Source organism: Dreissena polymorpha, chromosome 4, assembly GCF_020536995.1.
Source record: "Dreissena polymorpha isolate Duluth1 chromosome 4, UMN_Dpol_1.0, whole genome shotgun sequence".
NCBI lineage: Eukaryota > Metazoa > Mollusca > Bivalvia > Myida > Dreissenidae > Dreissena > Dreissena polymorpha.
In genome coordinates this window covers 31,405,436-31,658,149 of record NC_068358.1, presented here as the reverse complement: position 1 = coordinate 31,658,149, position 252,714 = coordinate 31,405,436, and the positions used below count along the sequence as shown (strand labels likewise).

The 252,714-nt window shown below is 35.6% G+C and overlaps 6 protein-coding genes across 10 annotated transcripts; 5 read left to right on the top strand and 1 right to left on the bottom strand.

The window, feature by feature from the left end:
• Positions 1 to 23,164: 23,164 nt before the first annotated feature.
• Positions 23,165 to 26,255, top strand: LOC127878324 (G-protein coupled receptor 157-like). The gene is made up of 4 exons (XM_052424849.1): positions 23,165 to 23,449; positions 24,390 to 24,630; positions 25,009 to 25,199; positions 25,744 to 26,255. Exons 1-4 carry the CDS (start codon positions 23,165 to 23,167, stop codon positions 26,140 to 26,142), a joined length of 1,116 nt encoding a protein of 371 aa, XP_052280809.1. The 3' UTR covers positions 26,143 to 26,255.
• Positions 26,256 to 32,652: 6,397 nt separating this feature from the next.
• On the top strand, positions 32,653 to 35,806 carry LOC127878323 (G-protein coupled receptor 157-like). Its single transcript, XM_052424848.1, has 4 exons — positions 32,653 to 32,947; positions 33,164 to 33,395; positions 34,517 to 34,707; positions 35,041 to 35,806. Exons 1-4 carry the CDS (start codon positions 32,687 to 32,689, stop codon positions 35,491 to 35,493), a joined length of 1,137 nt encoding a protein of 378 aa, XP_052280808.1. The 5' UTR covers positions 32,653 to 32,686; the 3' UTR covers positions 35,494 to 35,806.
• Positions 35,807 to 60,566: 24,760 nt separating this feature from the next.
• On the top strand, positions 60,567 to 174,897 carry LOC127879772 (uncharacterized). 4 transcript variants are annotated; one of them, XM_052426825.1, is made up of 12 exons: positions 60,567 to 60,781; positions 122,924 to 123,121; positions 138,936 to 139,024; positions 161,419 to 161,559; positions 162,505 to 162,682; positions 163,187 to 163,741; positions 165,113 to 165,280; positions 166,984 to 167,196; positions 167,884 to 168,090; positions 170,682 to 170,770; positions 171,117 to 171,257; positions 172,225 to 174,897. In XM_052426825.1, the coding sequence occupies exons 2-12, from the start codon at positions 122,978 to 122,980 to the stop codon at positions 173,945 to 173,947; spliced, it is 3,648 nt and encodes a 1,215-aa protein (XP_052282785.1). In that variant the 5' UTR covers positions 60,567 to 60,781; positions 122,924 to 122,977; the 3' UTR covers positions 173,948 to 174,897. The 4 variants fall into 4 exon arrangements, with proteins under 4 accessions (XP_052282785.1, XP_052282784.1, XP_052282783.1 ...); XM_052426824.1 differs by lacking the exon at positions 60,567 to 60,781 and adding an exon at positions 77,787 to 78,067; XM_052426823.1 differs by lacking the exon at positions 60,567 to 60,781 and adding an exon at positions 81,895 to 82,118.
• Positions 134,622 to 138,508, top strand: LOC127879778 (uncharacterized). The gene is made up of 4 exons (XM_052426832.1): positions 134,622 to 135,511; positions 135,793 to 136,153; positions 136,394 to 136,571; positions 136,876 to 138,508. Exons 1-4 carry the CDS (start codon positions 134,684 to 134,686, stop codon positions 137,429 to 137,431), a joined length of 1,923 nt encoding a protein of 640 aa, XP_052282792.1. The 5' UTR covers positions 134,622 to 134,683; the 3' UTR covers positions 137,432 to 138,508.
• A 6,039-nt stretch (positions 174,898 to 180,936) lies between the features above and the next one.
• On the bottom strand, positions 180,937 to 221,052 carry LOC127879779 (protein farnesyltransferase/geranylgeranyltransferase type-1 subunit alpha-like). 2 transcript variants are annotated; one of them, XM_052426833.1, is made up of 7 exons: positions 220,831 to 221,052; positions 212,272 to 212,386; positions 192,571 to 192,675; positions 190,616 to 190,888; positions 189,041 to 189,103; positions 187,528 to 187,702; positions 180,938 to 184,453 (listed from the first exon to the last, which is right to left on the bottom strand). In XM_052426833.1, exons 1-7 carry the CDS (start codon positions 220,964 to 220,966, stop codon positions 184,328 to 184,330), a joined length of 993 nt encoding a protein of 330 aa, XP_052282793.1. In that variant the 5' UTR covers positions 220,967 to 221,052; the 3' UTR covers positions 180,938 to 184,327. The 2 variants fall into 2 exon arrangements, with proteins under 2 accessions (XP_052282794.1, XP_052282793.1); XM_052426834.1 differs by lacking the exon at positions 189,041 to 189,103 and having other exon boundaries at positions 180,937 to 184,453.
• A 3,067-nt stretch (positions 221,053 to 224,119) lies between these two features.
• On the top strand, positions 224,120 to 250,174 carry LOC127879780 (serine/threonine-protein phosphatase 6 regulatory ankyrin repeat subunit B-like). The gene is made up of 6 exons (XM_052426836.1): positions 224,120 to 224,197; positions 229,279 to 229,408; positions 237,577 to 237,683; positions 238,507 to 238,621; positions 243,241 to 243,367; positions 247,218 to 250,174. Exons 2-6 carry the CDS (start codon positions 229,285 to 229,287, stop codon positions 247,720 to 247,722), a joined length of 978 nt encoding a protein of 325 aa, XP_052282796.1. The 5' UTR covers positions 224,120 to 224,197; positions 229,279 to 229,284; the 3' UTR covers positions 247,723 to 250,174.
• The last annotated feature ends 2,540 nt before the right edge of the window (positions 250,175 to 252,714 follow it).

The window sequence follows — 252,714 nt, the reverse complement described above, 5'->3', positions numbered from 1 at the left end:
TAATTACCTAAGTGTATATATATATATATTATTCTTATTAATATGTCCAATATACAACACTTGTTTTCAAAGACCACAAACTTGTTCACACAGATCAACACGTTGTTCAATTAATCGACGGCGTCTGTGACACTCACAGATGGCTTGTACAGGCAGCTGAACGCCTTCAGCAGACCTGTGGAGGTGAGGTTGCCCTCTCTGTAGCTCTTCCACAGGGCGAAAGTATTCCCCTGAAGAGTCGCATATGTTGCTCGCTGGTATCGGCGGAGTTTCATATCCGAAACGAGCTCCGCGTTTCTGACAGCGGTGACGGCCTCATCGTGCATAAGCTTCGCCAGAAGATAGAATGGCGGGCAGCTGTCGTTGGCCTTGTGGTTGAGGCGTCGGCGCCACCCTGAAAATAAGAAACAAACTATTGTCATTACATCAAAGAAGCCGTAAAATATAATAATATATTTAAATTAACTGTAAGCAATATTGAATTAGTTATATAAAAACGTTAATTAGTTATATATCATTCACGTTCCATAAATACATCAGTTCTCATTGTATATACATATGGGGCCTGCTTTCTGCTAATCTTGGTATTAGTGTACATAGTACAACACACCAATGGCGGCTGAGCGCAGAATACTGCAATCGGCCGCCAAAAAAATCTATATGGATTTGCGGAGCAAAGATACTTTACTCTAACGTACATTTAGTCGTGTTACTATGTCAATTGCGGAAGAGAAACCTATCACCGAAGACGTAATTTATCATATATATCGGTCATTTTGGTTTGCTTATACAATAAATGGTCTTTTTAATTGAAAAGGCAGACGCAATCGACTAAAGTTTTAATATAAATTGACGTTTTATCTCTCCATTTGGAGACCGTTTACATAATTAACGAAATTGGTCTTTAAGTTGCGCTGATTACCATTTTAATATTTATATAAACAGTCCTGTTGTCATAACGGTGTTATTAGTCAACATTTTATCAAACAAAACGCCGACAAACACGTCCTTTATAATTATACACGTGTGAAAAATTATGAACTTGTCTACTTTTGAAAAAAACAACATTGTTTTTGTATAACCTTTATCTATATTCATATCAAAAACATACACAAAAACATATTTCACGTCTTTGATATATATATAAATAATTTTTAGGAGAGTGCGTGTTGACCAATTCGGGTACGAGTTGACTAGTGGGGGAACGAGTTGACCAAAAATCGGGTACGAGTTGACCAAATCGGATACGAGTTGACCGAAGGTACGAGTTGACTTAGGTACGAGTTGACTAGGTCCCAACTAATGTTGTGACCCAAGAGTCCGATTGCCTGGTCTTATGCTTACATGTAGTTTGTCTTGATTGCTTTGAGCTTTTTAGTACATACGTATAGCTCAAAGTTGTCCCTGATGAAAGCAAAATCCTTGTAAAAAATAATTATAAAGTATGTCTATTAAGTCGAGTTCAATAAACCTAATACATCGTAACAGCATTTAGTCGGTTCAAAAACCTTAATTGCTTATGTTGTCTGTATATGTATTGCCGACTCAAAATAAATCTTATCCTATCTTTTGGTAACAAACACAATACTTTTACCATCAGCGTGTCTTTTGTGGAAAAAATATCAAGACAAAATTTAATAAAATAAGTTTATAAAACCGTAAGCAGAAGTCTCAAATTGACAATGTTTTCAATCTGAAGAAGGTTCTGTCAACATTATCTCTTTTCCCAGCTAAAGCCTGCCTAAAGGCGGAGCGTCGATGTTTTGGAAAATTAATATCGGCTAACGAGAGCGCATGCTTTGCATGAGCGACAGCATTCGTAGGTAGTCAATTCCTTGCATTAAAATCATGCAGATGACGAGTGACGCAAATGATATTTTATCTTGTGACAGTTTGTTGGCTTTGTTTTCTTCCACACTTGTCGGCCCCACCAGTGTACACCACAAAGGTGAAATCTCGACATGTTACTAAGAAGACTGATTGTGGCCACCGGGTATAATCCTTATGTCATTGATAATATGGTCACAACATGTATTCGACTCGTAAAGCATTTAACAAATTATTGTTGAACATTTTCTCAACCAGTTAACGTGTTTGAATCTTTAAAAACAATCATTATTCTGCAAGCAAATCATGTCATGTGAGATTGTTTAATAAGGGCAAAAGAGACGGAGATTTTTTAATAAGAGCAAAAGAGACCTATTTTATTATGGTATCATTAATTTTATTTATGCCAGAAAACATGTTATGTGGCTCATATAACTGATTAACGTGCTGCCTGGGTGCCAGACTGTTAGTTTACATGAAGAAACCCTAACCAGTTGCACCTGCAAGCGACCCAGAGGGTCAGTACATGTACCTATGAGTTGATTATTGCAACTAGGTTTGGCATTTGAAAAATAAAGCTGACGGCATTTGAACAGTAAAGCTGACATCGACTGACAGTTGCAATTTGAAAATTGCGTGAAACTAAATAGCTTTTGCTTATTAAAGACTTCGTAATTAAGTAATGATTTCTGCACTTTAAATTAGCATGTGGATCCGTAGTATCGGCCCTCTTAATGAAAACATATATATATATATATATATATATATATATATATATATATATATATATATATATATATATATATATATATATATATATATATATATATATATATATATATATATATATATATAAGCAAACACTATGTCATACATGCGTAACTTTTTTTGCGTTCTAATACAATTAACATCCTTAAACTAAAAATAACACATTGACTTAGTCACTGTATTTGACATTTATTTTTGTGTTTACTCACCTTTTGTGTTGTAACAATATTTCTATTTCGAGCATATGTGATACATGTTTGAAATATAATCGAAATAGACTGTCATATTTAAATTTACACTTTTAAAATATAAAATTACACGTCAGTAAGCTAGAATTCACATTGTTCTCCGAAACCAATCAGTCATGGATTAGAACAAAAAATGGATAGTTTTCAATGCTTTGAAACTTTTTTTATCATCAAAACTACATGTTGAATCTTTAAATTACAATATGTATGTACATACATCTAACATAATCTTACATGTCGTACCATGAACGGTAATATATTTCTTTGTGATGTGTTATATGTCGAACGATGGGCATATTGTTTTTTCCATGAATAAAGCATATCTATATCTGCATGTATATCTATGCATGTCAGCTGGACTTTAGTTCAGAAGTCTTGACATTGTCTAAGTCTGTCCCCATGTATACTCACCTATGAAAACGTTAGTGTTTGTCTTAGACTTACTTAAAACTAAATGCATTGTGGGAGCTCTATACAGTATTCCAACTTGTTGGCGCTCTCAAATATTAAGCTACTTTTTATATTTGTAATATTCGGAGCCAAATAATTTAGCCCATATAAAAAGTCTCTCTAAATTCTTTGTGCGTCTTATAAATAAGACTGCTCAATACAGATGTCTGTATGGTGTCTACTGTAAGTACTTCTATGTATAGTGTGAAGTAATTTGAATAAGCTTAATTAAACGGTTTCTTAAATCAATAGGCTTCATATGTTAAACGGATACACCAATACTGTTATATGGTATTGTAAAGTCGATTCCAATGATTGAATAATGATGTTATACGATATGTATAATATTACTGATATTCATGTTCTGTCTTTCTATATTGTTTATTCAACATTTGATATTTTTTTATAAAGACTTCTTGTTATCATATTAGCCAACTATTAATACTGATAAATTTTAATAATTCAATATTCATGTTAGATAAGTTTAACTTCCTGCAATTTGTTCATGCAGTTCCATTTGTGCTTTCCTGTTCACTCTCCGAAGTAACTGTTAATATCTTCACATACATACACTATGTATGTTTGCATGATACAAATATTTTCATGTCATGCTGTTTTTACATTTTTATTGTGATTTCTACTTTAACTTGCTTGTGAGTAGATTTTAAGTAGATTGCTGTTATGGTTGTGTTGACAGGAATTGTATTGTGATAACTTTTGGCAGATTTACGGATCTGTGTCTGTTTTTTGAGCAATTGAATCTATTGCCCCATATGTTGCATTTTCTTCTTTTGAACTGCCTGGAGGACTTTTGCAAAAAATATTAAAAACGTAATAAAGAAAGGAAATCTGATTGCGACCTGTTTTGGGCTATTTTGTGGTTCTTTGTATTTTTGTTCTTTTTCAGAATGTATAGTGGACTTGCCTGTGTATATACATGTACATGTGCAGGGACCTATGTTTGTATAGGTCCCTGACATGTGTTGTGGGAGCATCAGTATCTGTCACACATGTATCATTTATACTCAACCATATTTGTTGTGTATTTTTGTTAGGTTTGAAGCTTTGTTTAATGCCTGTTTTTAAGAAAAAGCCATATTATGGGAAACCCCAAGCGTTTGGCGGATAGCTGGAGGGGGGAATTTTTTTTTTGAAGCATAACTTTTTCCAGAATGGATGGATTTCAAATAACTTCCCGTTAGTTGTCAGAATGATGAGATGTAGTATCAAGCACAACAAACATGGTAATACGTCCAAGCTCACAGGTCAAATGCCGATTGTACTACGAAAAATGCTATTTTATAAGTATGTGTATTCTAAAACGATTGGAATAATCAAGAGCAATGGCAAAAATTATAATGATACTAAAAAGCGATGAACGTTTTCCGTAAACCGCTCGGGTATTTCCGCCACCTATTTTGGTGACTGATGACGTCATTTTTTAAACAACGCGCATGACACGGAAACTCTTCCATTGTTATTACGGATTGGAGCTTGAAAACTTCGCGCTTAACATCAAATTTGACATTCAATATCGTGTTATTTTGTTAATTTTTCGTTACATTTCATTTTAAGCGTTTGATGAAATTAGTTTTTTGCATAATAAACGTTATTCGTCATAGTTCAGTGTGTTGCTTTCTGGTGAATGGAGCGTCCGGACAAAACTTCGAACTACACGAACCGTATTTCATAACTTAAAATGCTTTTTATATATTCTGAAATTGCGAGACAATATTCTAAATGTATTAATATTTCTAGTAACACGGAAACGTTTGAAACTGGGTTGTGTGGGGTCAAAATCTTGGTCACGAGGTCCAAATCGTACAAAAACCATGTAAACATTCAAGTGCCCATAATGTTTGGTTCAATAATGATGATACTTTAGGAGGAAGTTTGTTAGGGCAATATTAAGGCAAAGTTTAACATTTGGGTCATTTGGGGTCAAAATGTAGGTCACCAGGTCAAAGCTTGAAAAAAGCTTGTTATCACAATTGTGATGAGATCTTGGGTCATGTATGATTAAAAAATCTAGGTCACCAGATCAAATATAATAAAAAGAAAGCTTAATAACAAAATTAACGTTGTTTTTGTTGTTGTTAAAATTGTTTTGCACATGGTTTCACAAATATTTTAAGTACATCATTGATTAAAGTGATTTGTCAAATTTATAATTCAGTTCAGGAGCTGCATATTTTGAGTGGTGAACGGTCAAGGTCATCCTTCAAGGTCACAGGTCAAATATATGGTGGACATAGTGTTTCACAAACACAGCTTGTTCACCTAATAATTGAGTATTTTAAGAGAATGATTTTCTTGATGCAAATCAAAGTAATAGTCGTATCCGACACATCTGGCTCAAACAATTGATCACTATGTCATATTTTTGACAAAGATTGAATGAACCGACTCTTCTCAGGTGAGCGAACTAGGGCCATCTTGGCCTTTTTGTTTTATTTCCTAACGTCATTTCATGTTTTGGTTTCATGTTTCAACCAATTTTTCTATTTTTGTTTGCAACGATGACAGCTTAAAGCGGAAAATGATGTGATAAATAGAACGCACGTTAAGGGTTAAACTCGTTTAAGTATATTTTATCGGAAAGAAACATTGAACCTCTCGTAAATGCTTGTGTTTTGGGTCTTTTAAACTTAACTAAACGAAAGTATCTATTTTTAACACGCACCTAGTATTCTATATTTATTCTTCCACCATATGATTTCTCATTAAATACTTAATGTTGTATGTGTGAATTTCGAGGTTAAAGGTTACGAATTTGGTTGTTCATTGACAGAAAATATTTGATGGTAAAATAACACTAGCATTGGAATGATTGCCTATATATGGATACAATTAAGGTATACATCAAACACATATTCTAGAAGTGAATCATAATAATGGGCTTGAGAGCCAATATATGGTTATTACTATTTGCACCATTTTAAAAATAAATCGCAAACTTCACGTGCGGTTGTTGAAAATCGATTGATTGCGTCATTCAGTGATGCGTCAAGCACAAGAGTGTGTTTACATTTTTTGAACGCAATCTGGATTAAATATGAAGTGTTCCTGTACTGTGGATGTACAATAACAATATAATCTTCGTTCAGTGTGTTTTTAATATATGGCACGACTGAATCCTGTGCGATTAACTGGATTTCTTTATGCAGATTATACTACGAGGATAAACAATTTGCGGGTTTAAATATACTTGCCCAAATGCGAGCAATCTTGTTGGTAATTTTGGTTCAGTATCGGTGTAAGGACTATTTCTTTGGTAATTAAGTCGTGTCTTTGTTTAATGACCAAATAATGTCTATCCGCAAAGAATTGCATACGTATACCCTCTGTTTAATAACGGCAAAATTAAAGAATGTTGTTAAATGTTTCGGTTGTGCCGTGTACAGATTGAGGCTAAAATTTGTCATTGTGACCAACTTCCCAACATGGGTTTATTGCATCCAAACCGGGCTGCAACGGATATCTGAAATATCCGAGATTCGCGGATCCAAACGAGGATTCACGGATCTAACCGTAATTGGTAAAATCTGTTTCGAATCCGGATCTTATTTGAGTTTAACCTTTGCTTTGCGGTAATTGTTTCTTTCGCCCTAATACTTTTCGTTAAATTGTTTCTTTCTGTTTGAAAGGCTGACTGGTACGTAGTTTTTCACAATTATCGCTTCTTTTTCGACAAAGACATGGTTCTACAAGTCTACTTTCGTTTTTCGATGGTGCAAAATGGCGCAGAAGAAATTTCACGATGCACCTAGACAATTAAAATCCTCGGTGTGGAAGCATTTCGGGCCTTATCAGCATACGTATTCAAAAGAACTTGACAAAGCAAACACCATTTGCATAGTATGTTAGGTTCCCCTTGTATACAGAACCGGAACAACCTCCAACCTAAATATTATAATGTATTATATTAAGTATTATGTTATGATAGGAACTAAATGTTTTTGAAATTCAACAACTTGTTGTTTTTTAGATTTTTTTTAGATACAGGAACTTATTTGTTTCAGTATTTTTGAGGTTCTTTAAGACACATGTAACTTGACAAGACTTTTGATTTATGAAGCAATTTTAATCTTGTCATATTGCAGATTTTTTGTTTATTTAAAAGGTTTATGAGGCTTCTTAGAATGTAACTTGATTATTGTTCTCTGTTTGGATTAATAAAGTTTATAATAATAATACAAATTAATTTCCTGTTTTTCATAAGAAATATATACGTTCTGGTGATTCAAAACATTATTTTGGTTATAGCAATATAAATTATAATTTATTGTGCGTACTTTTACTTTGAAATAAGGATTCGAACCGATATTCGATATCCGGGCCTTTGGATTCAAATTCGGATCCGATTGAAATTTTGGATTCGCTGCAGCACTACAAACCATGGTGAGTAGACCTATAACCAGTTGAGGGTTGGTTTATTTGTGCCACTTAAAAGATAAGTTCTGGATGAACACTTTTTGAAAGCTAACTACTGCGGCGAGATTTTGGCGTGAAACATTTAAATAAAAATAATAATTTGTATTTTAATAAAATTGTCTTTTCACTTCTGGCGTGTGAAACGTTGACATGCTGATAAAAGTTGAATCGAGGCATATATCCAGTGCTATATTAGCAGTGAAACTTTTGGGACCCACGCCCCAGGCCCCTTGTCGTCGTAATTCCTTTTTGAACGCCATTGTCCAGTTGATTGCCTCGAAATCACCAGCAAAACAATACGGTTTTGCAAATAATAAATGAATGTCACTTGGTAAGACAATGTCAATATAAAGAAGGGAAACTCCAGCTGCTGGAGCAGTTTTGCATTCTCATTGTTTACAATTAGTTGGTCCTTTATTTAAGGCAAGTGCTCAATTGCCAAAACAGCACAAAACAAAACAACATAAACACATATAAGAATAAAGCTGGGTTACCGCTTTGGAACGGTCAATGCAAAGCATTGGGGGTTTAAACCCGTTTAAGAGCGCTCAACCTCACACTTGGCCCAGCAATATTCATGATACATATAAATGTAAATACAATTTTACCTCATAGCATTGCAACTCAAATTAAACAATAATAAAATGGAAATAAAACGCATTTAATTAAATTACCATTTAATTACTCAATGGTAGGAAAGAGACCAGAGCAACAGAGTTACAACTTTTTGAGGAATGATGAAATGAAACTACGAACAAATGTCAACTACATCCGTTCTTTTTAGAAAAACATTTAAGAATATAGCATCATAAAGTTAATATATCAGATCATCATTGCGCAAATACATGAAGAAGCAGCAATAATGGGTGTAAAAGTTCCATAGTGCATAGCTTGGTTGTTTATGTGGCTGCAAAAAAATAAATCAAACAAGAAACGCCCGTCAGAGAGAAAATATAATAAAATTAAACGCTATAAACTCAATGACCTATGCATGTAAATTAAAACAGTCTGAGTGTGTCGTATGAAGCAATATAGAAACGATGACGTCAAAAAATCAATGTAGCCAAGAACAGTGAAAGTGTATCGTATGACGTATTTGAGAAGCGATGACACGATGGCGTGAACAAAAATTCAGGGGCAGTACTGTAAAATAAAAAAAATAAAATATTCAAGGGGCAGCACTGTAAACTCGAAGTACCAATAAAACCAGCTTAGGTGATTGAATATTTAAGAATCAAACATATAAAATGGTAATTCCATTAATAATTCAAAATTTTAAGAGAATAAAGATGTAGTGAATCGAAAACCAACAAGCATGTGTTTTTATGTACGTTAACATCATATCCTTTTGATAAAAATGAGTTAATTAAAATGAAAAGTTTAATATAAACATTTTCTTTAAAGGGATCTTTTCACGGTTTGGTAAATTGACAAAATTGAAAAAAAGTTGTTTCAGATTCGCAAATTTTCGGTTTAGTTATGATATTTGTGAGGGAACAGTATTGCTGAACATTTGCCATTGTCTAATATAGCCATTATATGCATCTTTTGACGATTTAAAAACCAAAATATTATAAAGCGTTGCAACGCGAAACGATTGAATAATTTGGAGAGTTCTGTTGTTGTCGTTTGAATTTGTGAAACTTCGAAGATTGCTTATATAACGTATAAAATACACATCTTATGTATGCTTGGCAGGATAGCTCAGTTGGCTAATGCGTTTTTACTTCAAGATTCCGGGGGTCACTGGTTCGAGCCCTCCTGCGGGCTACTTTTTTCCCCTCTTTTAAATTTTATTTTGGATTTTTTACTGGAGCTTTTAAAATCTAATGTTAACATTTATCAATATAAAGCATTTAATAACAAACTTCAAAACATGCCAAAATCTGTGAAAAGGCCCCTTTAAGACATTTTTATTTGCGAACACGCTTCAAAACATCTCCATATCATGAAGGGGGGGGGGGAATTCCATTAGTTAAATGCCATTTTAAAGAAACATTATATTTTGAAATTAAATCGCCATATTTTGAGTGAAATTTAACGAATTTACTTCTTAGGTTATCATACAAAAAACCTTGTTTTAATTTCTTCGTAAATATACGCTTACCATCATCAAAATCTTTAATGCATGAACATGCTCTGGCATAACGTACCAACTGCGAAATGTAAATATCATAGGGGGTACCTTTAGCGATGTTTCCATTTATGAACGGAAAATTAACAATTTCAAAGTTAAAGTCGTCCCGTTTGTCGTATGAACTTATCTTAATCATATTATTATTGATAGTAAGATGTAAGTCTACATACGCAGCATCTGTATTGGATTGACACGATCTATTTTAGACAAGTTCGTTCGGGTAGATTTTGCTAGATATTGCTCAAAGAATGGGTTATCTAAATTAAGTATGTCACCAATGTACCCACTAGTTAGGTTAAAACGTTGACTCAAATCTAGTTGTTTAGTTTTTGATAATTCTAACATAACATCGCTTTCATAACAATATAAAAATATCAGCTATAAGTGGCGCACAATTAGTACCCATAGGAATGCCGATAATTTATACAGAAGAAAAGTAAGTGCTGCACAAAAGTCAAGACGAGTCCAAAGGTTATTTTTATCTAATATTATACTGATTGGTAAAAAAAGCTGTTTTAGTATCTAAAACACGATACGAACACTTCTATCTAGCTAATGTTTTTTTCAATCAAAGACACAAGTTTTGATTTTATTAAAGTGTGAGGAAGCGTTGTATACAGTGTAGAAAAATCATAAGTGCTTACTTTCGGCACCTTATTTTTTTTTCTTTTCAATTTTATCAATAACTTCTAAGGAATTTTGAATTGACCAAAATAGGTTTATATTACTATTTTCATAAACTTTACTACAATATTTAGCTATATGATTTCTAATAGCACTCAATGCTGATGTTAGATACACTGATAATTGCTTGGTGGTACAAGACACTGAATTAGCGATAAAACGACTTGTATATGGCGTTTTATGCAATTTAGGTATCCAGTTGGCATAGATTTATTGCGAAAGGTATGCAGTATGAAAATGTAAAGCCAATGACATAGGAAAATATACTGAATCTATTGATTGTCGACCTATAATACGAAAAGGTGTAGAATGTGTACCAATTATTTTCTGTTTGTTGTTTTTGTTGGTGCGAAAACATGCATATGCAGGTTTTCATCATACATGAAATACAGAAATACGCGTATATTATATTGTTTAGAGTGAACTAAGCAATAGCAAATTTGATGTAGATTGTATTGTATTTTAGCCGAATTTTATCATTGTGTAAAAATCTGTGTGAACGTCGTAGCCTACAAGACGTTAAGTAACAGCATATCCGGATAATCATAAGTCAAGAAATTACAAGCAATATGGAAGTAAAATTATAAGTAATATGGAAGTAAAATTATAAACTGACTGAGCAAGCAGACTCTATTTTAATAGGCATTCACTGTTTCCTTTTGAAAATGATATTTTGATTCTAAAATTACTTTCAAGTTTTTGCTATGCGTTTTTACTAAGAATGTATTAATATCAAGCTAAGATTTTCAATAAATATACAAAGTATATCTGAAATTTTCATGAATCAAACTATTAAACATGGAGCGGGAAATTGAATTGGCTTTTATTTAAAATAGGAACACAACATAATTAAATATGTGCATGTACTCCACAAGATTCATTCTTGACAGAAATAAACATTTGCATCAGATCATGTAAAACAAAAGTTACAATAAGTGAATATTCCTTAATAAAGTCACTTACCTTTACTAACCAGCCATTGCCATCATAGCAAAGACAAAGCACGCACCCAGGAGGGCATATAGGCAAGCAGTATCCATGATGATACTTTCCTTTCTGTGTTTGCTATTGGAATATCTCAACACTAACAGTTGAGCGATCTTTATACTCAAGTTAAACAGCGTGTTGTTCAGTGTCGATATTCGACGTTTGAATTTCACATGTCACCGTGACTTTGTTAACTCGAGCATGCGGTGGATTTCTGTTTTGGCTTACACTGAAGATGTCATCATGACTTTGTTGACGTTTCAAGAAGACGGCTGAAATGTGTATGTTTGAACAACCTCAACTAGCTAGACGCACTAGATTGTGGCAGAAAACCAGTTTTATATCATTATTTCGCACTGGCAAACAGTATTAAACACGTTTATCTCAAACAGCCTAACAATCTGTTGCAGATTCATACAACGGCTAATGACCTTTTGCATGCAATCACATGTCATCGTAACTTTCTTAAAATTCCAGGAATATAAAAACGTTTGTCACAGTTTGACATTTTCTATATGTCAGTTTTTACATTTATTGAATTTGCATGAGCCGTTCCATAGTTAAAGTGCACGCGAAAGTTTAATTGTCATGGCGCATGCGCCGACTTTTCCGTTTGTCCTCGTTTGTCTTTGTCAAGGTGATTTGTCATTGTGTCGTCTGCTGTTGTTGGGTGAATCGGAATACTTCGGATTTATACATTTAGCGATGTATATCTACGAAGTCGGCCGAGGCTATCCAACGTGCTTTCGTGTGAGCACTGTTTACCGTATCCGTGCACTTGTTCTTTATGTTTTATATTTGAATGAAAGAAATATTGAGAGAAAGGTTCCTATTGGGTTGTTCGTTCACCCTTTTCTTCCTTTCCCGCCAAATTCCTTCGTCCCTCACAACCCTCGATGACTTTCACAAGTAAAGACGGTGTAAAATATCTCTTTATATTAAATATAAAGGATATTTATTATTATTAATTAATCGGACACTGTTGTAAGCTATTTTATATTATTCTTTTTACTTCATTTTATTAATGTATATGTTTTGTTTTCCGCAGCGCGTCCCATTAAGTTTTATTGTGATATTGATATGTGTAATCTTTCTATTGTGTGTTTATGTTAGATTGTTTTTATATATTTCTAACTAGATGTTATATCTTTATAGGCCCGTTTTATACGGATAAATATAATTAAGAACCTACGCCAGGACTTTGTTGTTCATATAAAGCACCCCTGTGACATTTATAAGCGATCGTGCTGCGAAGGTCTGTTTTTGCATACACTAACAATGTAATCGTGACCTTGTTGACGTTCCAAGACGCTGGTCCATACTTGCTGTTGCATTTGATTATCAGGGATCGTGTACTTGTATCCATCCCAATGTGTAAACAAGTTGATTTTTATGCCCCCATATCGGGGGTATATTGTTTTTGGCCTGTCTGTCATTGTATGTTTGTGTCCCAAAACTTTAACCAAAACTTTAACCTGGGTCATAACTTTTGCAATATTCAAGATAGCAACTTGATATTTGGCATGCATGTGTATCTCATAGAGCGGCACATTTTGAGTGGTGAAAGGTCAAGGTCAAGGTCATCCTTCAAGGTCAAAGGTCAAAAAAACAAATTCAAAAACTTGAACCAAAACTTTAACCTTCTTCATAACTTTTGCAATATTGAAGATAGCAACTTGATATTTGGCACGCATGTGTATCTCATGGAGCTGCACATTTTGAGTGGTAAAAGGTGAAGGTCATCCTTCAAGGTCAAAGGTCAAATTTATGGCTTCAAAGCGGCGCAATAGGGGGCATTGTGTTTCTGACAAACACATCTCTTGTTTACTACTATTGTTATTATAAAATGATTATGGTAACTATAGTTTAAGAAATAATTAATCGTTATAATATATTTACAATAAAGTATTCGTAAGAATTAAATAAACAGGAAATATATGTGCAATTGAAATTCTTTTTATCTTTAATTAATGCCTTTGAATATCGAACTTTATTAAATGGACACAATTGTAGTGCAAATAAAACTTAAATTTCTTATTTCTGTTTAGTGATACGTCACTTTAATACAATACACAATCTAATCAGTTAAATGGAGGAATACAAATTAACAAAAGTATTGGATACTACTACTACTTCTACTACTACTACTACTACTACTACTACTATTACTACTACTACTACTACTACTACTACTACTACTACTACTACTACTATTACTACTACTACTACTACTACTACTACTACTACAACTACTACTACTACTACTACTACTACTACTACTACTACTACTACTACTACTACTACTACTACTACTACTACGACTGCCACTACCACTACCACTACCACTACCACTACCACTACCACTACCACTACTACTACTACTACTACTACTACTACTACTACTACTACTACTACTGCTACTAATGCTACTACTGCTACTACTACTACTACCACTTCTACTAGTACTACTACTTCTACTACTACTACTACTACTACTACTACTACTACTACTACTACTACTACTACTACTACTACTACTACTACTACTACTACTACTACTACTACTACTACTACTACTTCTACTACTTCTTCTACAACTTCTACAACTTCTACTACTTCTACTACTTCTACTACTTGTACTACTTCTACTACTTCTAGCACTTCTACTTCTACTACTACTACTACTACTACTACTACTACTACTACTACTACTACTACTACTACTACTACTACTACTACTACTTTTACTACTACTACTACTACTACTACTAGCACTACTTCTACTACTTCTACAACAACTAGTACTATTACTACTACTACTACTACTACTACAATTGCTACTACTACTACTACTACTACTACTACTACTACTACTACTACTACTACTACTACTACTACTACTACTACTACTTCTACTACTTCTACTACTTCTACTACTGCTACTACTACTACTACTACTACTACTACTACTACTACTACTACTACTACTACTACTACTACTACTACTACTAGTAGTAGTACTACTACTACTTCTACTTCTACTACTACTAATACTACTACTAGTACTACTTCTACAACTTCAACAACTTCTACAACCTCTACAACTTCTACAACTTCTACAACTTCTACTACTTCTACTGCTTCTACAACTTCTACTACTTCTACTTCTTCTACTACTTCTTCTACTTTTGCTACTTCTACTTCTTCTACTACTACTTCTAGCACTTCTACTACTACTACTACTTCTACTACTACTACTACTACTACTACTACTACTACTACTACTACTACTACTACTACTACTACTACTACTACTACTCCTACTACTACTCCTACTACTACTACTACTATTACTACTACTACTAGCACTACTTTTACTACTTCTACAACAACAACAACAACAACTGCTACTACTACTACTACTACTACTACTACTACTTCTACTACTACTACTACTACTACTACTACTACTACTACTACTACTACTACTACTACTACTACTACTACTACTACTACTACTACTACCACTACTACTACTAGTACTTTACTAATATTTTCATATTTTTACAGCAATGTTCGACTTAATACAGCAAACAGGTGGTTTCAAGTCAATACCTTTACTTAATCTCCACGCAGAGTTGTCGTTCCTTGCTCTCACATACAACTCTGCGAAAGGCTCAGCACGCCATATTGTCTATAAAATAGTTAAAACCGAACAAACGCATTCAATGTATATTTGATTGGATATTTCAGATCGCATGCATTAAATTAAGAAATATGACTTTTAAATGTACGATAAAACGTGCAAAAACTTGCGAGTTTTAATGCAACTCTTTGGAACTAATTTATTGCCCATTTACGCAGATGGAATCATTCCACGCACTTCACAAATGTAAACAATTGAACATATTTTTTTTAGTGACGTTAGGAATTGCTTCGACGTGTGTATGTATGTTGGTTTCTTAACATAAAAAAAACATATCAATTTTATAATAATGAATTAAGACTGATATAAGATATCATGGTATGAGATGGTTTTCTTTAATGCAGTGAATGCAATGTAACCGTCGTGCAAGAGATTGTTTAGTATTCTGTAACCTCAATGATGAACGCTTGGAATGATCATGCCATAAATGAGACGCTTTCAAACCGATAGTCCGTTCTGAGCCCAACACAGAGGTGAATGTAATGTAACCGTCGTGCAAGAGATTGACCTTTACTTTGCACTCTTGATTACTTTATTACGAAGAGAACAAAAGGGACATAAATCTTGTATAACATATAATAGACTGGCTACCGGTTACATTCGGTTACATGCCAATATAACATATATCTATCAACATCCCTCTTTCTTTAAAAACAATATTATTAAGATCCATTAACAATAGTAATCACTCTTAGAACAGTCTAAAGATATAAACTTTTACAAACTTGACTAGAATTAAACATGTTCAAACAATTTGTATTTTACTAACTTGACTAGACATTTTAAAACTCTGATCAAATTATCAAGCTGGTAGCTAAAATTTCTGTCCTTAAATCTAATCTTCAGTCTTAGACATATGAAAACTATTCATTGATTTCACACAAAACCTTCAAGACACTGGGGTCTTTGAATGTTTCCGCGGGGCCTTAGGTTGTATCTGCTCGGGCCGGATTCCGAAGCTGCTGTTGGTTCTGATTCAGAGGCTGCTGTCGTGTTGCCTGCTAAAGCTGTTGCAGTCGTACGAGTAGTTTCAGGCGTCTTTGGCGCGCTTTGATTACGAATTTTCTGTTCTGTATTTGGAACAAGTCCGATGCGACCTTGTTCCAAGGTGGTCGTAGTCCATCACTATGTTGTTTCAACTTTTCCTGTTGAGGGGGAGTTTTTCTGTCCTCACATTGTACACATTTCTTCGTGAATTCTTTCAGTTCTGCTCTCATACCTTGCTAGAATATCGTTCCGCGTGCTCTTCTGTCCATACTATCATAGCCTAGATGTGCTTTGTGCAGTCTTTGCAGCATTTCTTTTCTCAGGCTTTTTGGAATAACTATTGCTTCACCTTTGAAGATCACTCCATCTTGCACACCGAGAGTATCTCTGAGAGGGTGCTATTGTCCGAGCTCAGCACTAATGTCACTTTTTTCGGCCATCCAGTGATTATCAAGTGCTGAAGCTCTTGCATTGACGAATCTTCTTCTGTTGCACGTCTGATTTCCAGAATTCTTGCATCTGGAAACTGGTCGAATGCACCTTTTTTGACATTTCGAATGTCCAACCGATCTGCAGTTTCATTTTCCTTTAATTCTGGGTATGCACGACTCAGAGCATCCGCGATCACGAGATCTGAGCCCTTCACAAACTGGAACTCGATTTCATACCTCAGGAGTTTCATAATTATATCTTGTAGTCGTTTTGGCGCTTGTACCAAAGGCTTTTTCAAAATAGTCTCTAATGGTTAATGATCGGTCTGCACTACTACTTTGATTCCAAAGGTGTATTGGTCAAATCGCGTCAGTCCATATAGAATTGCTAGTGCTTCTTTTCCGATTTGCGCCCATTTTCGCTCAGCGGGAGTTAGAGCACGCGAGGCGAATTCCACAGGATGTCCATTCTGCAAAAGACATGCACCCAGTCCGTGTTGCGATGAGTCCACTTGCAGCACGACTACTTTTTCAGGATCAAAGTACGCCAAAACTGGGGCGCTCGTGATTTGCGCTTTCACTTTTTCTAAGCTTTCGTCACACTCATTTGTCCATTCCCACTTGGCATCTTTACGCGTTAGTTAACGAATGGCTCCATGGTCGACGCAAGATCAGGTAGAAATTTGCTCATGTATTGCACTAGTCCGCAGAGTTGTCGAGCCTCTGTGACATTTTTCGGCTTCGGCATGTTTTGGATGGCTTTCAATTTGTTCTCATCGGGCAAAACACCTTTTTCTGTTATTCTGTGTCCATGAAAGATCACTTCTTTTCAGACCTCTGTCTTTTCTTCATTCAGAATAATGTTCTGTTCTGAGCATCGTTTTGCAAGTAATTTCAGTTTGCGGTCATTGTCCGACTTTGCTGATTGTTCTGTTTCACCGCAGCCAACGTCGATGATTTCATCTGCGATCACAAAAATGCCTTCGAGACCGTTCAAAGCTTCGTTTAGCTTTCTCGCAAAGATCTCACTTGATACACATAGCCCAAATGGTAATCTTGACCATCGGAATCGTCCAAAAGGGGTTATCATCGTTTTGAGCTTGCTCGACTCTTCATCTAATCGCACATGCCAGAATGCTTCTTTGACATCGATTTTGGTGAACAACTTTGCCTGGTTGAGATTTGGCAAGACATCATCAAATGTGGCAAGTCTGTACCGCTCTCTTTTCAGCACTTTGATTAGGGGTTGGGGGTCTAAGCAGATACGCAGGCTCCCTGAAGATTTTCGTACCACGGCCATCTAGTTCACCCATTCAGTAAGCTCTTCGACTGGAACAAGAATATCTCTTTCTACAAGCTTGTCAAGTTCTTGTTTCACTTGGCCTTGGATGGCGATTGGTATCTTTCGTGCTGGCAAAACAACTGGTTTGGCATCTTCTTCTACGTAGAGCTTAGCTTCACCTAGATCACCAAGATCTTTTTCAACTTTCCCCACAAAGGCATCTGTGTTAATGTTTATCAGGTTCATTTCTTGCACCGATTTCAACCCTAACAGGTTCTTGAAGTCGTTCGGGACAACGATGAATCTGACATCATAAATATTGTCAGTTTTTGGATTTTTTACAGGAAGTGTCACTTCACCAAGTGGTTTCATCGTCGTTTTGTTCCACATTCTTAGTGTAGACGCGTTACCTTTGACCTGTGATTTCCTCACAAACATCTGGTTAATCGTGAAAATTTCACATTACAGTCATTTACTACCATTGTAGCTATTACTCGGGTTCTAAAGTCAAATTGTGTTAACCAGAAATCATCACTTTCAAGTTCAGCATTTTCATCTTGGACCATGTGAACGTTAGTTCTGCATTTAGTTAGTTCTCGTGTGTGTAGGTTGCTGGCATGCAGACCTAGCTTGGAATTGCACAACTATTAATTAAGGATGTTTAACATCGAACATCTGGTTTCGTGGGATTTCCATGTTTACTTAAATTTTGTCCTGAGAACATCTTAAAAGCTGAAAGACGTATCAATATGAAAATGTTTATGAAGGGAGATTTCATTAAGGGCCTGGTATGAAAGAGTTAATGGGCGTTGTAATATATTTATATCGCAATATGCGGACTCGTTTAGTGCTATTGGAATGTGTTTCCTGTTGTTGTTTTTTTTTATTAAAATTGTGCCTGAAGAGACGGATAAATATTTGTTTTATAATTGTGTAGTCACCTAAAACACATCTCACTTATCTATGCATATTTTGTCTGAAATTGTAGTTTCTCCACTCAGCAAACTTTGTGACTGAATAAGTCTCACTATTTATCATGTCTCTTTGTTAAATTTTGGACTGCATGTCTTATAATTGTATTTAAAATACATGAAGCGTGCATCAGCTTCGTGCACTTTTGGTGAAGCGATTGCAACCTTTTTCGATTTATCTTCTTCGAATTTGACGTGAATGGTTTATCATCTAATCAAACCAATAAAACCCCAAACTTCACCAACTGTTTAATAGCCGTCGGAAATTACACAATCCCTATTATAGACGATCTAAGCCATACAATGCTTTCAAGAAAAACAATAATCGAACACGAAAAGAAGTGTTCCTAATAGTTGCAATGTTTGCTCTCAGGTCACAAATAAAGATCAGCATCATCTCGTCCCTGGCACACGCAACGCTAATGCAAAAATGTTCGATCTTCGCTAGCCTGTTCTCTGCTAATAAACAAACATGCAACACGTGGGTACATGACGGAATATTTGCATAGTGGATAGCCCGACCTCTTTACGTGCTTGTTGTATATCTTTACATTACATTTTCAGTAAACATGAATTATGACTTTGTAAACTTAAATAAATCTGAAAGTGTAAAACACAAAATGGGCGTGAAAAAATAGACTCAGTTTAATAGGATAAACGATTAATGTCCTCTTCAGTGTAAAATGATTGTTTATACTGCATGGGTGCACACAGCCGATTAAAGTCCGATGTCGTGTTTTAAAATTGACTGAAACGGTCTTCATATGTGGAATCGCATGCGAATGCAGGGGTTCATTTTGACATGAGACCAACTTAATGAAGTACAACACCCTGCAAGTTTTTTTAAGCGTAAGCAAAAATAAAAATAAAAACTTAATTTCCTTTCATTCTTTTGGAAATAATCTGCATTCTTAAAAACTTAATGAAATCCTTGCATATGAACGATATTAATTAAACTCATTTGTAATTACAAAATACAAATATGTTGACTGTTTGGGAATTTCCTTTTTCCGCGGACTATAAATTGGCTTATGCATTGGTAAAATATTGCATTCAGTAATTCGGTTTTGCCAAAATGGTTAGAAAATACATTGAAGTCAAGTCTCTTTAAATAGTAACATGTAAAGATATTTATCACATGCCATACGCTGTTTCCCGTGTAATATAACCATTACGAATATGTTTATCTTACACATTCGTAATATATTTTTTAAGCGTTTTTATTGCATTAGTTTTCGTTTATTGACCAATCGCATTTTGTTATTTTGCTGAAATGACGTTGCAACGTCAAAAGACGTCACGAAATAAAAACAAAATTCGGAATTTATCATTATGTTTGCGTAAATATTTATTTAATTTGCTCATTTAAAAGCATGCGATAAAAAAAGATCTGACACTGGTTGTCATTTCATACCATTTTTCATTAAACTCGTTCAGGAAATTCATTAGTAAGCTCGCCGAAGGCTCGCTTACTAACAACATTCCTGTTTAATAAATTATGGTATGATATGACAACTCATGACAGATCCTATATATATATCAGACGTGTTGTAATTGCATCGATTTGGAATGCTCAATAAATAATGATTATTTTTCCACTTATTGACCAAGATTTATTCGTCCTCTATTGATGATATGGATGCTTCAAGTTGGCAACTGGAGCTCAGCCATCGATCAAGCTGGCCACAAAGATTACAATCATATGGGCAAGATCCACGAAATTAAGGACGAACTGAAGCTCTACCGCTGGGAATCATCGGCCTTGACGAGGTCAGTTAGCTAGGATTTGGAGAAACATCAACAGACGAAGGCCACAAGATATGGTTAGTAGGGAAGGATTCAAAACATCGCCACGAGATGGCTTTCATCGTAATGAAGGAGGTAGTCAACAGCGTCATCAATCGCACACCAATCTTAAGCAGGCAAATCTATATTCGTATCTCAACGAGACCTCACAACATCACTACTATTCATATCTACGCACGCACATCGTATTAGATAGAACAGTTTTAGGAAGGGTTTGAGCTCATCATGGCCAATTAAACGAAGAAAGACATCCTCCTCGTCCAAGGCGACTGGAACGCTAACGTTGGACCCGACGCCTACAAACATTGGTCAGAAACTGTAGGAAGATTTGGTATAGGAGAGACTTATGACAGAGGGCTGAGACTTTTTGAGTTCGCCAGAAGCAACCAACTCACACTGGCCAACACGCTTTACCCACACAAACCGTCCAGAACAGTGACCAGAAGCATGCTCCATCCGGCAAACAATTAGATCCATTTTATACTGACCCCACAACGGCTCTTATCCAGCATAAACAAGATCTAAAGATAGCAGTGGCACTTCAAATACAGATAGGCGGTAAGTTTGCCGCCCTGAACATCATACACAATGACATCGACACCATCACCAGAAGTCCCGCTGATATCGGCCGAATAAATTTTGGGAAAAAGAGAATGGCGAACAAGCCGTGGGTGGAGACCATGGCCCTATGCGACAAGAGAAGAGATCTTAGGCCAGGAGTCTAGGACAGAATACCAGAAAGACAACTGGGAGGTGGAAAGTGGAAGATGAAATATGCAAAGGACGAACGGATTGAGGAGCAATGTACCAACATTGACTAAGAGATTACCACAGGCACCCTTAAGACCCTCACAAAGACCAGTCAGTCCAAGGCAGACGCTGACGAGAACCTCATCACCGAGACCCCAGTCTACTTCAGAATTATCCCAGGCCAGAAGGGGACGACAAACGTCCGTCCATACTTATTAATGGCCGAGGAGGAGCCAGTGCGCAGTATGAAGGCAGGAAACTCTCCGGGAGTTGACAACGTCCTTCTGAACGAATTTAAAATGTAGGAGAGGCAGAAATCCAGCAATGCGGCACTATGCCAGAAGATCTGGTAGCAGGAAAAGTGGCACAAGGAGTGTCAGGGTTGTCAGCTTTACTCTATATATACTCGCAACCAATGTATAATTTAATATACGAAAACAACATATTCAAATACATTTGTAAGGAAAAAATAATGATAGTTCTGCTTCTAAAGGGCAGTGTGCAACGAAATTTGTTTGCCCTTGATCTTTGCCAAAGGAACACGGGTCATGCACATGCCTCATTTCCTGATAACGGTGATACATTGCATAAGGGCTTTTGAAAATCCCTTGATGATTCGAAGAATCCTAATAAGTAAGGCATATTAAATCAAAATTGTAACATTTGTCAACATTGTATGACCATGAACCTAGAGATCTTAGTCTTACTTGAGACGCTGAACAAGATAAAGAAGAAATATATTGCATAATCCATTAATTCATAGTAAAGTAAAGGCTTTATTATAAACCCTTACCAATTGTGTGAACTTTGAGCTCATTTTGTGACATTGACCTTCCCTTTAGGTTTATGAGTCTCGCATGTGACCCAGCCCCGGATAATTGAGAACAATTTTGGTTAATATCATGGCCGTAACTAATATATTATTGGAGATAAAGCTCAAGAAAGACAAAATTCTACGTAAAACGGTATTGTCAAGTTTAAATTTTTACGTCTTAATTTGACGAGCAGTTCTAAGATGTGGTTATTTTCAATTCGACCATGGCTATTACTCCGTATTTTGCAAATGGATTTTCACATGGATAATCTTCTTATCCATGTATACACCCACACCAACTTTCAATTTATTCTGACCACGCATTAATAAGATATGGCCAAGGGCACGACAGTTTTCCAGACGGACGTAAGGACGGACAAGACCAAAATTATATCCCTATGTCTTCGGTGGGTTATTATAAAGGAAGAAACAACATATAAGAATATAATTTAATTAAATCGTGGCCATGTCTAATCTGTATCCGTTAAATACATGCAAATTATAACGTCCCAATATTCAACGTTTCCTGTACACTTATATAACTTAACCACATATAACAACAAACAAGAAAGCACGCAAGGTCACATGAGCGTAGAAGAATTGTAAATAAACTTGATGTGTGGACTTTGAGTCGACTAAACACAGATTGATAAGCGGTATTTTTAGGCACAGATTACTTTAACGAACGTAAGTGTGCGGTATTAAGACTTTCACTGCAGCTAAGACAATGGTTTTGTGCACTCTGCAGCCGAATGAGACATCCGTTATGTATGATTATTGCGCCTGTGAAAATTAAATAAACGTGTAACTTTACAGTAGATTTTCTTAAACTGTATAGAACTGAGTTCATTGATCGTGTAAGATAAACTTTAATATTAATAAATGGACTACAAAACAAACACGACGCCGGGTGATTTCTTTATGATTTCCGACAAGGCAAAACCAGTGACTAGCCGTATCGCAACTCCGGAAATCGTATTGACGGGTACGAGTAGCGTTCTTTCTATCATAGGCGCTTTCATTATATTCGCTACCTACAGATTCGTACCCAAGCAGTATAATTTTACGAGGAAGTTACTTGTTTATTTGACGATTGCGGATTTTATAACGGCAGTTGGAAATCTGGTCGGAGTGTCAAGATATGTTTATGTTTATGGGGCTAACACGGTGAGTTTAATTTTTTTTTCTTATTTCTTATTTCTTTTATAAATACACGAATATATGCACACATGTGTAAGTTAAGGGGACACTTTTTGGCTATATTGTGAGATCTGGGTTCGAACCGGCTTTCATTCACCGATAACGGCAACACATGAAAAAAGAATTCCAGAATGATTGTGGCTGTGTTTCACAATATATAGGCAAATCAGTTATTTTCACAGTTTCACTATAATTTCAACAGGCGTTGTAAATTTACATTAGGTTCAAATTTCACAAGTTTTCCAGACCATTATAAGGGCAATTCAACGTCAATTTGAACCATTCTAATTGAGCACATGAAATATTGCTGCGTAACTTAACAGATAATAGATTTCAACTGAACAAACAATTGAGATTTGTCAATACATTCCAGAGATATGAGGCCTTATTAAATATACTGATATCATTTCAGGGCTAGGAATGCTTATGTTCTAATGCGCTGTGGTATTACACATTCTCTAGCTTTACACTAGTCTGTTTTTCGGATTAAATAAACATGCAATTTAAAACTCCCCCACCTCAAGTTGACACATAATGCTTATAAAACAGATAAAATGCTGCTCGGTGTTTATGTATCCTTATCTATGATAAATTTCTCCCTTGCAAATTCGCATTTTTGGACCATACAAAGCTTTCTGAGCCTAATATTTAAATATATGTTTATTACATTACATTAATGCAATGTGTACGGCTAAGAGTTAATAATACCAATTTAAATAGAGTGTTATTTATTAAAACATATTTTTAACGTTACAACTGTTATTATGTGAATATTGATCCGTTTAAAGTGAAAAACTACATGAACATTTTGAATCATAATGCATATCTCTTAATTATTAGTTAAAAGTCGGACAGCTCCTTCTTTAGGAGTTCGATCAATTTTGCAAACATTTTCTTCGTTTTCCAGCATGACCAGGACTGCACGAATGGCACAGGATCGACCGATGACAAAGACTACATCCCGGACAACAGCCTTCAAGATCTGTGTCGCATCCAGAGTTTCTTCACTACTGCCTCCAACTTGTCCTCCTTCCTTTGGACGTTCGTCATCGCCTTACATATATGGGCTACGGTCATTTTAAAAATAACGGTGACGTCACGTAGAATCGCTCACGTGATCTACCATGTCCTCTGCTGGGGCATTCCGAGTAATTAACTTTGGAGTAGATATAATTAAAATAACATTAGTTTGTCTTCCATCTCTGTTGATGTACTACATTTTCTTTAAATTGTTCTTATTTGTGGAAGCTGAGTAAGAGCACGTTTGGTCTGTAAAAGAATTTGTTGACCAATTAAATGTCATAATTTCGGTAAAATATGTTTACTGTGCTGTGATTTATAGATTTTGTTATCGGCAGAATTAATTTTAAAGAATGAAAATTTAAAAAAACTAACATGGCTTATAGTATTTTCTTTACGTTTACAGGATTGTTTACATAAACACATGTTCGACACTTAGGAAAGTATCATAATTGTTAACAAATGTTATCGGTGTGTTTCATAAAAGCAACATACTGTCGTTACAGTTGTCATTGTGAGTACTATGGTGTCACACCTAGGCGAGGACTATTGTTATGGCACAGGCGTCTGGTGCGGCCTCAAGAGTAACGGAGACATGACGGAGCTCAGGCGGCTCATGTTTCTCGCAGACGTCGGCTGGCAGCTCCCCTCTTACGTCATTTCCTGCTTTTTCTACATGCACATCATTTTCTATTTGGTAAGCTTTGTTGTGACTTTGATAGTCATACACGTTTTGTGAATTTTGTTTAAAATACAAGCCATTATACACAGGGGTCTATCTCGTGATAGTCAAGATGGCGACGTATATGCCGAGGCAGGTATTTTTGCCAATGTATACCCTTCTTGGCTATCACGTGATTACCATCTCTGTTATATATGATTTCGAATTCCGTGGTGGTAGGGTGGTACGTATTTAGTGAGCGGGAAATTAATATATGTCTAAACATAGTATTTGCAGTTAATCATGCAATAGCGTATAGGCCTATATTTCCCGCGTTTACTCATTATTGAGCAATTGATATTCTGGAATCTTTGCAATGAAACTGTAATTCGTAAATGTTACCATACAATGAGCTTATCGGAAATAAAATTTCAAATTATCAGTTTTCGATTTTCTCCCATTAAAATCCGTATACCGGGTATGACGTATATAACGAATTATTTTTCCATGTTTTTACCTATTTAAAGCCGATATTTATATGTAGAAAAATATAGTTTGTCGTTTGTATGTATCATTGCAGTTTCTACATAAGCGTTCCTTGCAAGACGAATCCCAAGATCAACTACGCAAGGAAGACAGGAACTACCTGCTAGTCTGGTTCGTGTTGTACGCCCTCAAACTGTGGGGAGTCATTCGCTTTTTCTTAACGGCGTACTTGACTGATGATATGTTACAACTCCCAATCACTAAAATATGGTTGGAAGTTCTGTTGATCGTACAGAGTTATGGCGCTAGCGGACAGGCGTTTTGGAACTGTGTCCTGTTCTGTTTTTGTGACGCAACTGTGCGCTGTAAGATGTGGCGATGCAATAAAGTCCCCGTTCAAGCGGAAGCAGCTGAAGCTAGTGAAAATATGCCATTATTGCTGGAGTTACATGACAATCATAGAAAAGACATGACAAAACAGTACATAATTTAAACACATCAAAATATGATATGCTTTTTGTCACATTAAATCATTTTAACATTTCATTATACCAATAAACAAATTGTAATCACAGATACACATAAACACAATAAATACAGAGATAGTTATGCGGAAAACAAAAAACGATGATTATGACATTTCCATAAATTAACATAAATTAACTTCTGTTCAGAGTAAGGAAGACCAACTCTGTGTATATTACACACGAGTATTCAGGAAAGTCATTCTTAATTTTAGCGCTTCTTTAATATCATTTGCTAGCATTATAAGTTCGTGTTTAGAATCACTTTTTAGTTATTGGGGAAATGTGTGAACAGGCAATCAAATTTTTAGGTTTTTTTTCCTAATATCGACAAGCAAACTTCAAGCATTTGCCAATAAAATATAATTTGTATTCAATATCAATTTCGCTACAATAAAGACAATATCGTTCGTTTGTATAATGAGTAGCATATCGACTTATAAGAGAATTGGGAACACTATCTGTAAACATAAACATTCATACACAGGTTCAAATTAACTATACTCGTCTATCACTTGGCCAATATCTACTGTTCTATACCAATCATGGGTATTCAAATCAATAATGCTACGTTTAAAAAGAAGCCTTCAAAAACTAACATCGACAGCATCGACAATATCAAATAAATAAGAAAACCATTAATTGTCCAAAAAATTATTAATATATGAAACCCTATTTATTTGGAAGTTCTAACTATAACGTTTAAAATAATAAAACTTTTCACCTGAATAATTTACATTTGATCCAAAGGAAACGTCAAATAATTGACAAATGTCTTTAATCAAATTCCTTACATTTGTCGAGTACAATATCCGCTGATTTAAGTTCTTTATCTGATATATATTATTAAATCAAAGTTAAGTTTAAATTTAAGAATTTCAAATATAACTAACAACGGTTCCGTTAATTGAAATCAATGACTACTTCTATTGGCCATCATACTTCTATTGGCCATCATACGTTCAATTTTCGGTAGGTAACATTCAACCACGCTTTCGAAATAACATGATTTTTTGTCTAACCTTCTATTTCACGTTTATATATTATCAACCACAGTGCATCTTTATAGATAGTATCAAAATATTTTACCATATCAAAGTATATCACATATAAACATTGTTTTATTTAAGGCAATGATATAAATATTGCATTTACAATGTACCGCCTTTTCCTAAAACCAAATGGAGCTTCTGAAACAGTATTAAAGTTATAATATAGTGTTAATATGGTATTATGAACAACTGTTGAACAACATGTAGATACGATGCTAAGACGTGTAATACCCCATGTACCCGGTAGTCATTCACGTCAAAAGCACTGTATTGTGCATATGAATAACACTACCCTCTGTCCACTTACCCGGATAAAATCTTTAGCTTGAAATTTAATTGACTATTGACTTCCATCCTTTGCATGTCATCACCCTCCATCATAAAGATAACCTTAGAAGTGTAGCATATGTTGTTCATCTCTGATTGCATTACGCGATTGTTTTATCGTTGACATACACAGGTATGCGAAGAAATACGATCTTTACTTTATATTTAATATACATTTTATTTAGAATTAAAAAAAACACTAACCTAAGCTTTGTCGCGGTTTTTAATGATTAAATAACATTGGCATTTTGTTGCACAGTAAGCAGTTGATAAAGTTCCGGAAAACGCGCATTTGGCAGAATCATTTCTTGAGCAAAATTTATCCTCTTCGTGTTTGCAGTCAAAAATGGCTGCACAAATGACAAAAATGATTATATTTGAGAAACAATTTTCATAGTTGTTTTGTTTCCATTAGTTTTCAAGCCATTTTATTCCAAGATTGCAAACAAAAACATATACTATTTGAACAATAACACAATCGTGTAATGCAATCAGAAATGAAAACACAACACGTGCTACATGTCTAAGGTTATTTATTTGATGGAGGTTGATGACATGCAAAGGATTGAGGACAGTAATGTTTCCCTACCTTTACAATTACATGTTATTTATTATGGAAAAAAAACTTTTAAGAAATATAAAAACGAGGCTATTCTCCATTTTGTAAAGACGAACAAGGATGTATAGAACGTAATAACAGATGAAATGGCATAGAAAACATTTGGTGTAAATAATTAAAATGTTTGACACAAATTTCCTTCATATAATATTTTCCAAGTAGCACTTTGTGAGACAATGGTATTACATAGTTCCCGTTCACTGTCAAAGTATTTTAAACAGTTTTTAAAATTAATATTTTTTAATGTTTTTATACTCATAATATGTGTATTTCTTGGCTCCTTTTATGCTTGAAATGTATTTATTCATTTTATACTTGTATAAGTATATCTTGTAAAACTTAATAACATTATTTATGGTTCAAGCAGAATTTGTTAAATATCTAGTTATTAAAATTGGCATATTAATGAAAGGAAAAGATAGCCATGGTAACATTTCATCAGTAGTTGCTTTAGATGTCTGACATTTCCAGAATAAATGCTCTAAATTTTCCTCACATCGTTTGCAAAACGAACATAATAAAACATCAGTAATTTTATTATATTCAAAAAACTTATTGTGCAAAATATCGTGTACATTGAATACACTGCCTTTAACATCATTGGTTTTTAAAAAGGGTAGCTCAAATATGCAATTCCATTATTTTTCAGTAATTATGGCATTGAGTTTTGTACATCATTTTGCTTTTACTGATGGTTGCTTATTATTTTTATTTAAAATGACAGTATTTTGCTCCATATTCTTTTTTTAATATAAGTTGCAGTAATAAGGGTAAGAGGGTTTGATAATTTGTTGGGGTTGGGCAAGATATACACTTTTTTCATAAAATGTATTCCCCCCCCCCCCACCAGTATAGTTAATGAAATGTAAGTTCAAATTTTACATTATACTTATTTCATCAACAGAAAAATGTTCATTTATTAATATATCACATATACAATGGATTCCAGCATCGAACCATGACTTATTTTGTATTTAGTTGAAATTATTTCATATCAATATATTTGGATTATAAAGAGTGGATTAAACAAGAACTCTTCTGTTTAATTCATATTCACGACAATACAAATTGAAGCTTACAAAACTTTTTGGGTTAAAAAAGGGGTTGGAATCCTGTAATATATATTTTAATCATAAACATTGATTGATTTTGTGCAACCATGTAAGTTTCAATGCTGGAATAAATAGCATCAAAATCGATCATTTTCAACCCTCCTTTTCTTTATTCTTTTTCAATTGTTGAGAACTTGTTTGATTTGGTTATACCCGTCCCAAATAAATCTTAGAATAGTAGTTTTTTATTGAATGAATAATTTATTGGGTGGATTAGGCAATTAAATGAACGAGGGATTGAATATTGACACAATAAGTGTATTAACAATAACAATCTTTCCAACTGGTGTTACAATTCTTCAAATTTTTCAGAATATGTTACATTATAACTATTTGTCAATCCATGAGCGTAATAAATTGTAATTATTGTTGACAGGTCAACATGGACATTAACTCCAAGCATGTTAAAGTTGTGTTGCATCCAATTGAATTCTCATATCCACAAACTGTGATAATTGATGTTTTATTCCATTAATTGTAATACCTTTTATATTTGTGTTATATCTCATTACCAATGAAAACAACTTCAGCGCAGAGGATAAAAATATATCACGAAATGGGATTCAATAAGATAAGTAACCGCACCGAGAAACATCTGATTATGAATCTTTATGTAAAATGTGAAACCAGCGCTCCAATGTTTGGACATACATTAAAGAAGGAAAGCGTATTCTTTATAAGAGACAATACCAATGCATCAAATGCTTTTTCGAAGTCTGTAAGAAAAGTAAACCTGGGATCTCATTTTCGTCAGTGTAGCGCAACATTTCATGAATAAATCTGTATTTTCTCCTATCTATCTCCCTTTAAAGACACCGGTCTGGTCGTTGTGAATTAACTTATCCTTAAAAAATGTTAATAAATTGGCTGTTGCCAATGATCAAATTGTCATTGTTATGCTTATTTAGGATATTTTCCCCAAAAGCTCTGCTTGTCGCATTCCGCTTAGCGGTACTTGATAAAGCGTATTGAAGCAGCCATCGGTCTTAATGACATGATTGGCATTAAAATTATTTTTTTATTGTTCATATTGTTTTCGCCCTGCCTGTTTGTTGGTTTGTTTGTTTGCGTCAACTTTAATATTTGCTTTACCTTTTGCAATATTGAAGATGGCAACTTCATATTTGGAATGCGTGTGTATCTCAAGGAGCTGCACATTTTGAGTCGTGAAAAGTCAAGGTCATCCTTCAAGGTCAAAGGTCAAATATATGGGGCGGACATAGTGTTTCACAAACAAATCTTCTTATATTTGCGTTTGATTTTGAACATAATATTCTAGTTGAACAATATCTATTGAAACGTGTTCATATACATTTGTATGAAATGTTACAAGCATTCGCCGCAGAACATGGTAACAAATGTGTATTGGCTCAAACGTTGACACATTTGTGGGATGTTGCGAAATAAAATGTAAACTTTCTGAGATATGATCACGTGTCATGTTAAATGATAAAAGTTTTTGTTAATTTTTTATAAGACATATCTATATTTAGAAAGTAACTTCTCACTGCACCCATAGCTTACTAAAACAAGTAATCTTTGTATAGTTAAGTGAAATAATATAACATATTCTACGATTTATTAAAACGTTTTGAGAAAGCATTGGTATGCAAATGAAAATACATATTTTATGAACGTATCAAGTTAATAATTAGCGATAGCAATAAGACACTGTCAGTTATACCGTGTAGCATCATACATATGATGTGCATCTCCTGCATTTGTAGTAAAGATTACAAATATAGTTACAGTACGCTATGGAAACGATGGCCGATAGGGAAAGTTATGCCGGTTTAATGAGATATATTTTACACTAATAAACACTTGCGATTAAGACATCAAGACCTTGCAAGTTTGATAACAAACCCACCAATAAACATACCCAGTCATTACACGTTTATCTTTCCAAATGACGGAAGTAGGTAACGCCGATAAAAGATTGAACACAATCCCGAACGACTGATAAATCAATGTGTTACAATTGTGAAATCACTGAAAACAAATATAGTTTATCTGATGAAGGCGCAATTACTCGATCTTCTATACTTTGCAATGAAAGTATTTTAATATTTCTTTTTGTATTATTAAAATTTGAGTGTACGTCTTCAGTAGGTCATATTCCCTGTGAGGAAAACGATTTCTACCTTTAACACATGTGATTCGTGACCTGAAAAAAAACGTTTTTAGCGTTATAAAACGTTAACATATAATACCTGCTGCGCATTTAATCAAATAACATAAGGTTTACTTACACATCGACCAAAATAGGAAGCCACATACCAATTTGCTTAAACGATTGCGACAGTCGACCATGAATTGAGTTTCACTTCGATGGTTCGGTTTTTCTTAGGGAAAAATAGTGTCATTTGTTTCCACTAATATCTTCGACAAAAGTTGGATAGGTACGAGTATTGAAGATGTTTCGTGAAATTCTTTAACGCTTCGCACATTAATATGATTATGACATGAAGAGATCACCCAAATCTGTGTTCAACCATATTTTCTATGTTAATTGTATTTATTAAAAATAATAATTCAGCGAATTTTATTGAATCCAATGTACACCCTTACACACGAACAATTTTAGGGTTGGGCGAAAAATGTGTATCGGTCGGGCAAGAGCAAACATAAACATCGTTTTACACCATACGCGATCGGATTTGAACGCCTATTGCACAGTTTCAGTCCTTATAAAATTTTAAGTCAATTTTGCGCAATAAAAAATAGCGTTTATCAACATTCGTACGTAAAATGACATTGAAATTCACGTCGTGATCGTCTTTTCTTGATACACCACGTAATACACTTTTCCGGTTCATTAAAAATAGTCTCATTATGTATTATTCTGCCGTAAAAAGATCTTACAATTAATCTGTTTGCATAATGAAAAGATAGTTCGTTTGACGGTTGAGTACATTTAATAAAAAGTCTCAACAGCATTTATGGCTGTGCGGTTATTCATCCGATAACTTTTGATTGAATTTGTGTTGGTGTTTGCGCGTTATCTCGTCGGTACAGTGTATTTAGACTACGTGACATGCACTGCAGTCAGCATTCTATACATAGATGGTGAGTAAGACCGGTATGTACACAATGCTGCAGTCAGTGTATGTGATTTCTGGTATTGAGTTGCACAACGGAAAAGTGAAAATAAATGTGTCATGGTTCTGAGTTACATATGTTAATATTGGATTTCAATGTAATAATTAACTATAATAACTTCTTATGTGCTCGTAAAATAATGCACTCAACTTTGGTATAAAGTATATTGGACAGTGAAAACAAAAGTTTGCTTTAACATGTGATGTACAGTTAACATTGAACTGAACTTAACGTGTCTTCGCTGATTTCATTTACTGCAACCCTTCATCAGCGACATACATAATTTTAACTTTAAAACAACATGAAGATCGGTGATTTCCAAGTGAATTCCGACAATTCAGCGACAAGTGAGATCGCAACTCCGGAAATCGTCTTGACGGGTACGAGTAGCGTCCTATCCATCGCGGGCGCCATAATCATATTCGCCACCTACAGATTCGTACCCAAGGAGTATAATTTCACGCGGAAGTTACTTGTTTATTTGACGATTGCTGATTTCATAACGGCAGTTGGCAACCTGGTTGGAGTGTCAAGATATGTGTATGTTTATTGGGCTAAAACGGTGAGCTTTAACATACTTTCATTAAAGGAAACAATAATAAAGTTAATAATATTTACAATAAAGCAAAAAAATGTTTGCCGTCTATGCAATAAAAGTAATTTTGCTTGGCATTAAAGTGTCAATCAGAAAAATGTATATATTATTTCAAAGTGGCTTGTTTACAGTTTCGCAAAATGGAAACGCGAAATACTTGCTTAAGTTGTCTTCGGTTTCCAGCATAATCGGAACTGCACACACTCGATTAATGTCACAGACCCTATCCCGGAGAACAGTCTTCAAGATCTGTGTCGCGTCCAGAGTTTCTTCACCACTGCCTCCAACTTGGCATCCTTCCTTTGGACGTTCGTCATCGCCTTTCATCTTTGGGCGACGGTCATTCTAAAAATAACTCTGACGTCACGTAGAATCGCTCACGTGATATACCATGTGGTCTGCTGGGGCATTCCTAGTTAGTCTGTTGTATAAAGCGTCGAAACCTATTAAAAATTGTATTGGTATAATCATATTTATTCAGCATTGATTTTTTGCTCTAAATTACCACCGATGTTCAGCTGTTTCCTAATAGCAAAAAGAAGCATTTGTTTACCCCAAAAACGTACATAAAGTTTCCCCCCAAAAGCCAAACTTTTCCAATAAACTCAATACGATTGGAAATAATAAACTGCGATAATTAAATAGGCAGAGTGCCAACGGAGCGTGCGCAGTTGTCGCCGAACGACGACACACGTATCTATTGGATCGCAAATGTAGTCGGGGGAATACGATTTTGCGTCGCTATGGACACGTTTCGCATACGTTATTATTCCAAAATGGCTGCCAATGGAGAAAAGGAATTACGATTTTAGGCGAAAATGACAAGTAACACACAAATTAACGACTGATGTCGTATAGTAAGTAGTGATTCATAAAATGCGTGTGCCAGTTAACAATGCATAATACGTGTTATATCCAAACAACTATTTATTTGAAATCAACACATTGAAACAAGTGTTTGCGAAATGGAGTTCAGTCGACTCGAACATTAAAAACATTTTACAAGATTATCGTTCGAAAATGAAAAAGACAAACATGATTTCATTTAAATATATGTGGATCTGTGTATAATCAGATTCATATGCGTATAATGCTTTGTAATGTGTACTACGTTGCACAGTTTACTTAAATACATGTATCCATAGATTATTGCAAATTTATCATGTGTGTGAATTAATATTTGACATGGTCTTGATGTATGAATAAACTTAAGCAGCGCTTATATTGATTTCGTGTCGTGCAAATGTTTACCGATTACATATTTAGCCGTCAGTTTGGTTAACATTTTGATTTTGCAGCAGAAACATTTATTATATTGGGCAATATTTTGAATGGGAGAATATATACTGCACATAGACAATATGTCCCACGTATATAAGTATTGGTTACTTGACATGTTCAGCTTTGTTAACTTCTTTAACACATTAGAAATGATGATATACTAATTTCGTTTACTCGCTGTATGTCATTCAAAAGCTGATATTTATTAATCATTTAGGCATATTTATTTTAACTGCTATTATGTCCCCTTTCTAGTTGCGATTGTGTGCACTGTGGTACCTTACCTAGGCGAGGACTATCGTTACGGTACGGGCGTCTGGTGTGGCCTCACCAGTAACGGAGATATAAAGAAGCTCAAACAGCTCATGTACCGCGCAGACGTCGGCTGGCAGCTGACATCCTACGTCACTTCCTGTTTCTTCTACTTGCACATCATTTTCTATCTGGTACGAAATGTATAAGTGTTAATGTATTGGTGTAAATAGTAATAATTATATAATAGGCTGTGTGAATTTTTGGCTAAGGGTTGTTTATACGGAAAATGTGTTTTCATTAAGGCATTGATCTCAACGATTCCGCCTTACCACTTTGTCGTTGTTGAATATTAACCTTAAAATGTGGGTTTAAAAATTTGCAAGTTTGGAAATGCGTATACTTGGCCTTTGTCGCCTTGAAATACATTATTTTTACTAAAATATACCGGTAAACGTGCATGAAAGAAGACAATATAGCTTGATATTGTAATATTTTCTGTGTTTGTCTTCTACGTATCTTGGCAGTTCCTACATAAACGCTCCTTGCAAGACGCACCCAACAACCAGTTACGCGAGGAAGACAGAAACTTCTTGATGGTCTGGTTCGTGCTGTACGCCCTCAAACTGTGGGGAGTCATTCGCTTTTTCCTTACGGCGTACTTTACCGATCATATGTTACAACTCCAAATCACTAAGAACTGGTTGGATTTTCTGTTGATCGTACAGAGTTATGGCGCTAGCGGACAGGCGTTTTGGAACTGTGTCCTGTTTTGTTTTTGTGACAAAACTGTGCGCCGGAAAATGTTGCGATGCAGGACAGTCCCTGTTGAAGCGAACGCAGCTAATGAAAATACGCCATTACTGATCGAACACGAAGGCCAAATCGAGCATGCGTCAGCTACCATCAAAAAAACGTTGATGACCGCAGAGCACGACACCAAGCAAAAAGGGTCAATAAACTCACAAAATGGAATTTAACCTACTGTAAATACTTTTACGTTGTAATGTTACTTTGATAGTTCTTCTTTGGATTAGACTCGGCAATATAATGTTATTCAGTTAAAAAATATGTACATATGTCATCACTGAAGACATTCTGAAACAAACTGATCGATTCACTGCGATGCTGTGTCAGCTGTCTTCAATTTTAAGTTGTCTCCCTCACATAACAACTGTTTCTGTTTATGAACTGCTGCGAGAATGTCAATGCTTCGGTTAAGTTTATGAATATTTGCATCAATGAATGTCATTTATATGTCAACCTGAACCACAGTTTTGACAGAATATTTAATGGACTTCAATTTATTATTGTATTGGTATCATTCTCATTAGGTTATTGCCAGTTAAAGATACGGTATTTTAGTTTCAAAATCACAACCTATGCCATTGCATTCTATTCCACATAAACGGTGCATCCAATGATATTGACCGCCTTGAGTAGGTAAATGAAAATCATGATTTTAACGAACGCTCATTTATATTATTATATACATGAACAACATCAACGTTTGTCTTAAATCTTTTGTTTAGTTAATTAATTGATAAAACTACTAAACATATTTCCATGATTGCGTCAAAGCTTATGTTATATAATCTCTTAAAGGGGTCTTTCACTTTTCGGTAAATTAACAATTAAAAAAAATGTTTCAGATTCGCAAATTTTCGATGTAGTTATGATATTTTGGAGGAAACAGTATTACTGAACATTTACAATGCTCTAAAATATCCATTATATGCATCTTTTGACGATTTAAAAACCGGAAAATTATAACGCGTTGCAACGCGAAACCATTGAATAATTTGGATAGTTTTGGTGCCGTTATATTTTGTGATACTATGAAAATTGATTATAAATAGTATATAATTCATCACGTATTGTATGAGCGCGGATGGCCGAGTGGTCTGAGAGATAGACTTTTACTCCAGGGGACAGTGGTTCGAGCCCAGTTGAGGTTTACATTTTTTTTCTTTAATTTTATTCTTTTTTAATGGAGCTTTTTAGATCGAATGTTTACATTTATCAATATTAAGCATTTAAAGACTAACTTCAATACATGCCAAAAACTGTGAAAATATCCCTTTAAGTCCAGAAATAGATGACATCACAGCAATAAGACCTAAAAGTTACTCCAAACTTCACAAAGGGGCAGCCGTAGACATCAAGTCTGTGTTTTGTGAACTCATCTTATTTATTGTGGCAAATATTTACATAGCATCTAGTTTAGACGATATCCCGCAAGGCACGAGCTAATTAGAAGGTTGGTTATTACGATCAATACTTTTTTGTCACTCGAGTCGACCTCACCATATAACTGATTGATTATACACATGTACATTAAGTAAATGTTATCAAAAAAAGAACACAGTGTTCATAAATACAATTAATGAGTGAAAAAGTTAATAAAAATCACAATACTTGTTTGTTGTTTTTACTGATGGAATGCAACTGTCGTTTTACACACGTGTATGATATACAAGTCTGTCTTGTGAGGATTCGAATGAGCAGACCAGAAGCATGCAATCCATGTTAGAGGATTTTAATGTGAAATTATGTTTGCATTTTTAAGCAAGGTTAATCAAAAGTGTAACCATGAGGGATCGAGTCATTGCGATAGTAAATATGTCTTGCATGTGATTGTTCTGTGTCATTCGATAGCAACAATTTAAATATGAGTAAACCGTATATTAAAAAGTGTTTTAACGATATATTCTACATGTTTAAAAAAGCTACCAAACGAATGGAAATGTGATTCAAGTATATTTATGACATAAAAATAAAAATTATGCGCCCCCCCCCCCCGGTCGACATCAAACTTCTTCCATACACAGTTCAGTGAACAACATTGATAAAAAATATGATATGAATGTGCTACGCAAACTATTTTTAAATACAAATTCTTGCTCTTTGCCCACCCCCTGAATGTCATTTAACATATGACATTTCGAGATTTTGAAGCAACAACATGAACATCCAGTTAAATGTATATTTCTTAATTCGTACAAGGAATATGCTACATTTCATAAGTTATAAGGATACATTGTCATTCAGCTATTTCGAGGTCTGCTTGATGTTACACTGGAGTTTTTTAGTAAGTGGTTTTATTTTCCTTTGCAATATATATTGACGTCTATGTTGACAATAATAAACATTTCGATTGCATAAAACATCATTATTTATGTGGGGATGAATAAGGCAAATATTGGTTGCTGCTGCTGAAAGTGATGATGATTTTATGGTGCCAATCATTGTGATGGGCAGACTGTGATTGGGAATCAATTTTATTGATGATACATGTAAATCATTTAATTATTTACTTACCATGTTATTTGCTAATTGTGACATTAAAATTAATGGTTAAGAAGTAATTTTATGTTGGTCAATTTACCATATTAATACTTTGAATTCATTGTTAACGCTTATATTTTATTAAAACTACTATTATTACGACGACGAAGACCATGATCATAATGAAAATGATTAATATCATGATACGGATGTCGAAAAATATGACGGCGACGAAACAAACAATGACATGAATGAGACTTGTTGTAAAAGTGTAATTAATTGACTTGCCAATAATGTTTCTGAAGCGACACTTTTATGACTGAAAGAAGCTTTAAATATCAATGAATTATAACACGTGATAGCGAAGCGGCATGAACCCAGTCGATGTGAAGTTGTAGTACTATCATTACCGCAATTCTTGTCAGTTATACTGGTTACTTCTGTTTCCAAATTTTAATGTTTCTATCGTTTTAGAATAGTTGTTGTCATTTAAATTTAATCATAGTTAAGTATGTAAAGAATAATCTCTAGTGTGATTATCAAAACGATCAAATGTCATTACCAAGCTCGAAATCGCTAGCATTCAACGATCAGAGTCCGATAAATAATGGTTCTTCAGTTCTTGAATGGTTCATAGGCTTCGACATCTGCTTTGATGGTCAACTGATCAAATTTCAGTGTCAACAGCTCAAGAGATGTAAACATATGTCGATAGAATAATTAATACACGAATTAATTAATGTCTTCATACTCAAGTAAATACATCAGTTTATTATGATTCATACGGATTAAGGGTTCCTGGTGCCCGTTGGACCTTTTTCTTCGCAATAATACGTGTACATAGGGAGCCGACGAGTTATGGCCATGCACTAGGTCGTCATCGAATTTTATCTCTTGTTTGTCAGAAAAGAGGCTCCGCTGAAATGTTGTTGCAATTAGATTAATTAGCTTCGCACATTTAAAATGTACAGGTTAAAACAGCAAACGCGTATATGGTAAATTGTTTCTCCCATTACATCGATCGTAAACTTTATATTATCACCAAATCAGCTTATCTTTTCTTGATGCTTGGATAAAGAATCGCATGTCTGGCAAAGTTGTTAATACAGGTGAACTATTTCACGAATTTGGGATTACGTGACAAACAGCAGCTATACTATGTGACATATTCCCAACGGACTGTATAAAATCCTACTTGATATGTAGATCATACCGCATCAGATCGTTGTATGTGATTTTGAAAACCTTTAGCAGATTGTAACTTAGCGCAAATCAGCGTATAATAAAGCAGGAAAACGCATTGTGTCGTATCTAAGTATAAACTCTTAGAGGAAGACTATGGCAATTACGTAAGGTCAATCGGCGGCGTTTGTGGACGAATGAACGGCATTGGGAACATAGCATGCACCTAACACGTTCTTATGTAATGCTATAGTTAACGATAAAAATACGATCTTATACGATGCTTCCAATAAATAATGTAACGCAGTTGATCGCGTTCATCCCAGTTTTTTACCTTTCAGAACTCTTCTCCAATTAAAACGATTCTCAAGATTAGTTAATATCTGATGATATCCGAAAAAAAATTCGGCAACGATCGTCCATGATGTACGAAGCGTTTTAGATCGTGATATTATACGTACTGGCCTTCTTTTAAGGTTTAAAAATCTTGGCCGATCCTTATATATCCCATTTAGCGTTAAGGAAGTTTTTAACATGTTTAAATTATGTGTTGCTTGTCGTAGCGCCGCAAATATTTTTCTAAAACGTGTCTCAAACTCAGCGCCATCATAGAGGCATTTGTGGCCGCTCTTGCTTTATTCTGGTAGGTCGTGATTTATGTAATGGAAGACGTACTTAAATACATTTTACGTTATGCTGCGTTTGGTTACATTACACGGAGAGGATGTCTGCGGTTGTCCTATGTGTTCAATAATGATGTTATATGGATATTCATCGACAAAAATCGTGATTTCTTCCGAAAACCACGATGGACAAAGACACATGTCGCGTTGCCTGAGCCGATGATCGCTATATAGCTACATATGTCCACATTGGTGTCACACGTATGCGCTTGTCACCGAGATGTTCAAATCGTCCTCAATTGTAGTAAAGCCTGTGACTTATTTGGCTTTTAGTCATTTTTTCGCGTTGATTTATAATTATTCTGAATGCAATGCTATGGGAAGCTGAATTATCTCTTTTGCTATCGTAGCGTACACATGACACTAGCGAGTAATAACTGTTATAGTATGTATCATGATTTATATCTCCATTAATCCTTGGTGAAACGGCAATCTTCCATTGTCGTTTGTATCCGGAACCCCGTCCTATAATAACCCTATGCATACGACGACAGATAAGTAAGCCTCTTTTGGGGGGAAAAATCGCTTAATGCAAGTGGGCCAACTGTCTTCCCAGATAAGCCTGTGCAGTCCACCAATACACTTTCCACTAAAACTGAATTTTCTTTAACAGGAGAATTTAATAACACAAAAAATCGATAAATCCGAAAACATCGCGTAGACATCACAGGCTTATCTTGTACGACACATTACGCATTACATATTAAGCTGAGTTTTCCCAGAACGCGGCTCCAGTGATGACAGTGTGCATCCCGAGTCTTCACGACTGAAACGTCCAACGTCGCATTAATTAACCAGTCTTGGAGTCTTAGGCTCGCACAACCAAGCCAGCCTAACAGAATTGGTCGCTTAGGTCAAAACTTACTACACGCGAAGCCATTCTCAACCTATCTCAGACAAATCTCTTCAAGTATGGCAGTTACCGGTATGTGCACTTACTAAGTTACTACTGATAAACCAGCTTTCCCAGGAAATGTGTGAACTGACCGCCGCCATATGACTCAACTACTTTTGAAAACGGCGAACATTAAAGGGGCATTTTCACGTACTGGTAAATTGACAAAATTAAAAAGAAATGTTTTAGATTCGCAAATTCTCGTTGTAGTTTTGATATTTGTGCGGAAACAGTAATAATGAACATTTACCATGCACTAAAATATCCATAATATACATCTTTTGACGATTTAAAAACCTGAAAATTATCAACCGTTGCAACGCGTAACGATTTATGAATTTGAAGAGTTATGTTGTTCTCGATATATTTTTTAAATGCATTACTCATTGTATGAGAACGGATAGCTGAGTGGTCTAAGCGTTAGACTTTTACTCTAGGGGTCAGTTGAGGGTTACTTTTTTTCTTTCTTTAATGTTATTCTTGTTTTTGTACTGGAGCTTTTTAGATCTAATGTTTACATTTATCAATATAAAGCATTTAATTACAAACTTCAAAACATGCCAAAATCTGTGAAAAGGTCCCTAAACACACAAACAAACAAACTAATAGAATCTATTAAGATGAGCTGAAAGAAAGACCATCTGGAGCAACTTCGTGAAAATGAATGCGTTACATAAATTCGTTTTCAGTAAAATTATTTATCATAAACACCTCAAAAGTAAGATTTGTTTAAGTTTGCCATTTATCAGTCGTGTCTCACTGAAATAGTTGTTTTACTGATTTATTGCAAAATGTATACGATCATTTACTTGCAATTTGTCATTATTCAGATTTATGTTAAATAATTGTTACATTAACACTTTATGAGTGTTTCACGGAGAAACTTTATTTTCTTCTTTTTCTATAAATAATTTTAATGTTGTACTATTTCAAAGTTTGGGGAGAACATTGTATAGTTTCTTGCAACATTTGGCGACTACCAATATATGCCCGAGAAACGAAGCTAACAAAAAATATGTATGTAAATATTAAAAAAATTAAATAACGAATTACAATGACTATTTTGAGCGATGGTTTTAATTCCCTGGTATTAAAATCCCTTTTAAGAAAACATTTTTCCAGTCAGCAGCTGTGGAAAATTTTTCTTGAACAGAACAAGTTACTTATCTATGTTCAAGCGCCAGATGGATGATTTCTAGATGAAAACGTATAGATTTTCAACAAGATGTGTATAAACATTGTGATAGCGACGTTCATTTTGATACATTATGACCTTGTGTATGTTTTACATCATTGCTAGTAAATCATACGGCGTTAACAAACTGTTGAGCAATATTAGAGGTATTGCAAGTGGCCATAAATGTGAAACATAAGAACGTGTTAAATGTATGGCTATGACATTTTATATTTGTTCTGTGTTGGGTCATAAAAAATATATTTTTGGTAAAAACTCAAAACAGGTTCAAATAGTATCGTATAATTATTTAAACATATTACTATAGTATGACCTTTCTGTAGGTTCAAAATGGTTCACCTAAAAATTATACTGTTTTGATCAAGCAGCGGAATTTAGGCGGCTATACAATCATATCAAGGTAAACAGATTTACCAAAAAGGAAAACTCGCCCTACATTATGCTTACCGGCGGTTTGTAAACATCGGTCTTCGCAAAGTGGTTTACATGATGTATTTTTTGTTATTATATGTTGAAATACATCGAGTGGATTTCAATTAAGTATGTGCATTATGGTTGTTTAAAACTGGATATACTGACGAGCAGAGCTGAGAATTAGAAGGATTTATTGCTGTAAGTCATTTGACAGAAAAGCCTTTTCTATAAAGTACGTTGAGCGATATGATTGTAATAGGGAGCAAAACTGATCTTAATGGTTTTAGTTATATATCCGCCAGTACTATGTAATTATCACTTTTGTACTAAGTATATGGTTTATTAATTGTATTCCATCGGCCTTTAACGTGTATTCTACTGAAAATATAAAAATAAATTTAAAACAAGATGTTTATAGGGAACGTATGGCTTTTCGACAACGACTGCGGTTCCAGCATGTCATACGTATTGGTTGCAATTTAACATTTTAATATATTTCATAATTGATTGATGTCGATAAATGTTCGTAATTATATACTGAACTTGAAATTCGAGTAGACATCTTCCTCCCAAGATTGACAGAAAAAAAGCGTTAAATCACAGTGAACATTTGTAAACAAAATTAGCATACATAAACGTTTATTTTGAATAGTATAATTTTACTTAACCGTATAATTGATCAGGGCCACTTACGCTATTTCATTGTGATTAACTGGCGCAAATAGGCTTGTCTAAATACCACGAAACACGTCAATAGCAAGTGCTAATCAACAGTAATACGATCGTTCTTAAAAATTGGATCTCATGGAATACATACCTCTTCAGTCGGCGAATTTGGAGCATGTTGACTCTATATCTATTTTATCAAAAAGTTATACCTTAGTAAACAATATTGGCTGCTTATTTTGGGCCAATGCTAATCATGTCACAATATGTGCGCCGTGGGGAAAGATGTATGGCGGGTCGTTGGTGATAGACCGAGTTTCTTATTACACAATCAATAACATCACGGGCAAACATATTTTAAAGCGTGGTATTCGTAATCGGGCTGTATGTTAAATTCTATAACAACTTATTCTGGACCGACTTATCCTTGACAACAAAGTTATCCGTTGCAGTAGCGACAGTTTATGTAGTGAAATTTAGAATAACTAGTGTTTTATGATAAGAAAGAACCGTTCATACCGCGTGTATATAGCATATAGTATATTAACAAGTAACTAAATCACGACAAAGACTGAAATACATGTATTTTAAAGAAACGCTCAACATGCATAAGACAAACTGCTTGTAATATTATATAATGAAGTTACCACAAAAGGTATCAAAGACAAAATGTTTGTACATGACCACAGTATCACTGAACTGTTAATGTCATGCTTGCTTAATATGGAACACATACAGCACAGAGTCTTGGAAGGACGAATTAAAAGTGCCTTGTCGTCTGGATATACCGCATGTTAAGTCTCGCTCGCGCAATGCATGCGGTTGGTACTTGGCACCGCCTCTCTCTTTCTGTGACATTTTGAATTTCAATGAAGATGTTTTAGCTCACCTTAGCACGAAATTCTCATGCTAAGCGTGTGTAGACAGCGTCCGTCATCGTTATCGCACTATAGGCCACGTGTTTCATCCATATTGCTGAAACTTGCTAAGTACGAAGCATGATCGGCCAATCTTACCCCTTGTCATTTAGAACATAAGCTGAACGCTAATCACCCCTTATATCTATGTTCCCGGTACTTATATTGATTTTGATAGAATGATGATGTTGTTACTCTGTGCTTTTTCAACAACCTTGAACAAAATAGTTTGATTTCATTTTATATTGCTAATTAGAAAGATAATTCGTTTATTACAATTAAGTACTTGTTATTATATCATCACATTTTATATTGATACACATAATTCAAATATATCACATAACACCTTTTGTCAAAAAACTCTTTGATGCTGTCATAAAAGACTGCCATTCGTAAAAATACCTACACTCACATAGAGAAGGGAGACCATTATTTATTATTGGGCTTGGTCTAACCATATTCATACTTACCGAATCATTTTAACCTTCTCGTCATCATTTGACATGATTAAGGGTTCGCAAATTTCGAGACCAAACTCTATGATAACATTTTTATTTGGCGTGTCTCCTCCTAAGCTGAGACGGTAGAAAGGCATAGTGATGGTATTGGGTAAACAAACTAATCAGATTCCACTTAACCAATGTTCCGCTACGAAATTGTAAAATGTATGAGCATTTGTCTTAAAATAAGCTTGTCTGTTCTATGTGCGAGGATGAATAATCGATTGTTAAATATATGTGTTTAGCAATGGGTACCTTATGATATATACAGGACCGCAGTGCACACATAATAAGGCCCCCCTCCTGCAGGTTTTCGGTGTGATTCCGACAGATTATTGGAGGAACCGCATCGATCTCGAAGCGCTTGTCGTTACTACGTCACGATTTTCCTAAAGGGATTTTCACGTTTAGAGCAATTCTTGATTATTCATAAGACAATCATATAGAGGCATGCGATGCCTTCGTTTTTAATTTGAATAAATCGCGATTAAAAAATAATTACATTATATGTATTTCAAACTGTAATACCATATTTAGCTCTGCTCATGGTTTGGATAGCTGCGCTTGAGATACGCATTTAATAATGACTCAAGTAAGATCTTTTAGCTACTATATATTATTTTGACTTTCACGAATATAAACGATGGATCAAGTAACGTGACGACCGGGTCGCGTTGCCTGAAAGATGCATCGCGATTATCCCGCGCGCTAGCTTCGTTTGTAATGTACAAAACGTCGTCAATCAAAGTGAACATGGAGACTTATTTGCTATACATAGGTGCATTGTGATGATTATTCATAGGGCAACATTAGCGATATAATTGCCAGAAATCGGCTTCCATCGTGCCGTGGAACGGTTAACCTGACCTTATTAAAACTGTTGCACATAGTTGTGAAACCTGGTGTATCGGTTGTGGAAACCCACCGAGATCATCGGTTTGGTATTCTTAGCATAATCTTGCAACAACAGTAAGAACATGCAGTGTGGATCTCTACCCTTCATGATAATAAAGTCTTCGATCTCGATTTAGGCTTTCGTAACCAAATGCATGACAGTGTGACCGGGACTTTAGTTTCACATGTTCGATCACAATTAAGTAGAATCGCTGACAGAAACTAGGGAGCTTTATGATACGTTCCCACTCACACTATTGATACCACGATTTAATTCGTGATCTTAATTACCGTGATGACCCTATGAGATCTTATCAAACTGACTAAATCGTGAAAATCAATTGAACGATAAACAAAAACTACGATTAACACTATCAACTGCGATTACTTGTCATCGTATCTAATCGTACAGTATCTAAACAAAGCGAGACAAATCTTGCATTTGCATATTTCCGCATTGTGGTGATTGCAAACGATCATTTGTAACGAAAAACGTCATGTTTTGTTGTAACATTTTGCGACCTGAAGAACACATGAAGTCGGTTGTCAATAAGTCATGCCGAGGGACTCATCGTAAAAACAATCAGTTGAGTCGAAAAATATATCGCAACCATAGTCGCACAGAATAGTAACTTGGCGCATCGCTTTGTAATAAGCGTAGCGCGTACAAGGGCTAACCCCTTTGGGAAACCCGATCGTGTTGATTGTATCAAATAGAAGCAGAGATAGACGTTATGTACGTCTCTGATAGAGGCTAAGTTCAGAACGTGTCAGATCGTGCAACATGCAAGTGTCGAGTCGATAACAGATTGCCATCAACGAATGACGCGTATGTGTCAATCTCGATTACAGTTTTGACAACATATTATATGGAGCTACATTTGTTTTCATTGATAGAATTCTCATTTGGTTATTGCCAATTTCAAATATGTTTTAGTATCAAATGTATAACCCAAACCTTGCATTTGTATCAACGTCATCGAAGCATCCACTGATATTGACTAGACCGTCTTTGAATGGTTAATGCAATGTATGATTCTTACGAACGCGCATTTATTTTATCCTCTATCAATAACTAATCGAGTAGTTTTGACGATTACAATTTGCTTCAAATCTTCTTTTCAGCATATTGATTTAGAAAACTTCCGAAACTATTTCAATGCTGGTGCTAAGGCTTGTATAACTTCATTTGTCAAACGTAGAGGACAGCACAGCAATAGAACCCAAACGTTTCTCCATACTTTATTTCACAACGGGGCCGGCGAAGACACCAGGCTTAGTGAACTCATCGTAATTACTGTGGCAAATATTTACATAGCATCTAGTATAGCCGATATCCCGCAAGGCGCGACCTAATTAGATGGCTGGTTATTACGATCAATACATATTTGTCACTCGATTCGATCTCACCATATAAGTGATTGACTATACACATGTACATCAATGGCATGTTATCAAACGTGAACAGAATGTTTATTAATGTAATTAATTACGGAAACAGTGACTATACATGTGCCTATATAAATTGCATTTTTGCTGATTAAATGAAAACATCTTTATACACACATGTATGATATACTAGCCTGTATGATGCAACTACTTTTTTGTGAGGATACAAAGGAGCTGACCTTTATCATATAATACATGTTTAATCAATGTTAAGTACAATGATATGTTTTCGTTTCTTAAACATATGTAACATATAGATTAGGGTTAAAACAGATAATCTTATCATTTACATGGACGTTTCATACATAGTTCAGCTGTTAACAGTTCCATACACGTCTAACCATGAGTGGTCGAACCATTGCGATAGTAACAACTGTACGTCTGTATTATTCGATATCATAGGTTGAGAATATAAGTATACTGTTTATAAACTAGTTTTCAAAGATATGTTTTAACTTAATCGTGAATTAATGTAACTGTGTTGGTGGTGCTCAATGTTTATGACATGTAGAATAAATTTATCATTCAATACAAATTCTAAGCCCAACAACCCAAGCCACCCCCACCCCCTATGACATCGTAATGCTTACATACATAGTCCAGTCACCACTTTGCTAAAATGTATAAAATATTATATGAACATTTTACGTTTACACTTTTAAATCCGCATTCTAGTTCTATGCCCACTCCCTGAATGTCATCTAGAATCTGACATTTTAAGATTTTGCGAGGGCAAATGAACATTGTAAACTTTACACAAATAATGTGTTGCAAGTACTAACGGGATATAATTTCATTCCGCTTGTCAGGTTGTCACCTCGATATTAAACTGGATTTTGTTTCATCATCATCATCATCAACAACAACATTATTATTATCATCATCATCAGCAGCAGCAGCAGCAACAGCAGCTTCCGCATCAGCATAATCAGCAACAGTATCAATATCATCATCATCATAATCATCATAATAATCATCATCATCATCACCACCATCATCATCATCATCATCATCATCTTCATCATCATCATCACGTGATTGCGAAGCGGATAGAACGCATTGGCTGTGAATCAACAGTGTTCATCTCGAAAGAATTATTTTGTTATAGAGCGCCTTGTAGTTATTGTTTGCATGTTTTATTCCGATTATTTCTTTCTTGGTGCTTGGATAAAGAACGCAAGTCTGGCAAAGATGTATAGAAAAACGTTTACAATATATCGTCTCATAGAACCACACATTTATGATTAAGACAAAACGTAGTGATGGTTTGTTCACACCGAATTAAAGTTTTGCTCTTGGAAATTGTCAAATTGTGAACAGATTGAAGCAACAACCGAAAGAGCGTATCATAACCTATGGGCACGCATCTCACGGTATCTAAACATCAAACCTTAAGAGAAGGGCATTGGCCAGTAACTTGTGACAAATTGTGGCATTAGTAGCGGATAGCACAATTACGAATATAACAGATGTTATTTCACGGTTTGCGCAAGGATTGAAATCGTAGTCGTAATCGTGCAAAATATAATTCGGGTTCAATGGTAGATGAGCATATCGATCAGTAACGTCAAAACTATCGCAACCACAACCACAATGCACGAGTTATTAAATGAATATATATTATAACATAATAGTATCACCTCCTCCCAAAAACTTTCTTATTCGGGGAACACGATCGTGATATTCGTGTCGAATCTAGAGTTGAGTGACGACTCGTTTGAAATACTCCTATAAAACAATATGTAACCCTATTTGAACTGGAGTTCATACCTGTCAGATCGTGGCATGTTTCATTATCAAACCGTGAACAGAAATGAATTGTGTGCAAAGAAGTGTATCGGATATTGTATCGTATCTTATCGTAAAGATAACATAGTAAGACCAAGGTCAATTACTTGTAGTCAATTGTGTCGTATTGACGAATGTATACGGAAGTTAAAATAGGGCATTAACAAGAGTTTGCCAAGCAATATTGTCCCCTACCGGTGAAACTACACCATTGTCAGTAACAAAAATTATATATATATAAATGTGTTGACATAGCAACCAGAATTCTTGACAAATGAACAAAAAGGAAATGACGTGCATAATATCCATATTGCCATCTATTCATGTTTCAAGTTTCATGAAAAAAATGAAGAACTTTTAAAGTTATCGCAGGATCCAGAAAAGTGTGACGGACAGACAGACAGACTGGCAGACGGAGCGCAAACAATAAGTCCCCTCCGGTTTCACCGGTAGGGGACAACAAAACACGGTATTATTGAAAGCTTTATGTTACGTTGCAATTGGATTTAATAAAATGCCTCCAACAAAATAAGATATCGAAGTTGAAAGTGTTCAACCTATCATTGATTAATCATTCAAAACATTTCTATAGTTTACATGATTGACATGGTTGATTTCAAGATCTGATAATACCCGATAATATCTTATATAAAACACAACGATGAGTTCATGAATGAGAACTTCATCGTCGTGCCAATCGTGATAATGGGTACGTAGCATAAGTACCGGCCAAACTGTCGTGATTACTAATCACCGCCTTGTCTCATTCGTATTCACTCGTGGTGACATTCTATACATAGATGGTGACGTCACTACGTTATTATCACCTCTATACTTAGACGCATCACGCACCTCCATTTGGAGGCATTTATGACTACGACACAAAGAAGTCCGCGGATGAATGAAGAATTTGCTTTATAAGTAAACTTTCATGTTATGATTTAAAATTTAAGTATAATTTTGTTCAGTCTTACGGTCTTATGTAAGTATCAATTAAAATTTTCGTAAGTTTTCAACAATTTCGCTCTTTATTCATTTTTTTTAAACTGTACTTTCACTTTCGGTTGTATTACAACATGTATCCTTTATTGACGTAAGTTTGCAATGAAATAGCGTTTTCAAAACCGCTTAAAAAGTTTCAGAAGGTGTATCTGATGCATGTTATGAATAGACACAATGTCATAGCTATATTGCCGACTAGTATGGGAACAATTTGGTATTTCAAGTGGCTCCATTTGAATTGCAAGAGAAGTTCAAATTGACTTGTTCAGTTTGTTAAATTTTGACACCCTAATTATATATTTTTTTATAAGTGCCTGATAGATTTTTTTCTTTAAATAATTGAGATCAATGAAAATTTTAGTAAACGCACAGCATTGATGTTCTATGATGGTCATTTTTTAGTGGAATAGTATGTTACAATAAAACAATTATAACTATTGTATAAATGAATTTAGATTAGGTGTCATCTTTAAATGGGGTAGTAATTCATTATATGAGATTAGCACATTACATAGTTGAAAAATAAATAACACTTTAATGACTTACCATAGTAAAATAAAGTAGCATAGAATATGTTGCAGGTCATAAAATGTAAAACTGAAATTGAAGAAGCTTTACAAATATTTTACACTGACAACACTGCTGGTTTTCCAAAAAAAAAATCCTTCCTATCTACCTGCCCTAGTTTTTTGGGGCAAATTTAAATATTATTAATATAATTGAGTTAAATTATAAAAATATCAATATGTTTTGATTACATTAGCTTATTATATTATTAATAATAAATACTTTGCAAGAAAAGTCCAATTCTGTTTTAATTAGTCTTAAATAGGTACTAGTAAAATTGAAAATATCAGTGACATCCAAAACTTGGCTTATATGCGTATGAATGCATATTTTCTTTGACAGTTACATAGTACCCTATTTAATTGGATTAAAAACAACAAAAAACTATAGTTTTACAACCCAGCCCAATTTGACTCAAACTGAATTAATTCATCAATTGATCCTATTTAATTATATTAAAAACAACATGTGTAAGATTTTGAGAATATCCCATGTATTCCTCTAGTATTCCTCTAGTACACCAACATGCACGTCTTTCTAATGATTTACATGCACTCCTTAAACAGTTTAACAAAAATAATGAATGATTAATCCAAAGAAAACAACAAACAAGCTGCTTCATATAAAAAGTTTATTACATAAGATTACATAAGCAAAATAATCATTTTGATAATAAATCAAGATTATACTTCAACCAAACCATTATAAATTTATTGTGGGGTGGGGGGGGGGGTAATGTAAGCACTAAAACTAAAATGGGGGAAATGTCTGGGGAGGGAACATCTTAGGGCGGGCGTCCGGAATTCCTGCTAAGGGCGACAGTGTTGTTAATGTGTCTTTAGAAGAAATAACTGAAGGAAAGTACTATTGGTGTATGCCCATCCAGAAGCATTTCTGAGCATATCAATTGGAATAGCAATATTGAATGCATTTGAAAGAGATATAACTGTTTCATGAATTGCTTTTGTTGAAGCCCACAAGTCATGGTCCTTTAATGGTAGCTTTCCTATTAGGGAATTTTATACTTATTTTTTACTCTACAATCTAGCTCTTTTGTCATAAAATGAGAAGTTTTATTATCCAACAGGTTTTGTGTTTGAACCTCACAAATTTTATAATACCAAAGTCCCATCATATAATCATCATCACAATCAGCAGCAGCATTATCATATTCATCATCATCATCGTTAGCAGCAGCATCATTGTGTTGTATTATCAGAATTCAATACAAATACAAACACAACCATTACAACTCTTACTACTACTACTACTACTACTAATTAATTAATTATCTACTACTACAACAAGAACAACAACTACGACTACTACTACTGATCTTACTTCTACTACTACTACTACTACTACTACTACTTCTACTACTACTACTACTTCTACTACTACTACCACCACCACCACCACCACAACCACCACCACCACTACTACTACTACTACTACTTCTACTACTACTACTTGGTACACCAGAACTTGTTGTCCATGGAGACGATAATGAGAACTCCCAGAGTATTGATCGAACCCTCGCCCAGCGGACATCATTCTCTACACCATAGCGACCATGAATTAATATTTGATGCCATGTACAACATAATTCACCTTATTACACAAAAAATGGAATACACAAAATGAATGAAAATGCTTTAAAATAAATGCAAATTTGAAGTTTGAAACAAAACAACCTAAGCAATACATAATAAGAAACACTACATTATTGAAACACTGATACATGTACCATGAACATTTTAGGGTGTAACACCTTATGTACATGTACCAGACCTTTTATGTACTACCGGCACTTTGAAACTTTACGTACCACCTACATAAAATATAGGTGTTATTTCCATTCATTCATAGCAGTCCTAATGAATTAAGGTCATTCTCTAAACATGCTTAAAGTCTAAAGAAGGAAATAATTTGATTTTTTTACAGTTTGAACATTAAGATCATTCTCTCTTCTCTTCAAAGTATCACATTTCAATTATACAATATAATACAAACATTTTAGACTTTATAATCCTTAGTCAGGATAAGATAAGAGACAAATGAATTTTTATAATTTACTTCAATTTCAGGTAAGACTAATAAATCAATTATTAAGTACTACATGTACTTGGGCTAATAAATTTAACTAAGACACTCAGTGACACTTAGACAATCTGACAAAATATAAAATCTATGGCCAATATAGATCTATAAGTCTAAATTCATAAATACTATCACACAAAATACATTTCATTAATAACATACATTCATATTAAATTAGTTATCTCTTTATATTATAACTATGGTACATAAAGTGTCAGATAGTGGTACATAAAGTGTCGGTACATAAACGGACTGGTACGTAATGTGTGACATTCAACATTTTAAAAATCAGGTAACAATATATGGACTTCATTGTTTTGCATATACGCATTCAAAGCATATTTATTAAAAATTAAAACACACTGTTCATGGCTGTATCTTTTTATTTATACATGCATCAACTATTCTGGTTATTAATACATTTTTAAAATTATATATAAACAAGAGCACCACATTATGGGTGCCAAGCAAGGCTGCGGTGCAGTTTTGAATAAATGAAATTTATTAAAAGAATTTTTAGAGGTTAGTGACCTTGACCTTTGACCGAGTGACCCCAAAATGGGTGTGGTGTGTAGAAATCATCAAGGTGCATATACATGTGAGGTTTCAATGTTTTAGGTGGAAGCACTTTGATTTTTGAGCCTATGTAAAGGTTTTAGCACGACGCGGACGTCTGACGACGAGCTGTCTATGACAATACCTAGGGTTTTCCCCGAAAACAGCCGAGCTAAAATTGAGCGCCATTAGTCCAATTTTTTGACGCTCTTAAATATTAAGCTACTTTTTATATGGGTAATATTTGTAGCAAAGAATTTAGCCCATATAAAAAGTATCTCTAAATTCTTTGCGCGTCTTATAATTAAGACTAGAGCGCCATATAAATTAAATGGAAAACATACATTATGTCATTGTCAAGAAAAATAAAGCTGTAAAAATCTCACCTGCTCGTCTTTGATGTTGCAATTAGCACATTCAGCATTTTCAGTATCTACTAAATAAAGCATATGAAAGTGCCAAATGTCCAAGATACCATGACGTCCTCCTCAAAATGTTAGATCCTTTGAACTCCATTTATTTTATCCCTGATTAATCCTCTCACACATGAGGCCTACATGTAAGATTCCTTGTAATGTTCACAGCGTTTATTTTAAATTGTTCACGTTCTCAAATTTTAGCAGGTATTTAATTATAAATATTTATTTATGATTTTGATTTATTTACTATTTCGAAGATACAGTCTTGCAACGTGTTTAGTTAGTCTAAGTTACGTGTTTAGTGATTCTTACAAACAATAGACTGACATAAAAAGTGGCTCCTTTTGAAGCACAAACTGCATCCATGTATATATTACAGCTGGCCCGGTTTGATGGGGCCTGTTTTTGATAATAATTAATTACCATTTTTCACTTCCGTGTTTATTATGTTTACCAACGCCATGATGGAAAAAAGTCCGTTTCCCACAATCCTTAGCGCGCATTCACACAGGTCAGTAAGACCGGTGTGACACAATGCTCGTGGTGAAGCATGAGACTTATTGTTTTGTTTGTATTTGTATCGTGTGGATTCATTATTATCTAACTGCAACATAAGGGGACGCTGTATTGTTTCTATTTCGTATCTTAGTGTTTACATAAACACTATCAATCGTAACAGGTGGTACCATAATTATAGTAGTTTTTGGACTTCACATCTATTTAATTCTGTCCAATCCGAAAAGTGCCATTTAAAAGAAAGAATCTGATCATCTCTTTTCAAGCGCCAGATGGAAACTTTATATATTAGCATGTATATCTTCATGTTTTTTGACAGCATGTTTATAAACATTGTGAAAGCGACGTTCATTTTGATTAATGACAGACAGACAGACAATTTTATTGGCGAATACAATCAGTACATAGCCATATAAACATAGCAAATATTTCAATTAAATAGCATGTCAAGGAAATGTGATTGGCATAATTGTTATTTTAATTCCGGAGAATGTTCTTAACAAATTTGATGTGAGATAAATATTTGGATTCTATGTATTTCAAAAACAAAATGCATATTAGATTAATTATAACTACAACTTATAAATGACAGTTAACCATTCCTAAAATCAAATACAATCAATGGCAGAAAATGCATATAGTTTGGCAATAACAGACAGACAGACAGTTTATTTTGACTTGACTTGTACAATGTAGATTATCAACAACACATTAGAAAACAGTACAATGTCAATAACAGTGGGGTTCAATATCAGAAATTATATATAACACATAATTCTGAAATTATATATTACAAACACATTTTTAAATATACACTTAAAAGACCAGCAAAAAATGTGATGTTATTGATTCATATTAATTAAGTCGATTCTATGCTTATTTGCGAAATAAATATACTTAGACAGTCCGATGAGTTCTGACTTGTTGGTTGTTTTAACTAGCTGGATGAATTTGAACATACTCGGCCTATTATAATAATACATTTTTAAAAATCGAATGCGATTAATGATTCCCCAGCGTATGCTTTACATCATATCAAGTAAATCAAACGGCCTTGAGAAACGTTTGAGATACTGTTGAGGTACTTAAAGCGGCCATTTATGTCAAAAATACAAACGCGTTTAAATTATGACTTATTGTCATAGGAAAGTGATTTTTTGGTCAAAATTAAGAACACATTTAAACACTTCCATTTTCTAAGTTCAACATATTATTTGACATTTCAACAGCGTTCTATTTGTTTCACCTTAAAGTCAAACTGGTTGGATCAAGCTGCGGAATTAAGGGAACGTACATAATTATATCAAGGTACACAGCTTTAACAATTTTATAAATCGCCGTACACTGGAACAGGGGTACTTCATCACAGCTTTTCACGTGTTCATTGAACTATAGAGGAGAAAAACTCGCCCTTCATTCGGCTAACCAGCGGTATATACACAGGTCTTCACAAAGTGTTCAACAGGATGTATTTTGAAGTTATACCTGCTGGAAAATACATAGAGTGGATTTCAACTTAGTATGTATGCTGTGTGTTAAAGACTGGATATACAGACACGTTGAGACTTCGAAGGATTTATTGCTGTAAGTCATTTGAAAGAAAATGTGTCGTTATAATGTTGAGCATTACGTTTGTGATAGAGAACAACAAGGCTACTAATATTATTAGTAATATATACACCGCTTCTTGTAAATTACAATCGCTATTGTAATTAATAGGTGTTTTATTTATTGTATTCCATAATTTCCATTAGCCTTAAACATTTGTACAACTAAAGAACAACACAAATTAAAATTATTATCTAAACACAGAATGCAGATATGGAACGCTGCTTATCGGAGTGGCACATTTTGAGTGGCTTTTAAAATTCTTATGAATAAGACCTTACTTTATTTTATAATCGTTCATTAGTTACTTTGGTGAGTCGCCTATTGTATTTAAAAAAAGATAACAAAATATATCGTGATATCAATAAGTTGAGCAAGTGTCTATAGAGACAGTATTTTTCAACATGTCATGCGCGTTGGTTAGTATATAACATTTTAATTCTTTTCAGTATTAATTAATTTCAATAAAATGCTTGTAATTATATACGGGTACTGCAAGTGATATTCGAGTAGATATCTTCTGCCCAGCCTTTGCATTTGCGTGCAGGACAAAGAAGCGTATAATCATGGGATACAATTTGTAAGAAGATAGTATTGTGAAACTGAGGGTCATAAAATAACGTTTATACTCAACTGCTCAATTTCACTAAACCACATAATTGATCAGGGCCAATTATGGTATTATACTTTGATAAACTGGCGCACATAATCTTTTAAACACCACGAAACACTTCAATAGCAAGCGATACTCAACCGCGATATCATCAGTATTGAAAGTTTGATTCTCATGCAATTCAAACTTCTTCAGTCAGATTTTGAGTCTGTTGACATTATCTCTCTTGTATTCCCAAAACTTAAAGCTTGTCGGTGTGTATTCAGGGCTGATGGTAATCCTGTCCCAGTATCACCGCAGTGGGAAAGGATGTATGGTGGGACGGTCTTGTCAGACCGAGTTCCTAATAATGCAATGAATTATTTTATCACATGCTATACCCTGTTTCCCATGTATATACAACAATTTAATTTTTTTTCATTACACAGGTGCAATACAACATTTTAAAGCGTTTTCATTGGCTTAGTTTTCGTTTAACGACCAATCGCATTTTGTTATTTTGCTGAAATGACGTTGCAACGTCAAAGACGTCACGAAATGTTAACAACATTCCGGATTTATCATTATGTTTGCGTAAATTTTTATTTAATTTGCTCATTTAAAAGCATGTGATAAAAAAGATCTGACACTCGTTGGTCATATCATACCATTTTGTATTAAACTCGTCCAGGACATTCTTTAGTAAGCTCGCCAAAGGCTCGCTTACTAACAAAATTCCTGAACTCGTTTAATGTCTTACATATTGTTGAGCTTTTGTGGTCAAGCGTCCGTCGTCCTTATCGCACTAGCGGTCACATTTTTCATTATCTTGATGAAGCTTGCTCAGAACGTTTATTTGGAAAATATCGCCCACTTAGTGCAAGAAGGTACCATTGAAATTAATAGCAACATAGTACCTTTTTACACCAATGAGGCGATATGCAGTCCAAGTACGAATGAGGTTTCAGGTGTTCAGGTTTAATGCTGTTTGCTGCTCACCAGTATCTAAGGTTTGGAAATTAAGCCTTTAAAACTTGAACCTAGTAAGAAAGGTCTTTCATTAAATTTAACTTTCTAAGGGACTACACATGCGCCAACATACGTATCTAAGTGGTAAAGGGTTACCGATGCTGATTGACAGAACTTAAAGGGGCCTTGTCACAGATGTTGGCATGTATTGAAGTTTGTCATTAAATGCTTTATATTTATGAATGTTAACATTGGATCTAAAAAGCTCCAATGAAGAACCAAGAATATAATTTTTTTTAAAGCAATCCACCCCTGGGCTCGAACCACTGACCCCTGGGGTAAACGTCTATCGCTTTAGACCACTCGGCCATCAGTGCTCATACAATGAGCGATGTATTTTAAACTTTATAAAAGCAATTCTCGTAGTATCACAAAATATAACGACAACAACAGAACTCTCCAAATTCTTCAATCGTTTCGCGTTGCAGCGCTTAATACTTTTCAGGTTTTTAAATCGTCAAACGATGCATATAATGCATATTTTAGAGCATGGTAAATGTTCAGTATTACTGTTTCCTCACCAATGTTATAACATTAACGTAAATTTGCGAATCTGAAACAACTTTTTTTAATTTTGTCAATATACCAAAAACGTTAAAAGGTCCCTTAAAATTACTGTTTTGTAAACCATTCTTAGTGAAGCACACTAGTTGATGGAAGTGAAGTTAAAATGACTAGGCTCTCTTGTATTAGTCGATGCCATAAAACTTAACACAAAATATGTTCAGAACCGGTCACTCAGCCACGAATTTGGCCACGATCATCCATGATTTATAAAATATACATACGTACAGACGGTACTGCTTGTACGTACGTTTTGTATTTATGTTGTTTGTGCCTCATTTACTTCATTTGTTTTATGCCTCAAGGTGTTGATAAACTCATGAACTATTGTAGAGGTATTCAACGTGTCCATTAATATCAAACATAAAAAGCGTTTAACTTATGAATTTGTCAACTTAATATCTCCCCTTTATTGGATTATTAGAACTTGATTTTTGTTACAATTGTGAACATGTTCAAATATAACTTTATTGAACAGAAAAAGATAATAGTATAACATTTGTTTAGCCTTCTAAGTGTTTCTTATCAGATATTCTGATTTCAGTGATTTGATAAACGCAACGGAATCTATGCTATAAGATCATATCAAAGTAAACAGCTATAATACATTTTTAAATCGCCGTTCAATTTAGCAAATATCATTTTCTCTTAAATCATTTGATGTAATTTGTTATAATATATGTAGACCTTTTATTGACAAGTATTAAACGATGTTTTAAAGAAAACTCTAAAACAAACTCCAACAATTAAATCGTGAACGAATGTCACCGTGTTTGTAGTAGTCAGTATTTACGACTTAAAAATTAATTTAAATTATCTTTATAGTTCTTTTAAGCCTCCTGCATCCCCAATGACATCATAATGCAGACATTCGCGATCAGTTAACCACGTTTATTAAAATATGATATCAATGTGCTACATTAACTATTTTGCATACAAATTCTTGCTCTATTTCCACTCTCTGAATGTCATTTAGAAATGACATTTCAATATATTGCAGCGACAAAATGCAAATACGGTTTAAAAAATTGATAACTTTACATAAAGAATGTGCTAAATTTCATAACGGGATATAACTTCTTTGGTGAGTAAGGTGGTCTATTCCATATAAAACTTGAGTTTTTGATAAGTGGCTTGATTTTTTGTTTATAATGTATATCAACGTCTTTGATAACAATACTTATCATTTCAATTGCACTGAAAAATTGTGTCTTGTTCTGTGAAAATTGGGCAAAATGCATGTGCGTAAAGTGTCGTCCCAGATTAGCCTGTGCAGTCCGCACAGGCTAATCAGGGACGACACTTTCCGCTTGGACTGCACATGCTAATCTGGGACGACACTTTACGCACATGCATTATGCCCAGTTTTCTCAAAACATGACACAATTGTTTGTTGAGAGCGTATGTATTAAATAAAGATCATTATTCGTGTGGTGATGAAAAAGTCACACGTTGGTCTCTGCTGCTGCTGCAATTGATGATTGTGATCATTTAATCGCGATTACCATGGTAATGTGGCTGTCTATGATGCTGACGTTGTTTTATTGATGATTCTCGTAAACATTAAATTTAATAAATAATTAATCATGCATGCGCAGTTACAAAAAATCACTTACCGGTAATTACGAAATCGTGGGTATTCGTTTCGATCTAGCGAGTGACATATTTGTTGTATTTTCTTTTAATAATTCTAGAGTTGATGATATGCACGTTTTGGTCTCTATCAAATGTTATGTCAAACTTAAGTTTTTTGTTTGTGACTTAAAGGTCCTTAAATGTAATCTTAAATAGTAAATTTACCATCATCGTCATTAGTATTATAAGTTTTAATAATATTATTATTACGACAACCATGATCATGATGCAGATGAGGATTATCATAATGACGAGAAGTATGATGACAAAGGCGACGAAGAAAATGACATTCATGAAATTGATTAACGTTTAGTCTGAAGTAGTTAAAACCTAATTATTTTAGCTCGATTGCATAGAAAGCCTTACCCCCCCCCCCCCCCCCCCCCGATCACAGATAGACGCCGCTTCTACTACGATCTAAGTGTGGCCGAAAACGTGGCCAATCATGGCAAATCGCAGGAGAAACGTAGTAGAGTCTTCATAAGCGCAGTATGATCGCGGTAGAGTCTTCATGATCGGAGAGCTCTACGCTCTCGCCACGCTTATTTTGAACATGCTCAAAACAAGCGTAACGGGATCGTGGCCAACAAGAATCGGTGTAGAGTCGAAAAAAGAGCGTAGTAGAAGCGCCGTAATCGAACAGGCAGCTCGAAAGCATCGTGGAGAGATCTTCATGATCGTAGTAAAAGCGCAGTAAAAGCTCTGAGTAGCGTCGTAGTATGATCTTGAATGTCGCGGCAGTAAATGCAGTAAGCGTTTGACGTAGGGGCATCGTAGAACGGTCGAAATGAAGACCATAATTTTCAAAATGCTCGATTAAGACTCCGATCGGCCTCGATACTTTTTTCAGATCGTGGCTTGATCGGGATGATCGTCGTAAAGTCGCAGCTATGTGTGAACGGGGGGTAAGGCTTTTTCGAAACGCTCTCGAGTCCGTTTCCAGGGCCTCGAACTAGTACTTGGTGTCTCTGTGGGACATTTAAAGAACGCTGCCATCGTGGGGATCGAACCCGTGACCTCCCGGTCGCTAGGCGGACACCATATCCACTACACCTGCTTAAAAAGGGGAATAAACAATTAAATAATCAATCAAACAAACAAACTGACAGAATCTATTAAGATAAGCTTAAAAACAAACTCACTGAAACAACTTCGTAAAAATAACTGCTTAACAGAAAAAATCTCCAGTTAAATTATTTATCATTTACAACTCAAAGGTAAGATCACACGTCATTGACCGGTCGCGTGTCACAGAAACACGTGTCTTTTACTGATTCATTTGAAAATAAGTACTATGTTTCTTGCGCAAAGTAAAGGTTTGACTAGCTATCAATAATCGAGAAACAACTTGTCCTTCATGAAAATCATACTAATAGTTTATTGTTTTACACGCAGAATCATAAAATTAAGTGTGTAAAACGCTCAAAATATCGTATCAGAATGACAGTTTTGAGCTATCAGTTATACTGATTTGATCAAGCAGTGATATTAGGTGGCTTTACAATCATATCAAGGTACACAGCTTTTACAAGTTTATAAAACGCCGTTCAATCGAACAGGGTTAATTCATTAATAAACAACCTTTCACATGTTCACTGAACTATAAAGGAGAACGAACTGGCCCTTCCTTCGGCGTTAATAACCGGTGTTATGTATACACAGGTCTTCACTACTTGTTTAACAGGATGTATTTTGTAGATATACCAGTTGGGAAATACATCGAGTGGATTTCAATTTAGTATGTGCACTGTTTGTGGTATAAACTGGATATACTGACAAAAAGTGCTGAGATTTAGAAGGATTTATTGCTGTAAGTCATTTGGCAGAAAACCGTTTTCTTTAAACTACGTTAAGCAGTATGGTTGTGATATGAGATCCAACTGCTAAGTACTAATATTTTATGTAATATTCACCGCTACCACTAACCTATTATCACTACTGTGATTAATACACGATTTATTTTTTTGTATTTCATTGGCTTTAAACATTTTTACTCATAATAAAAAAATCTGATCACAAAATGCAGATAGGAAACGCTTTTTAGTAATGGTACATTTGAGTGACTTATATGTAAGGGCTTACTTTATTTCAATATTCGCGTACATCAGATTTGCATACTGTTTTTAAAACAAGATATATCGTGTTATCCTGTCAGATGCCTTTATATAATCAGCCTGATAACCAGGTAACCTAATAACCCAAAAGTTATTAGGCTAGTTTGCCACGTGACCTCGAATATCCGTCAGTCGCCCTATTTTTCTGTGAAATGACGTCATTTTTTATTAATGACGTCATTATACCCGCGAAATTCACCGGTTAAAGTCTTTTACAATGTAAATGAACGGTGAAAAAAATGCATAAAATAAAATAAAAAATTGTTGGATTAGGTGGAATGACATAATAAATAGAATAATAGGTTGGTGACGTGGATGGAGAATGGGTATCTGGCTCGTCGGAGTATTTTGTCGATTGAGCCGAAATTCCTCCGACTTGCCAGATAACCATTCTCCATCCACGTCACCAACCTATTATTCTTTATATAAATAGGTTGAGCGAGTTTGCCGAAGATAGCGGTTCCAACAGTTAATGCGCTTTGGTTACAATCCGTGTGAGCGCATTTTATTATTAATTGATTTTAATGAAATGTCTGTTATTATATACTGCAGTTGAAATTCGAGTAGATCTTACCTGCCAGCATTAGCATGCACGTGCATCACAACGAAGCGTATAATTAAAGGGTATTATTTGTAAAAAAAAAAGAAATAGCCGCATGTAATAGAGAGTTATACATAAACGTTTTTGTTCAATAGAATACTTTCACTAAACCTTATATTTGATCAGGACCACTTACGCCCTTTCATGTTGATAAATTGGTACACATCATCCTGTTTAAAACAGCAAAACACTTCAATAGCAAGCGAGCCTCTTAAAATTATCTAGATGTTATCCATGAACTTACAACTTAGTACGAGACTTTCGTTGTTTATTCAGGGCTGATTGCAACCATGACCCTCGTGAGCGATTTGGGAACGAATGTACAATGTATATTGGGGCGGTAGTGTCAGACCGAGGTTCTTGGAACGCAATAAATTACATCACGGTCTTACATATTGAATTTCGAGTTTTTCGTAATCGGAGTGTAAGATGAATCTGACAACAGCCTGGTCTGTATAAATAAGACCTAAATACAAACATATCCGTTAAAGGGGCCTTTCGCGTTTTGGTAAATTGACAAATAAAAAAGGTTCGCAAATTTTCGTGGAAGTGGTGAGATTTGTGAGGAAACAGTAATACTGAATATTTACCATGATCTAAAATATTCATTATATGCATCTTTTGACGATTTGAAAACCTGAAAGTTATAAAGCGTTGCAACGCGAAACGATTGAATTATGTTGTCGATATATTTTGTGATACTACGGCGATAGCTTCTATAAAGTATAAAATTCATCTCTAATTGTATTAGAACGGATGGTCGAGTGGTCTAAGCGATAGACTTTTACTCCAGGAGTCAATGGTTCGAGCCCAGTTGAGGGTTACTTTTTTCTTTCTATAATTTTGTTCTTGTTTTTTTTATGGATCTTTTTAGATCCAATGTTTGAATTTATAAATCGCCGTTCACTGGAACAGGGTTAGTTCATTCACAGCTTTTCACGTGTTCAATGAACTATAGAGGAGAAAAAACTCGCCCTTCATTCGGCTAACCGGCGTTATGTATGCACAGGTCTTCACAAAGTGTTTAACAGGATGTATTTTGTACCTGCTGGAAAATACAAAGAGTGGATTTCAACTTAGTATGTATGCTGTGTGTGTTATAGACTGGATATACTGACAAGTTGAGACTTTGAAGGATTTATTGCTGTAAGTCATTTTGCAGAAAATGTGTGTAAACCATGTTGAGCATTCATTATGTTTGTGATAGAGAACAAAACGGCTACTAATTAGTAATATATACACCGCTTCTTCTAAATCACAATCGCTTTTGTAATTAATAGATGTTTTATTTATTGCATTTTATTGGCCTTCAACATTTTCACTTCTTAAAAACCAACTAAAATAAAAATTATTATAAAAACACAGCATGCAGATGTGATACGCTGCTTATAGGAGTGGTACATTATGAGTGGCTTTTAAAAATCTTATTCATTGGGCCTTACTTTATTTTATAATCGTTCATTTGTAACATTGGTGACTTGCATAATGTATTTTAAAGAGATAACAGGATACCTCGTGATATCAATAAGTTGAGCAAGTGCCTATGGAGACAGTATTTTCCAACCTGACATGCGCGTTGGTTAGATGTAACATTTTAATTCATATCAGTATTATTTGATTTCAATGAAATGTTTGTAATTATATACTGCGCGTGATATTCGAGTAGATATCTTCTGCCCAGCCTTTGCATTTGCGTGCAGGACAAAGAAGCGTATAATCATGGGATACAATTTGTTAGTAAATAGTCTTGTGAACTGAGAGTCATAAAATAACGTTGATACTCAACTGCTCAATTTCGCTAACCCACATAATTGATCAGGGCCAATTATGGTATTATACTTTGATAAACTGGCGCACATAATCTATATAAACACCACAAAACACTTCAATAGCAAGCGATACTCAACCGCGATATCATCAGTATTGAAAGTTTGATTCTCATGCAATTCAAACTTCTTCAGTCAGATTTTGAGTCTGTTGACATTATCTCTATTGTATTCCCAAACTTAAAGCTTTTCGATGTGTATTCGGGGCTGATGCTAATCCTGTCCCAGTATCACCGCCGTGGGAAAGGATGTATGGTGGGACGGTCTTGTCGGACCGAGTTCCTAATAACGCAATGAATTATTTTACGTTCTTACACATTTAAAAGCGAGTTATTGTAAGCGGCTTGCCTTGTGAATCCGAAAACAGATTATTATGTACTGAGTAAAACTGGTCACAACGTCATCCGTTATAGACGCCATTTTTTATGTATGGAAATTAAGAATTTATGCTGTCGTTTTATAAGAAAATTACTGTTCAGACTGCGTTTCTACATCCGTGTAGCATGATAAAATGAAACTGGATCCCAAATTGGACTGAAACAAGTCAAGCAGACTCGCTGATATAAATTATTGATTATTCATAAGACAATCATATAGAGGCATGCGATGTCTTCGTTTTTAATTTGAATAAATCGCGATTAAAATAATTACATGATATGTATTACAATACTGCAATGCCATATTTAGCTCCGTTCATGGTTTTGGTATCTTGCTTTATGCATTCAATAATGATTCAAGTAGGGTCTTTCAGCTACTAGTATATTGACTTCTCACGAATATAAACGATGGACCAAGTAACGTGACGACCGTATCGCGTTGCCTGAAAGATGCATCGCGATTATCCCACTTGCTAGCTTCGTTTGTGATGTACAACTCGCCGTCAATCAAAGTGAACATGTAGACTTCTGTTGCTATATATGGGTGTATTGTTATGGTTATATTAAAGGAAATATTAACGATATAATTGCCATGAATCGGCTTCCATCGTACCGTTAACCTGACCTCAGCGTATTAAAGCTGTTGCACATATTTGTGAAACCTGGTGTATCGGCTGTGGAAACCTAACGAGATCATCTATTTGAGTAACAACAGTAAGCACATGTAGAAATATATATTCATGATATTGTGGATCCCTTCCCTTCATGATTGTAAAGTCTTCAATCTCGTTTTAGGCTTTCGTAACCAAATGCGTGACAGTGTGACTGGTACTTAAGTGTGACAAGTTAGATCACATAAAGTAGACTCGCTGACAGAAACTATGAGATCTTATCAAACTGACTCAATCGTGGATATGAATTGAACGATAAAAAATATCTACGATTAACACTATCAACTGCGATTGCTTGTCATCCTATCTAATCGTACAGTATCTAAACAAAGCGAAACAAATCATGGATGTGCATATTTCCGCATAGTGGTGATTGCAAACGATCTTTTGTAACAAACAACGTCACGTTTTGTTGTGAAAGTTTACGAGCTTAAGAACAAATGAAGGCGTTGGTCAATAAGGCTGTTTTATATCAATCAAGTCAAGTCGAGGGACAATCAATTGAGTCGAAAAATAAATCGCAACCATAGTCGCACGGAATAGTAACTTGGCGCATCGCTTTGAAATAAGCGTAGCGCGTACCAGGGCTAACCCCTTTTGGAAACACGATCATGGTGATTGTATCAAATAGAAGCAGAGACAGACGTAACGTACGTCTCTGATAGAGGCCAAGATCAGAACGTGTCAGATCGTGCAACATGCAATTGTCGAGTCGATGACAGATTGCCACCAACGAATGACGCGTATGTGTTAATATCAAGTACAGTTTTGACAACATATTATAGGGAGCTACATTTTGTATCATTGATAGCATTCTCATATGGTTATTGCCAATTTCAAATATGTTTTTAGTTTCACATTTATAACCCAAAACCTTGCATTTGTTTCAACGTCAATGAAGCATCCAATAACATTGGCATGACCGTCTTTGATGCAATGCAATTCATGATTTGTACAACGCGCATCTATTTTATCTTCTAGCAATAACTAATCGAGTAGTTTTGACGATTACAATTAGCTTCAAATCTTTTCAGCTTATTGATTTAGAAAACTTCCCAAACATCCCAATGCTGGTGCTAAGGCTTGTATAACTTCATTTGTCAAAAGTAAAGGACAGCACGGCAATTTACCCAAACGTTTCTCCAAACTATACTTCACGAAGGGGCCGGCGTAGACACCAAGTGTGTGCTTAGTGAACACATATTAAATACTGTGGCAAATATTTATATAGCATCTAGTTTAGACGATATGTCGCGTGGAGCGATCTAATTATATGGCTGGTTATCACGATCAATACATTTTTGTCACTCGATTCGATTTCACAATATAACTGATTGACTATACAAATGTACATCAATGGCATGCTATCAAACGTGAACAGAATGTTAATAAATATAATAATTTTACGGAAACAGTGACTTTACTAATATTAATTGTTTTTACTGATTAAATGGAACAATCTTTATACACACATGTATGATAAACTAACCTGCCTGGTGCAACTACTTTTTGTGAGATGCGAAAGAGCTGACCTTAATCATATAATCCATGCTTTTTTAAGTACAATAATATGTTTTCGTTTCTTAAACATATGAAACATATAGATAAGGGCTTATAGGGACGTTTCATGCATGTGTTCGGCTGTTGATAGTTTAAAATACGTCTAACCATGAGTGTTTGAACCATTGCGATAGTAAGAACTCTACGTCTGTATCATTCGATATCATAGGTTGAGAATATAAGTATACTGTTTATAAACACGTTTTTAAAGATAGGTTTTAACTTGTTTTCAAAAAAGTAAAATAAATTCGTGAAATAATGTAACTGTGTGTGTAGTACTCAATGGTTATGACATATAGCATACATTTACATAATCTTTATTATTCATTACAAATTCTAAGCCCAACACCCCAAGCCACCCCCACCCCCTATGACATCGTAATGTTTACATACATAGTCCAGTCACCACTTTGATAAAATGTATAAAATATTATATGAACATTCTACGTTTACACTTTTAAATACGCATTCTAGTTCTATGCCCACTCCCTGAATGTCATCTAGATTCTGACAGAGGACAAATGTACATTGTAAACTTTTTACAAAGAATGTGTTGCAAGTAATAACGGGATATAATTTCATTCCGCTTGTCAGGTTGTCAGCTCGATATTAAACTGGATTTTTTTTCATCATCATCAGCAGCAGCATCAGCAACAGCAGCATCAGCATTATCAGCAACAGTATCAGTATCATCATCATCATCGTCATCATTATCATCATCAGCAGCAGCACCATCATCATCGTCATCATAATCATCATCATCATCACCACGTGATTGCGAAGCGGATAGAACGCAATGGCTGTGAATCAACAGTGCTCATCTCGAAAGATTTCATATTTTTATAGAGCGCCTTTTAAGTCAGAAATTGGTTATTTCTTTCTTGGTGCTTGGATAAAGAACGCAAGTCTGGCAAAGTTGCACAAAAAAAGTTTGCAACATACTCGCTCATAGAACCACACATTAAGACAACGCGAAGTGATGGTTTGTTCTCACCGAATTAAATTTTAGCTCTTGCATATTGTCAAATTGTGAACAGATTGAAACAACGGCCGAAAGAGAGTATCATAACATATGGGCACGCATCGCACGGTATCTAAACATCAAACCTTAAGAGAAAGGCATTGGCCAGTAACTTGTGATAAATTGTGGCATTAGTGGTGGATAGCACGATTACGAGTATAGCATATGTTATGCTGCGATCCTCTTTCACGATTTGGGCCACGATTGAAATCGTAGTCGTAATCGTGCAAAATAATATTCGGGTTCAATCGTAGATGAGCATATCGATCAGTTCGTCAAAACTATCGCAACCACAACCACAATGCACGAGTTATTACATGTAAATATTTTATAACGCATTACCTCCTACCAAACACTTTCTTATTCGCAGAACACGATCGTGATATTCGTGTCGAATCTAGAGTTTAGTGACGACTCAATTTTAATACTCCTACAAAACAGTATGTAACCCTATTTGAACGGAAGATCATACCTGTCAGATCGTGGCATGTTTCATTATCAAACCGTTAACAGATATGAATTGTGTGCAAAGAAGTGTATCGGACATTTATCGTATCTTATCGTAAAGATAACATGGTAGACCACGGTCAATTACTTGTAGTCGATTGTGTTGTTTATTGACGAATGTATACGGAAGTAAAAATATAGCATTAACAAAACGCGATATTATTTAATGCTTTAGGTTACGTTGCAATAGGATCTAATAAAATGCCTCCAACAAAATAAGATAATTATCGAAGTTGAAGATGTTCATCCTATCATTGTTTAATCATTCAAAAGATTTCTACAGTTTACATAAATGACATGATTGATTTCAAGATCTGATAATACCCGACAATATCTTTTAAGAACACAACGATAAGTTCACGAATATTAAATTCAATCGTAGTGCCAATCGTGATAATAGAAACGGCGTAGGAAAGTCACGGCCAAACTGCTGTGATTTTCACCAATTACCGCCATGTCCAACTCGTCTTCAATCGTAGTGAAGCCTGCGACCTATTGTCTTTTTCGTATTTGTATCGTGTGGATTCATCCTTATCTTACTGCAACATAAGGCTAAGCAGTATTTTTCTATGTCGTATCTATCGTAGTGTTTACATAAACACTATCAATCGTAACTGTTGGTACCATAATTATAGTAGTTTTTGGACTTCACATCTATTTAAAAGAAATATTTGTCCATTCCGAAAAGTGCAATTTAAAAGAAAGAATTTGATCATCTTTTTGCAAGCGCCAGATCGAAACTTTATGTATAAGCACGTATATATTCATGTTTTTTTGACAGCATGTTTATAAACATTGTGAAAGCGACGTACGTTCATTTTGATTTAATGATTCCCCTGCGTATGCTTTACATCATTGCAAGTAAATCATACGGCATTGAGAAACGTTTAAGATACTGTAGATGTACTTAAAGCGGCCATTAATGTCAAAAATGCAAACGCGTTTAAATTATGACTAATTGTCATAGAAAAGTATTTTTTGGTTAAAATTGAGAACACGTTTAAACACTTCCATATTCTAAGTTAAACATATTATTACATTTCAACAGCGTTCTATTTGTTTAACCTTAAAGTCAAACTGGTTGGATCAAGCTGCGGAATTAAGGGAACCTTCACAATCATATCAAGGAACACAGCTTTAACAATTTTATAAATCGCCGTTCACTGGAACAGGGTTAGTTCATTCACAGCTTTTCACGTGTTCAATGAACTATAGAGGAGAAAAAACTCGCCCTTCATTCGGCTAACCGGCGTTAAGTATACACAGGTCTTCACAAAGTGTTTAACAGGATGTATTTTGTACCTGCTGGAAAATACATAGAGTGGATTTCAACTTAGAATGTATGCTGTGTGTGTTATAGACTGAATATACTGACAAGTTGAGACTTTGAAGGATTTATTGCTGTAAGTCATTTGGCAGAAAATGTGCGTAAATAGCATGTATAGCATTATGTTTGTTAGAAAGAACAAAACCTGCTACCTATATTATTAGTAATATATTCACCGCTTCTTCTAAATCACAATCACTATTGTAATTAATAGATGTTTTATTTATTGTATTCCATTAGCCTTAAACATTTGTACAACTAAAAAACAACTAAAATTAAAATTATTATCTAACAACAACATGCAGATATGGAACGCTGTTTATCGGAGTGGTACATTTTGAGTGGCTTTTAAAGTTCTTATTCATACGACCTTGCTTTATTTTATAATCGTTCATTAGTAACTTTGGTCACTCGCCTATTGTATTTTAAAGAGATAACAGGATATCTCGTGATATCAATAAGTTGAGCAAGTGCCTACAGAGACAGTATTTTCCAACATGACATGCGCGTTGGTTAGAATGTAACATTTTAATTCATTTCAGTATTATTTGATTTCAATGAAATGTTTGTAATTATATACTGCACTTAATATTCGAACCGATATATCCTTCCCAGTCTCCGCATTCACGTACATCACAAAGAAGCGCCTAATCGTAGGGTACTATTTGTAAGAAAATAGCCTTGTGAAACTGAGGGTTATATATCAACTTTTACATTCAAATGTTTCATTTCACTAAGCCGCATAATTGAGCAGGGCCAAACTGGGATTTCATTTTGATAAACTGGCGCACATAATAATTAAACACTACGAAACGCTTTAATAAACAGCGATACTCAACCGCGATATCATCAATATTGAAAGTTTGATGTTGAACGCGGAATATTCCCTTCCAAAGGTCAGTGAAAGCAAATCATCGAACGTAATATCTTGACGCGTATCAACAAAGACATGGTAAAAAGTTTAAAAGATAGAGACCCATGGGGCGTAACGGCGCATGTAATTGAAACTAACGGTTACTCCCCTTTATGGTTAATCGCAAAGGACAATAAGAAACTCTTAGCTTTGTGCAAAACCCTAATGAATGACATCGGCTTATTAATATCAAATCAGTTCAAGCAGATCTGCAAACTGTGTAATCTCAGAACGGGAAGCCTGATTATCCACAAGTTGTCTTATTGTACTGCTATTGAAGCCGAACGTGAGAAATTGTGGACACTTATTCTTGAGACTTGTGGGATTGATGACTTTAAACGCTTCATCCAGATCAGTGCCTTTGAGCAATGTGTGAGCATATTAAAGTTGGGCTCTGAAACATCTCAGAAGCATATTTTGCACCTTGATATTGCCGTCTCAATTTGCAAATTGCTACTTTAATACAATGATGGTGCTGCCAATGATCAGAAACATGTCCAGATGTTTTATGTTGTTCTTCTTGTTTAATGTGATCTTTTTACTATATTGCAAATATAGCAAATATCTGTATGCGTATTTGATTGTATATATGTAGTGTATGACACATATGATATTCCCATGAGGAACTACTTTGACTGTAAACGTTTCACTATAACTGTCTTCTATGGAAGGCAACACTTGTGATTTGTGTTTAGTTGGTCGTGTGTCAAAATTCCATATATTTGCCAATCAAATGTGTTCGCTAATTATGTCTTTACTTTCGTTTTCGCGTTAAGACATATTCTAGGCGAATACATAGTATCATAGTATTTAAACTAAAACTCGGTCTTTATAAACGTGCGCATTGGTGTTTAATCATGCGGCATTATTCTAGGTATTCTTATATCATTAGTGTATATTTAAATTGTTATGTTTATATGTTGTCCTTATCTGTTTTCTCTTGTTATGGTTGTATGGTGTTGTATGGTGCCTGTACGTGTGTGCGGGTGCGTGCGTGCGCGCGTGCGTGCGTGTGTATTATTAAATTAATGATTTAAAATCATTATCATTGACTTTATTATGTAATTGACCAATTAGTTATTTATATATATATATATATATATATATATATATATATATATATATATATATATATATATATATATATATATATATATATATATACTCTATTATGTTACTTATCTTTGTAAATAATGTATTGAGTTGCTTCACTTTGATCTCTTGTATGTGTATATAATCGATTGTATGTAATTATTTATAATCTGTATTATATGTTATGCTCTTCATGAATGGAGGAAATAAAAGTCTATCTATCTATCTATGCAATTCAGACATCTTCAGTCGGAGCCTGTTGACACTATCTCTCTTAAATTCCAAAACTTAAAGCTTTTCGGTGTGTATTTTGGGCTGATGCTAATCCTGTCCCAATATCGACGCCGTGGGAAAGGATGTATGGTGGGACGGTCTTGTCAGACCGAGTTTCTAAAAACACAATGAAGTATTTTACGGTCATACATATTTAAAAATAAGTTACTGTAACCGGCTTGTCTTGTGACTCCGAGAACAGCTTATTCTGTACTGAATAAAACCGACCACAAAGTCCTCCGTTATAGACGCGATTTTTTATATAAGGACATTCAGAATTCCTGCTGTCTTGTTATAAGAAGAAAAACGTTCAAACAGCGTTTCTGTATCCTTATAGCATGATAACAGGCAACTGAATCCATAGTACGACTGGCACACTTGATAAACCCCTGAACTTGCATAAGAAAACATGTTATAATATATAAATAATATGAAGTTGGTATTTGAAGTATTTTAGACAACATTTATTTTCATTACCACTGTATCATTCAACTGACAATGTTGTGCTTTCTATATATGGTACACTTAATACAAAGTGTACAGTCCGCACAGGCTAATCAGGGACGACACTTTCCGCTTGTATGGTATTTTTAGTGTCAAGAAAGTCCCTCCTTACCGAAAATCAAGTTAGGCGGAAAGTGTCGTCCCTGATTAGCCTGTGCGGACTGCACATGCTAATCTGGGACGACACTTTACGAACAAGCATTATGCCCAGTTTTCTCAGAACGAGACTCATATGTCAACCGTCCGTCATAGTCATCACACTAGCGGCCACATTTTTCATCCATCTTGCTGAAACTTCCACAATTCTTTTTTAAAAATAGCCAGTCCAAGTTAGAATGAGGGAAATTATGAAATGAAGAATTGCATATGTGTATGTCGAACAGTTCAATAAAAATTCCATAGTTTAATTAATATGCAAGGAAACGTAAATAATTTGGGTTATTTAAGCGAAACCACCGTTTAAGTGACCACCAAAACGCAAACAATTTCAAAAGAGGTTAATACAATTTCCCGTGGTGGGCATGTCCTCAGATTTATGTAGACTTCCTCGGTATATATGTACCTGCACCACAACAGTACAGTATATCTGAATACAGTTTTCATATTTTTGAATGGTAAAAGTAAGGCGTTATAACTATGAAGATACATAAGCTAGTTCATTGAGACGTATCGTACACTGATGCAATCGTAAATCTAAGAGTATCGCCAAATACGGTAATCTTTTTCTCGGTAAGGCACATGAACTTTTATCACTTCGTTGGGACATTCTCACAGAGACGTACCACACCCAGGGACAAAAATAAGTTAACCCTTTCCCAATCAGAAGCAAAGTGATAATGGCTATATACAAACAGCATAAAACCAGAACAGCTGTGAGGAACTCGTATCCTGTTTGCTTCTCACTAGGGTTGGAAATGAAGCCTTTAAAACTTGAATCTAGTAAGAAAAGTCTTTAATTAAATTTAACTTTCTAAGGGACTACAATTGCGTCAACATACGTATCTAAGTGGTAAAGTGTTACCGATGCTGATTGACAGAACTTAAAGGGGCCTTGTCACAGATGTTGGCATGTATTGAATTTTGTCATTAAATGCTTTATATTGATGAATGTAAACATCGTATCTAAAAAGCTCCAATACAGAAACAATAATACTATTTTAAAAAATAGTAACCCACAACTGGGCTCGAACCACTGACCCCTGGTGTCCTGGGGTAAACGTCTCTCGCATAGACCACTCGGCCATCCGTGCTCATACAATGAGGGATGTATTTTATACTTTATAATAGCAATCCTCGTAGTATCACAAACTATAACGACAACAACAGAACTCTCCAAATTCTTCAATCGTTTCGCGTTGCAGCGCTTAAAAGCCTCTACTTTTCAGGTTTTTAAATCGTCCTTTACAATTACTGGTCTTGTAAACACTTCTTAGTGAAGCAGACTCGCTGATAGAAGTTAAATGACTAGGCTCTCTTGTATAAGTAGATGACATAAAACTAAACACGAAATTAGTTCAGAACCGGTCACGCAGTCACGAATTTGACCATGATCATCTTACAAAATATGCATACGTTCAGTACTGCTTGTACGTACTTTTTTGTATTTCTGCTGTGTGTGCCTCATTTACTTCATTTGTTTTATGCCTCAATGTGTTGATAAACTCATGAACTATTGTAGAGGTATAAGACGTGTACATTAATATCAAACATACAAAAAGCGTTTAACTTATGAATATGTTTACTTAATATCTCTGCTGTATTGGGTTATAAGAACCTGCTTTTTGTTATAATTTTGAACATGTTCAAATTTAATTATATTGAAAGTAAAGAAGTTTAGTTTAACATTTGTGTAGCCTTCACAGTGTTTCACATCAGTTATTCTGATTTCAGAATAATGATCAACGCAGAGGAAGCTAGTTAGGCTATAAGATCATATTTAAAAAAACAACAATAATACATTTATAAATCGCTGTTCAATTGAGCAGAGATAAGTTTTTCTTAAATCATTTGATGTTATTGGATGTAATTTGTTTATAATATATGTAGACCTATTATTGACGATGTTTTAAAAAAAATCCACCAATTAAATCATGAATGAATGTCACCGTGTTTGTAGTAGTCAGTGTTTACGACTTATAAAATTAATTTACATAATCTTTATAAATCATTTAAAACTCTAAGCCCCCCCCCCCCCGATGACATCTCAATGCTTACATTCGCGATAAGTTAACCACGTTTATTAAAATATGATACGAATGTGCTACGTTAACTAGTTTGAATACAAATGCGTGCTCTATTTCCACCCCCTTAATGTCATTTTGAATATGACATTTCAAAATTTTGCAATGACAATATGCAAATGCGGTTTAAAACATTGATAACTTTATATAAAGAATGTGCTGAATTTTATGACGGGATATATTTTCATTCGGTTAGTTAGGTGGTCAATTCCATATTAAACTTGAGTTTTTGGTAAGTGGCTTCATTTTTCCTTCGTAATATATATCAACGTCTATGATAACAATACTTATCATTTCAATTGCACTTAAAATTGTGTCTTGTTCTGTGCACAGGCTAATTAGGGACGACACTTTCCGCTTTAATGGTATTTTTTGTTTAAAGGAAGTCCCTTTTTACCGAAAATCTAGTTTAAGCGGAAAGTGTCGTCCCTGAATCTGAGACGGCCCTTTATGAACATGCATTATGCCCAGTTTTCTCAGAACAAGACACAATTGTTTGTTGAGTTCGTAGTCTATGTATTAAATAAAAATCATAATTAGATTGGGGATGAAAAAGGCACATGTTTGTCGCTGCTTCTGCTGCTGCAATTTATGATTATGATCATTTAATTGCGATTACCATGGTAATGTGACTGTCTATGATGCTGACGTTGGTTTATTGATGATTCTCGAAAATTAATTAATTATGAATCATGCATACGCAGTTACGAAACAATCACTTACAGGTAATTACAAATTCGTGGAAATGCGTTTCGATCTAGTGAGTGACATATTCGTTGTATTTCTATATAATATAATAATAGTATTATACAATAGTTGATGAGATGAACCTTTCCGTTTGTATCAGTAGTAGTAGTAGTAGTAGTAGTAGTAGTAGTAGTAGTAGTAGTAGTAGTAGTAGTAGTAGTAGTAGTCGTAGTCGTAGTCGAAGTCGTAGTCGTAGTCGTCGTCGTCGTCGTAGTCGTCGTCGTCGTAGTCGTAGAATTAACAAAGTTGTGTATTTTGACAATTACCGGGCACTCGTCTTTGTTGTTATGTAAATGGTTTTGAATTAATGAAGAAATTATCAAAAACGTTACCTGAAGCGATGTTTTGTTGACATCCGACTGTCCCACACATAGCCGAAAAAGTCACGTGGTACAGGCACCTTGTTTAAGTCTGAATTAATTTCCTTAATCAATAATGTCTCAAAAGTTACACATAATTCTTGACGACAGTGTTAAATATCAATGAAATACCAAATGTGATTGCTAAGCGGCATGAACGTAATTGCTGTGTGTCAACAGTTCTCTACGCAAATGATTTTAATAATGTCAAAGAGCGTTGATTTCTGTATAACGTTTACTTACCGCAATTTTAGTGAGTTTTACCGGTTGCCTATGTGTACAGTTTAAACAAGAAATATCTTTAAAAAGATATACGGCGTTGATGTTGTAATGTTTGCGACCAGTGAAAGGAGATGAAATGAAGCGACCACGTATTTTAATGATGGTAGTGAGTGATAATAAGATAATAGATTTTACTGTATTAACAAATAAGAAATGAAGAACAAGAAGAGGTGAAATTGTATGTTTTATTATCAATAAGTATTCTAATGACTAGGTTTTCATAATTGAACGAGTAATACATTAGTTTCAATAGGAAAAGAAAACATATTTGAAACTGAAATATTATGAACAAGTCAAGTCAAGTCAAGTCAAGTCAATTTTATTGGCAAATACATGTGTACATAGCCAAACAACATACATAATACATGTAATACATGTAATGACGGTGTAATAATGTTGGAATGAAAGACAGAACTTTATATAAAAAATGAACCGTTTGTGTCCGTAGCTCCGCATAACAACAACCGTATGCATATGCAAAATATGCAATATGACTGATTCTGTGAAATCTGGCCTAAATAATTTAAATGCGCGTTAAGTGTCGTTTCCTATCTGCCTGTGTATAGAAACGGAAAGTGCCGTCCCTGATTAGCCTCCGTAGACGGGGGTGACAACGCACATGCACGAATCCCAGTCTTCCCAGAACAATGCTCCGATGCAACTCGAGTCATCACGAATGAACCGTTCACTTTCACATAAACTAATAAATTAATAACACCCGCACTGTTTGCCATCACAACCATTCTGAGCGCGATAGTGTACCCGATGCTTTAGTCAGCTCAACAGAATAAGTTGGTAAAGTAAAATATTCTCCCCTATATGTCGGATTCATGCATGACGGTTATATCCACTTAGTACTGGTAAACCAGCATTCATGCATGACGGTTATATCCACTTAGTACTGGTGAACCAGCATTCATGCATGACGGTTATATCCACTTAGTACTGGTGAACCAGCATTCATGCATGACGGTTATATCCACTTAGTACTGGTGAACCAGCATTCCCAGGAAAAGTGTGTGTTTAAAGGGACCGTCAACCAGATTGACAAAAAAAAGAAAAGTTCTAAAATACCGTATTGTTTTACAATTATTAGTTTATATTGATTAAGATATCACGACTGGATTATTACATTACTTGAAAAAAGTTAAAATTTTCAGTATATTCGGTAATAAAATTTCGCGATGTGAAAGTACTTCGCGAAAATAGGTGACATAACGATATATACACACTGTAAAAAGTATGAAAACTTAACAGCTTTTTCAAGTAATGAAATATACCAGTCGTAATATTTTAGTCAATACAAACTAATAATTGTAAACAAATACAGTATTTTAGAACTTTTATTTTTTTCGTCAATCTAGTAGAATGTCCATTTAACTGTCCGCCATGTTATAATATTACTGCTGCAGAAAACCGCGAAAATAAAATAAACAAGGAAACAAACAAACTGACATCATCTATTAAGATAAGCTTAAAAACATAATCACTGAAACAACTTCGTGAAAATAACTGCTTAACAGATAAACTTTCCAGTGAGCTTGTTTATCATTTACACCTCAAAGGTAAGATCACACGTCATTAACGCGGTGGTTTGTCACTGAAACACGTGTCTTGGTATTCCAGAAACATCTTAAGTCATTTCTTAAATAATTTCACTTAAGTTCAAAATTACAATGTTTTGTATGTCTTTATTAAATAAGGAAACACATGTTTTTTGGTATTCCTAAAATAACATTTGCATAATGATGTTATTTAAATGTGTATCTTAATGCCAATCTATTGCAATATGAAATGGAACACTTAAGAAAATTTCCCAATTTAAGGATAAGAATAACATTTAACTTTAGATGCTTCTGGAATATGACCCCATGGTGTTCATTGGAAAAAAGAACTACGTTTCTTTTTCAAAGTAAAGGTTTGACTAGCTATAAATATTCGAGAAACAACGCGTCCTGCATGGAAATCATACTAATATTTCATTGTTTTACACGCAGAGTTATACAGTTAAGTATGTTTAGCGATCAAAACATCGTATAAGAATCACAGGCAGCAGTATCATAAATTTGCCCCCCCCCCCCCCCCCGCGACCCTTCCCCTATATTATAATATATAATACCTATACGAGGGTTATTTTTTCAAACTGCGTATTTTTGTCAATATTCGTTGTTGAAAAGTCAAACCATACACAATAGGTGTATAGGTGTACATTTAACAATCTGAAACCCCTGGGGTATGCTCGGGGGGGGGGGGGGTAGGGTCCCGGGGGGGGGTGGGGGGGGCAAATTTATGATACTGCTTCCTGTGATAAGAATGACAGTTTTGAGCTATCAGTTATACTGATTTGATCAAGCAGTGAAATTAGGCGGTTTTACAATCATATCAAGGTACACAGCTTTACAAGTTTATAAATCGCCGTTCAATGGAACAGGGTTAATTCATTATTAAACAGCTTTTCACGTGTTCACTGAACTATAAAGGAGAAAGAACTCGCCCTTCCTTCGGCGTTAATAACCGGTGCTATGTATACACAGGTCTTCACTAAGTGTTTAACAGGATGTATTTTGTAGATATACCAGTTGGGAAATACATCGGGTTGATTTCAATTTAGTATGTGCACTGTTTGTGTTATAAACTGGATATACTGACAAGAAGAGCTGAGATTTAGAAGGATTTATTGCTGTAAGTCATTTGGCAGAAAAAAGCTTTTTCTTTAAACTACGTTAAGTAGTATGGTTGTGATATGGAATCCAACAGCTACTAATATTATATCTAATATTTACCGCTATTACTAACCTATAATCACTACTTCGATTAATTCACGTTTTATTTATTGTATTTCATTGGCCTTAAACATTTTTACCAATAAAAAAAATCTAATCACAACATGTCGATAGGAAACGCTTTTTTAGGAATGGTACATTTTGAGTGGCTTATATGTAAGGGCTTACTTTATTTTAATATTCGCGTACATCAGTAACTTTGGTGACTTGCATATTGTATTTAAGGTAGCGCACCTCTAATGATTTCCCGCGATTTCTTCGAAGGTTGAAGAGCCTACTATTAGGTGCCGTAGCCTAGTGGTTAAGGCGATAGACTAGAAATCTTTTGGGATATTCCCGCGCAGGTTCGAATCCTGCCGACGACGTATACTTTTTGCGACGCGTTTTATTTATTTTCTAACGTAATTTGATTTAATATGGCATATAAGCTATATTTATTGTTAAATATGTTGCAATTTTTATGCACATTCTTCAATTATTAAAATTAAAACAACGTTATGGCGAAATTGGGTGATTTACTGTTGAAAATACGAACCATGCATGTTGCATTTTTATTTTTATTTCAAAAAGTAAACGGTAAATCTGTCTAGTTCTTGGTATTTTTGCTGTATATAGTGTTTCTATAAAAACTAAGTTTAAAATATGACTTAAATGATACTATTTTGAATTTTATGACACTTTGTTTTTAACCGACCCCATTTTTACTTGGCTGAAATCACTTACATTTCATGGCGCTCTTCCATAGATAAAAATTTGTAAAAAATAAATGTCTGTAAAAGAATACTTATTTCATCTTGATTAAATTTTAAACACCTTTACAGCATCTGTACACACCAACCTGCATGCCCATATTTGGAAATTTGAATGAATTATGGAACTTTTATATACCCCAGGGGTGTAAATAAACTGGACAAAAGCCGAGCGTGGGGGTGGTTTTGAAAAAATCGGTATATTTTTTTAAAAAGCATGGAAAGCCTACCTACAAATTTGCATGTAGTTCAGTGAAATGATGCTGATTAAGAAAATAATTAATTAGATTATATTTGGATATGTGCCCATTAGAGGTGCGCTACCTTAAACAAGATATCTCGTGAAATCAGTAGGTTGAGCGAGTTTGGCGAAGACAGCTGTTCCAACAGTTGATGCGCGTTGGTTACAATCCGTGTGAGCGCATTCTATTATTAATTGATGTTAATGAAATGTTTGTAATTATATACTGCAGTTGAAATTTGAGTAGATCTCATCAGCCCAGCATATGCATTCACGGGCAACACAACGTAACGTATAATTATAGGGTATATTTTTTAAAGCCGAATGTAATAGAGAGTCATACATAATATTTTGTTCAATAGAATACTTTCACTAAACCTCATATTTGATCAGGACCACTTACGTCCTTTCATGTTGATAAATTGGTGCAGACCATCTTGTACCCATTTATGCCTGGCGTCTAGAAAAAAGGCATTGGCAAACAGCATTGACCCAGATGAGACGCCGCATGATGCGGCGTCTCATCAGGGTCTGCGCTGTTTCCTTAAAGGAATTTCTGTAAGAAATATTCTAAATAAAGAAATAAAAATACTAGACATCCCTAATTTTGGAAATTAATTGATCCAATTAAGAAGGATGGGAGAGTCCACTAGGCATAAATGGGTTAAAAACCGCAAAACACTTTAAAAGCAAGCGATACTTAACCGTTATATGATCAGTTTGAAAGTCATGCTATGCAAACCTCTTCAGTCGATGGATTTGGACCCTCTTGAAATTATCTTGATGTTATCCCTGAACTTACAACTTAGTACGAGACCTTCGTTGTTTATTCAGGGCTGATTGCAACCATGTCCCTCATCAGCGATTTGGGAACGAATGTATAGTGGGGCGGTAGTGTCAGACCGAGGCTCTTGGAACGCAATCAATTACATCAGGGTCTTACATATTAAATTTCGAATTTTTCGTAATCGGAGTGTAAGGTAAATCTGACAACAGCCTGGTCCGTATAAATAAAACCTAAATAAATACATATTCGTTAAAGGGGCCTTTCACGTTTTGGTAAATTGACAAAATTAAAAAAAAACGTTTCGCAAATTTTCGTGGAAGTGATGATATTTGTGGGATACAGTTATGCTGAATATTTACAATGATGTAAAATATCTATTATATGCATCTTTTGACGATTTAAAAACCTGAAAATTATAAAGAGTTGCAACGCGAAACGATTGAATTACTTGGAGAGTTTTGTTGTCGTTATATTTTGTGATACTACGATAGATAGCTTCTATGAAGTATAAATTTAATCTTTAATTGTATTAGAACGGATGGCCGAGTGGTCTAAGCGAAAGACTTTTACTCCAGGGGTCAGTGGTTCGAGCCCAGTTGAGGGTTACTTTTGTTTCTTTCTTTAATTCTATTCTTGTTTTATTTTTAATGGAGCTTTTTATATCTGATGTTTAAATTTATCAATATAAAGCATTTAATCACAAACTTCAATACATGCAACAATCTGTGATAAGGCCCCTTTAAAGACTGATTATGTTATGTTAGGAAAGTCAGGATTACAAGTATCTTGTTGCAAGAAAGGATGCGTGTATACATGTTTTTGTATAGCATAATAATGATTAAACTAGATGACTTACCCAATACGACTGACTGATTGTATAACACGCCGAACATACACAAGCAAAACTGCATGTAATGATATACTGTGAAAAAGGATTTTAATGCATGTGCGTAAAGTGTCGTCCCAGATTAGCCTGTGCAGACAGTGCAGTCCGCACAGGCTAATCAGAGACTGTACTTTCCGCGTAACATTGATATCTGAGACTTTCTTGAAACGAAAAATGTCATAAAAGCGGACTGCACAGGCTAATCTGGGACGACAATTTACGCACATGCATTAAACCCTTTTTTCACAGAGCACAGCCCATATAATGGGGTCGCTACACGAAGTAAGTTATACAACACTTATGTTCTGTATATAAACAGAACAGATGTTTTCAAACTGTTGAAAAAGTCCAATTGAGACAAAAAACATTATTTCAGATAAATTATATAAGCGCCAGATGGATGACTTAAAAATGAGCTCGTATATCTTCCTCAGTTTTCCAACATAATGTTTATAAAAAGTGAGACAGCTACCGTCAGTTTTATAATTAATGACTTTGCCTATGATTTACATCATATCAAGTAAATCAAGTTGTAGAAAAACTCTTGAACAACGGTGGAGGTATAAAGCGTTTAACGTATGACAATGATAACTTGGTACTTCTCCTGTGCTTGGTTATAGGAACATGAGAGTGGTTACAATAAATTACATGTTGAAATATTGGTATATTCAAAGATACAGATATAACTTTAGTGTAAGTCTAATGTAGAATTCTATGCGTTTCACATCGGTTAACCCATTTATGCCTAAGGTCTACAAAAAAGGCCTTGGCAAACAGCGTAGACCCAGATGAGACGCCACATGATGCGGCGTCTCATCAGTGTCTGCGCTGTTTGCTTAAATGAATGTCTGTAAGAAATATTCTAAGAATAGAAATAAATATACCAGACATCCCTAATTTTGGAAATGAATTGATCCAATTGAGTAGGATGGGAGAGTCCACTAAGCATAAATGGGTTATACAGAGTTGATCAACGAAGCGTAATCTAGTAGGCTATCAAATCATAAAAAAGGTTAACGGCAATCATACATTTATTAATCGCCGTTCGATGGTACGAGTTCACTGAACCAGATAAGGAAAACCTCCTATATTCGGCTATCGGGTGATATGTGTGTGATGTTCAGAAAGTGGGAGCGTGTACAGAATGTGTATTGTATTGATATATTTGGGGAAATTCATCGACGGGACTTTTAAGTATGTGCAATTTTGACAATTAAGTCTGTGCACTGTATGTGTTATAAACGGGATATGCCAACAGGAAACTGAGATTTTGAAGGATTTATTGCTGTAAGTCATTTGGCAGAAAACTTATTTTTTAACCATGTTCATTGTTCAGCCTAATGCTGGTTCATACTCTGAAATACACATTGCTTATACCGCTACTGCATAAAGGCCATCAAAAGTGTCATTTATTGGTTGTTTAAATTGATTAAAACACAGACAAAGTACGGTAGTGCTTTAATACTCATTTTTAAAAGCCTTTAAAATATGATAAATAAAGTATAACTAAATTTTCAACCGCCATCACCAGCATTGATTTATAAATAATAATAATAATAATAATAATAATAATGATAATAATAATAATAATAATAATAATAATAATAATAATAATAATTATAAATATGAATAGTGTATATAAATAATAAGAGATAAAACGATACCTCCTGATATTAGTAAGTTAAACAAAGACAGCGGTTTCGACATCTCATGCGCGTTGGTTAAAATGTTACATTTAAATTGTTTTAACTATTTATTGATTTCAAGAAAAATATACAGTATGTGGAAAATATAATGATATACTGTACTTAAAAAACGCGTAGATCTCTTCTGCCCAACTTTTACATTATAGTGAAGCGAAAACAAGCGTAAAATCTTAGGGTATAATTGTAATAAAAATATGCGCCATATGCAGCTGTGAGCCAAATACATAAAATGTTATATTCAATAGCAAAATTTCTTCTTTCGAACTGGGTAATTACGATTCTTTTTATTTGATAACCTAATCTTGTCTAAACACCGCGAACCACTTCAATAGCAAGTGATACGCAACCGTGATAACATAAGTATTGAAAGTTTAAAACTCCTGCAATACAAACCTCTTCACTCGTTGGTTTGAGGCATGTTGCCGCTATCTCTCCCTTATCCCCAAACTTGTAACCACGAGATATTCGATGTGTATTCAGGGCTGATGGCAATCAGCGATTTGGGGATGGATGTGTGGTGGGACGGTTGGTCAGACCGAGTTACAAGTATTTGTAACGCAATCATATCACAATTTCACATACAAGCATTTAAAGGGGCCGTCTAACAGATTTTGGCACGTATTGAAGCTTGTCATTAAATCCTTTATATTGATAAATTAAAACATTTGAACTAAAAATCTCCAGTAAAGAAATCCTCGTAGTATCCCAAAATAAAACGACAACATGACTTTCCAAATTATTCAATCGTTTCGCGTCGCACGACGCTTTATAATTTTCAGGATTTCAAATCGTCAAAAGATGCATATAATAGATATTTAAGAGCGTGTTAAATGGTCAGTTTTTTACTATTTCCTCAAAAATATCATAACAAAACCGAAAATTTTAGAATCTGAAACAACTTTTTTTTTAAATTTGTCAATGTACCAATCTGATGGACGGCCCCTTTAAACGCGATATCCAAGAGTATTTCTTATTCAAATAGTTTGGCTAATATGTGAACATTTTCAGTACTGACTTTACCTGCGTGCATGATGTACTGCTATTCGGAGCAACTGATGCCATGTTATGACGAAAGAACCTTTCACATGCGGAAAAAACTTAATGTCCTTTTGCCAATTTAAATACACATATAATGCACGTGAACTGTGTCATCATTGTAAACGTCATAAAACAACGCGTGATAATCAGCAATTAGAGTGAAGATTTTAATTATGGTGGTTTTCCATCCTTGTTTTCAAAGTTGACTGAAAACAAATCCAATAATGTAAAATATTATATAAATTTGTGACACACTTAATTTGAAACTGGTTCTTTGTTTTATGACCAACTTTTCAAACTTAAACAAATGCAAACTGAATCAACTGTAATATTAACGCATTTTAGCTTTGTATACAATACAATTAAAAATAATTATATAACTATCTTGTCACGATACGACATGCATAAGTTTAACCAGGTTTTCAAGTGTAAGGTTTTATATTACAGTGACTTTGGGCGGGTGGGCTGTCCAGTAAGCACAGTAGTTGGTACACGCGCTTCTCACATCGGCCACCCGGGTTCAATCACTGGTTTCCACGCATGTGAGCTTGGTTATCGGTCACCATACTGGACAGATGAGGGTTCCACCGGGTACTCCGGCTAATTAATAATTCGTCCAAACTTTCGTAAATCTAGTAAATTACTTATGTGGGAGTGCTGGGACACATGCCGGGACCACACACAAGCAGCCTAACGCGGTGAAGGATCTCGTACACTCCCGAATACATACACGTACCCCGGGCGAGCGTACATGTATCAAATAAACATATATTCGGTCAACAACTTTGCACTGACCAATGTTGATGAAACTTTACAAATAACAAGCTGGCACGGAGAAAAAGCTTGGGATTAAGTGTTTGTCGGGCCAAGGTCACTTTTACTAAAATCTATAACATGGTTTCGGTCAATAATTTGAGTTTGAATAGAGGTAGTGAACTGAAATTTATAGCGTAGGTAACGTAGATTTAAATTAAACATATCTTAGGTTTGCATACAACCGGCAAACATATGGTTTCTGTTGTATAACTTTCGTTTCCAATGGCCAGTCTTGGTGAAACTTTGGTTATAGCATCTATGATCTTTGAACGGATATCATTCTTGGGAGTATTATTTTTGGTGCTATTGGCTCTTAGTCAAAAAGTAGGAAAAGGTCGCGCGTTGTTAGGTAATATGAACACCTAGCCTGGTATTCCATTTCGGGCCAATTAGATCAAGTTAGTCACCTTTTCTAAAAAAAAAAAACGGCTTCCACTTAATAACATACGAGCCGTGCTCTGTGAAAAGGGGGTTTGATACATGTGCGTAAAGTGTCGTCCAAGATTAGCCTGTGCGGACTAAACGACACTTTCCGCTTTTATGGTATTTTTCGTTTAAAGAAAGTCTCTTCTAGTTTAGGCGGAAAGTGTTGTCCCTTATTAGCATGTGCGGACTACACAGGCTAATCTAGGACGACACTTTAAGCACATGCATTCAACCCCCTTTTCACAGAGCGCGGCTCATATGTTTGCATGAGGACAAACATTATCCTAAACTGTGTGTTGTAAGTTACTAACAGGCGAAGCTTCTTGTTCCTTTTTCGGCTATACGGACCAAGCTCAAGGTCATTAAAATAGCAACAACGGTTTCCACTCAATAACTTAACATTTGATAAAGGAATGTACTGACATTTCATGTGTATGTAGCTTACATTCAGACCTAGCTAAAGAGTGCACAATGACTTAAATAAAAGTCAAATAATTTTAGGATTAAAAGCAGTTTTTTTGCGTTGCCATAATTCGTGTTACATGATTTGTGCATACTTGTATATTTCACATATAGTTTATTAACCAATCAATACATCCAGCTATCATTCAATCACCAAAGAAAAGACGACGAGTATGGCGTGGAAGCACGTATCGATGTGCGAAACACTTCATCAATTGATTTTGGAAGTCCCTTGTTATGACCCATTTATCCAGTTCAGATGGTGGAGTGTCATAGACGTTTTAGTAATCGGATTGATGCGCGATTGGTCAGTTTGACCACTGGTCATTCAGAACATCGGCTGGAATCTAATCATCTCTTGTGACTAAGTGTCACTGTCCGCTATTAATAGTTTGTCCGATATCGCAGCGGAGACGCACTGGGATTGGGATTTTATTCTGAGCCTATTCAACAACCTCGTGATAGATTTATTCAATAGTATTTTATACAATTCATCTGTAAGTATGAAAAAATCTCCACCGTAAAAGATGAGGTCACATGTTGTCGGTCATTTATTAAGGTACTTACAAACAAACACACAATACAGTTGCTTATTTAATAATGAGGGCAGTTTTGACAATTATTAAACATTACATTTTGCATCTTTCTTAATCCGATCGCCGATTCTTTCTCTGATCGCCATCATTTAGCAGAATTTCGTGTCTGCGTAGAGCGAGACGCAAGTCTACATTATATTTTATTTGGCGTGTCTTCTCATAAACTGAGACATTAGAAAGGCTGAGTTATGGTATTGGGTAAACAAACTAATCAGATTCCACTTAACCGCTGTTCCTCAACAACAGTAATCTTTGCTGTAATCGTTCTCATTTTTGCCCATTTCCGTCACATTTTATTTGCTACATGCATTTCTTCGCCAAGGCCGCATTGCGCTGGGTGGGTAACATTACGTAAATGCTAAAATTCCGTACTGTTCCGAACTTCTTGCTCTCTCTATGATTGAACATGTCTGGGTGAAAGAGACCCAATCAAATTTAACAGTGAAAAATCAGTTGTTTCCAATACCCGATTGTATTTGACTGTTTTTAAAATGGATCCTTTATGATTAATATTTTCTTACTCGTTTGGTGCAAAGAAAGAAATAGTTCCCCTTATCCAGGGACTTGCCACGCTGAACATCGTTTGCTTCCACAAACACTCTCAGTTAACTCGAAATTTAAATTTAAATTAAAAAATATATACCGGTACCGTACACTGACTGTATATAAATACATTATAGGTTTCATAAATCCCTCTGAAATATAAATAAGAAATATTATCAGGGATGTAGCCATTGCATGTTTGTTTAATGGCATTTGTCACACGGTGTAAATTTTAACATTCAACAAAACTCGACAAATCTGCGAATAGGCACTATGATAGCGTACGATGGAAGACTTACCGAAAGATATAAAAGAAAGATGGATGGTATAAACAATCGAGTATTTGCATGCTTTCGATCGCGGTTAAGAAAAGGTACGATATATTGCCAAAAGGTACCGGTAACTTGTTTTGTACAAACTTACGTAGTTAAAATCAACCAGAATAGAACCCAATAAAATATGAACACGTATTCTAAATATTAAGGATCACATATTTCAAGCACAACTTAGCATGTGGCTAAATCGCTGCACAATTGATGTAGTAATGGCTGTTCAAATCGATGCACCCTGTTTTCGTGTCATTTTTAGTGAGTTTATTGTTCTATATAATTATATTTCTAGTGAATTTTTTTTTAAAGAGAAGTTCATTTTTCGTTATAATTTGTTAATTGTTCAATCAAAATGATGTTTTTACTAATTAAGATCATAGCCACGCGATAACCACCTGTGGTTTCAAGTTAATTTAAGTAATATAATCCAATCATAAAGCATCGCCTAAATTACCGTTTTTCTCGATAAAAATCAACAACACATTCTGTACAAATCTTCGCTTTACACCATCTGTCTCCAATAATTGTTTTATAACGACAAATGAAAGTTTTGTGAACTGTGAACATAGATAAGTGTTACACAAAACACGGACGTTCCAGACAGCAATGTGCAGTAGATAGAAGTTTAGTCGAGTAAAACCACAGCGTTCATCATAGACGCAGTGTTCGGGATCAGTCAGTGAGACACTAACGTGTGTGTAAAGTGGGATTGATGTAGCTGATATAGTATTATCATTGTGTACATCCCTGATTTACATCGAACTGGTATGTGCATTATATTAGGGTAATAATTTTGTTATAACTAGGGAGTCAGGCTGAGCGCTTCACTGTTCATTTTTTACGTGCATTGGCACGGAATACATGTGTTTTAATCTGTCGTGCAACATGCGATCTGTGTTTTTGTTTTTTTGCTGCCTGTAGATTCTTTGAGACAGTGATCGTTTACCGTGAACTATTGTTGGATATATCCTGTGTTTTGATGATTTGAAAGTGTGAGTGCTCTTGGTATATTATATGTTATTACTTTGGGAATTATTTTCATATAGCCTTTATCTTGAAGATAAGTACAGTATTATCTATATTGGCAATTTTGGGTTGATATTTCCCAGAGATTTCTTATCAACAAATTTTCTACAAATACATTGATTTTATTAACATGAGCTCTGCAAATCTCTACTTTTGAGCTGGGTTCATGGATGTAATCAAGATGGGTGGGTAAGACAGTTTGAGGGTTTGAATCAGAAGTCATGTGTCATGTGTAGCTTACTGGTGCAGTGCTTAATGATACATCTGTGTTGGTTTTTCACCTTATGAGAATGGAGCTGGGTCCCTTTGGGTTGGAAAAAAACAGCTAGTTTTGGCTTAATTTGTGAAATTAGTGTTGATGGTTTTTGTGATTACATTTATTACCTTTACCAAGGTTCGACTTATAGAGCTGGATGGGAGATAAACTTAATGTTCAGATTTGCTTACTTTATGGAAATCTTCAATAGGGAAATTTAAATTCTGATTTGTGGAAAATACATACCTTTTTACTTTTGGGGCATTGGGACATAATATTATAACGGCTCCAAATTTGGTGAAAAAACTCACTGTCAGTCCTCAATATTAGAACGTTTTTCTGATATTACTAACCATATCATATTAAGGTATAATATTGTTAACTCTTTCAGTGCTGGAACCGAATTTTGAAGGCCTTTGCAAACAGTTTGGATCCAGATGAGATGCCACAGAACATGGCGTCTCATCAGGATCCAAACTGTTTGCTTTTCTGATAGTATTCTTTGAAAAAAAATAGAAGAAAATGCTAATTTTAGAAATTCTGCAGATGACATTTTAGCAGACGACAAATTTCCCAGCATGCAAAGGGTTAAAAGATGAGTCTGACCCCTCTTTAAAAAAACTCCTGGAAAGTTATAGACAATCCCAGAATCGATAATATGGGCGCCGCCATATTGGCTATTACGTAACCCGCGATTGAAAACGGTACTGAAGAATTTAACAGATAACATTATCATAGTGTACACCCGCTTTATTCCAATAAACAGTACTTTATGACTTCGCACAGTAGGATTGAAAACAAGTGAATCGTGAAACCAAGTGTCGATATGTATCAGATCATAAATCAATATAATTTAAATAAAAAATATACACGATAGATTCATAAAATATGTGCCTCTGCAACAATATTCAGTGACAACACGTAATGTTTAAGGCCGAGTTGGCATTTTTAAGCATACCTTTTAGTAATGCCTTTGTATAAAATTTAATTATTTCTTTATAGAATAAAATTATTCAAGCATAATTATTAAGGCATACAAATATCTAAAGTCTGAAGTAAACGTTGTGATTTTAGCGTAAATAGTGCCGGAGATATTAACAAAGATCTATCAATATATAAAGATTGGAAACATCCATTCAGACCAATTTTTTTTTATAGATCTTTGATATTAATAAAGATAGATTTAAGGTCGATGTAGACAATTATATTGATATCTGCCTTTGTTTAAGCATATATTATTTCTTATTAAATGTCGTACTTTCTATATACTTTCCGGAGATATTCATTAAGAAACATTGTAAGATTAAAGACTGAAGACGACTTCTTTTATTGAATAATACATATCTTTGTTTGTCTAAACAGTTACCATTTCGCTATTAATATTTCCCTTGTAAGTGTCATTTTAAAGGTAATATACAAATCTATAGCCGAAATGAAGTTTGTGATTCTAAAATTGTTCCGTAAATCTTTATTACATCGAAACTCTGTAAGATTTCAGGAAGAGATTTTTTTAAATTTAAATTATGTATCTAGTTTAGTCTAAAACTAAAGTGGTTTTTAACAATCTTTAATTTAAAAATCCCTCTCAAGCTAATACAAAAATATCTAGCTGGAAATGAATTTTGTGATTTAAATGAACAAGTATCGGAGTTATTCGCTTGCAAAACTGTGTAAGATGTCAGGATATGTCATACTTTTTTATTGAAAAGGACATATCAGCTTTTGTCTACAACTTTCTTATATCACTATTTAAATAACGTTTTACATGTTACCTGAAATATTATTAAATTTTCTTAATAACATCTTAATTCACGATTGAAATGTTCAACATGAAAAATAATGAGCCTTAAATAAACTTAAATTGTTCCAATTGTGTTCTCTAGATTTCCTTAACGTATGTCTTTATTAAATTTATTTTCGTAAAACGGTCTAAATTTACGCTTAAAAAAAAAAAACGCGAACACAATAAGTGATTTATTTTACTTTAATTACGGATTATTAATGACACCAACACACATCTCTTGAAAAAAACATCAGCGATCAAGGCGCGAACGAATTCGCTAAATGGGAGACGATGTTCCAAGTGTGGATTAAAAGCGTTTATGGGTTTGCCCGTGACAACACATGTCTGCACATGTGTAGATACCGAAATTAAGATAAGATATCACGTGTCACCTTTAAATAACATGTTTAATGACAATCAAGACCTTATTCATGCCAGGGACCTACACCATGTCCATGTCCATGCTGTGTTAAATTACTCTTAAACGAATGCAAATGAACCTTATTTCTACTAATTACGTAAATTATATTTATTAAAAAAAACACGAACTATTATGTGGTTGTCAGATTGATAACAGAAACTATTTAAATCCTCAAATATATTTGATAAAACTGTTTCGCTTCCTTGTTTTGCGTAGGGACCTATTCACACATATATAGGTCCATATTTATTTCTTCAGTACCGTTTTGAAGGCGCGCGAGAGTATTCAGGGGCGGGTAATTCGGGTGGTAATCGATTTCTGGGATTGTCTATATACTTGTTCATCATTGTAATCAATAATATGTGTAAATATATTTCAATGGTTGATGTAGAATTGGAGTCATCGATCTGACCACATTTATAAACTTGGTTGGAAGGAATATTGCCTTTATTCACCATACATTAATCATAAGAATTTTATTATGAACAACATTTTGGTGTATCATAGTGGCCCTTCTCAGCTCAGTGTTTATTTAATTAAATCCTGAGGTAGCTGTTCAATTAACCCTTCTCAGCTCAGTGTTTATTTAATTAAATCCTGAGGTAGCTGTTCTATTAACCCTTTGCCACTAAGATAAGTCATTAATTGTACGTATTTGTAGTCTCTCAGAAAGTTAAATTTTTGTGAAAGACCTTTCTTACTTAATCCTTAGTTTTTAAGGTTTTATTTCCAATCCTTAGATACGGATGAGCCACAAACAGCATAAAACCTGAACAGACTGCAAGTTACCCACAGGCTGTTCTGGTTTTATGCTGTATGCAAAAGCCATTTTCACTTTGCTTCTAATGGGGGAAAGGGTTAACCTGTTCAGTATAGACAATCCCAGAATCGATAAATTGACTGCCGCCATATTGACTATCACGTGACCTGCTACTGAAAACGGTACTGAAGAATTTGGCAGATTACAGCGTTATCATGATAGTGTACACCCGCTTTATTCCAATAAACAGTACTTAATGACTTCGCACAGTAGGATTGAAAACAATTGAAACATAAAACCAAGTGTTGATTTGTTAAACATCGTTAATCACTATAAATTAAATAAGAAATATACACGATAGATTTATAAAATATGTGTCTTTGCAACAATATTCAGTGACAACACGTAATGTTTAATGCCAAGTTTGCTTTTTTAAGCATACCTTTCAGTAATGCCTTTGTATAAAATTTAATGATTTCATTATGGAATAAAATTATTCAATGAAAATTATAAAGTTTATAGAAATATTTAAAGTCTGAAGTAAACGCTGTGATCTTAGCGTAAATAGTGCCGAAAATATTAGTTGGCGAAACTTTGAAAGATTTCAGACCGAGGTAGAACAATTTATTGAAAGGTAGATATCTGCCTTTGTTTGAGCCTGTATTATTTCTTATAAATTTAATAACATCTAAATTCACGATAAACATGTTCAACATGTAAAATATGGAGCCTTAAATAAACTTGAATAGTTCCAATTGTGTTCTGTAGATTTCCTAACCTTGGGTCTTTATTTAATTTTCGTAATAAAGTCTAAACTAACGATAAAAAAAATAAAAACACGAAAAAAAAGAAGTGATTTTGCTTCGTTTATAACGGATGATTAATTTCAGTAAGATAAAGGTCTTGAAAAAAAACAACACATCAGCGATAAAAGAGCAAACGAATCCGCTAAATGGGAGGCGATGTCCCAGGTGTGGATTAAAAGCGTTTATGGGTATGCCCGTGACACCACATGTCTGCACTGTTTATATACCGTAATTAAGATAACATATCACGTGTCGCCTTTAAATAACATGTTAAATGACAATCAAGACTTTATTCTTGCCAGGGACCTTTACAAATAGGTCCCTGATCATGCTGAGTTGTATTACTCTTAAATGAATGCAGACAAACCTTATTTTACTAATTACGTAATAACTTATCTTAAAAAAACACGAACTATTATTTGATTATCAGATCGATAACAGAGACTATTTAAATCTTCAAATACAGTAGACTCTCTGTAAACCAGACGGTCTCGGGACCGGCCTGATCGTCCGGTTTTCAGAGAGTTCCGGTTTACCAAGAGTTTTCATATTGCCGAAATATACATGGTATGCATTGTGTACAGAATCACATAAAAATACAACAAACCATATACATTTACATGTACCATGTGATAACTGTACGCAGGTACTGATGATGTTAATTGCATTCTTAAAAATGTGTTTTTAATCGATTAAAAGCAAACAAAATCCATACCGACTTGTTTTGATTAATCCCAAAGTAAGCGTGGTGCTTTATACATGTACTTACGTGGCATTTGTCATAGGGGCGAGTGACGACACAAATAAGATTGTTGAAGATACACGATTTATTATTCAATACATACATGTACCACATTTCATAAAACATACACACAAGCAAAAAACAGCGTCATAATTATTTTTAAGATATTCATAATCTCAAAACCTACTAATTCTTGAAGTCTACGATTTCACGAAAAAGTCCAAGATCACTCTCTGCTTGAAAGCACATTTCTCCTTTACGATCTTATTTTCTGCAATGTTAAGGAGGGTGTCTGCCGTTGCCAGGAAGTCGCCATCCTTTTCATGTCCATACCGCTGCATACGGAGGGCAAAGTCTCGGATCTCTTTGATAGTCACTTGAGGTACTTCCGGCGTTTCCTCTTCATGGTCAACGTCATCGGTGGAATCTGCGAGATCGGCGGCGTCGGTGGCATCGGTGGCGTCCTCTTTATAGCCGTTCACGATGTCTGATTCCCACTCAGCGTCAGCTCGTTCAGTCGGTCAAACTTGCATTCGTTGTCGAAACGGAACTTGGAGCCAGATGCATTTTACTCCCACTGCTCCTGGTAGACGTTCTTTTTCTTCAAGATGTCGCCGACCGTTGACTTCCCGATCTTGAAGCGCTCGCCGAGTGCCTTCAGAGATGGTTTTGGTTGAGCAGATGATTCCGTGATGAGCTTTATCTTATCCTCTAACGTAAGCTCTACGCGTCTGCGTTTAGATGGAGGCTGCGACATTTTAGATTCGTTCGAAATAAGTAAACGGCAATGAAAAATGAATTTGCATACAGATGGATGGATATTTAACAGTCATATTTCTAACAGTTTATCTGACAAACAAACAAACAACCATTTCAGCGTTAAAAACATGGCTATAAGATCTTTTAAAATACCCGAGAAAATCACAAGAAAGTGATCGTCGCAACGGCATGCATTAATTGTTTAATTAAATTGTTTATCATAGGCGATAATAAATAATTAATAAAACGATCGAGTCAATCACTTTTTTGGTGTTACTGACGTCTAGTATAGACATTCACAGATTGTTTTACATTACTTAATCGGACTCCCATAGCGCGGTAACGACTTGACACCTTTATGGTATGTTTAATCCGATTATCGATAATTGCGCGAGCAAAATGTGTGACACCGCACTCGCTGTGCTGACTAGGTATTGTTATTTTCACGCCTCGGGCATCTTGAGGATTTAGACCGTCCGGTATACTCAATGTAGTTTACGTTGAAAATGACCAAATTTACGGAGATACCCGTCCGGTTTCCGGTTTTCAGAGAGTTCGGTTTATTCAACATTTTTTAACAAAGAAATAGAAGGAGAAAATACGGGACTGGCCCGACCGTCCGGAACTGGGAGAGTTCCGGTATTCAGAGAGTTCGGTATTGACAGAGTCTACTGTATATTCAATAAAATCGTTTCGCCTTCTTGTTTTGTTCAGGGACCTATACAAACATTATATGTCCCTGTGTTTTTCTTCAGTACTGTTTTGGAGGCGCGCGCGTATTCAGGGGCGGTAATCCGGGAGTTATCAATTTCTGGGATTGTCTATATGATTGTTAGATCCCCAAACAACATCACCAACTGGCAGTAAATTGCAGTAAATTGTTATTGAGTGTGGTAAGGTATGCATTCTCATTCTGACTAAATATATGATTCAATGTTGAACATTAGTTATCCAAATAAGTCTGGAATTTCTGTGAATTTACATCACACATCTAATAAAACAAGGTTCATACACTTTTTCTTTTAAAGAAAATAACAATAAATGATACAAGAAAAGAATTGTACTTTACAAAGAATAGAAAATTATAGTATATTCTTAATGTAATGTAGTGGCTAGTGCCCTGTTTATACAAGAACTAACTTAAGGTTAACCATGAAAGGGTCATATCCACCGTATTTCCACCTAAATATTGACATTTAATTTAAATGTTTAATATAAATCTTGCAACAATTTTAAACTGATAAAATCATTTAGAAAAAAAAAGTATACTATGCAACACCATTTTATGTTCCATTTAGTGAGTTTTGAATGCAACACAAATCGCTGACTTCCATGTCTTCTGACCGATGGTGCACAGGGGTGTAGGGGTACTTCAGGTTCATTTTAGTCATAAATAGTTTACATCTGATACTACTGATATTTTTTGCTCCCGCTTAAGCCATTTATGCCTAGCGTCTAGAAAAAAGGCCTTGGCAAACAGGGTAGACCCAGATGAGATGCCGCATGATGCGGCGTCTTATCAGGGTCTTCGCTGTTTGCTTAAAGGAATTTCTATAAGTAATATTCTAAATATAGAAATAAATGAACTAGACATCCCTAATTTTGGAAAAAAAAATGATCCAATTTACATGTAGAAGGATGGGAGAGTCCACTAGGCATAAATGGGTTAAAATTCCCACTGCTACATCTTCTTATAATTATAAAATTTATATTCATTAACAGATATTTTTTTTTTCAAAATTACTGCCGATTTTTGGCTGCTTCCCTATCGCAAAATTCCATGTTTTTTCCCAAAAATCTGACCAAAATGTTCCAAAAAAACACCAATTTCAAAAAAAAATATTTTTGTTTTTTGTTTTAAGAAAGAAGTCTCTTATGACTTAATTATGATTTCTTAACTCTAGATCTCAACTTTATTTTTTAAACATCCTACAAAATTTATATATCTTAAATTTAGTCCTTTTTGACGATAAATAATTTCCAAATTTGCCACTTTTACTGATTAAAAAAAATCCCAATTAGACCAGACTCCTTTTCCCAAAATGGCTAGAAAACCGCCTGAACATGCACTTAAAAACAATATTAATTTTGTTACTTATAATCATATTTATAATGCTTAGTTTTTCCCAATTTCATGGTTTATCGCGCTATTTTTCCCAATTTCATGGTTTATCGCGCTTATTTTCTCAATTCAAATGGCACAGGCTGTAACAAATAAAAGCGAAAAAAATCACTGATTAAGCATTTATAAATATGATAATTATGTCTCTGCAGACATTCATTAATAAAATACTTTTAACAAGATAATCTTATTTTTGAAAATATTTTACTAATTTAAATTTACCATATGCCCCTTTAAGTGAAGTAAATTATGTTATCAGCTAAAGGGTCACATTAATGCATTTATCAACCCAGACTTAATTGATTAGTTATTAGAGTACTGTTACCTTAGTATGTGTACATGTATATCATTATAAGTGCTGGATTAAAGCAGTCTGTTTTGAGCTCAAAAATCAGGTTTGAACCATATATGAAACAATTATTGTCATGGTATTTTTATTTAAAGGGGCCTTTTCACAGATTTTGGCATATTTTGAACTTTGTCATTAAATGCTTTATATTGATAAATGTAAACATTGGATCTTAAAAGCTCCAGTAAAAAATCAAGAATAAAATTAAAACAAGGAAAAAAAAGGAGCCGGTACCAGGGCTCGAACCAGTGACCCCCGGAGTCCTGGAGTTAGTCTGAAGTAAAAACGCATTAGCCCTCTCGGCTATTCCGCCGAGTATACACAGAATAAGTATTTTATATCTTATATAAGCAATCTTCGTAGTTTCGTAAATTTAAACGACAACAACAGAACTCTCCAAATTATTCAATCGTTTCGCGTTGCAACGCTTTATAATTTTTAGGTTTTCAAATCGCCAAAAGATACATATAATGGCTATATTGGACTATGGTAAATGTTCAGTAATACTGTTTCCTCACAAATATCATAACTAAAACGAAAATTTGCGAATCTGAAACAACTTTTTCAATTTTGTCAATTTACCAAACCGTGAAAAGATCCCTTTAATGTTCTTAAAGTTTCCATAGATATCTTTATATATGGTAATACATGTAGTACAGTTTGTATTTAAGCTATTAGAATAAATTTGTTTGATTTGTGTGTGTACAAAATTAAGAAAAACTTATGAAAAATGTCTATATTAAATTTCAAAGGGACCTTTTCACATTATTTTGGAATGTTTTGAAGATTTTTGATGTTTTTCATTAAATGCTTTAAATTGATAAATGTAAACATTGGTACATGTACTTAAAAGTTCTAGTATAAAACAAAACTAAAAAAAAGGAATCCACACCTGGGCTTGAACCACTGACCCTTGTAGTAGTCAAAGTCTAGCGCTCAAACCACTCGGCCATCCGTGCTGACACTGAGTGCACCAACACTTTATGTATTTTATTCCTTATTTAAACAATCCTCGTAATGTCACAAAATAAATTATAACAATAACAACATAACTCTCCAAATTATACAATTATTTCGCATTTGGAAACGCTTTATAATGTAAATGTTTTCAAATCGTCCAATGATGGATATTTTAGCTGAGCATGGTTAATGTTCAGTATAGTTAATGCTTCCTAGCACAAAAATTTGCAAATCTGAAACATTTTGTCCATTTTGTCAATAGATCCCTTAAAGGACAAGGACAAAAGCTTCAATATGCCCATTAAACCACAGGCACTCAGCATTAGCTGGTAACCCCTCCCCCGGACCACCCGCCAATTCCTTCTATCCCCCTTAAATTATTGTTGGCCTGTGCTGCAATGTTTTTAATATTGACACAATGGCATGCCCATTTTTGGTGAAGACAGCTTTTATAATTTGTTATTGGGTAGCTCAGCAATCTGTAAGTATTGACGTCAGTATAAAGGACATAAAGATAATAAACAAGTATATAGATTGAATGCGACTCTTTCCACAGATTTTAGGTCTCAATAACCAAGGTCTATTAACAAGAAGTCCCCCCTGTTAAATTACCATGCATAAAACATGGCATGGTATGAATCATGCATTATATACCAAAACTGTGAGCAGGTACAGAGTAGGACATAAGAGACATATTTGTGTAAATATCCAACTTGTGTAAGTATTCAATACTTAAATCAGGTAGGCGTTAGTAGATTTTAAAGAAGCCTTCTGGTTTGGCCATGATTTATGTGCCATCTAATATTTTACCACATAATTAGGTTTCTGCCATCATATTACATGTACAGTAACCCTCGTAAAAGCTGCGTTATCTAATATTTTATACAGGTAATTTACCATTGTGCACATTATCTTCCTTAACAATTTATGGAGTTTTATTACGCAACATTTTTATTAATTATTCTTTTGTGTCCTATCCAAAAGTGTAACTGATATATCACATCATGTCAATTTAATGAGCTTATAAGCTACAATATTATTTACATTTTATGGGAATGTATTAATTATGTTTTATACCCCAATGGAATGGGAGGCATTTAATCCGTCTGTCTGTTTGTTAATATGTCCATAGGATCCAAACCTTGTGTTTGCAGCAGTCCTCTTTTAGTACCGGTACTGGGTTGATCTTGATGACTATCACAGTTGAATGAACTTAATGTGTAGATGAGGAATTTTGGATTCAGCATGATGAAATTATGGCCCTTTGTCTTTTTTTGCACTACAGAATTTTAAGTTACTAAATTCTGTGTTTTAATCCTTTCCCACTTAAAAGCAAAGTGAAAATGGCTATGTGCAAACAGCATAAAACCAGAACAGCCTGCGAGTAACTCGCATGCAATATAATAAATTAAGTTCACTGCATTTTAATTGTCATATCAATGCAAGTTTTATTGCCATGCACAAAACTTAGGTCATTGCCTTAAAAGGGTCAAGGAATTGCATACAACTTTGGTCACCACCTTGCAAGGGTCAACGAAGGTCACTGCCTTAAAATCATTGCAATGCATAAAACTGGGATCTGACTACCTTGCAAGTGTCAATGCAAGACATAAAACTTGGGTCACCACCTTACAAGGATCCATGCTATGCATAACACTTAAGGGTAAGAAAACCCTGCAAGTGTCATTGTAATCCATAAAACTTGGGTCACTGCCATGCAATTTAAGGTCAATTCAATACATATGTGGCATTAAAGTGGCCTTTTCACAGATTTTGGCATATTTTGAAGTTTGTCATTAAATGCTTTTTATTGATAAATGTAAACATTGGATCTTAAAAGCTCCAGTAAAATATCAAGACTAAAACTAAAAAAAGGAAAAAAAACTGGCCGGTACCAGGGCTCGAACCAGTGACCCCCGGAGTCCTGGAGTTAGTCTGAAGTAAAAACGTATTAGCCCTCTCGGCTATTCCGCTGGGTATACACATCTAAAGTATTTTATACCTTATATAAGCAATCTTCGTAGTTTCGATAATTTAAACGACAACAACAGAACTCTCCAAATTATTCAATCGTTTCGCGTTGCAACGCTTTTTTAGGTTTTCAAATCGTCAAAAGATAATGGCTATATTGGACTATGGTAAATGTTAAGAAATACTGTTTCCTCACAAATATCATAACTTAAACGAAAATCTGCAAATCTGAAACTACTTTTTATAATTTTGTCAATTTACCAAACCGTGAAAAGATCCCTTTTAACCATATTTGCACAATGAGCAGAATTATCTACTGAATTAAATGGCAAATGAACACAACTGACATCGTGGAAAATAAACCCTACGAAACACAGAAAATGGCTATGTCTGGGGTCACCTGACCTTGGAACTGTCCATTTGGTAATTTTTTTTATGTCCAACTAATTTTAATTGTGTAGCAAATCTACTGTAACATTCTATGGATAACAGGGTAAAATGCTTTGTTATTTGCAGCATAATGCTTACTTTTGTTTCGGAACCTCTTAATCCAACATTTTTATTAAAATATCAGTTAAGACTGGTGTGGTATTTAAATATCAGAAAACTTTATTAATCTGGTATTGTATGATGCTTTTTCATGCTTTTTGTTGTAAACTTCTCTCTGCTGTAAATATACAGATGTGTCATGGCAATATCATCAATTCTACCTTCTACAGCAAAATGAAAGACATGTAAAAAATTATCAAGTAGCATTTCTGATTTCATAAAAATTAACTCAAGTTGTTAGGGACAAGTTAACTTGATGGAGAGTTATTTGGTATGGAAACGTATATGGTACACCCTGATACTGTGATGATGTCAACATTCTATGACGGCATGATATAAAAAAGGTGCCATGTCGTCAAAAATAGCTCATCGTGTCGACTAAACCTACGATGGCAAGTCATTTTCAAAAGAGCATGACGCCTAAAATTATGTTGATTTGTCGACATAAGATAAGTTGTCAAGACTTAAACAACCCGCATGTTGGCATCAGAGCCTAAATCTCTGAAGATATTTGAACCTAGCCGTCATGTAAATTTAACTATTTCTGTGTTGTTTACTGTATGACGGCATATATCTTGATGACTTGCAAGTAACATAATGTTGACATGGCGATATAACTAAAGGAGTCGATATAATTTATGTGAACAAAGGGCGTTGTTTAAAAAATATGAAAGCGTATATGGTACCCAATTAATATGGTCATGCCGGATTAGTTTATATCGACTTACTGTGAAATAACATTTTTTTATAACATGACTGACGCTCCAGGAGTGAAATAACGTAATGCTCAATTTCGTTTATTACACGGGTGTTATTTCACTAGTTATATAACTATGCAAATTAGCCGAATCACTTAAAAGATATTCGTACGCGCTGTCAAAATAATCAAAAGAAACATGGCCTCATTTGACATATCTGTCCAGTATGTGCGACTTTTAATGTTTTCCGCGTCGGTTGCCTTTATTTAATAATTTAATGTAACTGCTTGAGTACAACAACAAAAAACACGATTGTTCGTCCAGACCTACTTCTCATGCTCAGGTAAACACAATGACCGCATTGCTGCTTCGTTATAGATATTGACCTTTCCTCTATATGGCACGGAGCGGAATACATGTGTGTTTTAAAGCATTTTGTTGGTCATGTTTTAAATAGAATCTTGCATTCGTGGTCGTTTTGTATTGAATTTATTAAACTCGTCATCTAAATGAAGATAAAAACTCGGCAAGCCTCGTTTTTATCTTCATTTAGATGACTCGTTTAATAAATTCAATACAAAACGACCACTCATGCAAGATCCTATATAGTTAAGTTTTTATTGCGCTATATTGTTTTGTTTATTTTTGCTCATTTTAAGTTCAGTTTTTAACGCAAATGTTCTATTGAGCGTACTTCATTACTTTCAGATGTAACCTTCATATTTGGTATGCATTTGTATATGTACAAGGTCTTTTCATACGCACACACATTTTGACCGCTTTGACCTTGACCTTGAACTTAGGGTCCGCGTTTGGGTTTCAAAATCTGTGTTAGGGTTTCAAATAATGCTCATAACTTCTATGTCGCTGCAGAGGTAACCTTCATAGTTGGTATGCATGTGTATATGTACAACGTCTTTCCATACGCACACACATTTTGACCGCTTTGACCTTGACCTTGAACTTAGGGTCCGCGTTTGGGTTTCAAAATCTGCGTTAGGGTTTCATATAATGCTCATAACTTCTATGTCGCTTCAGATGTAACCCTCATATTTGGTATGCATGTGTATATGGACAAGACCTTACCATACGCACACAATTTTTGACAACTTTGAATTGACCTTGAACTAAGGGTCCGCGTTAAGGTTCAAGATCAGAGTTTAGGTCTCGAAAAAATCTAATAACTTCTGTCAAAGCATTTTTCGGCGGCATATGTCATCCTATGGAGACCGCTCTTCTTTATGAAGGAAAGTACAAAACACTGTTATTCATGTCAATGTAATCATTCTGATTCGTCATTCTGATTCGATGTGTTATTGAAAATAATATTTGTATGTTTATGATATATTTTTCTCCAAATGATTGACGTTAAAATGGTGTTGTTTTTTAGCTTTAAACATTTCTATAATTCTGAAAACATTTGAATAAAACTACAAAACAATGTTATTCATGTCAATGTTAATCATTCTGATTCGATGAGTTATTGCCCTTTAATGCTATAGGCACTATAAGGTATAATCTTTAAGGTTTCTGCACTCAGCAGCCACTAATTGAATTTGTATTAAAAACATAGAAGTGCCAAGATGCGCATATGGTCACATATGTACATACATACATACATACATACATACATACATACATACATACATACATACATACATACATACATACATACATACATACATACATACATACATACATACATACATACAGACATACAGACATACATACATACAGACATACATACATACATACATACATACATACATACATACATACATACATACATACCATAAATACATACATTCTTACATACATACATACATACATACATACATACATACATACATACCATAAATACATACATTCTTACATACATACATACATACATACATACATACATACATACATATATGCATACATGCATACATACATACATACATACATACATACATACATACATACATACATACATACATACATACATACATACATACATACATACATACATGCATACATGCATACATGCATACATACATACATACATGCATACATACATATTGGTCCTTTCAATGCCTATGTCAACAAATTGGCTGCCCAGTGTTTAGCTCACATAAGCTCTTTAGTACTCATGGTGATATTCGATCGACCTGTGTCCGTTGTGAACCTTTGCCTTGTGAGCACTAGAGACCGCATTTCTTGTCCGATCTTCATGAAACTTTGTCAGGAAATTGGTCCAAATCATACCTCAACTGAGTTCTAAACTGGTCATGTTGGGTCGAAAACAAGGTCACTTGGTCAACGAATAAAGACCTTGTGATGGTTTTATTTAAATCATGGACGAGTACGAAAATTGTCAAGATCGGTGGGGAAATATGGCTTTCAGGGGCAGGGGCAGTTTTCTCTATATGTATAGTTTGTTTGAAACTGGTTATGGTCCGTCAAAAACATGGCCACCATGGGGTCATTTTCCATATATTTTATGTAGTAACAGAAGCTTGTGAACACCCTTAAAATTACTTTTTTGCCAATCATTATGAATCTTAGTCAGAAAACTGGTATTATTAATTTTTCAGACAAGTTCGATATTGGTATTGGTACTGATACGGGGGGGGGGGGGGGGTAATTGGCCGCCAGGGGATGGGGCAGTTTCTCTTTTTGTTTATAATGCAGACATGTGAAAACTCTAGAAGTTTCAATTTTAGCCCAATCTTCATGAACTTTGGTCAAAACTTTTGTTTCCTTGACACTTTTGAGTTGTAAAATGGTTCTTGTCAATCAGTATTAAAAACCATGTCTACCAGGGGGTCGGGCCATGTCTACCAGGGGGTCGGGTAAACCATGTCTACCAGGGGGTCGGGCCATGTCTACCAGTGGGTCGGATAAACCATGTCTACCAGGGGGTCGGGCAATGTCTACCAGGGGGTCTGGTAAACCACGTCTACCAGGGGGTCGGGCCATGTCTACCAGGGGGTCGGGTAAACCATGTCTACCAGGGGGTCGGGCCATGTCTACCAGGGGAACGGGTAAACCATGTCTACCAGGGGGTCGGGCCATGTCTACAAGGGGGTCGGGTAAACAATGTATACCAGGGGGTCGGGTAAACCATGACTTCCAGGGGGTCGGGCCATGTCTACCAGGGGGTCGGGTAAACCATGTCTACCAAAGGGTCGGGCCATGTCTACCAGGGGGTCGGGTAAACCATGTCTACCAGGGGGTCGGGCCATGTCTACCAGGGGGTCGGGTAAACCATGTCTACCAGGGGGTCGGGCCATGTCTACAAGGGGGTCGGGTAAACCATGTCTACTAGGGGGTCGGGTAAACCATGACTTCCAGGGGGTCGGGCCATGTCTACCAGGGGGTCGGGTAAACCATGTCTACCAGAGGGTCGGGCCATGTCTACCAGGGGGTCGGGTAAACCATGTCTACCAGGAGGTCGGGCCATGTCTACCAGGGGGTCGGGTAAACCATGTCAACCAGGGGTCGGGCCATGTCTACCTGGGGGTCGGGTAAACCATGTCTACCAGGGGGGTCGGACCATGTCTACCAGGGGATCGGCTAACCATGTCTACCAAGGGCTCGGGCCATGTCTACCAGGGGGTCGGGCCATGTCTACCAGGGGGTCGGACCATGTCTACCAGGGGATCGGGCAATGTCTACCAGGGGGGTCGGACCATGTCTACCAGGGGGTCGGACCATGTCTACCAGGGGGTCGGACTATGTCTACCAGGGGGTCGGGCCATGTCTACCAGGGGGTCGGGCCATGTCTATCAGGGGGTCGGGCCATGTCTACCAGGGGGTCGGGTTATTGTCTATATATGCTTATATTAAATACTTTGGAAGACCTTAACCTTGACTTGAAGTCAGCTTTGTCATATAAATGTTCTAAATTCTTTGCAAACGAGTTTAACTCGTCTTTCTTTTTATATCATTCCCTCAGGTGAGCGATCCAGGGCCTCTTAGCCCTCTTGTTTGTGTTACTTGTTTTTGTTGTTTAAGGACTTGTCATTAACTTTAGTTCATTTGTCTTACTTTTACTGAATAAATACTAAAGAACAGACTGAAACGCATAAGCTGGTATGTTGTTTTATAAATCATCTTTTTAAATTTGATATTTAGAATTAGAGATTTATAATTTAAATTATCAGCTTTTATGCGAAGATTTGAAGCTCAACTTTTGTTAAATCTGAAATTGAATCGTATTTTAATGCTCACTATTATAGTATCTGCTTGATGCATCACTGCAGCTATTAAAGTGTTATCTTGAACGCGCTTTCCGGTCCTTTAAATGTAAGATGTTTAGTTGTCTCTAGTTTACAATGTGCATTTTTTGTGAGGAACTAATTTGCAGTAAGCCAAATAAAATACCAAAACTAACCTACTTACATCGATGACGCGAAGAAACGAGCGTTTCAATCCTTATACATGTAATTACAATTATCAGTCTGCATGTGCATATGTTTTCAATGGTTTGGCAAAGAGACAATATAATTTTGGATTAATTCGTGCATGAATTTAGTAAGAGCCTTTTCGACTGTGTACATGTCGCGAGTGGCATAATTAATCCAAGTACTCCCACGCTTGATGCTTGATTTCATCGTGCGCTTCGAGGAGGAAGCTCGCTTCATTGAATATTAAAGCCCAGTCAAATGATATACCATAGCCAATCAGAATAATGTACACTAGTGAAACATAGGGCAATTGTTATTATGTTATCAACTGCAAGAAAAATAAAATGCCATTAAAGTCAAGCGTTACTTTTTATATTCGCCGTGCATTTTTGTCGTTTTACAATGATGACTGAACGTATAATTGGCAATCAAATGCATAATTCGCTTTCAATAACAATATATATAGGGTCAGACCATAGACCAATCTAGGTACGTGCATCACAAGTAGACACAACTCATATAAAACTATACCGGCTCGTAAACAAATATTCAAATTTTTATGCCCCCGGTAGGGTGGCATATAGCAGTTGAACTGTCCGTCAGTCAGTGTGTGCGTCCGTCCGTCCGAAAACTTAAATGGCCATTACTTTTTCAATATTGAACATAGCAACTTGATATGTGTCATACATGTGCATCTCGTGGAGCTGCACATTTTAGTGGTGAAAAGTGAAGGTCAATGTCATCCTTCAAGGTCAAATGTCAAATATATGGCGTCTGTCCGTCCGAAAACTTTAACATTCGCCATAACTTTTTCAATATTCAAGATAGCAACATGATATCTGGCATGCATGTGTATATTAAGAAGCTGAACATTTTGAGTGGCAAACGGTGAAGGTCAAGGTCATCCTTCAAGATCAAACGTCAAATATATGGCGTCTGTCCGTCCGTCCGAAAACTTTAACATTGGCCATAACTATTTCAATATTCAAGATAGCAACTTGATATTTTGCATGCATGTGTATCTCATGAAGCTGCACATTTTGAGTAGTGAAAAGTGAAGGTCAAGATCATCCTTTAAGGTCAAATGTCAAATATATGGCGTCTGTCAGTCCGTCAGAAAACTTAAACTTTTTATGCCCCTGCAGGGTGGCAAATAGTTTTTGAACTGTCAGTCTGTCTGTTCGTCCGTCAGTCCGTCCGTCCGTTCGTCCGTCCGTCCGAAAACTTTAACATTGCCCATAACTTTTGCAATATTGAAGATATTTTGTATGCATGTGTATCTCATGGAGCTGCACATTTTAAGTGGTGACAGGTCAAGGTCATCCTTCAAGGTAAAGGGTCGAATTTTGCAATATTAAAGATAGCAACTCGATATTTGGCATGCATGCGTATCTCATGGAGATGCACATTTTGAGTGGTGAAATTTCAAGGTCATCCTTCAAGGTCAAAGGTAAAATATATGGCTTTATTCCGGCAAAGTAGGGGGCATTGTGTTTCACGAACACAATGCCCCTACTTTGCCGGGTTGAAGCCATTGACACAGCTGAGTAGGTGATTTCGCTTTAGTAAAAAGTTTGACGGACGACGAAGAAAGACCGATCACATTAACTAGCCCTGAAATTGATCTACAAATAGCCCAATTTTGTGTCACATTTTAATAATTTTCCATTTCCTCATAAACGAATCATTTGACCATTCAAAAAAAATTAAGATCGCATTGCAGAATGAACATTTATTTCAAACATGTAATATATACATGTACACTAGAGTTTCAGGAACAGAAAATCAAGTAAGAAAATACAAAATAAACATATCATATATTTGTGCCCGTGTAAATATTAAATATAAGATTTACAACAGTCATTTCGTTTAAAATATTGACGTTTGAAATGAAATGTTAATAAATCTTTTGAAAGAACCATATTTTGAAAGGAACTTACCACAATTTACGAGGATTTCATAACTAAATGACCGCCATGTTTTCAAACAATAAGTGACGTTTAATTCATTCTTTTGCAATCTAACAATGAAATGAAGAACATGATTAATCTGTTTTTGCCAAGTTTGCAATGTCTTTAAATGTGTACAACAATACTAGTGAATTTATTTTAGCAAAGAAAAAAAACAACGTTTAACTACTTCATGATCAATTCCAATAACAAGAATGTCAATTTTTTGTTGCTCATCGACACATTGTAAATAAAATTCGAAACGAAACTCACTTGAACTAACTTAAAGATTAAATTTGCAAAATATAACCACTTTTCTTTTTTAAGCATATATTTTTGCATATGAAATTAGTAACCATCCAATATTTCAGTCAAGGCCAAGAACAAAGAAGTCGCACTTTCAATCGATTTTGGAGTTGGCAGTTGCTCCCGCTGCATTTCACACACATGTTCTAGGACGGGTATGAAGTCATCTTTACACCCAAACTGCGGTTTCTTTACAAAGTATCTCTCTTGAATACGATCAATGGTTTCCAATTCGCAAGAAAGCCGAATTAAAAATTCTCTGGTTCCATACGCCTCAGGCTGCTAGTACATTACCGTCGGTATCCCATTTGGTGCTTCCATGTGTCTTTGCTGCCGAATCCGATGAGAATTCCATAGATGGGTAAAATAGTTCAGATCATGTTGTATTAATGGTATGAAACAGAATCTCAAGCATTCTAAATACACAGGATCATCAATCCGTAGCAAGCCGCTGTGTACCATGTCCTTAAAATAGTTCCTCCAAAACACAGTAAAACTGACTCTTAAATTTACCCAAAAACGTTCAATTCTTTGATTACCAGTGGATCTCCCAGTCATGTAATTGTTCATTCCAGACATGTTATCTCTGTCATTAAACCTAAACGCTATTTGCATAGCCCGTACCTAAACGTTTTCTGTCCCTGCATCGTCACGAACCAGACGTGGAACGCAACCAATCCGTTTCACAAAGTTAACAAAGATGCCCGCAATAATTCGATGGTCATTATTCGAATAACATGCCTCCGGCCATAACATGCATCTGGAAAATTCATCAACCGCCCCGTGTATAACAATTTCAAAAGTTGTTAGCGTAACATACCCATCAATTTGTTTAGTAAAATTAGGGCCTTTATTGGTATAGACTATGCGTCGCAGGCGAAGTGCAGACCTAAGAGCAACACCCTCAGGATCAATTACCTTCAATAACACCTTGTTGATTCTTGGGTTACTTTGACATTTGTGATTGTGTTGACCAGTTTCCATATAGTTTTATAACCACATTCAGCCATCCCTCTTTTATATACTAAACGAATTGCTCGTATAACGTCTGGAAGAGGAGACGACGCGTTGGGTCTTTTTAGCCCTAACCTTCGCAGTATACGTTTCAGGTTACTCAAACTGAGAGCAGTGTTGTGCAGGAAAGCAAGAATCCAAATAAATCCAGACGCGTATAGCCCTGTTTGTGATAACGCGAAATCCAAGCATCCCTTTCTTGATTTGAAAGTACAGCTAACGATGAGTCAACATATATCAGTACCACTAAGACACAACTCTGCAATATAAAAAAGTTGTGAGTCGTTAAACACACGTTTTGCAAGTAATAGTTAAGGAGAAATATCTAAATGAATCAATCGAGATTTAAGCTCTCTCAATGCTCATAAAACCCAACGAACACATAAATATGTATTGTTTGCAAACAGTGTATGTTATTTTTACGTTTATACCAAGCATTCCTAATGTAAAAATGGACTGTCTGAGGTCTTGCGTGTTTCGAAAGAATATACCAGAAACTAAAATTCTGTTTGACGCCCGGAAGTCATGAACCAATGTTGCAATAATGTGATGATGTCAAAATTTTATGACGACATGATATGAAAAAGGTATCATGGCGCAAAAATATAACTCATCTTGTCGACTAAAACTATGATGGCAAGTCATTTTCACAAGAGCATGACGCCAAATATTATGTAGATTTGTCGACTTAGATCATGTCGACCAAACATATTTTCGGGAAAAGCCTGACACATTTACGTCGAGACTTCAACTTAATGTCGTTATGACGAGTAAAATTAATGTGAGAAAAGCTACAAAACTATGTCGACATACCATGTTATTTCACAGTAAGTCGATATAAATTATTCCGGTATGACCACATTATTGGGGTGTACCATATACGTTTCCGTAATTTGGTGCTAACAGATTTAAACTTTAAGCAATCATATAACAATAAAGACTTTTCTACAGACCCTCCCAAAATTATGCAAATGATTTATTATCAGAATAATAATCAGATTTTGTATGCTCATAGATCAAATAGCTGTCAAAACCTGATGAGAACTTGATGATGTGTTGGTGAGGGGGCATGTAGTTATCATTAAGAACTCATTACCTCTCTGCCACCATTAACTGTTCCAGTGGTGGCTATTTGGATCCAATATCTGGATTCACCACATTTGTCATAATTGTAACTGTTTCTGTTATGTAACAGTAACTCCACTTGTTTGAGCAAGTTTGGACTTTAAGCTCACCTTAGCACAACCTGATCAGCTCATTTTGAGCTTTCGTGATCACCTTTTTCTGTCTGTTGTTTGTTGTTTGGTAGTCTGTTGTTTGTTGTTCAGTAGTCTGTTGTTTGTTGTTCAGTAGTCTGCTGTTTGTTGTTCAGAAGTCTGTTGTTCTGTAGTATGAGTTTGATGTTTGTTGTTCAGTAGTCTGTTGTTTGTTGTTCAGTAGTCTGTTGTTTGTTGTTTCAGTAGTCTGTTGTTTGTTGTACAGTAGTCTGTTGTCCTTGTGTGTCATTCATCTTCAAATGTTACTTTGTGACAATTGCAGAGGATTAATTTACTGCCCAATCTTCATTTACCTTTGCCAGAACATTTGTGCCAATGATAACTCGGAGGAATTTGAAAACGGTTCACATGTGGTAAAATATTTAGGTCATTAGGTTAGCTTGAAGAAAAAGCTTTTGACAACTCAAGTATTTGCATTTTTTTGGCCCAATCATCACGAAACTCACTCTGAAAATTTTTTTTGTAATCGTGTTGCCCGAGTTTGAAAATGGTTCCAGTCTGTCGAGAAACATGGCTGCCAGGGGGCTGGGCAGTTTTCGTTAAATTGCTGGAGTATGTCCAAGATGAACAGTCCAGAGGTCACATTGATTGCCTAATCTGAATAAAACTTGCAAAGACTGTTTGTCCCAATGATCTGCTGAATTTGAAAATGGTTCCATTCAAAAACATGGCTGCAAGTAGTCGGGCAGTTTGCTTAATATGGCTTAATATATAAAGTGAAACCTTGTGATCAGTATAGAATTTCCTTTTTATCATCACGGAACTCTCATAGAATATTTTTCTATTGATATCTTCACAGGGTTAGAAAATGGTTCCAGTCGTTTGAAAAACATGCAAATGCTGTTTCACATTGTGGGATTTTCCCCTTCATTTTATGTAGTTTTGTTATTCATTTTCACCTGAACCCTTTCCCACTCAGAAGCAAAGTGAAAATGGCTTTTGCAATGCAGCAGAAAAGCCTGCGAGTTACAGTAACTCGCATTCTGTTCAGGTTTTATGCTGTTTGCTGCTCATCAGTATTTAAGGGTTGGAAATGAAGCCTTTAAAACTTGGATCTAGTAAGAAAGGCCTGTCATCAAATTTAAGTTTCAAAGGGAATACAAATGTGTGAAAATACGTATCTAAGTGGTAAAGGGTTAAGAAACTAACATGCAGACCATAATTTTCCTGTTTTAACACTTACATTGAGTAATGAACTTGAAATGACATGGTTGGTCACAGATTTATAGATCATCTCCTTGTTGTAATCAATACTTTTTATATTTCAGTTATGCTAAACTTAGTTAATGAAAACAAAAATTATTATTGTGAACATGTCAAATTTAGTGACCACATGTTATGGTGATCTATCTGACAGTCTGTTTATTGCACTTCAATCAAATCTCCCTCATTGATGTAAGGCATTTTGTGTGTATGTAAAGGATTTCTAATGTGAAAAGAAACTTGCAGAAACAGGTGTCAGTTCATCTTTGTAAAACCAAGAACTTGTAAATTCATGTGTTCATTTTGATTTTAAAATCATATTGGTCAAAACTTAAATTCAGTGTTTTAGTTAATTCCCTTAAAGGAGTTTAAATCACAAAGGCAAGGAGCTACCTTTATGAAAGCGGGTAAGTGTAAAAATTATGGTTTTGTAGTACTTCGAAGCTCCAACTTTGGCAGTAATATTATTTATTGTTGGCAAGCAAGCAACAAAAATTGGGGGAAAATCTGGCATTGACATTGGATACACAGTCTGAGTTTAGCCACTTGGAAGGGCTTGATCTTACAATATATTCTAGGCACAATCATCCAATCCACTTATCTACCAAAATATCTCATATCTTCAAAAATGATTTTGTGGCCCAATCTTGCTGTCAAAGCAACATTAGCACTGGCGCTGACAAATCAGCTACAGCTAATCTGGGCAAGGGATAGGGCTATGGGATACCAAAGGGGTCGAAACTTTAACTTCTGCTCGAGCAGGAAAAAATGCTGCTCGAGCAGCATTTAAATGCTGCTCGACAAGCAAAATGCTGCTCGAGCAGCAAATTTACTGCTCGACCAGCATTTTTTCTGCTCGAGCAGAAAAATCCTGCTCGACCAGCATTTATTTTTAGATTATGGCATTAGCCAATCAGAACTCTTGTTATATTTGCCACATGGTGCGAAACTGGTTTGTTTGGAAAAAATGGCTGCCACCATGATGGTGCCTTTTTTCACATCTTCTGCAAGTTTATGTGACGACCTGTTTAAAGTTTAACAGTGACACGCGGTAAGTGCTTTATATTTTGTCTGCAAACTAGTCGATCAAAAAATTGTTGCCATTCGCTTAATAAGAAAATCGACCATAAATGTCTAACGGCTGTTAAAACTTTTGCGAAAATCACGACGATGACTGATAAGAATTGCTCAATGGGTGCGCAAGTGTAGGTTCTCTGTGTCTATCGATTTACTTTCTTAATGATTCTTAATAATTGCTTCCGACACAGGTGCCGATTGCCTGTGATTGTGCCTTTCTGGTTAACATTGTTTACGTTTCTCGTTCTCCCCATACATGTATATCTGCTGTCCTAACTTTTACAATTATCCAAAATATTATGTCTGTTAACCAGTTCTCAGTGCCCCAGATAAGCTGCGTATCTGCGTCTTTCACCCTATTAAAATGTTTAAAAATGCAAAGAAATACAATATCATGAGTATTGAAAACGCAACCAATTTGACTTTTACGCAAATTCGTCAAATTAACAATACAAAACTTCGTTTAAAAATGCTTTGCTCATTTTAGGTATTTTCTCTTTGGAATTGTTATCGTAATGCGGTGACGCTTACATTCAGCAAGCTCAGCAAACGGTCATAGTAATTAGTTATTCAAACGCTATGCGTTTTCAATCTGACCTAATTCGTCGCTCATTGTGCATGTATTTGTAAAGCGTCTGTACTTTCAGTTTCTATTACAATGCGAAATAAAAATAGCTAAGAGAGGTCGATAGACGTCCGAGATTGTTGCGCCAAAAAATCAGCCGATCGCAAACTTTTTCGAATCAAGAAAGCAAGAGGCAATCAGTGCTGAATCATTCGTGTTATCGATTTTGTTAGAAACTGTGTATACAGCAAATGAGTTGACATCCAAAAAACATGATGGAAAGTCTGTGACTTAACAAACCTGTTAAAAGTATAAAAAGAAGTTAGAAATTGTCGACATTTTTTAAAGTTTATATCATGGACAGTTTCAAGGATTAAAGATATTACGAAACATCAGTTTTTTAAAATTTATGATGATAGTTTACAGTTCTATTGAATCAATACAAGTGTGCAGCGTCAACGGAAGTAAATCAGCAATTATTTTAAGGTATGCATTTTTATTACTCATTTTACCCTATATGAAGAATGGAATCACCCTATTTTTCAAAATCAATGGTTGAAAACCCTATTTCCCAAATAATTATCTGGGGCACTGAGTTCGCGAGGACTTTTCTCAATTTCAGTGTAAATTATTTTTCACCGAGGCCAATAAGCTTGTTCAAAGCTAACAACAGGTAAAATGTGAGTTGTGTCTGAATTACAAGTTGTTTAATTTTTCATAATTGAAATGTTTACAATTTGCTATTTATTGAATAACTTGGCAGTGCATAATTAAAATCTGGGATGTTATTTTCAGCTCTGAACTGCGAAAAAATTGCATAATAATTACATTGCTGGCACTATAATGAGTTACCTTTCATCTGTCCTTCCATTTAAATGTCCCTTAAGCAGACTTCCCAAACTTTGCAGAAAGAGTTTAGGCATTGTATTACACACTCATTTTAACCATGGCATGCTATTGTACAACATGTCTTGACGGAAATAATTTCGATAAAAAATATTTGCAGTAAATAATTTTTCTATTGCGAATCGTTTGTATCTTTTTATCTTTATTCTGAAATGCCCCTCTTAAGAATAATGTCATGTATAGCTGGTTTAGAATTAAGAATGATGATATGTTCTAACAGCATTTTGTCATGTCATTTACTGTACTTCTTAACCTACATGTATTTGAATATTTGTTTAAACCTATTTATTTTAGCTCGATTGCATAGAAAGTAATTCCTACTTATTTTAAATGCTTTCGAGTCCGTTTCCTGGGCCTAGAACCAGTATTTGAATATTCAGTCCCCATATAACTACGCCCATATGTTGTGGACATTTTCATACAAGAATACAAACAGGAATATGTATTGAAGTTTGCTTTTTAAATTGACAGTCAATCGGAGGGTAACAGGTTTGTTTTTAACAAGAAGTGAGGAACTAAACACAATTTGCAGGGAAAAAACATATCTCTTTAAGTATATTTGCATCACAGGAGCTCTGGTGTCCTGAGGTTGAGGAAACTAGTGTTGAATCTAAAACATTTAGAATCATGTACTCAAAAGTGAGAAGCCAAGTCAGACACTGCAAAATGTAAAATAATCTGTCAGATGTTTGGTCTGACAGGCTACGAAATTCTGTCAGACTGAAGGATAATTTCTGGATTCCACTTATTAGCATACCTGATAATAGCATATTTCTGTTATTAGCATATAGAATGTCAAAGCACAGATTAATTCTTAAATTTTAATGTATTTTTCTTCTATTAATAGCATAATTTTTAACCCCAATATTCAGAATTCACTTAAAGTCTTTATAGCATAGAACATTCTCAGAATGCCAAGAAAATATGCTTTAAATTTGCAAAAATATGCTCAAATGCAAATGCAAATACCTAAGAATACAATTCCATTTGATAAATAGTTATCTTAAACATCAATCATATACAATGTTGAATTTAAATTTCACTTTGACGATCAATTATTAACAGATTTGACTTATTGTATGCCCCCAGTTGCTATATTTATGCTAAAATGTGTGTTCCGGTTAATAGCATATTCCTGTTATTAGCATAATTTTGGCTGACATGGTATGCTAAGAACAGGTTTCCACTGTAGCAACATATTAATCAGGAATTATGGTTTGAATCCGTGAACTGTTATTTTTAATGGTGAAAGAAAATCTCCATGACGCGTTTTCAAAAATTCCTAATCAAGCTTGGTAAAAGAGCACACAGAATAGCAAATTTATTACAGCGCAAAGTTATGGGTAAAAATGATTGATTTTTTTTATATTCCGTAAAGACAAATGCCGCATCATATCCTATGGGTGATTTAAAAATTAATGAAGCCTAAATAAAACATGCATTTATTTTCTTACCATTAAGCTTGTTTGAGTTCTTTTTCTATCTTACAGAAGTGTTTCCATGTGATTAACTTAAATGTGAAAATTCTTCTCAATAACTTTCTTCATTAACAAAATATATTGAAAAATATCCTTAAAATTGCCCCAAGTGTACTGGTTTTGCGTGACATTTTATGTAAAAGGCATTTTTCAATTCTATACTTCAATAAAACTTTCAGAAATATTAGGTATTGCCATCATTTAATGAATATAAAAATTCATATGCTTTAAGAAAAATAAAACAATGCTTCTTACTTAGGTTGATATCTTTTGTAGCAAGTGTTCAAAGCAATGATGTTCTTGTCAATTTTGTGCCACAATTTTCAACTCTCTTCATGTATATTAAGAGATGGGATCATAAAGTGCTTCAATATTTATAGGCAAAAAGTGTCCTTTTAACCTGTCACATGTTTTTTCTACACATTTGTACAGGTATTTATACAATTATTTGTTCATGTAAATTTTGAACAGCTGAATACTAAATGTGGTCAGAATTTGTCCCTGTCACAAGTGTACATTTTGCAAGAAAGTTATTTTAAATTTTTCATAAGATAGAATTTTCAAGGTTTTACATCATTTTCTTCAAACCATTAATGCTTATCACTAGATGTACTGAAAATTTGATGCCAAAACCTTGTGAACTTTTTTTGCAAGACAAATATTGCATTGTACCAAGTGTACGAATTTTTTATCATGTTTGATGGACAGGTGATAGCTTTTAAAAAATAAACAAAGGCACTAATTTTCTGGAAAGAAGTACACAGAAGGGTGTAATCTCCAAGAGAAAAAGGTGTTGTCTTCACGCTGGGGGTTAACTACTCTTATTATATGGGTATGTCTCCATATTTTGTCTTCAGAAGAAAAATATAAGCATATAAATGATAATGTGTGGGAATTATATTTGACTTTTCCATAACATTATTACAAAAACACGTTTCCTCTTCTCAAATTAATGTCAATTTTAATCAAAATGTTTCTCCAATTATCTTCAATGTTAGCCTTAAGTTGGTTATTCAATGTTGTACATGTACACTTGGGACACAAAATGAATGTTTTTCTTATAAACCTCAAGAAAGTGAAAACAAACTTACATTATAGCGGAATTAATGATTAAATTTTGATTTAATAAAGCATTCAAAAGCAACTGAAAAAAAAGCCAAAATAAAAGTTGAACATGGTCAAATGTCAAATATGATGGATGAAAAAGTCTTTCAGACACTTATAATTAAACCACGCAGACTGTCACCCTTGTGGTACAATTCCTACACATCTAAACTAAAAACCATGTTAAAACCTTCGATAAACAACGGTACAGCACTTATTATTATTTCATTCATTTTTAATGACACATTACCAAAATATATAGAGGATATATTGTATTACAGAGGAAGGTCAAGTAAGAGGACATCGTATTTAATGTATAAAGTATAAAAAGAACAAGGTCTAATTTATAAAGAACAAGGTCCGATATATAGAGAATATAATGTTTAATATATAGAGAGCAAGGTCTAAATATAGAACAGTGAATTATATGTGTCTTGTTCTGAGAAAACTGGGCTTAATTCATGTGCGTAAAGTCTCGTCCCTGATTAGCCTGTGCAGACTGCACAGGCTAATCAGAGCCGAGACTTTCCGCTTTTATGGTATTTTTAGTTTGAAGGAAGTCCCTTCTTACCGAAAATCAAGTTTAAGCGGAAAGTGTCGTCCCTGATAAGCCGGTGCGGACTGCAAAGGTTTATCTGGGACGACACTTTACGCACATGAATTTAGCCCAGTTTTATCAGAACAAGACACATATTATAGAAAACGAGATCAACTGTTATAAAAAAATATAAACATGTATTTGTATACAGAACCATGTTCAATATTTATAGAAAAGCGTCCAATATATAGAGAACACAATATTAGATCAACTTCAAGTATAGAGAGCAATGTCTTATATATAGATATCAAATTCCAACATATAGAAGAGGCATAATGTCTTATATTTAAAGATCAAGGTCAATGCCATAGAGAACAATGTTTAATATGTAGAGAACATCATTTGATATGTAGAGAACAAGGTATGCTATCCATTTGTATAGAGAACAATGCCCAGCATATAGATCTCCAGCATATAGAGAGCAATGTATAATAGATCTTTATTATATAGAACAAGATAAATTATGAAACCAAAGTAAAATATATACAACTATGTGAAAAATATTTAAAACCAGGTCAAATGTATCTACAATTTGTGAAATATATGTGTTGTTTTATTGAAAATACAGATCTATGACAGACTGCATAATTATGGAGATTCCTTATGCCTCTGATATCCCATCGGTTATAAACATATTTAGGGCCACAAAAATACCTCAAATGAAATACATATAAAAGTTATGCTATTTTTCTTCAGATTTTCATCCATTTTGAAAATGTCCCAAGTGTACAGATTTGGCCTAAAATCATGCTAGATCGTTTCAGCAAACAATTCAAGTTCCCTGTAACTTATCTTATAATTTTATAAGAATATTTTATGCAAATTTAATTTGTATTCTATATTACTGACTGTTTGGGTATTTCTTAGAATAAATGATAACTAAAGTTGTCAAGTACAAATAACCTTAAATCTCTAAACATCAACCTTAAATCATCAAACGGACACAGAACATTATTTGGGGAAACATTAATTTGTATAGTCAAATGTAATACAAATTTAAAAAGTATTTATATATGTTGATTGGTTTGCTTATTTAACTTGTATACAAAAGTCATGTAAGTGTCCCAAGTGTACACATGTTTGAAAATTGTATACAGTTTTGGCAAAAGCTAGTTTTTGCAGATTTTCTTATATAATAAAAAAAAAAACTTCACATATATTTGAAGGTCATCCTATATTATGATAAATCTGAGTTTTTACTTTAAGATACACTGCTTTGAGGCCAGGTAAAAAACTTTTAGGAGTATAGTTTTGAAAAATATGTATTAAAAAACATGAAAATTTAATTTTTCCATATTTTTTTTTAGAACACTTCTGATTTTGTATTTAAATTTTGCTTAAGAACATACTGCATGTTGACAAAACACACAAAATATTGATAACATGTTTTAATGGGATTTTATTAAGTGCAAAAGACATGTACATTTATAAAAAAAAATTCAAAACATTTGGTTAACATCTTTTGTTGTGAAAAAGTGATTACATCTGACAGAACGGCCCTACTCATTTATAAAACTTGAACCCTTTCCCTATGCAATACAAACAGAACTGTTGCCATAACTTAACATCTAAAATTTGAGAAAATTTTTCATTTAGGCTTCAATATCCCCACGCTTTTCGGAGAAAAAGTGGGGATATTGTGGTTATCTCCGTCTTCTGTCCGTCCTGGCCACTTTCTCCTCCTACACTTTAAGCACTAGAACCTTGAAACTTACACACATGGTAGCTATGAGCATATGTGCGACCCTGCACTATTTGGAATTTTGATCTGACCCCTGGGTCAAAAGTTATGTGGGTTGGGGTGGGGCCGGGTCAGAGATTTTTACTCATTTTTATGCCCCTGGATCGAAAGATCGGGGGTATATTGTTTTTGGCCTGTCTGTCATTGTATGTGTGTGTGTGTGTGTCCCAAAACTTTAACCTTGGTCATAACTTTTGCAATATTCAAGATAGCAACTTGATATTTGGCATGCATGTGTATCTCATGGAGCTGCATATTTTGAGTGCACCGGAGACTACACCGAATGTCTTCAAATTGATACTGAAGCTCTCTTATGGCAATACGGATAATCTCAACTATACATGGCCCCATTACCAACCCTGGGGTGCCCCGCCCACATTGGCCACGCCCACATAGACCACGCCCACCCAAAATTGCCTTTTACTATAATTTCTTCATTTCTACACCGATTCACTTCAAATTGATACTGAACCTCTCTTATGACATTATGGTTAATCTCAACTATGCATGGCCCCATAACCATAATATTTTAATTTATTAATGTGTCATATAATGAAAAATAGCATTCTCTTTGCTCCATTATATTATTTTGTATGAAAAGTTGTTTTTCAGTGTCTTAATGTGATTGTATATTTATGATGCATAAAACATGAATACTTTTCACTGTCAAACTATCGTTCTTGCAATTTTATTTTCAGAAATAGTATTTTTTGTGAACACTTAATCTAGTGAATATATGCTTTTCTTATTGCAAACAAATGTTGTTGTTTTTTAAGTTAAGTATGAATGACTTTTACTTTATTTCCAGACTGCCAAATGTATGGTCATGAAAAAGCATCCCACAATGTTGCGACAGGCCCATGATTCAGTTTATCGAGACTATTCGTGAGACGCAGACTTCTGATTCATGGAGTGCGGCAAACATATCTGTGCGACTCAATCACTCCACTGTAAAGACCCGCACGGCATTAAAATGGATATTATCAATATGTGTTGTTGCTCGAAAATATGTTTTGTAGCAGGAAGTGCTTTGGGCTCGATTAATCTGAGAACTCAACAAAATATTAATAAAATCCTTCTGTGCCTTTTAGTTCTGAAAACAGAAGTAGCCAGTTGGTATTACACATCTCCTAAACAAGTACAGCACAATAAAACTGAAGGTTTTAAATCCTACATTTTTATAACATCTTTATATCCACACAAAAATATTGATGATTGTGGTGCTCAGATTGCAAAACCACCTGTTTGGCAAAAATAATGCAGATGGTTAGATTATGATAAGTGCAAGAAAAAAAGAATAACTCAGGAGATAATAATTGATATGATAATCATTGCTTGACAGAATCACAATCGACCTAGATATTTATTTATGTAGTGGTGTATTTTTCAATGAGTGCCTTAAGATTCCAAAAACATATTGACTTAAAATAAATAATCCCGATGGCGTAAATGACTTATCATTTCATGTTCATGAACCGGTTTTAAAATACTTTGTAGACTTATCTGCTAGGCGGTGAGGACTTTTAGACCACCTGATAAACTTCAACTTTATTTGCCCTAGTTAAGTAACTGACTAAAGATATGTTAACATAATACTGATGACTGATGAGTCTGTTGTGTCTTATATTCTCATTGCTACTTAAAATATTAAGTCTTTTTCAACGTTGAGACTAATAATAAGCAAATTCGTTTAATTGATATCCCCCGCCAAATAAATTTTGATTATTGATGGGTGCAGAACTAACAGAAAAGTTTATTTGAAGGGTTGTACCCTTATCTCACTTATTTAAAAGTAACAACATAAAAAAAACAATTGGCAATAACTCTTATTTAAGAAAGTGTAGGGTTATAGATTTTGTGCATGACACCTCTCCTCATTGATATCTTAACATCCATTAAATTTCATCTTAAAATCGTGTATAGTATCTGTGATATAGTCCTGTAAAGTAACATCAGACATGTACATATGTACTAGGGTTATGTTTTTTGTGCATGGCACTTATTCTCATTGACAATTATACACCTATGAAATTTCATGTTGAAATCTTGTATTTATAGTTTCTGAGATAAAGCCCTGAAAAGTTTCATCATATAAAAACAACAAAGGGCAATAACTCTTATATAAGAAAGTGAAGGGTTGTGGTTCTTATGCATGGTTCTATATATGAGATATAGCCCTTAAAAGTTACATCATAAAATAACAATAACAAGAAAGGGCAATAACAGTTACGTAAGAAAGTATACGGTTATGGTTCTCGTGCATTGATAATTATACACCCATGAAGTTTCATGTTAAAATCTTGTATAGTATCTGAGATATAGCCCTAGTTACATCATACAAAAACAACAAAGCGAAATAACTCTTATATCAGAAAGCGACGGGTTATGGTTCTTGTGCATGGCACCTCTCCTCAGCTATATTTATACACCCATAAAGTTTCATGTTGAAAACTTATATTGCGTTTCTGAGATAAAGCACTGAAAAGTTTGTGAGTGACTGCACTGACAGACAGACCAACGGTACGTTTAGGTATATTTAGCGTACCCGGGGTACATTAAAGTATACTTAAGAGTACACGGGGTACTTTAAAGCATTGCCCAAGCCGAACCGACCATTACCAATCGAGCTTATTGACATGTTAAATACATGATGATAGTGGTAAATATGATTGTGTGAAATATAATACAATAGTTTTCCTGAATTGAGTGTACATGTGAATTAGCTAAAATAATGATAAAAACACCGATTGGGATTAAACATTTGTGGAACTGAATTTGGTTCATAATCAGTTTTTAACTTTTTTAAGCTGAAATAATATATATGTATATATATATATATATATATATATATATATATATATATATATATATATATATATATATATATATATTATAATCTGAAAGTATTTTCTTAAATCAATGCTATATCTTTGTATTAAAAAACTGCAACACTCATGACTGTAAATTAGGCATTACCATATTTCTTTACAACGTAATGCATGTACATCATCGATATATATAGCATTTAAAACGAAAATCGTTTTAAAATTCAAATGTTTGCATGGTGTTAGAACTACTGTTTTGATATCTTTGTTGTGAACAATGTGTTTAGGTTCAACGTCCGAAAAAAAAGATGTCCGAAAATAACTGCGAGCTGTTAAAACGCGAAATTAAGTTGAAGTGAAACAACAATGCGTTAAATATTATTTTTCATCAATCTGACATTTTTCACGGCAACTAATCGGAGCAATATCACGAGGGTACTGTGAAAATCGTCAGATCTCACGATCTGACAATATTGACTGTTATTGACGCTTCACCGGTCTATTTCGTTTCCGTAGAGATAGCTAATGTCGTCCGTTTGTAAGCTCAAATTTGATTGGCTGACGGGTTCAATGGCTTATTCTAAAAATAAATGCTGCTCGAGCAGCATATTGCTGCTCGAGCAGGAATTTTGCTGCTCGAGCAGCATTTAAATGCTGCTCGACCAGTAAATTGCTGCTCGAGCAGCAATATCCTGCTCGAGCAGCATTTTAATGCTGCTCGAGCAGCATTTTTTTCTGCTCGAGCAGAAGTTAAAGTTTCGACCCCTTTGGTGCGCCATATAGGGCTGCACACACTGTGAGCAAACTAGTGGTTTCCTTGGCTTCTTACTTCATTACATAACTGAGTGAGTAGTACTCGGGAAATGTGGTAGGAAGGATTTTTTTGGTAGGAATATGCTATCAGGTAAAATGTTTTGCATTTGGATGAAGATTTACATGTATATTATAGATTTGTATTAGTCAATATTAGTTCTTGTTAATTGTATAATATTAATTGTATAGATAGTTTGAAGTTTATGATATGTTGTTTAACTTTTTGTCATTTTATTGTAAAAACATAACAAAAAAACAACAAAGCAACCTACATAGCAGTGATGTATAAGATCCATAAAAAAAGGTTTAGGTAGATCTAATTAAAAATTATTTTAGTGATTTTTAAACCACATTATAAGAAAACGGAACCATGAAATTATAAGAGAACTGTATTTAACAAGAAAACATTAATATAAAACTGTTGATAAAATATGTAAATCACAGTATAAAAAGAAGGCAATGTAATAAATTGGTTTTATGATTAATCATTAATTTTACCATTCAAGACTTTAAAGGGATCTTTTCACGCTTTGGTAAATTGACAAAATTGAAAAAAGTTGTTTCAGATTCGTAAGTTTTCGTTTTAGTTATGATATTTGTGAGGAAACAGTAATACTGAACATTAACCATGCTCTAATATAGCCATTATATGCATCTTTTGACGATTTTAAAACCTAAAAATTATAAAGCGTTGCAACGCGAAACGATTGAATAATTTGGAGAGTTCTGTTTTTGTCGTTAAATTTTGTGAAACTACGAAGATTGCTTATATAAGGTATAAAATACGTCACAAACGTGTACTCGGCGGAATAGCTCAGTAGGCTAAAGCGTTTTTACTTCAGGACTCTAGCAGGACTCCAGGGGTCACTGGTTCAAAACCTGCTCCGGGCAATGTTCTTTTCCTTTTTTTAATTTTTTTCTTGATTTTTTACTGGAGCTTTTACGATCCAATGTTTACATTTATCAATATAAAGCATTTAATGAATAAGTTAAAAAAAATGCCAAAATCTGTGAAAAGGCCCCTTTAATGTCCAAATAAGAATAGTATATTTTATGGACATGGTTTATTAAAGAAAGAAAACCTGAAATTAATTGTTGATAAATTGATATTGATAAATAAGATGATTTGGAAAGTCATAGCTTGTAATGGGGAAATAATTAATCAAAGAAACAGTTGTTTTTGGCTGCAATAAAATAATAGGACACTAATGTATATCTTGATCACTGTAAGTGCTATTTTAGTGGTGGAGAGATTTTTACCTTATTTTAGATTTTCTTAATTGATGAAAAATTCGCACCCCTGACATTTTGCGCTCAGCAGTGAATGCATTCACATGCTTTACTTTGTTTTCTGTGTGTTATGAAAAAAGATGTGACTACTTGTACATGTTTCTAAACAAGTTTTCAATGTTCAGTGTTTCTTTGTACCTGCATTTTGGGAATTGGGCCGGTGCCCATAAGGATTTGGAAAAATTGTGTCACTTTAGAATACAATTGGGAAAAGGGTGTTGTTATAAATTTAGATTAAAAATGTTCTGAATATTATATATTTACTTAGGTGCAACTTACAGAGCTTGTATGAAAATGAATTTTTTATAAAAAATATAAAAATGTTGAAACAATCCATTGGGATTTTAGGCAGTCAATTTTGGGGAAAATATTTACTTTTTTCATAAAAAAATTGACCCTAAATTGGACCAAAGAAAACCCACTGATGTCTGTTTCAGGGTGTCTATTCTCGGACAGCAGCAGTGTAAGACACGGCACACAACATAACCGCAATGGAGGCACCAGACACGTTCCATCCCATCAACATTCTGAAAACCACGCGAGGCTTCCCTCCACCAATAAGGCTAGGCTACACTAAAACTGACCTGTATGGTGATCTCACTCATCTTAACTCCATTGATGAACATGCCATACAGGTAAATGCCATGGCATTGGAAGTTTATTTTAACCTTGCTTTGGGAAAATGAAGCGTAATGAATGTGCGAAAAGTGTCGTCCCAGATTAGCCTGTCCAGTCTGCAATTGCTAATCAGGGACAACACTTTCCTTTTAACTGGATTTTAACTAAGGAGTGTCTTCTTTAAATGAATATTTCAATTAAGTGTGAAAGTGTCATCTGTGATAAGCCTGTGCATAAAGTACTGACTTATCTTGGATGACATTATGCGTATGCGTTAAGCCCGGTTTTCCCAGAGAGCGGCTTATTTCTTTTGATTAGCCTTGCTCAGAGATTTTCTGAACCTGCTATTATGTACAGTACAGCCAACGCGGCACAAACATAATCCGCGGCTATGCCACGGCCAGATTATTAGTACGCGGCGGCCGAATCGTGTGTTCACGCGGCGTATCGCCGTGGCTCTCAGCATCGATCCGCGCAACGACGCCAAGTCTGTATTAACCTCGCGTACTTTCGCAGAGTAAATCCGCCGCATACGTACGCGGCGGATAGAGTGAAAAGATACCTGTATGAAAATTCTATGCAAATTCTGCACTGAGTCTTTACAAAATCTGCCCAGAATCAAGACAGAATTCATTTATTCTGTACATAGCGGACACAGACCCAGAATATACCTTGAAATCTGTACAGATTTTCTATGCAGAATTACAATGAAGCAAACTTTAATCTGTAAAGATTATTACACCAGACAGAATTTTAACACTTACAATTTTACAAGAAAGATTTTTAGCACGTTGCATTTTAGCAAGGCAGAATTTTTGTACTGGGTAGAAAAATAAGGCAGAATGTTTGACTTAGAAAAAATTCTAATACAAAAATTTTAAAATGGGACTTGTATAATTTAAGAAACAGACTTCTGCTTTCAGTTTCAAATTGCTTATTGCAGGAAACATTTCTGTATTCAACGAAAACCAACAGTAATGTTCAATTGAATCAATTCATACAATAGTTAAAATGACCAAACATATACAGCATATTATAAGGAACAACAAAATACAGCAATATTTTTCATGTCATAAGGAACATAGAAAGTTAAAACTTAAACCAACAGGCTTCAAGAAAAATCTGCAATGGAGTGAAATAAGGTTTAATATTTTACAAAGTTTTTATTCTTTGCCTTTTGTTGGATAAATTGTCCCAAAATACTGAAAATTGCTAGAAGATGTTGCCTGCTGTATCTCAGCTGTGACATTTTAACTGATATCCAAAGATAGAGAGATCCAATTACCCAAGTATATTCAAACACCAGCATCAGGTGTGGTAAATTTACTCTTTCACCACATATACGTTGGGTAATTGGCTCTCTTTTAATGAAAATATCCATTGGAATGCCAGTGCTTTAACATTACAAAATTTGTGACATTGCAAGAAAAAAAACATTATAAAAAGAAACAATTAGGAAATAAGAGATAACAATATAAAAGTGTTGTAATATATATGGTTTAAAGATGTTTGGTTTAGTCTACTTTGAAAAGGACAATACACTTGTAAGTGTGCGACAAAATCACAGAGACTTGACATGTCAAGTTTTCAAGCGAAAATCAAAATGTTCAATGAAATGAGGCGCAGAAGACTATGAGGGAAGAATCATCATTAATACCAGAGGTATGTTGAAATTTGCTTTTTCTGTCATCAAAATATGTATTTAATCTGTTGTCAGTATTTTACTTTGTTTTAAATTTGCTTACAAATTGAAACTTAGAAAAATGCTTCAATTTAATGTTTGTTAAGCAATATTCACATATTTTAAAAAAGTTCAACTTCTGTCTTAAAATATAATTTTTAGTTTCAGATAAGGTGAATGAAGTGTTTGATTTATTTTTAAACAGCCATAATACAGAGGGAGACATTAGCACGGTCAAGAGGCCAGGGTCTGCTGGCGGGGAACGAGCACGTCATCATTTCTGCCTGCAAAGGTACATTTTGTCTTGTTTTTTTTTCTAGGTATTTAACACAATGAAATAGTGGTAGGAATTTTATTTAAGTTTATGACCTGGTTTTCAAAGAATATTTAAATTGAGATTATTAGATGCGGGTAGGGTGTATCTGGTCAATAACATATTAAGTTTGCCTAGACTCAATTGATGAGCTTGCATTGAGGCCAAGCTTGGGATAGCATATAGAGCCCAAATGTGTCACTAAAAATAAGAAAGCTTACTGCTCAATAACTTGAGCTTGGAGGTATTTGACTCAAATTTTGCGTGTAGCTTAATCCTTTTTACAGCCAGTCTCCCCCTAACTCTTAATTAAGTAGTGCAGTTGTCTGTTACTGACATAAGTATATGCACTTGGTCTTGGTAAAACAGCTATTCCAGGAAACTGTGAGTAGGTTTACTTACCACAATGATATGACAGGCATATTGTTGATATGCTGTTGACAACAGCCAAAAATTCAACAAAATCAACAATCATGCAGACTAAGAAAATTAAGTTGTTTGCGGTTTGTCGGATCAAGGTCAAAGTCAAACTTACGAAATACCGAAAAACTATTGAGAATTATAACTTTGGGTCTAATTATCCCCCGCCATAGGCGAAGGGATATTGTTTTGGCGTTGTCCGTCCATCCGTCCGTCTTTCCGTCCATCCGGCACTTTTGTGTCCGGAGCCATATCTTGGAAGTGCTTTGGCGGATTTCATTGAAACCTGGTATGAGTATATATATGGATAAGAGGATGATGCACTCCAAATGGCATTGTACACCATTTGTTAATAACGGAGTAATGGCCCTTTGTATCTTGAAAAAATGCATTTTTTGAGTGTCAAATATAACACTTTTGTGTCCAGAAGCATATTGGCGGGGGATATCAATCCAACAAATTTGCTTGTTAATACTAGAATCAGACAATGGTTTGAAATGCAATTGGATGTCTGTGCTATAAATGAAGTTTGTTGGGATGGCATTTGATGTATGATGACTTTAATACAGGTATGGCATTAATATTGTAAATAACAAGAATTTTGAAACAGAGTAGTAAGTAGTTTCACCATGTATCAGTTTTTAGGAATGATATAATTATGTAATATGTAAACATTTATTTTTTCCTGATAGGTTATGTCCAGATGAGGTGCAAAGACCACAACAAAACAGTGCCAGATGACACCTCCCTCAACAAGGCAGTGACACTACACTCCAAATAGAATACTCCAGGAAAAAAATGAAATAAACTTATTAAAAAAAACAACTTAAGCAACTGATGAACTAATTACTTTGTTGCACATTGGACTGGCATACATTTTTATAGTATCTCTTGTTTAAATTGAGACTGAACATAGGGGGTGTTAGATTGTGATTTTTACCCTGTCATAACATAATCAGATCAACAACAAAAAAATGACTGTCAGTTTATTTCATTATGTATATTTTATTGTTTATATTTTATAATTTCAATAAAAAATGTTTTTTATTGACAGTCTGTATATTTTGCTTTTTCTTCCTGTATACATTTTTTGTACAGAAAATTTTCTGTACAGCATTTAATAGTATACAGATTTTATTCTGTACTGAATTATATTATCACATTTTGGTTCTCCCCAGATTTAATTCTGCCCAGATTTTTTTCTGCCCCGAAAAAAGTCCGCTTAATTTAAATAATTCGTGAAATCTGTACAGAATTCGTTCTTTGTTTATATTGAAAAAATCTATAAATAGAATTCTGGTTCAACTCATTTCAAATGGACACCAAATATTTTCTGCCCAGATTCTTTACAGATTTTGTGTATTTTATTCAGTATATACTCTGGTTGCAGTCTGCCCAAACATTTTCGTACAGGTATCCACCTACATGTACATAAATGTATGTGTAGCCTATAATTAATTACGCGCAACTGTTAATGTTTCGTTCGATTATCATTATTAAATTTGTAATCCAAAACACACTTCCGAATTTTAATGCTAACGCGACCTTTGGTAAATTCTAGCGTCAAATAAAAAGTGCTAAAATATCCTTTGTTTCATAAAAAGCGCGCGAAAATTATGCAGACATGTAGAACTTCGTTTGGAAAGTTTGGGTGTATTTTACGTTGTATAAATACATGAACATCACGTCAGGCGTAAATCGCGTGTTCAGTGGAAAAAAAACGCCCCGATTAGACGTTATTTCATCATCTCTATAAATAGTAACAAATGCCAAAATGTATTTGATACTTAAGGAAATATCGAGAATGTTTGTGTATCGTAAATATTTACCAGCATTTGCTTTAAAACTGGAATATACGGGATTATTGGGTAATTAGTAGCGATAGTAAGTGTATAATATGAACAAAATAAAACGTGTTTAAATACGCATATTCAAACAATAGTTATAATAAGCTGATAATTAACAAAACAACAAATACGTCGTCACCGTTTTGATTATTGATGTGGCTTCAAACTGCTAATTTTCTCAGCTTAAATATAATAGCAAAATCAACATGCAATTAATTTATAAATCCACCATATGCTGGAGCCTTGACCACTTGTATGTGCGAAAACATAATTACGTGACCTTGTTTATGTGTGATATACATACACTCCGGGCGGGAAACAAACTTAATTGGCCAGACACATTAACTATGCTAACATGTATATGCTAATACAATCTGCGCACAATAAATTTATTATGATTTTAATTATTATTATAATTGTTCTTTCAAAATTTGTTAACTACATGTAACTTATAATTTAAAAAGATTTTTTATTTCATGATGCGCATCGACTCGGCATCATGTCGCGGATCGCGGCATGCCTCGGTGGACAGATGCGAAGTTTTGCGGCGAAATGCGACTTGCCGCGGCATACTGACGCAGCTTCAACGACTGACGCGGCATCGACTCGTTTCGCCTTGCCGCCGCGGATCGCGAAATACGTTTGTCCCGCTTTGGCTGTACTGTAGTTGGTGACCCCTTCTTTAATCATGTTAATGTGCAAATATAGTAGCAAATTTTAATCGCATTTTATAGAGTTGTTCAGTGTTAAAAGAAAATCCATAATCACTTTTCTTTCCCGCATGTGCTATTTGGTTTGGTTTAAAATAGTTTACTATATTTTTGAGATCTATTATGGCATTTTTTTGTTGAATTGAATCAATTCTTCAATTACACTTTTACGATATTATAATTATATGATATGTCTTAGCAGGTAAATAAAGTGTCAAACTTCTTTAATATATCATCAGCTGTACCCTCTAATGATTCTGATAGGGTGAACAGAGAATTGGTTGAATGTTCAACTATTGTATCTAATATAGAAATGGTAAGCAGATACAATGGTTTCACATGCATCCCTTGACATATTCTTGTACATATCTTTCCTCCACATGTGATCTTAGTCAGATGTTTATTACATTGTAGATAACAAATCTTGCAATCATCTAAACTGTAATTTTCCCCACTGATTCCCTTTAACTTGTGCAACAAATCTTGAAGAAATCGAAAAAAAGCCATGAAGAATTCAACACCTGTTAAATGAATATTTATGGCATTTGAGATAAAATTTTACTGAACTTTTAAGAGTACACAATTAAGTCACGGTTAAAAAGGCAACCCTTAAGACCTTGCTCAGGACAATTTGAACCCACCAACTGGGTGAAGGTTATTAATGCATTAGTGGAGCTTTAAGCAAAGTTTTGAAGTTGATGTACCAAAACCTGGTGGACTTATTCGGCGTAAGCTGTATTAAGCCAGCTTTTCACCTCTCCTGACCTTTGTAAGTGTCCAATAAAATTCAAATAAAATTTCCCGCGGCTAGGTACGAATGAATACACTTCATTTATTCCATTGGCTGATTTGAGTATTCCACCAGAACATTGGAAACATATCCGCGTCTTTGTAACACTGTTTTACTGCATGAAACAATTTTATTTCTAATGAAAAGGCTTAATAGTAGAACAGTTTTACACTCAATTCTCGACATTAATACAGTTTGCGCGTGCACCTTTTATTTTCAGAGAATTACCAGCGCAACGCATTTATATTTAAAGGCTATGTTCTCATATTTAGTACTTACTTCCATATTCTTGTCAACATGTTAACTTGTAAAAGTATAAAGAGCAGTGGAAGCAAGGCCTCACTTTAATACATTGCATTTCAACCCGGGTCAATTCGCGGCCAGTGTATGAATATCAGAGTTTATATACAGGTCATCACCGGAGTTCGCGGCCAGTAAAATAATAGTTATATAATAAATACGCTATCCGTGAACTAGGTGACCTGGAATTTTCTTTAGACCAGAAATATGTAGATTCTTAATGTGTTTTCAACAATACAATGATAAATATTATTTTTAATTAATTTAACAATAATTATTCCACCATATTGACCAATGTATTAAGCATGAGCGCGATGATTATCGATACTGTTAATAATCGAATCAAATAGCAATGCCCGACAAACCACTGAAACAGATTTGTTTGAAGAACGCGCCTATAAATACGGATATTTCTCGTGTGGCCGGTTGACTCGTATGTTTAAATTTCACTTCCATTCTTCTTTTGGTTTTCTGTTTTGTATCTATAGGTTTATGACCAGCAATATGTAATAATGTAAAATAAGCCGTGAAAACTCGGCGTAACATCCCGTACTGCGTGTGATGCAGCTAAGAACTGCACAGAAAAAAGACATTCGCTGTCCTTGATCTCATTCATTGAACTATCAACGCCGAATATCTTTTTATGTCCCCCACTATAGTAGTGGGGGACATATTGTTTTTGCCATGTCTGTTGGTCTGTTGGTCTGTTGGTTGGTTGGTCTGTTGGTTGGTTTACGCCAACTTTAACATTTGCAATAACTTTTGCAATATTGAAGATAGGAACTTGATATTTGGCATGCATATGTATCTCATGGAGCTGCACATTTTGAGTGGTGAAAGGTCAAGGTCAAGGTCATCCTTCAAGGTCAAAGGTCAAATATATGGGTCAAAATCGCTCATTTAATGTACACTTTTGCAGTATTTCAATATTCAAGATAGCAACTTGGTATTCGGCATGCATGTGTATCTCATGGAGCTGCACAATTTGAGTGGTGAAAGGTCAAGGTCAAGGTCATCCTTCAAGGTCAGATGTCAAATATATGTTGCCAAAATCGCTCATTTTATGAGTACTTTTGCAATATTGAAGATAGCAACTTGATATCTGGCATGCATGTGTATCTCATGGAGCTGCACATTTTGAGTGGTGAAAGGTCAAGGTCAAGGTCATCCTTCAAGGTCAGAGGTCAAATATATGTGGCCCAAATCGCTTATTTTATGAATACTTTTGCAATATTGAAGATAGCAACTTGATATTCGGCATGCATGTTTATCTCATGGAGCTGCACATTTTGAGTGGTGAAAGGTCAAGGTCAAGGTCATCCTTCAAGGTCAAATATATGGGTCAAAAGTGCTCATGTAATGTCACTTCTGCAATATTGAAGCTAGCAATTTTATATTTAAAATGCATGTGTATCTCATGGAGCTGCACATTTTGAGTGGTAAAGGTTCAAGGTCAAGGTCATCCTACAAGGTCAAACGTCATATAGGGGGACATTGTGTTTCACAAACACATCTTGTTTAAAGATATTTCTTGTGTTGACCTTTACTCAACAAGCTGTACATGTTCATTCATAACTTTTATCCCTGCATTACTTGTTCACTGATGCCTTGAAACAAGCAATCATGAAGTAACCACCTATTAAGTAAATGTTATTTATTGAAATTTTTTTTGTGCTTATACTTTAATAGTGTGATACTTGAATCTGTTGGAAGATTTCTGCAACATATCATAACATACGAGTCTTTTTGATTGTGTAAAGTATTACTACTTGTAAATCTGTGATTATAATTTATTTGTTATAAATCATATAATACATTGTATTTAATGCATTAGATTGTAGTTTATATTTTACATTGTAAATAATACTTTACATTGTAGTTTTCCCTTCAGGCGATTTATTTCATGATTATTGTATGCAATCATATGCTACATGTAACTATCATTAGCATAATTTACACGCCTTGGTATCAGGACCATAGTTAGTAATATTGTTGCATATATCATTTGCTTTTCAGCGATTAAAACTGTTGAGTGACTTATGTTTGTGTCGTAAGTTACATGTCAATTGTTGACACAACACTAGATCCCTTTAGGCCTTGATAAAATCTGTTTGTTCACAGTAATTTATGTGTATTTATCAGCTTGAAACTCATGATTGTGGTTAAAATTTAGATAGATAAAATCGGCAGCAACAATTTGGAATAAATGAAAATGACTTACTAACATGCTATTACAAAACCCTTGTCATTTTACAATGCCTGTACTAGTTCATACAAATTATCTGTGTCATTCTTTCTGAAATATTGTCTTCTTGCCAAGAATCTTGAGCCCTTTTTCAAGCAATGCTTGGTAAACAGAGCTTGATTCATGTGCTTAACCCTTTCAGTGCGGGAACCGAATTTTAAAGGCCTTTGCAAACAGTTTGGATCCAGATGAGACGCCACAGAACGTGGCGTCTCATCAGGATCCAAACTGTTTGCTATTCTTTGATAAAAATCGAAGAAAATGCTAATTTTAGAAATTCAGCAGACGACAAATTTCCCAGCATGCAAAGGGTTAAAGTGATGTCCTAGATTAGCCTGTGTTATCAAAACTGTTTTTCAATATTTCCAATTATTTGAAAGCCTACACTGTGCTTCACGACAATTCCTATTTTGAAAAAATAACCAACATACTGCCCATAGGACATCATTGAATAAACAAAGAACTGTGGCCATTAATTAATTATTTCTGTGAGAGAACCTTCCTTCCATTCACAAATACAAGTTTGAAACAAACAAATCAATTCCCGAACCACCATCATTGACAGAGCTGTACCTCCACTAACAAAAACAGGGATGAAATAAGTCCCTGTGTTTTCTATAACTAGGAACTGATGATAAATGAGCATGGACCAATTAAAAACAACTGGAGGCATTTGTTTGCAGCCAGTTAGCCAGTTTGTTTATGGTTTATTAAGTGCTGTTAATTAAGATATTGCGTGTGCTGTCAGATACAAATGTTCAGATGGGATGCATCCTTTGATTGCATTTATGAATACAAAATTGAAGAGCAAGTTAATCAAATGCTCAAAATGCAGTTGTAAAAGGTGTTTGGCTGTAGAATGAAGACTTGTTAGCCAAGTCAGATAGTCAGTGCCATTGAATTGTTGTATGTAATTAACCCATTTATGCCTAGCGTCCTGAAAAAAGGACATTGCAAACAGCGTAGACCCAGATGAGATGCCGCATAATGCGGCGTCTCATCTGGGTCTGCACTGTTTGCTTAAATGAATTTCTTTATGAAATATTCTAAATATAGAAATAAATATACTTGACACCCCTAATTTTGGAAATAAATTGATCCAATTTAGAAGGATGGGAGAGTCCACTGGGCATAAATGGGTTAAAAGATTGACTATGGCAGCTATCAAACAATATGTATTCATTAATAAATAAAAGAGTGGACTAACCAATAAGAGCAGAGCCTTATTATTAAGTTTAATTTTAGCATTATGTGAAGTTGATTATGTTTTAACCATGGTAAAAACCAAAGCGGTTGAAAATAAACAAAAGTCAATAGAGAGTTTTTTAAAGTATATGATAGAAAGGTGAAACTATTGATAGACCTATTGTTATATATCAGTTTTTACCAAACCTCTTGCAACCAGTTCTGCTTTCCAGTTTTATGAAACTATATGTTATACTTGGACATTCAGTTTATAAGAAAATTGTGTATATAAATTTGCGAACATTAAATATGTCTGGTCACATAACCTTATGTGTGGGACATTCATCATTCAGTCATTGGCTCTTGGTTGTTCATAAATTGTGATGTTAACATGTACCACTGTAATGGACATGACAGCATTGATACATTAAGCAATATCAGACACAAGTTAAGGACAAACCACTCTCAGAAATGATGTTTACATGGAAGTATTGTGACAACATTCATGTTTACATGGAAGTGTTCTGACAACATACAGGTGCCACATTGACATTGGCCTGATTTTATTTATTAGGCTTAGTTGCCCGGCTGGATTGATTGCTGTTCAGAAGCTTGTAAAGTCCAACAAATGTCAATGCTGGTAATTTTTTGGCCAAATGTGCATGAGATATTATGAACCGTGTTATGCTATGATGAGTCTTAAGCCATTTGTGGCCAGAGTAGCTCCAGACCAGCTTGCACATTGGAGCAGTCTGGTCAGGAGCTACACTGTCTGCTAACAAGATCTTAAAATTTTGGATGACGTTATACCAGACTGGGTAGCTCCTGACCAGACTGCATGTTTGTGTTAACCCTTTACCACTTAGATACGTATTAAGAAGCATTAGTAGTCCCCAGGGGTGTGATTTTTCCGCGGATCCGTGGATTTCCGCGGATCGGCTTGTCCAGGGGGTCATTTCTGTGATTCGCGTAAATTCGTAAAAAAAATATTGGGGGGGGGGGGGGGGGTACACCCCATTCCGCTGGCCATTAAACGGCCCGAAAAATCCGCGGCCCGCGAAACATCTCCGCATATTACACTTAGCATCTGCCTAAGCATTTTTGAAATGAGCGATGTCATTGGCTGTCGCTTCCCAATCTTCCAATTAAAATCGGTCTTTAAAATGTGTTTGGAATTTTTTTGCCGAGCCGTGTATTGCAAATGGCGCATTTGTGAAGCGAAAAACGGAAAATGCAAATCATCAAAAGAACAAACGACTCTCACAAAATCTTGGAGATTGACAAATTAGTGAAAAACAAATTTAAATGGGAATGGTTAGAAACAACAGTGGATGTAAATAAGAAAGCAATACCACTCTCTGAATGGATAAGGAAGATCGACTGTCCTGGTAAGGCAAAGTGCATTCCATGTGAAAAAATCGTGAACTACGGATCCCGTGGTAAAGTGTCCTTAGTTGAACACTGTAACAGTGTTGACCATATTTCTAAGGTTAAGACATTGAGCTCAAACGAAAGATTGCCATCATCGTTCACAGGGGTCGGGAATAAAAACGACGCACATTACGGTATTCATCCCATGTTTGTTAGCAAAATCCAGACCACTGCTTCGTCAGAATCAACCACGAAACCAGTAACATCTTTTGAGGACAGAACAGCTCAAGCTCAGGTAATCATTTGTCTAAAATATGAAACTTGGTAATTATTTTTGTTAAAGAAATCCGTGCTTATAAATTTGGATTTTGCACTTTTAAGTTTATACTATAACAAAAAAAAAAATTAACATGAACATTGCACTTCTTAACATGAAATTCATGCAGATGATTAATTCCTAATTTATAATTTGTATGCCATAAAACATTTCGAATATTTTCATGAAATGATGTACACATGCAAGCCCCTCTGTTCATTCACTTGATATTTGCTATATATAAATTTAAATTTGCACTTGGAATATCATGCACTTATCTATTGCAGGCTTTGATTCTGGGAGTAGTTGCTGAGCACTCTTTGCCCATGACAATGGTTCCAGTCCTTATTGACTTGGCACAGAAGTTGTCAAAAGACAAGAAGGTGTTAAATGGGTTATCCATGGATCGCACTTCAGCCTCCTATAAGATGACATATGGGCTGAAAAGAACCTTTCACACTCAGACATTGCAGAGTATTCGTGAGCAAGAATTCTCATTGAACATTGACGAGGCAACAAGCAACAACAACAAGAAAGTTCTCTCAGTACTTGTAAGTTACTTTTCTAAGACTGAAGGTCGGGTTGTTGTTGAGCACCTGGCTGCATTAGAACTTGAAAATTGCAAAACCAGCACAATCTTTGAAGCGCTGTGCGATCTTTTTGAACTTAATCAAATACCATGGACTAACTTGGTGTCAATCCTCATGGACTCATGTGCAGTAATGCGAGGAAGCAAAAATGGACTCGAGCGTCGCATAAGGGAGGAAAAGGCTCCAAACCTTCTGGATATTGATGGGGATGTTTGTCACCATATTCACAATGGGACTAAAAAATTCTGCGCACCATTTGATTCCTGGGTTGAGGATTTGTTCTCAGCATTATGCACAGACCACAAGTACTGTGTAGACCTACGTGACAGCCTAGCAGAAGTCTGCAACCTTCTTGGCATAAAATTTACAGCTCCAGAACGTTTCTTAAGTCATCGTTGGCTTTCAGCCTATGATTTGGCTGTGAGCACATTGCGGATGTGGAGTGCCTATCAGGTATTTTACTATGCCTTTATCGACAAGGCGTTCAAAGCAGACTACTGGCCAGTAGTGAAGGCCATCCTTGTTGCCTGCAAAGTTAGCCAACCAGCAAAAGAGCAGATAAAAGCCATTATTGCAGAAGTTGGTGCTAAAAAAATGACCGCTGATGGGCAGAAGAGGAAAAAGGAGATTGTTGAAAAGGTAAGATATTCATTGTCGAAAAACATAACACATATATGCTGTTTCTCACAAAAATTACTCATCAAATTGGTTAGTGGTAAATGGTAATAAACAGTCTCCCTTTAAGTTCTGGAGTATGTTAACATTGTTCTATTATAAATAATTGACATTTTTTATTGAATAATTATGAGAACAGACTGAAACACTTAATTTGTGATGATTTGTTCTGTTAACTTTAAGTTTAGCTAAGATAACTTAAATATTAGATTTCCCATAACACTTTAAGTTTGTATGTTTTTCAGGTGATGTTCCAGGAGAGGAAGACCCTTCTGATCCTGTACTTCTATGCATCTGTACTGCCCCTCATGAAGCGATATGTTGTGCTGTTCCAATCCAAGGAGCCACTGGTTCATCGCCTGAATGACGAACAAGTTGATGTGTTCAGAGAGTTCTTGTCATGTTTTGTAAAACAAGAACACATTGTTAACAAGAACGGAAAACAGTTGAAAAACATGGACTTGTCTGAAGACACTGGACTGTACTTGAGTGCAGATGACATGTTTGTTGGATCAAAGGCGAAGCAAATCATGAAGGGAGAAACCAAAAAGGACAGCGTGTCAGAAAACTTCAAGAAGTTGGCAATTACTTCATACATGGCTACTGGTAAGTTTAGCATTATTAATATTGTTTTCTGTTAACTTGTCAATGCTGACATTGCCAACTTTACCATTGGCTACAAATTTAAAAACATTTTGCTTTGAAATGTCTTGTTGTCTTTTGATGGTATTTGTGACACTTCATAATTCAAATATTAAAAATCTGTCCTTTAAAGGTAGCTTCTAGTCTGAAAGATCTGTGTTTAATTTTTAGTTAACATTATATTGAAATCTGCTGATCTTGCAGGAGTGTACTTACAACAGAAGCTTCCATTAGACAACCCTGTTCTGAGAAGACTGTCTGCACTAGATCCGTTGGCACATGGACACAGTGCAACCCTGAAGGCACTGAAACAACTGCCCTCCTTACTCCCCAACAGGCTGAACCAAGAGGAGACTGATAGTTATGAGGATGAAGTGCACAGGTATTTGAAACAGAACAATCACATAAACTGTTTCAGATTAAAAAATATATTGTTGCTACATTATTGGAGCAAACTTACAGGTGTTAAATACTACGTTTTAAATTTTACAATTTAAAAGAGACAGTGTCTGTAGACTGAGACTATAGAGATACACAAGCAGAACAAACAAATGGTGTGCTTACCTCAAGAAAAACTGAACATTAAGTTCATTACCACACTTTAATACATGTTTTCACTTACTTAATTTGTGTTGATATTTTAACCCCAACCTAGAGTAGTTATTTGAGACCAGTGTTAAATATAGATTTCAGGTTGACCAGCATCTGCCAGATCCAGAACAAAGACTGGATGAGTGGTGGGGAAATGTGTTTGTGGCAGGAAAGTACCCAGCTCTCAGCAAGGTTGCACTGCTTGCATGTACTGTGTTCCATGGGCCAATGGTGGAGTCCTCTTTCAATACAATGGGGGACATCATAGGTGTTAAGTCAGCAAGTGTAACTGTGGAAACATATGCCTCAATTCAAACAGTTAAGTACTTTCTGAAGGCAAGAAACACTACAGCTCTGTCATATTTTGACAGAGTAGATGTCCTATACAGCCCAGTCAATCATATTTTGGCTGTAAACATGAAGACAGCAAGTGCATCATACAGGGGTTCACTGAAAGCCAAGAGAGAAGAAACTGATGAAAACAATCGTTTGCTGGACAGAAAGACTCCCAAGCCTCTCAGTAAAGTCCAGACACTGCTGAATATGAGATCACAGGCTCAGCAAGAATGGCAATCCCATGAAGATCAACAGAGAAAGCAGGCTCAGAAAAGACTTCTTAAAGATCTGGCTTTTAAAAAAAGGATCCAGTGAATAAGTAAAGTTTGTGGATGTTATATAAGTGTCTGAACAACATTAAGTTGTATAAAAGAGAGGCTAAAAAAGACTGCTTAAAGATCTTGCTATAAAAAATACAGTGAATAAGTCAAGTTTGTGGATATTAAAAAAGTGTATGAACAACATTTATTTGTATTTCAGCACATGTTTAAATTTAAATTTTTAGCTAATTATATTCTACAAAAAATTGTGTAAGGTATTTTGTAACAGATTTTTGACAGAGAACTCATGTTTTAGGTTGATGCCAAGCCCATTTAGAGCCAGGAGTTTTGATGGTGTATGTCTTTGATTAAACATGTATTTGTGCAAACAAACAAAGGTTAAGCATTCTATTCATTTTAGTAATGTCAGTTTAAAAAATGTTTTACATGTTATTAAACATGTTCTAGTCTTATTTAGGTCAGCAATTGTTTAATTTATATATCTGTTGTTGTTTTTTAATTTATTTGTGCAATTTAACAAAGATTGAACATTCTAGTCATTTTTGTAATGTCATTAAAAAAAATATTTTCAGATGTTATTAACATGTTCTAGTCTTTTAGTCAGCAATAGTTTAATTTATATATCTGTTTGTTTAATGTATTTGTGCAATAAAACACTGGTTGAACATTTTAGTCATGTATGTAATGTCAGTTTAAAAAATATTTCAGATGTTATTAAAAATGTTTTAGTCTTTTTCTGTTAGCAATTGTTTAATTAATGTAAAATTAATGTGCTATCAATATATCGTTAAATGTCAATGGATTGGTATGATAAGCAGCATGTTGTGTACCTTTGTCCATGAATGCCTATTGTGAAGCACATGTTGTGTTTGATCTCAAATAATACTGTTTTCATTGTACTTTGCATCCTCAGTATGTTAAATGTGAAGTTTAAAATGTTTTCATAAATAAATCTTGTTATAAAGTTAAAGGTGGTCATTTACTTGTTTGTTATAAGGTTTATCATTGTGTTATTCATGAATTGAAAAAAAAAAGAAAAAAAAGAAGTACCTTTTCAAGCCAAAAAAGGGCTAATTTCAGAAAAAAAAAAGTCTTAATTTTGCTCAGGAAATAGCCCCAAAACGCACCACAGACGATCTAGAAACCAAAAATTTTCCGGGGGGGGGCATGCCCCCGTACCCCCCTAGATCTGGTTTCACTCTCACACTAGTAACAATAAGTCGACAGAATTTTCCTCCCCTCGGACTTCACCTCAATCACACCCCTGGTCCCTTAGAAAGTTAAATTTGTCTAAAGACCTTTCTTACTAGATTCAAGTTTTAAAAGCTTCATTTCCAACCCTTAGATAATGATGAGCAGCAAACAGCATAAAACCTGAATAGACTGCAAGTTACTCACAGGCTGTTCTGGTTTTATGCTGTTTGCACATAGCCATTTTCACTTTGCTTCTTATGAGGGGAAGGGTTAATGTAAGCTTATTTAAAAGTTTAGTTTACTTTATTATATCCATTCTGATCTCTGCTTTATGCTTTGTGCAGGTGGCGGCCCATAATCACACATGCTTCAAGGACCTCTTGTGGCACCTTGTGTACAGCAGAAACTTCTTCTCAGACCTCGACAAGGCCAGGTCAGTACAATGTGGGGAAAAATATATGTGTTCTTTCCTGGAAAAACTGAGAACTGTGAAGAGTTAAAATTTACGAGCTGTGTCCTTGAGAGCACAGTGTGTGCAGAGAAATTTTGTTAGAAATTCTGAGTAAGGAAACGAAGCATGGTAAGACAAAAAAGGCCATGCTCTGTGAAAAGGAGGTTTAATGCATGTTTGTAAAGTGTCGTCCCAGATAAGCCTGTGCAGTCTGCACATGCTAATCAGGGACGACACTTTGCGCCTAAACTTAATTTTTGCTTAGAAGAGACTTTCTTGAAACAAAATATATCATAAAAGCCGAAAGCCTCAAGTTTCGTCCCTGATTAGCCTGTGCAGACTGCACATGCTAATCTGGGATGACACTTTACGAACATGCATTAAGCCCCCTTTTCACAGAGCACAGCTCATATGTATAAGGTAGGTGGGTGTGGAATGCCGAGATGAATGCACATGCATTAAGTGCTGTTTATCTGATAAGTCTGTCTGGTTGAGGGTTGAACATTCTGTGTCTGGTTGAGGGTTGAACATTCTGTGTCTGGTTGAGGGTTGAACATTCTGTGTTTCTGCCATTTTCTTTTCCAAGGGGGTCTGATTGATCTGGATGATCCCATTAAGGCTATGTAGCAGGGTTCGGTATAAGAAGAACTTATACTGCCTTGCTATAACAGCAAGCTTTAGTAGCGACGCGGTAGAGTGTCTGCCTGATTTGGAACCGGGAGGTACCGGGTTCGACCCCTATGGTGGTTGGGGATTTTTCTGGCTGGGTTACAACTACACTTGTTGACACTGTGCACACATGCATAAGGGTTATGGTTATGCCTCATGACTGGTCAAAAAATAGGATAATAACTGTACATCCCAAATTATCTTACCTTTTAAACCTAGAATGTGCTGTATGTTTTTAGACATAAGTTATGCCCTAAACAGAATATCTTCCATTTAACTCACCGCATGCTTCATAACAATTTTCAATGCATGCATTACAATGAAGAGTAATATATCGTGGTAAATGTGAATAACTTATTATCTGGAATTAGAGGTATACATAATAATGGTTTGCAACTTATTCAAGATAAGTGCCACCAGTTTAAAAGAAGCTCTATTCTATAGAAGCACGTGGTTTTATTGGTCATTAAAAGAAGGAAATCTAAATTGAACCCTACAATTTAATATTATATTTATTATATACTTGTCTAAAATAATCACAAAGTACATTCTTTATCAATAGTTGAAAGACATGTTGGCAGATTCTGTGTTTTGCTACCTCGCTATTTTTCCGATTTAGCATTACCCTACATGTACTTGCTGCACAGTATTTATATCACATCATCAAATAAAACAAATATTTTACTCCCCTATTCAATCACATTTAAAGGATAAGCCTGTTTTAGTTGCTATAAAATATTGTAAGGTACCATACTGATATGAAATCATTTCTTTTGTGAGTGTGCATGGTATGGACACATCTATTATATAACTGTATGTCCCAGCAACAAAGTCTTGGCATGTACACATTTATTTTCATCAACAGGCAAAGCCTTGCTCTCAACATGGTAATGAAACTTCCAAGAGCCATCAAAACCATTCTATGGCTGCATTTTTGTTGTGTTAGAGACATGTGTGATTCCCGGAAATCTGTACATAAAAACCAAATGGAAATTGGCTAATGAAAACATCATATAATGTTGCTTTATTGCCCTGACTTAATGCCTCAATCTCATTCAGGTGGAAAAGGTGATAATGAAAGTGCTGAGTTTATTAACTTGGGAATGAAGTATATTTCATGTCCAGGAAGGTTGTTATTTATTCCACATTCTATGAGGGTGTTTTTTCTTGGCAGTTAAATGAAGTGTTGACACTTGCACCTCATGCCAGCTTTTGCATGGGCTTGTTCTTCAAGGGCAGGTTGGTAATTCAGGTACATGTAATAATTTCACTCCAAGCCAGTATTAAAGAAACAGGATTGTCTACATAGGAAGGCCTACATTTGCCAAACAGATGATAGACATAATAATACTTTGTTTGAAGTTCATGATACTTTGATATGCATGGTCATATAGAGGTTTAAGTAGACATGATGTACATTATAAGAAATAAAATACTGTCACAACAAGGATTTTATTGAAAAACTGTGCATTGTGTGGGAAAGTTTTAAATAAAGGGGCAGATTGTGACTCGGCAGGGATATTTTTACGTCCCCCACCACTATAGTGGGGGGACATATTGTTTTTGCCCTGTCTGTTGGTCTGTTTGTGACTGTTTGCGCCAACTTAAATATTTTGCAATAACTTTTGCTATATTGAAGATAGCAACTTCATATTTGGCATGCATGTGTATCTCATGGAGCTGCACATTTTGAGTGGTAAAAGGTCAAGGTCAAGGTCATCCTTCAAGGTCAAAGGTCAAAAAAACTAAATCAAAGCGGCGCAGAAGGGGACATAGTGTTTCTGACAAACACATTTCTTGTTATTATTATTATTCATTATTATTCAATTTATTTTGTTGCATCTCACAAAATATTGATTAAAATAGGAATTATTTTTTTTTCAAAATGTTTGTCAATATGAATGTGAAATAGCAGTGATACACTCCTGTAAGTCTTGTAGTGATTGGTAGTGATTGGTATTGATTGCATACAATATTGTTTGGTTTATGCTGAGGAATGGTACAGACCAAAGGAAAACACATCAATAATTATGTTTTTTTTTCATGTTTTCATGCTTTCACAATGAGAACGCTAGGACTTCCCAATAGAAGCCAACGTCATTTATTCAATGAATTTTCCCATTAATTAAATCTGTTGGACTTCTGTAAATCTGTTAGGCACAAATTGAGTTCTTTATTTCACTTTTATGATGGTCTTACAAATGTCTGCTTTTATTTAACTTTATATTTCCCAAAAGAGCTCCTGTTGGACACTGATTGTTTTTCCAGCAAAATGACAAAAGTCTGGGTAAAATATGCATTTCCATGACACAGACCACATTGAAGGCCTTTTATCAGTGTCAATCATTCCTTAAGTTTCTAAGCTCTTGACAGATAAGCGGGCCCATTTATGTTATAAATGAGAATTCGAGAATGACATTTGTAAGGAAATGATGGAATTATCAGCAAATGCTGAAATAAATAGATGGATTGGGAATGTAATAAGTACCCATTCTGTTTGAATTAGTTATTGCAATGGTCAACTGTAAACCTTCTGTTATCCCTCGGTAGGAGCAGCTGTAAACCTGTTTAAGGGCTATAATTGTGTGTTCAGCTGCATTCTCTTGTTAGGATTACATGTAAACCTTTGTATTAGTTAGGTATGAACATGTTGTAATTACATGATTTAATTTATGATGTTAATTGTAATTACCTACAGGAAGCTGTTGTAAGATATGGTTAGAACCATAGTTATACCCCCACAAACAAAGTTTAGGGGGGTATATAGGAGTGAGCTTGTCTGTCGGTCAGTCTGTCGGTCGGTCCGTATTAAGTGTCCGCTCTCTAATTCAAGTTGTTTTCATCTGATCTTCACCAAACTTGGTCAGATGTTGTATCTAGATGATGTCTAGGTCAAGTTTGAATATGGGTCATGCCGGGTCAAAAATGAGGTCACGGGGTCACTTAGTGCGTTTTAAACATTGAGCATGGTGTCCGCTCTCTAATTCAAGTAGTTTTCATCAGAGCTTCACCAAACTTGGTCACAAGTTGTATTTAGATGATGTGTAGGTCAAGTTCGAACATGGGCCATTCCGGGTCAAAAACTAGGTCAAGGGGTCACTTATCACATTATCTTGCTAGAACAATCTTCATGTTGCAAATGTTCATTTAACCAGAAGACAATAAGATTAGTTATCTTGTTCATATTCTTTCAAAAATTAGCTTTGATCATAAGTTTTGTTTTAAACATTTTTCTCTTCTGATTTAATCCATAATCCATATAAAAGCCACAACCACCCAATTTCCTGCACTGGTAAAGATCAGCAAATGTTCATATTGTTGATTGTTCTGCCACCCATCCAGTAAGAATGCTTCCAATTTGAACACATTTGTAAAAGAAACATTTCCTAGTGGAACTGATTGTTCCAGTGTGGAATAAAACAGCTTGTAATGGCAAGGAATAATCCCCCACCATTACTTGAAATGATCCTGTTTAATTGGCAAGACCCAAAGGTAAGACATCTGCCAGATGCTGTTTTAGCTAGGGTTGTTTGTTGTACACTTGAGGTACATTTTATTGGTTATTTGCTTTCATTTGAATAATTGAGGCTTGAGGGTTTAGAAGTAAATCCACTAATGTCTTGATAAGAAAAACGAAAATGCAAGCTTCATTGTGCATTTATTGTGTTATCTTTATAGTAGCAGTATTATTTTTCTTTTACACGTAGTGTTCTGTAGTACATATGAGGCATTGCTTATGATAGAAGGAGTACTATCCAGTAATGATAGTGGTTTTCAACTTTGAAACCTTGTATGAAGTTTTCAACTTAGAAACTTAGCAGTTGAAGTTATGATAGTGGTTTTAATTTTAGAAAGCTAGTGGTTGAAGTAATAATAGTGATTTTCAACGTAAAAACCTAGTGGTTCAAGTAGCAATAGTGATTTTCATTTTAGAAACCAATTGGTTGGAGCATTGATAGTGGTTTTCGACTGAAAAACCTAGTGGTTGCGCTAATGAGTGTTTTTATGTCCCCCACTATAGTAGTGGGGGACATATTGTTTTTGCCCTGTCTGTCTGTTGGTCTGTTGGTCTGTTTGCGCCAACTTTAACATTTTGCAATAACTTAAATTGCTATATTGAAGATAGCAATTTGATATTTGGCATGCATGTGTATCTCATGAAGCTGCACATTTTGAGTGGTGAAAGGTCAAGGTCATCCTTTAAGGTCAGAGGTCAAATATATGTGGCCAAAATCGCTCATTTTATGAATACTTTTGCAATATTGAAGATAGCAACTTGATATTTGGCATGCATGTGTATCTCATGGAGCTGCACATTTTGAGTGGTGAAAGGTCAAGGTCATCCTTTAAGGTCAGAGGTCAAATATATGTGGCCCAAATCGCTTATTTTATAAATACTTTGCAATATTGAAGATAGCAACTTGATATTTGGCATGCATGTGCATCTCATGGAGCTGCACATTTTGAGTGGTAAAAGGTCAAGGTCAAGGTCATCCTTCAAGGTCAGAGGTCAAATATATGTGGCCCAAATCGCTTATTTTATGAATACTTTTGCAATATTGAAGATAGCAACTTGATATTTGGCATGCATGTGTATCACATGGAGCTGCAGATTTTGAGTGGTGAAAGGTCAAGGTCAAGGTCATCGTTCACAAGGTCAAGGTCATCCTTCAAGGTCAAACATCATATAGGGGGACATTGTGTTTCACAAACACATCTTGTTCTTATGGCACCTAGTGGTTAAAGCAAATATATGGTTTATTAAAGAAACCAAGTGGATGGAGTAATGAAAGTTGATATTCTGCACTTATGGTTAGCAGCTGGGATATGTAGAGGATATCTCTGGAGCTCATTCAATTAGTTGTTTATCACATAATGTAAGGATATCTTTAGTAAGATTATGCCTGCTCTGTAATATTTGGCATTATAATATTCAAGTATTTTTTATTATTGGGTTCATAAGAAACAATACAAATACAAAAATACATATACAATCATGCATGAAAACCTCCAACTCTTGAAGATACATCACAGTAACATCCAAATCTTGATGCCAATTTTGTGTGGGGTTTTTATGCCAGTAATGAACTCTGCATCAACTTTACCAGGCATTTGATCTTACCTGTTAATTGAAAATCGTGTTGTTTGAAATGAGATCTTGTCATTGTAGGTGATAATGATCCAATCCCAGCCATTGATTGCTTCTAAGCTTCACTCTGTAAAAACAGGGCTTTATTTATGAACATAGTCCCAGATTAGCCTGTGCAGTCCGCACAGGCTAATTAGGGACTACACTTTCTGCTTGTATGGTATTTTGTGTTTAAAAAAAGTGACACTTAGTGAAAATCCAGTTTAAGCTGAAAGCGTTGCCCTGATTAGCCTCACAGTGAAAAGACTCAGACAACACTGTACACAAAGACTCAGACATCACTGTACACAAAGACTCAGACAACACTGTACACAAAGACTCAGACAACACTGTACACAAAGAGTCAGACAACACTGTACACAAAGACTCAGACAACACTGTACACAAAGAGTCAGACAACACTGTACACAAAGACTCAGACAACACTGTACACAAAGACTCAGACAACACTGTACACAAAGACTCAGACAACACTGTACACAAAGACTCAGACAACACTGTACACAAAGACTCAGACAACACTGTACACAAAGACTCAGACAACACTGTACACAAAGACTCAGACAACACTGTACACAAAGACTCAGACAACACTGTACACAAAGACTCAGACATCACTGTACACAAAGACTCAGACAACACTGTACACAAAGACTCAGACAACACTGTACACAAAGACTCAGACAACACTGTACACAAAGACTCAGACAACACTGTACACAAAGACTCAGACAACACTGTACACTGTGCATTACGCCAAGTTGTCCCAGAGTGAGGCTCTAACCCTTTGCATGCTGGGAAATTTGTCGTCTGCTAAAATGTTGTCTGCTGAATTTCTAAAATTAGCATTTTTTTATATTTTTTTCAAAGAATACTATAAGAATAGCAAACAGTTTGGATCCTGATAAGACGCCACGTTCTGTTCTGCATCAAATCTGGATCCAAACTGTTTGCAAAGGCCTTCACAATTCGGTTCCAGCACTGAAAGAGCTAATGCTGATTGGACAGTGTTGATAAATTGAGCCGTGTTCTGAGAAAACTTGGCATAATGAATGTGCAAAAAGTGTTGTCCCAGATTAGCCTCTGTTGTCCGCACAGGCTAATCAGGAACGACACTTTCTGCTTTTATGACATTTTTGGTTTAAATGAAGTCTCTTCTTAGCAAAAATCCAATTTAGGCGGAAAGCGTCGTCCCTGATTAGCCTGTGCGGACCGGAACAGATTGCAAGTTTCTGACACAGGCTGTTCTGGTTTTATGCTGTTTGCAAAAGCCATTTTAACTTTTCTTCTTATAATAGGGGAAAGGGTTAATTTGGTTGAGATTGAAATAAGGTCAAGAACAGGTTCTTAGCCTCATATGATATGCCAATACCTGTGTATATGCTATGTTATCTATTGGAACTGCAAAGCTCTGCAGAGTCCTTGCTTGCAGGGGGTGGGGAATACAGACTCTTGTTGCAGCTGTTTTGATTATTTTGTAGAAATCTGCAGTCTAAACACATCAGAACCAGGTCTGCTGCTCTAACAGATGTTATTGTACTTAATCTAGTTTCCTGGTTTTTGTTGATACAAAAACACCACAAATAAAGAAAAATTTGTCTTGAGCATCCCTGTGAACAGAAATGTGTACTCATAGGCAAGCAAATTGAGGTTACTGTCTGATTCTATCACATTTCATTTAATTTTAAGAATTTTATTTGATTTGTGGTAATTTTTTTGTCAAAACAGACAAGGCAACAGCTGACAGCTTCCTTAAAAATATGCCTTAAATACTGCATCATTTACTATTGAACTTCATTTTTATGCCCCCCTTTGAAGAAGAGGGGTTATATTGATTGACAGTCTGTCTGTCTGTCAGTAGACCAGTTTGTTTCCGATCGATAAATCGTGAACAAATTGACCAATTGGCTTGATACTTCATATGTGCATTGGCCTTGGACAGTAGATGACCTCTATTAAAATTGGGGTCACTAGGTCAAAGGTCAAGGTCACTATCACAATAAGTGTGAAAATCATTTCTGATCAATAACTCTTCAACAAATAGACCGATTGGATTGATACTTCACATGTGGATTGTCCTTGGACAGTAGATGACCCATATTGAAATTGGGGTAACTAGGTCATAGGTCAAGGTCGCTATCACAATAAGTGTAAAAATTGTTTCCGACCATGACTGATCAACAAATACACTGATTGGCTTGAAACAATTGAAATTGGGGACACTAGGTCAAAGGTCAAGGTCACAATAAGGCTGAAAATTGTTTCTGATCAATAACTCGTCAAAAAAATTAACCAATTGGCTTGATACTTTCCATGTGCATTGGACTTGGACAGTAGATGACCCTTATTGAAATTTGGGTCACTAGGTCAAAGGTCATGGTAACTGTAACAATAAGTGGGAAAATCGTTTCTGATCAATAACTCATCAACAAATCGACTGATTGGCTTGATACTTTCCATGTGCATTGGCCTTGGACAGTAGATGACCCTAATTGAAATTTAGGTAATTATTTCAATGGTCAAGGTCAAAATTAGTGTGATAATCATTTCCGATCAATAACTCGTCAACACATTGACTGATGGGCTTGATACATCACATGTGGCCTTGGACAGAGTATGACCCCTATTGAAATTGGGGTCATGAGGTCAAAGCCCTGGGGGACTATGTCTCCGACTCCAGAACTCTTGTTATGTTTGAGCAAAAATTATCCAGGTGTACAATAATTGTTTCAAATTTTGCCTTCTGTCCATCTGTCTTTCGGTACAGACAAACTTGTCCACAGGCTTTCTCTGACACTTTGTAACATACAGCATCCTTACTTTCAGGCATTGTTCCTTATGAATTGTGCATATGCTTGTTTTATTGTCCTGATTTAAAAGATACCAAAGTTATTCCCCTGTTTCAACTTAAACTTTCTATAACATCATTTTTAATGTTAAGACAAGCGGCTTCTGGGGATGTTCTTCTCTTATGTAACAAATTCTAGTGATTTTTTTTAAAATTCAAAATTCAGAAATACCTTTTATTGCTGAAACAAAGAGTAAAATACCCTTTAACAATAATATCAGGGTGTAAAATACCCTTTAGACTAAATCCTTATCTGGAGCTCTGACTAGGAATATTCACTTACAAATGTGTAATGTATATGCTAGTGATGAGCACTTTGTTCATTGTTCTGTTCAATCTTTCTATTGTTTCTTCCTCATTTGTCAATGCCTGTCCAGTTTGCTCATGATGAATTGTCATGGGTTGCCAACCATTTTCAGCCAGAACATTCATTGAAATCCAAACAAATTCCTAATAGAAAAATAATGAGCTATTTCCTGTTGTGTCCTGGTAGGAAATTGCATCTCTGAACATGGCAGCAAATTGAGGGAAATTTAATGTGATGTATGGAAGTGACATGAAAAACAAATCATTTTAAAACCTGAGAAGCATCTTAAAGGAGGCTCTTACATTTTTGTTTCAAATTTAATTGTACAGCATAATTGAGTTGATTAAGACCGATGATCAAAAACAACAACAACAATAAAAACAAACAGTTTCCTACTACTACACCATTGTTCCCACTACTTCCCCCCAACTTTCATGATTCTAGTACTTGAATTAGGTAGGAGGACACATTGCGGGTCCTCATATAATGTAGCCTCAGAAGTGGACAGATCTCATCAACTTCCAAAGGCACTCACATATGCATGCACCCTTGCACACATCGCTCCCTTGTACTAGTTCACCTTTGCTGAACCTTTTATCTCCATCTACATCATGCTAAAAGCTTGCTGTAATCAGACTGTATCTCCATCTACATCATGCTAAAAGCTTGCTGTAATCAGACTGTATCTCCATCTACATCATGCTAAAAGCTTGCTGTAATCAGACTGTATCAAATATATCATAGTTTGACCCCCTACTCCCACAATATTTTTGCTAGTCTATGATTGATAGCAAACCTTACCTTTTTATCATAATTCTGTCTGACAGCTGATGACTTATATATTCAACATATCAGGCATTGACCCCAACAGTTTTCCAGTTGGTTTTAAGGTAATTTCTGTGCCATGTCTATGCCCATATGCTAGGTATATGGTACATTCACTTTTACCAATTAAAGCTAAAAAAAAATATATTCAGGCCTTAATACAGGATTTTGATGTCACTGAAGTAGTCTGAGGTGAAGAACATTTAACGTGGTGATGAATGGGTTTGAAAAGTTGCAACTATGTGACAGTTATACTTTTAACAATTACTGGCTACATACAATAATGATAGACTGAAATGACTGGACCTAGCGTGTGTGTGTGTGTGTGTATTCTGAAGTTTATGATGTCCTTTCCAAGCCAAAGGCTTCATAATGTGTGGACTTGCAGGCTCCGTTCTGGTTTTATGCTGTTTGCACATACATAGCCCTTATCACTTTGCTTCATAGCGGGAAAGGGTTATTTGGGTAAGACTACTATTCCATCTGTCTGTATGCGTATCCGCATCCGTATCCGCATCCGTATCCGCAAAATCATAATACAGACGCTATATTCCATTTATCCGTCAAACGTATCTTTCTTTTTTGGAAAAACTTCTGAACTGAAAACATTTATGCAGAAGAAGAGTTTTCCCATTTTTAGCTCATCTATTTTTTGAAAAAAAATTATGAGCTATTGTCATCACCTTGGCGTCGGCGTCGGCGTCGGCGTCGGCGTCGGCGTTGGCGTTGGCGTCGGCGTCCGGTTAAGTTTTGCGTTTAGGTCCACTTTTCTCAGAAAGTATCAATGCTATTGCATTCAAACTTGGTACACTTACTTACTATCATGAGGGGACTGGGCAGGCAAAGTTAGATAACTCTGGCGTGCATTTTGACAGAATTATGTGCCCTTTTTATACTTAAAAAATTGAAAATTTTGGTTAAGTTTTGCGTTTAGTTCCACTTTTCTCAGTAAGTATCAATGCTATTGCATTCAAACTTGGTACACTTACTTACTATCATGAGGTGACTGGGCAGGCAAAGTTAGATAACTCTGGCATGCATTTTAACAGAATTATGTGCCCTTTTTATACTTAGAAAATTGACAATTTTGGTTAAGTTTTGTGTTTAGGTCCATTTTATTCCTTAAGCATCAAAGCTATTGCTTTCATACTTGCAACACTTACTAACTATCATAAGGGGACTGTGCAGGCAAAGTAATGTAACTCTGACTGGCATTTTGACAGAATTATGTGCCCTTTTTATACTTAGAAAATTGAAAATTTGATTAAGTTTTGTGTTTAGGTCCACTTTATTCCTACAGTATCAAAGCTATTGCTTTCATACTTGCAAGATTTATGAACTATCATAAGGGGACAGTGCAGGCAAAGTTATGTAACTCTGACTGGCATTTGGACGGAATTATGGGCCCTTTATACTTAGAAAATTGAAAATTTGCTTAAGATTTATGTTTTGGTCCACTTTACCCCTAAAGTATCATAGATATTGCTTTCATACTTGGAACACTCACAAACTATCATAAGGGTACAGTAAAAGGACAAGTTGCATAACTCTGGTTGTCATTGTTACGGAATTATGGCCCTTTTTTGACTTAGTAACTTTTAATATATGGTTAAATTTTGTGTTTCGATCCACTCGAAGTATCAAGGCTATTGCTTTCAAACTTCAAATACTTACATGCTATCATGAGGTTACTGTACCTGGCAACTTGAATTTTACTTTGACCTTTGAATGACCTTGACTCTCAAGGTCAAATTATTAAATTTTGCTAAAATTGCCATAACTTCTTTATTTATGATTAGATTTGATTGATACTTTGATGAAACTACTCTTACCTGACATACCACAATAGACTTCACCCAAACCATCCCCCGTGCCCTCCCCCCCTCCCCCTCCCCCCTCCCCCCCCCTAATTTTTTTTTATTTTTTTTTATTTTTTTTTAAGATCATCTCACAAATGACCACCACACCCTCACACTATACCCCCACCCCACCCCACCCCCAACCCCCCCCCCCCTAATTTTTTTTTTGATTTTTTTTTTTTTTTTTTTTTTTTTTAAGATCATCTCACAAATTATCACCACACCCTCACACTATACCCCCCCCCCCCCATTTTTTTTTTAAAACGGTTATGTTTGAAATACCGTCCAACCATCGCACCCAAACCCCCCCCCCCCCCCCCCCCCCCCCCCCCCGATTTTTTTTTTTTTTTTTTTTTCGCTTTTTTGGAAGATAATGTAATAAATGTCCACAACCCCACACTATACACCCCTCTTCACTCCACTCCTCCCTCCTTTGTGATTGAAAATGAGAGTCCCTTCACCTTTAAAAAGAAAATAGATGAGCGGTCTGCACCCGCAAGGCGGTGCTCTTGTTTGTAAATTGGTGCTGCTGTTGCTCAGGCAAAGAAGTGTAAACGAAAGCATAGGTGGTGGGCACGTGCATAGTAAGAAATCACCAAACATTTGGAACTTACAACCATTTAGTTAAAGAACTTGAACTTGCTGATGAGGAGTTTAAAGGTTACTTTAGACTAAACAAACAACAATTTGGATACGTTCTCTCTCTAGTTGACGAGTTTATTTTAAAGAAATCGGTTACAAGACAGACCATTGGAGCCAAACAACGCCTAGCTATTTGCTTGCGGTAACTATAAATATTTTGTTTGAGTCAATAATTTGAATTTTATATACAGTCCAACCCCTCTTAAGCAGCCAGTCAAGGGAAACAGCCAAATTGGCTGCTTAAGCGGGGTGGCCTCTTAAGAGGGGGTTGGGTCATAGGGAGTCTGAGTGCATGAGTGCATGGCCAACTGTTCAATTTTTGTATAAACAAAATGGTTAATATGTGTACATGTACTAAACAATGTATAGACTTAAAATAATTTTATTTCTTCCTTTCTAAAATCAGCTATAAGATAACATTTTCATTAAAAAAAATATTCTATTCATCTTTCTAATCATCATCAATATCATCATCATCAGAATCAAGTCAATGAAAAAGAATCATTCTCATGATTTGTTGTTTACACAATGCGCGTTGTATGGCCCCAATGCACTTAAGATGGGAACAGTTGTGAATCAGTTATGCGTGAATAACTCCCGTGTCACTATAAATCGATAATTTAATCGGTTTATTGCAGTTTTATGGCTTTGAATACCTACCGCACAAATTGGTCCCAACAGTGATCTCCTTCACAATAAAATCGTGGCCAGTTACTTAAGAGACTGATAATAGCAACCAGGTGTTATCCTCCTGGTAATCGTGCTTTCCATGAATAAAAATATAAAAACATTTTTTCGCCGTGTAAAGGGTTTTATCAAAATTAATATTGAAATCATTGTAAGTATTAAACAAATATAAATGTTTTGTTTTATTCCCAAATGAGAATAATAATTTGTAATCCGAAACACACTCCTGATTGTTTAATGTTAACGAGACGTTTACAAATTCTAGCATCGTGTATTTCCTTTGTCCCGACAAAAGCGCGCAAAAATTATGCACCAAGTTACAATGTCACGTCATACCCATGGTTCGAAAGCATGCATGTATTGATTTTTGGATAAAAACTTTGTAGCACAGATAACATGTAGATCAGTTGATTTCGGTTAAAAGTTTTGTTGTTCTTTTTAACTTTTAATTAGCTGATAATTGTCATAAATGTGTGCTTGAAATAGTATGAGCTACAAATAATAAATTATAAATTAAGAATCTCCTTTCCAGTAATAAAAGGTGATATTCGCACTTGCGGAAACAAAAAGATCAAACGGTCGCATATTGCTTTTAACCCGATAACCCGATAATCCGCCGCTAATTAATTGCAATTTGCAAACTGGCTGTCAAAATGTTTATCACACATCACGCTTCAGTACTACAGAGCCTTAACCGCAGACTGGAAGTACGTATCGATTTTTTCGCCGTTACGTCTGTGTAATTTTGCCAATGTACATGACTGACTTACTTGCGCGTGACCACTCATATGGGGGGAATTTAACATTTGGGATGCAAAATTGCTGGCCGCTGGCCGGAAAAAAGGGTTACCGCTTAAGAGGGGTGCATTATATAGTGTTTATCGACGGTCGCAGCACAGACCGGCCGCCTACACCGGGTGACCGGCAATGAGGGGTGACCGGAAGTAGGGGTTGGACTGTACGTTTATTCAACTTTAATGTACTTACATTTTGGCAACGTAAACTTAATCAACAATCATAAGCATAAAACAATATCAAATGATGCATATAATGTATTAAGAAATAAAATGTTCTCGAAAAGACCTGTGTTTCACTGTACTTGAGACATTAAACGAACAAGGAAAATATGTCACTTTAACTTGTCACAAAATTGTGGACAATCAATCGCTCGTTTTACTGTAAGGTTTCCATAGCAGCGCTCAAAATGTTTAGTCCTGTTTGTTGTCCGCCAGTCTGATTGTCCTGTGCCTGTGCCACAGGGTAGGCCACATAACTAGCTGTAGACATATGCTGGAAACCATGCTCTTGGTTAACAGATGACAATAACGATTGTTGTAATCTATGCTCAGGCACAGGCTGGCTGTAATTGTTTAGACCTGTAGGATATGTAGGCGGTGACAAAATACCGTTCGACTCCGCGTTATACAAGTCCATAGAAATCTGTAACTGGAGCCATAATTGCCTTTCTTTGGACAAATGTTTGGCACGAAGTGCACACTTTTCATTATATGGATAAAACTGAAAATTATAATTGAGATAATTGTTATGAAGGACAAGCATGAATTTAAGTAGATATAAGGTACAAATCATCATTCTGTCTGTAAAAGAATACAAATGGTAAATACCTGAAACATCTTCTTCTAGCGCCTTTGATATACTTTTCCAAACATTTGAGGTAAAATCTGAGTCACGATATGAAGAACTGTGTTGATTGTATAGTTCCGGGTAATTTTTCACCAATTCGATAAGTTTTTCAGTTGATTTTTGAGATGACGGCTACTCTCATCGTGCTTAATGTCGTCCGTATCTTGTCCACATCCGCATTAGAATGCTCACTTGAGCGTTCTTTTGCGGATATGCGGATGCTGATGCGGATACGGATGAATGGAATAAGCGCAGTGCATTTCAACTGGTTCTTTTTTTTGCGGATGCACATATGCGGATGCAGATACGGACAGATGGAATAGCAGCCTAACAGTACTTGCCTGCTCACTTGTTTAATAAGCATGATGGAAAATAATCAAACCTTGTCAAATTTTAGGAGGGGGGGGGGGGTTGGGTAAGCCTTTTTCCGTCTCCGCTCCAACCCCCCCCCCCCCCCTTTCTAAATCTGCCTGTGGTGATTTCAGGGTCCAATTATTGTCTTGCAGGAAGTGAATTACCTAAAGTTATTTACAGAAAGAACTTAAATATATCACAGAAAATAAGATTAAAAATAAATGTTTGTAGACAAAATGTTTGTTTTGACTGTATAATGTAAATATAGTTTGCTGCAATATTTGTTACCCGTAATTCCTTTCAGACCTGCTTGTTTTTGCATACCTGATAATGTCTTGCAGCCAATAAAGTTAACCCTTAACCTCTTAGATAATACTTTCATGCCTGTGTAGTCCCTATGAAAATTAAATTTAATTAACCCATTTATGCTTAGTGGACTGTCCCATCCTTCTAAATTGGATCAATTTATTTCCAAAATTAGGGATGTCTAGTATATTTATTTCTATATCTAGAATTTTTTTTACAGAAATTCCTTTAAGCAAACAGCACAGACCCTGATGAGACGCCGCATCATGCAGCGTCTCATCTGGGTCTACGCTGTTTGCCAAGGCCTTTTTTCTAGACGCTAGGCATAAATGGGTTAAATTTAATTTAAGACCTTTCTGACTAGATTCACATTTTAAAGGCTTCATTTCAAATCCTTAGATACTGATATTAAAGCAGCATACAGCATAAAACCTGAACAGACTGCGAGTCACTCCCTGGAGGATGTTCTGGTTTTATTATGCTCCCCCCAAAAAAAATTGGGGGAGCATATAGTCGCCGCTTCATTTGTCCGTCCGGGCTATTTCTCAGCAATTAATGACCAGAATTCAATGAAACTTTATGGGAAGCTTTACTACCAAGAGGAGATTTGCATATTATCAGCCGGTTCTGATCGGATGATTTTGCACAGAGTTATGGCCCTTTGAAATTTTCCATTAACTGTACATATAGTGCAATTCTTGTCCGGGGATTTCTCAGCAACTAATGACTGGAATTCAATGAAACTTTATGGGAAGCTTCACTACCAAGAGGAGATATGCATATTATCAGCGGGTTCTGGTCGGACGATTTTTCACAGAGTTATAGCCCTTTGAAATTTTCTATAAAAAATTTTATTGTCCCCCCAACTACTGTGCCCTCAAGACGTTTCCTTTTATCTGAATATATAGTGCAATATTGTGACAAAAAAAACCTTTGGGGAGCATCACCCGTCTCCTGTTTCTTGTTTATGCTGTTTGCACCTAGCCATTTTCACTTTTCTGCTATGTGGGAAAGGGTTAGTACTCATTGACTGTCTTTGTTATTGTCGGGATAGCTATAACCAGCCACTTTCATCAGACTGTAAAATTTCCTCTGATCAGTTTAGCCAGACACAATCTTGTTAGGCAACTTCTTATTGGAAATGTCACCAAATAGAAAGTCTTGCCATGATTGCCTATTTCCTCATGTTTTCTTACGGAAATAACTCGTACATAGTCTGCCATATCGTATTGCATTCTCCATGCATGTCTTGAATTACTGGAGGGGAATTTAATAGTCATGTGGCCATGTGATGGTAAAGCCCAATAATCTATAGTCATACAGTGATTGGTCTGTCTATCCATCTGTCAGTATGTCGTTAACCCTTTCCCACTCAGAAGCAAAGTGAAAATGGCAAACAGAATAAAACCAGAACAGCCTGCGAGTAACTGGCAGTCTGTTCAGGCTTTATGCTGTTTGCTACTCATCAGTATCTTAGGATTGGAAATGAAGCCTTTCAAACTTGAATTTATAAAGAAAGGACTTAAATTTAATTAGATTTTCTTAAGGACTTCGATGCGTCAAAGTGCATTTCTGAGTGGTAAAGCCGGGTTAACTTGATACGAATGTTTGTCTACCACCAAACATGTTTATTACACTTTCACCCTTAAACATTTATGGCTTATTACCATTCTTGATCCATTTATATCAGTCCGACATCTAATTTGATGTTTATGTTGACAAGGTCCATCCCTGCAGTGGGGTGGTATTTTGGAGTCACTCTGTCATTGGTCTCAAAATTTGCAGATATTGGTACAATAGCAATCGTGAAACATAAAGTAGTATGCAAAGCGACAGAGCCAATATGCAAATGCATTGAAGAGAAGATGATGCATACATTGTTAGCATGGAACATTTAACCATTTACCACTTAGATACATATTTCTACGCATTTGTAGTCCCTTAGAACGTTTAATTAAATTAAAGACCTTTCCTACTAGCTTCAAGTTTTAGAGGCTTCATTGGCAACCCTTACATACTGATGAGCAGCAAACAGCATAAAATCTGAACAGACTAGGAGTTACTCGCGGGCTGTTCTGGTTTTATGCTGTTTGCACATAGCCATTTTCACTATGCTTCTGAGCATTGAACATTTAACCCTTTGCATGCTGGGAAATTTGTCGTCTGCAAAAATGTCGTCTGCTGAATTTCTAAAATTAGCATTTTCTTCGATTCTTTTTCAAAGAATACTATCAGAATAGCAAACAGTTTGGATCCTTATGAGACGCCACGTTCTGTGGCGTCTCATCTGGATCCAAACTGTTTGCAAAGGCCTTCAAAATCCGGTTCCAGCGCTTAAAGGGTTAAAACATATAGGATCTGCAAGCTGTTGAGGCCACCAAGACAACGTGACTGTATGCTGGCGGTCTCAGGTGTCCAGATTTACCATACCAATCTCAGACTTACCTTCCTGAGGGATTTTGCACGCAGACTTGATGATGTTTGTCATGCATGTGGTAGCCTTTCTTATAATGATGATTGCATGATGAAGTGCAAAGAATATTTACATACCAGTGTTTTTTTCAACATTTTGGTAATGGGGTCGGGTCCCTTTGGATTGGGAAAAATAGCAGCATTTTGACAAAAATTGGAAAATTAGAGTTTTTGTTGTTTTGCTAACAAATGCTTTTAAATTGAGAATAGAAGTATTTTCAAAATTGTATTTACTTAGGTTCAGCTTGTAAAAAATTAGATATTTCTTTAGAAACCTTTGATTGGTAATTTGTAGGTTCCATTTGGGAAAAAGATTAATTTTAATTGAAAAAAAAACACTGAATACTTTAATTGCATGAGAGACCAATATAGGCACAAGCCCTGTAGTCAGTTAGGCTGGCATTGGGTGCAGATGTGCACAGGTCACAACTCCACAAACTGCATCGAAACATGGAAATACTGGACCATGTCCTGGCCAAATATATATGTCATTGAGCTGCGTTCTGGCAAAATGTGGCTTTATGCATGTGTGTAAAGTGTTGTCCCAGATTTGCCTGTGCCTTCTGTTCAGGCTAAGCAGGGATGAAGTTTTCCAATTTAATTGTGTTTTTCCATGGAGGACTTTAAGGAAGCCTCTTTGTAACAAAAATCCAGTTTATGTACATTCAATTAACTACATTTTCCTAGATAGAGTCTCAAATGTATTTATTGAAGTTTTATGTATGGTCATCATAACGTTATGATTTCTACATCCCCAATGACCAAACCACCAATACTTGATATGTAAATGCATGTGTCTCACATAGCAATATCATCTTAGTCTCTCTCACACCCGGATGGAAGATCAAAAGATCCTAGACAGGGCTAATGATTTCAAAGCATGCCAAGCCAGGTACCTGAACTGTAGCTATTGGCAGGACTCTCTTCAGAGGACTTAAACAGATGGTGTTTGTTTGTGAATACTTTGGCTTTGCTTGGCCAATAATGCAGTATGCCTTTGTTTGCAAACCGTTTAAATGGTGAAGGTTATGATGAAATATTTGCTCTCAAAATCATGATAAGGTATAAACCATTCTTTTGATAAATTAGATGAAATAGTGTTTGTTATTTTTATTACTTCATTAACCCTTTACCACTTAGAAACATATTTGGACACATAGTCCCTTAGAAGGTTAATTAAAGGCCTTTCTTACTAAATTAAAGTTTTAAAGGCTTCATTTCCAACTCTTAGATACTGATGAGCAGCAAACAGCATAATACCTGAACAGACTGCCAGTTACTCTCAGGCTGTTCAGGTTTTATGCTGTTTGCACATAGCCATTTTCACTCTGCTTACTAAATTAAAGTTTTAAAGGCTTCATTTCCAACTCTTAGATACTGATGAGCAGCAAACAGCATAAAACCTGAACAGACTGCCAGTTACTCTCAGGCTGTTCAGGTTTTATGCTGTTTGCACATAGCCATTTTAACTTTGCCTCAGAGAGGCAAAGGGTTAAATAGTTGTTGTTATTGTTATTACTGTATTAACTTGGCTGCCATTACTCCACCATTCCATACAATTACTTCATTTGCTGATACATTTGAGGATAGATGTGGGATGTGTTTTTCCAGTAGATTAAAATGCAACCGAAATTGGTTGGGTCTGTGAGAAAGGTTTTGATTAAGTTCTGGAAATAACATACCATCACTCGTGATTAACTTTTGAGGGAATATTTGCATTTCTCTAAATTTTGTATTGAAACATAAATCAGCCTTCTTAAACTGAATTGATTTGTACATCAATGAATCCCATGCATGATCAGAAAGTCTCTGAGTTATCTAAGATTGTCAAATTTTATAGAAAATGTTATGATTGTGTGTTCATGAAGTTTTTTAAATGTAACAATATCTGTAAATTGTGCGCATTTCAAATGTTGTAATGAAAGGGAATGAAATAATATTCAAAATAACAAGCAAATAAAAATATATCAGTATTTTGTTAACTGCAGTCCCGGAAATCTGTAAAATGTCCCGGATTTTACAAAATCCATTATATACATGTACCTTATCTTAGGCTTAACTGCACCTCTAATCACTGTGTTCCCACTAATCCGCAGCGTCTCCATGGCAATGCCTGCCCGAAAAGGTGACTATGCTACGTGTCAAAATCGATCAATTAACAGGGGTCCTGTTATCATATCGATTGTCTCACGTCCGCAGTCAAACCGAAAAGGCGGCATTGTTTAATGAGGTTGTTAATTGGCTTTTATATACTACGTTATAATTTCCCTCTGCGTAAGGGCAAAGGAGTTGTTCTCACATCTGAAGTCCAACATTGTTGAGTAAAAAAGTAAAAGCAGGTTATGTTCGCACGTTTAACCGACAAAGAAGTTGCAATAGATTTTCGGACGCTCTTACTTTTCGGACACCCTAAATGTATCTCTGAAAATTATACTTTTAAAGGGGCCTTTTCATTGTGGTTATATTTTGGGAAACTACCAGGATTGCTCATATAAATAAAAAAAACATCCTCTCATAGTAATGGCACGGATGTTTGTTAACACTCTAGAGGCCACATTAATTGTCCGATCTTCATGAAACTTGGTCAGAAGCTTTGTCCTAATGAAATCTCGGTCAAGTTCGAAACTGGGTCGTGCCGGGTCAAAAACTAGGTCACTAGGTCAAAAATAAGAAAAACTTGTTAACACTGTAGAAGTCACATTTCATGCCCAATGTTCATGTAACTTTGTCAATATGTTTGTCTTAATGATATGTTAATTGAGTTCAAAAGTGGTTCAGGTCCGTTGAAAAACATGGCTGCCAGTGGGCTGGGACGTTTTCCTTATTTGGCTATAGAGAAACCTTGTAAACACTCTAGAGGTCACAATTTTTGCCCAATCATCATGAAAGTTGGTCAAAACATTGATTTGATTGATATCTCGGACAAGTTTGAAAATGGTCCAGATCGGTAAAAAATCATGGCCGCCAGTGGGCGGGGCATTTTTCTCTTTATGTATATAGTGAAAACATGTGAACACTCTAGAAGTCACATTTTTGGCTCAATTTTCATGAAATGTGGTCAGAACATTTGTTTCCTTGATATTAGAGTTGAGTTTGAAAATGGTTCCGGTCAGTTGAATAACATGGCTGCCGGGGGGGGGCAGTTTTCTCAAATTTATATAGTAAAAAAAGCTTGTGAACACTCTAGAAGTCACATTTTTTGCCCATTCATCATGAAACTTGGGGAAAAGATTGGTTTTATATATATCACATAATTAATGCCATAATTATTGCCTTTAGATTGTCCAAATTTTCATATTATACAAAATCCTTGTAAACACTCTAGAGGTCACAATTTTGTTTCAGATTTTATGAATCTTGGTCATAATATTCATTTTTGTAAGCAAAGTTTGATGTTTGGTAAGGGGGGTCAACTCAAAATATAGGTCACCAGGTCACATCTTACAAAAACAAAAACACTCCATATGCCAGAGTTTTGGTTCAATAATGATGAAACTTGACCAGGATGTTTGTCTGGACAATATCTAGGTCAAGTTTGACGTTTGGTAAAGATTGAATGAACCGACTCCTCTCAGGTGAGCGAACTAGGGCGATCTTGGCCCTCTTGTTTTAATAATATTCTTGTTTTTTTTTAATGAAGATTTTTAGGTCCAATGTTTAAATTTATCAATATAAAGCATTTAATGACAAGCTTCAATATATGCCAAAATCTGTGAAAAGGCCCCTTTAACTTAGTTTTTCTTCCTGCAGATGATGTGATATGTAGACAATAGCAATTTGGTGCTCTTTTCTAACACAAAAAACACATGGCTTGTATTTTGTAACGGAAGTAGTAATGTTTAATTTGACGTTAATAGATCTAGTGTATTTCGGATACTGTAGGCTTTCGAACTTAGCAATTTATGATGTGAAAAAAATGCGTACCAAAAATGCATATATCATGTCTTTATATGTCGCAATATTATGTATACATGTCCCGTAAAATTGAGCTCAATTTCGCGGAATTGGTCTGAAAATGTATGGCATGTATGACAAATCTGATGTACTAGCATGTAAAAAATGAGTAAATGATGCACAAATTGAGGGTCTGTACAAAGTTACTTAAATCTATTCCCCATACTGCGGGGTTTTGAAAATGTTTAATGGAAGCATCTAATACACAAGTTTGAACAAATTAAAAATAGTTCTTACCATCATACATCGCAAATAAACAGGTCAGTTGAGAAGTGACACATGTGAACACCATGCTGAAAGGACAGTCAATGGACAATTGATATTATTTCAATGTAATAGTTTAAATTGCATTTTCAATGCCTCACATTATGAGTGGTAGGGCCATATAATTTGCCCTTGTCCATCTGGTCTGTCATTCCGTCCCATTTTTCACTTGTGCATAACTCAAGCATTATTGGTGCTAGAGGGATGAAACTTTGCAAATATATCAACCTGCATGTGAGTTTTTGAACTTCATTTTTTGGTTCAGATGTTTGCAACAAAACAGGAGTGATGGCCCCTTTAAAAAAAACAACAACATGTTTTTCTTGTAACTCAACGCATTCTTTGTTTCATGACTCAACCCTCGTCCCCTGTCATCTGTGTGTGTTTGTATTTCAGAGTGATATTCAAGTGGATGACCACTAAGAACCTTCAGACGCTGCAGTTTGACAAGTATCCACCGGGATCCGCCGAGGAGCTCTTCAAGTTCCTGCAGAAGAAGGAGACAACCTACGCCAAAGTGTTTGCCGTCATCTGTGGGTGAGACAATATTGCTCATTCTTTGTGTTTACTTTTAAGAGATATTTTTTTGACGTCAAAGTGTTAGGCATTTGTGAGTGATATAATGCTATCAATCCTCAGTGGCCAAAAGAATTACAAGTGTCTGGGTTGTGCCATGAATCGTTTACATTCTTCCCAAAAATATTTTTAAAGGATTATTTCTATTCATCAAAAATTACGAAAAATTGCCCACTCATTTCAATTGCACAAACATAATGGACCTGTTCTTTTGTATGAAATAGTTTAATTGCTTAACATGTGATATCCTAACCTCGCTATCGAAAAAACGGAAATAAATGCATGCCGGTTAATGCTCATGATATTCCCACTATTTTCTAGCTATGCCAGCCTGTACTGTATGGTTCTGATGAGATATGGCAAGGGGAAGAAGTTCTGCCTATCAACTGGGAGGTCACGGGGTCAATACCCATTAGGGGAGCATTCTTTCAAGTCAGCCAAAAAATTGACTTGAAAGTGTCTTAATAAGCCTGAGGCTTTTGATACAATTGTGCTAAAATAAATAGGTTTAAACTAAGTGGTCAGAGTATAGACTGGAGCTAAACGCTGGTAAATGCATACCATATTCCCTCTATTCCCCAGGTATGCAAGCCTGTACTGTGTGGTGCTGACGGGCTATGCATACCATATTCCCTCTATTCCCCAGGTATGCAAGCCTGTACTGTGTGGTGCTGACGGGCTATGCATACCATATTCCCTCTATTCCCCAGGTATGCAAGCCTGTACTGTGTGGTGCTGACGGGCTATGCATACCATATTCCCTCTATTCCCCAGGTATGCAAGCCTGTACTGTGTGGTGCTGACGGGGTATGTATACAATATTCCCACTATTCCACAGGTACGCAAGCCTGTACTGCGTGGTACACGCTGACAGGCTATGCATACAATATTCCCTCTATTCCCCAGGTACGCAAGCCTGTACTGCGTGGTGTTGACGGGCTATGCCAAGGGGAAGGAGTTCCGGCCGGGTGACTCGTTCCAGGGCGAGTCCAACCACAGCTGGAATGCAGTGTACATCGACGACAACTGGCACCTCGTGGACACCAAGTGGGCCGCCATGATGCGTTGTAACAACAACAGCACTGTAAGTAGCAAGTCAGGGATACAGCTTTTCAATTATTTATAGCATATTATTATGGTAGCATACAAAAATTTTCATAATTAAGTAGGCAAACAATTAATGTTATTAATTTGTTATGGGACTATACTTTCCACTCAAACTTCATTCTGAAATAAGGAACTTCCTTTGAAAAAAATAACACACTAAGGCTAAAAGTGTTGTCCCAGAATAGCATGTGTGCTTTACACAGGCTAATCTGGAACAGCATAAATGCATTGACCCATTACCACTTAGATACGTATTTTCACGCATTTTTAGTCTGTAAGAAAGTTAAATTTAAAGTTTTAAGGGTTTCAGTTCCAACCCTTTAAAACTGATGAGCAGCATAACCAGCATAAAACCTGAGCAGACTTTGAGTTACTGGTTTTATGCTGGTTGCACATAGCCATTTTCACTTTGCTTGTGGCTGGGAAATGGTTAAGCTCCATTTTCCTAGAGTGTGGTTCATGTACAATATCTTCCTGGCAGGTCAGTGTGGAGGATGACTTCTACTTCCTGACAGACCCAGAGCAGTTCATCTATAGCCACTGGCCCCACCAGACCGAGTGGCAGTTCCTGCCAAGGAAGTACTCTCTTAGTGAGTTTGAGGAGCTGCCCTTCGTCAAACCCTTCTACTTCAAGACCGGCGTCCAGCTTGGCTGGACTGAGAAGCCTATCATTAGGTCTGCCCATGGCGTGGTCACGTGGACTTTAAAAAACCCAAAGCCTCTGAAATTCGGCTACAAGGTTATGCTTGACAATACTAATAATAACAACAACAGCCTGAGAAATAAGTGCCCCGATTTAAAAACTTGCATGTACCAAGAAAGCAAAGTGGACGAGACAAAGTTTGTTTTCCGTGCCCCGAGGGTTGGTTTGTACACAGTTAAAATCTATGCTAAGAGCCTGGAGCCGTCTGATGCCAACAAGAATCTTACTGAGATTGTTGAGTACCTGGTGGAGGTGAGGGAACCAGCGCCTGACGCAGCCCCACTTCCCCCCTGTAGTGACACGGTTTGGGGACCAGGGGACAAGTCCAGGAAGGTGAATGTCATATTCTTATTGATTCTTTTTTTTCATAGTGAGTAAATTATATTTTTTCACTCAAGAAACAAGGTGCAGAATAATGTATCAATTGTTGCCATTATTAAACTCTGTTTGACATTATGTGGTCACTATTTATTTACCTCATCCATGTCACATTCTCATGAAAACTTGTTTATTTCTAGTTTATGTTAACTGATATTTCTTTGAAATGATGTGTGCTTTTATGCCCCCAGATCGAATGATTGGTGGTATATTGTTTTTGGCCTGTCTGTCTGTCTGTCTGTTATTCTGTCCCAAAACTTTAACCGTAGCGATAACTTTTGCAATATTGAAGATAGCAACTTGATATTTTGCATGCATGTGTATCTCATAGAGCTTCACATTTTGAGTGGTGAAAGGTCAAGGTCAAAGTCATCCTTCAAGGTCAAAGGTCAAATATATGGCTTCAAAGCGGCGCAGTAGGGGGCATTGTGTTTCACAAACACAGCTCTTGTTTATTTACTTCAAATGCATGTTGCTATTGTATATGTGTGTTAATGATAAAAAGCTTTTATGTTAAAGTCAAAATACAATGTACCGTAATTACTCTATGTTTTCGGACACTTAAAATAATTAACATTTTTTGTGTCTGAAAATTTAGATACCAAAAATATTCAAAAATTACAGGTGTCTGAAAATTTAGAGACAAAAATGAAGGTGTCCGAACATTATAATTATATTGAAATAAATGCAATAAATCAATGTACAATAAGTTTTGTGAACTCTTCTTTTTCTGCTTAAACAAATAAAAACAACTTTTTGGGTAAATCCATTATTTTCTACTGGTTTACATGGTTATTTACCCAATTACGCTAATGTTATGGTCCATTGCCCTTTATTACCTTAATTCCGTTGTAAAAATCCATGATCGAAGTGTCACAAGATAAGCGAAAACAAGACCAAAGTCTGTAGAAAAGCGCGGTTAAATATACTGTCCGAAAATTAAGAGACATTAATTATGGACGAAAACCCGTATGTCCGAAAATTAAGAGTCACGAAAAATAATTATTTTTGCTAAAAAAGAGGGTGTTCGAACACTTAGAGGGTCCGAAAACTTGAGTAATTATGGTATACTATTCTGTTCTGTTCTTATTACAATAAACTAAACACAGTCAGCACTCGCAAATACTTTTGTTTCAATACGTTTATATGTGACTTACATAATATCTGCTGAAATATATCTTCAAGAGAACACTAAACACATGTTCATCTAGGTGACATTAGATTTGAAAAAAAGGACAAAAATCTATGCACATAAATACAAATAAAGAACCCACTAAAGTCAGAACTGGACATGACATTCAATAGACTGTATGATATTTTTTGCAGCTTGGTTTGAAAGCGGACACTAAGTCAGGTGTTGTCACGTCGTTTGAGCCCCAAGTGGAGTTGAAGTTTCAGAAGACGAGGTCGATGCGAGTCATGTGCAAGCTGCGACGTCATGACGTGGACGACACTATCCTGCAGCGGTGCATCCATGTCAGCAACCATGATAAGGTAATGTGGTTTCATCTTTTCCTGCTCAGAAGCAAAAGTGAAAATGGCGATATGCAACTACCATTAAACCAGAACAGCCTTCAAGTAACTTGCAGTCTGCTCAGGTTTAATGCTGTTTGCCGCTCATCATTCTCTAGGGTTTGAAATAAAGCCTTTAAAACTTGAAACTAAAAAGAAACTGCTTACATTAATTGAGCTGCGCTCTGTGAAAAAGGGGGGTTTAATGCATGCTCGTAAAGTGTTGTCCAAATTAGCCTGTGCAGTCCTCACAGGCTAGTGCAGTCCTCACAGGCTAGTGCAGTCCTCACAGGCTAGTGCAGTCCTCACAGGCTAGTGCAGTCCTCACAGGCTAGTGCAGTCCTCACAGGCTAGTGCAGACCTCACAGGCTAGTGCAGTCCTCACAGGCTAGTGCAGTCCTCACAGGCTAGTGCAGTCCTCACAGGCTAGTGCAGTCCTCACTAGTGCAGTCCTCACAGGCTAGTGCAGTCCTCACAGGCTAGTGCAGTCCTCACAGGCTAGTGCAGTCCTCACAGGCTAGTGCAGTCCACACAGGCTAGTGCAGTCCTCACAGGCTAGTGCAGTCCTCACAGGCTAGTGCAGTCCTCACAGGCTAGTGCAGTCCTCACAGGCTAGTGCAGTTCTCACAGGCTAGTGCAGTTCTCACAGGCTAGTGCAGTTCTCACAGGCTAATCAGGGACAACACTTTCCACCTGAACTGGATTTTTGCAATGAAGAGATTTTCTTTAAAAGAATATATAATAAAAGAGGAAAGTGTCTTCCTTATAAGCCTGTGCAGACTGCACTGGCTAATCTGGGACCACACTCTACGCTCATGCATCAAAACTCCCCTTTTCACAGAGCACATCCCAATTCAATGTTTCTAAGGGGCTACAAAGTGCGTTGCTGACTGGTTAAGGGTCACAAAATAATACTTGTAGGTCAGTGTTTGTTGTCAAAAATAAACCATGACCAGAAGATTAAAATGTGTTTGGGTTAAATCATGAACCGATAACATGCATCTAAACTTTGAAACAACTATGTATTACCTACAAGACATATTATTTTGATGTTATCAAGGCTTTAAATATATCTCTGTCATAGTGGCAGGAGTCACAACACTCCACATGTTTTAATGGACCTCTCATAATTTGGATTTAATTTGTCAATTTTGTATTTACGGTTCTGGAATTAAGCAGACCTGAGTAGATCGACCATTGCATTTGTTAACAGATAATTATACATGTGACTCAGTGATAAAAACATGTGATTTTCAAATTGGGGTTAAATTTATCAGCTTAAATATTTTTATAAAGCACTTCAATGCTTGGAATGTGTCAGGGCCCATAATTATTGCAGAATTACAAATGGATGACTTTCTTATTTGTTTGTATGAAAGTTTTAGCATGCCGTTGTAGAATTTTAATTAATCTGAGAAGTAAAATAATGAAACCATTGGTTTGCTTAATCCCGAAATCAGTTACAAATACTGTGTAAGTATCATTTTTATGAAAATGAGGGCTTTAATTTTTTACAATAATCCAAACAACGAATTTCTACTTTGTAAATGACACTTCTTAATATCATGACCACAGGCAAGCATTATATAATATGACATCTTTAATTCTAGATCACCTAATTAAATTAAATGATGAACTACAAATGGTTCAAAATGCGTATCTCAGTAGCAAAGGGTAAATTCTAGATCACAATAGCACTGAGCCTTCCGGAGCCCGGGGAATACGGCGTGAACATACTGGTGAGTCAGCCCAACAACAAGCGGCTGTATGCGCACGCATGCCAGTACCTCGTGATATATCTCTCGGATGATGAGAAGACGATGTTTGTGAGCGAGATCTCGAGAGGCCATAGCGCTGACGAGGTGGATGCAGCCATATTTGAGAGTGATGAGAAAGAGGTAAATGTGTGTTTGAGCCTGGATATGGGAATACGGGGCTTAATGTATGTGCATAAAATGTTGTACCTGATTAGCTTGTGCAGTCATGGGCTGTGCTAATAAAAGAAGACATTTTTCAACTAAATTCCTAAACTGGAATTTCGCTTATAAGTCCTAAACTTGAATTTCACTTATAAGTCCTTAACTGGAATTTCGCTTATAAGTCCTAAGCTGGAATCTGCGTATAAGAGACGTCCTTGAAACCAAAAAACTCATAAAAGCTGAAAGTGTCCTCCCTTATTAGTCGGTGTCGGATGAAACACGCTAATCAAGGACAGCACTTTCCGCTTTTATTGTATTTTTTGTTTACAGAAAGTCTGTTCTTAACAGAAGTATAGTTTAGGCTGAAAGTGTCGTCCCTCCAGTCTGCACAGGCTAATCTGGGTTGACACATTGCGCACCTTAAACCTGGTTTTCCAGAGGAGAGCTCGTCTGTAACGTTGGACTGGAAACAGGCTCTGTATATGTATATAGACTGAAGACAATAAATGATAAGGCTGCGTATTTTAAAAGTTGTGCAGGATGAAAAATATTTACCATAGTTTATTCTTATTCTCAGATAGTATCTCTGGGAAAATTAATTAGTTCAGATTCTTAATTTTATCAAAGGTTGAAATTTTCAATTGTGATTGTGAATTGTAATTTCAGAAACTTGCAGCATGGAACATACCCGCAATTGAAACCCTAGAGATTCAGGAGCGGAGAGGTCCACCCAAGGTGCCGACAGATTTTGAACTTCTGCCCATGATGAGCGAGTCCCCGAAGCCAACACCGTCCAACCTGGGTAGCATGGTATCGTTCTTCGACTTCACCGACCGACTCGTAATAGAGTCACTCGACACACATGCTGAAGAGGTCAGTTTGATACCTGGTGAAATGGGGCATGCACGCCTTTATTATTTGTATTATTTTTTGAGAAAATGCTCCAATAGTGAAATTTGCCATGCAAGCCTAAAATATTTTTGTTTTAGAAAGATTTTTACAATTCCCACCTACTAGTATAAAAACGCTGAGTGAGCTTAAATTAAAATTTTCCATTTCACCTGCTCATGAGCTGGGATATTTTTTAAGGACTATTTGTAATTTAACCCTTCACCACTTAGATATGAGCCATGCTCTGTGAAAAGGGATTTAATGCATGTGCGTAAACTGTTGTCCCAGATTAGCCTGTGCAATCTGCACAGGCTAATTTGTGATGACACTTCCCGCTTTTATGATATTTTCTGTTCAAAGAAAGTGTCTTCTTAGCGCAATTCCAGTTTGGGGGGACAGTATCGTCCCTATTTAGACTGTGCAGACTGCACAGGCTTATCTAGGACGACACTTTACGCACATGCATTAAACCCCTTTTTCACAGAGCATGGCTCATATGTATTTTGATGCATTTGTTGTCACTTAGAAAGTTAAATTAAATGAAAGACCTTTCTTACTAGATTCAAGTTTTAAAGGCTTCATTTCCAACCCTTAGATACTGATGAGCAGCAAAGAGCCTAAAACCTAAACAGACTGCGAGTAACTTGCTGGCTGTTCTGGTTTTATGCTGTTTGCACATAGCCATTTTTACTTTGCTTCTTATGGGGAAAAGGGTTAATGTAATGAGAAGCAGGTTTTGTGTCTCTTGAGAGATGATTTTTATTTTGCATTCTCACTGTCAATTATAGATTTAGAATAATAGTAAAATTATCTACCGGTACAAACAAGCTGAGAAGTTATTGCCTGTTTTCCTTCATTTCAATATGCAAAGACCGTCAGCGTGTAAGCTGTATTTATGAAGGAAATAGCATGTGGCGTCAAAAAATACGACCATCTCATTTATATTGAGGTATAATAAAGATTAAAAGTTAAATTAAACTAGATTAAAAAGTTTTTTGTGAGAAAGTTCTTACTAAGGCAACACATTTTTGAAGACTTCAGACAGCATCAAGCCCTGATTGTTTTCTTTAAATAATCTCAAACAGCAAACGCATATAACATTTTTAAGAAAGGTTAATGAAAATAACAGCTAGATAGTTTGTCATTTAGAATATTATTATTGAGATCATTTGGAGCGGTATTGAGCATTCTGGATGAACAAGTATTCAGTAAAAATGTTAAATACATGCAACCAAGATTTCTAGTGTGGCATTTTTATGCCCCTGGATCGATAGATCGGGGGTATATTGTTTTTGTCCTGTCTGTCTGTCTGTCTGTCATTCTGTCCAAAACTTTTACCTTGGTTAAAAATTGATAACTTTTGCAATATTTAACATACCAACTTGATATTTACCATGCATGTGTATCTCATGGAGCTGCTCATTTTGAGTGGTGAAAAGTCAAGGTCATCCTTCAAGGTCAAAGGTCAAATATCATTGTATTTTTCTTTCCTAAAACTTTAACCTTCGTTAAAGTTTTATCATAACTTTTTTAATATTGAACACAGCAACTTCATATTTGGCATGCATGGGTATCTCGTGGAGCTGCACATTTTGAGTGGTGAAAGGTCAAGGTCAAGTTCATCCTTCAAGGTCAAAGGTCAAAAAAATAATTTAAAGAATTCATTTCTCCATTCAATCTCGTACTTACTTCTCGTGGAGCTGCACATTTTGAGTGGTGAAAGGTCAAGGTAAAGGTCAACCTTCAAGGTCAAAGTTTTAAATATAAAAAACATAAATTTTCATAACTTTTTTAATATTGAACACAGCAACTTCATATTTAGCATGCATGTGTATCTCGTGAAGCTGCTCATTTTGAGCGGTGAAAGGTCAAGTTCATCCTTCAAGGTCAAAGGTAAAAAAATAAATAAAAAAATTCATTTCTCCATTCAATCTCTTACTTACTTCTTGTGGAGCTGCATATTTTGAGTGGAAAAAAGGTCAAGGTCAGCCTTCAAGGTAAAAAAATAACAAACATAAATTTTCATAACTTTTTATGCCCCCAGATCGAATGATCAGGGGCATATTGTTTTTGGCCTGTCGGTCTGTCATTCCGTCATTCTGTCCCAAACCTTTAACCTTACAGTAAAGTTTTGCAATAACTTTTGCAATATTGAAGATAGCAACTTGATATTTGGCATGCATGTGTATCTCATGGAGCTGCACATTTTGAGTGGTGAAAGGTCAAGGTCATCCTTCAAGGTCAAAGGTAAAAAAAAAGCGGTGCATTAGGAGGCATTGTGTTTCTGACAAACACATTTCTTGTTAGTTCTTTTTTAGATCAATGATAGCTTATCTACATAATTTATGGTTTATAATTAAGTATTGGCTGTGAGGTAAGGCTAGTCTTTAAACTGGTGTTTTAACCTTCAATGTTTTGCCTGTGCCTATTGTGTCAGTGACAACAAATTAAATAATTGTAATGTTTCTTGTTTTGTTATATAACCTGTTTTAAGTTTTTACACATTTCAGTTGTGATGATGTTTTTAGAGTTCCATTTTTCCTATATTTCAAATTCTGGTTTGTGTGTTGCAGGTGTCCCAGAGCCATCATGACAGTTTCCGGGACCTTATGTGGGACCTGATCTTCTCCAGACATGTCACCAATGAGCTTGCCAAGGCCAGGTATGCTGCCAACCATGTTTTGTGCGTGTAGTTGAGTTTTTAAGTCTCATTCTGTGAATATTGGAGTTAAATGCAGTTTGTGTAAAGTGTCGTCTCAGATTAGCCTGTGCAGGCCAAACAGGCTAATCAGGGACAACACTTTCTTCCTTAACTGGATTTTAGCTAAGAAGAGACGTCGTTAAGCTAAGAAGAGACGTCCATTAAACCAAAAAATACCATACAAGTGGAAAGTGTTGTCCAGGATAAGCCTCTGATACTCACAGGCTAATCTGGTATGACACTTAACAGACATGAATTATACCCCTTTTTCCCTGATCCAGGCCCATATTTTCAATGTTACTTTAAGGCTGATATTTCGCTGGCTGACCATCAAGAAGATGGAGGACATCAACTTCCTGTCTGTGGAGAAGGACAGTCCAGAGGAGATCCTTGTCTGGCTGAAGACTGGACGCTCCTCACATGCTCATGTCTTCTATACCATGTGCTGGTATGGGCGTCTCTGCCATAAGTGATTATTTTAGGGTCTTAAGTACAATTGTGTAGTGTCCTCCCACACTCACAGCTTGCCATACCGTATAGGCCTTTCTGTCACAAGTTGGATGAATTCAAAGACACTTACATAATATTTTATTTATCCTATAATATTTATAAAAAATCTTTGGCTTGGTAATCTACATGTAAGCGTTTAATAGTTAAAAAACAATAGACAAAACAGTCTTGATTAAAACAACTGAATCTAACCTTGTAACCTTGTAATATCAAAATTATTTGTGATCTTTACCAGTTACGCAATGCGAATAAAGTATTCAATAATTTCATACAAAAGCAGAGTAACAAGACAAAATATTGCTATAGACTACAATTCAAATGTAACACACTTAAGTAGAACTATGACAGTTTTGTTCAAACCTAAATTCTTGTTTCACAAAATCTAAAGACCAAAACCAAGATGGCTACCATTTTCAACATACAAAATGTGTACCCCTACGTCAAGCATGATGCAACATAAATTGCCACCGATATTGTTAATTTTGGTCTATAAACAACTCTTCTTGAACTCTTTGTTGAAATACTTTTTTCTTGCTGGCATATAAAAGTTGTTTTCTTTCTCAACTTCCATAATGAGTTGATAATCTGCACACACAAGATGCATTATGTTCTCTGCCATTTTCCTTTACCATTTAAGAACAGTTGGTGAAAGCATGCAAGTATTCATGGATATACATCTTTTGATTAAGTAACAAATTAGGGGCCTATTCTTAAAATAAATAACCGTTCAATGTTGATTTCGCTGGTAAAGTAAGAGGTCAATGCACCAAAATTATAACATCTTTTCACAATTGTAACTGACACCCAGAGTTGCCTTCTATAAAATCGATTAGCTGTTGGATAAAATGACAAATAAGTGATAAATAAGTGTGAAACTGATTAATCTTTTCCACACTTTGTTTCAGTTTTGCTGGCCTTCACTGTAAAGTGATATCCGGCCTGACCAAGGGGACTAACTGCAAGATAGGGCAGTCAATGACTCCAGAGGAGTATCAGCACTGGTGGAATGCTGTGTACGTGTACGGCAAGTGGTGTTTTGTGGACAGTTACCTAGCCACAATCCCCCTTGTCAACAAGACTGGGTCAGGGGAACTGAAGTACAGTTTTAACGAGAACTTCTTTCTCATAGATCCAAAGAAGCTCATTTTCACTCACTTCCCAGACGAACCTCAGTGGCAGCTTCTTAATGATGTGGTCACACTGGACGAGTTCTGCTTCCAGCCAAAGATTACGCCACATTTCCTGCAGTTTGGTCTGCAAACAATGTCGCACAAGGTCGGGGTAATATACACCAAAGATGAGACAGAAATCCAACTTGGCTTCCCATCGAAGCGTACCGGACTGAAGTTTGTGTTCAGTCTTCTTGCCGATCAGAAGGTTGACGAGTTTAACGGGATTAAACTGAACGCGTTCGGTATGGTTGAGTGTCTTCCTCATTCAGCATTTGTTCGTGTCAGTCTTCCAAAAAAGGGCCTGTACGCTCTGCATATATTTGGGAAAGAGGACACACCCAGTGGCAAAGACATCTCATTCTCGCAGGTGTGTGAGTATGAATTGCACCAGGAAAAGGACCCCCAGAAAGTAGTGTGCCCCTATCCACCCTGTTCCTCCCTAATGTGGGGCCCTGGGCCAGGTTTCTACCAACTTGGGCTCACGCCTGGGAACAGTAGGGCCATTGTGCAGACCAAGGGTGGAAAGGCAGAAGTGCGCATCAAAATGGTGAAAGCTATACAGCTGCGGTCACAAGTAAAACTGAGCCAGGTTTCAGCGAGTCAAGACTTACCATTGGTGGTGTACAAGATTGTAGAAAACATGGCATCTTTCACTGTCGTTGCCACAGAAAAAGGTAGATATGGGCTCGAGATTTATGCTAGGGACCCTGACACGCAAGACACTGAAGACATGCGATTCCGTCAAGTGGCCCAATACCTCATAGAATGCAATGAAACAGTTTCAAATATATCTTTACCAAAGGTTCCACCGGGCTTTCTTGGACCTCAACCAAAGTTCACAGAATTCGGCCTGCGCACCCTGAACGAACACGACCCACTTATTGAACTCAGATCAGAGAACCATATAGAAATTCAGCTGGGCACGAGCCGCGACATGAAGTTCAACGCCCAACTCCTGCAGGCAGATTCCGGCCAAGACGCTTCTGACTTCATCTTCATACAGACGCAGCCCTCCATTGTGACATTCCTGGTGAACATTCCCTCTACCGGCTTCTACAAGCTGCAGATCCACGGCAACATTGCTGAGGACCAGACCCACACTTCCCTGGGTCTTTTCAACTACCTGATCGAGTGCAGGAAAGTCTCGGAGAAGGTGTATCCATACCCACGCCAGCTCGGCCACTGGAAGGAGGGCTGCTACATGTTTGAGCCGCTCATCCTGCACTCGGACATGAAACAGGACGAGGTGAAGTTCAGAACGCACGTACCGAAGGCCAAACAGGTTGTGATCATCTTGGACCATAATCCCATAGCGTTAAAATCACTAGGTCCCGTCCAGTGGGAGGGGAATATAAATCTATCCAAGTATTATGGTACAGATATGAAAGTGATCCTCGCCGCAAACTATGGCGGGGATGAGGATCGATATGCTACGCTGCTGGAGTACAGATTGTAATCCATGTTCTGTGTTAAAAATGGTTATTTATGTAAAGTAAAATCATGCTAATTATTACAATAACAATTATTCCTGTTATGTTTGTAATCTCGAAATGATTTCCACATTGGGTTTAAGTGTCAAACTTTTCAATGAATTTTGTCTTTTGTTCAGCATTTATTAATATAGCTGCCTTTATTGAAATTGAACAATGCAAGAGTTATTGTTCGCATTTATGTATTCTCTTAAACGAAAGTCTTTAGCAATACCTACAGACTTTAACCCATTTATGCCTAGTGGACTCTCCCATCCTTTTAAATTGGATCAATTTATTTCCAAAATTAGGGATGTCTAGTATATTTATTTATATATTTAGAATATTTCTTACATAAATTCCTTTAAGCAAATAGCGCAGACCCTGATGAGACGCCGCATCATGCAAGGCCTTTTTTCTAGACGCTAGGCATAAATGGGTTAAGTTTATTAAGTGCTTTACATTTCATGTTGTTCCCGTTTTGGAATGTTATATTCAGCATATAATCCATATAAAGTGAATTATTTATGTATTTAGTTCCTCTACCAGACTGCATGATCCTGCTTTAAGTTTTGAAACCACATTTACAAACTGTGCATTAATTTGCTGTAAAATTCAATGAAAGTTTCTGAAAAAAAATATTGACATGTTATACATAGTTATTGTCTTTATATTTTTGTATTTCACATAAGAGAATCATGTGCAAATGTAATGGTAACCAAGTATTGTACAGATTTATTAGAAAACCTGTGACACTTCTTGTAGTAAATAGAATAGTTGCAAAGATTTACTTAAAGCTAGGCATTCATTGATGATTATTGAATCATGCTTTTGATTTCGTCATATTAGTTGATTATTTTGTATTATGTTTGCTTGATTTTCCATCAATCCTGATTTGTGAATGTTTATGCATTTCATTATAAACTTAGGAACAAATTTATTTTAGACTTGCATAATTTATTTGTTATTTTGTTATATTTGTTTCCTTTTCAAGATTTTAATAAAATCCGCAACAGTTGAAATGTTGTTTTCCCATTTTATTATAATTGATTAAATTAAAATTCAATGGTTAGCATGAAACTGGTGAATTTGATGAAAAAAACTGATGTACCTTTAGCTCTTGATGTTACGATATTTAACTGCATTTAATCTATCAAGTAGCAAAATTCGTTGCATAAGATATACTTGCATAAAAGGGCAAAAAGTGTAACAGTCTCTGGTCCTGGTGAAGTTTTGAGCTGCACTTCCACATAGTTGAACTAAAATGACACCCAGTGTAACAGTCTCTGGTCATGGTGGAGTTTTGAGCTACACTTCCACATAGTATAACTAAAATGTCACCCAGTGTAAAAGTCTCTGGACATGGTGGAGTTTTGAGCTACACTTCCACATAGTTGAACTAAAATGACACCCAGTGTAACAGTCTCTGGTCATGGTGGAGTTTTGAGCTACACTTCCACATAGTTGAACTAAAATGACACACAGTGTAACAGTCTCTGGTCATGGTGGAGTTTTGAGCTACACTTCCACATAGTATAACTAAAATGACACCCAGTGTAAAAGTCTCTGGACATGGTGGAGTTTTGAGTTGCACTTCCACATAGTATAACTAAAATGTCACCCAGTGTAAAAGTCTCTGGTCATGGTGGAGTTTTGAGCTACACTTCCACATAGTTGAACTAAAATGACACCCAGTGTAACAGTCACTGGTCATGGTGGAGTTTTTAGCTGCACTTCCACATAGTTAAACTAAAATGTCACCCAGTGTAACAGTCTCTGGTCATGGTGGAGTTTTGAGCTACACTTCCACATAGTTGAACTAAAATGACACCCAGTGTAACAGTCTCTAGACATGGTGGAGTTTAGAGCTGCACTTCCACATAGTTAAACTAAAATGTCTACCAGTGTAAAAGTCTCTGGTCATGGTGGAGTTTTGAGCTACACTTCCACATAGTTAAACTCAAATGTTACCCAGTGTATAAGTCTCTGGTCGTGGTGGAGTTTTGAGCTGCACTTCCATATAGTTAAACTAAAATGACACCCAGTGTAACAGTCTCTGGACATGGTGAAGTTTTGAGTTGCACTTCCACATAGTTTAACTAAAATGACATCCAGTGTAACAGTCTCTTGACATAGTGGTATTTTGCGCTGCACTTCTACATAGTTAAACTAAAATGACACCTAGTGTAACAGTCTCTGGACATAATGGAATTTTAAGCTACACATCCACATAGTTAAACTTAAATGACACCCAGTGTAACAGTCTCTGGACATAGTGAAATTTTGAGCTGCACTTCCACATAGTTAAACTAAAATGACACTTAGTGCAACAGTCTCTGGTCATGGTGGGAGTTTTGAGCTGCACTTCCACATAAACTAACATGACACCAAATGACACCTAGTGTAACAGTCTCTGGACATGGTGGAGTTTTCAGCTACACTTCCACATAGTACAACTAAAATGACACCAAGTGTAACAGTCTCTGGACATGGTGAAGTTTTGAGCTGCACTTCAACATAGTTAAACTAAAATGACACCCAGTGTAACAGTCCCAATACATGGTGGAGTTTAGAGCTGCACTTCCACATTGTTAAAATAAAATGACACCCAATGTAACAGTCTCTGGTCATGGTGGAGTTTAGAGCTGCACTTCCACATAGTTAAACTAAAATGACACCCAGTGTTACAGTCTCTGGTCATGGTGGAGTTTTGAGCTGCACTTCCACATAGTATAACTAAAATGACACCCAGTTTAACAGTCTCTGGTTATGGTGGAGTTTTGAGCTGCACTTCCACATAGTATAACTAAAATGACACCCAGTGTAACAGTCTCTGGTCATGGTGGAGTTTTGAGCTGCACTTCCACATAGTTAAACTAAAATGACACCCAGTGTAAGTCTCTGGACATGGTGGAGTTTTGAGCTGCACTTCCACATAGTATAACTAAAATGACACCCAGTGTAACAGTCACTGGACATGGTGGAGCTGCACTTCCACATAGTATAACTAAAATGACACCCAGTGTAACAGTCTCTGGACATGGTGGAGTTTAGAGCTGCACTTCCACATAGTATTACTAAAATGACACCCATTGTAACAGTCTCTGGACATGGTGGAGTTTAGAGCTGCACTTCCACATAGTTAAACTAAAATGACACCCAGTGTAACAGTCTCTGGTCATGGTGGAGTTTTGAGCTGCACTTCCACATAGTATAACTAAAATGACACCCAGTGTATAAGTCTCTGGTCATGGTGGAGTTTTGAGCTGCACTTCCACATAGTATAACTTAAATGACACCCAGTGTAACAGTCTCTGGACATGGTGGTGTTTTGAGCTGCACTTCCATATAGTATAACTAAAATGACATCCATTGTAACAGTCTCTGGACATGGTGGAGTTTAGAGCTGCACTTCCACATAGTTAAACTAAAATGTCACCCAGTGTAAAAGTCTCTGGTCATGGTGGAGTTTTGAGCTGCACTTCCACATAGTATAACTAAAATGACACCCAGTGTAACAGTCTCTGAACATAATGAAGTTTTGAGCTGCACTTCCACATAGTATAACTAAAATGTCACCCAGTGTAAAAGTATCTGGTCATGGTGGAGTTTAGAGCTCCACTTCCACATTGTTAAACTAAAATGACACCCAGTGTAACAGTCTCTGGTCATGGTGGAGTTTTGAGCTACACTTCCACATAGTATAACTAAAATGTCAACCAGTGTAAAAGTCTCTGGTCATGGTGGAGTTCAAACTAAAGTAACACCCTGTGTAACAGTCTCTAGACATGGTGGAGTTCAAACTAAAATGACACCCTGTGTAACAGTCTATAGACCTGATGGAGGTTAGAGCTGAAATTACAAATAAATCTAGGAAGGGGGCAACCTCTGTAACATTATCTGGATATGATGGAGTCTAGAGCTGTACTTCATTAAAGTTATAAACATGTAAAAAGGGAAAGCAGTGATACAGTCTCCTGGCATGACAGAGTTTAGACGTGAACTTCCTTGTATGGGCATGATGCATCCAAGTGGAAGATTTTCAAACTTATTCGAGATATCATTAGAATAAATTGACTTGAGCAAGTATCATAAAGATCAAGCAAACGTGAATTCTAGAGTGTTACTCAATTTTCACTACAGCCATAAAAGGAAACCTGGCCCGTCCAACGGATTGCCATGGTTTTCAATGAACAAGAACTATTTCAAAACACAACCAAAACATTATTATTACAAGGATTGCTAAGCAATATGGTCCCCTACCGGTGAAACTCCACCATTGTCATTTGTTTTATTTGTTTCCTTAGCAACCAGGATTCTTGATGTACAAACAAAATGAGCATAATCTCAATATTGCCATCTATCCATGTTTCAAGTTTCATGGAAAAATATGAAGAACTTTTAAAGTTATCGCAGGATCCAGAAAAGTGTGACGGACAGACTGGCAGGCAGACAGACAGAGCACAAACCATAAGTCCCCTCCAGTTTCACCAGTAGGGGACAACAAATGTTGTTTGCACGTTTCTTGATGATTAGACCAAAAATGTGACTTCTAACAAGTGTTAACAAAAAGACCAGAACTATTTTTCAACCGGTCGAGATTTCATTAGTGCAAGTTTTATGGATTTTTTAATGAACGGTAATCATATGGCAACATGTCCGAGATATCATTGTTCCGACAAAGTTTCATGAAGATTGGGTGATAAATGTGGACCAAAGAGTGTTAACAAGGTCTCACTAAATCCATATAAGGAAAACTGCCCCAGCCCATGGTAGCCATGTTCTCCAATAGACTAGTCTTATTTGCAAACTCGAACCAGAAATCATGAACAAATGTTCTGACTAAGGTCCCTGAATAGTGTGACTTCTACAGTGTCAACAAGGATTCCCTGTAGCCATAGAAGGAAAAATGCCTGCAACCAGACAAACATGTATAAAACAAGAGGACCATGATGGCCCTGAATCGCTCACCTGACTAACCAAATACAATCCCAACCCAGATTTCATCAAGATAAACCTTGTGACCAAAGTTCATAAAGATTGGATGAAAACTGTGACTTCTATTGTCTACACAAGGTTTTTCTATTATTTGATCTAGTGACCTAGTTTTTGACCTAGTGACCTAGTTTTTGACCCCAGATGACCCAAATACAATCCCAACCCAGTTTTTATCAAGATAAACATTCTGACCAAATTTCATAAAGATTGGATGAAAACTGTGACCTCTACTGTCTACACTAACAAATTGTTGACGGTTTTTCTATTATTTGACCGAGTGACCTAGTTTTTGACCTCAGATGACCCAAATACAATCCCAACCCAGATTTTATCAAGATAAACAATCCGACCAAATTTCATAAAGATTGGATGAAAACTGCGACCTCTATTGTCTACACAAGGATTTTCTATTATTTGACCTAGTTTTTGACCTAGTGACGTAGTTTTTGACCCCAGATGACCCAAATACAATCCCAACCCAGATTTCATTAAGATAAAGATTCTGACCAAATTTCATAAAGATTGGATGAAAACTGTGACCTTTATTGTCTATACAAGGTTTTTCTATTATTTGACCTAGTTTTTGACCTAGTGACCTAGTATTTGACCCCAGTTGACCAAAATATAATCCAAACCCAGTTTCCATCAAGATAAAAATTCTGACCAAATTTCATAAAGATTGGATGAAAACTGCGACCTCTATTGTCTACACAAGGTTTTTCTATTATTTTACCTAGTTTTTAACCTAGTGACCTAGTTTTTGACCTCAGATGCCCCAAATACAATCCCAACCCAGATTTCATTAAGATAAACATTCTGACCAAATTTGATAAAGATTGGATGAAAACTGCGACCTCTATAGTCTACACAATATTTTTCAATTATTTGACCTAGTATTTTACCTAGTGACCTATTTTTTGACCCCAGATGACCCAAATACAATCCCAACCCAGATTTCATCAAGATAAACATTCTGACCAAGTTTTATTAAGATTGGATGAAAACTGTGACCTCTACTGTCTACACAAGCAAATTGTTGATGGACGCCCACAAGCACGCACATACGGACGCCGGACATCACATGGTCACATAAACTCACCATGTCACTTCGTGACAGGTGAGCTAAAAACAACAGAACCATTAGAAATTAACAAAGATATTATTAGAATAACTGTTTAGAGTTTCATGAGGTTTCCACTTACAATCTACATGATGTTATAGATGAAACAAGCATTTTCTTAAGTTTCATCTATTGTCTTAGTTTTTGACCTCACGTGACCCAGTTTCTAACTTGGCGGAGATTACATTTGGACAAATGTTTAGACCAACGCGCAAGAAGACTTGGAAAATAAACTTGGCTTCTAAAGGTAAGTAGGTAGACTAATTGGGCTACGAACAACTCATGATACACAAATGGCGCTCTCAAAAGCTTACCATTCAGGGAAGCTTATGTGACATACATTTAATTACTGTGTATATTTACCAATTGTTTGTAACGTACATTCCTTATATGGGCCTCAATTATATCCTGCATTGAATAAATTTACTTCAACACAATCATCATGTACAACATTCTAGTAATTAAGAATTTCTCAATAACATTTAAAACTGTTATTTCTGTGTTTTATATAGAAATATCAGTGATTGTATAACATAGAACAAAAGTTTTGCTTTGAAATGACATAGATTTTTGACATGGTGACATTATTATTCTCACAAAAATCTCCTGTTAGTTTCTCTGATTCCTCATGAAATATAATTGATAATCCTCCAAAACCAACAAAGTTCCTCTATTTAAAATACAATTGAGAGATTTCACGAAACTCATCAGAAACTGTTGAAAGAATATGCACGAAAACCATCAGAAAAGGTTGGGCTCCCATATCTTGACTGTTGCCAGGTTGGGCCTCCCTTGAATGTGCAATGCAAACACAACAAATTATACAAGTTGAAACAAATTTATGTTGTTTTTCCAAACATAGAAACTTCAAACAAAGGTAGTGAATCAACTGAAACAAAAAAGATAAGCACACAAGTACAAATTCAAAATTAATATATGAAAACTTGATACCAGAAATTTTACATGATAAAATAACACAAACTTTCTTAGCAAAAAAGCACTTATAGCTATTATAACATGGAGTGAATAGTGGTTAAATAACAAAAGGTTACTTAGGAACATAGTACTCGTATCTGTAATAACAAGTAGTTACTACTGTAATAAGAAAATTCGGGTAAGCATGAAATAATATCAGAGAAAACATGTAAACATGAATTTTCTCATGCTTTCATTCGAGTATATGACACATATTCTTACACATAATAAAGCAGATTTTGCTTATATCTTCTAAGAAAGTTCACTTATTAACAATGTGAACTTAAGATATATTTTAGGCAGGTTAAATCAATAAATTACATGAAATGCACAGTACAACAACATTTAGTGATTGAGAGTGATCACTAAGTTTTGAAACAGAAATCTGTAATCCAATATTTAATTTAATGCACATGCAATGTCAATCAAATGGTCAAAAGAGACTGACCATATTATTTAATTGATTCAAAATAATGTAAGGAATGATTTGAGAGTGAATAAGTAAATATTCTGATGCCAATAAAACTCTAAAATAAATAGCTATAAGTTATGAATACTTTTAAATGTGAATGAGATGTTTTTATCATGATAAAAATGTGTTTTATTTTCCAAATTTGCCAATAACAATAACTAATGTTACCCTGAATATTATAACCAACTTATTAATTATGCATTGTCCTAACATCCCATTGTATAGCAATTGCAATTTAACAAACAGCCTTTTGAGGCTGGGATGTAGTATCATGCACCTTTTAGACATTGACAGCCCAGTTAAACGATAACCTGTGCAGGGTTATTTTGATCATTGCATTACTCACCTAAATCATCTTACACATACACAATTATAAGCATCAAAATCCTATGTAGTATTACACTCATGAGTTTGAAAAAAATTCTCATACAAATGTTAATAAAGTTGGGTAAATAATATTATAGCACATCAAAACCAATAATTTGTTCTGTTCTTTGTGAATCCTAGAAAGTCATATTTGAAATATAGCTCCACCGGTCATTTTCCTTCAAAATTTAGGCGTAAATCTGACTCCATTCCAAATCAACAAAAGTAAACATCATTTCCAAAAAGACTCCCCAAAAATCCCAATTCAAAGTAAAAAAATAAATAAAAATACTTCCATATCCCTATCAAGCTCTTATGAATTGAACCCTAGCTAATAAATTGTAAACAACACTTTTATTTTCAATATGATGTAATTCCTAAGCAAACCTCAACTTTAGAATCGAAATTTTAGTCAACATGATGTGATTTTTCTTAGTCCAAAAAGGGCCCTGGCCCCATTCCTATAAAAAAATGGGGACAAAAACCTGAGCCTAAAACTGCCTTCTCCGTGGCTGTGACCGACAAAGTCTAACTGAGCCCTCAGCAATTGATATGCCATTTCTTAAGCTACACAAGATTTGATGATTTAAACGCAAACAGATAATAGAACTTGTGTAATAAATGCGCTTGTTGTAGCAGCTATGTAAAAAAAATCAAAACTGCATGTATCTGGTTATCGAACAACAGATTTCATAACAGAATAACCACAAATGTCCAACATGGGTAAGCGCCCTACGCATCTAGTTGGATGTAACAAAATATATACTTAACAATAGCTGCCTCTCTATTAATATTCCTATTTAACAATATTTTCATTTTAAAATAAAACAAGAGATATGTTCGTCAGAAACACAATGCCCTTTTCTTCTTCTTCTTCATTATTTTTTATCGAGTGCACCGGGATTGTCTCCCATATGGCCATCGTCCCCAGAAAGAAGTGTTAGTTGGTTACGGAGGATAGTGCAAGATACAGGAGACACCCCGTTCCAGAGGTGACCCTGGGTCTTTTAGTGCCCGGTGTATAGCACCTAGTACACTGCACCTCGGTTTAACGTCTCATGCCAAAGACGAGTTAGTAGGTTAGGTGCAGCGGGGGATCGCACCAGCGATCTCTGGATTGTGAAGCCAGTGTGTTACCACTAGACCACAGATCCGCTACAAACACAATGCCCCCTATTGGGCCGCTTTGAAAATTCAATATATCATTTGGCAGGTTTAGAAATTATCTCCCTTTTAAAGCTTATTACTTCCCTTGGATTGTATTTTGACTTTTGACCTTGAAGGATGACCTTGACCTTTCACCACTCAAAATGTGCAGCTTCTTAAGATACACATGCATGCCAAATATCAAGTTGCTACCTTCAATATTCAAAAAGTTATTACCATACTTTAACGAAGGTTAAAGTTTTGGGACACACACAATGAATGAATGAATGACGGACAGTCAGGCCAAAAACAATATTCCCCCGAACTTTCGATCCGAAGGCATACAAATATGAATGCATAACTTAATTTGAAATAAATATCACGCATACAACTGCGCTTTTCTAGCTGATTTTCTCATATTTTACAGGATAACAGAAACATTTCGAGTTACACAAATATAAATAGCAAAACATTCTGAGAAATGTGACATTTAAATACTCAAAGTACTTAGCACTCTGTGACATTGTTAGGAAATGCACATATTGGCTTTCTCCCTTTCGACGTAATTCAGCGTAATTTATTGCTGAATAAACGCTTGGATATTTGTACAAAAACAACATGCAAATATAACACACTCGCAACATTGTCGAATATGTGGGGTGTCCCAGGATGATACCAAAGAAAAGCTGCAACCCCAGGTAAACAAATATTTCTATTCAAGTTCAACAAAAAAAAATAACATTTCCATTTAGGGAGTTTAACCACATCTCAATATATCTCTTTCACAATCCATTTACAGGATAAGAATATTTTTACATCTTGTATATCAGTCAATAATGGAGACAATGAAGTAAATTTTAATGCATACTTTAAGAATAATCACTTGAAGATCTAGCGTAGTATAAATGTGATGTGTGAAAACAATAAACCTACTTGAAATAAAAACATCGGGGACATGAATAGTTTTTTTATGTTTTGGACATGTACATTTTAAAGAAAGAAAGCTCTCAGGTACAATAAAACATTGTTACATTTACAATACATAACAAATTAAAACATTTGTAATAAACCAAAAAGGATAACTTATATTGAAATCCCTACCATCCCAATAAAAAAGATTACAGCTGTTAAAGCCCATAAAAACAATATTCACTGAACATGGAGAGCGAAAACCAACAGTCTGCAGTCTCAATATTTTACATGATGATCCACAAAAACGGATCAAAAAGAATCAGACTGTAAAGCGCAGCTTTGAGGCTGGTTGCCATGGAGATGGTAGGAAGATGACAGTTATGAGGCAGCCTGGGCCTGTTGTGTCTTGTTTTCGAGTCCAAACCTGGAGTTCAGTGAGCGTGACACGTAATTCCAGTACTCGCCCCGTATCTGGTCGTACTCATTGGCCAGGGACTCGCATAGCTGTAAATGTAGGAAGCGATTAATTTTCCAAAAGAAAACAAAAATTGAATATAAAATACTTTAAAATTGTCAAATTTGCAAAGAAAACAAGAATTCAATACGAAATACACTACTTTCGTCATGATATAGACAAGAGATGTGTTCATCAGAAACACAATGCCCCCTATTGCGCTGCTTTGAATATTTTTTTTTTTTTTGACCTTTGACCTTGAAGGATGACCTTGACCCTGAACTTCCACCACTCAAAATGTGCAGCTTCATGAGAACGCCGCTTTGAAAATATTTTTTTCTTTTTTTCTTTTTGACCTTGAAGGATGACCTTGACCTTGAACTTCCAACACTCAAAATGTACAGCTTCATGAGATGCACATGCATGCCAAATATCAAGTTGCTAACTTAAATATGGAAAAATTTATGGCCAATGTTAAAGTTTTTTTCGGACGGACGGACAGACTGACATACTGACTGACGGACAGTTCAACTGCTATATGCCATCCTACCGGGGACATAAAAACAAGAGTTTAATTCATTGTACAGTACAATCATCAAATTTTGCAAATTCAACACACAAATTTAATACAAAATACATAATTTAAAATTGAAGAAACATTCAAGGCAGGGAGCTATGTGTTTCTGAACGTGTTTATAACTGCTCCAAGTAAGAAACAATCAATTGAAAACCAACTAAATTTCCCTTTCTGCTGTTTTAAGTTTCATAATAGCCACAATAACTTCTTTAAAGTTTTGTTTCCTAAAGCCTAACAACTGACAACTGTGACTGTGTCCATTTGAGGCCAAATACTGCCTTCTCTATGTCTGTCCGATCTGGGATAACGCCCTTTAAACTGCACAAGATCCAGGGAAAATACCAGAATCTGAATCCTCGTGGTGTGTTGAAATATACTGGTCAAGTATATGGTTATTTTTCTACTAGCTAGTAAATTGTGAAATTGGCAAAGATTACCAGACATTTCATTTGGCACATTCTATACAAATGGATTAGGGACTTTTGATACTAATAGATAAGGGACTTCTGACAGTTAAGGATTAGGGATTTTTGATATTTATAGATTAGGGACTTCTGACAGTTAAGGATTAGGGACTTTTGATACTAATAGATTAGGGACTCCTGACAGTTAAGGATAAGGGACTTTTGATACTAATAGATTAGGGACTTCTGACAGTTAAGGATTAGCAGGGTTTTTTTACCTTATATAACAGACGCCGAATATCGGCGTCTTCCCCAAGCAATCTAGGCTACTTTTTTCCCCTTTCCAGACCGAAAAATTCCCCAAGCGGAAGCTTTTCCCCTCCATAAAACAGATCAAAACGATTGAATTTTACAACAAATTCGCTCGAAATCACCGTTTGGTACCCGTCCAATTATGGTTCCCAACCCGTACACGCCGTTCTGTACTGTATAAATGTTACGACAATGATTACCTCCCTTGGCCGATTTACGATAACTGTCAACTCGCTTTACGTTAAGGTTACAATACACTAAATAAATTCTTCATGAAGGGCTGTACTCTCTAAAAAATTAAAAGTACATCAAAGGAAGATATGCTGTTATGGTTTAAACATGTGTTGCTGTGTTCTTTCGCATAATAACTTTTCTTCTTACTAGGTAAGGCATTGGTGTGCACTTATCAATCAATGTCATGTTTAAGATTCGAGACTACAAGGGGAAACAACACGGTTTGGCGGATACCTCTTTCTGGAGAGTAGGGGTTAAAAAAAGGCTGAGAAAACAGTCCATTTTGATTTGTGGTAAGTTCTTATTGCATTGTACATGACATACCTTTTTTATTCTTTATTTCAATTCAGCTAAGAATGCTCTTTCAGAAAAGGTATGGTTATGGGGGTCTGTATGCGCATAATGTTGACTTAATTTTGGCTTAAAGTTGTTGCTTTTATATTGAATTATATAGAGAAACTATTTGGTGTATTGTGACCTTAAATGTCACCAAAAACGACAAAATGTCGCATAACTGGCGCAATTACCGGAAAAAGCCCCAAAAAATTGCGAATAACGCGGTTATTTCAGCTTTCTTCACAAAAGTAAGTCCACTGCAGCAGTCTGTTCCTGAACGGTCTGAAACTGTCACAGCCAGTCCCTGTCAAGGTCAACTCAGTCTGGCACAGCCGGCCACAGTTAGTCCCTGTCATGAAGTGATCACTTTGACAAAGTCAGTCAAAGTCTGTCCCAGCCAAGATGATCATCAGACTCAGGAGTCTAGTGAAATCCTAACATGTAAATTAACCACATATATTGATGTATGAAAAAAATAACAGTTTTTTTTGTTTTTTTAACCCAATTAACAGTAAAAGTAAGACCCTTAAAATTTTTCCCCTATTAAGGTAAAAACGCACGCAATTTTTCCCCAAAAGTGGAAAATCGTGCGTGAAATTTCCCCAAAAGTGGAAAATCGCGCATGAAATTTCCCCAACCTAAGGGCTAAAGGCCCCTTCCACTACAACCCAAAAAAAAACCTGATTAGGGATGTTTGATACTTATAGATTAGGGACTTCTGACAGTTAAGGATTAGGGACGTTTGATACTTATAGATTAGGGACTTCTGACAGTTAAGGATTATGGACGTTTGATACTAACATATTAGAGACTTCTGACAGTAATGGATTATGGATGTTTTATATTAATAGATTAGGGACTTCCGACAGTAATGGATTTGGGACTTTCTACATGTACAGATATGGGACTTTTGACACTTATGAATTGGAAACTTTCAAAAGTAATGGGTATAACACTAATGGATTTGGAAGTTGTGCCTTTAATGGATATGAGATTTTGGACTAGAAATGGATTTGGGACTTTGGACAATAATAGATATTGGACTTTTCAACAGCTTTGGAGTTGTTGACAGTAATAAATTTGGGACTTTTGACAGTAATGGATTTGGAATTTTGACAGTCATGGACTTTGGATTTTGACAGTAATGGATTTGGGATTTTGACAGTAATGGATTTGGGCCTGTGAACAGCAATGGATATGGGTTATTGGACAGTTATGAATCTATGACATTGCCAATAAAGACTGCAGCCCCTGCCCATACCTCTCCCGCCTTCTTCAGTGTGTCCGCCTGGTTGTCACATCCCTGCTCTAACATCTCCTCGTACGTGTCGATCATGTATGCGATCAGGTATGGCGACCGGTAGCGATCATCGTACAGACCCTGGCAGAACGCCAACACCGCCGGGTAGTTCTGCAGCTGACGGTCCATCAACACCCTGTGAATACAAGTTTGGTCCCAGTATTTGAGACATTGACTTTGATGTACTGCTAATCTTTACAAATACTTCAAAGAATAAATAGCTTAAAAGAATATGTTTAAAGTAGTACGTGCAAAAATAGTGAATATGACACAAAAAAATCAACATTGCACATTCTGCCATCATTCCATGTTTAAATGATATTTTCCTATTATGCAAATTGTTAACAAGGGCTGTTTGTAAAACATGCATGCCCCCCATATGGGCTGTCCGTTGTAGTGGCAGCCATTGTGTGAATACGATTTTTGTCACTGTGACCTTGACCTTTGACCTAGTGACCTGAAAATCAACAGGGGTCATCTGCGAGTCACGATCAATGTACCTATGAAGTGTCATGATCCTAGGCAAAACCGTTCTTGAGTTATCATCCGAAAATCATTTTACTATTTCGGGTCACCGTGACCTTGACCTTGTGACCTCAAAATCAATAGGGGTCATCTGCAAGTCATTATCAATCTACCTATGAAGTTTCATGATCCTAGGCGTATGCGTTCTTGAGTTATCATTCAAAAACCATTTTACTATTTCTGGTCACCGTGACCTTGACCTTTGACCTAGTGACCTCAAAATCAATAGGGGTCATCTACAAGTCATGATCAATGTACCTATGAAGTTTCATGATCCTAGGCCCAAGCGTTCTTGAGTTATCGTCTGACAACCACCTGGTGGACGGACCAACAGACTGACCGACAGACCGACATGAGCAAAGCAATATACCCCCTCTTCTTCGAAGGGGGGCATAAAAATGTGTGAAAATATCCCATGAAAACTGATGTTCTTATTATTATAAGAGGGCCAAAGGTCCCAAGTTGCTCAACTGAGGCTCAAATGAACTAAGCTGTACCATCACCTTTTGTAATGTTTAAAGAACCATTTAAGAACTAGGGCAAGATATCATTAGAACAAATATACTGAGCAAGTTACATGATGTATAATTTCACCCACAGACCTATTTCATGATTTCAAACGCGGCTGAAATATGATTGCGTGTTCACAAAGTAAAGATTGCTGACGCACAATTGACGAGGGACAAATTGAGATCACAATAGCTCACCATGAGCACGCTGTGCTCAGTTGAGCTAACAACACAGTGTAAAAGTTAATGACCATAACAAAAAAAATGTTTTCATAAATATAATATTTCATTTTATATTCAAAGTTGTATTAAATTATTGCATTGAAAAGCGTCATTGTAAATTAACATGTACTTAATGAGAAAAAAGAAAAGATTTTTTTATGAACTTTGTAAAGTCCAAAGCATGTATATTCATGTGTATTACATGTATATAATTTTACCCTTTCAGGTAATTCCATGCACTTTCATTGTTGGGTGCTTTCCTAATATAGTCCTGAGTAAATCTGAAAGAAAAGTCCCATATACGACATGTTCATGATAACAGCCCATCTAAATGACAGGCAAATAATTATACTTAAATTAAACTTCAGAACAAATATTGAAAATGGCAATATCATAACAAACAAGAAACCGTCAGAGACGGGTGATGCTCCCCCAAAGTTTTTTTTTGTCACAATATTGCACTATATATTCAGATAAAAGGAAACGTCTTGAGGGGCATAACTTTGGACAAAATAATACGATGGATGGTTTAGCAACTTAAAAATTTCAAAGGGCCATAACTCTCTTAATAAATCATCTAACCAGAACCCACAAGTAACATGCTTCTCTCCTCAAGGTAGTTAAGCTTCCCATAAAGCTTCATTGAAGTCCAGTTAGTATTTTGGGAGAAATAGCCCGGACAAGAATTGCACTATATGTACAGTTTATAGAAAATTTCAAAGGGCCATAACTCTGTGAAAAATGATCCGCCCATAACCGGCTGATAATACGCACATCTCCTGTTGGTAGTGAAGCTTCCCATAAAGTTTCATTGAATTTCAGTAATAAGTTGCTGAGAAATAGCTCGGACAAGAATTGCACTATACATGTATGTACAATGGAAAATTTCAAAAGGCTATAACTCTGTGAAAAATCATCCGACGAGAACCGGCTGATAATATGCACATCTCCTCTTGGTAGTGAAGCTTCCCATAAAGTTTCATAGAATTCCGGTCATTAGTTGCTGAGAAATAGCCCGGACAAGAATTGCACTATATGTACAGTTAATGGAAAATTTCAAAGGGCCAAAACTCTGTGAAAAAATCATCCGACCAGAACAGGCTGATAATATGCACATCTCCTATTGCACATTCCTTTTGCAAGAATTGCACTATATGTACAGTAAATAGAAAATTTCAAAGGGCCATAACTCTGTGAAAAATCATCCGACCAGAACCGGCTGATAATATGCACATCTCCTTTTGGTAGTGAAGCTTCCCATAAAGTTTCATTGAATTTCGGTCATTAGTTGCTGAGAAATAGCCCAGACAAGAATTGCACTATATGAACAGTTAATTGAAAATTTCAAAGGGCCATAACTCTGTGAAAAATAAATTTTGGGGGAGCATCAAAAGGTAGTTACTATTATGTTTCATGAATTGAAAACAATAAAAACCATTGTTGTCAGTATACAGCATGGCTGGCATAAGAAATAGTCTCTATAGCCAAGTTCATGTGACAAGGGACATTCAACTATCACGCATGATGCAAAAATGCACATCACTACATGCAAAAAGACTTCCAATAAATTAAGAATTACATTATTATATTTTCCCATTAACAGTGTTTTGGAACATTGAAATAAACCATAATGACCTGAAACTTTATGCTGTTTATTGGATAGTGAAACACCGATAATTTTATTCTTTGTCTATGAAAGATCACACAGAAGCATGTTACGATGATCACTGAATCAACAGGCCATAAATACCCATTAAAAATGAAAGAAAAGATTATCTAAACCGCATACGCACTTGATTTCTCTGTCAATTACATCATCTGTAAAGCCACTAGTGTGGTTGATGACAAAGTATCGCTGATTCCAGGCGGAGTTGTTCCTGAAGTCTTCCCGCAGGAGTCTGTCCACGTACTCCAGCTCGCCGTCCCATTGGTCAAACTCTCTCACCACCCACTGACGGTGCTGCCACGCGTGGTAGTTCTTGGCGTCCCCCTTCAGGACGGCGCTCGTGAAGTCGAGCTCCTGGGTGGCGTCCTGGAGACGTTCAATGATCACACGTCTGTGGTGCCTGTAGGGAAATCATGCATTGTGAAAACAAATTTATCCTATTACCAGATAATTAATAGATAGTAAAACAAAGATCGTATAAACTTTAGCTTTGTACTATCGCTATTTTTAGATCAGATTTGGGTTTTTCCAAAAATTGGAGAATATGTTTTTGTCAACTACGGGAAGATAAAATCGTAAAAAATGCAATATTTTATTATTATTAATGGCAAAAGGGACGAAATAATAGGTTAATTTACAATCATTTGCAAGCTTCGCACTACCACTGTTTTAAGTCTCGCAAGATTAACTTGAACTTTATCAAAAACTCACATAATATTCTCTATATATCATACTGAACACTCAACCATATGCAGACCGCATACGCTTGGATGACACTTTACACACATGCATTAAACCTCAATTTTGCAGAGTGTGGTATATAAATATAGTGTTGGGAAATCCTGCATTGTGACAACAAATATTATACACTCACCCATATCAGAAATTTGTTTATATTAAGATATAAAAGTAGCAAATGATACCCCTGACATAGTGCAGTACACAAAACACCATGGTTGAGTGCAAACCTTAACTCTGGCAAGATAATATTATTATTAACAACAAAGTCAACAAACAATGATTAAAACAATCATATCAACAACAAAAGCTAATAAACCATGAATTATAAAATATTGCATGTACTCTGTAATTTATCATTTTTGAAAGATTTGTTATGCGATTTCATAAATAAATACAAGTTAGAAATTGATTAAAACAAGGGCTGGTTGTAAAACATGCATGCTCCCCATATGGGCTGTCAGTTGTAGTGGCAGCCATTGTGTGAATACGTTTTTTGTCACTGTGACCTTGACTTTTGACCTAGTGACCTGCAAATCATAAGGTCATCTGCTAGTCATGATCAATGTACCTATGGAGTTCATGATCCTAGGCGTAAGCTTTCTTGAGTTATCATCCGGAAACCATTTTACTGTGTCAAGTCGTCCCGACCTTGACCTTTGACCTGAAAATCGATAGGGGTCATCTGCGAGTCATGATCAATGTACCTATGAAGTTTCATGATCCTAGGCGTAAGCGTTCTTGAGTTATCAGCCGGAAACCCTTTTACTGGTTTGAGTCACCGTGACCTTGACCTTTGACCTAGTGACCTGAAAATCGTTAGGGGTCATATGCGAGTCATGATCAATGTACCTATGAAGTTTTATGATCCTAGGCGTACGCATTTTTGAGTTATCATCCGAAAACCATTTTAATGGTTAAGAGTCATCGTGACCCTGACCTTTGACCTAGTGACCTGAAAATCAATAGGGTCATCTTCCAGTCATGATCAATGTACCTATGAAGTTTCATGATCCTAGGCGTAAGCGTTTTTGAGTTATCATCCGGAAACCATTTTACTGGTTCTAGTCACCGTGACCATGACCTTTAACCTAGTAACCTGAAAATCAATAGGGGTTATCTGCACGTCATGATCAATGTACCTATGAAGTTTCATGATCCTAGGCGTAAGCGTTCTTGAGTTATCATCCGGAAACCATTTGGTGGACGGACTGACGGACCGACGGACGGACAGACCGACATGTGCAAAACAATATACCTCCTCTTCTTCGAAGGGGGGGGGGGGGGGGGGGGGGCATAAAAATAAACTGAAGCCTATTTTTCTCAACATGCTATCGTACGTACCAGACTTGGTAGTTCTTGGGATGCTGTGTGATGATCTTGGAGATGTAGGTCAACTCCTCTCTGAGGTCCTTGTTTAACTGCTTCAGCAACTCACGACGGTAGTGCCTGCAAACACAACAAACCAGTCACTGAATTATTTGAGACTCATTCTGGGAAAACAAGGCTAAATGCATGTGCATAAAGTGTTGTCCCAGATCAGCCTGTGCAGTCCATACACACTTATCTGTGACAACATTTTCTGCTTCTATGGAATTTCTCTCTACAGGAAGTCTCTTCAATATGATATTCTCGTTAAGCCCGAAATTGTTATCCTTGATTAGCCTATGCGGACTGCACAGGCTGATCTGGGACGACACTTTACGCACATGCATTACGACCAGTTTTCACAGAACAAGGCTTATTTACTACTTACAGAGATCACCATTAGTCTATCTATATGACAATGCATGGTATTAAAACCAAAAACAAGTGCTGTTGTTGCTCAATGAAAATGCCATAACAAATTATAACTAGCGGTCCTTTAGCTACAAAATGTGGTAAGATGTATCCCATAAATGTGGAATGTGGGATGCACTTGATGTTCCAGCAAGAGGTTTAATGCATAAGTTGATAATATGAGATTGTGTTCCACCCACTCAGAGGATAAGTAAAATTAAGTTAACAATACCAAGTAGTATGATACATGTATCATACACTTGAACAGTGCATTTGTGTAATATTTCATATAGTGCATACACTTGAACAGTGCATTTGTGTAATATTTCATATAGTGTATCATTATAATTTGTTTAATAAAATAACAAATATGCAATACAGAATTTGATTTTTTTTTAAATTTAATATTTCTTGAAAAGTAAATTGTTCCACTTGTTTGGGCATGTGAAATTAGTTTAAGTTTGAACTTATAAATTATATTGCACATGAAGCGAACAGAGAGGTAGATCATCCTTGTATTGTATTCTGTCGGGGAAACGAGACTTACTTCCGTTTAGTTATATGTATTAATCATTTACCACTTAGATGTCACATATTTGTAGTCCCATACAAAAGTAATATATAATTTAAGACCTTTCTTCACCCCCTGAAACCCGATATGCTGTGAGAAGTTGGATGTGCTAGGAGAAGTTGCCGATAAATTTCGATGAATTTCGGTAGGGAAGTAAATCCAGTTCTATAATTGTTTAAAAGGCATTTTTTAATTAAAATATATTTTGGTGTATGCGAGGGAGGTATTATCATGTATGTTAGAAAAATCCTGGTTATTAATATTCAGGATTTATTGAAATATGGCTTTTTAAAGTCGACAATGCAGGGATTTGTCCCATATTTAACACTTTATTATCCCCACGCGTGGTAATCTCCGCCATCTGTCTGTCCGTCCGTCTGTCCTGGCCATTTTCTCCTACACTATTAGCACTAGAACCTTGAAACTTACACACATGGTAGCTATGAGCATATGAGTGACCCGGCACTATTTGGAATTTTGATCTGAACCCTGGATAAAAAAACCATTTGGGTTGGGGTGGGGCCAGGTCAGAGATTTTTACTCATTTTTTTAGGTTATTTTACTATTATTCTGCATTTCTACACAGATTGTCTTCAAATTGATACTGAACCTCTCTTATGACAATACGGTCAATCTAAACTATGCATGGCCCCATTACCAACCCTGGGGCACCCCGCCCACATAGGCCACGCCCACCCAAAATTGCCTTTTACTATAATTTCTTCATTTCTACATGGATTCACTTCAAATTGATACTGAACCTCTATTATGACAATACAGTCAATATCAACTATGCATGGCCCCATTACCAACCCTGGGGCGCAACTGGGTCAAACATGCGGCGTGGGGATACGCGTCGGCCTCTGCTGCGCCATTTCTAGTTTACAAATTTCTTTACAGGTATGCCAGTGAACAAGTTTTTGCACCAACAATTATATTAACCAATGTCCCCAAGTAACCAGGGTTTCTTAAAAATAAATCATATTGGTAAAAAAATTCGACTTTACATTCAACATGTTGATGAAAAAATGATATGACATGGTGCAGTACAAAGATGTCGAGATATGACATGAGTGAAGTTCATTTACTAACTTATAAGCTCACTATTACAGCTGATTTATGTCCACTCTGATGCATTGTAGATCATTTTTATTGAACTTTGAGGTTTTATATTTATATCCGTTCTGAAGCTACCCATAATTGGAACTATAGGCAGAAAAAATTATTATAAATGTTTAGATTGCCTACCTGACGTATATTTTTACCTGTATGAATCAATTGCTTTACATTTACAATGATTTTCAACCAATAAAAAAAGATACAAAAAAGCTGGAAATAAACGTAATGAAAAAAAGACCAGAACAAATTCCCCAGTTGTAATTAGGGACCACATGCGTCAATTTAGTCTAAATAATTTACCTTGCACAAGGTATTTACAAACCAAATGTCTATGTCATTATTGCGGTACAAGAGACAAGTTGCCTTAACAAGCAACCGTAAATTACAAGACCCTCGGTGTTCAAAGACCGTTTGAAAGATCAACTAAGTGCATTCTCTAAAGACAGATATTTATTTTAACAAGAGCACCGCACAGCGAGTGCCAACGCTTGGCTGTGGGTGCAGTTTTGAATAAATGAAAGCTTGGCAGAAGAAAAGGAAGAAAGTTTTTGTATTAGAGGTCACAGTGACCTTGACCATTGACCTAGTGACCCAAAAATGGGTAAGGCATGTAGAACTCATCTGAGTGCAGCTACATATGAAGTTTCAAATTTGTAGGTGGAAGCACTTTGATTTTAGAGCCAATGTTAAGGTTTTAGCACGACGTGGAAGGCGGACGACAGACGCCAGACGGTGGACGACGAGCTGGCTACAATTAATGACATCAATTTCATGAAGCTAACATACATGTATAAAGAAAACAACAATTCCAAATCAAAACACAAACTTTTACAACAAATTGCATTTTGTGTAACGCATTATCCATTTACGTTACAATCGAAAACAAAGCAGCAATATGTTTAAAAGTATGCAATACTGTACAGGTACATGTAACTAATTTCTGAAGCTGCATGGAGCCATTATTCTCATACTATTGTACATTATTTCAGTTCCATATTGAAACTTACCTCTACTGGCAGCAGATCAAGTTATATTCATATTTTGGATGCCACGTATATCAATAGTAAGAAAATTGATGCCTTCTTAAGTCACACACGGATGTCACAGCATCAAAAGATATGAGCAGGGCACTGGGAAAACTGGTCTTAATGTGTACGCGTAGTGTCAACCTAGACAAACTGTGCGGTACACAAAGGCTTATCAGGGATGACTCTTTCAGCTTTTTATGGTATTTTTCATTCAAAGGAAGTCTTTTAGTGAAATGACAGTCTAAGCAGTAAGTGTGGTCACTCATTAGCCAGTGCACAGCCAGCTACACAGTCTAAGCAGTAAGTGTGGTCACTCATTAGCCAGTGCACAGCCAGCTACACAGTCTTATCGGAGACCACACTTTATGCTCATGCAATAATCCCTGTTTTCCCGGAGTGGGGCTTGTATTTCTTCCATCCATAGACTTGTAAGGCTTGTATTTCTTCCATCCATAGACTTGTAAGGCTTGTATTTCTTCCATCCATAGACTTGTAAGGCTTGTATTTCTTCCATCCATAGACTTGTAAGGCTTGTATTTCTTCCATCCATAGACATTTAAGGCTTGTATTTCTTCCATCCATAGACATTTAAGGCTTGTATTTCTTCCATCCATAGACATTTAAGGCTTGTATTTCTTCCATCCATAGACATTTAAGGCTTGTATTTCTTCCATCCATAGACATTTAAGTTCTGACTGCACAATGCAATGCGGAGGAAATCATCAGGGACATCAAGTTAATAGCACAAATATGCAAAGTGAGTTTTGATTTTCAGTTCAATATGATACAGGATGATCGTCAGTACAAGTAAGTTAACATATGCATATTTAATTTAAGATATAATCTCTACCATTTCATAACTGCAGCTTTTTCTTTGCTAACATACTCAGTAACCTCAGCTTGACACCCCAAGAGGCACGTACACAGCATTTCAATATTAATTGAATATTTCTGTTTTGTACATTGCAAAACGCCTATAGAAAACAAAACTTGCTAAGTAGGCCAGGGAGTAATTCATCTGTTGAAATATGTTGCCTTTTGAATTCATTAAAAAATACAAATTACCACATCCTGCTTTAATAAAAACACTTTAACGTGATAAGGAAAATTCCCTGACTTTTCATAATTTAATTAAGTTGATATATCACAACCACTTAGCAGTTGTTTTTTTTAAATAGTGTCATGATTTACATTGGAAAATATGTGTGATTGACAGCAATGTCATATAACAGAGTTACTGAGGCAATCATCCTTTATGGCCATGGTGTCCCAGAGCATGTGTTGACAAGTGACCATTTGACACAATTCACTATCCAGAGCATGTGTTGACAAGTGACAATTTGACACAATTCACTATATAATTTACCCATACTCTGACATACATTCAAATGAGATTGAAATCAATGTTGTATGTCATACAGTATACAGTTCCCAAGCATTTAAATGTGTGCTCACAAGAGGTGTCCAAATTAAAGCTTTTTCAAATGATTCCATTTTTAGAATTATGGAAGTGTTCAGTAAGTGTGATTTCATTGCAATAAAAGTAATATGAAACTAACTTTCAAAATACTGGATGCTTTATATGGTGTAAAACATAATTTTTAAATATCAGATCCCAGCTGAACGATACAAACTTTTAATCTAATATGAGTGATAATTTGTTAAGCTTGCTTAGCAATTTCAATTACATAGGGCATGCAAATCAAATAGTGATACCAAGTAAGAAGCATTCCAAATTGAACAAAGAAGACTTATGGCAGTGATTGCAATTTAAGCAGAATACCCCTTTTTGATGCATTTTATCTTTTTTTCTTTTGACTCACATAAAATCACCTGTCTTGCATCATTTTGATGCGAATGTTTCCAAGAGATGAAAAAAAATGGACTGATTACTATTTTGACCCCCAGATATTGCTTTGAAAACTGAAATTTTAAGCACAGGGTTTTCAAAATCTATTAAAATTCCTGATGTAGCTTGGAAGACATTTGGGTCATTCTTTCGGCTCCAATATCCATTATAACTTGTGTAACAAATGCAGTGACCAGCTGAAATCCTTGACATATTATGCCCGATAAATATGTTATCAGTTTTCTTACTGGAAGATTGTCCTCACTACATTCTTTGGTAGCCTCAAGTATAAGGCATTATCACTTACTGAATAAATGGGAAAATACAATGCAGGCCAAGCATAGTAGTGTTTGTTTCACAGTCATACAACCTTCAGCAGTATTCAACAAATACTTTCATCACATGCTGTACATTGTTTTCAATGTAACATAACCATTATGAATATCTTTCTCTAAAACATATATAGCTTTTTGGGTAATTTTATCTGCTACTTTTTATTTGAATGACCAATAATATTGACTTAATTCACTGAAGACATTGCAACATCAAATGACATCACGCAATTTGAACAACTTTCTGATTTTATAATGAAGTTAACCTTAATATTAACAGCATGTGATAAAAAAGATCAGAAACTATAAATACTTGTTGTTATTTCTTACCACCATGTATTGAACTCTTTGAGAAATAATGTCTGAACTGGGTGTGAAAGGACAACAGTTGTTGTCAGATCCTATATACATGTATATATTAACTGAAATGGCCTTTTTTCAAATGATGAAGTTTTAGAAACATCTACAGTCAATCTTGTATTAAGAGACCACTCAAGGGAGTAATCAAAAGTTGTCTCTTAATAAAATGGTCTTTAAATGAAAAAGGCCATTCTGGAAAAATGCTTACCCTCAATTTTAATCTATATGAAGGATAATCTCTTTTGTCAACAATGATTTTAACTTTTATAATAAAATGAATATAAACACAATACATAAACAATATTTTACTTATATGTGTTTTATTTTTTCACTTATTATAAATTATCATTTATTATAAATGAATTGTGTGAACATATTTATTTGCAAAAACAACATAGACAAGGAAATATTTTTTGCTGTTTTTTTCACCTGACACATTATTTTCCACGTCTTCAAGCATCTCGGCTTTACGCTTAAGAATGTTCTGAATTTGAGTCTTACCGACTCCAAACTCATCTGCGATTTTACGTGCACTTTTACTCTTTGACAATTCCAAAACCCGAATTTTCTCGTTCAACGTTAACACTTTTCGTTTTGACATTTTAATTTCTGCATGTATGCTTAAGGAAATCTGACTCGATTATGATACATAATGAGCTGAAAAAATTAAAACACGTCAATTGAGAACAAACAAACAGACCTGATTGGAAAATTTATTAAGTAAATAACAATGTGATTGGCTAACAAATATCTACTAATTAGCATAATTACAAATTGATAATGTACAGATTTCAACAGATGTTGCCAATTAATTGTTTATTTTCCGCACTTCTCAAGAAATGTTTGTCGCGTACAGTGCATTGTTTCTGCACCTGTTATCTATACTCGAGAAAAATCGGCGTTGTCTCTTAACGTTCCACATAGTAAACTTTTTAAGCTGTAGACTGTGCGTAATACGTTCCTCTATTATTCAACTCAATAAATTGATACGCAGTCTACAACAATACCGGTCAGAACCGGTCAACAAGACAAAGCATAATCATAATGGTTGGTGTGAAAACAAAGCAAAGGTGTAACAGTACATCTTATCGGCTTTGATAAACAATTAACACGGAGTTGTACCTGAAAGATCAATAGATTGGACACTTTTACCTCCTAATGGTCGCTTAATTCAAGATTCGGACATCAAAATACACAAAAATCAGCGGTCGCTGGTCGCGTAAGACAAAAGTCGCTTAATACAATATCATTATATAGCGAAAAAGCTCCGTGGATTTCAAAATGGTCGCATAAGACAAAGGTCGCTAAATACAAGTGGTCGCATCCACAAGATTGACTGTTATTTTATTTCAACATGCATCCAGTTCAGTTCAGATATACAGACATAAATATTTTTTCTCTTCAAGCAATACTGATTTTGCTACCCTTAGTGATATTATCTTCCAGTAGGAATATGTCAAAATCAATCAAATGAAGCAAAAGATAAAATAACACATAGCATTTCTTTGGCCCAAAATTGGGAAAAGTAGTGGTACATAAATAATTGAATTTTCCTAATTCAAACACATCTATGGTTTCAACTTAAATTTCGGTCACAGCAACGTTGTTTACCAATTAATATGGGATGTGCTCTGTGAAAAGGGGGTTAAATGCATGTGCGTACAGTGTCATCCTAGATTAGCCTGTGCAGTCCGCACAGGCTAATGATTGAAAACACTTTCCGCTTTTATGATATTTTCTGTTCAATGAAAGTCTCTTCTTAGCAAAAATCTAGTTTGGGCAGAGAGTGTTTTCCCTGATTACCGTATACGTGCGCTTATAAGACGCATTTTTGAGACTTAAATTAATAAGTTACAGTTGGGGTCGCGTCTTATAAGCGAGATACTGGTGAAAATAAACAAAAAAAATCAAAATATCGAGTTTACTGGGCTTATGCTAGCCAAGTTGGACACTTGTTAGTTGTTTTGAATCATCGCGGCAGCCATTTGCATTTTCTCTAAAGTCTGTATTGGCCCGTACCGTGTATCGGAACGCTATGTTCAGTTACCGATTTATTTGTAATAAAATGTATTGTTACTGATTTTGTTGTCTATTATTTTTAATTTGAATTTTGTTATTTTTGGGGCGTAAGACGTTATATTGTCCGTGATTATTCTTGAAAAGTTTTTATCACCTGATTGTCTGCGCGCAACGTCGTTAAATGCCATATAAATTGGTCATTATAGTATATGTGTGTAAGCGGCAACACGATGCCAACATGCTTAAAACAACAGCAAAATCAATTCTCAGTAAACACGCTGCCGATTACAAATGCTATTTGACAAGTTTGTATCACCTGATCGTCTTTGTTCCACGTTGTTAATGTTCAATTAAGACATAATTGGCAATTAGGGTATCCTCTGAAATAAGTTACCAGTTTGCAACTGTCAATTGTTAAATAAACACGTTTATTCAGACGAACCACTAATACTGATGACACATTATTTATTAGGGGCCAACAACGACGGGAGCAAAGAGCGACGCATGCAATTATCCGCATATGGCTTTCTTCTTGACACGTGATTTCGATCTGCGCTTCGGAGTCTATCACTCTATCACGCGATTGGCTAATTTTATGAAAGTAGGCGTTACCTATTGTTGATAAGACAATGGGCGTAAAATTTGCATAATCTAGGTAATAAAACTAAACGCTTTCAAAATATCTGCCTATTAGATTTCAATACCTGTCAAACAATACAATTAAGATGACTGACACGATCAATTTTGCTTGTGCATTGATATTACGAACGTAATATGTTTTATGTTTGCAATTGTTAGGGCAAATGATTAATACGCAGTTGTTAGAAATTTTGTCAATTTGATAATTATTTTTATTGCATGAATAATACTTGAAAATAAATTAAAACCCACTAATATATCATAAAATAAACAAATATTATTTACTTTGTTGTTTGATTGTTTTATTTTTCAGACTTGCGTGAATTACTAATTGTATGCAGCGCGAGTTTGAAAAATTCTCAATGTTTTACTAATTGATGATTTTCTTTAACATTCTGCCATTTTCGGCCATGTTCTGGCCGATGAATACGGCAAAATTTGACCGCGTCTTACACGCGGGTCAGTCTCAAATCCACCCATTATAAAGTCCGAAGTCGGGGTGCGTCTTATAAGCGAGGGCGTCTTATAAGCGCACGTATACGGTAGCCTATGCGGACTACACAGGCTAATCTGGGATGACGCTTTAGGCTCATGCATTTAACCCCCTTTTTCACAGAACACAGCTCATATACATTTTATTAAGAGGTTGCACTTAAGCCCAAGCTGACTTCTAAAGGAGAGATAACTTGACAATATTTGCTTAAGATTTTACAATATCAATTGCTATCTGGTTATGATGTCAGCACTCATTGGAAGTAAAGGTTAATATGAGCCGTGTTCTGAGAAACTGGGCATAATGCATGTGCGTAAAGTGTCAGCACAGATTAGCGTGTGCAGTCCGCACAGGCTAATCAGAGATGGCACTTTCCACTTTTATGACATTTTTCAATTAAATGAAGTCTCTTCTTAGCAAAAATCCAATTTAGGCGGAAAGTGTCGTCCCTGATTAGCCTGTGCGGACTGCACAAGCTAATCTGGGACAACACTTTACGCACATGCATTAAACCCAGTTTTCTAAGAAAGCGTCTCATATGATTAAAATACTCATCATCATCATTACATTATTATGCAATTTAAAGTCTTTGTCACTTAAGTGCTCAGTAATACATCACTTATATTTTGATAGCCTTATATACAGTGTATTAGCTTAATATGCTTATGAAAAACCTTTTACTTTTTTTGCTGAGCTTTCTTTGATCATTTCTCTCATATAGTATTCACTTTTTTATTATCCAAAAATCTCATGGTGTTATATAACCGTGACCATATTACATGTATAAGAAACCATGCGTTTGTAAAACTGAGACCATCGTTATAACAAACTTTCCTGTCACAAAATATTTGTGACAGTCACAATACTTTTGAAATAACAGTGTTATAAAAGCTGTTCCAACTCTCTCATATTGTCTGGCAAACAGAGTGCAAATGGCACCAGTACAAGAAACAGCAGACACACTGCACAAAGTTTCTGATCCAGAGCCAAGCAATATTATCAGTGGCTTGTACGAAGTGACAACATTGTTTTCCAGGTTAATTAAAACACCATGAGACCTGTGTAGGAGGCCAGAGAATGCATATTTATCTTACTACTGACTTACAAGGAAACACCGAGATATTGCATAGGTATGTTAATAATGGTAAACACTTTTGAGCACGCCAACTATTTAATACATGGATTGCGGATGTGTTACAAATAAATAAATTACCTGCACTTCTACAGAATTGTTACTGCTGTCACTAGCAATAGTTGCTCTTATTCTGAGGCAACAAATGAAGTCCTTTTTCTGATAAAAGAGTATTTCAGCAAGAATATTTTTGGACTTGTTTAAAACAAAGTCATGAATGTGTTGTCACTATATTTATCAATACATGCAATGCAATATCGCAAAAGAATCAATGTTTGACAACAAAATGAACCTGATATAGGCAATTTTTAGCACAAGGCAATTTTCAAAGTAGATTGGGAAAAATACCTAAACAAAAACTCCTGTCCACGGTGTTCACTTTTCCCGATGGGTGACATTTCGCGGGGGACGGACACGCTACTCTAGCGGTGTTTGGCGAACATCCGAAATCGTAAATAAAGCGTTTAGATGATCAATACTAATAACTGTTATGGTGCTAATCAATGCAATTGCCCTTTTTAACAACAAATATCGAGTTTCAAAGAAACCAAGTGAGCTGTATTAAATCATTTTTTACTTGTGTCAGACATTATATACTGTCCGAATTTACGTACTGCATCAGTATGTTACGACACTTGTGTGCAGTCAGTATACAATAAATAATTGTTTCAATAATGAAGGAACTGAAACAGCGCAACAGTAATGATACAGTGTGTTTAAATTATATTTTATTAAGAGCAAATGTCAATGCCAAATAATTCGTGGGATACCATTTATTTCATGTAGAAGTTGTAAGCGAAAATAACTGTACACAGGGCTTTTTTTCCTGATTTTGTGAAGCGGCCCTGGCCCCCTCATTTTGTGAAAAATGAGTCGCGAACTTTACAAAATTGTGAAAAAATTAGTTGCGAACTACTGAAAATTGTGAAAAAAATGAGTCGTGAATTGTACAAACTGTGAAATTCAGAAATCAATGAATAAGTATAGTACAAGCATGTTTAACACTTAAATATTATGAAAATGTTCTTAAATAATGTAATAAAATCATATCTTCCTTGTATGAATAGTATATTCAGGGGTTTCACTGGCCCCAAAAAAGTTGTGCAGCTTTATCGCGGTGTGAAAACTGCAAGTTATTCCGACTTTATTAATAAGAACAATAATTTAAAGAACCTTACTACATTAATGAATGATGGTATTGACTGTATTTCTTTATTACTTTTAAAATTATGTTAATAAACTTAATTAATACATAAATAACAACAAGTACCTTTATAAGTCTTAATAAGCTTTATTTTTATATAAATAACTTGTTTCCACTTGATAAACCAGATAACCAACATAACATAATAATGTTAACAATAATGTAACAGTATCCTGCATAAATGTATTGGAATTATTTATTGAAACCTAGAATTACACAAATGTATATCATCTGAAAGAAAAAATGAATAAAAAATCAGAAAATAAAGCATCTTAATTCAAATTGCTATACAGTTAGTAACTTACATTTGGTCATTTGGACATGTTATGAATCAACTTCTGTTTATTATCATATTTCACAAATTCTAAAACAACACATATTGTTAAAAGGTTTTCTGTTATCTGTGGTGGTTGATTTCCAGGTCCAATTAAATGAACATTTTTCACATCTATTTCTTGACTGAAAGACACAGGATAATTGCAACCATTCATTCTTGTTGTCTGAAATAATACAAAACATATTTTTACAAACTATCAACAACAAATCAACATATAAATATCACTATATTTAGATGTCCGAATTTTAACATATCGAAATATAGTACAACGAGTGAAAGAACTACTTTTGATTTCAGAAAAAGTTGGTATCTTAATTAAAATATATTGTTCCCAGAACATTATAATACTGAAACTGTTAAACATGTTCATGTGAATGGATCACAGTTATACTTCATTTGAACCAATATTTACATTAATTGCAAACGGATAAAATATAGAAAGACAAGTATCGCTCTCGGTTACCAATGACAATGCTTCATTTGCATAAAAAAAATCAAATTACTTCCCTCATAATTTAATCCATGTCCGTTTTAATTGTGCATTGTAAAAACACTTACCCTTCTGTAGAAGCTTCGGCTTTTTTATGGTTATCCTGAATTTCAATAAATCTGGATTATTTGGTGTGTGTTTTAAAAATCTTTTTTGCATAGTACCGCGGGTTGCCTGACACTATTTTGTTTGGATAATGATGAGGTTGATCGGCCGCGCGTAAACTGATATGCACCGGTTTCAAAATTTTAATCGATTCACGTTTGTAGTCGATTGAAACAACGACGTAATTTTAACGATTAGTAAACAAAAATTGTGAAATCGAAATGAAAAACGGTGAAACGAAACTTAATTTTAAATTGTGAAATGTCCGTTTTGACAGTTTTGAGCACAAAATGTCCGTTTTTTTTTTAAAATCGCGGCCGTATTATATTGAATTGTCCGTGTCCGAGAATTGTGAATTGTCCGTGTCAAAATGTCCATCCACGGCCAGTCTAAAAGAAGGAATAAAAGCCCTGGTACATGACGCGTGCAAACCGGTCAGGTGATTTATGCATGTTGTAATACAACTGTCCTGATTGGGCGCTTATTTTATCAGATCTTTGAACAAGAGCACCGCATAACAGGTGCCACGCTCGGCTGCGAAAGCTTGTCAGAATTATTTTTTTTCAGAGGTCACAGTGACCTTGACCTTTGACCTAGTGACCCAAAATGGGTGTGGCATGTAGAACTCATTAAGGCTTATCTACATATGAAGTTTCAAAGTTGTAGGTGGAATAACTTTGATTTGAGAGGCAATGTTGGGATTTTTGTTAAAGTTTTATATTAAAGGTCACAGTGACTTTGACCTTTGACCTAGTGACCCAAAAATGGGTGTGGCATGTAGAACTCATCAAGGTGCAACTACATATGAAGTTTCAAAGTTGTAGGTGGAAGCACTTTGATTTTAGAGCCTATGTTAAAGTTTGATATAAGAGGTCACAGTGACCTTGACCTTTGACCTAGTGACCCAAAAACGGGTGTGGCGTGTAGAACTCATCAAGGTGCATCTACATATGAAGTTTCAAAGTTGTAGGAGGAAGCACTTTGATTTTAGAGCCAATGTTAAGGTTTTAGCACGATGCCTGCAGCGGATGTCGGACGAGCTGGCTATGACAATAGCTCGGGTTTTATCCGAAAACAGCCTTGCTAATAAAATCATATGCCGATATTCAATTGATACTTTCGCAGTACAAGTATATGGGATTATCGAGTAATGGATAAAGATGGGAGAAGTTGCATGTATGCGATTGCGACAGTTGACACATTTGTATCGGGGAATCCAGATACTCGGGATAATACGATTACTACAATTAGTTATGAGTTCTCCATGGCTTCGAACTGTTAATTGCATAATCAAACACGCAATTATCACTCCTCCAGGTGCAGTATTCAACAGCTAGGTGCGAAGACCTGTTTTCTTTTATACGCTGCGTTAAAAAAGACAGAAAACACTGCCATGGGCAAGGGTGTGAAATACATTATTCATTATCACTTTTAAATGAAAGGGATCAATACGTTTATGTTCAATTATTTTATTTTTATTGAACATGATGAACACTGTGGTAGATAGTATGGGTCCGCGGTGATTCGCGGTGTTCGTATTAGGACATTTGATCTTAATACCCATCCCAGGGTTCATATTGGTTAGCGAACACAGTGAATTGAACACCGCGGCGAGTGGCGTTTGTGTAAGTACACGGTGCCTGTACTGTATATAGATAGAGAATGGCTAAAGAGCTATGGCAAACTGTGTGGAGGGCTTAACAAAATGGATTAATTTACCTTATTTGTCACAAGAAAAGATTGAAGTCAAACATAGGACAAGGTCAAGGTGGGGTCAGGTGATAGGGGGGACGAACAAACTGGCATCGGCAACCATTGTGCAAGTATCAACAGGAATTGACAAGCTGTTTTATGGCCACAGCTCACCTTTGACCTGTACATGTGACCTTGACCTGTAAGTGTGACCTTGACCTTTGAGGTAAGGGGACAGGTGGTACACATGACATATTTTCTAACGAGTCTTTACAAGTTCAGAAAATCAAAGGTAATCATTTAAAAATGCCTGGTTAGATTTGGCAATTATTAATAATTATTGAACTTGGCCTAAAATGTATGCTTATAAACATTTTCATAAATTCGGGAGACAATCTGATGCTTAACCTGTCACGGACAGAGAAAACAAAGAACTGATAGAACTACCATGTCCCCCAAGTTAAGTGGCAAGGGCCATAATATTATTTTTGAGTCAATTTTTAAACATTGTACTGATATGAAGCAGGGTTAAGGACACAACTGGACACAAGATAACAAGCAATTGTTTACAGACCCAACAATAATTTAATATGTAAACATGAAAAACATAAACAACAACTGGTGATTCATGTAAATTCCATCTAAAGTTTTCTGATGTTTCCAGCCCCATGATGTGCAAGATATTGCTTACCGATACATCTACTAACATGATATTCTGGACACCCTACAGGTAAGTGCCCTGTACCGATACATCTACTAACATGATATTCTGGACAACCCAACAGGTAAGTGCCCTGTACCGGCACTCAGTTCTCTGCACCCATCACCAGAAAACCAATCAAAACAGTAAACTCATAAGAACCACAAACAATGTGTAAGTAATTAGCAGCACCAGCTATTGACTGATGGCATGTGGGAGGATTATGCATGTACAGTATCAGAGGCACATACCCTGAGATTCCAGGAAAAAAGAATTCATGTCAGGCATAAATAAGCCGCGTTCTGAGAAAACTGGGCATAATGCATGTGCGTAAAGTGTCGTCCCAGATTAGCCTGTGCAGTCCACACAGGTTAATCAGGGACGACACTTTCCGCCTAAACTTGATTTTCTATAAGGAGTCCCAGACTTACTTGAAACTAAAAATACAATAAAAGCAGAAGTGTTGTCCCCGATTAGCCTGTGCCAACTGCACAGGCTAATCTTGGACGACACTTTACGCACATGCATTTAGCCCAGTTTTCTTAGAACGCGACTCAAATATACATGTATCAAGTCATCAGCCCAATGGCTAGATTTAAGGCTTTTACAATGCAATAAACATGCATTTTCCTGGCATATCTATGGCCCGTCTGTTAAATGAACACATTCCGGGTAATATCCCAAAGTAAAATGTTACAAGAGATGTTTTTGTCAGAAACAAAATGTCCCCTATTGCGCCGCTTTGAAGCCATATATTTGACCTTTGACCTTAAAGGACGACCTTGACTTTTCACCACTCAAAATGTGCAGCTCCATCAGATACACATGCATGCCAAATATCCAGTTGCTATCTTCAATAATGCAAAAGTTATTGCAAAACTTTAAAGAAGGTTAAAATTTTTGGACACACACATAATGAATGCACATACAATGACAGACAGACAGACAGGCAGGCAGGCAGACAGACAGACAGGCAGGCAGGCAGGCAGGCAGGCAGGCAGGCAGGCAGGCAGGCAGGCAGGCAGGCAGGCAGGCAGGCAGGCAGGCAGGCAGGCAGGCAGGCAGGCAGGCAGACAGACAGACAGACAGACAGACAGACAGACAGACAGACAGACAGACAGACAGACAGGCCAAAAACAATATGCCCCGGATCTTTTGATCTGGGGGCATAAAAAAAATCATATTTGCTTTTTTTTCCCAATTTCAAAAACAAAAGTTTGTTTTTGCTTAACAAAGAAGTGCCTATTGATTGTTACATGTATAATATCTCAAATTTTCAAATTTATTTCAAATATGCAGTTTGCACAGGCTAATCAGGGACTACACTTTCCACCTACACTGGATTTTTGCTAACAAGAGACTTTCTTAAACAGAAAATATGATAATAAAAGCGGAAAGTGTCGTCCCTGATTAGCCTATGCAGACTGCACAGGCTAATCTGGGACAACACTTAACGCACATGCATTTAACCCCTTTTGACCGAGCATTGCTCATATTCCTTTACTTTTTGAAAGGAAAACAGTATAATAGTAAACCAAATCAAAGCCTATTGTACTGGTGTTTATTAAACACCAAAGTTCACCACAAATCTCCTCCAACTTCTTACCAGTTAAATCGTCTCAATATATTGAGCTTGTTATTTAATAGATCTTTTGTTATAACGCTGACATTCATGCATCTAACTTCTTCTGTCATAACATGAACATTAGTTTACGCTAACAAAAAGGTCAAAATTCCCAAGCAAAAGCAAGAATAATTTCAATTGAACAATTTAACTTAGGAAAATATAATTTATGTAACCAGTAAAATATGCATGATTGTTAAGAGTTTCAAAATGGTCTCACTGAAGTTTCAAGCAATAACTATTCAATTCAAATCAACCAATGAACACAAATTAACCCATTTATGCCAAGCGTTTAGAAAACAGGCCTAGGCACACAGTGTAGACCCAGATGAGACGCCACATGATGTGGCGTCTCATCAGGGTCTGCGCTGTTTGCTTTAAGGAATTGCTGTAAGAATTATTCTAAATATGGAAATTAATATACTAGATATCCCTAATTTTGGAAATAAATTGATCCAGTTTAGAAGGGTGGGAGAGTCCACTAGGCATACTGGGTTAACAGCACAACACACTGCACAGTCAAAAAGCCCTTTGAGCAAACCCACAGATCATAACTCTAATATGATAACCTGCAGGTAATATTATGATCGCATTCTGCGAAAACTGGGCTTAATACATGTGCGTAAAGTGTCATCCCAGCAGTCCGCACAGGCTAATCAGGGACGACACTTTCCGTCATCCCTGATTAGCCTGTGCACCTAAACTTGATTTTCTATAAGGAGTCCCGGACTTCCTTGAAACTAAAAATACCATAAAAGTGTTGTCCCTGATAAGCCTGTGCTGACTGCACAGGCTAATCTTGGACGACACTTTACGCACATGCATTAAGCCCAGTTTTCTCAGAATGGGGCTCTTATAATCTTGATTGTGAAGAAAACTTGCATGTCAAGAAACATGGCAAACTAGAAACCAGTTCAAAGTTCACAGTTCATTGCACATGTCTTGCTGATATTAACATTTATCTGATTTAGAACCAACATGCTGTGATCAACCTGTAATTAATCAATTGCAACTGTTAATTCGTAATTATAGGAAACTAAAAATAGTGCTTCTCTGATACTGTTATCAAACAGTTGATTGTATGAGTAAACAAGTGAACACCAGAACATGGTACAGAGATTAGATACACAGAGAATTGTTCTGTTTCTTTAATCTCAAAGCTAAATCTAGGGGTGTAATATGGACAAAATACAAAATAATATCAAAACAATATGTCGAAGTAAAATAATTTGTGTTTAAGATGACATTTTGTGCCATGAATTTTAAAATACCAGAAAATAATCCTCTGATTAATAACAATATCAAAAGTGGTCCTTGATGGCCTAAATCCTGAATTCAGGAATAGTCCTGAACTTTGACACCCCTGCTTCTAATACTACATTCCAATTGCATGTGCAATAGATTTGTTTGCATACACTACTAGCAGTGCTCCATCTAGGATTTGAAAAGGGCAGGGGGGCTTTTTTGTCAAAAGGGCACTTTCGACGCGCAGTATTTTGTCAAAAGGGCACGTACGAGCGCGTGGGTGTTTCTGGAATGCTTCCTATTGCATGTTAATTTATATGTTATAAATAATTGTATTATTCCCATTATTATTAAACCATTCAAATATAATGTCTACAATGAGGATTAAAGTAATTACAATCTAATAAGAGATTTATGAATAATCATATGTGTAAAAAAAAAAAAAAAAAAAAAAAAAAAATTTTTTTTTTTTGGGGGGGGGAGGGGGGGGGGGGCAGGGCGGAGACAGGGCGGAGATTCGGGGGGGCAGGGCGGAGGTTCGGGAGGGCAGGGCGCGGCGCCCTTCGATTAAGGCCTAGCTGGAGCAATGACTACTAGGCAACCATTTTACATCAACAGCTCTTAAATTCTTTCTGTGACTTAAACATATTGTTTTGCCCTATACATTAATATGAGTAAAGTGCACAATCTTACATAAGATTAACATGCTGATAATATGTACATTGTACAAAGCAGTGGATATGCACGATTTTGTCAAATATTTATGAATTTATATAAAATGTGTAAAAAAACTTATTACACATATATTTCACTATAAATTAAAATAAAAGTTAAGAAGAACATGTGTCGAAAAATGCGAAATAAGCCAGATATTTAATTCTGAAATCAAAGATGTCTGTACAGTCGAATTCGCCAGTATATTTATCATGTATGTACCATGTGAATCTAAATTTAGTTTTACGGATTATTTTAATTTCATGCAACTATATCTATTCATACAACACACTTACACTAACCCCGGTCTTTATACAAAGACGAATGCTTTGGTTATTGGGCCCAATAAAAAAAAGGTCCGTTTCTCCTTGAAAAAAAAAAACAGGGTCGGTAGGTAGGATTTTTTTTCCAAGTACTTTAGTGGAAGGCTACTAAAGCTTATAATAAGAAATACATGTATATATATGCTTTGTTTGCTTGATATTACATCTTATATGAACGAAAATGAACAATTTTTTTTCTTTTTTTTTCTTGGCAACCCCAATAAAAAGTTGAGGGTCGGCGCCGATTCGTGAGACACGGTCGGGCGACCGGAAACGGACCTATTTTTTTTGGCCTTGTGGGAAAATTTGTACGAAATATCTTCGTCAAAATCGGCTTGGGGCGCTTATTTGTCTTTGCTGCATTTTATGAAATTCGTCTTCAATGTCAAAATTTTCTTGCCTATTTTGTGTTATTGTAAAATATTTTTATCAATATGTATGTTACAATTTAACACATCAAAATCGTGCATACCCAATATTACTAGTATTTTTATTGTAACCAGTTCATACACAGCAAATATAAAGAGGCCATATGATACATTTATAAGTTACAGGTATGTAAAAGGCATCAATTTTAAAATTGTGTCTTCGCTTTTACTACCTCAGTCATGCTTTTAAACCAGAGGCCCATAACCCTCTTTATTGCTTTTTTGTAATTATCCTTATTTGCTTTACCAAAACTTAAATAGGTAATGTGCTGCAGTGATTTTTTTTGCTCAAATTTACAGCCGATTTTCGGCTGCTTCCCAATCGCAGAAATACACGTTTTTTCCCAAAAATCTGACCAAAATTTCCCCAAAAAAGCCCAACTTCCAAAAAAAAAAAAAAAAATTTTTTTTTTTTTTTTTTTTTTTAGAAAGAAGTCTCATATAACTTAATTATGATTTCTTAAATCTAGGTCTCAACTTTATTTTTAAACATCTTACAAAATATATAACTTGAATTCAGTCATTTTTGTCCATAAATCATTCCCAAACTTGCCACTTTTATTGATTAAAAAAAATCCCAATTTGACCCGACTCCTTTTCTAGGAAACTCCCTGAACATGAACTTAAAAACAATATCACTTCTGTTACTTATAATCCTATTTATAATGCTTAATTTTTCCCAATTTCATGGTTTATCGCGCTATTTTTCCCAATTTCACGGTTTATCCCGCTAATTTTCCCAATTCAAATGGCACAGGCTGTAACAAATTAAAGCAAAAAAAATCACTGTGCTGTGATACCAGCATTTGTATGGTCTCTGTCAGAAGTTGCTGACGCTATGATTAACTGTAACTGAGCCTACCAGACGGTGTAGTTGGCCGGGTTGAGTTTTGCTGCATCCTTCGTCAACTCCAGGGCACGGTCACTGACCTCATTGCGGGCAACTACAGCTCGAAAGTAGTCGTACACGTCACGAACTGGAACGATATATAAAGCTTCAATTAATCTGTGATCATACCATAATTTCTGATCTCTTTAGAGACATTCGGGGTCAGTTAGATATATATATTTTAATATATGGAATATTTATACAGCCATGTAACATTAAATCATCTAATATAATTTTAGAAAAGTCAATATGAGGTGTTAAATGAATGTCAATAGTCTTGCTATATGCATAACAAATACATTATATTATTTAAATGGTTATATGTTTTGTTTACATAGTTCATGTAAGGAAACTGCAGTGATTCAAAACACGATATTCATAATTGAAAATATCTCCAGCACAAGCTGGTAAACAGACTGGTTTCAGCCTATCAAAATATCTCCAGCACAAGCTGGTAAACAGACTGGTTTCAGCCTATCTTTATATGCATGCAAAACAAGTCCATATATATCTTATATCTTTTTCTTTTACTTAACTTTCAATAGTCTTTTCAAAAGAAATATATTTAATGACATATTCACTACGTGTATCTTACCAACTAAGAATGTTTTAATATATTACATCTATTTAATAAGTCATCATTTTACCAAAGAATGATTTAATATATTAAATCTATTTCAGAAGTCATCATTTTGTATTTGCAAAGTAATCCAGTTAGTTACATGTCAAGAAATCATTGATGTCAAGGGATGCAGGGGATATTTAAAGTATCATAAATTAACATAAGGATTTCCGATGCTCTTTATAATGCACCAAGGAAGTATCACTTTGACTTTAATTCTCAATTTAATTCCTCATTTGTTATTTAAGATTACAAAAACCACAATGAATCTTTCTGCGTCATTCATTTGAAAGCAAATGCATCTCTATTGTATGTGACAAATAATCGACTAGATTTAATTTCTAGACTTTTTGCACATGAAAACAGCCTGAATTTTAATTAACTTGCTTAAGAAACAGTTGCCACGGATGTCAGGTCATTGGGTTTCTAACATTATGACTGACATACAATAAAAAAAACTTATAACTTATATTCACTTAAAAATATCTCTTGCACCAGTCAGAAAAGCAAAATACTGTAAAATTATTTGTTAATTGGTCATAATATTTAAATAAGAACAGTTCCACATGCATGCACATCCTGTTTCATGATGTACGCATGTTTAATTGGTATTCCCCTTTCTCCAATGAATAACAAATACAGTATCAACCACCATTCACTTAATGACGTCTTAATGATGTCAACAGACACAAAGAAATTATGTGTTTACTCCAGAAAAATGAATAATGTTTGAGTAGCTGGAATTCTTAAACACATTTATCTAGTGTTTTTCCCAGGAGGGCAAAGGGGCATGGCGCATTACTTTCAAAAAGGGCATTTTAGCGCGCAGTTTAGGCAAAAAAGGGCAAAAACGTTCCGTGAATACCTGAATTAGGAAGAAACATGTAATCGCATCAGAGGCAGTTGTGGAAAAAAATATAAACAAGCACATTTAATGGTAATAGATGTAGTTAACTTACAATGAGTTATATTAATATATTTACCTTGCAATCTACATTTAAGTTCCATGCTGTTTCAATAAACTGTACAACACGACAAACATAATAAAGCAATATATGCATATGAATCTGATTATACACAGATCCACTAACATATAAATGAAACCATGTTTGTCTTATCCCATTTTCTAACAATAATCTTGAAAGATGTTTAAAATAACATTGCGAGTAAATTGATCGCTAACAATATGCAAACACTCGTTTCCGTGACATACATCCACCAAGTAGATTACAAATAAATAAATAATGTTGTTGCTATCTAAAACATTTTTATGCATCGTTGATTATCACAGACATTTCATTAATTCCTTCTCAATGTATAATCTCCATCGTTAATTCCATCGTTTACGACGTTATTTGCCATTTTTGCCGAGTCACAATTTCATTCTGTATAGTCCGCCATGTCGATAAAATGTCAAATGATGTAAGCGACAGGTGCGCATAGCAACGTTAAATCGTATACGCGATTCGCATTTTGTTAAATTAGTATACGTCTCAGTAATTATTTCAATAATTAGATCTAATTATCTTAAAGACGAAAACGATAAAGAATAAATTTGTTTGTGATTTTAAATGTAATTATGCGTAAAAATATATGTTTTGATATAACTGAATAATGCATGCAATGCACAATTGCCACGAGAATAACATCGAGTTTTTCATCAAAAGTCTCCGAAGTAATGATTTTATCGTGGAGGAGTGCACATTTCCGACCGAAAAGTGCGCTTGGTATAACATAGCCTTTGGCATTTTAGACCACGGATCCGCTACCATTATCGATTGATACTGACTCGAGGTTATTCACGCATGACTAATTCACAGCTTTAGAGCAGTCAGTAAGACCTACCTATAAATCGAGCACTGTAATAGATTAAATCTGCTCAATTTATATAGTCGATTAGATGTTGACGTCTCTCGAGTAAATTAAGCACAGTCGGAGTGTCACAGACAATCAAGGAAGCTGATTTTGCGGACCAAGTTAGATCGTAAGGCAATAAAGATGTTATTGATAAGGGCCCGTGGCGTAATTTGCCTTTGAAAAAAGGGCGCGTGGCGAAATTTGCCTTTGAAAAAAGGGCGCGTGGCGATCCGGGAGGGCGGCGTGGCTTTTAGCCACGCTAAAATGGCCTGGGAAAAACACTTATTTATCTTTTATATTGGACAAGCTTGCTTTCAAGAATGTTAGAAGTTTTTAATAATTGTTCATTAGTTTTAATTAGGCGGCCACTAAGTTATAGGGAGTTGGATTGGTTAGATTTTTCTGAAAATCCAAGGCTAGTAGATGAGGCTCTAGCCAGTGACAGTAGTGACGAGGTAGAATACGCTGAGTGGGAGCCCAGGTCCCCACACTTGAGATTGATAAATACTACTTTAGTTCAGAAGGGAGACGCTGGCGCTCAGGACCGGTTGAAGGCCGAGCTAGTGACGGAGATTTTTCTAAGCTAGAGGCAGTTGTTACTCAATGGGCAAAGCATCACGGAGATGGAGCGAGTTTACAAAACCCAGTTTACAAAACATTTGGCCCCCAAGCGTGTGTGGTGGTGATAGGCCTGCCCAAACCGTTTGATGTCACTGATAACGCATCTAGCCTCCACAACCACCCAAGTCAGTAAGTTTTCCCCAGGGAGGACCCCGTAAACAGCTTCTATCTAGGCCATGTAGTCCTGTTTCTGTTTCATCAGAGGCCCCTTTTACAGCCCTTTTGTCACGTATGCACAAGAGCGAGGTAGACTGTCATGAAGTGCAGCAGATATCCAGTGAAACTCCCATGGAGGGGACGCAACCACATCCTGTCCCCAACAATCTTCCAGTTCTGAGTAACCCTCCTGCCCTTAGTTACCCTGATACAGAGGGATCGGAAGGTTCTTACCAGGCTGCCAAAGAGCCTGCTATATGATAGATGGAGCAATTGGTGTGTTTTTAGGGGCAAGTTTGAGCGTTACCCCAAGATGCAAGATTGGTCTGACGCAGAATGCGCTGATTGCCTTGGTTGGTGTTTGACAGGTAAGGTGGTTGACTTCTTTGCGTTGCTTACCAAAAGGAGGGGGACGGTACCTTACACAGAGCTTATGCAGCGGCTGCAGGAGCCCTTTGGCGCCAGGGAGCTACCTTCCACTGTGCAGGGCCGTTTCCATATTACCCAACAGGAAGAAGGCGAGTCCCTAGACGATTGGTCAGATTGGGCACTCAAGCAAGCAACCGCAGTGTTTCGTGATCTGCCCTATGCATACTCCACTGAGCAAGCAATGACAAAGTTTTGTCAGGGTTTGTTTGACAAGGAGGCCGGCAAGAATGTAAGCCTGCAGTTACGCACATTGATGGATGAATGGGTGTGATTATTCCCAGGAGGATAAGTGTGAAACTGTAACCTGGAGCCTGTGGCTGTGTATTTGCCCTGGAGGATTAGCTTGTGTGTTTACCAGGAGGATTAGTGACATGTAGCCGATGACAGTAGACGTGAGTTTCTCTCGAGAACGCGGCTGACGATTTGTGCAAACCTGACGAGGATTCCATTTTGTAAAAGGTAAGTAAGTGTGAATTGCATTTGTCTTTGCTAATTGCGGCTTATGGTGTAATTGACCAATCCATGAAGAGTTAACCAGAGAAACAGTATATCACCATACGACAGAAGCATTACTTGTTTTACACATGACAAATTCCTAAATTAACTAAGTTGAAATGCAGATTCATAACCGCCTGATCTTATTTGGTCAATATCACATAATGACATTGCAAAGCAAGCTAAGTTAGCACAATATTTACATTATATTTACATAAATAAAACATGAGATTTAATACATACTGTAAGCTTAAGTAAAATAACTGATATACTATATACAGTCAAGTTACCATTACTGAATCAGTAGCGTAATAAAGTTGTTCCGGTGAAAAGCAATAAATGTATTGAGACTTCTTTTACACCAGTTTGATCAAATATTACCTTTGCTTACTTATTCAGCACATAGTCTTATTTTTAAACGCAGCCACGGAGTGTATATTGACAGGAGATGAATCGAGTATTTGACCCTTACTGTAGTAAATTCAATCTTATGCAAAAACTATTCATCCGATTTTATTGGTTTGTACGTTATCGTGTTGCTTATTAATTCCTCTTTCAAAAAAATATAACTTTTATTATATTCCCGTTGTTATTAATGGATTTATAGCGAGTTAAACACAAGAAATACACATTTTATGTTTTACCACCGCGCGTTTTAACGTGTTGTGGCTATCGATCTTTTACAATCAGCGTACAGCGAAGCGCCGAGGTTATACATTTTGATGTACCCACTCACGTCTTTTGTTAAATTATAGTTCCATTTCTCGGCCGATTTTGACAAATAATATATCATTAGAAAGCTTACGTTACGTAGTAAACAGATATATAAATATATATTAAGTTTTTCTTCTGATTTCGACAGCCCGGCGAGTTATAACTTTAACTTTTGCAAATATCATACCGTTTTGGAGTTTTAGAATCTAGATTTACGGTTGACATGTTTGTACTTAATACCAATTTGTAGCGTTTATATTTAGAGTTCAGTTTTAAAAATTACATCTTGCTTAGGAGAATAGAATTCTGTATACGATAGAAAAAAAAATTGTTTAAAAACGAAAGTAATTAAGGAATGAAGGCGGGAAAAAGTAGCGCGCGTTCCTAACGCACTGAACTGATGCTACGGTCTAGGCGATTATGCTTTTGTTTAGAAACCGGCCATTGAATTTCCTTTGCCATATTATTATATTTTTATGGAATATATTGTAGTATTTTGTTCACGAAACATATCAATAAAACTTATTATAAATGAATCTTAATCAATTTACGATTTCATCTCTTGTTTATAACACAGAAAGGGTTTTAAATTTATGATGAAACAGCGTATATAGCGGACCCTCTCGATATTATTCGGCTTTGCATGCATACTTGAAATAAAATGGGTGTCAAAAACATTCATCGTTTGCTGTTTATTATCAACAAGGTAATTATGTATAATTATTTGAAATGTTATTTACCTTAAATTTTCAATTTATTAAAGATTCTTGAAAATCACGGTCGGTGTTACGCGGGTCATTTCGTATTTTGACATCAGGGCATCATGTCCAACTATTCAAAATCAGATTTTTTTCACCGGGACGATGACGGCTTAGATTTAGACAGGCAGACAGATAGTTTGTTCAGACTTATACAACAGTACATCTTCTTCAACTCAAATATATAAATAATTTTTAGACGAATTGTTAGGTGATTACACACATAGCAGCGATGATTCTGAGAATGTTGCCATGTTTCTTATCCGTGTAATCTAGAGTCCATGGTTTGAGCATTTTTATCGCGGTGTTCAATAAAAGATATCTCAATAATCTTGTTTATTGATAGATCTGTGGTTTTATTGCCCCTGTGTTCAGCACAAACCAATTATCTTGTTATGATCAGATACTGTGCCGACCAATACTTAATAACACTATGGTGTCATACGCCACAGCAGGGACCTATACTTGTATATTGGTCCCTAACCACAGGTGGCAATGTCTGGTCAGTTTACACTTTTTATGATACCTCCATGTCTTCTCGTGGTATTAGTGGTCATTTCTTGGAGTAATGTAACGCCAAATACTCAATTTTGCGTTTATAAGATATGTAGCGTATTGAAAACATGTATAGTCATCTGCCCATACAGATTGCCATAAACTAAATACTGTATAGATGTCAGCCAGCTTAATCATAATAATTATAAGTGCTTAATACCTATACATGTACATTTTAAATATTTAAAAAATCTAATACTTAACATTTAACGTATTTAGCGGGTACCAGTAAAAAACTCCGTCATTTTGTAGTCCTATAAAGAGTGTATGGTAGTGTACGGAACAACATAATTAAAAACAGCATTCTCATTTGACCACAACGGGGTTAAATAATCTTTCCGAAAAATACAAATAATACAGAGTTTTAATTTAGAATTCTATATATTTATAACTCTGTTAACTTATAAAGATATTTCAATATACATGCATAGACAGTTGACCGTGATTTTCAAGAATCTTTAAATAATTTTAATTAATTGATAATTTATGGTTAATAACATTTCATATAATTTTACATAATTACCTTTTTGATAATAAACAACAAACGATGAATGTTTTGACACCCATTATATTTGAAGTATGCAAAGCCGAAAAATATCAAGAGGGTCCGCTATATACGCTGTTTCATCATAAAATTATAACACCCTTTCTGTGTTATAATCAAGAGCTGAAATCGTTAATTTATTAAGCTTCATTAATACTTAGCTTTATTGATATGTCTCTAGAACAAAATATTTCAATATATTTCATAAAAAATATAATAATCATGGCAAAGGAAATTCAATGGCCGGTATCTAAACAAAGGCATAATCGCCAAGACCTTAGCATCAGTTCGGTTCGTTAGGACCGCGCGCTACTTTTTTCCGCCTTCATTCCTTACTTGTTTTCATTTTTAAACCATTTTTTTCTCTATCATAAACATAATTCTATTCTCCTAAGCAAGATGTTATTTTTAAAACAGAACTCCAAATATAAACGCTTCAAATCGGTATTAAGTACGAACATGTCAATCGTAAATCTAGATTCTAAAACTCCGAAAACGGTATGATATTTGCAAAAGTTAAAGTCATAACTCGCCGGGCTGCCGAAATCAGAGGAAAAACTTAATATATATTTATATATCTGAAAACTACGTTGTAAGCTTTCTAATGATATATAAATTGTCAAAATCGGTCTAGAAATGAAACTATAATTTAACAAAATACGTGAGTGGGTACATCAAATTTATAACCTCGGCGTTTCGATAAAAGATCGATAGTTACGACACGGTCACGTGACTTAGACACAACACGATATTTGGCGTAACGGTCCCGTTTCTTATCCGTGTAATCTAGAGTCCGTGACGCAGCCAAATGTATTTGTGATACCTTGTTTATGCCACAGACTTCATGCATTAACGGATCAGTTGTAGCCATAACGGATCACGTGATCGAAACCACTCGGGAGCATCTAACTTGCAATTTGAACTGGCGAAACACGAACTGTGTTGATTACAATGACCAATTAACATTTCCAGTTATAAATTATATTCATATTTTGTAATTGTTTTGTATATGGGATCTTGTATATGACGCATGGTGTTCTTGTGTGAATTATCTATTGAAAATCCTAAAAATATCGAAAAGATATGGGCATCTTATAAACCATGTAAATTGTTTGAATCATATCAAATCATAGATAATTTATTGTTAGAATCAACAATATCTGCATATATTTTAATAGTATTTATTATCAATATGCATATTATTATCACGCTTGATCCGGTATTGCCTTAATTCTTCATGTTATTTAAGGTGTTGCAAAATATTAAACACAAATCAAAACTGACATGGACTTTTTCAGGCAAAAAGACTACTAAATGGCCTTTAAATTAATGCGTAAATGTTTTTGTTTCCAACAGAGTTATAGCATGTGACCGCGAAAAATGTTCAACCTTTGGAAACAAGATGGAAGTAAACACAGTGTTATATACATGTCAGCAAAACATAACGAAATGTTTGACAAAGAGTAGCTCCGATTACAACTCAATCAATGCGTTTTAAAGAACATGCAATGAAGATGCTGTGTGCAAAATATCATCTAAAAATGTCAACTTTTTATTGCAATACGCAGTCTTGAACATCAAAGTGATCCGCTATGGGTAATGATCCGGTAATGGTAACTTGACTGTATATAAATCTACACATATCTAAAATAATTATTGTGTTGCAACAAAACAAAAAAAATAATACGAAGGGATAAAATGCCAATGGCCATGGTAGACAGTGTAACCTAGCTATCACAACAACATTGATCAAAACACAGGAATCAAATGTAAACACTTACACTTATCAGAATATGCAATCTGGACGACAGGGTGTGGTCCGTCATCTTGTGGGACCGGCTCTACATCACTCCACTCACCCCGTTCACAATACGGGGTCCAACTCTCACTACTTTCATCGGAACTAGAATCCGACATTGTTGTTGACCAACAAAAATACCGCGAGAGAGCGTGCTGCCTAGCGGACAATCTCCACGCAGAGTTGTCGTTCCAAGCTCACCGTCTTGCAAAGCGGATAATGGGCGGTTGTCGGCGTTTTTATCACTATCGAGTTTAGCAAGCCAAAAAAGTGAAAACGAAAGATTGTTCTATTTTCTTTATATACAATAAAAACATGAAAATGAGATAAAATTTATGTTAGCGTTATTTAAGTGGTTTTGACTACCGTAATTACTTTAAGTTTTAGGTCACTATAAGTTTTATATTATACTACCGTAATTACTCAAGTGTTCGGTCACTCAAAGTTTTATATTAATACAAAGTTAATTTGAATGATTATGAAAATTAATTAAGTATATTCACAGAATATCTCTAAATTTCCCGACACTGTTAATATTTACATGTCGGCCAAGCAAAAATGTGTCCGAAAACTTGACTAATTATGGTACATGAATTTCGATAAGGTCACATTTTTTACACCCGTCCTTGCTCTGTTAACACTGTCTGGTCTCGTGTTATTTTAGAGTAAGAAAGCCTGAACAAATCTCCCCATCATTAAGGATTCTTGATAAGTCTAATGTTTCTATGCATCTTTATTAACCTATAATAAGGGAGATATCTGAAACATAGTTTTGCCAACTGTTAAACAGAATGAAATGATAAAGAGCAATACATTGACAAATAATCATATATATATATATTTTTTTTATTAATTGTGTGTACATGTAAGTGTGCTGTTGATTTTAAATTAATAAGCGAAATATTGTTATCAAGGGACATTCATGTATACGGTCAATTGAACTGAATAGAGCTATAAATTTATCATAAATAATTAACAGCGCTTTAAAAAATCATTAACAAACATACTCATATTTGAACTTAAATGTCTCAATAAGTAATAATCTGAAACTAACGATATCGTTGCAAATCATATGACTGGTTGTGTACCGCTTTTTAAAAAACCGAAATATGATGTATGGTAAAGCATTAAGTAGGTCGGATTTAAAATCCATTGTCCAAGGTCCAAGATAAATGCTATTTACACTATAGTACTTGTCCTCATTAGAATCCAAAAATAAAATAAGATTTCACTTCCTGGATAAATACCCCCCCCCCCCATCTAATAATCCTAAATAATCCGACAAAACATTCATGCACACGTATATTATCTCTGTTGAAATGCTAAAAAGGATTTCATCTTTTACATCTTATGGAAATCGTATGTTAAAGACACGAAATATAACAATTATTATAATACCATGAATTACTATAAAGTAACCACCCATTAAGCTAAACATTGAGCAGTCAAACTTAATAGATTAACGTTCTTCGTAGTTTCTGTGTTTTTTGGCATTTGACCATCGAATTCATATTCAGGCCTCTCTCCTTTCGTTTGTAAATCGACGCTTTGTTCTAAAGAGGAAATGGTGTCATCGTCAACCCTCACACATCGCTGAATCTATGGCATATCATGCATTTCTGAGCAGGCTTTTATGTAATGAAGTCATCTATACAAGCATTTTGTTTGCACACGTCACTGGGTAATGCAAGTTACGCATTTTGCCCATGGAAGACCGTTCGCGTAATTGAATTGGTATCGTTGTTAATAAATTGAGAGACGCTAATGTGTAGTCCAGAAAATTAGCGTACTCAGTTTGGTAATAATTGTTTACTAAATTAAGAATATTCTTATATTTTCGTGAAGCCATAACTTTTTGTCTTAAAAAAGGTGTTCATCAGATACCGGTAAGCGTTTAATATGTATTTGCCGAAATATTAAATTTATTCAAATTGTATTTATTGTGCTACTATTCTATTATTTATGTCTGTCTTGTACACGGAGCGTATATTGAGTCATCTAGAGTCCGTGGTTTTGTACGAACAAATGTGCACACTTCCGCAAGTCAAACTTTACTTCATTTACAATTAAATATAATTAAAATGTGCTATAAGTGAACTCATCATTAAGTGTAAGATGATGATTGGAAACGTTGACATTACACCGCTTTTGCAACTTTTCCAGGAACGGCACGTGGCGTCAACGTCATAATGTTTTTGTTTGCTGTTGTTAATGTTGATACCTGTGGTCAAATAGACTGGAACCATTACATAGCGCATTCGTTTCACTCCCAATAAAATAAGATGTAATTATATGGTAGACTTTCTGACTTTGCAATATTTATTGTCATAAGATTTAAGATTAATTGATCATGCAATTCACACAAAATTATATATTTATGTCACTAGAAAACCATTTCATGTTACTGCTGTAATAAACTGACATAGTACCGGTATTTGACATTGCAAAGTCGGTGACCCATTATTAATTAGTGTTTGTCTTTTTCATGTGTTTCTTTCCGTTGTCTAATTGTATCTGTATGGATTGTAATTTGTTACCTTCAATGTATAAAGTGATTTAAGTGATTATCTTCTTCTTCTTCTTCTTCTTCTTCTTCGTTTATTGTACTATATCCCTCTCTGGGGCATTGTAGTACAAGAAAATGGTTAAAAATCGCTGTGTGGCGCAGTTAGAATAAAATAAGTTTTTAAAACTATTTACAAATTGATTGTGGCCTATTTCGGTGCCACCCCTTCCTTGAACGCTTCAAGACTGGGAGCCGTCACAAGGTGGTTGGACAGTTGGTTCCACAGTCTTGTTGCTGACGGGAAGAAGGAGTGTCGGAGGTAGTCGGTTCTGCAGAATGGTACGATGTATCGAATACTGCTGCCTCTAGGGGATGACATAGCAGGGCGGTTGTAGGGGTCAGACGGAATATCAATAAGGTTATTAATTATCCGGTACATCATGGTAACCTTAGATGTTTGGCGTCTCGCTTGAAGGGGCTGCCATCCGATGTCTGCTATCATTTGTGAGCTGCTGCTTGTGGTTCGGTAATCGATCATAAAATACAATTTACTGATGCAACTTTCGCTTTGTTTATCATTGAAATATTAAGCACTATAGAAGTTCATTTACTTTCAAAAATCATCAACCAAATAGTAATTAGGTTATACAAATACAATTAGTAGGTTGAAACTACGAAATAAAAATGCTGTACCTTATGGGACGGACACAAGTTTTATGTAGTACGGGATTTAGTAATAAAATATAATATTTGGTGCTTCTTTGCTAACACCGTACAAATCAAAATGGAGGAAACATCTGTCAAATGTCAACTTATTTTGCAGAGGAAAAAGTGATTTATAAAGGTTTGAAGTGAGAATAGAACTGTAAGAATAGAACAGCGCGAGCAAGTTATTTGCTATAGAACATTATTTTTATAAGACAAAATCATAACACGACCTTTAAAAGTGACAATGATGTTATTGTCTAATAATGCCTTATCCGTCTAAAGCATTAGAAGCAATTTGTTCATGACAATGACAGTTTGCTTTGTTAAATGTGTTCCAAAATTAAAGGTGTACAAATGTAGAAGCACTCATGGTCATTATTGGCATGAAAAGGCCCATCACTGAGTGCCTTTTTTTAATGTCAGCAAATCTTATATTAAGAAACCCCATTAGTTAGCATAATCAGCTTACAGTAGTTTACTTAATTTAGCAACAGACTTACAAGTTATTATTGGTATGTGCATTATGGTGCAGAGACACAAATGTTTCCAAACTGCACTCGTCCTGCAGGATGAGTGCATTACAATTTGCACTCGTCCTGCAAACACATGCACTCTTCCTTCAAATATGTGTGAAATAAAGATTGCTAAGGGCTGATATAAATAATTTTCTAAAAATCCCCACTTACAGTCAGGCCTTTTTCTGCCTTTCTCTCGGGTCCGATTCCCAGACCCATTCCCAATGCCAAATATGCATTTGTTTTCCCAATAATCATAAAAAAATCCCAATTTAAAAAAATAAAAGTTATTTTTTTTTTATGTCCCCCACTATAGTAGTGGGGGACATATTGTTTTTGCCCTGTCTGTTGGTCTGTTGGTTGGTCTGTTGGTTTGTTTGCGCCAACTTTAACATTTGCAATAACTTTTGCAATATTGAAGATAGCAACTTGATATTTGGCATTTTGAGTGATGAAAGGTCAAGGTCATCCTTCAAGGTCAGAGGTCAAATATATGTGGCCAAAATCGCTCATTTTATGAGTACTTTTGCAATATTGAAGATAGCAACTTGATATTTGGCATGCATGTGTATCTCATGGAGCGGCACATTTTGAGTGGTGAATGGTCAAGGTCAAGGTCATCCTTCAAGGTCAGAGGTCAAATATATGTGGCCCAAATCGCTTATTTTATGAATACTTATGCAATATTGAAGCTAGCAATTTTATATTTGAAATGCATGTGTATCTCATGGAGCTGCACATTTTGAGTGGTGAAAGTTCAAGGTCAAGGTCATCCTTCAAGGTCAAACGTCATATAGGGGGACATTGTGTTTCACAAACACATCTTGTTTTTGTTTTTTTTTAGAAAGAAGTGTCTTATGACTTATGATTATTAGACTCTATATCTAAATTTTATTTTTTAAACAACCTACAAAATATATAACCATAATTCATCATATGATTTTTATCCAAAATGACTGGAAAACCCCCTGCCTAAATAATGCTTTTGTCGATGAAAATTCTTCCCATTTGGAAGATTTCGCGACTCGAAAAATCCCAATTTTGCTAGGTACTTTTTCCCAAAATAGACAGAAAAAGGCCTGACAGTGAATGCAGTCGGATGGTTCCCTGTCATCATGGACCTGCAAAGTTTACACCAACAGTGACTTTTTTTACCTGCGAGTCCTGCGTCCTGTACTCACAAAACCTCTGGCGATGCAAAGTTTCCAATTATGCGAGTCCCAAAAATGTATTGAAATTTCTAAAAAAATAATATCATTTAATATTTGGACTCATTCTTTCAACTCGGTGTACTCATAGATTTGCAAGTTACCGAGTCCCAGGACTCTGATGAGAAAATTTGTAAAATATCACTGACCAAAAAGCCAATTTTTACTTGGGACACAGTCTCACATAACAACACGCACCTGCTGTATGAAATTTACAATTAAAATTTCCGGTTCATTCTCGTTCTACTTTCGGAATAGATATGCTTTAAGAAAATGATTTTATTTAATGAAAAAGAGTCTTACTGGTCAGAAAATACAAATTTTAACATCAGTTTGTTTTCACTCGTCCTTTAGTACGAGAGCTTTAGGGAAATTCACTCGTCCTTTCAAGATTTCACTCATCAATATGAGCGGACAAGAGGAAATTTGTCCTCTGGGGTGGTGTCTCTATTTCTGTAGTATTTAGTTTTGTTCCCTTGATTTTCAACATCAATTGAGGACAATTGTATGTTTTTGTTTTCTGTGAGAAATTAATGGGCAAGTATTACACATTATTTCATTTGACAATTTGCGTAGTGGGGTAGGGGTGGAAAATCATGTACTTCAGAATGTCTCTCTAGTTACTATATTTTTAGCGAGGCTGTTTTCGGAGAAAACCCGAGCTTTTGTCCAAGCCTGCTCGTCGTCCGCCGTTCGCCGTAGGCGTCGTGCTAAACCTTAACATTGGCTCTAAAATCAAAGTGCTTCCACCTACAATTTTGAAACTTCATATGTAGATGCACCTTCACGCCACACCCATTTTTGGGTCACTAGGTCGAAGGTCAAGGTCACTGTGACCTCTAATATCAAACTTTAACATAGGCTCTTCAATCAAAGTGCTTCCACCTACAACTTTAAAACTTCATATATAGATGCACTCTGATGAGTTCTACATGCCACACCCATTTTTGGGTCACTAGGTCAAAGGTCAAGGTCACTGTGACCTCTAATATAAAACTTAAACAAAAACCTTAACATTGCCTCTAAAATCAAAGTGCTTCCACCTACAAATTTGAAACTTCATATGTAGATGCACCTTGATGAGTTCTACACGCCACACCCATTTTGGGTCACTAAGTCAAAGGTCACGGTCACTGTGACCTCTAAAAAAAAAAAAAAAATTCTGACAAGCTTTCGCAGACAAGCATGGCACCCGTTATGTGGTGCTCTTGTTATTTGTTAAGCCTGAAAGTGTATCCGGTATCTTATAAATGGGCTGTGCTCTGTGAAAAGGGGGTTTAATACATGTGGGTAAACTTAAAGTGTCGTCCCAGATTAGTGTTTGCAGTCTGCACAGGCTAATCAGGGACAACACTTTTCGCCTAAACTAGATGTTTGCAAAGAAGAGATTTTCTTTACATGAACAAAATCATAAAAGTGGAAAGTGTTGTCCCTGATTTGTCGATGCTGACTGCACCGGCTAATCTGGGACAACACTACACACATGCATTAAACCCCTTTTTCACAGAGCACAGTCCATATATATATATTGAATAAATATGCATGTATAATACAATTTTAAAGCCCACAAACAATATGACAGAATACAACACGTCACAACCTTACAAACATAAATACAAAAAAAATCATGTTATTTTCAATGCAGAAAAATAAATAAATGCAAATACAAATAATTTAAAACGCACAAGGTTGGTAAAAGAAATATGCAAGTAGTCAAAATAGACTACAATAAATAAATGTTTGTCTTTTTACAGCCTAAATGCAAAGGAAAGCATGATCAGCAATTTGAAATGAGTTTTTTGAGTTTTTAGACTTGACCATTTAAATCTTGTATATTGTGAAAGGATAATAATCCCATACAGGTTATATATTTAATCAGAAGACTGATTTGCAAATTGAAGTTTGTTGCATAATATATCCAATTTAAACAAACAACTTTATTAGTGTGGGCATGAAAGACATTATAATATTCAGCGTAATCAATGCATACATCCTGCATTTTCGCAATCAAGAAAAATTTGGTAATTATACAAAACAATGAGAAGTACATTATACTGTGTACTTAACTGGTACTTGACATTTTCTGTAAAACGCTAATATAGAAAAGCTGCTTTAATAGCATTGACTTCATCCAGAAAGAATACCATAAGGATCAGCACTAATCTTTCTAATCCAATCTAAAAATTAATTAATTTTTCTCAAAATTATATAAAAAACATCTGACAAATTTCATACCATCGTGCAGCTGACAAATTTCATACAATCTTGCAGCCGACAAATTTCATACCAGCTTGCAGCCATTAATATCTACTTATACATAATACTGTGCATTTGTATACTCCCCCTCTCCCCTCAGACCAAATTTTCAAAGAAGAATAGCATGTTTCTTTTTGTAACATTTATATTATTTTTGTTCAGTTTTTGAATTTTCTAAGCCTTGCTAAATAGACCTCCATGAATTCAACACATGCCAAGTAATCACTATGATAACCATTAAAGACATAAATTTAGTTGTTATCATTTAATATATGGAAACTAGGGATACCTATATTGGTATTTGAATATTCGCAAATCCATTCAATTGAATATTCGAATATTCGCATAAACGGCTGGATTGATTTAACTTCTATTACTCAGTTTCGTATCCACGAGGGATATTTAATATAAATTGACTCAGAAATACATTTAAATATACAATTTTTGTGTTGAGAAATAGAAAGAATTTGGAATTGTAAAAACAAACTTTGAAAAGCCTATTTTGGCGAAATATATCAGAAAAGAGTGAAACTTGTTCTGTGTTAACTTCCTTTGTTTTGTAAGTTATATCTGTTTGCTGAATACGAGGCTGTTTGTTAACGTTGCTATCGAATAATTGTATCGCTGTCGGCGAATATTATGACCGATACTGTAATCGAGCACAAATAAAAGGAAAAACATCATGCCATAGAATTCTATTTTTATTTGAAATTTGAAAGAAGACGGCGGGCTACTATGGCGATGCGTGGAAACTAAATAATTATTCGCCAGTCAATTGAAGCCCTTAATTGGCATCTAATTGACAAACAACAGTTCGGGCCCTTTCTTAGAGTGTGTATATTGCATTGCACAATTTGAGTAATTCACACATTTTAATGGCTGTACATACTGTGATCACAGAAACTTAATTATTATTCGCCAGTCAATTAAAGCCGTTAATTGGCACCCCATTGGCAAAAACAGTTTGGGGCCTTTCTTAGAGTGTGTATATTGCATTGCGCAATCAACGCTGATACAGGCCGCGTTATCAGTTTGACACGAAGAATGCCACATCAAACATGTTAATCCCAAATGATTTCGGGTGCCAATTAGTAAGCGGCTCGTAGTTCATGAAATATAAGGGCAGTTACGTTTGAAAAATATGCGAATATCAATTCTGTTATTCGAATACTGACCATTCAATTAAATATTCGAATAATTTTGCCATCCTAATGAAAACAGTTTTGTTGACATTTCAGATAGACATGGGAAATTCGAAATCCACCAAGGTGGAGCATGTCTCCCTTCACATGCCTCAAAAGGAAAGAGAGCTTCACCTGGCTGTAATGGCTAATGACCGTGAGGGAGTGAGAGCTCTCATAAGTGCAGGTTGGAAATAAGTGTGTTTTTAGCTCGGCTGTTTTCAGAGAAAACCCGAGGTATTGTCATAGCTTGCTCGTCGTCCACTGTCTGACGTCCTACGTCCGCCGTCAGCGTCATGCTTAAACCTTTACATTTTGTTAAGTTTTGAACATGGGCTCTTAAATCAAAGTGCTTCAACCTACAACTTTGAAACTTCACATGTAGCTGCACCTTGATGAGTTCTACATGCCACACCCATTTTTGGGTAACTAGGTCAAAGGTCAAGGTCACTGTGACCCCTTAAAAAAACAAAGTGGCACCCGTTATGCGGTGCTCTTGTTTATAGCAAATTTTTGGCCAGAATTCCCATTCTCATAATATATATTTTTCTCAGATTCCGGCCTAAAATTTTCAAAAAGGATGTTTAAAAAAATATAATTTTGTAAATCAAAACATTCAGTTTTTCCCATCAAGCCCTATGAGTTGAGCTTTGACAAATAGAATGTTGAAAACACTTAAATTACTCTCAATTTTATGGTATTTGTACCCCCTCCCCTCAAAAAACAACAACAACCAAAAACTTTAGCAATTTCCTAATCTAAGTCTAATAGACATGATTTTTACTTATCAAAAGGGCCTGGCACCATTCACGTTAGGTGGAAAAAGCATCGGCATGTGTTCATGTTTTAATAATGTATCAATTGCTTGAGAGGTTGTAGCACTGTTGGCTGAAATAAATGCACGCCCTTAATCTCAATGTCAGCCTCCACACAAATCTGTCAGCTCTTGGTTAAAGCTAGTATAACTGGTTGGTTGAGGAAACAAATCACAAATACTGGACTTCATGGCTGGACAAAAGTTCAAGTTCTAATCGTCAGTTGACTGGCCAGTTAAATGGAATTTTGGCCAGTAATATCACAAGATCTTGTGGCCTATAATGATTGTCGGTCTTATACAGGGTTTTGATCTTGACCTTGAATATGATCTTGTTTGATATTCCTTAACATCTTAAGTAAAAATTTACGTGTTAAGATTTAATTAAAATTCTCTCTTTGATTCCTTTTATTATCAATTGTTTACGATCAACAGCCTTGTATCTTTGCCTTAAACGGTATGTTACAAATTGTTCAAGTTGCTTGGCCTATCATTTTAGCTCATCTATTTTTTGAAAAAAAAAAAGAGCTATTGTCATCACCTTGGCGTCGGCGTCCGGTTAAGTTTTCTAAAGTAGCAAAGCTATTGCATTCAAACTTGGTACACTTACTTACTATCATGAGGGGACTGGGCAGGCATTGTTAAATAACTCTGGCGTGCATTTTGACAGAATTATGTGCCCTTTTTATACTTAGAAAATTGAAAATTTTGTTAAGTTTTGTGTTTAGGTCCACTTTATTCCTAAAGTATCAAAGCTATTGCTTTCATACTTGTGACACTTACTAACTATCATAAGGGGACTGTGCAGGCAAAGTTATGTAACTCTGACTGGCATTTTGACAGAATTATGGCCTCTTTATTCTTAGAAAATTGAAAATTTCGTTAAGTTTTGTGTTTTGGTCCACTTTACCCCTAAAGTATCATAGCTATTGCTTTCAGACTTGGAACACTTGCAAACTATCATAAGGGGACTGTACAGGACAAGTGGCATAACTCTGGTTGTCATTTTGACAGAATTATGGCCCTTTTGTGGCTTGGAAACTTTGAATATATGGTTAAATTTTGTGTTTACATCCACTTTACTTCTAAAGTGTCAAGGCTATTGCTTTCAAACTTCAAATACTTTCATACTATCATGAAGGTACAGTACCTGGCAAGTTAAATTTTACGTTGACCTTTGAATGACCTTGATTCTCAAGGTCAAATAATTAGATGTTGCTAAAAATGCCATGACCTTGTTATTTATGATCAGATTTGATTGATACTTCAACAAAACAACTCCTACCTAACATACTACAATAGACTCCATCCAAACCATCCCCCATGCCCCCCTCTCTAGAAATCCCCCCTTCCAAAAAAAGGAATTTTTATTTTTCATTGGTGAGCTTTTGTGATCGCCTTTTGTCCTTCGTGCTTCGTGTGTTGTGTGTTGTGCGCCGTCAACATTTGCCTTTTGAACACTCCAGAGGCCACATTTATTGTCCGATCTTCATTAAATTTGGTCAGAACATTGGTCACAATGATATCTTGGATGAGTTTGAATTCGAAAATGGTTACGTTTACTTTAAAAACATGGCTGCCAAGGGGGGGGGCATTTTTCCTTATATGGCTATATATGACTATAGTAAAATCTTGTTAACTCTAGAGGCAACATTAATTGTCTGATCTTCGTGAAACTTGGTCAGAAGATTCATCCCAATAATATCTTGGACGAGTTTGATAATGATGCTGGTTGGTTGAAAAACATGGCCGCCAAGGGGCAGGGCATTTTTCCTTATAATGTATGGCTATAGAAAAACCTTGTTAACACTCTAGAGGCCACATTTATTTTCTGATCATCATGAAACTTGGTCAGAAGATGTGTTCAAATGATATCTTGGATTAGTTTGAAAATCGTAGCCTTTGCTTGAAAAACATGGCTGCCAAGGGGCGGGGCATTTTTCCTTACATGGCTATACATAGTATATGACTGTAGTAAAATCTTGTTAACACTCTAGAGGCCACATGTATTGTCGAATCTTCATGAACCTTGGTCAGAAGATTCATCCCAATAATATCTTGGACGAGTTCGAAAATGATGCAGGTTGGTTGAAAAACATGGCTGCCAGGGGGCGGGGCATTTTTCCTTATATGGCTATAGTAAAACCTTGTTAACACTCTAGAGGCCACATTTATTTTCCAATCTTCATGAAACTTGGTCAGAAGATTTGTCCCAATGATGTCTTGGATGAGTTTGAAAATCGTAAACTTTGCTTGAAAAACATGGCTGCCAAGGGGCGGGGCATTTTTCCTTATATGGCTATATTTGGCTATGGTAAAATCTTGTTAACACTCTAGAGGCCACATTTATTGTCCAATCTTAATGAAACTTGGTCAGAGAATTCACCCCGATAATATCTTGGACGAGTTCAAAAGATAATATCTTGGACGAGTTCAAAAATGATGCAAGTTGGTTGAAAAACATGGCTGCCAGGGGGCAGGGCATTTTTCCTTATTTGGCTATAGTAAAACCTTGTTAACACTCTAGAGGCCACATTTATTTTCGATCTTCATGAAACTTGGTCAGAAGATTTGTCCCAATATTTTCTTGTTATCTCAGGTGAGCGACTTTGGGCCTTTCAGGCCCTCTTGTTTTTGAAAGATCATCTTATAAATGACCACAACCTCACACTTTACCCCCCCCTCCCCCCGCCCCTACCCCCCCCACCCCCTCCATTTTTTTTTAAACATAGTTAAAAAAATTATTTATTTTTATTACTTTATTTTTGAAAGACCATCCAACTATCCCACCCAATAATTCCCCCCCCCCCCAAATATATAATTTTTTTTTTTCATTTTTATTGCTTATTTTTGGAAGATAATGTAATAAATGACCACACCCCCACACTATACACCCCTCTCCACCCCACCCCTCCATCTTTTTTATGCCCTCCTTCGAAGAAGAGGGGGTATATTGCTTTGCTCATGTCGGTCTGTCTGTCTGTCTGTCTGTCGGTCCGTCCGTCCGTCCACCAGGTGGTTGTCATACGATAACTCAAGAACGCTTGGGCCTAGGATCATGAAACTGCATAGGTACATTGATCATGACTCGCAGATGACCCCTATTGATTTTGAGGTCACTGGGTCAAAGGTCAAGGTCACGGTGACTCGAAATAGTAAAATGGTTTTTGAATGATAACTCAAGAATGCATACGCGGCCAACAGGGCACACTCTGAACAATATTACTGAAGCAACTGGTCTGTAATCCTAAATCTATAATTATCAGTCCAATGAAACATCATCCTTTTAGTAAAATACAGTGGATCAGTAAAAATATTATCAGAATATGAGATTTTTTGTATATTTTGTATATTAAATATTGTGTTAATGTTTAATTTTGTTGATTAAATAAATATAAGCAGGACAGGGGAGGTAATACACTATTATATCTTTCTTATATACAGGGGAAACAAATGCAATAAGTTTAAATTTATTGTTACAGCATTTGCCTCCCTTGTAATATATTTATGCCCCCCTTCGAAGAAGAGGGGGTATATTGCTTTGCTCATGTCGGTCGGTCCGTCCGTCCACCAGGTGGATGTCATACGATAACTCAAGAACGCTTGGGCCTAGGATCATGAAACTTCATAGGTACATTGATCATGACTCGCAGATGACCCCTATTGATTTTGAGGTCACTAGGTCAAAGGTGAAGGTCACGGTGTCTCGAAATAGTAAAATGGTTTTTGAATTATAATTCAAGAATGCATACGCGGCCAACAGGGCACACTCTGAACAATATTTCTGAAGCAACTGGTCTGTAATCCTAAATCTATAATTATCAGTCCAATGAAACATCATCCTTTTAGTAAAATACAGTGGATCAGTAAAAATATTACCAGAATATGAGATTTTTTGTATATTTTGTATATTAAATATTGTGTTAATGTTTAATTTTGTTGATTTATATAACTATAAGCAGGACAGGGGAGACAAAACACTACAGGGGAAACAAATGCAATAAGTTTAAATTTATTGTTACAGCATTTGCCTCCCTTGTAATATATTTAAATTTTACCAAATGTAAGGCTAACTTCATTTTTGTAATGCATACTACTACTACTACTACTACTACTACTACTGCTACTGCTGCTGCTGCTGCTACTACTACTACTACTTCTTCTACTACTACTACTACTACTACTACTACTACTACTACTACTACTACTACTACTACTACTACTACTACTACTTCTACTGCTACTTCTACTACTACTACTACTACTACTACTACTACTACTACTACTACTACTACTACTACTACTACTACTACTACTACTCTACTACTACTACTACTACTACTACTACTACTACTACTACTACTACTACTACTACTACTCTACTACTACATACTACTACTACTACTACTACTACTACTACTACTACTACTACTACTACTACTACTACTACTACTACTACTACTACTACTACTACTACTACTACTACTATACTACTACTACTACTACTACTACTACTACTACTACTACTACTACTATTCTTCTGCTACCACCACCACAACCACCACCACCAACACCACCACCACCAACACCACCACCACCACCATTCACAGTGACAAAAAACGTATTCACACAATGGCTGCTACTACAACTTATAGCCCATATAGGGGGGCATGCATGTTTTACAAACAGCCCTTGTTAAATTTTATTAAATGTAAGGCTAACTGCATTTTTGTAATGCATACTACTACTACTGCTACTACTACTACTGCTGCTGCTGCTGCTGTTACTGCAGCTACTGCTGCTGCTGCTGCTACTGCAGCTGCTGCTGCTGCTGCTGCTACTACTACTACTACTACTACTACTACTACTACTACTACTTCTTCTACTACTACTACTACTACTACTACTACTCTACTACTACTACTAATAATACTACTACTACTACTACTACTACTACTACTACTACTCCTCCTCCTCCTACTACTACTACTACTACTCTACTACTGCTACTGCTACTACTACTATTACTACTTCTACTGCTACTACTACTACTACTACTACTACTACTACTACTACTACTACTACTACTACTACTACTACTACTACTACTACTACTACTACTACTACTACTACTTCTCTAATACTGCTACTGCTACTGCTGCTGCTGCTGCTACTGCACCTGCTGCTGCTGCTACTACTACTACTACTACTTCTACTACTACTACTACTTCTACTACTACTACTTCTACTACTACTTCTACTACTACTACTACTACTACTACTACTACTACTACTACTACTACTACTACTCTACTACTGCTACTGCTACTACTACTATTACTACTTCTACTGCTACTACTACTACTACTACTACTACTACTACTACTACTACTACTACTACTACTACTACTACTACTACTACTACCACTACCACTACTACCACTACCACCACCACCACCACCACCACCACTACCACCACCACCACCGTTCACAGTGACAAAAACGTATTCACACAATGGCTGCTACTACAACTTATGCATGTTTTACAAACAGCCCTTGTTTATTGAAGTATTGAGAAAGGTCCCTTCACCTTTAAAAAGAAAAATAGATGAGCGGTCTGCACCCTTAAGGCGGTGCTGTTGTTTTAATCTGTTATCCATTTATGTTAATAATGAGATGGCAATGAATAATTGTGAAAATTGCTATCAGTATCTTTAAAAAAATAATAAAAGTACACCGGTGTATTGTGTAAAGATGTATTTGGATTAATTTAAACCCAATTTTTATGCCCCAAAAGGAGGGCATATAGTGATCGCACTGTCCGTCTGTCAGTCCGTCTGTCCGTCTGTCTGTCCGTCACCCTTAGCGTTTAGGTTTCGAAAAATGCTCATAACTTCTATGTCCCTTCAGTTGTAACATTCATATTTGGTATGCATGTATATATGGACAAGGCCTTTCCATACCCACACAAATTTTTACCCTTTTGACATTGACCTTGAACTTAGGGTCAGCGTTTAGGTTTTGAAAAATGTGTTTAGGTTTCAAAAAATGCTCATAATTTCTATCACAGCGTTAACGGGGGCAGGGATCATATTTTTGCTGGTTTTGTCGGTCCTAGACCGATTAAGGTCATGAAAGACCGATTGAAAATCCCAAACAGTCGGTCTGATTCTGTTTGCTAAAATTCCAATGTCATGAAATAGATTACACAGTGCACACCCTTATTACATTCTTATCTCGATTAGGTGTGATAAACCATTCGCTGCAGTCTCTAAACCGGTCAGGACCAGAATATTGCATGTCAGCCGACTAGTATCAGAGTATGGCCCCAAGCAGCGAAGATTCGCGCGGCTGTGTATTAGTCACGCATGATAACCCCGTGTCAATATCAATCGATAATTTCACTGGTCCGTAAGGTACTCATCCAGGATAAAATCGTTGACAGTTACTTCAGAGATACAAACCTTGATGTTATCCGCGTGGAAATTGTGCATTTCAAGCATGATACAGTAAACTGTCATATAAACAAAGAAGAAAATCGGATATTCTGCAATAATTGTGGGCGGACCTTATACACTGAAAGCAGGCGCTGTAATTAAACAAAATATGCGGATACATTTTCCACCAGCGTAATAATTCGGCAATAAATAAAATAAAAGTCGCGGATCTGATCGACAGCCGAAAGTTATTTTTATGGGCGGAACTTCACATAAAATAGTACAAAAGAATAATAACATACATTGTATAAATCTTCAGTAAAAATCGTGTTAGTGTATAAATCTTCAGTAAAAATCGTGTAAGAATCGAAATAATTCGTGTTCGTTATTGTTTGTTGTTGAATAACCCACGACCGAAAATTTAGATGCGTGGTTTCAAATCATTTAATCCCTACGCATCTTAACTATCGGCCGTGGGTTATTCAACTACACACTATAACGTACATGAATTATTTCTTAACTATTTGGTTTTGTTTTTGTCAGGAACAAACCTACGCGCAGACATTTGTTTGGTTCAATGCATGTTTGTAAGCTATTATCGAGTTGACAACGATTTAAAACATCGGTATAGATGTACTTAGACTAATAATATTGACAAAGATGAAAAACAGTCAGATAAAACAGCACACGAAACAACCAATGTCAATAAAATAGCAAATGATTAAACAAAATGAGAAAACTCGTATGTTCCGTTTAAAAATAATGCCTAAGGGAATTTAACTTGTACATTTATTATACCATCTTCATGAATAGCAAAATCAATGGTATATATTTTAACGAAATTTGTCATGATTTCGGATATAAATTTTCGGACACTTTTTCCCCATTTAAATCCGGACCGATTGATGTTGCGGGACAATATGATCCCTGAACAGGGGCATATGTCATCCTATGGAGACAGCCTTTGTTTTTAAATGACATTTAAATTTACTGCTACAGTTCAATTTTCCATGTGATTAACTCTCATTTCAAAGTAACCAGTCTGTTTGGTTTTATTGTTCACAAAGTTAGTGACTTCTTTGTGTTTAACTATGTCTCTGAAAGGTGCTGATGTGAACTACCCCTGGAGTAACCCGGCTGTACCCAGTGTGAAGGACAGCACCACACCATTGCTGGCAGCTGTGTCATTGAATCATGTCGAGATTTCCATGGTTTGTTTTCCTTTTGTTTGTATGTGTTTTATGACTCGATGAAACATGGTCAGGGTGTTTATTTTGACAATATTAATGCCATGTTTGAATCTGCGGGGTCAAGAGGGGTCATCAGGTGAAGTATTCAAGAATGGTTTTAACTTATAGTCAGATGAGTGTAATCTAAGCTAACAAGCTGGAGCTAAACAAAGAAAAAATTTAAAGCAATGACATTTTGTAAGTGCAATTATGAGACCATTCTCGAACTGCACTTTTTCTGCCATCTATCTGTTCCTGATTTAAATAGTAAAACAATAACAACTTTTTGAATAAATATAAAAAGACTATGCTTGAAATGTACAAATGTTAAATGTTAAAAAGCTGACAGTGTACCAAAAGCAAATGAAACCCTTATTTTCCTTATTTCATTTTTATGCCCCCGAAGGGTGGCATATAGTTTTTTAACTGTCTGTCTGTCCGTCCGTCAGTCAGTCTGTCCATCTGTCTGAAAACTTTAACATTGGTCATAACTTTTGCAATATTGAAGATAGCAACTTGATATTTGGCATGCATGTGTATCTCATGGAGCTGCACATTTTGAGTGGTGAAAGGTCAAGGTCATCTTTCAAGGTCAAAGGTCAAATATATGGCTTCAAAGCGGCATAGAAGGGGGCATTGTGTTTCTGACAAACACATCTCTTGTTTATTTTGTTTTAAATTCACCCTCATTCAAAGCCTCTGGTAGTGGTACAAAATGTTTGAACAAAACAGTGCATATTTGTTTGATTGCTGTGAGCAAAAGTGAATAACACCTGCACCTGGTCTCTTGTCAAACTGTTTGCAGATCCTGCTCAAGGCCGGAGCCGCCATAAACCTGGCGGACAGGAACGGTTGCACTCCACTCTACAAGGCTGCGTACCATGGGAGACCTGTACTGGTGGACATTCTTACACAGGCTGGTCTGTACTGCTGTTAACCCTTTAAAACAATATGATACACCTTTTGAGGCAATTGAAGTCCCTAAAAAAAATCAAATTAAATTTAAGACCTGTCGTACTATATGTAAGTTTTGAAGGTCTCATTTCCTACCCTAAGGTACTGATGAGTAGCAAACAGTATAAAACCTGAACAGACTGCGAGCTACTGGCAGGCTGTTCTGGTTTAATGCTGATTTCATAGAGCCTTTTTCACTTTGCTTCTGAGCTGGAAAGGGTTAGAGGAGAACTTCATGCAGGCTGTTCTGAACTGGGGTTTAGATTCATAACGCTGCTAAGGGAAACATAAAGGCATGTTTGAAATTTGTGAAATAACTTAAAGCAGTTTGTTTTGCATTTTTGCTGTGAAATGTTTTATATAAATATTAATTCATCTTTACATCTGATGAATATGTTTTGCAATAACTTTTAAAATATTGAACATAGCAACTTGATATTTGGCATGCATGTGTATCTCATGGAGCTGCACATTTTGAGTGGTGAAACGTCAAGGTCATCCTTCAAGGTCAAAGGTAAAAAAATTCTGTCCCTAAACTTTAACCTTACAGTAAAGTTTTGCAATAACTTTTGAAATATTGAACATAGCAACTTGATATTTGGCATGCATGTGTATCTCATGGAGCTACACATTTTGAGTGGTGAAAGGTCAAGGTCATCCTTCAAGGCCAAAGGTCAAAACAAAAAAGCGGCGCATTAGGGGGCATTGTGTTTCAGACAAACACATCTCTTGTTTATACATAGCATTGGAAATTATGTTTAAAATCATTAATGAGATTTTAAATTTAACGTATTGGTGGGTACACATTAAGGTAATATTTCTTAAAGGCAGTATCTGCAAAAGTCACAAATCCATTACCAGCAGCAAGGTGTTTATAAATCAATACTATTACTGGCATGTAATTTATTGACCCCTACCAATTCACCGGGAGGTGACTCGCTCTGTGAGTCTGTCTGTCACTCTTTTCTGGATCCTGCGATAACTTTAAAAGTTTGTTATATTTTTTCATGACACTTGAAACATGGATAGATGGCAATATTGACATTATGCACTTCATATCATTTTGTTCCTACGTCAAAAATTCTGGTTGCTATGGCAACAAATATATATTTTTTTTTTTAATTCTTACAATGGTGGAGCCAGTAGGGGACATATATTGCTTGTCAATAGTCTTGTTTAACTGACCATTCAAATACAAATACCTGGTAAATCACTTTAAATAAATTTGAAATGGCCATGAGGGACTTTTGCAGACACTGCACATGTTTGCCTAAGCAGTTTTGTGTGATTAACAGCCTTGGTTATACTTGTGAGACTTTGTTCACTTTTGCGTTGTTTACTGTAATAATTATATAAATATTGACTCATATTTCATGGCGATCAACTTTGACAAAGAAATTTTCATAATTTGTGCACAGATTACAAGATCGTTGAATATTTTTATGGATTTTGAAATGAGACACAACTCTCTGTGACAGACTAAATATTTTGAATGAAAATCTGTTAGACATAATTTAGTCTGTATTCCTTATGCAGTCTGGGGGCCTCTTCAACAGAATTTTTGACTTTTTTAACTGCTGATGCAGCTACACCGGAGTAGTTGCAGTTTTAAATCATATGATTGTAAATAAGACGTTGACATTGTAAGCTCCATTTTCTGGCGGTACCTACTATAGGCATCCTCCTTTGGTAAAACTCATAAGTATGCGCGCTTTCCTATTTAGTATGACCCATTTTGTATATACCAATTTTTGAAGTTCTTAGCTATGCCCCAAACCAGTCCAGCCACACAAAACCCTGACAGAACATGTGATATTTATGCCCCCCTTTGAAGAAGAGGGGGTATATTGCTTTGCACGTGTCGGTCGGTCTGTTGGTCGGTCGGTCTGTCTGTCCGTCCGTCCACCAGGTGGTTTCCGGATAACTCAAGAACGCTTAGGCCTAGGATCATGAAACTTCATAAGTACATTGATCATGACTCGCAGATGACCCCTATTGATTTTGAGGTCACTAGGTCAAAGGTCAAGGTCACGGTGACCCGAAATAGTAAAACCCCCAACCCCCCTACCCCCCACCCCCCCATTATTTTTTTTAAACATCTAATAAATAACCCCACCCCACATTATACCCCCCTCTCACCCCCCCTACCCCCCCACCCCCCCAATTTTTTTTTTAAACATCTAATAAATTACCACATCCCACATTATACCCCCCTCTCATCCCCCTACCCCCCCACCCCCTAAAATTATTTTTTTCCCTTTTTTAATTTTTGAAAGTTTGTCTAATAAATTATTGAATATGAACAATTTCCCCATGATGGCTTACGTTATACTGTCAAGCACTGGAATAGTCGAGCGCGCTGTCCTCTGACAGCTCTTGTTAGGTCACAAGGTCAAAGGTCAAGGTCACAGTGACTCGAAATAGTAAAATGGTTTCCGGATGATAACTCAAGAATGCTTATGCCTAGGATCATGAATTTTCATTGGTGTATTGACCATGACTGGCAGATGACCCCTATTGATTTTCAGGTCACTAGGTCAAAGGTCAAGGTCACACTGACTCGAAATAGTACATTGGTTTCCGGATGATAACTTACATGAAAATTTATTCACACAATGGCTGCCACTACAACTGACAGCCCATATGAGGGGCATGCATGTTTTACAAACAGCCCTTGTTTATCTTTGAAATGAAGAAATGCTTTGCTAACTTTTATCTGTATATTTTCTTCTAGTCCATTATAAACATTTGTTTCTAAAACTATAGGGGTGTATTTGTGTGAAAGATCAAAAGGTTCTTTTTGGATTAAGATTCATTGGTTTTGCTCTTCTTGTATATGCCTTGTTTATAGTGATCAATGTATGAAACCTTCTCAAGTAGCATTTGACGAATAATTTCATAAGAAAGTACTAGTTCTTGCTAGAAAACCAACTCAAAAAGCTAAAAGGATTACAGGATTAATTAACAGATTAGGATTACATGGGGCTAACTGATACACTTTTGAGAAGCAGATTGATCCTTTTTCACAATTAGATGGTGAATTTGTTGATATTTATGCCCCCCTTCGAAGAAGAGGGGGTATATTGCTTTGCACATGTCAGTCGGTCTGTCGGTCGGTCTGTCAGTCGGTCGGTTGGACGTCCACCAGATGGTTTCCAGATGATAACTCAAGAACGCTTTGGCCTAGGATCATGAAACTTCATAGGTACATTGATCATGACTCGCAGATGACCCCTATTGATTTTGAGGTCACTAGGTCAAAGGTCAAGGTCTCGGTGACCCGAAATAGTAAAATGGTTTCTGGATGATAACTCAAGAACGCTTAGGCCTAGGATCATGAAACTTCATATGTACATTGATCATGACTCGCAGATGACCCCTATTGATTTTCAGGTCACTAGGTCAAAGGTCAAGGTCACAGTGACCCGAAATAGTAAAATGGTTTCCGGATGATAACTCAAGAACGCTTAGTTAGGCCTAGGATCATGAAACTTGATAGGTAGATTGATCATGACTTGCAGATGACCACTATTGATTTTCAGGTCACTAGGTCAAAGGTCAAGGTCACAGTGACAAAAAACATATTCACACAATCGCTGCCACTACAACTAACAGCCCATATGGGGGGCATGCATGTTTTACAAACAGCGCTTGTTTAATGAAATGTTGAACAAATGAAAAATATAAATGGGCCGTGCTCAGTGAAAAGGGGTTCACTGCATGTATGTAAAGTGTTGTCACAGATTAGCCTGTGCAGTCTGCACAGGCTTATCAGGGACCACACTTTCCGCCCACACTGGATTTCTGCTAATAAGAGAACGGAAAAATACCATAAAAGCGGAAAGTGTGGTCCCTGATTAGCCTGTGCAGACTGCACAGGCTAATCTGTGAAGACACTTTGTGAACATGCATAAAAAACCCTTTCCACAGAGCACGGCCCTAATATAAAAAATAGTATTGTATATACACATGATCTTTGCGCAGCGGAAACATGGTTTAATTTATAAAGTGTCGTCCTAGATTAGCCTGTGCAGTTTGCAGAGCCTAATCATGGACAACCCCTTGCACCTTAACTAGATTTTTGCTAAGAAGTGACTTCCATTTAACAAAAAATGCAATAAAAGTTGAGAGTGTCATCCCTTATAAGCCTGTGTGGACTGCACAGGCGAATCTGAGAAATACTTTATGCACATTCATTAAATTGTGGGTTTTTTTTCAAGTGAGGCTCATATATATATATATATATATATATAGATATATATATATATATATATATATATATGAGCCGTGTTCTTTGAAAAGGGTGTTCAATGCATGTGCGTTAAGTGTTGTCCCAGATTAGCCTGGTTTGGTCTGCACAGGCTAATCAGGGACGACACTTTTATGATATTTGTCGTTTACAGAAAGTCTATTTAAAATTTGAAACTTGAAAGATTTTTCTTAGCAAAAATCCAGATTAGGCAGAAAGTGTCATCCCGGATTAGCCTGTGCGGACATCTGGGAGAACACTTTACACACATGCATTTAACTCCCTTTTCACAGATCATGGCCTATATATATTTTGTGTGTGATGTCCTGTCTTCAGGTGCAGATTTAAACAAAGCTGACAAGGACGGACAGACACCCCTGTATATCTGTGTGCAGAACGCAGTCATCCATTCCAGTTATGCCACAGTGGAGATGCTCCTAGCTTCCAATGCCAATGTTGACCAGTAAATTGAGCTTCTTGTAGATTTAAATAACAAAGAATAAAAAAAATAATTTTTTTTATAAACATTAATGATTTTCTTTGATTTGTATTAAGCTCTTAAATTATCTAATTAGTTTATAACTATTGATTAATTTTTAGCGTGATTGCTTTGAAAGCCTAAGGCTTTTTTAAACATTCTCCAGTCTGTCTGCTGGGCTGAACCATGACTTGGTGTCTTTGTGGGGAGATCTAAAGAACTCTTCAACTGTGGGGGTCAAACCTGTGACCTCCTGGTCGAAATAATATAATCAGTCAATTACTCTGAATGTGAGAGAACTCTCTGGTCGTTTGTTATAGTGATGGTCATTTTATTCCTTGGTTTATCAGTATCAAACTGTGACCAATAGTTAGTTTTTGTAACTGTAAAATCATTATTATTAGTGAGCCATTAATATTCGTTGATTGTTTTGGTCGACTCATCCACAAATTTGACATAACAAACATGACTGACAAAAATTATATATTTTTTGTCCAAAATCAGAACTACAGTCATTCTTGTATTAAGAGACCACTCAAGGGAGTAATCAAATCTTAATAAAATGGTCTTTAAATAAAAAAGGCCATTCAGCACCCTGTTGCATAAACTCTGGTTAAAGTTACCGCTCGGTAACATTCAAACCTTGGTAAGTTTGCGGTTATTCAGGTATAGTAACCTTCAAGGTAACTCGATTGTATCAACACGATATACCGCAAAGTAACCTAACTGCGCATAGTGTAATTTAACCACCGGTAACTTTAACCAAAACATTCCCACAATGCATTTTCTAATGACGTAATTTTCGCGCGAAGTGTCACGCTTATAAACAGCGACATGTATTTTTTTTTAATCAAATTCATTAACAAATGAATTCACAATAAAATAAAGTGTAAATTTTAACTATGAGTTCATCAAAATGACCAGGGACAAATTGATAATGATGTCGGGATTTGCATCATTTAGCGGAATCCCTGGTGCTTCCAAACTGCAAGAGAGTGCTTACAAAGACGTCTATTCTTCTAGTTGTTCTAGATGTAACATAAAAATTATACATGGTCGTCTTAACATGCTAGACTATTCTTCTAATTTGGCTTATGTTTACAATAAACTTACTTACTTTCTTGTGCAATAAGGGAATTTACCATAGACAAATAAAACATTGTTCAAGTTTAAATATATCTTTGTATGCAGAAATCTGCAAATGCAACCGAGTTCACCAACGGCTATTATTTGTGTCGTGTTCTGAGAAAACTGGGCATAATGCATGTGCGTAGAGTGTCGTCCCAGATTAGCTTGTTAAGTTCGCACAGGCTAATCAGGGACGACACTTTCCGCCAAAAATTGATTTTTGCTAAGAAGGGACTTCATTTTAACAAAAAATGTCATAAAAGCGGAAAGTGTCGTCCCTGATTAGCCTGTGCAAACTGCACAGGCTAATATGGAACGACACTTTAAGCACATGCATTATGCCCATTTTTCTCAGAACAAGACACATTTGATAAACTGCTCCGGTTCATTTTAACAGCAGTAATGTACATAGAGTACATGACGTAGCGTGTGACAAGGAAGAAAGTTTATTGAGTTCTCATTTGAATATAATGATATGATGGCATAAGGGTCTTTATTCAACTATGCTAAAATAATTATCAAAGACCCTAGATGCAAACTCGTCAATTATTGAATTAAATGGATTATTTATGGATTTTAAAGGATAATTAAAGGTAAATACTAGTTCGAACGTGTTTTGTTTTTTGTTTGTACTTTTGTTGTTCCTTGTTCTCGGAGAAATGATTTTAACATGGGCGCCATTGATGCATCGGATCACACAAGGCATACCCATAACCGAATATAAGAAACACATTCTGTGCGCCCTAAATTCGTCGTCAGAAGTCGGAAATCGTATTGCCCTGTAAATTAAGTCAAATTAAGTGTCAGTCGCTGCAATTTTGTTGTTTACTCGTCGAAATTGTGAAGATCGTCGATGGTTAGCTTTTATGATGTCGCGCGCCGCGGCCATTTTGTGTAAGTTACCTCTCGGTAACTTGTACTTACCCACCTAGGGAAGCAGGGTATGTTTTAACTGGATTTTAACCAATCGGTATAACTAACCAAGTTTTATACAAATGCTTACCGACCAGTAACCAACAAGTTACCGTCTTTTAACCGCCGGTATGTGTTTAACCGCAGGTTTAACTGTTTATACAATCGGTGCTGGAAGAATGCTTACTCTCAATTTTAATCTATATGAAGGATAATCTCTTTTGTCAAAAATGATTTTAACTTATATAATAAAATGATTATAAACACAATACATAAACAATATTTTACTTATAATGTGTTTTATTTTTTCACTTATTATAAATTATCATATATTATAAATGAATTGTGTGAACATATTTATTTGCAAAAAAAACATAGACGAGGAAATATTTTTCGCTTTTTTTTCACCTGACACATAATTTTCCACGTCTTCAAGCACCTCGGCTTTAGGCGTAAGAATGTTCTGAATTTGAGTTTTACCGACTCCAAACTCATCTGCAATTTTACATGCACTTTTACTCTTTGACAATTCCAAAACCCGAATTTTCTCGTTCAACGTTAACACTTTTTGTTTTGACATTTTAATTTCTGCATGTATGCTTAAGGAAATCTGACTCGATTATGATACATAATGAGCTGAAAAAATTAAAACACGTCAATTGAAAACAAAGAAACAGACCTGATTGGAAAATTTATTAAGTAAATAACAATGTATTTGGCTAACAAATATCTACTAATAAACATAATTACAATTTGGTAATGTACGGATTTCGACAGATGTTGCCGATCAATAGTTTATTTTCTGCACTTCTCAGGAAATGTTTGTCGCGTACAGTGCATTGTTTCTGAACCTGTTATCTATACTCAAGAAAAATCGGTGTTGTCTCTTAACGTTCCACATAGTAAACTATTTAAGCTGTAGACTGTGCGTAAAACGTTCCTCTTTTATTGAACTCAATAAATTGATACGCAGTCTACAACAATACCGGTCAGAAGCGGTCAACGAGACAAAGCATAATCATAATGGTTGGTGTGAAAACAAAGCAGCGGTGTAACAGTACATCTTATCGGCTTAGATAAACAATTAACATGGATTTGTCCCTGAAAGATCAATACATTATCGACGTTTACCTCCTAGTGGTCGCTTAATTCAAGATTTGGACATCAAAATACATAGAAATCAGCGGTCGCTGGTCGCGTAAGACAAAAGTCGCTGAATACAATATCATTATATAGCGAAAAAGCTCCGTGGGATTTCAAAATGGTCGCATAAGATAAAGGTCGCTTAATACAAGTGGTCGCATCCACAAGATTGACTGTATATGGATATATGGATGTGTCCATGAAAAAGTCATTTTTAGCTCGGCGTTTTCGGAGAAAGCCCGAGGTATTGTCATAGCCAGCTCGTCGTCCGCCGTCTGCCGTCCGCGTCGTGCTAAAACCTTAACATTGGCTCTAAAATCAAAGTGCTTCCACCTACAATTTTGAAACTTCATAATATGCACCTTGATGGGTTCTACACGCCACACCCATTTTGGGGTCACTAGGTCAAAGGTCAAGGTTACTGTGACCTCTAAAAAAAATAAAATCTGACAAGCTTTCATGTTTTCAAAACTGCACCCGTAGCTGAGCGTGGCACCCGTTATGCGGTGCTCTTGTGTTAAACACAAAATTTTATACAGACAACCATAAATTTTACCTTCAAAATCTTAAATAGTTGCTTCTGTAATCCTCAGATTTGATAAAATATATGCTCAGTAGTTATGTTCTAAAACTGTGTGTCCCTATATTTCAGGAGTGACAGAAATGGCAAAGCTCCAATACACGTGGCAGCACACTGGAAAATTAAGGACATGATACGGATACTGGCCTCGAAAACGACCGTGAACAAAATAGACTACATGGGCCGTACACCACTATATGTGTGTGTGAGCTCGTTGAGTACGGGACTCTATAAGGAGGACCTGAAGTACCAAGTCCCCTGCATTAAACTATTGTTCCATGCTGAGTGCGATATGCTGAACCTTATTGATTGGCTGAAATGGAAGGGGCCAGGGATTCCCGCAGAATTACTGGCCAACGACGAAGAGTTCTTCCAGTGGTACACAAAAAGTTTCAATTCGCCGCACTCGCTGAAGAACTTGAGTCGTAAGGTGATCCAGCAGAGGTTGACTGACAACTGGAAGGACAGTTTCCTGAAGAAGATAACTTATCTGCCGCTTCCAGCAAAACTGCACGAGTTTGTGTCGCACAAGATGTTCCTTATACCCAGCCCCACTGTGTTGCATAATGAGATCTAGTGGCTGGGTGTCAGGTCATAGTGCACCTACCTTGAGGTGATTTTTATGCATACTATTGTACCTGTGCTTGGTTTTCTATTGCAAGCTTTGTGTTGGCATTATATTAAAGAGCGTAGTGAAGGGTGAGAACAGAGTGTCTGATGAAAAATATTGTAATATTATCAAAGATAGCAGTTGTAAGCTTAATTATTAATATTTTTGGACAGTATACATAAAATTATTGGGTGATCATTAACAAGGCCTCACTTCTATCACTGAAAATAAATGCTTCAAAATTTTGCTGTCCGGAAGATTTGAATAGCTTAGTGCTTAGCCTGATGAGTTTTGTGTTTTAATTGAATCTGAATCAAGATTTGTGTTTTCTATTTCATTGATAGATTTAAGGATAAATAATTGATTTCCAATCACAAAATAATACAGTTATGCAGTCACAAACATGCTAGGAAAGTTAAATGTTATGTGAATTAGTCTGGGGCAAGTGTTGATTTAAAAGGGTTTTAGCCCCCAGTGCTATGGCAAAGACCATTCCCAGACGGTGATCCCAATTTTTTCATGTTTGCGTGCTTGTTAAGACCCTTTTTTCTTACATTTGTTGGTTCTCACTGTTTGGTAACTTGCAATAAATAAAGGACCGCATGAAAGTTTCTCACTTGCTGTAGCAGAAGAAGTTTCACATCATGTTTATTTGGCTACAACCAGCTTTGTTTCAAATAAACAACTTACACCCGTTTTAAGAATATTATTTTAAACGGTTTCCAAAATATAATTAATTGTTTTGTTTTTTTAATCTGAAATGGTATAGTCACTCTGTGCATTGGGTACTCTACAATGGTTTAGTTTAAACTTATTTATTTTAGCTCGATTGCATTGAAAGCCTAAGCCTTAAATAAACGCTCTCGAGTCCGATTCCTAGGCCTTGAACCAGTACTTTGGGTCTTTGGGAGAGATCTGAAGAACGGATCGAACCCATGACCTCCCGGTCGTTACAATGGTTAAAATGTACTTGATCCTTCAGCCAATCAGGTTAAAGCTTTATCGAGCCTTACAGGGCTCATAATTGATATGTCGCCTGTTAAATGATGTCCCTTCATCACAAGTTTGTTTTATTTGATTTTTGATTTTATTTTGATATTGTTTGATAGTTTATAATGCTAGAACCTCAGCTTAGTGGATGTGCTTTGTTTGCTTCAACTGAAGAATATACATGTATAGGTATAATAACTATTAATCAGTTGATTAATGAGCTATTTCTCTTTCATCCCCATACTGGTGTGAAAGGACTGGTAATTAAATATTCCCTTTTTAAAACTAGTATATTATACAGGTAGTCTATTATTTTAAAAGAAAGAAAATTCTTTTAAGTTAATTTCTTGTTTCCTCTAAAGATAGAACATATTTTATATTTTGTGAAATAAAGTCCCTAAATGTAAGACTAATGGATACATATTTGATTAATAAAACTGATATAAATAGCATTTGCATATGTGCTTAACATGCTTCAATAGTTAAAAAAAATTGGTTGATACAATTCTGTTTGTAATTGAGATGTAGTTTTTATGTTTTGCGGTCCTTTATTGAGTAAATCAATAAATGTATGCATACAGTTTTCATGGCATTGTTTACCATTTTTATTCTAATTAATTTTAGCAATTATTAAAGGAGGTATTTGTGTATTAAGTCTTCAGGTAATTTTAGGTTGAAAGTCACTCTGAAACTTTACAATTATAAAAGGGTTACAACGGATTTCAATAAACCCAGATTCCTGCAATTTGAAACAAGCATATTCAAATTGATGTTATTTTGACTGTAGAACATTTTCTGCTTTGCATCATTTTGATGCAACATCAATCACACTCATTAATAGTGCCATTGTTATGACTCAATGATGCTGCTAAGTAATATCAGCCCTGTGTATTTTAAAGGTTATATTATACTATATTTGTGTCAGACCATTTAAATTGAAACTCATTGAATGTTTTAATGTTAAAACATTCATGCAATAAAGCTTGGTTATTGAAATAGAATCAAATTTTAGATCAGGGATCTTTTGACTCCTGATTGTTTTTTATCTTCTGATATCCTTGGGTAACCAATAATTTGAAGGGACTTGTTCACAGTTTGGTTTAATGATGATTTTCAAAATTATTGTCATAGGTTTAAAAAGAAAAATGTATGCATTATGTTTAAACAAGCGAAATAACATTCCTGCCTAAGAAAAGTCCTTAAAATATTTGTTAATTGAAGGATAATTATCATTCAAAATTGGTAAAATAATAAAACATTTGTAACGCATAAAACTTTGTAACGCTTTTTCTTGATAATTTCAAAATTACGCAAAGTTTTTATATAAAATGTAGTGGTTATCTTTCGCACAGTGGTAATGCATCACTTTTGCTTACAGAAGTCCCGGGTTCAATTGTCGGGAAAGGCAATATTTTTTTATTCAACTGTTTTTCATGGTATTATAATTGGTTAAAACAATTAAAAACATAATTGATTTGTGAGTATACTAATGTAATGACATTTTTCCAAAATACAAACATCTGTAAACAAGTCCTTGTAAGTTTTTTTTTTCAGTTAGCTGTTGATGGTTATAATTATCCACTATTTTATTTAAGTTTTTCTTGAGATATGAACATGTTTGCTGTATATTTTGCTTTAAAAGGTTTGGAAAAGAACAAAATATTTACCAGTATAATAAATTTGTTTTATTCTTTAAGAAATGTATCTCTATCTTGTTCAATGCTGGCATTGAGGGGTACTTGCTGGTTACAAGTAACTGATTTTTTCCTATTGTTTGATGTTCCTACTAAAATTGGTATTTTTTTTAATGATCCGTTTGTTTTGAAGTATATTTTGTGAATTATCAAAGTTATTACACTTTTTGATGCTGCAGGGTATTTGGATACTGCAAATCAGCTGTTATTTTAATTTACATTAACTATATTTTTAGGATTTAATGTGTATTACATTTTTTTAATGTTTTTATGATACTTTATATTAAAACTTATATCCTTGCCTATCGTTTTAGGTTTTTCAATGTTCTGATGGCATGTTAGTTAATTTATTTTTTAGAAGGGAAAGGCCATTCTTTCATATAAAGCATCTGGTATGGGCTATGGAACAAAAAACTGAACTGTTCATTTGGTTATAAATAATCGCATGAAGCTGGAGCAAAATGTTTCACCTGTATAACACTCTGATACTTTAATCCTTTCTCACTCAGAAGCATAGTGAAAATGGCTATGTGCAAACAGCATAAAACCATAACAGACTGCGAGTAACTCAGGTCTGTTCAGGTTTAATGATGTTTGCAGCTCATAACAGTTGAAAATGAAGCATTTACAACTTGAATCTAGTAAAAAAAGTCTTCATAATTCTATTGCTTGTACAACTTTTCATTCAAGGAATGTGTGTACCAGTTTGAATAAGAAGTCAAGCATAATAATTGTCAGCATAATTATTATTTTTATTTGTATGGATTGAATATTAAAAAAAAATACAAAAAAATTAAAATGGTATTATGCAATGTATACATCATTGTTACCTTTTATTTATAATTATTCAAATCAATACAAAGCTATATGTACACCTTAGGCCAAGTTATTTTCAAAGTTCATTTGTCAATTTTTGTTGTTACACCAACATGAAAATATTGAGTGAATTGTTTTGTTTTTCTGGTTATTTTTAGCTCCCCTGTCACGAAATGACATGGTGAGCTTATGTGACCGTGTGATGACCGGCGTCCATATGTGCGTGCGTGCATGTGTGCGTGCGTCTGTCGACAATTTGTTTGTGTAGACAGTAGAGGTCACAGTTTTCATCCAATCTTTATGAAATTTTGTCAGAATGTTTATCTTGATGAAATCTGGGTTGGGATTGTATTTGGGTCATCTGGGGTCAAAAACTAGGTCACTAGATCAAAAACTAGGTCAAATAATTGAAAAATCTCGTGTAGACTATAGAGGTCGCAGTTTTCATCCAATCTTTATCAAATTTGGTCAGAATGTTTATCTTGATGAAATCTGGGTTGGGATTGTATTTGGGTCATCTGAGGTCAAAAACTAGGTCATTAGGTAAAAAACTAGATTGAATTATAGAAAAAACTTGTGTAGACAATAGAGGTCGCAGTTTTCATCCAATCTTTATGAAATTTATTCAGAATGTTTATCTTGATGGAATCTGGGTTGGGTTTGTATTTGGGTCATCTGGGGTCAAAAACTAGGTCACTAGGTCAAATAATAGAAAAACCATTAACAATTTGTTTGTGTACACAGAAGAGGTCACAGTTTTCATTCAATCTTTATGAAATTTGGTCAGAATGTTTATCTTGATAAAAACTGGGTTGGGATTGTATTTGGGTCATCTAGTGTCAAAAACTAGGTCACTAGGTCAAAAACTAGGTCACTAGGTCAAATAATAGAAAAACCTTGTATAGACAATAGAGGTCGCAGTTTTCATCCAATGAACTAGGTCACTAGGTTAAATAATAGAAAAACCTTGTGTAGACAATAGAGGTCACAGTTTTCATCCAATCTTCATGAAATTCGGTCAGAATGTTTATCTTGAAGAAATCTGGTTTGGGATTGTATTTGGGTCATCTGGGGTCAAAAACTAGGTCACTGGGTCAAATAATAGAAAAACCTTGTGTAGGCATTAGAGGTCATAGTTTTCATCCAATCTTTATAAAATTTGATCAGAATGTTTATCTTGATGAAATCTGGGTTGGGATTGTATTTGGGTTACCTGAGGTCAAAAACTAGGTCAATAGGTCAAATATTAGAAAAACCTTGTGTAGACAATAGAGGTCACAGTTTTCATCTAATCTTTATGAAATTTGATCAGAATGTTTATCTTGATGAAATCTGGGTTGGGATTGTAATTGGTTAGTCAGGTGAGCGATTCAGGGCCATCATTGCCCACTTGTTTACAGTTTTCATGGCCTTTACTTATGATGAACAAGATTTATTTTGGAATAGGCAAAATAATCAA

Coding starts and splice junctions, on each gene's coding strand:
- LOC127878324 (XM_052424849.1), top strand. CDS start 23,165: ATGGACTACAAAACAAACACGACGCCGGGTGATTTCTTTATGATTTCC. Junction 24,631..25,008: donor CCTCTGCTGGGGCATTCCGA/GTAATTAACTTT, acceptor CTGTCGTTACAG/TTGTCATTGTGAGTACTATG. Junction 25,200..25,743: donor TGCACATCATTTTCTATTTG/GTAAGCTTTGTT, acceptor GTATCATTGCAG/TTTCTACATAAGCGTTCCTT.
- LOC127878323 (XM_052424848.1), top strand. CDS start 32,687: ATGAAGATCGGTGATTTCCAAGTGAATTCCGACAATTCAGCGACAAGT. Junction 33,396..34,516: donor GGTCTGCTGGGGCATTCCTA/GTTAGTCTGTTG, acceptor TCCCCTTTCTAG/TTGCGATTGTGTGCACTGTG. Junction 34,708..35,040: donor TGCACATCATTTTCTATCTG/GTACGAAATGTA, acceptor GTATCTTGGCAG/TTCCTACATAAACGCTCCTT.
- LOC127879779 (XM_052426833.1), bottom strand. CDS start 220,966: ATGTCGGATTCTAGTTCCGATGAAAGTAGTGAGAGTTGGACCCCGTAT. Junction 190,889..192,570: donor CCCAAGAACTACCAAGTCTG/GTACGTACGATA, acceptor ATTTCCCTACAG/GCACCACAGACGTGTGATCA. Junction 189,104..190,615: donor GTAATTGACAGAGAAATCAA/GTGCGTATGCGG, acceptor CTTTTCTTTCAG/ATTTACTCAGGACTATATTA.
- LOC127879772 (XM_052426825.1), top strand. CDS start 122,978: ATGGAGGCACCAGACACGTTCCATCCCATCAACATTCTGAAAACCACG. Junction 161,560..162,504: donor GTGTTTGCCGTCATCTGTGG/GTGAGACAATAT, acceptor TCTATTCCCCAG/GTACGCAAGCCTGTACTGCG. Junction 170,771..171,116: donor AATGAGCTTGCCAAGGCCAG/GTATGCTGCCAA, acceptor TGTTACTTTAAG/GCTGATATTTCGCTGGCTGA.
- LOC127879778 (XM_052426832.1), top strand. CDS start 134,684: ATGGATCGCACTTCAGCCTCCTATAAGATGACATATGGGCTGAAAAGA. Junction 135,512..135,792: donor AAAAGGAGATTGTTGAAAAG/GTAAGATATTCA, acceptor TATGTTTTTCAG/GTGATGTTCCAGGAGAGGAA. Junction 136,572..136,875: donor TATGAGGATGAAGTGCACAG/GTATTTGAAACA, acceptor TGTTAAATATAG/ATTTCAGGTTGACCAGCATC.
- LOC127879780 (XM_052426836.1), top strand. CDS start 229,285: ATGGGAAATTCGAAATCCACCAAGGTGGAGCATGTCTCCCTTCACATG. Junction 229,409..237,576: donor GAGAGCTCTCATAAGTGCAG/GTTGGAAATAAG, acceptor TGTCTCTGAAAG/GTGCTGATGTGAACTACCCC. Junction 238,622..243,240: donor GGACATTCTTACACAGGCTG/GTCTGTACTGCT, acceptor TCCTGTCTTCAG/GTGCAGATTTAAACAAAGCT.